Genomic DNA, 288,358 nt, shown 5'->3' with positions numbered 1-288,358 from the left:
AGAGTGGCTGTACCAGTTTGCATTCCCACTAACACTGCAAGAGGGCTCCCCTTTCTCCAATCGTCTCCAACATTTGTTTCCTCTCTTGTTAATTTTCGCTATTCTCACTAGTGTGAGGTGGTATCTCATTGTGGTTTTGATTTGTATTTCCCTGATGGCAAGTGATATGGAGCATTTTCTCATGTACTTGTTGGCCATGTCAAGGTAATGCTGGCCTCATAAAACAAGTTTGCAAGTATTCCCTCCCTTTCTATCCTTCAAAACAGCTTTAGTAGAATAGGTATTATTTCTTTTTTAAATAGAATTCCTCTGGGAAGCCATCTGGCCCTGGACTTTTGTGTTTTGGGAGGTTTTTGATGACTGCTTCAGTTTCCTTGCTGGTTATTGGCCTGTTCAGGTTTTCTATTTCTTCCTATTCCAGTTTTGGTTGTTTGCAGGTTTTCAGAAATGCATCCATTTCTTCTAGATTGCCTAATTTGTTGGCATATAGTTGCTCATAATATGTTTTTAAAATCGTTTGTATTTCCTTGGTATTGGATGTGATCTCTCCTCTTTCATTCATGATTTTATTAATTTGAGTCTTTTTAATAAGGCTGGCTGGTAGTTTATCTGTCTTATTAATTCTTTCAAAGTGCCAACTCCTGATTCTGTTCTACAGTTCTTCTGGTCTATATTTCATTGAGTTCTGCTCTGATCTTTATTCTCTCTTCTTCTTCTTGGTTTAGGCTTTATTTGCTGTTCTTTCTCCAATTCCTTTAGGTGCAAGGTTAGCCTGTGTATTTTAGATTTTTCTAATTTTTTTGAGGGAGGCTTGTATTGCAATGTGTTTCCCTCTTGGGACCACTTGTGCTGTATCCCAAAGATTTTGAACGGTTATATTTTCATTACTTTCCATGAATCTTTAATTCTTCTCTAATTTCCTGGTTGAGCCATTCATCTTTTAGTAGGATGCTCCTTAACCTCCATGTGTTTGAGTTTCTTCCAAATTTCTTCTTGTGGTTGAGTTCTAGTTTCAAAGCATTGTGGTCTGAAAACATGCAGGGGACAATCCCAATCTTTTGGTATTGGTTGAGACTTGATTTGTGACTCAGTATGTGGTCTATTCTGGAGAAAGTTCCATGTGCACTTGAGAAGAATGTGTATTCGGTTGCATTTGGATGGACTGTTTTATATATCTATCAAATCTGGTCCAGTGTATCATTCAAGGCCCTTGTTTCTTTGGTAATGTTCTGCTTAGAATATCTGTCATTTGCTGAGAGTGCCTTGTTGAAGTCTCCTACTAATAGTGTATTATTATCTAAGTATCTCTTTACTTTGGTTATTAATTGATATATTTGGCAGCTCCCACATTAGGGGCATAAATATTCATGATTGTTAGGTCCTCTTGTTGGATAGACCCTTTAAGTATGATATAGTGTCCCTCTTCATCTCTTACTACAGTCTTTGGTGTAAATTCTAATTTTTCTGATATGAGGATTGCTACCCCAGCTTTCTTTTGAGGACCATTTGAATGGTAAATGGTAAACCCCTTCATTTTCAGGCTGCAAGTGTCCTTAGGTCTAAAATGAGTCTCTTGTAGACAGCATATAGATGGGTCTTGCTTTTTTATCCAGTCTGATACCCTGCATCTTTTGATGGAATCATTTAGCGTGTTCATGTTCAGAGTAACTATTGAAAGAAATGAATTTAGTGTCATTGTATTACCTATACAGTTCCTGTTTTTGTGGATTGTTTCTTTGGGCTCCCTCTTTCTTTTACAGGGTCCCCCTTAATATTTCTTGCAGAGCTGCTTTGGTGGTCACATATTCTTTCAGTTTCTGCCTATTCTGGAAGCTCTTTATCTCCTTCTATTATGAATGACAGCCTTGCTGGATAAAGTATTCTTGGCTGCATGCTTTTCTCATTTAGTACCCTGTATATATCATGTCAGCCCTTTCTGGACTTCCAGGTCTCTGTGGAGAAGTCTGCTGTTGATCTATTTCTCTCCATATAAGTCAAGAATCTCTTGTCTCAAGTTTCTTTAAGAATTTTCTCTTTGTCTTTGAAATTTGCAAGTTTCACTATTAAATGTTGAGGTGTTGAATGATTTTTGATTTTTGGCGGGGTCCTCTCTCTCTCTCTTGGATCTGAATGCCTGTTTCCTTCCCCGGTTTAGAAAGTTCTCAGCTATGATTTGCTCAAATATACTTTGTGGTCCCCTCTCTCTCTTAGCCTCTTCTGGAATCCCAATTAGATGTATATTCTTCCTTTTCAAGCTATCATTTATTTCCCAAAGCCTTTACTCGTGGGCTCTTAATTGTTTTTCTCTTTTTTTCCTCAGCTTCCTTCCTTTCCATTAACTTGTCTTCTATGTCATTCACTCTCTCTTCTACTTCATTAACCCTAGTAGTTAGATAATCCAGTTTGGATTGCATCTCAGTTAAACTATTTTTAATTTCGGCCTGATTAGATCTCAATTATGCAGTAACAAAGTCTCTAGAGTCCTTTACACTTTTTTTCCAGAGCCACCAGTAACTTTATAATTGTACTTCTGAATTGACTTTCTGACATTGCATTGAAATCCAAATTCTGTAACTCTGTGACAGACAGTATTGTTTCCAGTTCTTTCTTTTGTGGTGAATTCTTCCTTCTAGTCATTTTGTCCAGTGCAAATTGGCTGTATGAACAAGCTGAGTCAAAAATATAAACCATAACCTTAGTAAAATACACCCTAGATGAGACCAGAAAATAAAAGAAAAAGAAGAACAGAACAAAATAAAACAAAAGGACTCTAAAGTGAAAAACAAATTCTAAAACAAAGTAGTAAAAATAAAAAACCAAAAATGAAGAAAAAAAAAAAAAGAAAGGAATAAAGGGTGGTGGTGGTGGTAGGGAAGTGGTTGTAGAGAGAATGTAGTCTCCCTGAGGGGACCTAGAGGATGATGCTCTTGGTTCTGAATGTATTTTCTTCTGTATGTTAGAAGGTGCTGACTCCCAAATTTACATAAACCAGTATTTACTTATATAAAGACCCAACATTGACCACAAAAACATGAACAAGATAAAATAGGGGGGGCAGAATGGAAAGGAAGACAGAATATAATCTCACAGAATGAACCAACACATTGTTCCACTTGGTTCTGGGTGTATTTTGGTCATGTGTTAGAAGGTACTAATTTCCACCATTGTAAAACAAAGTGAGATGGAGAAAACAAAAAACAAAAACCCATATCTCGGGTATCTATGAAAATTAAATTGAATGTGTTGAAGGGAATCCAGAAATGAAAAATAAATCTAAGACATGTACTTGTAGAAATATGAAAGTCAAAAAGGAAAAAAAAAACTTAATAATGAGAGTTGGTAAAATATTGAAGTTAAGGTGGGAAAAGAGAAAAAATATTGGAAATTTTTAGTCTGGTATAAAAACGAGTCGTAATGGAAAAAAAAAAAAAAGATGCCCTCTAGTTCTATATACTATTTTCCCTCAGTTCTGGAGCTTTCCAGTGCTGCTTGGTCAATAAACTTGTTCTTCCCTTGTTCTTCTAGCTGGTCTTCTGGGGGAGGGGCCTGGTATGCTGATTCTCAGGTGTCTGCCTGGGCAGAGATGCTCTGCCCCTTGCCTGGTGCTGGGCTCAGTATGAGCTTTTTATCCTGGGGGGGGGGGGTCTTTGTTCCCTTATCGCCCTGCGTCTCCCAGGCACAAAGTGAAACAAAGGGAAAAAAATGGTGGCAGCCAGATTTCTAGCTCTGGAGTGAAGCTCCCTGTGAGTAACTAACTGCAGTCTCCCAGTCCACTCTGGCCCAGATGCTCTTGGGGACAGGTGTGGGTGTACTGATCTGGACAGCTTGCCAGGTGCCCAGTGGTAGGAGAGTTTTTGCTTTCCTGTGCCCTCCCTGCTTCTGCCTGTCCCAGGGTGAAAGGAGGATAGCTGGCTTTGTCCGCTTTGGCGCCCTCAGATCCAGGGCCTTGAGCTGCTGGACTCGTGCCCCTGGGGACTGCTTCTCCCAAAGGGAATGGAGGACAGCCACCTCCATCTGTTGCTGGGCTGTAGGGTAAAGCGTATTCCGGAGCTGACCCACGTAACCAGCAGTCTTCTCCCAAATACTTCGGATGGCTGCAGCGCTCCAGCCCTTTACCAAGATCAGACTGTGATTTGCGGTGAGCTTTCCCCCGGGTGCCCCTCCTCTTATGTGACTCTGGGAATCTTTTTTTTTTTTTTTTTAAGATTTTTAAAAATTTATTTATTCAGAGAGAGAGAGAGAGAGAAAGAGAGAGGCAGAGGGAAAAGCAGGCTCCATGCAGGGAGCCTGACATGGGACTTGATCTCGGGCCTCCAGGATCACACCCCGGGCTGCAGGCAGCGCTAAACCACTGCGCCACAGGGGCTGCCCCAGTCGGGGAATCTTGATGCTTCACTGCCCCTCCTGCGATTTTGCCCGATTTCCCTGCTAAGCACTTTTCTGTCAGGGAAAACTCAGGCACGGATTTTTAAAGTTCCCGCTTGTCCAGGGGTGGGCTTTCCTGCTCCAGAGGCTTTCACCACTCCACTTTAGCCTTGGTAGTCACTGTTCCCCTCCCCTACTTTATTTCTTTTTTATTTTATTTTTTTTGCCGTCCTACATTGTTAGAAGCAAAAACTTTTCTCTGTAGCATTCCAGCTCTTCTGTCTTTCCATCTCAGGTCAAATTTGTAGGTGTTCAGGATGTTTTGAATGTTATCTAGGTAAGTTTGTGGACCAGATCAGTTGAGGACCCCAACTCTTCCTCCATCTTGCCAGTCCCCTGGTTGGGGATTTTAAAAAGCTATGTGTTTCAGTTTTTAGCCAGTATAATTATTCTTGCTAAGAAAGATGAGAGGATTAACATGTAGGAGTTTCTTCCTATTACTTTTGTTTCTTGATTTTTAAAAATTACACTATTTTTAATTTTCCAGGTTTATAACATTCACATTCAGTTATTTAAATATATTTCCCCATAGTTCTTTATTCTTGGTTCTACATTGAAATAGATCTAGTGCTCATCATCAGCCCTGTTCACATGTCTTCTGCATTCCTGAATTATTTATTTGAGGTCATCCCTCAGTTGTCTGGATTTCAATAGAAGTCATTGTTTCCAGAATGATTTATAAGTCTTGTATTGCTTGAGCATCATCCTGGACTGGGTATAGCATTCTCAAGATACACTTTCTTTCATTTAGAACCTTGTGGACATTATTCCATTGTCTGCTGAAATTGAATGATGCTGTGGAACTGTCTGAGGATAGCTAGAATTTTTTTTCTTCCTTGTAGGTAATTTATTCTTGTTCCTGGGTATGGGAGGAATTCTTTCTGATTCTGTATGATCCCAGCTTAACTGGGGTATATTCTGTATTAAGCATTCTTAATAAAATTTTCCCTTTAGAGCCAAAAAGTCATTATTCTTTTTATATCAGGACAATTTTTTGGTATTTTGTCTGTAAGCACATCTTCTTAAATCTTTGTTGGATTAGCAGTTTAAGAAATCAAATATCCATATGTTGGGTACTTTTTGTCTTCCATAGCTGCCAGCTTCTCTTGAACAGTTTTAAGATGTTTGTCATTTTAATTGTAATGCAAGACTTTTATTTCACTAATTCAGTTTACCACACAAAATCACTTCTTTGCTGTCCTGAATTATTTAGTGTTCCAAAATAGTGTTGTTTTGGTTCTCAATTTGTTTCCTTAATTCTTCAGTCTCCGTTCAGAAAATCTCATTCTATTGTTTTTATTTTCTTGTTTGAAGCTCTTGTTTTATTGAGATTTATGTTCTTATTTGTTGCTGGTATGAAGTAGCACATAAGGGATTTCTTCCTTTCTTTTGAGTCATGTTTCCTTCTTGCTTGAGTTTTTGTTTTATATTTGCATGTATTTTCCTCCCTCCCTCCCTTCTTCCTTCCTTCCTTCTTCTTCTTCTTCTTCTTTTTTTTTTTTTTTTTTTTTTTGACTTCTGTAAGTGTGCATAGTTTCTGTGACCTTTCTTTTCATCTTATGCTTGGGCAGCTCCGACCAGACATTCTATTTATAATTATATAGTGTGGTTGACTTCTTAACTCTCTTTCTACCCTATCTGAAACCAGATTGTTTCCTCTCCAAGCTATATTTCAAAGGCTAGGTAGTTTGTGTTCCATGCACTTATTTGTGGCCTGGGGGAATGGTGGAGGGAGGGAGAGAGATCCAGGGAAAAGTTGCTTTAGTCTACAAAGGCAAAAATACTTTCTGTTACAATTGGCTCAGCCCTATTCTCTCTTCTAAATTATACCAGTATCCTGGATCAAGGTTCACTCCACTAGTGTGTGTGTGGGATATATTTCTATCTCCCCAGGGGTTGGGCCAGTGTTTAGGTTTGGAGCTTTTTCTAGGTGTTCCCTTTCTCTGTTCCTGGACTCTCCCTATTTCTTCCCAGCAGCCCTTTCTCCTATTTCTATATCAGAAGAGAAAAGGGTATGAATTGGGAGATTAAGTAAAACTTCTCTGAACTTTATTTACTTAAAGGGACAACCTCTATGGGATAAGGGTGGTTTGAGAGCCATGTCATGTTGTAATTTTTGTTTTGCCCCAGAATTTTGTGTTCCTTTCTTTAGTTGACATTTCATTAGTTTATCCTGTTGGTCTTTGATTGCTGTTGATGACTGTTTGGTTTTGTACTGGTTTAGCTGTTTTGCTCATTTTATTAGGTGTTGGGAATGGGGAATTTTGAGATGGAATTTCAAACACTATCTTAAACCTCTAGACCTGGAATTTCTGAAGTTGTGTTCAGACCACCAATTGCCCACAGGCCACATTTTGATTTTTAAAAATCCTCCCAGGCCCTTGTCCATATTCATTCAACCGATCATTGACTCAACAACATTTATGTTTAAGACACTGTGGTGATTATATTGTTTCTTTTTTTTAAATTAATTAATTTATTTATGATAGACATAGAGATAGAGATAGAGATAGAGAGAGAGAGAGAGAGGCAGAGACACAGGAGGAGGGAAAAGCAGGCTCCATGCCAGGAGCCCAACGGGGGACTCGATCCCAGGACTCCAGGATCACGCCCTGGGCCAAAGGCAGGCGCCAAACTGCTGAGCCACCCAGGGATCCCGATTATATTGTTTCTTTACTATTGCTTCCAAATCACATACTGTATATCTCCACATCACATTATCCAAACAGCTTAACTGAGTTGAGAACATTTTCATACCAAAAAGGAGAAGGAGGCAAAGGAGAAAAAAGAAAAAAGGAAAATTTAAGCAACTTTTTTCAAGTTATTAGAAGGCATTTAATTTTTAAACACATTCTTTCAATTTTAAAAACTCTTCTGGCAATGTTCACTCTAGAACCAGCTCATGAACAGACATATGCACAAACAAACAAAGAAAAAACCCACCCCCAAAATCCTGGAGTTGTTTAAAACTTTGTCATCAGCCCTGCTATTTATTAGTCTTCCAACTTCCTGTTGAACCACTGTCTTAAATTTTTGCTATTTCCTGATACTTTTTTTTTTTTTTTTTTAAACCACAACACTCATTACTTACCTCAATTTACAAATGAAGGAACCAAGGCTTAGAAGGTGTGACTTTCCAAACCTGCTGGTAAGGGTAAGGGGGAAGCAGATAAGAAATGGAGTTTGACACAATCCCTATCCTTGTTTTCCAAATAATACTGGCTCTTGCTGTTTTGAAATATATGGGATGTTTTTACTTACAGGGAATAAAATTTAGAACTTGCTTAAGGTGAAAAACCATTACATATATAATTTTGCACATTTTTTTTTACCCAAGTCTACATCATTAGCATTTTTAATTCTCCTCAATGTTCCAGATGTCATTTTTAGTGGCTATGTTATAATTTACAAGCAATAGTCTACTGTTGGACATTTAGTTTTTAGTTGTTATTTGCCTGTAAAAGCTGAGAAAGTAATCAACATATTTGTGACATGTAGCTTTTGCTTTTGTTGAGTTATTTCTCTGGTATAAGTTTCCAGGAATGAAATTATTAGGAATGTTTCATAATGCTGCTTTCCAAAGAGGCCATCCTGATTTATAATGGCACCTGTAATGAATGAGGTTCTAGATTCTCTCCAACTTGGCCCGCATTACATATTGTTTATTTTGTGAAATTTTGCCAAATTGAGTAGGTTTAAAATGATATGTCAAGGTTGCTTTAGCCTGAATTAAGATTTAACAGCATGGATTTCCCCCCTATGCTTCTTTAAAAGACGATTTATACTGGCCCATACAAATTGCCTATTTCTATTCTTTACCTATCTATCTATTGGGTCTTGAAGTGTCTGTGTAAATCTGAATTACCTCAGGATTTGACATGTTTATTCTAAATATTTTCCCTTTTTTTTCCCCCCCACATTTACATTTTTAAAACTTGAGGCACAATTTGCATATAGCAAAAATCAATCCTTTTTGGGGGTTTTGATAAAGGCACAGGGTTGTGTCACTACAACATTCAAGAAGAATTCCATTACCCCCCAGATCCCCTTGCACCCCTTTGTAGTGAACCCCTTTCCTCTCTCCCAGACCCTGGTGACCACCGATCTGTTTCCTGTCCCACAATTTTGCCTTTTCCAGAACATCTTATAAATGGAAATATGCTCTGTGTAGTCTTTTGAGTCTGGCTGCTCTCCTGTAAATGGGCTGTGCTCCTCCTCCTTGTGGAGCCCTGCTCCATTCTGTGGCTGGAGCAACTCGTTCACCCCTCTGTCTGCTTTAACTCTTCTGTTTAGTTTTGTGCCTTCTCCCTTTCTAAAAATTTTGACTTTTCAATACTTATCTGTCAGCCAGTCCTTTCCTTTGCAATCACTTCTGTTGAGATTTTGATTCAGCAATTTCTTTTGCAAATAGGAGAATTCTAGGAAGCATAATCCATACATTTGTCCGTTGTCCTTTCATAGAATGGCCAACAGTTGTCAACGCCTCAACTCCCACCACTGTGGGCAAATCCATGTTGGGTAAAGTGGCCACAATCCTGAGGCTCCCTTGCTGGCAGCTTTCAATTTCAGTGGAATTTTAATCAGTTAGTGGCAGACATGAAAATGCCCAAAATTACACATGTTCTCCTGGAGGCAAGAATAGATGCCTGGCACAGCATGGATGCAGCGCACTGAGGTGTGTGAAGAAGTGGGGTGGCATCTCACCTGATTGGGATACCTTGACATGCTGGGAGTAAACATTTTTAATGTTTAATGTCTCCTTTAAATTCAAGGAGATGGTTTGTTTTTTATATCAGTTGAACACTCAATAGACATTCTCCTTGGCAACTTCTTTTTTTTAAGTTTTATTTATTTATTTGAGAGAGAGAGCAAGTACAAGTGGTGGGTGGGTGGGTGGGTACAGGGGCAGAGAGAAAGAGAGTAGCAGACTCCCTGATGAGCGAGGAGCCCCATGCAGGGCTCGATCCCAGGACCCTGAGATCATGACCTGAGCTAAAGGCAGATGCTTAACTGACTGAGCCACAGGTGCCCCTCTCCTTGGCAACTTCTTAAAGCAGCTGATAGATTGTCTCCAGTTCTTTACCTGGGTCATTTTAGGAATCCGAGCTTTCTTGGAGATCCATGGGCAAAGTAGAAAGTTTATGGGACCTGATTAGTGTGAGGATTCTTGTACCCTATGGAGAGGGGACCATGTGATAAAGAATCTGGGTTTTTTCCATATCTCTGGTCATGGCCAGAGTTGCATGAAACATCCTCCTGTTCCTCTTGGCAGGAGACCTTGCTGAATAGGAACAGCCGTTCTGACCCTGGGGATTAGTGCCTGTTGCCATAACTAGACTGTAACCTCCATGAGAGCAAGGGCCACATTCGTTTTTGTTGCTCTTGTATCCTCAGAAAATAGCACTTGCTAAATGTTTTATTAAATGGCTGAATGGATGAATGGAGAACTAATACGCTGAAAACTTTTTGGTCCATTTCCTGAAGCTACAAAGGCATGCATCACAGAAATTCATTCGGGAAGCTGACCATGTTCCCCTGCTGGTGCAGTCGGAAATGAATTAGGAAGGCAGACCTTGAGATGGAGCCAAAGGAGCCACTTAACAGGCTTTGGCTATAGCATCTGAGACTCTGAAGATTTGGATGAAAAGTGAACCCAAACCTGTGCTGTGGTGGCTCAAAAATGTCCAGATTCTCTATGAGGAACTAACTCTGCAGTCTAGAAAGGCTCATCCTGATAGGGGATCTCTGCCAGTTTTGGGGGTGGGTGGAGGGAAGATTCAGAGGAATGGACATATGACAGCTCCTTGGCACAAGAAGGTACCAAAAGTAGGCTATGATTTAAGTAAAATACATCTTCTGAACCTGTTTCCTGAGCCCTTATAGCCTCTGTCCACATCCTTAGTCTTCCTTTCTTCCTTGTAAGATACCTTGTAGCCACCACCAGGAGATGCATCTTCAGTCAGCTGTGGAATATAGGAGTTGTCCTCATGGATTGTTAATCTCAGCCTAATCTGAGTGACACTAATTTAACAGAATGATCTCAAGCCCCAATGGAATGCAAACTTGGTGACATGGGTTCTGTTGATAAGGATCACGGCATGTCCTTGGGTTGGCAGGTGCTGTGTGGAGGGAAACTTTATAAACCCAAACATCTTTGTGAATCCACTAATTTTTTATTTATTTGTGTGTTTGTTTTCAGTGGTCATACTCTGTAGACAAAACAAGTTGTGAAAAAAAAAAAACAAGTTGTTTGACTTTTTCTTTTTGTAACCATTTGCTTCAGAATTAGGTATGGAACAGAGTCCAAAACCCTGTATCCCAGTAGAGACACTGCTAATTTCCAACACGGAGAAGTTTGATAGAGACACATGCTATGCAGGGACTCTGAAAACCAGCCAGAAATGACAGAAATGCAAACTGCATTCACCTCCCCACTGTTCAGCTCCAGCTGGATGTCCCATGGAAACTTGGAGCTTCATATGTCAAAAACTGAACACATCCCATCCCCTGGTGTCCTCTTTTAGCGATAAATCCACAAATGTATCTACTTGTTAACGTGGATACTCGGTAGTCATTTTCAACTTCCATCTTTCCTTCACCTCCATATCGTCACCCACCAAGTCCTGATGATTCTACTTCCTAAATGTCTCCCTAGTCTTTGAACTCTTCCTCTTCTTCACCATCCTCTAGCATCTCCAGCCAGGGTTACTTGAGAAGAACCTCCTGACCAGTCTCCCTACCTTCATTATCGGCTCTCCTCAAATCCGAGCGTAGAAGGGGCCTATACAGATATTTTGCATTCTCCTAGGATAAAGGATAAAGATCCTTCATGATCTCACCTTTGTGAGGTAGTCTGGCTCTATGCCCTTCCTTGCAATCCAGACTCTGGCTGTACAAAATTCTCTCAGTTCCTGCAATTTGTAGGCCACTGTCCACATGTAGGCCACTCCCCTCCATCCTGACGCCTGGCACCTTATTCCTGCTGTCTGCTCATTCATTAAGCCTACTTAGACATCTCTCCCTGGTGCCCCAATGTGGCAGAGCGGGGGGGGGGGGGGCTTCCCATGGATCCTTCTAGTGCCCTTTATTTTCCCCACCATGGCAAGCATCAGGCTGTGTCATAGTTGCCTGTTCATCATTGAAGTTTCGTTACCTATGACAGAGCCTGGCACGTAGTAGGTGCTTAATAAGTATTTGTACAATGAATGAATGAACAAAAACAAGAGAGACATTGGCTTGGCACAGAACGAGCATAATAAAACCTAGTAGGTGGGGTGTGCAATCAGTTGGGCATCCACCTCTTGGTTTCGGCTCAGGTTATGATTTCAGGATCATGAGATCAAGCCCTGCATCAGGCTATGTGCTCAGTGCAGTCTGCTTGAGACTCTTTCTCTCCCTCTGCCCTTGCCCCCTGTCCTGCCCCACTATGCTCTCTTTCTCTTTCTAAAATAAATAAATCTTTTTTAAAAAAAGACCTAATAGGCTACCAGGATATATTAATGAGAAATTTTGGCTTTGTGGGTAATGATAGGATTATTTCTAATTTCTTTCTTCCCTCTCTTTCCATTCTTTTACTACTCCTTCTTTTGACTATACATTTTCTAAAATTTCTACAGTCAACATGTATTTCTTTTCTGGTAGTATAAGAAAAAAATGATTCACTCATTTTATTGCCTCCCAAAATGAATTTTGCATTCTAGATTTTGAATTTTGCATCAATAGAGGAGACACTGAACCCTGGGTGCTGCTCCTTGAAGGCCAGTAGCAACCCTTTACTCTGGATGCATTTTTCCCATTTAGCTACATTTCAGCATTTCAAGGATTTTCACCCAATTAAGATAAATGTACTTGGATGAAATGGCTTTTTTTTTAAAGTCTTTAAAATGCTAAAATAGGCAAAATAGCAAACGACATTAAAAAGGAAGTGAAAACATTGAAGGGATGAAATGCTACATATCATGGAAAAAGGAATTACTCTTGACACATGATTGTTATAAATATAAAATTAAGGTGGACACATCCTTGGACGAATGAGCAGAATGGGCTCAAGAATGGAAGCAGGGAAATGACTCCCTGGCGTATGCACGCACCATGCAGGGCCATCTAGGTGACTGTACCACGTTCTGTTTATTCTATATGGTCCTTCACTGTCGGGCCCCACCCATCCTACCTGCGAGTAGGTGGCCCTTGACTAAGGGAAACCATTCTTTCCAGGTCAGTCATCTAGGTGCCAGGGATTCCTTGGATAGGAAAAGGGGGCTGGAAGTTTTATCAGGTAGGGGAGAAGGAAGGGTCTTGTTCTTTGGATCTAAACTTCAGGGAATCAAAATGTCTGGGAAAGTGCTTCTTTTCTGCATCTGCCTCCCAGCTGGTTCCTTCTCCCTATATGCATTTGTTCCAGTTACCCAGCACTACACAGTGCATTCTCCACAACGGAGTGGTGTTAGACAAACAATATTTGCATTTGTGGATTCTGTGGGGGAAAATTCAAACAAGACACAGTGGGGACGGCTTGTCTATCCACCAGTGTTTGGGGCCTCAGCTGGGACAGCTGCACAAGGCTGGTGGCTGGAGTCATCTGAAGGCTTTTTGACTCATCTGTCTCGTGGTTGATGTCAGCTATTGCCTGGGGGCCTCAGGTTCTCTCTATATCACTTCTCTCCCTGTGAGCTTCCACCTGGGCTCTGGTCATCCTTATAGCAAGATGAGGGCTTCCACCAGAGCAAGTGTCTCAAGAGGGATGAGCTGGGCAGAAGCTGTATCCTTTGGACGACCTGTCTTTCAGAGTCTCACGGAACCTTCTCCACTGGGGAGAAGAATCCCAGCCCCTGTCCTGACTCAGGGGTGGGAACTGGGACCCTACCTCTCATGTGGCCAAGTCATGCTGGAAGAGCATGTGGCATAGAAGATCTTGTTGTGGTCATTTTGCGACTACCTTGCTCCAAGACCTTCAGGAGCATACATTAGAAGCTTAGGATAAAGGTTACTCTCCCTGTATATAGACTCTCTACAAGTCTTAGATTAAAGGTTAACCCTCCCATGAGGTCTTCTTCCCTGGGCACCCTGAATCAGCTCAGATACTCTGTATCACTGTGTTCTCTTCGTTTCCTTTATTGGCATAATTCCTTTGGGATTATGTGTTGATTTCTTGGTTAAGTACCAGATCTATGCCTATTTTATTTTTATCCCCATTGTCTAGCACAGTGCTTGGCACATGGTATTCACCCAATGGAGATGCGTTAAATGAATAGATGCTACATGGTGCCTACCTCAGAGAGGCTGGCTAGGAGCTGGAACCTAGGGTTGGCGTAGATCCCCAGGTGATCGTATTTCCAGTTAAGTCCCTATGTTTAGGTCCCCTTTGCTCTTCCCTGGTATTTGCAAACCTTCATAAACATACTTCATTCAGCCTTGACCCCGCTGAGCTAAGGTTCCTCATGAAGGCCAAGGAGAGCGTTAAATGGGAAGCAGCGCCCCCTAGTGGCCAGCATGCTGGTGGCGGTGCCGGATCCCCATGGGGAGGCAGGGGTCTGGGCTCAAGAGCTGAGATCCAGCTGCCCCTACCCACATGGAGATTCATTGAGATTCGTTTCCCCATTCTATCCTTGGGGAATCTGGGTTTTATTGATATTAGTGAAGGTCACTTTTGACTACTATTGGAAAGACCCCATCGCATAAGTGTGCTTACCAAGGCCTCTGTGTCATGTGTGAAACGTCACAATTATTTAAAACGTGACTTTTAGTAGCTGTCACTAGGCGAACTGACTTACGGCAGCTGTGACTTACCTTTGGCTTATAGCTTCCATTAATAAAAAACCACATGATTACGCCCTGACCTCACTGCTAATCCTCTTCTGTTTGCACACTCCGTCCTCTTTGCTGATCTTCAAACCCGTGCAGAATGCCCCATCTCGGGGCCTTTGTGTTTGCTGTTCTCTCTGCCTCAGGTACTCTTGCCACAGAGTACATGGCCCACACCTCATCTCCTCAAATCTTTGTTCAAAGAACATCTTCTCCACAAGGCCTTCTCTGACCATCCTATTAACAGTTGCAAACTTCCTGCTAAGGTGGGCCCCATCTCTTCTCCAAAAAACTTAGCTCCTTTTCAATAATGCTAATGGCCTGAGTGTTCCCACCAGACTTAAGCTCTAGGAGGGGCAGGAATTTTTGTTTCCTTTCTTCGCTGATGATCTCCCAGCTCCTAGCACAGAGCCTCGAACATAATTGTTCAATGAATGATTTAACATACTTGTTAAATGAATGATTAAACAACTCTTTTAATAACCATTCTTTATGCTGGGCATTTTACAAACCATTTTAATGATTCACTCCAGCAACCTATTAGATTTTTTTTTTTTTTTTTTTTTTGTCTCTGTTTCATTGAAGAAGAAGCAGGCTCAGGGAGGTCAAGTCATTTGCTTGGGGGAACACAGATACTACTTGGCTGAATTTGGAGTAGAATTGAAATGTGTCTAACTTCAAGGTCAATGCTCTGTTCTGTCCCTTATTGATGCAGACACCCAAAAGAGACCCAACCCTGCTCTGTGGCAGTGTGAGGAAGGGCAGGGTCCAACAAGAGCAGGCATATAGTTCTAGGGTCAGAAACTATGATCTGGGCAGGAAGTGTCAGGGATGTGGGTTGTTCTCCACACCATTCTACAGAGGCTGCACACCGGAGGAAACAGCTGTGAATCTCAGGATAGTCCTATCTGTAGCAGCCTGACCTGAAGGCACTGGAGAGACGTATTCCACCTTGATTACACATTGGTCAAACTTCCCAAAGAAACCATGGTTCTGAAAGAGTGGAATTTAGGGAGTTCTGTGTCTCACATTGATAATCATGACTATAAATGGTTCTAGACTATATGATGATAAATATGGGGAATCTTTTTAAATACAAGACTTTTTTCCTTAACACAAGACATTTTAAACTAAGTGCCTGCCATGTGACTGCCCTGTGTCAGGTCTCAGCAGGGATTCAAGGGAAGAGGCTGAAGGAGTCTGGTCTAGTACTGTGAAGTTCCCTCTCATAGCTTGGAGATAAGCTGGACTGAGAGATCTGAGTTCTGAATGGGGCTCTTCAGGGACCCTAAACCTGAGCAAGGGAGTTTGATGGTATAAATCCACAGTCCTCAAAGTGTGGTCCATGGACCAGCAGTGTCAACATTGTCTGGAACCCGTTAGAAATGCAGACTCTTCCCTCTTCCCTATCCAGTACTGATCTGGAGTCCAGCAGCCTGGTTTTAACAAGCCTTCCAGGTGGTTCTGAAGTTTGAGAACTACTGGTGCATACCTTAATCCAAAATAGAGCCTCAGTGACTCTCTGGTTGCTTCAGTAATATTTGTCCTCATGCCCCACCAGGTGTGCTGTGGGATCTAGAGTCAAAGGTGGGTTTGAATGCCACTTTGAATGCAAGGGTAGTTAATTTCTCTGGGCCTAAGTTTCTTTCTCATTAAAATGAGAATAAGGGAACACCTGCTTTATAGGGTGATTATATACATATATGAAAGGAGACAATGTGTATGAAGTTCCTGGCATATAGTGTGTATTTAGTACCTTTCTTTGGTATTTGCCTCCTGCCTCCCTCCTCCATTAGCTGGATGTTTTTGGTTATGAGCAATAAAAAGCAGTTCACAGTAGCTTAAGGAAAAAAGAAATGCTTGATGGGTTCAAGGAAGTCTTTGAATAATACTTGCTGCTTCTAGTTTCTCTCATCCCACTCATTTTGAACCCACTCTCATCAGGGTTTTGTACCTCTGCTCCTCCACTGAAAGTGCACTTCAGGTTTCCAGGGGTGACCTTGAGGCTAAATCCAATGGCCTTTTCTGAGACCTTATCTGATAGTACTGAACACAGTTGGTCATGTTCTCCTTGATGTGCTTTCTTCTCTGGCTTTGGGGACAACCTCCTCCCCCGATCTTCCTCCCATTGCTGGGTGGTCAGTCTTCTGTGCTGAGTAACCATAATTCTTTAGTTATCTAAAGGCTCACACACAGCCTGCAGAGCTTGGGCCTTGGGCCTCTTCTCCTTTCTACCCATACTCTCTTCCTAGGTGATCTCATCCAACTTCATAGTTCTGATGCTAACCATATGCTGCTGCTGCCTTGCCAATTTATATCCTTAGCTTGGACCTCTGCCCTGGATTCTACTCTGGAATATTCACCTGCCTTTGCAGTATCTCTACTTAGATGTCTGAGAGGTTTCTCAAACGCTGACATGTTCGAACAGAGCTTCCGATAGCCCCCATTCCCCGCCTCCCACCAAATCCTCCTCTGCCACAATTTTCCCATCTCTACTTTAATTGTCAGGCCAGTGTCATGTGCTCACTTCTGGAAATGGGTAGTGGGTTAGGAGTGGTGGAGGTTATCCTCTCCCAAGTCAATGGATTGAGAATCAGAAAAAGCATGTCCTTCCAAAGGAAAATTGAGGTTGCTGTTACCACAAGAGAGTGAATGGCTGCTGAGAAAACAAAACCACAACTGCACTCTTCCCTCTAATTTTAGAATTATTTGAGATATCTGACAGGTGGAAGTCTCAGGAAGCAGAGAATAGCTTGCAGCATGGCACAGAAGCTGTGGCACTTGGTTTGGGAGTCTGAAAACAGTGCCTTGTCTAGGAGTATGATGAAAAGAAAATCCACAGGCCACCTCAAACCAACATCTCCTGCCTCTTGCATGGGAAGTGGGCCATCAAAGCCTGATGCAGCTCCCAGCTTCACAGACTCATGACTCACACTCAGAAACTTCTAGGATGATAAAAGCTGGTGTATTAGTTATCTACTGCCATGTAACAAATCACCACAACTTAGTGGCATAAAACAACATGGCTGTGTTCTCTCAGTTTCTGTGGATCTGGAGTCTAGGCGCTGCGGGAGCCCAGATTTGGACCTAAGCAGTTTTGTTCTTAACAAAGGTCATGTCTGTTCATATTTTCTGAATTTTAAAGGAATCTATGACCCCCCCCCCCCGCCACACACACACAAAGCTAAGAATCACTGGACCAGTTTACTACTGGCATCCCATGTTTGTGGGACTCTTTCTAATGCAAATGATAAATGCCCAGTTCAGTTTAGCTTAAGCCCAAAAGATAATTCACTAGGTATTGTAACTGGGAAGGTTGGGTGTTTCAGGCATGGTTGGATCTAGAGGTTCAAGAGATATTTCAGAATATCACCTCTCTCTCTCTCTCTCTCTCTCTCTCTCTCTCTCTCTCTCTCTCATCAACTTGGCCTGTCTTTGAATATTGGCTTAATTATGCAGTTAGGCAACCCATTGAGAGCCCATGGCTTATCCTTCACCTGACAACCTCAGCAAGGGAGGGAGTTCCCTTTCCAGCGGCCAGATACTAATTCAGGAAAGATTCTTGTTTGGCCCTTGGATCTCAAGTCCATTCGTGGGCCAATCCCTGTTCCTAGAAGATAGGTTAGTGTATTAGATTCCCATTGCTGTTGTAACAAATTATCACAAACTTGGTGGCTTAAAACAACACAAACTTATTATCTTATGGTTCTGTATTTTAAAAGTCTGATGCAGGTCCCACTGGGCTAAAATCAAGGGGTTGGGAGGCTTGTATTCCTCCTGAAGGTACTAGTGGGGAATCTGTTTCCAGCTTCTTCCAGCTTCTAGAGGCTGCACACATTCCTTGGCTTGGGGCCCCCTTTCATCTTCAAAGCCAGCAAGGAAGCATCTTTCTGACACTGCTTCCATCCTCACATCTCTTTCTCCAATTGTCTCCCTCTGCCATTTTTAAGAACACATGTGATTACATTGAGCCTATGTAGCTAATACAAGTTACTGTCCTTTGCTGAAGGTTAGCTAATTAGCATCCCTAATACCATCTGCAATCTTTATTCCTCCTTGCCATGTGAGGTCACATCTTCACAGGTTCTGGGGATTAGGATGTGGCTCCTTTGGGAAGCCATTATTCTGCCCATCATGGGTAGGAAAGATAGTTTGTCAACCTGGTTCACATGGGACGTGGGGCAGGGTGCCATGACGGACAAACCCACAAGTCCTCCTCATGGGCTGGGGACAGGTTTCTCAAAGAAACAGTGAGTGGCATGAGAGAAGAGGACATGCCTACTTCATGTTCCTTCTGTGGGTATAGGCAAGCTCTAGCAAGCATCTGTTTGCTGAATAGGACTCTCATATGCCCCATTGAAGCTGCTTTATGTTAATAGACTTGTGATTCCAAAGTGGAAGTGCCCCATTATGATGGTTAATTTTACAAGTCATCTACTTCTCTGAAGAGCCCTGACTAATGCGCACCCATGGAAAGAGTCAGGAACCCTGCCTCTGTCCCTTGCTGAAACAATGTTGAAGGTTCAGTCAAATGTGGGAATTCTTGAATCCTCAGGCCTCACCTGGATGAGGTTGGAGAGACACCGTCCTAGAGGAAGGAGTCAGTATGAGAAACTTCTGACAGGCTTTCTCTTAGAGGGCAGCACATTCTCCAGTTGGAGGTAATTCTCACCTGTAACAAAAGTGATGGGTCAGAATCCATCACAGCAGCACCTTTTATCTATCACCTTCAAGAGGCAAACAAGATGGTGCAGATGTTGGCTGGGAGTCCAGTGTTCCCTGGTGCTTTGCATAAGAGACAGACACTCCTTCTACCCCCAGAGTTCTTCTGTGGTCTGCTCTGCTTTGGAGGGGGAGAGACATGCTTCCAGCTCCAAGCACATCTGTGTCCCCAGCCTCATTTGTCCTGGGTGGGCACCCACCCAAGAGTCTTAGGGTTCATGACACAGCATGACACAGATGTGGAGACAGAGGTGGCAGGGGACTCCAGGCCAGGACACTGTCAAAGCACAGGTAGACAGACATTGCCTGCAATGGACTGAATGTGTCCCCCAACATTCCTATGTTGGAATCCTCATTCCAATGTGGTGGCATTTGCAGGTGGGGCCTTTGGGAGGTAATTAGGTCATGAGGGTAGAGTCCTCATGAATGGTATTGGTACCTTTGGAAGAAGAGGCCAGAGAGCTAGGTAGTTTTCTTTCTATTGTGTGAGGATCCAAGAAGATGATCATCTGTGATCCAGGAAGCAGGTCCTCACCAGCCACAGAATCTGCTGGCACTTTGATCTTGGACTTCTCAGCCTCCAGACTGTGAGAAATAACTTGTTCATTGTTTAAGTCTGTGGTATTTGTTACAGTAGATTAAGACAATGTCCTTGATAGTCTTCCAAGGCCCAGAAGAAGGCAAGAGACTGATTTATTGCTAATTGGCCTAGGGCAACTTCAGCTCCCCATTTCTGAAGTTTGGAGTTGGTTAGAGTCCAAAACTTAGAGGTTTTATATATATATATATATATATATATATATACTATACACACACACACACACATATATATATAACTGTATTAGGATTTTTTCCCCCTTTATTTGTCTAAACCCTGGAGGAAGAATAACCATGGAAATTAGAAGGAAGCATGGAATATTTCTTTCTGAGAGGCTGAAAACAAGTACCAAAGTCCACTTGAGTTATTTATAGAGAGAAAAGTTTGGAGAGAGCTCTTAAAAAAGTAGTAGATGGAATATTACCTTCAAAATGAACATGTCTTCAAGCCTGAGAACATTCTCAAGCTTCTGGGTGGCTCACAAAGAGAAACTGTATCTGGTAAATTTTGGGAAGACAAAAATAGGCTAACAAGGTTGAAAGCAATGAAAGGCTAGTTAGAAAGGTATCTAACCAACTTGGCCATAGATCTTTGCATACCCTGAAATCCTGTCCTGAAGATTTCCATTCTGTTTATCTTACTTGAGTTTTTTGTTTTGATAAAAATTTAATTTATAATTGTCCTTTTAAAGGCTTCTTATTTCTTCATTTCTCCTCTCACCCTAACACCCCCTGTAAACTTGCTATTGTTGCCAAATGGGTCATTTGAGTTGGACACAGGAATTAATTCAGTTAAATGAATGTCCAGTTAACGTAGTGAAGCTTTGTCTTATCAGGCATATAGCACTCACTTCAAAGAAGGGTAGCGGGTATAATCTATAGGATTACAAACTATTTTGCTTGCTTTGTTTTGTTGATTTATTTTTCTTTATTTAATGGAATGGAACATTTAGTGTAAAAGTGTCCTGGACAGTGAAGCCATATCAGTAGATTGTTTATTTATTTATTTAAAATATTTAATTTTTATTTGAGGGAGAGAGAGAGAGAGACAAAGCAGGGTGAGGGCCAGAAGAAGCAGACTTCCTGTTGATCAAGGAGCCTGATGTGGGGCTCCATTCTGGGACTCTGGGATCATGACCTGAGCCAAAGATAGACACTTAACCAACTGAGCCACCAGGCACCCCTTGGTAAACTGTTTAAACCAGGATTTCCTAAGTGCCACATATCCATTACTGGGTAACTTGGTAATCCAGATGCCTGGATTTTACTCCTAGAGATTCTAATTTAGTGGCTCATGCATGAGGTCCAGAGATCTGTGTTTTAAAAACCTTCCTTCACTATTATTTATATTCCCCAAATGAATGAGAACATACAATGTTTGTCCTTCTCCGATTGACTTACTTCACTCAGCATAAATAATAGTGAAAGGGAATATAAGGGAAGGGAGAAGAAATGTGTGGGAAATATCAGAAAGGGAGACAGAACATAAAGACTCCTAACTCTGGGAAATGAACTAGGGGTGGTGGAAGGGGAGGAGGGCAGGGGGTGGGGGTGAATGGGTGACGGGCACTGAGGGGGTCACTTGACGGGATGAGCACTGGGTGTTATTCTGTATGTTGGTAAATTGAACACCAATAAAAAATAAATTTATTAAAAAAATAATAAAGCTAATCTAAGACAAAAAAAAATAAAAACTTTCCTTCAGGTGAATTGACCATCCACTATCATCCGGGCAGCTTGTCGGCCTGAGAGCAATGCATATAACACCAAGGGAAGAGAAGCCAGGAGGGATCCACAGAATCCTGGGGTTTAGCCCCATAGAACTACATCCATAAAATGTCAGGAATGTCCCAGATGGAAATTAGCAGCATGGGACAGGGAACAGTGGCAGGAAGAGGAGTTCCATCCGGTAGGTGGTGAGGACCCTGGATCGTCCAGGTGGAGATGACCAAGGGGCAGGTGCAGATGGGACTCTAAGCTGCCAGAGTCTTGAGCTCACAGATGATGACATATGATGAAGTGAGAGGCAGGATGGATCAGTCCATCAGGGAGGGGCCCAGATGTGCAAGGAACAGAAGATACGGGTGAGGTTTCATATCTCAGACTCCAGAGATAGAGCAGAAGTCACCAGGGGAAGCCAGAGACTAGGTCTGCCAAATACAATGTCCTGAGTGACCTTCAGAGGGGAACTTCAGGAGCTTTCAGGGAGGAGAAGAAACCCGGTTCAGAGACATAGTGTGCATATGCATGCAGATCACTTGTTTAGTTGTTTGTTGGTGGGGTAAGGAAGGAAGCAATACTATGGTATTTTTAGGTGGTTGAAAGGTCATTTTAAGTTTGGGGAAATGTGAGTAGTTTGTAGGCAGAGAAGGAGAGGAAGGTATTACTGACATGGAGGGAAAAAAGAAGGAAGTAGCCAAGAGCCAAGGAATACCAGTGGCCTCTGGATTTGGAAGAAGCAAGGAATGGATTCTCCCCAGGAGCCTCCAGAAGGAGCAAGACCTGGTGACTCTTTGATTCTAGCCCCATGAGACTCCTTGTGGACATCTGACCTCGAGAACTATAAAAGAACAGGTCAGTGTTGTTTTGAGCCAGGAATTTTGTGGTCTTTTGGTAGAGCAGCAACAAGGACTAATTCAGAAAGGGAGCCCCAGCGATGCATTCTATAGAAGTCAGCTTCCGGGGACACACAGGACAGAAGAGGGTGAGGAATGGAACAGAAGGGACAAATGGCATAAGAAAAGATGTCAACATCTAGAAATCATATTTCTCTGGAAAGCTACATTCCCTCTGCTGAAGGATATTGTGAAGAGCAGAGGATGACTGGGTGAGGAAGATATAAGGGAAAGGAGGGAAACTGAGTGGGAAAAAGTAGAAAGGAAGACAAACCATGAGAGACTCCTAACTCTGGGAAGCAAACAAAGGGTTACAGAAGGAAAGTGGGTGGGGGGATGGGGTAACTGGGTGATGGGCACTAAGGAGGGCACATGATAAGATGAGCACTAGGCGTTATACTATATGTTGGCAAATTGAATTTGAATAAAATATATAAAAAAATAAAGTGTAAGGGGAATACCAAGCACACATTGCTGAGTGAATGTACTTGATTTTGAGTGTAGTAAGATGGGGGGGGGGCAAAATTGAAGTGAGAGGTCAAGACAAGGCTGGTTGGGGAACCCCCAAACCTATGCCATCTGTAGGGAATTCCCAGCATCACTCCTCCACAGTAGTCTCTGTTTTCTCTTTGGGTTTCATCTTTTTCCCCATTCTAAGTCCAGGTGTTTGGGGGTCCTTCTCCCTTCTACAGTGATAGGCATGCAATCTAGGACCACTCAAACAGCATAGCTCTGACCTTCTGGCCAACTGAAGGGTTGAGGATAAGCATGTGACTCAAGTTGGGCAATCAGAGTGAAGTCCAGGACTTGCCCAGGAGTTACCTGGAAGGGCATTTCTCTCTTTTCTGCTGGGCTTGAACCCAGGAGGGCTTGAAAGCAAAGTGTGTCTGAGTGGTAGCCAATACAGCAGAAGTACAAGACAGAGAGACACTGGCAACATTGTTCAAGTCCCAGAATCCAGGCACACCTCAGTCTGCTATAACTCTGGTGTTTTTTGTGTCAATGAATTTTCCTTTTTGCCTAACTGTTTGTAGGCATCTCCAATTGAAATGCTGCCCTTCTGACACCAAGCCTATGCTTGGGACAAACCCCACCCTTCAGTTGGCCTTTTGATCCCATTGTGCATTGAACATTTGCTCCCCTGTGGCTTCAACACCTGTGTAATCTATCAAAGAGGACTGTAGACAGGTGACAGGTCATTGATGATAGGTTTTCTGAGTGGTGAGAACTGTCCCCAAAATAGGATACTTTGTGCTGTTCTTGAAATGGTTTCACTGTCAAGTCACAAAGGAGGTTTTTGTCCCCTACATATGTAGGTATGTAACATCACAACAAAGGCCCAAGAAGCAATTTCCCTTTTTTGGGATGAGTAAATATAGAACTAGCCGTTGCCAGAAACCAATGTGCTAGATAAATGTACTCTCATAAGAGAACAATTTTTCTTATAAATGTACCAACTGAACCAGCATTTTTTTAGTCCTTTACCCTTTGCAAAATATCATCTGCCTGAATCAACTCAGATCAAGACCACCCCAAGAGAAGGGTATTACAATCCCCATTTTATGGATCTGGAAATTGAAGCTTAAGAGGTTAAAACAGGTCACCCCAGTTCTCTAGTGAATGAGGGTCAAAGATAGAATTGGAATCCAGGTCTCCGGGATTCCACAATCCTATTTAATTAACACCACACTGAGCTGGCTGAGTGAGAAAGTTCATGGCAGTGTCAGGTGTATTTGAGCTTGGAGTCTATGTCATACTCTTTGCTGCCAGGACAACCTCTATGGCTTCCTCAGACCATTAAATAAAGGTCATAGAAAAATAAGAATGTGCTTAGAGTTCAGAGCTTACTAAATTGGTCTTCCTCTCTAATCTTTCACCAAGTCCTGTTGATTTTGCTTCTCAAACAGATCTACATATTTCTGGCCATCTGCAAGCCCCCAGCTTCATTTGCCTGGATGACAGCTGTTGTCACAGGCCTCTTTCTTTCCACTCTTGTCAACTCCAGCCCATTCTCCAAAGTGCACAGGAGTGAAAGAAACAGAAGTCAAGTTATATCCCTTCTCTACTTGACATCTTTGAGGATTCCATCTTTTCTTAGGATGAAAATCAAACATCTCATGAAGGCTTAGGCTTTTCTGCATGGCCTGGACCCCTCTGACCCCTCAGTTCCATAACTCACAGCTGCCCTCCCCATCTCTGGGGTCCAGCCACACTGGCGCTCTCCCAGCTCCCAGTGTCATGATCCCTTTGGTCCCGGAGCTTGTTCCTACTCCTGGGATACTCTAACCATGCCACTCCCTTATCTCCCACATACAACCCCTTCCACCTAGTTTATCCTGCCCACCCTTACCTCTCAGCCTTCTGTATTGTTTTCGGGGGTCCCCAGTTACTGGTCCCAATAGCAACCTTTTCATCTCTTTTCTTTGTAGCACTTACCCCAGTTTATAATGATATGTTTACTTACTCTCATCTCAGCTAGACTCTAAGCTCCATGAGGACAGGGAATATGTTTGTTGATTGCTTCTAATGGGCACTGGTTGCCTGCTTTTTCCACTTCCCATTACCTTCCTAAGAGCATCCATGCTTTCTCATAACAAATATGAGCTTTGAGGGGGGCTGACAGTGTAATCTCATTCTCGCTGTAATGACTGTTATCTGACAGAGTAATGAAGCCCTGAGATAGTCCACACGTGTCTTTACCTGGCCACAGTTGGTTTGTCTTTTCCATGGGCAACTTTGGGCCATTATAGGATGATTGAGGGAATATTTTCTTATCTGTCTATAGCCCTCTTGCTACTGAAGGGCATGAGGATGATAGAAAGCTGACATTCAGAAGAAAGGAGAGCTGTGAGCATTGCAGAGAAACCAAGGCAGAGGGGATTCTTACCCCTTAATGAGGTTACATTAAAGATAATGTCCCAATTCAAAGGTTTCTTCAGTTAGTTTGGGTCATTTCCAGGGTGGAAATGTTTCTCATAGGTTCTGGCACAAATAATTCTTGTTCATTCTCTGGTAGCCTTCTTATGCAACCCTTGTCTACCTTTATTGATAGAGTCCTGGTAGGAGATTCTCCACTCTTTTTTGCATCTACACCTTTGCAATGGCTTCATTATGGGTGGAGTGTATTCCCTCAATCTTTGACCATCTGGCTTGTGTTGTTCAATGGTATATGTGTGGAAGTGACCTTAAGAGGGCTTACACATTTCTACTTGTACTCTTGTTCCTCTGCCATTGCCATGAGAGGAATGTGTCCTGGCTAGCCAAGTAGTACAAGGCAGAGAACTATATGAAGCTGAGGTGCCACAGTGGATCCCAGCCTAGATCAGATAAAGTCCACCTGACTTCTAGACACATGAATAATAATTAGTGATTACTGTTTTAAGATAATAAATATTTGGGAGTGTGGAGATGCTTTGTTATGCAGAAGAGCTAACCAATACAATTTTCCATGAAAACACTGATCCACTAGGCATATAGCTATTTCTGCTGGTGCCCTGTGGTCTGTGGCCAACTGTGTATGTGACTTTCTTTTTCCCACCTCCCCCAAACTCTACCACATTATTTGTACAGACCTCCCAGTAGGATGGTTTATGCGTAACTTCCCAGTCTCTTCTGAATTCAACTCCTTCAACTTTTGCCCATCACCCCTTCTTCTGTGAGGCTCAAAACAACTCCTAAGGTTGGGTAGAGAGACTGTACTCATGTCATCCCCTCCATCAGCTTGCTTTCCCCAGTCTCTAAACTCTAAATCTCATCATCTGGTTTCATAAAAAATAAAATAAATTAAATAAATGAAAACATTCTTGCATTGACAGGCCTGCAAACTCAAGCAAACACTTGCCTTTAGACACCAGTAGCCTATTTAATTTGGCAAACTGCCAGTTTCTATGTGCCAGTGTTGGTCTCCAAGAAGCAGACATTAAGCTGGGATCAGACAAGTGGAAGATTTATTGGGGGATTACCTGTGAAAGGCATGATAAGGGAGAGGAAGCAGGAAAAGGCAGGACAAGACTTCAGATTAAATCCATGTCTGACACCTGCGAAAGGAGAGTAGGAAGGAAAGAGAACAGGGCAAGAAAAGCCTCAGATCACAGCACAGATATAAGAACATTTAGGTCAGGCTGACAATGAGGAGTCCTCAAGCTTAAGTCACTCCTTAGAGGAGTCCCATGCTCTGAGGGATGGGCTGACATCGTAGTGTGCTGTTCTCAATCATCGAGTGGAGTAGCCCAAGAGAAGCATAAGCCTCAGCATGAATGTGATGCAGCCAGACAGGTGGCAGCTGGGGCTGTCCGTCAAATGTGTTCCCATAGTGGGGGAGATCTGAGCCATCTATTTTCATGGCTACCATGCTCTGAATCTCAGATTGGCCTTCACTTGCTATGTCCTGGATAGAGAAATGTATTCAAATAAAGTGTTGAGAGAATAGGAGGTGAGGGACGGGGAAGAAATCAGATCTCTCCAAGGAGAGAATCTGGCCTTTTTAGAATGTATTCTTACGGAACAGACATGTGGACTAGTTGACTCAGAGACAGGCACCTAAGACAAGGCAGGCACTAACCAGATGGCTTTGGAACAGGTAGTAGGTCTTGTGGTTGTTCCATGAAAATGATATGGATTATCAAAAGGCACATGGTAGCAAGACAGGAGTATGAGAATCATTTCTGCACTTTCTCCTTCAAAGCAAAGGAGGAGGGAACACAAAATCTTCAGGACCTGCCTCTACAGACAGACTTGAGGCACAGGAGAGAAGGTTTAGGGGTCACGGTGGTCATTTACTTAACAAATACTGATTTCACACTTCTGTTCAGAACTGTACCCAGGGCTAGAGGAATGTTCCAGATAGCCTCCATTTGCCCCTTCTACCAGACCCACTCTCCAACCTCTTTCAGCATGCTCTGGCCCTGGAAGCCTGACTTGTATGGGTAGCATCAGGTTCCAGTGCCCTCTGGTTACTAGTTGGGCCAAAAGGGTGTCCTAGCAGGAGATCAGGAGGTGAAGGAAGGGTGGGATCAGTTACTTCTTCCTCTGGCTTCCTCCCTGTGGTCGCCTCACATCTCCATGACTGGCAATTACTGTTTCTCTCAAGGGGGCTGATTCGACACAACTCTCTCCTTTGTGGCTCCCCTAATGAGCCTCCCTTCCTCCATTCAAGACGAGGGCAGTAAATCTGGGTTCCTGCCCCTACACCTACTCCTTTGTTTAAATAAACCTTCTTCCACTTCTCCAGTTCAGATGTGCCACCAGTGTCTTGTGAGGCTGTGTGATGCAGGAACAGGACAGACTTGGTCTGTCTTGGACAACAGACATTAACTTGGTTGGCTCTGGCTGCCACAACAGAGTACCATAGACTGAGTGACTTAATACCAGAGATTTATTTCTCCCAGTTCTGAGGCTGGAAGTCCAAAATCAAGGTGCTGGCAGATTCAGTTCCCAGTGAGGACACTCTTCCTGCCACTTTCTCACTGTGGCAGAGGGCACACATGTAAGAGAGCTCTGGTCTCTCTTCCTCTTATGATAAGGACACTGATACCATCACAGGCATCCCACACTCATGACATCATCCAAACCTAATTATCTTCCAGAGACCCCCATCTCCAAACACTGCCACATTGGGGAATACGGCTTCAACATATGAATTTGGGGTGGGGGATACCATTTAGCCTATTGTAGGCATCAAACAAATTATTCCACAAACATTTTAAATTATAATACAATAAAATCTACAATGGAAAAATGCTTAGTGCTTCCTATCTGGGGTCAGGTGGGCATCAGAAAGGGCTCTTCCGAGGAAGTGATGTGTTTCATGTGCTCTGTATGGGACATGAAAAGAAAGTTTCAAGCAGAGCAATAGCATACATGAAAGCCTGAGGTGGGAAGGATCTGAGGGTGTTTCATGAATTGAGAGAAGGCTTGGCAGCAGAGGACAGCAGCCTAGTGATGGTAGTGAGGAGAATGGCTGAGAGGAGGCTCTAGAGGAGGGTGGGGATCATACGGGAACCATCCTCCAGAAGTAAGGAGTCTGCATGGGAAGAGAAGCTCAGCCTTGCAAATCCCTTTGTTCTGACCCCTCAAATGAGATATAATATTTCTATCTGGCTATCCCTTGTTTTACCTCCTTGAGTCCTGGAATTTGAGGGACTCTTGAACTTATTTTTCGATTCATGCTTAATCAGTTCATATGTCTGTTCCCCCCCCCCCCAAGGAAATAGGCTTCAAAAACCAAGGTTACCTGCTGATCTTGAAAAGGATATGGGGTCAGGGGCCTCATGGCTGAGCCAAGGGACAAGTCCCCAGGTTGAAACTGCTGAGGAAAGGCTGGGCTATTGCCTTCTGCTCTTCTCATCTTCTTCTGGGTTTGAGAGTGGATGGGAAGATTAACTCCTTGTGGTTTGGGTGGTGAGAGGGTCCAAATGGTTCCTCAGAAGCAGAAATAGCCTAATGTGTAGAGGGCTGGTTATGAAAGGTTCCCAGGTGCCAGGGCATGTAAGACATAGTGCGCTTGGCAGGACATTGTGGGATCTCATTTATTGGGTCCATTATCTGAATTATGAACTATTTGAAATTATGACCAGGAGACAGAAATAAAAGATAAGAGTTTGCAATCATCCTTGTCCTTGCTTGTCTGTGTTGTGGGCATTGTGGGGCCTCTCATACCACTTCTCATGTTTCAGATCATTTAATTAAATTTAATTAGTTCTCTTGGGCCCCAGAAAAAGGAGGGAGCCAGCATTTACTATGGGGCTAGGTACTGCATGAAGCATTTGATCCTGGAAACCACACACAGCCGTTCATTTAATCATTTGGTCTTCCCAGAAGCCTTCCATAGAAGGTATTATTACCCACATTCTGTGGGTGGGATGTGCTGGATCTTAGAAAGATTAGATAACTTAATTGTAGTCCGTTAGAGTTATATTCCCATCTGTCCATCCATGCAACTATGCATCTAGCCGTCTGTCCAATCTATACATCCATCTACTTACTCATCATCACTTTATCAGTAGTACTCACTGATCATGTTTTATATATTCTCTGCTGGGCAGTAGGGTATCATCAGGGAAGGAGGCACCTGGTCTCTTGCCCTTATGGAACTCATAATCTAGTGAGGTGGGTGCTCAGACCTCTCTGGGTCCCTTAAGTGGGATGTCTTGAAGATCTTCTTATTCATATCCCCATTTCCAAGGTCTCTTACACAGTTGAGGTCTGAACTTGAGTGTCTGGAAGAACTAAGGGCTTTTCAGTGACACATGAGCTACCCCCAGCCTTCAGAGGGAATGTGTTTTGGGTGAGCAGTGGTGTCAATTGCCAAAAACTAAGGGAATTCCCAGGATATGGGACTTTTAATGGTAAATCCAAAAAGTCCTGGCCAAACTTGGTTGGTCACCATAGTTGAGTGGTTCTCAATGGGGAGAGGGGGAGGGGGATGATTTTGCTCCCCTCTCAGGACATAAGGCAAAATTTGGAGACATGTTTGGTTGACACAACAGGGGTAGAGGAGCTGCTCCTGGAGTTTGTGGGAGTGGCCAGGAGTGCTGCTAAATGTCCTGCAGTGCACAAGGAAGCCCCCTTTACAAACAGTCTTTCAGTCTAAAATGTCAACGTGCTGCAGATGAGAAAATCTACCCTAGTTGATGGGGGTACAGTGGGATAAGAGGAGTGAGTACATAATCAGCAGATGGGTTGATCTGGGCTAAGATGGAAACTGAATGGCCTTGAGAGCTGCCAGGTGATTTAGGACCACCCACCCCCGACTTGATCTGTGGTTCTGCTGGGTGATTGTTTCTCAGAATTACTCAGTTGTAAGTTAATGACCTTGTTTCTAGGATCAGTCCAGTCCTGCTGAATCAGAATCTGCAGCAAAGGAGACTGAGAATCTCTGTTTTTGTTAACTTTGGGAAACACCGTGCTAAGTCACCAGTGGGGTCAGTCAAAGCTGAGGGTGCTGAGGGACTTGATGTTGGCTTCCTCAGTAGTGGCCCCACCACACCATGGGACCTGGTCAGGTCCTCATGTTCTCACCCACAAATTACTGGACCCATGGGAGGCTAATTGGCCATCTGCTCTATGAAGTCACTCTGAACGGGTGTTCACACAGCTGGAAGACTCTGGAGGTCAGATGGAGACCTCAACTTGAGGAAGTGGAGGTCCTGAGGTCCAGGAGGACTTGTCACAGAGAGAGAAGGAGTGGGGTCAAGGCTGAGACTTTGAGAACCTTCTCTCAGGAGATGATTGCTGAGGCCCTATATTTGGAGGAAGCAGGTGGGCTTTTGAGGCCTGACTGTAAACCCACAGTAGAATTCTCTCTACTAGCAGAGTAGGAAACTGTTATCTTTTTGTCTGACTTCATTTATATCCTGCCCTGTTCTACAAAGGATTTTAAATCAGCTTACAAAAAAACTTACATGGAATAGCATGGGAAAATGTACATAAGAATTAAAAAATTCACACCCGGAGGAATCATACAAAAGATGGAGAATAATCTTCAAATTTGACTTTGAGCTTCCTACTAACTAAAGGAAAAACGGAGACACTGTTCATTGAGTAGCTTTTAGGTCAGAGATTTTAAAGATTATGTCATTTCTACAGAAGAACCTGGAAACAGGAGGGACCTTCACCTAGAGACAGTGTGTAGAATGTTTTTTGTTTTGTTTTGTTTTGTTTTCAGCATCATTTCTGCTATGGCAGTGTAACCAGTTCTACAAGACGATTTCTTTTAACACTTGATGGAAGCCAAGAGTGTGTGTATGTGTGTATGTATCAATGATTTTAGGGGCTAAGGAATGTTTTTATGGTAGTAACAGTTACTTGGGATGGACAACTATTTTGGTATTGTTATAAGTGAGATATTTAAATTCTGGGCAGATGACTTAGTTAATTCTACTTCTAGAAATCTATCCTAGGAAAATAATTGTGGGCACAAATTTATATACCAAGGAATTTGCTGTAGCATTAATTCATTCCTTAAATATGTATTATTTCTATAGTGACAGCTTCTATTCTAGGTGTGGGTGTGCAGTGGTGATCTCAAATGTCAAAGAGCTTATAGTGTAGTCTAGTAGTCTAGTTCTTATTAATGACACTGTATTGACCTTGACATAGACAAACACAAGTGTGTGTATGTGAGTAGTAGTAGTAGTAGCAGTAGTAGAAGCCCTAGTATATGACAGTATTGAACCAAAGTTAATTAGTTTGAAAGGTCAGTTAATGTGGAGAACCAGTGCAGCTCACTCTGGGCAAGCCAAGATGAGTCATCTGATGGAGGTAGAAATGTGTGGGCACACCAGGAAGTGCTATATTAACCCTAAGGGTTTAATCATCAGAATGATATACAGAGAGGATAGAGGGCATTGGTTAATCTGGAGAGTGGTAGGTGATGGTGGGTTAAAATTTCTCCCTCATGTGAAGCAAATGCTATCATTGCCCTGTCCAAATCCCTTGGCCTGACTGTTCTAGTATGCACAGTAATATCCTATTGAAATATCCATGCCTCTCCACCTGAGGGCCTGCTCTGGCCCATGCACAGGGGAACAAGCTAGAAGCGCTGAAGAGTTACCCATGCCAGGAGCAGTGTTCAGCCAGTGGTGGGTGGGACTTGCAGGGTAACTCTCCTGGCTTCTTCACATCTCAGGTGGGAAAACTCTGATGTATATTCTGTGCAGACTCCCAGACTTTCCCAGTGGGACTGAGCCCTGCGTTGCCTATGGTGGCTGCCTGCCCAGTCACACACAGCTTCTTTCCCTGACTCATGCCCCCACTTTCCTATAGATGCTCTCCTCAAACTACTTGCACTCGGGTTCTTAACCCAAGGTCTGCTTCCAGAAGAACCCAGTTGTCTTTATGAATAGAATATCAAACACAATCTTATTTAAAAGGTAATGGTGTTTGGCCACCTTGAAACTCTGCCTCCCCCATTTCTGGCTCTTAAACTTGATTCTGGGGTCCTGCTGTGTAGCCAAATGCAGACATGTGAGAGTGGGTGGCCACATAATGCCAAGCACCTGCTCATGCAGAAGCAGCCACTGCATGGCCCTTTTTGGGCGGGCTCAGTTGCACACAGATTTGCCCAAAGAGACGTGGGAAGTGGGTGGTGGTGTAATGGAGAGACACAGGAACGGAGAGTAGAAGCAGTCAGGCAGGCTGGGCTTCCTCTGACCTTGCCTCATTGACAGAAAGACACTCATTTCTGTTGGCCTTGTGCTTGAGGCTTTTTGAAGCCCCAGTGAGTGTGGGTTAGTAGGTTGGGGTGTGTGAAGTTCCAGGCTCACTCTAGTTCCAGGCTCTAGAGTCAAACTTAGATGGGCTTGAAACCTGGAGTTGGCATTTGGTAGCTCTTTGACTTTGGATGACTTACTTAATCCCTTGGCTCATGTGATTTTCATTTCATAATATGCACAAAGAATTGTATGCTTTGTACCTGGCATGCCATAGAGTATAGATATAGCAATTATAATATTGGTGAATATGGGTGTCCACACATACAATATATATGATATAAACATGTATGTGTGTGTGTGTCTGTATATCTGCAAAACATAATTAGAGCCTAGGAAATGGCATATGCTTCAAAGTATATATCTGTAGAGAGATAAGATCCATCAATGCAGGATAAAGACCTATTTTCTTCAAAAATTGTTCTCAATGTTAGAATTCTCAAATCTACACAGAATTGGAAAAAAATAATGTAATGAACCCCCAAATATCCATCAGCTAGCTTCAGCAATTATCAACATGTCACCAATCTCTCTTTCTCATGTCCCCCGGTGTTGGTTTCCTGGAGCACTTTGAAGCACATTCCAGCAACGAGTCATGAAAGCTGGCATCTCCAGTTTGTGCTGTGGTGGATTTAGCCCCTTTCTTCTTCACCCAGGGCTGGGGACCCCGCGAGGAGCCCCAGGAATCAGCCGTCTTCCCGGGGCTGTGAGCTCTCAATTGTCCCTTCCCACAGCCCTGAGGACTGGTGTCCCCGCCCTCCACGTGTGAGCTTTTTCCTCCCAGGTGGTGGTTTGTAGCGCTGGTTTCCATGTCGTATCTCATTTATAGCAGGTACCTGCCGTCTGCTTCTCTAGACTTAACCGGTGTCATTCATGCTGAGCATCTGTCTTGATTCTGGGAAGGCGCTGCTGCATCCACATTTCACAATAAATATCTTTTTAAATGGCCTGGTGTTCAGACTCATTTCTCATTGCCAGGGAGGCTTTTTGACTGGATGACCTAAAGAATTGCTTCCCTGTGACTGACAGGGGAATCCAGCGTCACAGCCTCCTCTTCCTCCCCCTGCAGGAGGCTGGGTGAGAGCCGGGACTTGAAGTGGCACAGGCTGCTTCCAGCAGAGGCATTTACCCTAGTTACTGCCTGGCTCCCTTGCACCCAGCCAGGCAGGCAGGTCCATTTTGGGTGTGCTCCCATGGGACTCATTTTCACAGGAAATCAATGTGAAAGACCTCTGAGGGCAGGGTGAAGTAGGACTCCCTGCTCACTAGTCTTGGTCAGTGCCCTTGCCTGAGTCTGCAGGTGGCTCACAAAGGCACGGTTTCATAGTGACCTTGATCTCCACGGAATACAAAGACTCTACGAGGGAGGGAGTTGTGGTTACAATTCTCTCTGATGTGGACACCCCAAGCTTCAAAGCATGGTTATTTCAAGATCTTCCTAGGCCCTGGGCACTCTTACTTTGCGAAGCTCCTCCTCCTCCTCCTCCTTCTTTTTAAATTTTATTTATTTATTTGAGTGAGAGGGAGAGCAAACAAGCATGGGAAGAGAGAGAAGCAGGCTCCCCACTGAGCAGGAAGCCTGATGTGGGGCTCCATCCCAGGACCCTGGGATCATGACCTGAGCCGAAGGCAGACGCTTAACCTATTGAGCCACTCAGGCGCCCCATGAAGCACCTTCTTACATCATATCCATCATAATAAAATGATCCCATGCCCAGCAGAATGTAATCCACAGTAAATGCCAAGTTGCAAACAAACTAGAGGTATAGAACTGTGTTCTTTCCTAGAGTGTTCAGTGAGAGCATGGTCCTGTGAATGTGAGGTCTTGAAGATCAGTGTTCCAGAACCATGAAGGGCCTGAAGAAGTCATCTAAATTCTTCAGTTGTACTTTCCTGTGTTGTATGGAGGAATATATTGCCCAAGGTTGGAATTTTTTGGCATAAAAAATGAGCTTACAGTTCCAGGTGACTCACTGCAGTGGCAAAAGCAAGCTGACCTTTTGCTTTCTAGGCGACCTGAGAAGGCTTTGCCGTCTTTAAATGAGAATGGAATACAGTTTGGAGGGCTCTGAGTTAACTCTGCTGTAATGATTGATGATGCTTCAAAGCCCCTAACCAAATCTGTCTCAGAAGTTGGTCACTAAAAATAAAAGTGCCATGTAAGAGCAGGGCCTCAGGAGCATAGTTGGCTGGAGGCCACAAGAAGGTTCCTGAGTGGCTCTGCCTCTCAGGAGATTCATCATTATGTCGACCTGCTGCCCACACTTTGGTTCTCTGACTGCGTCCCTCAAATTCACATTGGCATTTTAACCTCCAGCACCTCAGAATGTGGGTGTATTTGGAGAGAAGGCCTTTAAAGAGGTAATTTAAGTTAAAAAGAGGGCCATTGGTCTGGTGCCTAACCCAAACTGAATGGTGTCCTTATAGCAAGAGGGGATCAGGACACAGACACATGCAGAGGAAAGATTAAGTGAAGACAGAGAGAGAGGACAGTTGTGTACAAACCATGGGCAGAAGCCTCAGAAGAACCAACGCTGCTGACCACCTTGAACTCAGACTTCCAGCTTTCAGAACTCTGAGCAAATGAATTTCTGTCCTCAGGCCCCCCACCGTGTGGTTCTTAGCAGTGGCCCCTCCAGCAAAAGCAAAGCAATACAGCTCTAGTTGTGTTAATAGATGTCTGTCTGAATCCCTTAAGGTCTGGGGATTCATCGTCCTCCACCTCCACCCAGGTCAATCTTTCCAACCCCCTCCCAAGGACTGGTGTCTGAACTCCACCTATGATTGTGGTTTGGTTGTCTATGTACACTTTTCAGAAGCTAGCTCTCAATACCTGTGACCATCATGGCTCCAGACCCCTTCCTGAGATCCTCTTGTGTGCCTTGGTTGCCCGTCATCCTTTTGGGAGAATTCCTTTCTCCCCTTCCTTGTGTTTCTAATAAGGCAGTCAGTCACGGCGATTTAGCTGCCTTTCTCCACTGAACCACTTGTCTGGTGCACCCCCCTGCACCATTATTCTTGACCAAGAAATATTTCAGGAGAATCAAACAGTTTTGGCAGCCAGCTGAGGAGAGTGGTAGGTGACACTGCTCTTCTGGCTTGGGCATCTGGATGGGTAGAGAGGCTGACAACGTGGAAGGAAGAGCAACTTTTGGGGAGAAATGATGAGCTTTGGCTTTCAACAGCTATGAAGTCAGCTGGAGAAGATATGTCTTAGGAGGGCTGGTTTAGGACTGAAGGGAACAGTCTGGACAGACTCAGGGGGACCAAGGAAGAGATAATAATTGATCCTGGTGTGAGAGAGAGAAGAATGCTATTTTTATTATTTTTAAAGATCTCTTTGAGAGGAGGAGAGAGAGAGAGAGAGAGAGAGCGCATGTGGGTGGGCCAGCATTCGGGGGACAAGGGAGAGGGAGAGAGAATCTCAAGCAGACTCCCTGCTGAGCACAGAACCCCCCACCAGCTTGATCTCAGGACCCTGAGATCACGACCTGAGCTGAAATCAAGAGTTGGATGCTTAACCGACGGAGGCACCCAGGCGCCCTGAGAACTGATATCATTAACCAGCCACTCCTGCATCCTAAGAATGACAGCAAATGCCAGGTTCAGTTGAGCCCAGTTTTCAAAGGTGGGCCTGGAGCTGGGTTGGGGGGTGGAAACTGGTCAGAGGTCATTATTTTGCAATAGAGAAGGAAGAGAATTTGAAGTTCCCAAGGGCTGTCAGGAGGTAAGGGGTGAGTGTGAAGTCTGGAAGGAGGGAGACAGCAAGAGGAAAGGAGGGCCAGAGATCTGCCACAGCCTGGAGGGTCCCACGTGGAGCAGGGTGATGGGTGAAGAGTCCCTGCTGAGGCAGACGCCGAGAAAGACTGAGCACAAGATGTACAAGGTTTAATTTTAAACTCTCTGCTTTGCTCCACCCCACCTCCACTTTTGCTTGTCTCCTAAGCACACCTACTTCTTAGCGCAGTTTGTTTGGTTTTGTTTTTGGAAGGAAATCGAGGAAGGGTCTGAGTGTTGATATTTTCAGCAAAGTGAAAGCATCCAAGGTGTGGTCTGATGTGTACCCTAAGGACCCCCAGCTGGCAGGTGGGTTTCGCAAGCCCGTTGTCTGCCTCAAGTCTAAACTCATGGACTGGTTGGTTCTGAAGCCTCCTTCATTGTGTCCCACTTCACGGGGAGGTGCTCCGCAACATGTGTCGATTGGCCTATTGTCTCCAAAAGGCTCCCCCATGAGAAGTCCCCGAATGACCCACCTTCCAGTTCTGTCCAGTGGCCTGGCCTCGACAGTGTTGTTCAAAGATAGTACAGAAATTGCCCATTGCCACTTTGAGATCACAGTAAGGGAATTGGCTGCACTAAAAGAGGCAAGGTTCACTCAGCAGCTTCAAAAACATTTTTTTTCCCCCAGCCAAGTTTCTGTTCTGCTAGCAGTTCTTGCTTGTGACCTAAAAGCAGCCAGGGCCCCAGGGAACGATGCTGTCTAAACTTCCTCCTATTTACTGGCCCCCCCTCCCCCTCCCATCACCACTGGGCACTTGTGCTTCCCAGCAGCCTTTGCAGGCCAGCCCTTCCTGCACCCCACAGCCCTGCTCGGACCCTCATCCTATCAGATGCAGGCCCGCAGCTGGATGGCAGCCAGTTGCAGCCATGAATGTTGGCACTGGGCTTAAATCCACACTGGCCTCCCTCCTTCCTGCAGCAGGTCCAGCCTGGTCTTCCTGTTCTAACTTCTCCCTCTGTTCTGGCCAAGGTGCATGTGCAGACATTCTTGGTCCAAATCATACTTGAACAGCTGGGATGTATGTTACTACATGCATTCTGAGTTTCGTGGATATGTATTCTGGAAATGTTGTCTGTAAATTAATTTCTCTTTCACACACTGGGTTTGTTTGATCTATTAACATATGTTCCGCTGTCACCCCCAACACACAACTTTACAAAATTCCAGAGTCCTCTTTTCCTTGTCTTTGAACTGAAGTGATTACTTGTCTGGTTGCCCAGATCCAGCTAGGAGCAGGGCCAAGAATCCCCTGTTATACACACCACTCCGTGTGCACACTCATCCAAAATCCTCTTAAAGACTCAGATGCATCCCCTTTATATCCATCATTTATTCATTTGTAAGAGTATTGAAACCCACGGTGTGTCACCGACTATGCTGGGTCATAAAGGCACAATGCTGAAAACAACAATGGTCCCAGCACCCTGGAGCTTGGTATCTAGTGGGAGATATAAATAAGTAAACAATCTGATCTACTGACATAATAGGAAAAGATGAGAACACCTAATCCAGACTTGGAAGTTCGGGGAAAGTTTCAGGAAGAAGTGCCATATGCATGGGGCCTACAAAATGTTGACATTAGGCAGGAGGGAGGGTGGGTGTGTATTGGGATTAACTACAGCCTTAAGCCGTGTCAGATGTCTGTCATATAGGTAAATGCCATAATAGCACCAGACATAAGGAAATAGGGAAAGACATTGGTTGGTGGTTTTTCCATTTCTTGGTTCAAAAGCTCTTTCTTGGCAGTCTCTAAAAATGGTATTGTGGTTTTTCACTTGTAGAATTTGTATTTGGTAGAGTCAAGACATTTGACTCTGAAGACTTGAGACTTGTTTGGTGTCCTAATAGACATCCCTATCACCCTGTAGTAAAGCTCCAGTTGGAACCTCTCAAGGTCAGCCTCATCCCTAAGCTCCAGTTTCTGGACACCTGGCCAAAGTGTCCAGAAACTTCCCAGAGGATGAGTGCCTTAAAAATATGTGTTGAAGGTAGGCAGATAGGGAGAGAGCACTTATTATTTTATATGTGTGAAACCAAATCAGCCAGTAACTTTGGAAAATTCGATTAAATTTGTAGTTATTTCAGGTGACTGAAAGTAGATGACATTTATTGAGCATTTGCTATATGTTCAGGGCTAAGTGCTTGATATGTATGACCTTATCTCACCCTAGAACCACCCTGGGGAATGGGAACCACTGACTCCAGTGTAGACATGAGGAGAATCCAGCCAGGCCCAGTGACTTGACTTCTGTCTCATGGTCAATCACCAGGCAGGGGTGAGCCTGGGCTCCTGCCCCTGCTGACTCTCAAGAGTACTACCCCCTCTTTGTTTTTTCCTGTACAGAACTGAGCTCCCTTACAGGTCCCTGGGTTGATTCTTCAGGTTATGGTGCGATCTGGGGAATCTGAGCATGAGAAGAGAAGGAGGGAAGTAAGTGTGTGTGAACTGGCACTTCACAGTCACCTTGACCAGAGGGCGAGGCCGTAGACCAACCCATTCTCACAGCTTCTACAATCAGGCCTTCTACCCCAGGGCCACCCTCAGGGCGTGGATGGGAGCAGAAATCCAGCACAGCTGCTCACATCCAACCCAAAGTGGGAGGTTTTTTTCAGTTCTGCGAAGGTGCCATAGCTAGCCCTGGCATGCTCCCTGACATACCAGCACTGCACAACTGCCTCTCCCTCTTGGATGCACCACTGTGTCTTGTCTGCCCTTGGGTGCCCTCAGCACCCCAGTGCCCATTTTTGTCTCCAGGCCTGCCGCATGTAGGCTTGAGACTTTGTAGGGCCACCATGGTTCTCCCTGCTCTACTGCAGACTCACACTCAACTGCTGGAAGCTAATATCAGGAGGTGGATTCTGGTTCTGAGTTTCAGGGAGGGAAATGCTCACAAGAGCCGAGCATTAGGGAAGAAGGAAGAAAAGAAAAAGAAGACGATGGAGGAAGAAATAGCATGGGCTGCCCATTTGGTCACTCAATGAAGCCTTAGGAGAAAGAGGCCACACATCTCAGGCTGAGTATGATCTCTGCCCATCAGTTCTTCCCAGCTGACTTAGGAGGTAAGTTGGACCTGTGGGATCAACAGACATTTACAAATAGACACAGAACACTGGGTTTTTTATTTCCCCCAAGTTACCTGAAAGAAATATTAGATGATAGATATGAAACCCACTGAATATATTGTTGGAAAGCTCACTTCTCTGACCATATTAAGAAATAAGATGACATTTGTTTCTTTTTAAAAGATTCGTATGTTCCCACAATATGGGGGATCCGGGTCTGGGTTTGTGCCTGTGTGTCTTTAGGTGTGCCTGCTGACATGTGTCTGTACCAGTGTGTGACTGTGTATGTTTGCATGTGCCCCCCACCCCTGGGCTCTCTGCTTGCAGCGTTAGTAAAGCACAATGTCACCGTTGCTTGGGAAACAGCATCCTTGTCCTGGCACACTTGGGGACAAGGGGACATGGCACGCTGTGACGTGACTCCGTGTGGTTTGTGATTCCCTCAAGGATGTGGAGCTTCTCAGGTGTTGGTTTCTTTTCTTTAGTCTGTGAATACACATGAGCCATGTGGGGGAGATCCCATTCATGAAAGGTATAAAACCTTTATTTGGAGGCAAATCTGGAACAGAAAGCCAACTGGCTGTGTAGACATACTCTTGGATCTTTGTTTTCTGCTCCCTGAAGAATGGCACTAATTCCTCATCTCAGCGAGGTCTCTTCAAGAGGAGGCAGGTGGGGTGTGGTGGTGCCCTTTTCTGGGGGAAACACTATTTAGGACATTTTACAGAGCACCTATAGGTGTTTTACATAATGGAATGTTAGCAGCTGCATTATATTTTGGGGATAGAAAGGGTTTTTGTGAGTCCTGCTGGACAGTGAGGAGCCATCCGGTTAGAGGGGTAGCCACTGGGGAAAGCTTTAAGTACAGATGTAGATTCATACAGAATATGTGCTGGTATGCTTTTAAAATAAGGTGATTATACTCATATCTTAATAAATAATGTTATTAAATAATTTAAGAAATCCAGGAGCTAGACAGTAAAGATCCAAGGGTGAACAATCCAGCCCATGTTCTGAAGGAGTTCACAGAGAGTGGTAAAAGTGTTTAATTCAAGAGATAATTCCCACAAAGAGTGATTCACGCTAAGGAGAGGTTTCAGGTGTGGTGGAGCAGGTACCTGTTGTGTATGAGGGAGGGTAAAGCCAGTGGCAGTGAGGGCTGGCAAGTTCTCCCTGCCTCTCCCCAAGCCCTATCGTTACTCACACGAGCTTGGGAACTTGTTGTTCCCAGCCAATGAATCCGTTGAGAGAATGGTAATGAGAGAAGGAATGTCAATGTCAATGTTACTTGGGAGTGGGGAGAACCCCACACCAGCAGGCTCTGCTGGATTGTAATCTGACAGATAAAAGCACTGACTACAAATTGGTATGGCTGTTAGTGAATATTAACGCAGCTTCACAAGTGATCACCGAATGGGAGTGAGAACATGGTACTAATGATCATGACAAGAACAGCTGTCGCTTATTTAGTCTGCAGGATGGCAGCCACTGTGGGAAGAACCCTGCATCCCTCATCTCATTTCATCCCCACTCATCCTTGTCCCCAGTGTTTAGTTGAGAAAACTGTACCTCCACAGAGATTAACAGGTGGCGAAGCCTCCGGCCTCTGGTGTCTCAAAGGCCTCAGTCATTTCCACTGTCCCTCCACACCCATGGCGGACAGACAGACAGACTTTCCACTTACAGTTGTAATGTGCCTCTTGCAGTGTGATCAAAATCAATTCCTCTCCTTTTTCCCTTTGCCCACTCCTACCCACAAGATGGGACAAGTTCTTGTCTTACCCCTGGTGGAAGCTGAAATGAGCCCTATAGCTTTTCCAGCACCCTCAGATAATATAAAATACTCTGCTTTATGTCACAATGGGTTCTCATTACAGTAATGGGTATGTTCCATCCAATGTAAGTGTCCAAACTCTAGGCCTCCCTAACAGTGAGGCTTCTGGCATGCTCTCCTCCAGCTGAGTGTGCTGCTGGCAGCAAGCTGGTTGTGGGAGAGGCCATGCCATCAGCTTCACCCCCATTTCTCTGCCTTTTGCCTCACCCAGCTTGGTAAGTAGTTTCTGATACCTCCAGGGTCCAAATGGTGGAGGGTAGATGGTGAAGGGGTCACGAAAGGTCTTACTTGTTAGGTTGTGTCTTGAACTTGCTGCCATATCATAAAGTTGCATGAAGAGAATATCATTTCAGCATCAAAAAAGAAAAAAGAGGCAGATTTGTTTAGTTTTGGAGGAATAGGATCACTGAGAAATGTAATAATCACTAAAACTTAACTGAGCTCATCATTTTATGTGCTCTGCAAACACATTCACAATCAGAAGCGGCTACAATTACTTTTCCCCATTTTACTGTTAAGGGAACTGAGGCTCCGAGAGATGATTAATCTGTTGAGGTCAGACAGGTCATTATGTGGTAAAACAGGGATTCTGGCCCAGAGAGTCTGACTTCAGAACCTGGTCTCTTAACCGCTCTGCTATCTGAAGTTGGACATCTATCAGTGAGGAAGGTACTATTCTTTACCAACTTGACAATTTGCCTTCTTTCTTATTACCAGACTGGATAGTATTTCCTTTTAATAGCTGGTACTGAAGCAAATCTAATGAAAATGTGTAACCTGAAAAAAAAAACACTTTCTGAAATTGTACTAATTTATGATCATAAAGGGAACTCTCATGTTTGAAAATAACCAACAACTCAATTGGATGGTGTGTAAAGAATTAGGAAACAAAACAAATCTCAAGGGAACTAATTTGTATAACTAGAAACTATCTCAAGAAAATTATTTCTTGCTTTCCGTGATACTTGGGACCATATTTCATACAATCAACATTTTCATACAGTCAACAATTTCATACATATTTGCACCCAGAAATAATCTGTTGTGGGAAATAAGACAACCTCCCCTCAACACGTGGCTTGGAGGGAGAAAAGAATATAAAGGTTTTCACATGTAAAACTGTTATATCAGCTGCTGCAATTGGTCCCTTTCCCGATGTTATAGTTTATTGGCACTCCCAAGAGCATTGAAACACTTTTTTACATATTACAATTTCTGGAAAGCATTTTTATTTCAAGAAATTGGGATATTTTGTCTGGAAGGAGAGGCTTTCATATGCCAGTCTTCACCCTTTTGTCCAAGCCACACCCTCTGTACAGTCCATCTTCACTGTCTCTACCTGTTGAACTCCTACTTATCATACAAAGCCCACATAGATTATCACCTCTTCATGGAAGCCTTCCTAATTGCACCACAAACAGATGTGCTGTCTGCCTCTATTGGGCCACAGAGAGTTTTGTAATTCACCTTTGCAACATTTTACTTTATATGAGAGTTGCCTATCTTTGTGTCATGGTCCTAAACGAGAGTTCTCACCTAGGTAGCATAGTCCAGCTCTGGAGCAGAGGGTGCCAAGCTAAGGCCCAAAGGCCAAATTCAGCCCGCCACCTATTTTTGTACAGCGCTTAGGATAAGAATGGTTTTTATATTCTTTAATGGTTAAGAAAAAATCAAAAGAATAACATTTCATGACATATGAAAATGATATACAATTCAGATTTCATTGTCCATAATTTAATTTTTATTGGAACACAACCATGCTCGTTTGCTTATGTGTTGTCTGTGGGTGTTTTTGCATTAATACAGCAGTGCTGAGTAGTTATGACACAGACTGGCCTACAGAGCCTAAAATATTTTCTATGTGACTGTTTACATTGGTTGACTTTTGCTCTGAAACAGGTATTCTCAAATTTCAGAGTGTATATGCATAACCTGGAGAGCTTGTTAAACCACAGACTGTTGGGTCCCACCCTTACAGTTTCTGATTCAGAAGGTCTGAGGTAGGTCCTGAGAATCTGCATCTCTAACAACTTCCCAGGTGACCCTTCTGCTGCTGGTTGGGACCTACACTTTGAGAACCACTGGTCTAGAGGTAAAGAAAGGTTTTTGAAATCACAGATACATATTTAACCAATTTGTTATTTATCAAGCAATTAACCTCTCTGGATCTAAGTTTTTTTCATATATAAAATGGGGCTCATGACAACCTGGTCAGGTTATATCAAGTCAGTCAAAGTTGGAATATGTAGTAGGGATTCAATAAATATCCATTTCTTTCTTTCCCTCCTCCCTTCTATTCTCTCTCTCCCCACCCTTCCCTCTGAGAAGGAACTGACTCTGAATCACCTTTCGTTGTGAGGCTGCTTAGGAATTTTATAGCACTGGGCAACTCTTGATGTGTCTTCCTCCAATATGGCGCTTGTCTTGTAACTCAAACAAATCAGACTGGGAAAACCATTCTTGCTTAATTTACTGAAGCATGTACAGTGTATAAGTTTCTTCACTAAGGAGCAAAATTAAGATCAAGGACTAAAAAAGAGATCATCTGTCTACTTCACGGAAGTTTTCCTGATAAAGGTAGAGGACAGGCCTTAAAAAATTAATGGTTGCCCTTTAGTTAATTGTAATCAGGTGGTTTTGTCTTCCTTCCTGGGAAGAATGATAAAGGGCAAATGCTTTAGAAACCAAACTAAGCTGAGATCTTTAAGGAAGCAGATAGGAGTGCACTCAAAGGTGATTTGAAAGGAAGGTTTTTTTTCTGGAACCTGGTTTTAAAACCATGGTTAAATTAAGCACACAAAAATACTAAGTTTTCCCTGGGAATGTTTTTCTTTAAAACTTAGCCGTTCTGCTTCCTAAACCTGTGATGAGAATCAAGTGAGATAATTAATATAATTGTATTTGAAAATTATAAAGTACTGTTTAAATGCAAAGGAAATCAGGTTTAGCACATTAAATCGCAATGTAATTAGGTGAGAAAGAGCCTAATGTATTGGATGAATAGCAGGGGCTGCAGTGAATTAGGGGGGTGCTGGAGGACCCCATTGCTTTCTGTCTTAGCCCTGGGGAACCCATGCACCTTAATTTACCTGTTAAGCTAATTATAGAGAAGGCCTTTTTACCTTCTTGCTCTCAAATTTCTTACTTTCTTTCTCTACACGTGGTAGAACCTGAAAGATGAATTAACCTCACGGTTTCCCTCTGCTAAGGCACAAAACCTCCATTGTGGGCTCCCCTTAGCGCCAGTTAGAAAGAGGTACATTTTCACTTTACCTTTACATTTCTGCTTTAGTACTCCCCCCACCCCCCATGAGCTCTTCGACTTCTTCAGCTGTGGCTATATTCACAAATCGTGTTTATCTTTGAAACCTCCTTTTACTGAGAAAACCACGTTTTTAGGCAGTGGTGTGCTGATAGTGCTTAACAACCAGACATATATGGAAGTTTATTATCAATATGACGAATTTAAAAGATGCATAGCACACAATTTACAAATGATGATAAACTACACAATACTCTTCAATTGTGGAGTCCACATAGCTGATTGGTTTTCACAGGATGCTTTTGTTTACTTGTGTCCAATTCTTGTATCCAGAGCCGACCTATGGTTGCTACTGACCAGTGAGTGTAGTTTTGACATAAATCCAAAATTGGTTGGTGGTTGGTTGATACTTTCCTTTATGTTTACTAGTAAGATGAAAATGACACAACCGAAGACAGATGTAGGGATATTTGTCCATGATATGAGTGACTCCTTTGCTGAATCAACTGATAGCATTGAATACTGGAAGAATTTTTCCTTAATTTTTAATGGAATTATGATTACAGACATGACATACAGTTAATTTGCATTGTTATTTGCATGTTCTCCATCACTTTCTTGTTTTTCATTGGAGCTCAGTGTGGGGTTTCAACTCACAACCCTGAGAGCAAGACCTGAGCTGAGATCAAGACTTGGAAGCTTAACTGACTGAGCCACCCAGACGCCCCTCTCCATTACTTTCTTAAGCCTAGATGATTAACAAAACAACGAATCATGTCCTCATTTGTAGCATTTACCTCTTTCTGTGGTTTAAATACTTAGGTTGCTATGTACTTGGGTGCTAAGTTGGGACTTACGCTATTGTTCGTCCATGTGGGGGAAGAGTCTCCAGATGGGGTATCCCTGGCTCCTCCTGGCTTGCCCTCACTTCCAGTGTCTATCCTCCAAGTTGGGAGTCTCAGCTAAATTTATAATGCTTGCTACCCATTCTTTGCTAATTTTACTTCTTTTTGCTTATTTGTTTCAACTTTAGGGATGGAATTTTGGAGATCTGCTTTGCATCCATCATTCTTTAAAATATGTATATTTTAAACATTGCAGAGGATTTTGAACATTGTATAGAGGAAGAAAATGAAAAGCAGTCATAATCCAGTTTCTCGAGATGTTGATGTAGTTCTATTGGTTGCTTTTTTTTGATGCACTCAGATATACAATCTCACATTTTCTTTCTTTAACCAAATCAGGACCATAGTATACATTCATGTTTAAAGCTTTCTTTAATCAAAATATGACATATATGCTGAAAAGGGCACAAATCAATAAATTATTGCTACACGAAAATACCTACATAACCACCACCCAGATGAGGTAGTGGGATGTTCCTAGTCTCTCTGAACCCTTTCCTCAAGCCTCCTACAAATTTGTATCCTCTCTCTTTTCCCCAAAGTTAAAGGCTATCCTATCATCTATCATAAATTAATTTGAGATTATTAGGCTTCTACTTAGAAGCGTATGGAATATATTCTTGTTTCTCTTTCTTAACATTATATTTGTGAGATTCATCTCTGTTGGTGTATGTAGAATTTATGCATTTGCACTAAAGATTTTTTTCCCATTATATGAATCTACCATAATCTCTTTGTCCACCCTACTTTTGATGGATGTTTGGGTTGTTTTCAGTTTGGGCCTATTTTTAATAATGCTGTTATGAACATTCTTTTGATATATCTGTTCAGACATCAACTTGCAAACATCAGTTGTAGGTTGCATACCTACAGGTTCAGGAGGTAATGCCAAGCTGCTTTTCTCAGTCCTCATGACCGTTTACACTCCCATTAGTGGTGTAGGATACTTCCTATTACCTTACATTCTCACCAACACTTGGCATTGTCCTTGTGTTTTATACTCTTTTAAACACAACATCACACTGTGAGCGTTTCCATGCATTATTAATGTTATGTGTTTCATTATTTTTAATGGCCACATGCAGTTTATTGTATAGAACAGGGATCAGCAAACTTTTTCTGTAAAGGGCCAGAGAGTAAATATTTTCAACTTTGTAGACCACATAGTCTTTTGCAACTACTTAGCTCTGCCATTGCAGCTCTAGACGACATGTTAACGAATGAGTGTGTGTGGCTGTCTCCTAATAAAACTATAAAAACGAGTGGTAGGCCAGTCTTGGTCCTCAGGCCATAGTTTGCCAACCTCTGGTATTTATTTAGTTTACTAATTATAATACTTTTAAAACTTGTTTTTTAATCAGAAAAAAAAACACAAAAACCTACAATGAACATCATCTATTTGTTTAATACCTACTATGAGTCAATAGCTGTGCTTAGTTTTGGGAACCTGGTTGTATATCACTTGCAGATAAATTCTTCATAGATCTTATGTTCTAGTTGGGATAGCCTGACAATTACTATCCCTGTCCACCCCCCAAAGTGAATCTTAACTGAAACTCAGTATTTAAAACAGATAAAAGCAGAACTATTTGACTCAAAAATATTTAACTCAGAGTCTTAACAACTTGACTACTTTCTGACCCCAGTGGTTATCCCTGTATTTAACTCTAGGTCTCTACTGATCACAGCTTGAAAAATATGACCAGACTATCAATTGTAGCATCTTGACAGACTTTTGTTATTGTCACTGCTTTGAATTTTTTTTTGTACATAAACCTTTGATCACATTATTTTTTCCAATAGATTTCTAGCAGAGAATTTATGAGGCCAACGGATGCAACTATTTTGAAGGCTGTTGCTCTATTTTGCCAAAATTTTTTCAGTTTGTGCTACCATGGGCAGTATTATATGAGTTGTATCTTACCTTTGCCAATATCAAGTATTGGGATTTAAAAAGCATTTGCAAATTTGGTAGGTGAAAAATATTACCTAGTTGTTTCAATTTACATTTCTTTGATTAGTTGAGTGCTGAGCATTTTTTCATATTTATTAGTCATTTGCATTTTTCCTTCTGAATTGATGAGAATAGGACATTTTGAGCATAATTGAAATAGAGTTTTGAAAAGAGGTTAACAAATCACTTTTTTTCCCCACAGATACAAATCTTTGAATTGGAAAGAGGTCATGGTCAAGAAAAGCAGATTTCTGTAGAATTCTCCATGGTGTCCAAGCCTGTATTTTATTCTGGTCACATTACTATTCATAATTTGATAAAGCATAATATTATTTTTTGAAGGTTTAAAACACTATTTGAAATTTTACAGGTGCAGATTGACGTGCGAGAGAAACAGCATGGTGTTAAATGGTGAAACATGAAACTAGACATAATAAAAGTAACTAGGTGTGTGTGATGACCTGAATGTTTGTATTGCCCTCCCCTCTTCCAGATTCATATGCTGAAGCCTAAACCCCCAGGGTGATGGTATTTGGAGGTGGGACATTTGGGAGGTAATTAGGTCAGGGGGAGTGGACATTCTCAGATAGTATAAGTGCCCTTTTATTTTTTTATTTTTATTTTTTTTAAATTTTTTTAAATTTATTTATGATAGTCACAGAGAGAGAGAGAGAGAGAGGCAGAGACACAGGCAGAGGGAGAAGCAGGCTCCATGCACCGGGAGCCCGACGTGGGATTCGATCCCGGGTCTCCAGGATCGCGCCCCGGGCCAAAGGCAGGCGCCAAACCACTGCGCCACCCAGGGATCCCTATAAGTGCCCTTTTAGAAGAGTTATAAGAGAGATTATCACTCTCTGCTCTCCACCATTAGAGGATTCAGGAGAAACTTGTGTGCAGGGAAGGAGGACTGCCCTTACCAGACAGTGGATGTGCTTGCACTTCCATCTTGGACTAACCAGCCTCCAAAACTGTGTGAAATAAATTTTTATTGTTTAAGCCATCCAGCCTATGGTATTCTGACTGAGATAGAAATCTGTATTAATCAGCATTCTCCAGAGAAACAGAACCAATTGGATTTTTATATGTATCTTTCTAGATATATAGAGATTTATCATAAGGTATTAGCTTATAATAAAAAAAGCTAAGAAAGAGCTTTATCATAAGATACCAGCTCACGTGTTATGGAGACAGCTGAGTCCCACAATCTGCCATCTGCAAGCTGGAGACCTGGGAAAGCTGGTCATGCAGTTTAAATGAGGATCAGAGAGCCAAGAGTGGATGTTCCAGTCCAGATCTGAAGGCCTGAGAACCAGGAACACTGAGGCAGGAAAAGGTTGATGTTTCAGCTCAAGCAGTCAGGCAGAGAGTGAATTCAACCTTCTTCCACATTTTTGTTCTAGTCAGGCCCTTAAGGGATCCGGGGTGCCCACACACAGTGGGGAAGGCCATCTGCTTTACTACAGTCTCTGCACAGGCTCACCCTCCATCCGAGGCACCCTGCCTGTTCCATTCCTGTTTCTAGCTCAGAGTTCTTGAATGTTCTCAGGGAAACCTCACCTGACCCCTGAGATTAGGTCAGAGTCCCAGTTCTGTGAACCCCCTGACCCTCAATTTCTCTGGCATCATCACAAAGGTAATTAAATAACCGGTTGTGTAATTCAGCCTTTGATGTCTCCATCACGGTTTCCATGTCAATGAGGGTAGAAACAATTGGAAGGCAGAATCAGAGCAGAGTTATTGGCCATATGCCACACCTCATGCCATACCTGTCTGGTAACATCACAGTCCAGATACTGAGGGGGAGAGAGAAAGAGAGAGGGAGAGGGACTCATGTACGTTTTAAGTTGCTTAAGTTGCATTTCTCTTCTCTGCTCTCATTGATTCTGACCCCGATGGAGAAGATGTTCTCAAGGGGGACAGGATATATTACCTGTTATTGCTACCTCTGCCCCCAGTTCTAGAAGATCTCATCCCTCCAACCTTCTTCTGAACTTTTGGCTCTGTCTTCAGCATCTGCCCTGAAATGTTGAAGAAGCTGGGCTTTAAACATCCTACTGCTTGATTACCTCCCACCCATTATTTCTAAAAGGTGTGCAGGAAACAACCTGAGGTTTATCATCATCAAGGGAAAGGTAAAAAGCCAAAGGGTTATCACCTGGTGGCTGTGTTTTCCAGGTGAAAGAAACACAATATGGGTGGTGGGATAGTGAAACGTTACCTAATCCTGGGGTTGTTGCTGTGACCAAACCCCTGATACCTAACTGAAGAATATTTTCCCAGTTCCCTTGAAGTGGTCAACACACACCACCAGGCCAGATCTAGGCTGTAGATCCCATGAGCGTGGAGACCCTGGGGGTCTCACTTGCTGCTCTGTCCTTGTGTCCTAGACAGCAGTCTAGCTCATAAATTTGTGCCCAGTAAGCATTTGTTAGATGTGTGGAACAGTTAAACTTTCTTCCATTTAGATTTTATTTTAGTGTATGCCATGATTTAGAGAACTAGTCTTATTTCCCCCACCAATGATCAGTCTGTAACTTCAATGGCAAATGTCAAATAATTTATCCTTTTCCTATTGACTTAGAACACTGCACTTACTGTATACTAAAATCACATAGGTACTTGGTACTCTTTCTGTACTTCTTATTCTCTTTGTGAATCTGTTGGTCTATCTGATCCCATTACCATCACCCTTTTAGAAATTGTCCTTGATTGTGTTTTTCCAATGGCCAATAATAAATTTACTCATTTCGCTAGAAGGATCTTACTTTCATAGATGGTACAAGAAGATAGTACTTGAATACCCTTAAGGCTCAGAGCCAAAATCACAGAATATCATAATACTGCATTCTGTTAACACACTGCAGTTAATGTATATAGCACAGTTAGTCATTTTATTTCCAATCGTAGTGTTCTATTTTAAAATTAAAAATACAGAATATATTAAATGTACGTTTTCCTGAAGGTGCCTGTTTACCAAGTTAAAGGAACTTTTAGCAGCTCACAACAATGTCCTCTTCTTTCTCTGGACAGTTGTGAGTGAGCTGAAAGAATCTTGAACTTCTGGTCTTTGGAAGAAGACTAGGAAGTAAAAGACATTGTAGAACACATTATGTGTTTCTGGAACTGCTCCTCCTTCTTCATTACTAATTTTCAAAATCTTCTTGGCTATTCTCACCCCTTTATTATTCCTGATAAACCTTACAATTATCATGCCAAATTCTGAAAGGGAAATCCTGCTGATATTTTGACTAGAAGAGAGTTACATTCAAGGATTAATTTGGGGAATTTTCAGGTCTTTGAAATATTGAATGTTTTCATCTGGGAGCATAATATGCTTCCCCCCCCCCCTTACTCCATTGCCTTTCTGCCTCTTAATAAACATTTTCAGCTTCCTATGAGTCCCATGTCCTCCCTGTTGCTACCTCCCTTCTTCTCTCCTTCTCATTGACTTCCTCCCCACTTCCCTCCCACTCTCCCTTCCTTCTCTCTTATTTCAATTGTGAATGGATTTCTTTTCCTCAGTATCTTCTTAAAACTGGTTACTTATTTAAAAAATAATTATCAAATACTTGTATAGTGTCAGTTTTATTCCAAGTAATCCAAGGCATTTAATTTTTTTATTATGGTGAAATAAATATAATGTAAAATTGACCATTTGAAGCATTTTAAGTGTATAATTTAGAGGAATTAGTACATTCATATTGTTGTCCAACTACCCCCACTATCCATCATCATAACTTTCTCATAAGGCCAAAATGAAATTCTGCATTAAGCCATTGTCTTTCGAGTAACCAGTGTGATCATACATTTTAGAAAACTCTATTAGTTTTAACTGTCTTGCAATTGATTTTTTTGTTTGTTTTCAAGATATATACTTGTGTTGTATGCCAAGACGGATAAGCCTGTCTCCTTTTTAGTAGGTGCCTCATTTACTTTTCTTGCATTATTGCAATGGTAGATGGAACTTCCCCCATAATCCTAAAGAGCAGAGGTGTTATGGGCATCTTTGTCTTGTTGTCTATTTTAAGGGGATTGCTTTTAGCATTTAAAAACAATGATAGGTATGCTGTTATTTGGTGGCTTACCATTTGCTATGGATATTCTTTACTGAATTATAGAAGTATATTTCAATCCTTATTTTGTTGGGAGATTTTTTTATTATACAGGGATTACAGGGATGTGTATCCTATTTTATAAAACACTTTTCTGCCTTTATTGAATTAGACAAAATTTTTATTATTTAGTCCTAGTAATATCAAACTATTTTTAAAAGATTTTGTTTATTCATGTCAAACTATTTTTGCATTCTTAAACTTCATTTTGTTGTAGCTATAAATCTCTTAATATGCTACTTTGTTAGGGTTGTTTAAATGTTTTTTGGATTTTTTTTTTTTTAAAACTGCATTTATTTATTCCGAGAGAGAGAGAGAGAGAGAGAGAGGGAGAAGCAGGCTCCAGGCAAGGAGCCTGATGCGGGACTCGATCCCAGGACCCAGGATCCGGCCCTGGGCCAAAGGCAGGCGCTCAACCACTGAGCCACCCAGGTGCCCCTGTTTTTTGGATTTTTATGGCTATACTTAGAAGTGAGACTTCTGAGAGAGGAATTTTATTTTTTTGTTCTTCAAGTTTCCTATCTGTATTTTTTTCTCTTTCATTTCTTTTTTTCTTATTAAATTTGTTAAATTTTATCTTCTGTTTAATTGGCCATTTCAAAGAACTAGTTCTCAGATATATGAGTTCTACTATATTTTCTAGTGTATTCATTTCTCCTATATTGTAATTATTAATTCCTTTTCTATAGGCTTAGGACTTCCTGTCTTGAATGTTTTTTATTATTTCTTGTTTAATAATAAAAGCACTTAAGGCTATGAATATTTATTTGAATACAGCTTTGACTGCATTCTGTGAAGTATGCCATTTATTGTGGTTGGAGCAATTTTCTAAATTGTCTCAATGTATAAATTTTACTTCCAACCTGACCCAAGAGCTACTTTGGAAAGAGTTTAAAATTTTTTTTTTTTTGTGATAGAATGGCAAAAACACTTGGCCTGTACAAATTATATTTTTGAACATTTTCTGAGACTTTCTTTGTAGACAAATAGAAAATGGATATTTTTCTAGGTATACCTAGTTTATTTAACACACAAAGTGTGTTAGTTTACTTTTTTGTCAGTTCTTCCTTGAAATTTTTATAGCAATTGCTTTATGTATTTTGATGCCAGTACATAAAGGGTCTTGAGCATTGTGTGTATATTGGTTCTGCCTTTACCAGGTGGTTGAATTTTGTGTGAGGGAAGTGTTTCTGAAGACTTTGCAAATCCACAACTGATTTTGATTGGAATAAATGTAGAATGTGTGGGAGAGGGTATTCTTGGTGTGCATAAATCTTCAAGTACTACAGTATATTTTTGCTTTAATGAGTCCTTGTTTTTCAGTTTTCTTCTGCTATGTTTTTCAAAAGATGTTTATCCTAATGACTTTTAAAAATCTTTCTTATAAAATTGTATCATATCTAACTTCTACTTAAGCTTTTGGAGTTACCATTAAGCAATAGCAATCGTATTGTTATTTAACAAATATTCTTATAAATATTCAAATAGTTTTAACACTCAGGTTTAACAATTACATACTTTTTTACTGTATACTATAGTAAAATAATAAGTACCCACCGAAATCATCTGCAGAAGTTCTAGCATTTAATAGCAACATGTGTCTCATGATACTGACTAAAGATAATCGGTATATTTGTTTTCTGCTTACATGGTGCCATCATGTGGCAACATAAATCATCATCATCACCATCATCATTGTCACAAGAAACACTTTGCAATACATACACAAGGTTGTGTTCTAAATATTTTTTTAAAAGATTTATTTATTTATTTGAGAGAGAGAGAGAGAGAGAGAGAACATGTGAGCAGGGGAGGGGCAGAGGAAGAGGGAGAGGAAGAGACTCTCAAGCAGACTCCCTGCTAAGCGTAGAGCCCAACATATGGCTCGACCCCATGACTCTGAGATCATGACCTGAGCAGAAATCAAGAGTCTGATGTTTAAGTGACTGTGCCACCCAGGTGCCCCTTCTAAGTACTTTAAATATATTAACTCATTTAATTCTCATAGCATCATATAAGATGGTGATTATTATTATTCACATTTCATAGATGAAGAAACCAAGACACAAATATATAAAGCCACTTGTCTAGGTTACATAGCTTGTAAATGGTGCAGCTTATAAATGACAGGATTGAAACACAGCCTGGCTCGGGAGTCCACACTCCTAAGTACCACGCTATTCTGTCTCTTCACAGTTTACAATTCACTTGGTTGGAAAGCTCTGTAATTTTGCTGTGTTTTTCATGAACTAAAAATGCTGGGCTTCGCATTATTTCAAATTTTGCACATAAAGTACAATTTTCTTAAGATGTTTATATCCTACTATTTTAACTTACCTAATTCAAAATCACACACAATGTTCAATGTACTGTCTTGCTAAATTGCATTATAGAACGCTTGCCTGAGTTATATCTATATTACAATCTTACTACCATTATTAAAAGAGATCTTTGTCAACAAGGGGAAATGTAAAATGACCTGTTGTTTTCATTTGCATCTTTTATTGAATTAAAAATAGCTTTCTTGACCTTACGTGTCTCTTCTGTCAATTTCCTGCCTATGTTAATTTTTCTTCTGGGGTTTGAATATTTTTCTCTTTGATTTCTGAGAATCCTTTTTTAAAGATACCAACTAATCTCTTGAATTTAAAGCACCTTGACAAAATGGTATGGTTGTGTTCAGTACGATTCTGAATTATGTTTGTTGTAATTTTTTTGTTTGCCTTTGTGTCCAAATTTTCTCTCTGAGACAGAAAGAAAATTTCTATTCAGTTGATAGAACATTTACACTTTCACGTTATCGAGTCAGTGGCTGGTTTTCTTTGTGATTTATTACATGGGCATTCCTCTTACCTCAAGAGGTTGATAAATGTTTAATAATTTTTTTAATGATACAATTTTGTTTCCTTTAACTCTTTATTCCAGTTGGGATTTCTGTTTGTGTGTGGCAAGAGAAATTCTTAAAGTGAATCTTTACACTCCCCTTGCAGTTGTTGGCTAAAGCAATTTATTAAAATCATAATCTCTGATTTTAGAGATTTTAGATACACCTTTAATTAAATTGATATACCCAGTAGATCCCATTTCTCAATTATTAGTCTGTCCTACAAATTCCCTTTGTCTATTTTCATATAATATCACACTCTTTACTTCACCCTGAGATAGACGTTAGGGCTAGTCCTTCAACATCCTCACTTGCAAATAATAGAGGTATCTTCTTCAGAAGGCTCTGGTGAGGGTTAATGGAGTTATAACAACCCCTGACCATAATAGAGCTGTGTACCTGCTCCAGTGAGAGGTAGGAGCTTTCACTCATCAGTACTCCCAGGCTTATGACAACGGATGCAGTGATTAACTTGTACAGACTGTTAACTCCTGGCACCACTTTCTAGGAGCACTTACTGACTCCTATCCTTTATTCTACTCTGTCAAAGTTTGACACATTAGAAACTACAGCATTCCGAAAAGCTTGCAGATCAGCATAAGTTGGTTACTTCCTTATCAAGCACATGCTGTTCATGAACAAATTTGGAACTTGCTCTTCTTTCCTTATCTTTCAAGGCTAGATAACTATTAACAGAACTTACCCAATAAATATTTGTAGTTTTCTTCATATGCCACACATAGTTTTCATGTAGATGCTTTATAGACATTGTAATTCTTTTGTTTTCACTATGAACTGGATTACTTTAAAAAGTGTTTTCTAATTCATTATTACTAGTGTTAAAGTTATCTTTTTGAATATGTTTTAGCAAGGCACATCCCTCTTTTTCTTTTCCTTTCATAACTTCTACTGAATTAACTATTTTTCTTCTTATCATTCCCCATTATTTGTCTGGTTTGGAAATTATACTTTCTTTTTCTCTTTTCTTAGCATCTTCCTTTAATTTATAATGACATATTTGACCTAGGTTTAAAGTTAATGAACGTCTTTGGCCTCGTCCCAAACATATGATGAAGACCTTAAAATGGTTTAACTCTGTTCTCCCCCTCCCCCATTTTTATTATTTAGTGACTCCATCTAAGTATTTTTTATTGTTTTCTTTTGAAATAACTATAGATTCACAGGAAGTTGCAAAGATAGTACAGAGGTCCCTGTATCTTCCCCTGCATTCTCTGTAAAAGTCATATCTTATATAACTATAGTACAGTATCAAAACCAGGAAGTTGACACTGGTACAATGTCTGTTTACAGTTCTGGGTCATTTTATCACATGTGTAGATTTGTGTGACCACCATCACAATCAAAATATAGAACCGACCCACCATCATAAATATCTCCCTTGTGATATTCCTTCTAGTCTTAACTCTCACCCCTCTTCTTCCAGTAGCCCCTAGCAACCACTAATCTACTCTCCATCTCAACAGCTATTATCATTTTGAGAATGTTGTATAAGTGGGATCTTACAGCACGTGTCCTTCTGAAATTGGCTCTTTTTACATAGCATAATGTCCTTAAGATCTATCCATGTTGTTGAATGTATCAATAGTTCATTCTTCTTTATTGCTAAGTAGTGTACCACTATTTTGTTTCTATTCCCCTTACATTTGTGGTTATTATACCAGTTTCTCTACTTACCATTATTTCTTGCATCCCTCTATTTCCTTCTGAGTTCAAATTCCTGCTTTGTAAAAGTACTACATCTTTAGTAAGTTTTTCAGTGGGGATTTGTTAGTGCTAAATTCTTTCCTTCTTTGTTTATTCAAAATTATTCTTTATTTCCCTAACTCTGAATGGTGGTTAGTTGGATAGGTTTTTCTACATAAAGTTATTTTTTCACAAAACTTTGAGGATATCATACCTGACTTCCGTTGTTGTCAAAAAGTCCTAATCTTTTTTTTTTTAAGATTTTATTTATTTAACAGAGAGAGAGTGAGCACAAGCAGGAGGAGTGGCAGAGGGAGAGGGAAAAGCAGACTACAGCTGAGCAGGGAGACTGAGGCGGGACTCTGTCCCAGGACCCCAGGATCATGACCTGAGCTGAAGGCAGATGCTTACCCGATTGAGCCACCCAGGCACCCAAAAAGTCACATCAATCTAATTATTCTTTATCTACAGGTAATTTTATTGACCCTCCTTTGCCGAATACCCATATCCCTGCTCCTTCCATAGCTTTTTTTTCATTATTTTTTATTTTTTTTACATATTTTTTTAATTGGAGTTCAATTACCTCCCATAGCTTTTTAAAGATTTTCTTATTGCCTTTTCACTCCCACAGTTTCATTACAATGCTTTTAATTTTGGATTTATTTTTATTTATCTTATTCCCAACTCAGAACAAATTTCTAAAATAAAGCTTTATGATTTTTTTCAAAGTACAGAAAATTCTTAGCCAACATTTAATATTATACTCTTTCCTATATTCTTTCTTTAAATTCAGAAATACACTTGATGGGATGAGCACTGGGTGTTATTCTGTATGTTGGTAAATTGAACACCAATAAAAAATTAATTTATTAAAAAAATAAAGTCAGAAATAAATTATGTGCAGTAAAATTCACCTTATTTAGACAGAATGTTTGGTGAATATTGACATCCATAGTCGTGTAATCACCCCTACGATCTATAGCAGAGTATTTCCATTGTCCCAAGAAGTTCTCTTGTCTCCTTTAGCTGATGTCCTATTTCCATCCCATTCCCTGACAACCATTCATTTAACTAATATCTACAGTTTCACCTTTTCCAGATCATCATATAAGTGAAGACACTTTGTGTCTGGCTTTTTTTTTTCTCAGCATAATGCACTTGAGGTTTATTGATATTATTGCATGTAGTGTTTGCTTCCTTCTTATTCCTGTGTAGTATATCATTAGAGGGCTGTATCACCATTTGTTTATGTATTCACCAGTTGATGGACATTTCAGTTGTTTCCTGGTTTGTGCAGTTATGAGTAAGGCTGCTATAAACATTTGTGAACAGGCCTTAAAAGGAACATATGTTTCATTTCTCTTGGGTAAATATCCGGGACTGAAATTGCTAGGTTTCATATGGTAATTGTGTGTGTAATATTATAAGAAACTGTTAGACTGTTTCCCAAAATGGCCATGGCATTTTCTATTCCCACCATCACCTATGTGTAGAGATATATTTGTTCTATATCCTCACCAGCACTTAATATTGACAGCTAAAAAAAAATGGTCCATTCTAATAATGTGGTATCTCACTGTAGTTTCAATTTGCATTTCCCTAATGACCAATTATATTGAGCATCTTCTGATATGTCTATTAGTCATCTGTATATCTTCTTTGGTGAAATGTTTGTTCAAATATTTTGCTCAATTTTTAAAAATAGACTTTTAAAATTATCGTATTTTGAGAGTTATTTAAATATTCTGAATGAGTCCTTTATCAGACATATGTTTTGCAAATATTTTCTCCCAGTTTGTGGCTCATCTTTTCTTTTCCTTAACTGTCTTTTAGAAGCAGATGTTTTTAATCTTGATGAAGTCTATCTTTTTATGTCCTTTCATCGTCTGTACTTTTTGTTTCCTGTGTAAGAAATCTTTCCCATGATCACAAAGATTTTCTCTTATGATTTCTTCCAGAAGTTTTATAGCTTAGATTTTATATTTAGGTCTATGACCTAATTTTTGTACTTGTGGTGAGGTAAGTAAGCATTAAAGTTCCTTTTCCTACTTCCAACAAATTTTGATATGTTACATTTTCATTTCCATTTAGCTCAAAACACATTATAATTTATAATTTTATAATTTCCCTGGTTTCTTCTTTTTATTTATTTACTTATTTATTTATTTATGAGAGACACAGAAAGAGGCAGAGGGAGAAGCAGGCTCCTTTGTGGGGAGCCTGATGTGGGACTTGATCCCAGAACTCCAGGATCATGCCCCAAGCTGAAGGCAGATGCTCAACCGCTGAGCCACCCAGGCATCCCTCTGATTTCTTCTTTGAGCCATGTATTGTTTCAGAATTGTTTTATTTTGTTCTCACATATTTGGAGGATTTTCCAGATATCTTTCTGTTACTGATTTCCTTCTCTATTTTTTCATTTAAAAATATATTTATCATGGTAATTTTCAAACAAAATTAGAAAATTGATTTCTAATTTAATTCTATTATGGTCAGAATGTATTTTGTTATGACACAGATATGTTGAATTTATTGAATCTTATTTCATTGCTTAGAATATGACCTATTTTGGTTAAGTGTTCCATGTGACTTAAAAAGAATATAAAATCTTGCTGTTTTGCTAGAGTGCTCTGAGAATGTCAGTTACGTTGAATTGATTTGGTGTTCAATCTTCTATGTATTTGCTAATTTTCTCTTTGTTCTATGAATTATTTAAATGGGCTTTGAAATAAATTCTAACTGTGGATTTGTCTGTTTCTCTGTAGCTTGATTAATTTTTGCTTCATGAGTTTTGAATATTAGTATTAGGCACATACTGTTTAGGATTGTCATGTGCTCTTCATGAATTGACACCTTTATCATTATGAAATGATTTTATTTGCCCTTAGTAATATCCTTTGTTCTAGAATATACGTTGTCTGATTTTAATGTATCTACTCTAGATTTCTTTTCATTAGTGGTAGCATCCTTTTGCTTTTACCTATTTATGTCTTAATATTTGAAGTGCTTTTCTGGTAGGCTGCAAATACATTAGTTTTGATAGTCTGTGCTTTTTAATTGGTGTACGTAGGCAATTTACATTTAATGTGATTATTAATATAATTAAATTTAAACCAATAATTTTGCTATTTCTTTTCTCTTTGTCTCATATGTTTTTTGTTCTCTTTTCTCTTCTGCTTTCTTTTGGATTGAGGGGTTTTGTTGGTGTGTGTGTGTGCTTCCATTTTGTCTCCCTTGTTAGCATATTATACATAACTCTTTGTTTTGTTATTTCAAATTTAGGGTTTATAATATAGATCTTCAACTTACCACAGTCTACTTTCAAGAATAGCATTTTACATATAAAAACTTTACAATAGTATATTTCCATTTCTCTTTTCTCTACCCTTGTGCTACTGTGAGATACATTTTGTTTTTACATATATTATAAACCCTATTCTACATTGTCATATTTTATACAGCCAATTATGCTTTTTGTAAAACCACTTTACTTAGGTATAATTTACCCATTAGAAACATACAACTGAATGGTTCTCAGTAAGTTTATAGAGTTATGCAATTATTACCATAATTCATTTCTGCCACTTCTCAAAGGTCCCTCATACTCATTTGCAGTTATCCCCATTACAACTTCAGCTCTAGGCAATAATTGCTTTCTGTCTCTATAAATTACATTTTCTGGCATTTCACAACAAGTCATCCCTGTGTCTATGTTTTTTACTTAATATAATGCTTTTGAGATCCATCCATGCTGTTGTGTGGATCATTAGGTTGTTAATTTTTATTACTGAGTAATATTTCACTGTATGGATGTACATAGTTCATTTTTCCGTTTGTCCACTGAAGAACATTAAATTGTTTCAGTTTTGGGCTATTACAAGTAAAGCTGCTATGAACATTCATGTCCAGATTCTTGTGTGAACATGTTTTTAGTTTTCTTTTTTTTTAAGATTTTATTTATTTATGAGAGAGAGAGAGAGAGGTGGGGAGGGGGCAGAGACACAGGGAGAGGGAGAAGCAGGCTCCGTGCGGGGAGCCTGATGTGGGACTCGATCTTGGGTCTCCAGAATCACACCCTGGGCTGAAGGCGGCGGTAAACTGCTAAGCCACCAGGGCTGACCTGTTTTTAGTTTTCTGGGATAAACACCCAGGAGTTTGATTTCTCAATTGTATGGAAAATATATGTTTAACTTTCTAAGAAACTGCCATACTTTTTTTTTTTTTCCAGAGCGGCTCTCCTATTTTGTGTTCTAGACAGCAATATATAAGAGGTCCAATTGCTCCACATTTCTGTTAGCACTTCGGATGGTCAGCATTAGTTTTAACCATACTAATAGGGGTACAGTGGTATCTCATTCTGGCTTTAGTTTATATTTGCCCAATGGCTAGTGAAGTTGAGCACATGCTTACTTGCTGTTTATTCAAATTTCTGCCCATTTTCTATTTTGATTTTTTGTTTTCTTATTGAGTTTAGAGAATTTTCTATATATTATATATAGATACATGTACTTTCTCGGATGTGTGATTTGCCAATATTTTCTCCCACCCAATCTATAGTTTATATTTTCATTCTATTCACAGGGTCTTTCATAGGACAAAGGATTTTTTTTTAAAAAGGATTTTATTTATTCGTGAGAAACACACAGAGAGACAGACACATAGGCAGAGGGAGAAGCAGGCTCCCTGCAGGGATCCTGATGTGAGATTCGATCCCAGGACCCTGGGATCATGATCTGAGCCAAAGGCATACACTCAACCACTGAGCCATCCAAGCGCCCCAGAACAAAAGTTTTTAATGTTCAACTTACCAAATTATTTTTAGTGGGTTGTGCTTTTGGTATCATGTCTAAGAACTCTGCATAAATCTGAGTCACAAAGATTTTTTCCAATATTTTCTTCTAAAAAATTTACAGTTTAACATTTGTTATATGAATGACCAAAAGATGGCTTCTGTTTATTGGCTCCCTAGGTGGTTTATTTCTTCACTGCAGGCTGAGACTTATTAGCTCCAAAGCCTACTGATGTCAAACCCATTGGTGTAAGTTTTTACACACCCTAATATTTTAAAAAATAGCTCTAAACAAGCATATGTAGAGCCTGTTGGTTGTGCATACCCTGTGAAACCTCACTCGGCATCTGCTGAACATTCGTAAGGTTATAAAACCTAAAGGAGCTCTCTGACCAAGAGACTCTGTTGTGTGGCTGAGGGACAGTGCATAGGCATGCAAGCCTCCTCTCTGATTCTCCCTTTCCCCAGGGGTCCCTTTGCCCTCCTTCCATCTGATTGATGGTCTCCTCACTGTACACCTCTGTTTCACACTGTGAGAGAGTTCCCCTTGTATGCAAACATATCCAACTAGCATCCTATAGAGTGTGTTACTGCCTCTCTTGGTCATGTCTTTTTCATTAATTAGCCCCCAGATTTCTTGAACTCTCTCTGTTTTATGTTTAGAGCTATGATCCCATGGAGTTAATTATTCTTGTATAAGTGTGATTTATTATTATTATCATTATTTTTGCTATGAGTTCCATTTGTTCCAATACTATTCACTTAAGAGTATCAGAGAGGGGGATCCCTGGGTGGCACAGCGGTTTGGCGCCTGCCTTTGGCTCAGGGCGCGATCCTGGAGACCCGGGATCGAATCCCACGTCGGGCTCCCGGTGCATGGAGCCTGGTTCTCCCTCTGCCTGTGTCTCTGCCTCTCTCTCTCTCTGTATGACTATCGTAAAAAAAAAAAAAAAAAAAAAAAAAAAGAGTATCAGAGAGGGAGACTAACCATAAGAGACTCTTTATCATAGGAAACAAACTGAGGGTTGCTGGAGGAGTAGGGAGTGGGAGGATGGGGTAACTGGGTGATGGACACTGAGGGCATGTGATGTAATGAGAACTGTGTGTTATATGCAACTGATGAATCACTGAGCTCTACCTCTGAAATCAATAACACATTATATGTTAATCAATTAAATTTAAATAAAAAGGGTATCCTTTTTGCATTTAATTACTTTTGCATCTTTGTTGAAAATCAGCATGCCATACCCATGCGGGTCTATGTGTGGACTCTATATTCTGTTCCATTATTTTATTCTTTTTGATAGTATTGTGAATGGTATTGTTTTCTTAATTTCATTTGTGGATTCTTCATGACTAGTACATAGGAATACAACTGATATTTGTATGCTGATCTTAGATCCTGTGACCTTGGTAAACTTGTTAGATCTTATGTTGTATTACACTGTTAAACTTTTTTTTTATTCCTTAGTATTTTCTACATACGTTATCATGTCATTTGTCAATAAAAACAGTTATATTTCTTTCTTTCCAATTTGAATGCCTTTCTTTTCTTTTATTCTTTTTTCTTCGGGGCTTTATTTTAATGTCCAGACTATACAGAATGATGTTGAATAGATTTATTGAAAGACATTCATACCTCGTTCCTGATCTTAGGGGAGAATCAGTCTTTCACCCTTCAGTATGATGTGAGCTGTATATTTTTTCATATATGCTCTTTATTGCATCCCTGGGTAAACCACAAGATAAGAACACACTTGGTGTAATATATAATTTATTTATATATTGGCAAATTCAATTTGATAATATGATGTTTAATATTTTTGTATTTATATTTGTGATAGATGTTGGTCCGTGGTTTCCTTTCATCTTTGCCTCTGTTATAAGGGTAATTCTGGCTTCAAGGAATGAGTTGGGGAATGCTTCCTTCTCTATACCTTGAGAAAATTTGTGAAGAATTGATAGTATTTCTTCTTTAAATATTTGATAATATTCTCCAGTGAGCCAACTTGGTCTTGTGTTTTCTTGGGTGAAGATTTTAATTATTAATTCAATTTCTTTACTAGTTATATGTCTATTCAGATTTTTTACTTTCTGGTTGAGTTTTTAGAATATATTTCTAGGAATCTGTTAATTTCATCCAGGTTATCTATTTTTTCGGCCCTAATTTGCTCATAATATTATAATTCTCTTATTTTTTGTAGGGTTAGTAATATGTTCCATTTTTCAGTCTTGATTTTGTTTGTTTCCTTTTTCTCTGTTCTTTTCTTGATTGGTTATTAGAGGTTGTCAATTTTGTTGATCTTTTCAAAGAACCAACTTTTGGTTTCATTGTTTTTCTGTTTCCTGTCATTTATCTGACTCTTCTCTTCCTAGTTTTCTTTTTTTTAAGATTTTATTTATTTATTCATGAGAGACAGAGAGAGTCAGAGATACAGAGAGGGAGAAGCAGTTTCCCTGAGGGGAGCCTGGGACTCGATTCCAGGACCCTGGGATCATGCCTGAGCTAAAGGCAAATGCTCAACCACTGAGCCACCCTGATGCTCCCTTCTTTTCCTAGTTTCTTAATGTAGATGTCAATTATTAATTTGAGAATTTTTTCTTTTCTATCTTAGGCATTTCATGCTGGCTCTAACTGCATATCATAAACTTAAATATACTGTGCCTTTGTTTTCATTCAAGTCCAAATATTTTATGAATACCCTTGTGACTATTTCTTTGAGCTATTAATTTTATGTAACTATATTATTTAAATTCCAAATAATTGGGTTTTCCCAGATTTCTTTCTATGGTTGATTTCTAATTTAGTTCCATTGTGGTTAGAGAATACATTTTGTATAATTTTAATCCATTTGAATTTATTGAACCTTGTTTTAAGCCTAACATATAGGCCATCTTGGAGAATGTTCCATGTCTGCTTGAAAGGAATGTGCAAAAAAAATAAAAAAAAAAAAAGAAAGGAATGTGCATTCCCTAGTAATTGGACTGATGTGTTCTAATTATGTTAAGTTGGTTGATAGTGTTGTTCAAGTCTTTTACATCATTATTGATATTCTGTATTGTTCTGTCAATTATTGAGAGTTATTGAAATCTCTAATTATTGCATTGTTTATTTCTCCCAGTTCCATCATTTTTTGATTCATATATCTTGAAGCTTTTTAATTAGTTGCATTTAAACTTACAATTGTTCTATCTTTATGGTATATATTGACGCTTTTATCATTTTGAGATATTCCTCTTTGTCTCTAGTAGTATTTCTTGTTCAAAGTTTATTTTGTCATGGATTAATATAGCCACTCTAGCTCCCTTGTTACTTAGCACTGTAAATCTTTTTCCATCCTTTTTACCTGTTTGTGTCTGGATTTAAGGTGTGTTTTCCATAGACAGCATGCAGTTGGCTTTTGCTTTTTGAAAACATCTCTGCCTTTTGATTGGGGCATTTAACTATTCATGTCAGTGTAATTTATTTGCATGGTTGGATTTACATATGTCATTTTCCTCCTTGGTTCCTGTGTTCCCTGCCCCTTTTTGTTCCTCAGTGCCCGATTTACTGCCTTCTAGTGTGTTACATAAACATTTCAAGTTTCTATTTTAATTCCACTATTGATTTTTTTTACAAAATTTTGTTTTCTTAGTGGTTACTATACAGATTATTATATGCATCTCAATTTATCACAATCTCCTTCAGATTAACACAATTTTAATTTTAATAAAAAATGGGAACTGCTGCAATTTGGCTATATTGCTATCCCTTGTTTATAGTACTGGTCATAAACATTATATATATGTATATATACACATACATTAACCAATATATGTTAAAATGCAACAATATAATCATTGCTTTATGCAATGTAAAATTTTTGAAACAAGAGAAGATACAATATATTTATATATAATTAACATATATAACACATTGTTCTTTTATGTTGATTTACATATTTATCATTTCCAGTGATTTTCATTTTATCTGTGTATTCAAATAACTGACATCATTTCCTTTTAGCCTGAAAAACTTCCTTTATTGTTACTTGTAATATAGGTATGCTAGCAAAAAATCTCTCAATCTTTATCTGGGAATGTCATTCTTTCATATTTATTTTTTGAAGGATAGTTTTGCTGAATAGAAAATTATTGGTTGACAGTTCTTCTGTCCACTACCTCCTGGCTTCCATTATTTCTGATGAGTTTGACTTCTTCTTTGCCAATTTGAATGCCTTTAATGTCTTTTTGTTGTCTGATTGCTGAGGCTAGGACTTCCAATTCTATGTTGAATAGCAGTGGTGAGAGTGGACATCCCTGTCTTGTTCCTGATATTAGGGGAAAGGCTCCCAGTGCTTCCCCATTGAGAATGATATTTGCTGTGGGCTTTCCGTAGATGGCTTTTAAGATGTCGAGGAAAGTTCCCTCTATCCCTACACTCTGAAGAGTTTTGATCAGAAATGGATGCTGTATTTTGTCAAATGCTTTCTCTGCATCTAATGAGAGGATCATATGGTTCTTGGTTTTTCTCTTGCTGATATGATGAATCACATTGATTGTTTTATGAGAGTTGAACCAGCCTTGTGTCCTGGGGATAAATCCTACTTGGTCATGGTGAATAATTTTCTTAATGTGCTGTTGGATCCTATTGGCTAGTATCTTGTTGAGATTTTTGGATCCATGTTCATCAGGGATATTGGTCTGTAATTCTCCTTTTTGGTGGGGTCTTTGTCTGGTTTTGGAATTAAGGTGATGCTGGCCTCATAGAACGAATTTGGAAGTACTCCATCTCTTTCTATCTTTCCAAACAGCTTTAGTAGAAAAGCTGTGATTTCTTCTTAAACGTTTGATAGAATTCCCCTGGGAAGCCATCTGGTCCTGGACTCTTGTGTCTTGGGAGGTTTTTGATGACTGCTTCAATTTCCTCCCTGGTTATTGGCCTGTTCAGGTTTTCTATTTCTTCCTGTTCCAGTTTTGGTAGTTTGTGGCTTTCCAGGAATGTGTCCATTTCTTCTAGATTGCCTAATTTATTGGTGTGTAGCTGTTCATAATACGTTTTTAAAATCGTTTGTATTTCCTTGGTGTTGGTAGTGATCTCTCCTTTCTCATTCATGATTTTATTAATTTGAGTCTTTTTTCTTTTTAATAAGACTGGCTAATGGTTTGTCTATCTTATTAATTCTTTCAAAGAACCAACTCCTGGTTCTGTTGATCTGTTCCACAGTTCTTCTGGTCTCGATTTCATGGAGTTCTGCTCGAATTTTAATTAACTCTCTTCTTCTGCTGGGCATAGGGTCCATCTGCTGTTTTTTCTCTAGCTCCTTTATGTGTAAGGTTAGCTTTTGTATTTGAGTTCTTTCCAGTTTTTGAATGGATTTATTTCCATTGTATTGCGATGTATTTCCCCTTAGGACTGCTTTTGCTGCATCCCAAAGATTTTGAACGGTTATATCTTCATTCTCATTAGTTTCCATGAATCTTTTTAATTCTTCCTTAATTTCCTGGTTGACCCTTTCATCTTTTAGCAGGATGATCCTTAACCTCCACGTGTTTGAGGTCCTTCCAAACTTCTTGTTGTGATTTAGTTCTAATTTCAAGGCATTATGGTCTGAGAATTTCTGATGAGAAGTTTATTGTTAATCTATGCTGTTATGAGGGCAGCTGCTTTTGCAATAGCATAAGGCTATGGCCAGGGTGATTCTATCTTCACTGCCAGCCTCCTGGAATTTTGCTTCAAGCCTCAGAATATGATCCTAAGCTGGTGGTGGCTGGAGCTTGGAGGAAATAATATAAAAGTGGCCTGTGCATGGTAAGCTGCAACCACATGACTGCAACCAGGACTAAAGTGTCTGTGGATCACCAGGCCAGTGACACATCTCTGGTTGGCTGGACACCTGGCCTTGTCCTGGTCTCCCTTGATATCATGTCATTTTTCTCTTATGACTTTCAAGATTGTCTCTTTCTCTTTGTTTTTTTTTGAATTTATTGAACTAAATTTGGATTTAGTTACAAGAATTGGACAATTGGACTGTGATGTTTCCAGATGTAGATCGTTTTTTGTTTTTTTGAATTTACTGAACTAAATTTGGATTTAGTTACAAGAATTGGACAATTGGACTGTGATGTTTCTAGATGTAGATCTTTTTGTTTTCAACATACTTACAGTTTGTTCAGCTTCTTAGGAGTGTGGATTAGTGTTTTTATAAAAATGTAAACGTTTAATCATTATTTCTTGGAAAAAATCTTCTGCCTCCCTCTGTCTTCCATTTTATGTATTTTGGTATGCTTGATGTTTTCCCATGTATTTCTCAGGCTCTATTTATTTTTCTTCAATATTTTTTCTCTATTTTTCAGATTGGATAATTTCTACTGATCTATCTTCAAGTTCACTTAATCTTTCTTCTATAATCTATAGGTTAGTACAAATATGTAATGACACATATCCATCATTATAGTATCACACAAAGTATTTTCTGTGCCCTAAAAATTCTCTGTGCTTTACCTACTCATTCCTCCCACCTTCCAACCCCTGACAACCATTGATCTTTTTATCTCTATAGTTTTGCATTTTCCTGAATGTTATACAGTTGGAATCATATAGTATATAGCCTTTTCAAATTGGTTTCTTTCCTTTAGTAATGGCATTAAGATTATGCCTTACCTTTTCATGGCTTCATAGTTCATTTTTAGAGCTAAATAATGCTCCACTTTCTGGATGTATCATTTACTTATCCATTTATCTACTGAAGGATAGGCTGATTACAGTATATGGCAATTATGAATAAATCTTTTATAAGCATCTATGTGCAAGTTTTTATGTGGATATGTTTTCCATATAAAATACCAAGGAACAAGATTGCTGAATCATATAGTAAGAATATGTTTAGTTTTGTAAGAAATTGCCAAACTATCTTCCAAAGTGGCTATTCTATCTTTCATTCCCATCAACAATGAATGAGAATTCCTCTTGCTCTACATCCTTGCCAGCATTGGACATTGTCAGTGCTTCAGATTTTGGCTGTTCTAATAGGTATGTAGTGGTATTTCAATGCTGTTTTAGTTTGCATTTTCCTGGAGACATATGAGCTTACGTGCTTATTTGCCATCTGTAAATGTTCTTTGGTGAGGTGTCTCTTAAGCATTTTGGCCTATTTTTAGATTGGATTGTTTATTTTCTGGCTAGAATTCAACCTAGCTATGGAGGAAAGAGAAGCTTCCCCGAGAAAGCCATAAGCCAAAGAAGAAACTTAAATAGTGAGTCACAGTAGGATAGGTCAAGAGATAAAAAACTAGAAGGAAAGAGAAATACATAGACAAAAGAAAATAACTCCAATACAAGGAGTTAAGAAACAGGTACCACATTTGAAAAAGACTGGAGAATAATCAAGTAAAGAGGAGAACAATGCTTAAAGTATACAGGATCTAGAGTTCTCTAAGATTATTTGAGATTTGAGATATTTTCCGATAACAAGAACCAAAATGAAAAGTTTTAAATAGCTGTAAGTAGTGGGTAGATAGGTAACATGAAAGATCTCTCTGGTTACAGAATAATGAATGGATTTAGGTGTGGGACACAAAGATTGATTGCTAGGAAGCCAGATTTGAAGCTATTATAGGAGTCTTGCTAAAAGATAATTGTGCCTTCAAGAAGGGTGGGAGTGGTGGAGGTGGAGAGAGATATACAGACAAGAAAAATGCTCAACATGTTGAATCAACAGGACTAGGTCTTTGAGTGGATGTAAGAGAGAGAGAAGAGTAACAATTAGCTTTGAGATTTCTAGCATGAGAAGCCGAATAGATTATGGTGCTATTTACTGCATTAGGGAAGAATGGCACAGGAACATGACTGAGAGTGAAAGGGAGAAAAATTGTAATTCAGGCTGGGCCATATCCAGGAGATAAAATATGTGGATCTGGAAAAGGAGATGTGGAGACATGATTTGGGAGTTGTTGGTATATCCATGGTAATGGAAGCTCAGGGAGGAGATGAAGTTGCACACAGAAGCTGTGTAGATGGCATCAAGAAGAAAGACTGAGCCTTGAAGACTACCCAACTTTAAAGATGGATGACAGGTGGAACCAGAAAGGAAGAAGAATAAAAATACTTCAAAATGGTGGGGAAGGAAACTAGGGAAGTTTGCCATCTTTCAAATCAAGGAAAAGGATGTTTTTCTAAAAGAATGTGTGGTGTCCAATGTTGCAGACAAGTCAAACAAGATGAACGCTGAGACGTGTCCTTTGGATTTAGTTACAAGAAAGCATCAATTTTTCTGGGTGAGAGCAGTTTCTTGGTGATAGAAGTGGAATAGATGGAAGTCACAATGAGTTGGTTGAGGACTATGTTGGAGAGAAAAGAAAGTCATGAGAATAGACTGCTCTTTCAGGAACCTTGACTATTACCCTGACTTCTGGGTTGTATAATCCAAAGGTCACTTTCCAGTTCTTTATTTTTCTTTGAAAACTTGATCATTATGTGTCTTGGTAAGGATGTTTGTCAGTTTTGCCTGAAATACCATTGGTTATCTCATTCTCAAAAGTTAAAAATGCTTAGTTTGTGTAAATTTTCTCTTACCATGCTTTTGAATATTGCTCCAATCTACTTGCTCTTTCTCTGCCCAGACAGCCACTCGTTAGTTGAATCTTTGTAATCTATCCAGTTTATCTGCCAACGTTTTCATTTTCATTCAATATTGTTCTAATAATTGGTTTTTTAAAAATGCCTTGTTTCTCAAATTTATCTTATGCATGATTTCATCAAGTTTTGACAGCAGTAAATCTTTTTTTTTCATTTTTTGTACAACTGATTTTTTAATCACAGACTTTTATATTGGTTGTTGGTTTAGGTCAGATGGTTCTTATTTCATAGAAAATGTATGCTTTGTATCTTACTGAAATAAGAGGTGGATGTTCTTTGAACTATTATTTCATGAAGTTTAGTTATAGCATCATTTATTCAGGAGTCCAAACATCAGAGTATATAATAGACTTATTATATGCTTGATAAATCCTTATATTTTTAAAAGAAAAACCATTGTCTGATTTAAAAAATCATTGATTATAATAACTAAGGAATGATTTCTTGATGATGGTCAGCTCTACTGAGCTGTGTCTGTGATAGTAAGAGTAGTATTGGATGGATGAAGAATACCTTTATCTGATGCTATTTTATACTGTGAAAAGCTCATAAATTTCATGGGACCAATGTCATTTGTTACTGAGCCAGAGATGGCTCCCATGTAGAGGCTTAAAGAGAAACCTGAAAAAAGAAAAGCAGGGGAAGGCAAAGCAGATGATGGATCTTTTCCTCAATGCTGTACCACCATTCCATTCTTCAGCTTATGTGCTGCTGTGCTTATGTGCTTCAGCTTATGTGCAGCTTATCAAATCCTGCTGATAAGGGACACTTACACATCCCTCTCTTCAAATCAACAAGGATTTCCTGGAAAATAAAAACTTCATTAAAAACAGGAATTTATCATTTTTATGTATGTGTCATTTTTTAAGGATATGAGTGCAAAGCAAATTCTTTCTGTGTATGAGAATTGATTATTAAAATGTATTTTCTGTGTTTCCATTGTTAGATATTTAGGTCTATGTTACCTTTTCCATCTCCGTGGTGCAGAACTTAATCCAGATATTTCTCATACATGCAAAATGGTGACTTGTGTTTAATTTGTTCTTTAGTTACTTGGCATGAAACATTTTTATTGGATAAAACTTCCAAGTTACATATCTCTTTTAAAACTAATTTATTTTTCTATGCCATAGGTCCCACATAATATTCTAAAATGCCTTTAAAAATCATTGTGCTTAAAAAAATCATTGTGCTTATTTGAAGCTAAGATATCTAAATCTGGAAATATCACTTTATTCTGTAACAGTTCAAACCATGGACATTCTGGCCAAATGATCTTTCTTTGTAAAACTGTTTTACAGAAAAACCTTCTTTGAACCTTTCTTGAACTTTACTCCTTTCTCTTGAGCTTCAGAACATTTTATGATCCGTCTTGACTTCTATCATCTCCAGGTGGACTGTGCTATTTTTGGTGTGGCAAGGGACAAGAAGAGCAATTGATTGCGCCACAATAGCTGGCATAACCAGTCAACATTCAGAAATTGTCAGACAAGTAATTTAATCATCTTATTACCTTTCTCCCCCCCATACAGCACAGCTTTTAAGCAAGAGAGGTGAGTCAAAGTAGCTGTTTTCATGCTTCCTGTGTTGCAACCACAAAGATGGAGGACAGCAGGATGATACCATACTAAGGTGCTCTCAAACACATAGGCTCAATATATCTGTTTTAATCATCCTGAAAGGAGTTTGTTATCAGTCAGCTGCAAACATGCCTCTCCAACCATATCAAACTTCTCCCCACCTCTGTCATTTACATTTACATTCTTCATCAGGTACACAGCTCAATGTTTCTTGTAAGCATGAGTTTTTTTTTTAACTGAGATTTGTGTTTAAATATGATACAGCAATTCACTTTCAGTTATTACAACAGTATATTCTAAGGAACCCCATACATTTATCAGCAGGTACAGAACCTCATACCATGAATACTCTCCAGATTTGATATTTAATCAGACAAAAATGCCTTCATATTTAATGTACTGCTTCTCAATCTTAATCCTATAACCGATCAGACTCTACATTGATTTCTGTTTTCCATCTATTCTTTGAATGTATATTAAGGTAACATATCAATATCTAGCACTGGAGAGCAATTAGTATCATTCCCAATCCTCTCAATCCATAGGGAATATGGGTGTTGTTGATACTCTCTCTCCTATACCTGAGGTTGACAGTGGGTTTTTTGTGTAGTGTGTCCTAGCTGTTACTGGTGCATAGCAAAAGTTTAATAAAGTTTCTCAAATATCCAAACAATCTAGGCAAGATTAAAGACCTTTGTAGAAAAGTAAAGTTGTGTTTTAGGAAGAGGAAGAACTGCGAGACCAATAGCTTTCAAACCCGATTGTGAGATTATTGAGGCCCTAGATCAAAGAAGGTGGAAGGAAGTATCAGATGAGAGAATTTCCCCCTCTTCGCTTGTTTAACTGCCAAATACAGACATGGCTATGGCTATTTTTGCTGCTGTCAAAGATGGTGGAATGACTGGATTCATTATTTTGCAGACATTACAGAATGCCTATTATGTGCAAGTTCCTGTGCATGGCAAGAGTGACCCCCACCTGCACACAGACCATGGGAATTTTACTGCCTGGTGGGTGAGTGGGGAATGGGGCAAGAAACAGACATGCCAACAAATGATTATGGCTGTCTCCTAGGTTTTCATAAAATGCCATGAGATATACAAATGTTCACAGTAGCATTATTCATGATACACAAAAAGTGGAAACAACCCAAATGTCCATCACCTGATGACTGGAACAAAATGGAGATTATTTGGCAATGAAAAACAGTTAAGTACTAATACATGCTACAATAGGGATGAACCTTGAATACATTATGCTAAGTAAAAGAAGTCAGATATAAAGGACCACATACTGTATGACTCCATTTATGTGAAATGTTCAGAATAGGCAAATTTATAGAGACAGAAACAAATTAGTGGTTGCCCCATGCTGGGGTGGGGAAGGATGGAGGAATGATGGCTAAGGATAGCAGGTTTCTTTTTGGAGTAAAAAAAATGTTCTTATATTGACTGTGCTGTTGGACGCACAACTCTCAGTATGCTAAAAGCCATTAGGTTATGCTCCTTAAGTGGGTGAATTATATGGTATATGAGTGATGTCTCAATAAAGCTGTTAGAAAATGGTATAGGAGCAGGGGCACCTGGGTGGCTCAGTTGGTTATGTGTCCAACTCTTGGTTTTGGCTCAGGTCATGATCTCAGGGTCTGAGATTGAGCTCTGAGTTGTGCTTCATGCTCAGCAGGGAGGGAGCCTGCTTCAGATTCTCTCTCTCTCCCTCTTTCTTCCCCTCTTGCCCTACCCCCATGCTCACTCTCTCATAAATAAATAAATAAATAAATAAATAAATAAATAAATAAAAAGAAAACAGGATAGGAGCAAAGAAAATGCATGGATTGCTGTCAATGTCCTGGGGATGGGAACCAGCATTTATAGGGTGCATAATCCTCACGACAGTCTGGGAGATGAGCACCATCATCTCCATTTTCAGAGATGGATATAACTTGTCCTTGGTTATAGAGCAGAGCCAGGACTTGGTACCCAGTCTGTAGGACTCCAGTCAGTACTGTTTCTTAGCTACTTCACAGAGAAGGCGATACTTTCCTCCATGAAGTACCAGCAGGGGCCCATGAGGCAGAGATGGCCAGAGAGGGGCATTTGAGTGGAGAGAAGCACATGGTCAGTGTCCTGGCAAGAGACAGATGACATGTGCCATATGGATCATTTGAAGAAAGATCAATATAGTGACTACTTAGGGGATGGGTGGAGTTTAAGGGAATCAAACTGGAGACAGTGACAACCTGAAGCATTACCATCCCAGGCCTGAAGGGACAAGGCAAGGAAGCCATTATGAGAACACAGTTGGGTAGGTGTGTACTCAGGGCTGCCTTCTGTAGAGGAGCACCACAACAACAGCAACCTGGCATGGAAGGAGCCCAGGAACTAACCTCCTTAACCCATTCTCCTTCCCTCTGATCTCCATTGGTCCTTATCACTGGCTGCACCTAAAAAGAAGCCAGATGGTAGAAGAACCCATTGATGTAATCCACACAGATCTTCCTTAGGGGCAGAGAAAGGCATGCAGGGTAAACCCAGAGGACAACACAAGTATGGAGGAGTAACATTATGGCATGTTCTGGGAATGGTAATTATTTCAAAATTATTTATTTTAATCATTAATTCCTTTAAATTTTTCCTTTTTTTCTGTTATTCATTCTATTTTTCATTATGTTTTCTCCTCCTTATGAATTTGGGTGCTCTATTGAAATTTTCTCTTTAATTCTGAAAATTTCTCTTTAATTCTGTTTCCTTTTCTTGAGTTCATAAGACATCTGTGTTATTATTTGCAAACAAGGTTCCTATTGTCTCAAGAAAGACACACTCTTTCCCCAACATGATATTTTTCTGCTCCCTGAACATCCTAATCTTGAGGGAGATGAAACCTCTAGAATGTTCCCTTTCCCTTTCTCCTCCTCATCACCTCCTTCCACTCCCTAAGATGAGATCTTTGGGACATTTCACTTCCTTTCTCCCTCTCCATTTCTAACTGCTACATTTTCCTGGGATACTCTAGGACTTTTTTTCTCTAGGACTTTAGTTCTGGGTTATTATGAGTATCCCCTTTGTCATATGTCACTTCCATTTCCAAAGGACTTAAGAAGCATTTACATTGACAGTGCCCAATAGTCCATTAATATCCACTTACCTTACCTATGTTGTGTTCACTGTTCATCACTGTTTTCTGTCTTTTCCATTTTCCTGTGTCTCAATGTCTCTAATCAAATTCTTTCCTTTTTAAAATTTTGTTTTATTTATTTGAGAGATAGAGATAGTGAGAGAGTGATGGACAGGGGTGGGAGGAGAGGGACAAGCAGACTCCTGCCTGGGCAGGGAGTTCAATGCGGGGCTCAATTCCAGGACCCCAGGATCATGCCTGAACTGAAGGCAGACACTTAATAGACTGAGCCACCCAGGCACCCCTCAAATTCTTTTCTTTTAAAGCCTTTGGTTGTTTTCCTCAGGTAGAAGTTGTGAGTGGTAAAATCTCCAAATTCTTACATGTCCACAAGTCTCCTTTCACCTTGGCTGGGGAATTTCATCTTGACTGGGTGGAGGATTTCAGCTTGGTCATTGGCAAATGTTATTGCATCGCCTTCTAGCTTCCAGTAATAAGTCAAATAGAAACTCTATGCTTTCCCATTTGCAGGTCATTTGTTCTATCTGGGAGCTTTTCAGGTTTTTGTTCTTTAATTTCATTCAGGAAGTTTACCAAGACATACCCGCATGAATGTTTTTCTTTAACAGTCAGGTCTAGAACTCTAGGAGCGCCTTCAGTGTTATTTTAGTTTCAGGTCTACAATGTAATGATTCAACCATTCTGTACATTGCTCATTCTATACATTACTCATTCTATACATTACTAAGTGTTCATCATGATGACTGTACTCTAAATCCCCTTCACCTATTTCATCCATCCCCCCACCCACTCCCCTCTGGTAACCACCAATTTGTTCTCAATATTTAAGAGTCTGGGATTTGTTTGTTTCTATCTTTTTAAAATTTTCTTTTTTTACTATTTTATTTTATTTTAATTCCAGTATAGTTAACATACAGTGTTATATTAGTTTCAGGTGTACAATATAGTGACTCAGCACTTCCATACATCACCTGGTGCTCATCACAAGTGCCCTCCTTAATCCCCGTCTCCTATTTTACCCATCCCCCCACCTCTCCTCTGGTAATCCTCAATTTGCACTCATGAGTTAAAAGTCTGTTTCTTGGTTTGCCTCTCTCACACATTTTTTTTCCTTTGCTCATTTGTTTTGTTGTTTCTTAAGTTCCACATAGAATGAAATCATATCATATTTATCTTTCTCTGACTGACTTATTTCACTTAACATAATACTCTAGCTCCATTCATATCATTGCATATGGCAAGATTTCATTCTTTTTGATGAATGGATAATATTCCATTATGTATATATTTATATATATATAAATCTCACATCTTCTTTATCCATTCCATTATATATATATTCCATTATATATAATAATATTATATATTCCATTATATATAATATATAATATATATATTTATCACACATATATTCCATTATATTATATATAATATCCCATTATATATAATATATTATATATTCCATTATATATAATATTATATATTCCATTATATAATATATATATATATATATATATACATATATATATATATATCACATCTTCTTTATCTATTCATCTACTGGTGGACACTTGGACCGCTTCTTTATCTTGGCTCTTGTAAATAATGCTGCAGTAAACATAGGGGCATGTATATCTTTTATTACACACTTTAAAATTATTGCCTTTTGTTCTTGGTATTCATATTATATAGTATGTCTTCTAGACCTAGCTCCAGGTCTTACCTTTTCTTTCATTTGTCCACCTCTTTGCTTGCTCTGTGCAGTGAGAGTTTTTTCCACGTGATTGCCAGTCACCAGTTCATATTGCTTCAATGACTAGCCTCTCTTCAATCCATCCACTGAGCTGTTCAATGGTAGGGCTGCCAGATAAAATACAGAACAACTAGTTAAATTTGATTTCAGAATTAATTTTTTAATATAGCATGGGAAGAATATGCTAAAATTATTTATTGTTTATGTGAAATTCTGATTTAATGGAGCGTCCTTAAGTTTTTCTTGTGTATGTCAAATCTGAAACCCTATTCAATGGAGAAATCATTTTTTTCCTGAGGTCTACACATTTTGTGTGCTGTATTTGAACCTCCTTACCTGCCCTTGTTATTTGCTTGTCCTGGTTGCTCTCTGTTGTTTCTAGAAGCATAATTTCACTGGACAAATGTTTTGTTTGCTTAGATTGGTCTTCCTGTCTCTAGTTGCTGAGTTTCCTTTAATGCATTATTTTAAAAACAGTCATAGATCTGCTTGTTACAGCTCTCCAAGCAGAGGCTGATCTCTGACTGGTGGAATATAAAGGGATTTCTCCTGCAGTGTAGGGATGCTGTGTATGTCAGAAGATGGGCAGTAGTCCCTTGCTGAAGGTGTGGGAAGGAGCATCTAAACGTCAAGGTGTTTGTACTCTTCTAGCTTCAAAGTTGCAGAGGATTAAGCCCACCTGTTCAATATCCCTATGGCCTTTCAGGGGCCATGGATACCAGATATAATCATATAGGACTGATGCTGTCTCTCACCTTAGTCACCTTAGGAGTCATTGTATCCCCATGGACCATACTCTTTCTGGGATCTGTCATTTGCAGTCCCTGCCTCAAGTTTCTTAGATGCTGGACTCATGGCTTTTGCTCTGCTCAGAATGAGGAAACTACAGAAATCCCATTCTCCCTACCCCCAGTCATACATGCAAGAAGTTTACCATCTCAAGAGAGGAACCCGATGGGAATGGAAAGGGGAGATGGGTGTTGGATGCATCAAAAGACCTAAAAGATACAAATTGCTGCAGAAAATAACTATCAGATTGGGTGTGGGTAAAAGACCAATAATTTTTTTAAATATTAAAATTTAAAAGGATTCCATTCTCAGAATGTGTCACATTGTCTTAAAATTTTCACTCCATTTTAAAGAAACCCAGAATGAAAATCAGAACGGAGGCATAGAGGTGTGGTTTGTTCAGGAAATATAATGGAGGACTCATCCTGTACTGTCCAGTACAGCCACATTTGTAGCTGTAGCTACCTGTGGCTACTGACTGCATGGGAGCAGGTATGGAGCATTTCCATCATCTCAGAAAATTCTGATTTTGCTCACTAGTGTATTCTTAGTACCTAATACATAACAGGATATCAATAAATATTAGCTGAATGGAAGACTAAATCAACAAAACATTTAGAGCCCAGTATCACAGGTGTGCATCAAATAGGTTTTATTTCTTCAAAGAACGAGAGATTGTCCCCCAGAGACAAGAGCATATTTCATTCACATTTATGCATTTGACCCCAAAAATGTCACCAGATTTTACAACTCATTTACAGTGCTCTTTGGGAAAAACTACAGACTCATAAATAACCAGCCAAGTAAGGCTAAAGAAGAAAACAGTTGACGAATCTGTTGCTTGTTTTAAAAACTTATCTCATGATGCATTTTCTTTTCCTTATCAAAGAGGATTGAGGGTCAATGTCTTATAAATCTTTAAGGTAAGTATCCCCCTTCAAAATGAGGACAAGCTCTTAGAACTCTCTGTTAGCCAATTTCTTCATGAAATTTTATGATATATTGGGACTAGTGTGTGCTAATTTAAGTGGGATACACAGGGAAGGAAGAGCACTGTGGAAAGAAAAAACAAACTTCAATTTTACTTAATCTCAAATAATAACCATTAATTACACAAGAAATATTAAGGATCTTCAAATATATAAGCAATTTTTTTACATTTCCATCGACAGCTTAAATGTATCTCCTAGCAATCAGAAAAAAGTATAAAGTTCATTTTCAAGGACTTAAAATAAAAAGGCAAATAGCAAAGCATATGCCAAGATAGGCAGCTGTGAGTAATGTCTTATCCCAGGACTCTTAATGCCTTTGTGAAATAAATATCAATAAGGAAACTTATTCTTATGTAAATAAACTGAAGGAAATATCTTGATTTATAGAACTGTTAGGATTTCAAAACAGGAAAGTCTTCAAAGCAGATACAATTTAAAAGAAAACGCAAAATATTTCTTCTCAAGGCAACGTTCGTTCTCTAGAAATAAGTGAGCAATCTTTTGTTGACCTTTCCCCTTGTTCTGAAAGCTTTAATGATGACTTGGGTGCAATTTTTTTTTTCATCTTGGTCTTGGGTAAATATGCCCTGAGTGTCAGTCCTTAAATAAAACTCTATATATTCTTTATTTTATTTTTTTAAGATTTTATTTATTTATTCATGAGAGAGAGACGGAGAGAGGCAGAGACACAGGTAGAGGGAGAAGCAGGATCCATGCAGGGAGCCTGATGTGGGACTCGATCCTAGGTCTCCAGGATCAGGCCCTGGGCCAAAGGCGGCACTAAACCGCTGAGCCACACGGGCTGCCCTCTATATATTCTTTATAAATTCTCCACCTTGAGAATGAAATGTGCATCTAAATTATAAGAAAAAATGGACATGATATCTTTGATTTTTCTAATTTGTGGAAATGAAGGAAAGTTTATAACACCAACTATAGGTTTCCTCTACAAAACCCTTGTAATTCCTCTATTATACACTGTCTCCTTTCCTGAATCTTAGGACTTCTGAAAGACTGAAAGCTATGTAAATGCAACCTATTAGTTGTTGGAAACAGAATAGCTCATTGTCTTCTTTTCCTTGTCTTCTCACTGTTAGGTTGAGAGTATTGGTAGATTTGGCCACCTTGAAGCAGATGTGAAGTGGAAACAATCATAGTGTAGCAGTTAACTTTGGGTGGGATCACATTCCCCTGTTGCCACTCTTCTTGATCTTCTTGGCTTTGACTGGTTTCCTTTGACACAGCTGATGGGCAATTTAACCCCTCTTCCTGATGGAGAAGAGCCCGTGAAAGAGTGTTGGAGATGCTTCCAATGGTCATCCTTTTGTGTCTTCAAGTAGAATTACTTGAGATCTTGGTGCAGAGGCAAAATTCCTGAGGAAACGAGTGATTGATTATATAGTAACCCTGGCAATGCAGGTTGCTTTATCTAGGAAGCCTCCTACTTCTTCCTGTCTCATAATATGGTTAACCATTCTCTTTCATGTGGCATTGCTGTACTCCATGATATTTCTGCACTAGCACCCACCACCCTTGGCTGCAGCTGTCTGTTTTCCTGAGCTTCCCTCCCCTGACACATACCTAGTTGATTGGAGTTCCCTGAGAAGAGTGATAAGAAATGTCATTATTATCACCATCATTATCTGTAATATGTATAGATCATTGACTATGTGCCAAGGCCTGTGATAAGTGTATTATTATCTAATTTAAATTTTATAATACTTTTGCAGAAAAGTAAATTGAGATCCAGGAAGGGTAAATGACTTGTGTACATCTGTAAGTGGCAGAGCCAGGACATATCTGAAATATATATCAGATATATCTGATGCTATGACCTGAGATCACCATGATGTTCTGCTTTGTCAAGACTTTTTCATGCTTGTATCTCCAGTTACTGATAGAGATTGTAGCACAAAGCAGTCCTTGCCCAACATTTATTGAATGGATGAATGAATGAGTGTGGCAAATTAGAAGGAGGAGCCCAGGCAATGGAATAAAGAGAAACAGGGCTTCTCTTGGCCAGGAATGGAAGGAGGCCAATGTTTTCCTTGCGCCCCCCCACCCCCGTCCACTGCCCAGCTTAAAGGATATCTCCTCTTATTCTATTGGACTGCCATAGTCTTTCTATTTTCCTTTCTAGCAAGCTTATTTTTATAGAAGATGGAATCAACTTATTGATGTGGTCAAGATTCAGGAGTAATGTCATTGTAATGGGATATCAAATTTTAAGGAGACCTGAGTATAAAAACCTAGCTTGTGAAGCCCCGTTAGACTCATCTATAGAGAAGGTCGTGGAGTTTTATGACCTGCAAAGCTACTCAATATAGATGGTAAACAGCCTAATTTCTCCTAATTCTGCCTCTCTTCAACTGTGTCCTCTTAGAAATACTGGCTTGCCAGTGAATGGGCTCGGTGCAAGCCCCCAAATATGAGTGAAAGTGAAAAATTCATCCAATCATGGGGACTTGCTAGCATACTAAAGTTGGCTAAATTAATATTCAAGTGGATGTTTTGGCTTTGGCCCACCAGACAAAATCAGTTTCTGTATTTGAACTGTTTAGGAATCTTCTTCTTGGAGTCCTGAGGAAGTACCTCATGGGCAGGCCAGTCTTCACCCAACTCCATCACAAGAGGCCAAAGATGAAGCCAACAGCCCATCTCTCCTGGTTCCTTTTAGAGATCTGAAGCTGTTGTGAGGTGGTGTTTCACAGCAGAACTAATAGGACCAAATGACAAGTGAAAATGATGTTCAGGGCAGCCTGGGTGGCTCAGTGGTTTAGCGCCGCCTTCAGCCCAGGGTGTGATCCTAGAGACCCGGGATCGAGTCCCACGTTGGGCCCCCTGCATGGAGCCTGCTTTTCCCTCTGCCTTGTGTCTCTGCCTCTCTCTCTCTCTCTCTCTGTGTCTCTCATGAATGAATAAATAAAATCTTTAAAAAAATTAAATCATTTTCAGTAGACCAGTAGTGGCCAAGTGAGTGCCATTTTGCCTCAGGGGATATTTGCAATGCTAAAAGACAGTTTTGGGTGTTATGACTAGGGAGAGGTACTACTGGCATCTAGTGGGAAGAGGCCAGGGGTGCCCCCTAAACCTCCTAAAGTGCATAGGACAGCCCCTCATAACAAATAATTATCTAGATCCATTGTCAGCAGTGCTGAGGTTGAGAAGCCCTGCAGTAAAGAAGTCTAAACTAGGAAGCAAAAATCTGCCAGCGATGAAAAGGAATGAGTATGAGGCTTAGAGTAAGAAACAAAGCCAGAAAGTCAGAACACAGGTAGGTTCTGAAGTATTGGAAGTGAGGATCAAAAATTAGGAGCAACATAAGAGATAGCAAGACAACTGCAATAAGCTATTTTGCAATGCCTAAGGTTCCTTGAACTTGTGTAGTGTAGGGAGTGGGCTTGCCTGATTTCTAGGCATGGGACTGAAACACATTCATCAGTGATAGCAGACGAACTATGCTCCAAGAATGTGGTTGACCACTGGGAGGCTGCTAACTAGCCTAGTGGTCTGGAAGGATTTGCACAAGGCATGAGCTACCACAGTCATTAAATAGTCATAGAACTGAGTCTAGGGCATCATCACCATATGTTGACATCGCACAGTTTCACGAATTCAAAGCATTTGAATGACCTCATTTAATTTCTGGGTGTTTTTTTCTTCTTCCTTAAAGCATCATTTCAATGGACTATAGAAGACAGTGAATTCATTGATGGTGTTTGTCTTGATATATCTTGATGGGATTATGATGCAGTATGGCAGAAAGAAAAAAATTTTATCAAAAAATTATACATATCAAGTTTCTGCCTTTGGGGGGAAGGACAGTATGAATATCAGAGGTGGATGGCTCTCTGATGGAGTCAAATACTTTGATGGGATTGTGTGGTTCAGAAAGATGAACCTCTGTCTTGCTCTTCTGCCAACTTCCATGCAAAGCCTAGACTTGTGAGAGTGAGTTGAAGGAACTTAAATCTTCCCACTAAGAAAGTAAGGATTTTAGTATTGGTGGGTTACCCAAGAAAAGGGGCTTATGAGGCCCAGCATGTGAGGAGCATGTCCCAGTAATATGATGGGAGGCAGCACCTTAGGTAAAATGGTGGCAGTGAGAAATTGCCTGTGGAGGAGGAATATTGGGGAACTACACAAAAATTGTGCAGTTTTAGCTTAGGTGCTATTGTGAAGAAGTGGTTTTGAAGAAACCACCTCTGTTATCCCTAAAAGCCCCAGTAAAAGTTAACCATACACTGTAGCCTTGGATAGTGTTGTTTGGAGGGAAGAGGAAGGAAGGAAGAGTGGTGTCAGAGGAAGCTAGACGACCAGGAGAAATGTAAACCTTACTCCATTACTTCTCCTCCCCATTCCCTCTCTCTCAGGTATGAGAAGAGTCCTAGGACTTTTGTTATAAGATGGTTGCTTTAGCCATGTTATTTGGGTAATAAAAGATGAGCCCTCAGCAAGCCAGGGTACTGGGAACATCTGTTTTACAAAGCTAAATCAGTGACAATTGTCAAGCAGTCATGACATAGTGAGTCCTGCCTTTCCGTTAGTCTCCTTTGGCAACTGTTTCCTACATAGATATCTAGAAACTTTCCCATAGCTTTCTCAAGGTCTTTTGGTGACATGTACAGCTTGAAGCTTTTCCCAGGAGCTGGAGTGTAATCCTTTCTTGCCTAGTCTGGCTATGTGAGGAAGGGAGATATGATAGAATATGGTTCTGAGATGGGGTGGCCCAGGGTTGCATGGGTTGGAGCCCAGGCTATCTGCTGGTTTTGCTTTCTTCAGAAGATGGATAAATCCCATGTTGATCTTCCAGAGCCTATCTCCTGGTGATCTCTTGGTTTTGCTGCATTGCAAGGATCATATCTTCCATGCTTCCTTGCAGTTCTGGGAGTGCCCAGCTGCCAAGGAACTGTTGAAGAGGCTGTTTGCCAAAGATGAAGAGTTGGAGATGCCAAGGCATTTGCTGCAGTCACTTTTCTTGCCCAATCTTTGTCATCTTCCATTAGTTAGGAGTGCTAATGAACTGTCACAGAGTGTCCAAATGACAATAATTCACCTTTCCTCAATCCTACCAAGGCTGTTTAAATGTAGCTGTAGAAATAATGATGTTTGTGCATTTTTGCTGTGCTCTAGGTCCCATAAACTTATCTTTCTCCTGGGTTTTTGCTCCCTTAATTAATTCTAACACTTTCATCTTCCCTCTCTCTCCCCCTCCTTCTTTCTCTCTTGACTTTCCACTGGACCTTGCCCCTAGATCCTCACTCAGTTGGTTCCTCCTTATTACTTCCATCTTCATTCAAGTGTTACCTCTTTGGAGATACCTTCCCTGACTTGTTAGTGTAGATTATTGCTCTCTCATCTCCCTGCCATTCTGTAGTTGTTTTAAGAATAATACTTATCACTACTGCATTAACTTGTTTAATCCCTTTTTGGTTATTGTCTTCTTACTTCTACCGGAAAAAAAAAAATCAGTGAAGACCAGGATCTCATCTAACATGTTCATTCTTGTATCCCCTGCTATCTCCCACTGTGCCCTGCATGTCATAGGTTCTCAATAAATATCCATTTTATAAATGAACAAATGAATGAATATGTGAAACTACTCCATATAATGAGTAACTTGTGGTCTTTTCTTAGATCATGCTTTTCAGTGTTCTTGTTGGTTTCCCACCATATTCAGAATTACTGTTTATCTTTAAAGCATTTGAAGGCCTATTTAATTAGGGGCTGGTCTACTTTTCTGTCTCCTGCCAGAGACACTGCCTTGTTCCAATTGCACTGTCATTCCTGTTATTTGAACAGGAAAATTCTTTTTTTTATGGATTTATTTATTCATATGAGAGAAAGAGAGCAAGCATAAGTAGGGGGCAGAGGAGGAAGGAGAAGCAGGCTCCTCGCTGAGTAGGGAGCCCAATGTGGGACTCCATCCCAGGACCCCAGAATCACAACCCGAGCCTAAGGCAGACTCTTAACCAACTCAGCCAGCCAGGAAGCCCTGAACAGGAAAATTCTTGATGGTCAAGAGCACAGGCTCTGGACTTGGCTGAATCTGGGGTTTGACCACAGCTCTGTTTGTTGCTAGCTTTGTGGTATTGAACAAATTCTCTACTCTGTTTAACCCTCATTTCCCTCAACTGTAAAATGGAAGTAATGATTGCACTTATCTCATAGGTGGTAACCATGTGGGCCCACATACTCAGAGAATTAAGGAAGTCTTTGTGAATGTGAACTCTTATGAACACAGCAGGTTGAGTCAGAACCGTAGGTTTCAGTTTGCAAGTTCTTTCAGGGAAATAAAGTCAGGTGTGGGTTTGGCTGAGTTCTCTAGTAGGACAAGTATGGAGCAAGGATGTGAAGTGTCAAAGATTGAATTGTGTGTTGTGTCCACAACAAGATGGAAGAGACTTGGAGAGAATGCATCTGGAGAGGCTAGAAAGCAGACAAGTGCAGTGGTATGAGGAGCTAGGAGCAGCCTGGGTAGCTGGAGTGTGACTGCAGAAGATGAGGTCAGATATATGGGATGGTGACAGAGTCTCAAGGTCCTGGAATGTCATCCAGGATGTCCAGTGGTGTCATCACAGGAGCTTGGGATATCATTTGTTCTTAATTATTTAGGGTCATGGATCCCTAATGGATTGAATAGTAACCCTCCACCCCACTAATGTTCATTCTAAACCTCTGCAACTTTGTATGGAAAGTTTTTTGTGGATATAATTAAGGTCAGGATCCAGATGAGGCCATGCTGGGTTAGAGTGGGCCCTAAATCCAGTGAGTGTCACTTTAAGAGACAGAAAATGACACAGAGACACAGGGGAAGAAGGTTTTTTGAAGACAGAGGTGTGAATGATGTGACCACCAGCAAAGGAGCACCAGGAGCCCCACTAGGTGCTGGAAGAGACAAGGGGGGATCCTCCCCTAGAGCCTGTGGAGAGAATGTGGTCCTGTGAACCTCTTGATATCAGACTTCTGGCCTCCAGAACTGTGTGGGAATGAATTTTATTGTTTTAAGCCACCAAGTTTTAAGTAATTTGTTATGGCTGCTTTAGGAAACTAATCCAATCTCTTAGAGAATTTGATGAAATCTATGGATCCTCTCTCCAGAAAAAGACATGCATGTATGCATACACACGTATAATTTTTGCTTTCAATTTAATGGATGTTCTGAAGCTCATCCATGGGGCCCAAGGGTAAGCACTCTTCCTCTAGATAATGGGGCATCATTAAGCCGATTGGGTCTGAATTTCAGAACGGTAATCATGGAAGCCACATAGAGATGAATAGGAACTCAGAGATTTTAAATACTGAGAATTAGTGCAATCACTTCCCTTTTCACACTTTGGCAAAATACTGCATTATTTTTCTTCTGGAAACATTTAAATACAAAAGAAAATTAATAAGGTTGCTTATCATGTGTCCCAAGGCGGGATTTTTAATAAAACAAAAAGGAACAATGATTTTAATTTCTGCAGCATGCTTGAAAATGATGGTACTGCTACAAAGAGGAAAAACACCCAAGAGTAAATACTGTCTTGTCTCGATTCTCTAGAATTAGATGGAGAGGGGAGGAAAAAATGGGGGTGGGAGTATTGAATTTTGTGAATTCTGGGGCCAGAGATGAGGCTGGTACTGAAATTTCAATACCTGGGGCAAGGCATGTGTCTAATGAATTTGGTGGCCATGAGTGAGCAGCTCTGGCGAGAGGCAGAAAAAGCCTTGCTAGCCCTGAGCCATGGAGTAGGGACAGTGCATTGAGTAGGGCTTTCACCTCTTGGGACCCCACTCTCCCTCCCAGCTCTGTGGCAGTGGCCACTCTGCCTTTACAAATCGGGGCAAAGGTAAAGAATTTGCTTCTTGAAAGATTTTTTTTGTATATTTGGGAAGTAGCTGTGCTGGGATGATGGAATATATTTTCTAAATGTGAGTGGGGCTGGTCTACTTTTCTGTCTCCTGCTACTCTGGTATATACTCTGGGGGTATATATATATTTTTTAATAAATTAATTTTTTATTGGTGTTCAATTTACCAACATACAGAATAACACCCAGTGCTCATCCCGTCAAGTGTCCCCCTCAGTGCCCGTCACCCATTCACCCCCACCCCCCGCCCTCCTCCCCTTCCACCACCCCTAGTTCGTTTCCCAGAGTTAGGAGTCTTTATGTTCTGTCTCCCTTTCTGATATTTCCCACACATTTCTTCTCCCTTCCCTTATATTCCCTTTCACTATTATTCATATTCCCCAAATGAATGAGAACATACACTGTTTGTCCTTCTCCGATTGACTTACTTCACTCAGCATAATACCCTCCAGTTCCATCCACGTTGAAGCAAATGGTGGGTATTTGTCGTTTCTAATGGCTGAGTAATATTCCATTGTATACATAAACCACATCTTCTTTATCCATTCATCTTTCGATGGACACCGAGGCTCCTTCCACAGTTTGGCTATTGTGGACATGGCTGCTAGAAACATCGGGGTACAGGTGTCCCGGCGTTTCATTGTATCTGTATCTTTGGGGTAAATCCCCAACAGTGCAATTTCTGGGTTGTAGGGCAGGTCTATTTTTAACTCTTTGAGGAACCTCCACACAGTTTTCCAGAGTGGCTGCACCAGTTCACATTCCCACCAACAGTGTAAGAGGGTTCCCTTTTCTCCACATCCTCTCCAACATTTGTGGTTTCCTGCCTTGTTAACTTTCCCCATTCTCACTGGTGTGAGGTGGGATCTCATTGTGGTTTGGATTTGTATTTCCTTGATGGCAAGTGATGCGGAGCATTTTCTCATGTGTGTGTTGGCCATGTCTATGTCTTCCTCTGTGAGATTTCTCTTCATGTCTTTTGTCTGGGGGTATATTTTTACTACCATTGCATGGTCATGGAAAGAAGAGCAATAGGTTCAAATTCAAATTTAGCCTTGTGTGCATTTGAATAAGTCACATGCATGAGCCTCAGTTTCCCTATTAGAGTAAAAAAAAATGTTATTAGTGTCTTTTACCCCATCCATACTTTTTTTTCTTTCCCTAACAGCATCCCAATTTATTCAAGTATAGTAGAATCTCAGCCTGGCAGCCTATGTTCTAGATCTGGATAAGGAGATGAAAGAGAAAGTTTGCCAAAGAAGGTCAATCTTCCAAATAAAAAGACAAAGTCTCACAGGAATATAGTCTTTGCCCTTTCATTCTGCTTTGAATGTTTGATGTGTTGTCTGGGGCTGCAGCAGCCATATTGTAACCACAAGGTTATAGGCAGTTTGTGAATGATGGCAGAGCAGTAAGAGAAAGAGCCCAGCTTCTGACAGTATCACTGAGAAATTGAACCAAAGGCAGTAATCACGAACTTCTAGACTTTTTGTTAAGTAAACTTTTGTTTTCTATTATAGACAAATGCAATCCTAACTGTGAATTCTAAATGTGAAAATATATGTATTCATTGCAGTACTTGGCAATAGTGAGAATCAATAAATGCCAAGGACTTTCCCTTTCCTTTTTTCTGATTTAGTTTACACTTTGCTTTTCCTGTGTTATTTCCCAAGGACCCTGTTTCTTTGTTTTGTGCATACCTTCATTACACATTTAATTTTATTCAATAGCATCTTATTTGGCCAACTGTCACCTACCAACCAAACCTACCTTTCTTCAACATAGCTGAAAATCCAGGGGAAAAAAGCCAATTAGTGGCAATTATGCAGAAAATAAGATGCAAAAAACTTCATACTCTACAAGTTCTAGCTAGAAGTAGCTGGAACCTAAGCAGTTCATACTCCTAACGTATGTACTTTTACCATAGATAGTTTTCATCCAAACTTGGCTAAATGGTTGGAAGTATGCTCAAATCATGGGAGTTATGACAACATAGGAAGAGACTTAAAAAACCTATAAAAAGCAAAAATATGAAGTGAGCGTTATAGTAGCTCTAAGTCATTTAGTGTAGCTACAGGCACCCTCTACACTTGAAAATTCCCAAGAGGATCAGTGTATCACAGCACGGTGTGAAAGTTGACATTCCTAATTATCCAGAGACACATAGAAATGGTTAATCTATGCTCCATATATTCTGCCTAAGGCAGGGAAATGTTTTAGCTTCTTTTGAAAGATTTCTATGTTTTTGTTTTAAGGCTTTCGGTTAAAATAGTATGCTTCTCATATCTGCAACATTTCACTTTAAATATTTGGATAAACATTTTATCTTGTTGCCTGGATATCTCTCATGTTTTGAGACTGTCATCCTAAATCCTTAGCCTATATCTCTGCTAATACCTGCTACAGAGCTAAACCATTATGGACCTATTTATTTGACTTACTTTTACTTGTGCAGGCTGCTGGGCATTATAACTTCATTTGCTTAATTTTTCTGCTTTTATTTTTCAAGAGTTTGTGTCACACTTAGAAGATTTCAAGATTTCTTTTAGAAGAACCCAACTGTTGTTCTGGTTGGGTGGGTGATCTCAGGATCTCAGGAGCCTTTGGAATGCTTTGTCTACAAGGAAAATATGCATATTTTCAGAGTCCTGCATTATACAATGTGAACTGGCTAGATAATGATCCTTGGGGCTAACGCTGCTTTAGCTCTGGCATAAAAGGAGATAAACGGTTCTTTAGTGTGGACTTCAGCCATCAGTGCCTTTCAGATAGGGGAACACAAACCCTCCTTCACCCCACTATTAGAGAATAAGATGGTAAGAGAACAGAACAGGTGAAGTGAACATTAATATAGGACAAAATTCTTGGTGAGATAGCTGGAGCCTCACTCAGCCTGGATAAAGAAGTAGATAGAGATCCCAGCGTGGCACATGTGGAGGCTCAAACTTGGAGATGATAAGATCAGACCAGACCAGAGCAGAACATGTTTCTCCATTTCTCTTGGCTGTCATGCATTCCTTCAGGCAGTCTGATCAGAGATCCTGTATATATACTTCCTTCTATAATGTTTCTAATGATGGAGGACAAATGATGCAGTCCTCATGACAGACCTTGGAATTATTCATTCTCAACACATGCTTTGTCAAAGCAATAAAACACTAACTTAAACAACCTCCAGTCTTGTTCATTATAGATATTTTGACTGAGCACCCCTCCTCTTTCTATTTCTCTACCACTTAACTTTTCTTGAGGTTGTTCATGGTAACAAATAGTTCCCGAATTTCAATGACTTGTAATAGTACATATTTATTTCTCACTCACTTTATTTTTTTATTTTTTTATTGATTTATGATAGTCACAGAGAGCGAGAGAGAGAGAGGGAGAGAGAGAGAGAGATAGAGAGAGAGAGAGAGAGAGAGAGAGAGGCAGAGACACAGGCAGAGGGAGAAGCAGGCTCCATGCACCAGGAGCCGGACATGGGACTCGATCCTGGGTCTCCAGGATCGCGCCCTGGGCCAAACCGCTGCACCACCCAGGGATCCCCTCACTCACTTTATATATTGGCTGCAGACAAGCTTTGGTGCTCTTCCAGGTGTGCCTTTTTTAATGGGACCCACCCTAAAGAAGCAGCCTATATCCGTTTCTTCTGCCCAAGGGACAAAGGGTGATGGTGGAAACAGTTAATGAATGGCATGATGAACTTGTACTAGGATGTGCCATGTCTCTTCTGTTCACGTTTAATTGGCCAAAAGAAGTCACATGGCTAAGTCTATGTCAATGAGGCATGGAAGTATAGTTTCATAGGAAGGGCAGTAGACAATTTAAGACCTAAGTACAATCATATGTATATTTGGAGTAGGGTTTAACTTTATATTTTTCCAAGTGCCTAGTCAATTGTTTCAATACAATTTATTGATAATCTTATTTTCCACACAGCTCTGTGACCTGCCACTTTTATCACACACCACTTTCTTGTAGATCCTTCTTTTAGTTCCTGGACATTGGGTTGGGTTCTATTGATTTATTTTTCTAGTCCTGCACCAAGACTAGTAGTAATTTTAAAATAATTTCAGAAAAGGCCCACTTATTTCCTTTCCTAAAAAAAGACTTAAATATTCTCTGTATTGATTAGTCTAGTTGTATTTTTGAAAACCTGTATTTATTTTCAAAAAGAAGCACTACTGAGATATTGGTTGGATTATAGTATATGTTTGGATTAGTTGAGAGAACTGATTGTTTGCCATATGAAGTCTTCTCATTCATGGACATAGTATTTTACTTTATATGTCCAACCCATTTTGATTATTTTAGAGTTTTGTGGATTTATTTATTTTTAAAAGTTTTTATTTATTTACTCATGAGACATGCATACACACACACACACACACACACAGAGAGAGAGAGAGAGAGAGAGAGAGAGAGAGAGAGAGAGAGAGAAGCAGAGACACAGGCAGAGGGAGAAGCAGGCTCCATGCAGGGAGCCGGACATGGGACTTGATCCCAGGTCTCCAGGATCACACCCTGGGCTGAAGGCGGTGCTAAACTGCTGAGCCACCTGGACTACCCAGAGTTTTGTGGATTTAAAAGCATGTCTTAAACTTAAAATTTATTTCATGAAATTTCATAGTTTTTGATACATTTGTGAAATAATTTTCTCCCATGATATTATATAAATAATTATAACTAGTGTGTAGGAAGGCTATTGTCTTGTTTCATAAATATTTTTAAAATAAAATTAGAACTCTGAACTCATTTTTAAAAATTATTGTTTTTAAATTTAATTCCAGTAGTTAATACAGTTATATATTAGTTTCAGGTGTACACTATAGTGATTCAACAATTCTATACATTATTCAGTGCTCATTGAGACAAGTGCACTCCCTAATCCCCCTCACCCATTTCACTCAGACTCCCTCCCACATCCCCTCTGGAAACCATCTGTTTGTTCTCCATAGTTAAGAGTCTGTTTCTTGATTTGTCTCTCTCTGTTTTTCCCTTTGCTTCTTTACTTATTTGTTTTTAGTTGATTGTTTTGGTTTTTGAAAACAAATAGTTATATATACTACTGTAATTTGCATTTTATTTTTTTCTGACTTATTGCAGTGACCAAAAATTACAAGATAATATTGGATAGCAATGGTTACTCCAGGCATTGTTTTCTTACTCCTGATTTTAGGAGAGGAAATGTTATTGATGTTTATGAACTATTATTCTCACCCTACTGCAGTAGCATTGTTTAACCAGGCATGAGTTGCATATTATTAAAGTGTTTTCTGGGACCCCTGGGTGGCGCAGTGGTTTGGCACCTGCCTTTGGCCCAGGGCGCGATCCTGGAGACCCAGGATCGAATCCCACGTCGGGCTCCCGGTGCATGGAGCCTGCTTCTCCCTCTGCCTGTGTCTCTGCCTCTCTCTCTCTCACTGTGTGCCTATCATAAATAAATAAAAATTAAAAAAATATTAGAGTGTTTTCTTTTTACCCTTCATGATCTTCATAGAGCTTTTCTGTTTGGTTCTATTACCATGGTGAATCAGATTGATGATTTCATAATATTAACTATCCTTGCACATCTAGATATAGTGCTCACTGGAGACCATATATTACTCTTTGAGTATATGATTTTATTTAACTTGCTATAATTTTTTTGAATGACTGTTGCTTTCATATTTGATAATTGTAATTTATCTGCCAATTTCCTTTTTTGGGGGGCTATTTTTGTCAGACTTTTTATAGTATCAGAATTACTGATTTTATGAAATTAATTAGAAGGTCTTCCTATTTTTATATATTTTGGGACAGTTTCAAGAGTATAGGAATTAAATTCCTCTCTTATAAGTACTCACCTGTCTAGTTCTAACACATGTTGGGGAAAAATTATTTTGACTTACATTGTCATTTGCGTTTCTGACTTTTCTACCTCTTCTTAAGTCAATTTTAACTATAATTTCCAGCACATTTTCAATTCCATCAAGATTCTAAAATTGACATAGCCTCTAAGGTATCTTGTACCATTTAAATATTCAGAAGTTATACATTTAAAACCATTTTGAAATTTCAGTTTACAAGATTCTTAGATGTGAACAAAGCCAGAGCAAAAGTGTCAGGTCTTGACTGCCACCAACAGATGGCGATAACAGTCACTATATATTGTTAATTTCGATTTAAGAACAAATGGACTTTGAGTCTTCCTAAACCTGATCACTTTACAACTGAAGACCTTTTCACCATGCGTAGCATTATATAATTGTGCTTTGTGCATTCCCTTCCCTCCCTCCTTCCCTCATTTCTTTCGTTCCTCCTCCCTCCTCCTTTTTCCCTCCCTCCCTTCTTTCTCTTGCCTAGTCTTGGAATGTTATGATCTTTTAAAAGAATCAAAGCTTAGATTTATTCTTTGATTTCCATTTATATCTTTAATTCCTTGTTTTTAAATTTCATATCTTTTCACAGTTTTATACAAAATTAAATGCTTAGTTTATCTTCAATGTCATTTAATAACGAAGGCATTTAACTGCATAAATTCCTCCACTGGTAACACCTTGACTGTATCCCAGTAGTTTTGATATCACCTGTTTTTGTTGTGATTAACTTCTAGATAACCTGCCATTGCAATTTTGATATCTTCTTACACCTAATTATGTACGACAGAATTTTACATTCCATGAAGGGGAGACATCAGTATCTAACTCCCTAGTTATGAAGTTGTATAGGGGAGGAAAACTGTCATAACATGAAATGTTCACAGATGAATTAATCACTTATGAAATTGGTTTCATCCTAAAGGTCTCTTCACTAGTAAGACTAGGGTCTTTACCTGTCTAACTGGTCAGATCTCTTTGTCCAGTCACCTCTAGCTGGTTTGATTGTAGGATGTTTTCCTGACAAAACAAAGCAATCTTTTATCTTTGATTAAAAACAGAGCCTGTAGAATTTTGTAAGCTTGAGGGTGATATTGGAGAACTATTGGAATCACTCAGATTTCTTCAACAACTAAGGATGGGGTGCAATGCAAGAGAATAAAGAGGAAGCTACGAGGTGATGACGTGACAGCTTCAGAGGAAAAATATCTAAATAGAAAAGCATGGGATGGATCTTTGGAAGACTGATAAAGCTTTGGTCTTTCTTTTAATAAAACCCACTTTTTTTATTGTTCAAACATGAAGGATGTTATATGAGATCCCAAGTTTTCTCAGAACAAATATGCCAAAATCAATATTTTTGTTCCTTAATTTCATTAAATGGGCAATAAAATAAACTTACCTTGACATTTTTTTGTTTCATTTTTCAAGATAAAGTTCCACTTGAGTTTTTATTCAATGCTTGTGAAATTTTGAACTTCCTTTTAAAGGGATTTACTTTTTTTTTTTTAAGATTTTTAAATTTATTCATGAGAGACAGAGAGAGAGAGAGAGGCACACATATAGGCAGAGAGAGAAGCAGGCTCCATGCAGGGAGCCCAATGTGGGACTCGATCCTGGGACTCGATCCTGGGACTTGATCCTGGGCCTCCAGGATCATGCCCTGGGCAGAATGCAGGTTCTTAACCGCTGAGCCACCCAGGCATCCCTAAAAGGATTTACTTTAAAAGGATTATTCTCAGGATCAATTATTCTCAGGTATTGTCTGTTATTAACATGTAATTGTATTGAATTTTGCATTTTTATGTGTTCTATATCAGTTTTCTATTGTCAGGAAAATGTGCTCTCTCATTATCCCATTTTAAAAATTAAACTTATTAATTTTATAATTTAGATTGTATCTTTATTTTTTGTCTGGTTTATCTTCTATTAACAATAATGGTGTGTTGACGTTTCACAAAATCACAGTATTTGTGCTAGTTTTCTTTGTATTTCTAACAGTTTTTTCTTTGTATATCTAAATGGAATATTGTAAGGAACAGAGCAACTCAAAAAAGTGATATGTGTTATTTTGAATTGTAGTAGTATTGAGCAATGTTTTATGTGAATTTTTTTTATCCCTGAAAAGCTGTGGGAATTGATAAGTACTTGCTGACTATTGCACTGTATCTTCTTCATTTGGAATGATGTCCATTTGTATGATAAAGTGTCTCCCCCACCTTTTTTTCATTTAATTTTCTTGCCTAGATTTATTTCCCCTATAGTATTCATTTTATATTTTTACCATGCCTTCTTGTATTCTCTTGTTTTTAAAACGTTATATCACATATATATGTTGTATCACATGTATATACATTTCATGAAAAATGTGGGTTTTGGCTTAACATGTTTTGGGGGCCTGATATAAGAGGTTAAGGCATGAATCAACATTCACTTTGGTCATTATAGTAAATATGATTACTGTAACCTTAACTCATGTGTTTTATCTTTTGCACTTCCCTATTATCTCCTTTATTTTCTATCTTATGTTGTGTGGATTATATTGACTTTACTGTTATATTTGTCTGTGTTTTAGAAGCTAATAGATTGTGTGAATTCCAGCTAATAGATTGTGGTTATCTTCAGTGTTTCAAATTTATTCTCTGGTTGTTTTTTTCTAATTGCAGGGTCAGGAGCAAAGGAATATCTTTGGGCTTCCCAACCCTCCAGCTCCCATTTGAGACAAAGTATTTAGCATAGTTTACTTCCCCTTTCTTCACAGGTTTTAGTACCAGATATTATTACATTGTGACTTTTACATTCACTTTCAGTTTTAAAACTATATTTAAAACAGCTATTTGGACTTAACTATGTTGAACAATTTCAGTGTTTATTGCTGGGTTCTTTATGGTTGCTCCGTTCCTGAGGCTTTTATTTTAATTACAGTAGTATATAGTATATAATAGTAATATTATATACTTAATATTAATACTTAATTGGTATATAATTATTTTTTTCAACAAAAGTATACTTTCTGGGTTCTTGTTTATATGAGAATATTATTGTGTTACCTTTACGTGTAAATGACTATTTTCTTTGTATAAAATGGTTAACATGTTAGATGTTTATAAAGTGGTAAGTCTTAAGCTCGCCACTGTTTTCTTCTATTATATCTCCAGTTTTCCTTCTGTTCTAGTTTTCCAGTTCTTCAGTTGTACTTTTTATTTATTTTTATTTTTTTATTTATTTTAAATTTTTATTTATTTGTTTATTTTTTCAGTTGTACTTTTTAAACATCATCTTTGTTCTCCATTTTCCCATGGTTATCATATTTTCTCTTTTCATTTTAGTCCTTTGTCCCTTTATTTTAGATTCTGAGAGGTATTCTTAAGTTTGCTATCAACCACATAGTGTACTTTATTGTCTGTAATGCTGATTCTCATTCTACTACATTTTGAGCTTCCTTAAATCACTCATCTTCCTTTGCCTATTCATCTTGATCATTTCTTATGACATGCTGATCATTATTTATAGAACCTATTATTTTTTTGTCCTTTTTTGAGAATCCTAACCAGGTTCTTAAATTTTTCTTCTGGATTTTGGAGTAGCTTATCTTCAGAGGCAGATTCTTCCCTAGATTCCTCTTAAAATGTTTGTTTAGGTATGCCTTTCCCTCAGGTAAATTCACTGCTTTCTCTCTTACTTGGTGATAAATAAGAGTGAAATCATTGCCTTATGGACATCTATTCAGAAAAATGTAATATTTCACTTTTCCCTTAAGAGAAAAATATTCCTCCACTTAGTATGTATTTTTAGCTATGTGGTAATTGAAATTAATACAATATTTTTCTACAGAAAAAAACTTGGCTTTCCTCCTATCTATCTTGCAGAGACAATTCCTAAAAATGCTTTTATTGTATTTTATTACAGAACCTTGCTTTAAAAAATAGCCTTGCTTTATTTCTTAGGATACTTTTACAGAAAAATTATAAAGATGGTACAGACAGTTTCCATATACTTATCACTCAATATCCCCTATTATTAACACTTCACATTAGTATGGCGCATTTATCACAATCACTGATCAACACTGATACATAATTATTAACTAAAAGGCCATAATTTATTTACATTACCTTAATTTGTACTTAATATCATTTCTACCATTCCAAGATACTATCCAGGGTACCACATTACATTTAGTCATCAAGTCTTAGACTCCTCTCTTGGCTGTGACATTTTTTCAGACTTTTGTTGTTTTTGATGAGTTTTTGAGGAGTAGTTGTGGGATATTTTGTAGAATGTCCCTTGGGTGGGATTTGTCTGATGCTATTCTCTTGATTAGACTGGCATCATGGGATTTTGAGAAATTCACAGGGCTAACATACCATTTTCATCACATCATATAAAGGGTGCATACTGTCAGGATGACTTACCATTCATTATCTTGGTCTTTATTACCTGGCTGAGGTTGTGTTTGTCAAGTTTCTCCACTGTAAAATTACTCTCCCCTCCTGCTTTCCACACTGTGCACTTCTGGAAGGAACTCACTATATGTAGCCTATAGCTAAGGAGTGGGAGTCATGCTTTACCTCCTTGAGCGGGGTGTATCTACATACATTATTTAGAATACCTCTGCAAAAGAAATTTGTCTCTTTTTACCCATTTATTTATTCAATAATTTGTTTATACCAGTACTGACTCATGAATATTTATTTTATACTTTGGATATAATCTGATACTACTTCATTTTTTTCATTGCTCAGTTCATTCCAGCTTCAGCCATTGGGAGCTTTTTTCTGTTGGCTTCCTTGACACTCTCATTATTATGAGCTTATTTATTAATTTTTAGCACTTCCTTATTTATTGATACTATAAGATTATTCCAGGCTAATTTTGTGTATTTCCGGTCTTAGTCCCAGAATCAGCCATTCCTCTAAAAAGTCCTATTCTTTTATTAAGGAATGGTATTAGAAACCAAGATCTGGGCATTTGGTGTGCTCGACACTACTGAGGTATCATTACTTCTAGACGCTCTCAGCTGACAGAGCAAGGAGATTTATGTGTATACTAACCTGTGCATAAACCCACATCTATAAATATCTCTCTGTGTAACTATTTGTATTTATATCAAGTTAAACATGAGTCCATACTGATGTCTCCAACTTTAGCTCATTACTATACAAATCATTCTAGCCTCTTCCCATTGTTGCTCTGTAAACTCCCACTCCAGAACCTTGCTTTACTTTTAAAATAACATTTTATTTTAAAAAGTCCTAATTCTATAAATATGCCTGTTTATGTGTGTACATAATACATACTCATTGTAGAACATTGAGAAAATTCAACAATGTCTATGGAAGAACGTCCAACTCCCCTATATTCAATCACTGTTAACATTTTACTCCTCTCACATACAAGTTTATGAACAAAACTGTAATCACATCAGATATACTATTTTGTGATCTGCCTTTTTCACTCAACTTTTCCACCATGTCATAGCTCTTCTTTTTTTTTTTTTCTTCATAACTCTTCTTAAGGTCATGATTTTAATTACCTGTAGAATATTAACCTTTGGACATTTATATTTTAATAGTTTTTGCTGTTTAAATAATGGTAATAAATACCCCTAAAGATGAGTCATGATGCACATACCTGATTCTTATTTAGAATATTTTATGGACATTAAATTACTGGGCCCTTAGGGTATGACCATTTTAAGGAGAATGATAAACAATGAAAAGTTTTCTTCCAGAAAAGACAGCAATTTAGCTGATATCATCGTTTATGAGCCATTTTCTCTATATCGTTAGCAATACTAGGTATTGGAATAATTTTTTAAAATCATCAATTAATTGGTGCATCTGGATGGCTCAGTTGGTTAAGCATCTGCCTTTGGCTCAGGTCGTGATCCCAGGGTCCTGGAATCAAGCCCCATATCGGGCTCCCTGTTCAGTGGGGAGCCTGCTTCTCCCTCTTCTGTTCCCCCTGCTTGTACTCTCTCTCTCTCTCTTTCAAATAAATCTTTTAAAAAAATCATCAGTTAATTAAAATGGCATCTAGCTGGGATTTTTTTTTTTTACCTTGAATTTCTTTTTACTACAAGCATGTTTGGATAGTTTTTTCCTAAGTTAGTTGCTCATTATATTTGTTGGTTTCTTTATTGCCTATTAATACCCTTGCTTATTTTTTGACTTATTTTTTTTCATTGTTTCAAAATAATATTATATTTCAATGCAAATATATATTCAATGTAGAAAACTTTAAAAACAAAGAAAAATACAAAAAATTACCCATGATCTCATCATTTGCTCTGATTTCATTGCTGTTATTTTCATCTTGATGTGTCTATTTACCACTAGAAATCAATATTTTACATTTTATATATGGCTAATTAGAAAAATGGTACATTGACTCCTTTTCTTGTAGCCTGATTATTGCTTTGTGTTCTATCATTAATATTTCCTCAACCAACACACAAAGTCCTTTCTACTTAAAAAGAAAGACCTCTTGGGAATGAGTGTCTATGCATCTATATGTCTTTTCTGCAGTCTTCCTTCATCAAAAAGTCTGCCTCCATTCCACAGGTTGATATGAACCCAAATCTGGACCATCTCTTATTTCCATGGCACTATTCTCCATGCCACAGGATTTCTACAGGATTAGTCCTCACCCTACTTCCTGGAATTGTGAGCCACTGTGTTCCCTTGTACTGCTGCTGCTGCTGCTGCTGCTCCTCTCTTAGCCTTGGGGCAAGGGATAGGAGGGATGGCTACTTTCTGCTTTATCACTACATTCCAATCATGTATACAGGCTTGTGTCTGAATTTTCAATAGCACAATTAAGATACTGCTGTAAAATTTCACAAAGCCTGAGTAAAGACCTTATAATGAAATAAAATAAATTGAACAAAGAGAAAGTTAAAATCAATTACTGGATTATTCCCTGAGACCAGATATCCAAGTTCCTTCATCTGAGTTCCCAGCTGGCACTACCAGAGCCACTTCCTAGAATGGGTAATTCTGGTAGTGGTTCACCTCATTTGCCTCCATTCTCAATGACTTCCTGTAAGGCATTTCTCTTTCATGGAGCCTAAAGTTCTCTCCTCACTGAAAGTACTCATTTGTCATCTCTAGACCAGTTCCTTACCATGATGATTGACAATTGCAGCAGCCACTTCTTTTAGAAATAGAAATAAACCTAGTGTTCTGCCCACAATGGTGGGCTTGTTTTGGACACCCTTTCTCCCAACATATGATAATGATTAGTACCTTTTTTGAAGTCAGGTTATTAAGTATAAAATTAAAATCTCCCTGGAGGCTAGCAGAAAATTAAAAAGATACAGGCATAAAGCTAATCATTGCAGTACAATTTATAATTGCAAGAAGCTTTCCATCAACAGGATGTACAACTATGATACTGACACATCATGGAGCATTATGCAACTATAAAAAGAAAAATTTCAAATAATGCTAAAGAATGATATTCAAGATATAATGCTTAGTTAGAAAAGCAAAGAAGAGAAAAATGTGCATAGTATACTAACATTTGTCTAGGAAATGATATAAGAATGTATGTGCATATTTGTTTATATTAAAAATTCAGTAATAAACCATGAAATAAAATGGTTATCTACAAGGGGAAGGAGGGAACAGAGTGGAGAAAAAAACGGTAGAAGCTAGACTTCCCTAAATATACTTTGTAGATTTAACTTTGGAACCATATAAATATCAGTGACTGGACATCCCTTGTGGCATATATCCTAAGGGCTAAAAGACCTACAAAAAAATTCTAGCTCTGTCCACTGAAAAGACCTAAAAACAATGATCAAGCTATAGCTACAAGTTGATGTTCACTTTATGGTATCTTAATGCCATTTCTCAGTAAGAAGAACCAGGAATCATTGGTGAAATGGTAGATTCCAGGTCTGGTGCAGGAAGTGGTTAAGATGCCCGAGCATCTTATCAAACCAGAAAGCAAGGATATGTTTGAAGTCTCAAGAACCAACTGGAAGTTGCTCCTCCTGACCAAACAGGAGCAATCAGATCAATAAGAAGAGGAACAATGGCAATGGGGTGAAACATATTAAATGCTTAAATTCATGCGTTTATAATGACACTTAAATACATCATGATCCTTTGGAGATGTTAGAGAATCATGATTTAAAAGACTAATAAATAAAAGGAAAGATTTAAACATTTATCCAGCCTGTCCTGAACAACTGCATCTTAGGACAACCAAAGATTCGATCAGGAAAGATTTTGTATATAAGGAAGAAATGATAGATAGTCACCATTTTGCAACACCAATGAAATGGATCTAGGCAAGGATTATCAGTGGCTGCTGAAATCATGAAAGGAAAGATAGATATTATGTGTTTTATGGTGGGAGTGCATAATACCAGCCAATAAGCAATCTTGCCCCCAAAACAAACCCAAACTAGATCTAGATACCCACATGTAGGAAATACTGGGGAGAGAAGCACATGCTAAGTGACACTGCTGACAGATAATCTAGTGTCCCTTAACAACAACAAAAAGACAAATAAAATAAAATAAAAAATAAAATAAAATAATAAAAAGAAGGAGATGCCTAAAGGTTAACAAAAATTTAAGAGTCATAGCAAACAAATACACATATGGATGTTTGGATCCTGATTTATACAAACCAGTTGTCAAAAAGTATTTATGAGACAGCTGGAGAAATTTGGGCATCAACTGAATATTTGATATCAAGGAATTAGTGTTAATTTAGATGTGCTGGCAGTATTGTGGTTACATTTATGAGAACAGTCTGTATCTTTTAGAGATATGTATTGACACATTTTCAGAAGAAATGTTTCAAATAATCTAGCATGTGGGGTGAGAAAATGGGGCGATAGAGATACAATAAGAATGACCTTGGATTTTTTTTTTATTTAAAGATTTGTTTATAAAGGGTTTCAGAAGGGGAGGAGGATGAGGGGGTGGGGTGACTGGGTGACCGGCACTAAGGAGGGCATTTGATGGGATGAGTACTGGGTGTTATATGTTGGCAAACTGAATTTAGATAGAAAAATAAAGATTTATTTATTTGAGAAAGAGAGAGAGCATGGGGGAAGGAGCAGGAGGAGGAGGAGGGAACGAATCTCAAGCAGAATCCCCATTGAGTGCAGAGCCTGATGGGAGGCTTAATCTCATGACCTTGAGATCATGACCCCATGATCATGACCTGAGCCAAAACCAAGTTAGTTGTTCAATTGACTGATCCACCCAGATGCCCTTTGGACTGTTGTTTTTGTACCTGGTTAAAGAGTACATGTGGGCTCACATCATTATTCTCTGTCTTTTGCATATGTTTGGAATTTTCATGTTATAAAAGGGTAAAAAAGAAGAGAAAAAGGAAGAGGATGGGGAGGAGAAATCTTCCTGTAGGGCTTCACCAGTACATTTAGTTGTGTTTCCTTAGGGTTCCTTCATAAGCTTGTGGTGAAGAAGGGTGCACTCAGGTCCTGGGCCTCTATTCTAGTCTTCTTTGGGGGAACTTTGTGAATAAGAACATGCACACTCATTTCTCAAAATATAAGAACAATGCAGCCTAAGTCTATTTAGTTAAAAAAAATGTCCATGTAATCTTCAAAGATGCAACTTTACCAATACAAAGATAGGCTTTTACATGATTCCATAGAACTACAATTCTCAAAGAGTGGTCCAGGCAATCCCGGGGCCCCTGAAACAATTTCAGGAATCCATATAGTCAAATTATTTTTATAATAATACTAAGACATATTTGCCTTTTTCACTCAATCTCTCAGGGTACTGGAGACTTTTCTAGAAGTTATATGATTCTAGATAACTTGATTGCTCTGGCAGCTAACAGAGTGTGAGCTTGTGTGTTATTTTTATGTGGTTGAATTCCTGTGTTTTAAAATTTTTCCAACTTAACAAGTCCAAATTCCTTCTTCTTATACAACACACACACATACACACACACCTTAAAACATTGATATTATTTGCTTCCCAGAATCCACTCACCTCCTGCCCTAAGATTTCAAAGTCATAGGACTAATTCTTTATTAAAGCTCAAGACCAAATACTTGGATTTTTTTCCTCCCCTGATAGTTTCTGCAAAAAGTAACTTTTCCCCAAACACATAGTCCACAGGGAGTCTGGGCTACTTTTTGGCCACAGAAGCTTTACCTGCCCTTTCCAGAGCATGTCCCCAGGTCATGGCCCTTTCTTCTTGCATCTATAAAATAGGGGACAATGGTTCTTACCTGGTTGAAATGATGAAATGATACAACGTGCCTATAATAACTGAGTTCTGCCTACACTGACTAGAAAAAAATGACTGCTCACTCCATTACCTGAAATCACTGGAGATCATGAATGGCTCAACACTTTACTTTTCCCTTCCTTAAGGTCTATCAAAGAATATCTTGGTTGGGGTTCTGGAAGGTCCTTTTTTTTCTCTCCTTCCTTCATTTCTCAGCCCCTTTCCCAACCCCAATATCTGTGGTCTTTTTCACCCCTCAGTCCTTATCCCAGATTCACCCCCTATTCTTAATGTCCTGTTACCATTATCCTGGGACAACAGCGGTCCTTACAGTGTGTAGAGGAAGCAAGAAAGAGGTGAAGGAAACAGGATGGTCATGTAGCCCAAGGTAGTTGCTCATGAGTGGTTAGCCTTCCTTACTGACCGCCCCATCAGAGAATCCTTACTCCATCAATTTTTGTTTCCATCCATTGACCAACACCTCTGTTTCTATCACCTCCAGCCCAACCTTCCTGTTACCATACCCATCATTCTGTCATCATGATCACTTCCATACATATACTTTTTAACTCCATTTCCCCTCTCTCCTTCCATTGAACACACATAGCTAATCCCATTAATTCCAACCTGGGTTAAACCCAACACACAGCTTGCCCCTGAACAACTGAATGTGACTGGATAAATCATCACCATGCTTACTGGTTTGATTAACTTATAAATACAAATATCCAATAGACTTTCAGTACCACCACTCTATTTTCCTAGTCACTCCACTCTTCTCTCTGACTTGACTTCACATATTTTAAAATCTGTCCTCAAACATCAAACACTAGAAAAGCCATACATTTATTCTCTAAATCTGGGTACCCTTGGGAGTGAAAGAGGGTGCTATTAATAGATTTGGGAGACAACAGGCTAAACCAGTGTTGTTCCAGGTAAATCACATTCTACCATCTGGTATTTTTCCTTTCTCCTCACTTTCATCTGGTAATTTCATGGCCTATCTCATGGAGAATACAGAAATAATAGAAGTGAGTTCCAAACCTGACAACAACTTCCATCTGTAATTGTGTGCTTGGCCTTCCTTCCTTGCTCTTCCAGTGGATGGTGAATTAGTTTCCTGTGGCTACCATGATAACATACTGTAAACTTGATGGCTAAAAACAACAAAGATGTATTCTTTCACAGTTCTGGAAGCTAGAAGCCTGAAATCAAGGTGTCGGGAGGCCACACTTCCTCCAAGAGCTCAATTCTTCCAACTTTTTGATGTTTGCTGGAAATCCTTGGCATTTCTTGGCTATAAACACATTCTCATTGTCACTTTGAGGCATTCTCCTGATATATCCCTGATTTTCTCTTATAAGGACACCAGTTATTGAATTAGGGACAAGCTTTATCCTGTGTGATATCATCTTAACTACATCTCCAAGAAAGGTCACATTTGAGGGCTCCAGGTGGACATGAATTTTAGGGGGACACTATTCAACCCAGCACAGATGGACTTCCAAGTCTAACCCCTCCACTTCAGCTGTCTGCATCCCCTCCCCATTGGCCTTTCAAAGACTGTTCCAGCAGTTCTCTCTTCTCTCTGCTGCCTGACCGTTTGCTCCTCTTTAGTGTATCATTCCTATCATGGCACAGACATGCTGTCATATTGTCTATATTAAAAACCCTTCCCACATGCAGGGCTCCCCTCCATCTACTGACCCACTTCTCTGCTCTTTATAGCAAAAGGCCTTGAATGAGTCACCTCTGCTTACCATCTGCACTTCCTCTCTGCCTAAATTGTCTTTAATTCACTTTGATCTAAGTTTCAATGTTACCACTCCACTACAACTAGTCCTGTCAGGGTCACCAGAGATTTCCATGCTGCCAGGTCCCATGGTCAGTCCTCTTCTCACCCAACCTCCCATCGACATTTAATGATCAGTGCTATCTCTCATTTGGACTGGGGACACAATGTTCTCTCGGTTCCCTCCTATTTTAATCCCCCCATTCTCAGACTCCTTAACTGGCTCATCTTCTTCTTCCTGGCCTCTAAATACCAAATGGCTCTAGGCCCTCTTCTCTTTCAGGTCCTTGCCCACTTCACCAGTGACCATCACTAGTCCCTTTACTTGCCCTTGGTATGCTGATCACTCCTGCCACATGTCCAGTCTGAGTTCTGGACTCACATATTCAATACCCTTTCATCTTTACTTGCACATCTAATACACATCTCAAAATTAGCACATCTGAGAACTGAGCCATCGATTTCTCCCTACCCAGCATTTATGCCACCTCCAGAATGCACCACTCCTCATTTCCCTCACCTCGGTAAATGGAACCTCCATTCTTCCAGACCCTCAGACCAAAAACTTGGGGTTCTACTTCTACACATATTTCCCTGTGTTCCCCCAGTCCAATCACTCCCCTTTATGTTGATGCCATCCTTCTTAGGCCACATCACTAGGGTCTTACACCTGGACTTCTGTAATGGCGTCCAGCATCCCTTTCATCCCCGTCCATTCCATTCTCCACCCAGGAGCCAATCCAATTATGTCATTGTCTTCTTCAAAGCTTCCCCACTGACCTCTCATATCACTTAAAGTGGAATCCAAATTCTTTGCCTACAAGTCCCAACACATACCTGGACCTAGGTTAGCTCTCTGACTTCCCTCTTCCTATGCTCCCTCAGCTTTACCTATATTGACTTAATTGCGGAACCTTGAACATACCAAGTTCTTCAGCCTCAGGGCTTTGCCTTTGCTGTTTTCTCCCTCTGACATTCTCTGCCCTCTGATTTGATTGGTGTTCTCACTTTGTTCAGGTTTTAGCTCAGATGTCATCACCTTAACCAGGGCTTGCCTAACCACGTGATCTAAACCAATTCCCCCCTCCTGGCGCTTGTATACACTCATCTCAGTTCCTCTCTATCTTCTTACCTAGCTTCAGTTTTCTTTATACTTCTTATCAATACCTGAAATGATACTATATATTCATTTTGTTTTTCTTGTCCCTCTCCTCCACCATACTGTAAACATTGTGAGGGCAAGGCATTATTTGTTATGTTCAGTAAGAATAATACCTAGCATGTTGTACTGAATAAGTATGATGTTACTTCAATTATTATTACTGAAGTAAAGTATTTTTAAATTAATGCTAAAATAAAGTTTAATTAGTAACAACAGTTTCTGTATGCCTTGAGAAAAATATTAATTTTGAAGGTTTTATTTAATAGCTTTCTATAGGAATCTTGAACATTCAAGGACATAAGTGATACATATTGAGTTTGAAGCTAGTATTGGTAGTTTTAATAGTAATTATAAAAATACCATTATTCAGCCCTTATTACAGTGACAGGTGCTTTGTATGGATTATCTCATCTAATTCTTAAAACAACTCTATGGGGTATTTATCACTTCGATTTACAGATGTGGTGTAGTAGTTTAAAAATATGTCCACAAATTCTTTGATAGCTCTCCCTTTAAAAAGTGGGAGCTAATTTGCCTCCTCTTGAGTGGGGGTTAGGCTTAGTGGTTTAGTTCTAAAGAATAAAATACAGTGGAAGTGGCAGTGCTTGGTTTCTAAGATTAGATGGTCAAAGCCATTGTGACTTCCTCCTTGTTCTTTCTCTTGGATCATCCAATCTAGGTCTTAGTTTTCTCATCTTTAACATGGGGGGCATGGACCTGACTTCCCCAGTCACACAGTCTGAATGTGCTATAAAATGCCTCTGCATCAAATAGCTTTAGCATGGACCAACACATCAGATTAATTAGGGACTTTGTGCTAGAAAGAGCTGAAGCTTTGACAGTTTTGCTCTATTTTGTTGGATTTGAGGGACTAGAATAGAATGGCATGAAGTCACTCAGGCAAGCCTATGAAGTGATCTTCATGGCTAGGAGCTGAAGCCCCCTGCCAATCAGCTATGTGTGCATGATCTTGGAGGTTGAACCTCCAGACTCAGTCAAACCTTCAAACAACTGCAGTCCTAGCCAAAATTTTAACTGCAACCCTGTAAGAGACTAGAAGTCAGAACCAGCCAGCTAAGCTGCTCCTGAATCTCTAACACACAGATATTATAAGAAATACCTTTTGTTTTAAGCCACCAAATTTTGGGGATAATTGTGTGGCAAGAAATAACAAATACATTTTTTTATTTTTTATTTTTTTATAAATTAATTTTTATTGGTGTTCAATTTACCAACATACAGAATAACACCCAGTGCTCATCCCGTCAAGTGTCCCCTCCGTGCCCGTCACCCATTCACCCCCACCCCACCGCCCTCCTCCCCTTCCACCACCCCTAGTTCGTTTCCCAGAGTTAGGAGTCTTTATGTTCTGTCTCCCTTTCTGATATCTCCCACACATTTCTTCTCCCTTCCCTTATATTCCCCTTCACTATTATTCATATTCCCCAAATGAATGAGAACATACACTGTCCTTCTCCGATTGACTTACAAATACATTTGAAAATGGAAGGACAGGGTAGTTAAGTCAAAAACCTCACAGCATATAGTTAGTAGTGATGATGCAAGAATTGGAACCTAGGCATTCTGAGTCTACATGTTCAACTACCATACTATACAGGAGGTCAAGATCATGTCTCAAGTAGTTGCGACATTCTAATCCACTGTTAGGGTAGTAAATACAATCTGTCTTTGCCTATTAAACTGGCGGGTTTTGCTCCATCGCAAGGTCATGTTCTAGGCAGCCACTGCTCTTGCTTCTAAGTCCTCATTCTACCCCAGGTTTGTTCCACCATATGGTGGGTATCTATCTTCCCAGTATGCCTTCTCCCATTCCTTTGGGTTTATGCTTATTCCCACTTCCACTCATGTAATTTTGGTAAAGCTGCCAATTACTGTACTCTTCTTGCCCTATAGGTGGGTGTGTGACTTAAGTTGGCCCATCATAGAGTACTATCAGTGACTGACTACAATAATCGAGCCAAAATAAGAGCATATGATCTACAATCAGCCAAGCAGAGTCTTTCCCTGGGAATCGAATCATATATCATATCATATCATATCATATCATATCATATCATATCATATCATGTCATTTGAGACCTTGAATCCAGCCAACCCTGAGAGCAATTCCATCCTTTTCTAATATATGTGAGTCAATACATTCTTTGTTTTAAATCAGCCTGAGTTGAGTTTTATCACTTGTCCTTAAGTTATGGCTAGTATGAAGAGTCTATCTATCCCAGTTTTTGGACTATGGTAGGTATCTCCCATTCTCCATAAGCAACAATGTTTCTATGTGACCCCAAGAGTCTGGAGCAGAACTGTCCATTGGTTGGGTGTACCTTCTCACAGAGGATGAAGAACCTTCCCTTCATCCTTCAGGAAGCATCTGGCTTTTCTGGAAGCTAGTGATGGTTGGAGGCAAGCTCAGAATAGAACAATGTTATGACGGATGGGTAGCTCACTCAGTTTAAAACCTTAGTCATCTCTGTATCCTTTCTTTCCTTAGTTGCTTACCTCTCCCCCAACTCTCAGTATACACACACATACACATGCACGCTCACACGTGCGTGCACATAGGCACTCACATATCCTGTTAGTCATCAAGTGCTGTTGATTTGGATCAAATGCTCTATGGAAGTAAGTGGAGTGACCATAGGAAAGTTGGTGGCTGGTGGGGTTCTTCATTGCAAATCCAGTTTTTCTTCTTCATTTCTATTGCCACCTCTGTGGACCACTGCAATTATTCTCCCTGACTCTAACCTCAACCCCTGAAGTCCATTTCTCCAATTTCTTCTAGAATTAGTTTTCTAAAGCACATTTCGATTGGTACATGCTTTTGATGGATTTAAGTCTTCTCCAGTTTTTCATTTCTGACTTGCTAAATTGCAAACCATTCAAGACTCTCCATGAACTGACCTACATTTGCTATCCAATGTCCTATGACCTCCATGGATCAATCTTCTAATCTTCTAGCACCCCTCTCATTGTAGTACCACCTAACACCTACTCTTACCCCTTTCCCAAATTAAAATACTGTCCCTTCTTTCCCATGAGTCTTCAAGATGCTTTCGATTATGCCTCCTTCATAAAATATTCCCTGAGCATGCTAATCCACAGTGAATATCCTCTTCTGTGAACTCTGTAACAGTTGTCTGGACTAGGTTTTTTTCAAAGCGTGCTCACATTCCTCAGGAGTATTTGGTCAGTACAAGTCAAGTTTTTGGTGTTTTTATAAAACTACTGATTATATATTCAAATTTGTCTGAGCAGATTATTTCCAAACCCAGGTTCTTTCTTGTCTTCTACTTCCAAATTACATCCTTATGCTATGATGGTGGATTTATTCTCAAGTACAAATTAAGGATCATTAAAATTTGTGATCTACAGATTGAGAACTGTTTATTATTAATATTATTTAAAACCATAACTATTGGTAAAATAGTATGAAAAGGGGAGATGATTGCCATAACAATTCCTACAGTTTTTTTTCCTATGGTTTTTAATTCAAATATACTTTGTTATTTCTACACACTCACCCTCCCCCCCATTGTTTTAATATGAGATTTTAACTAGAAATTGGTATAAAATCTGTTGTATTGGCATAGCCTGACAAACATTCATTGTGTACTCACTCTCTGCCAGGAATAGTGATAGATGCTTGTGATACAAAGATAAACAAGCCCCTGCAGGAAGAGGAAGAGTTGTCCAGATGGATTCCATGTGGAAGGACATTCTAGGCAGAGGGAACAGCATATGCAAACTCATGTGTCCTAGAATGAGCCAGATATGAGAACTCTGTGGTTCAGATTCTAAGCATTTTTTTTTAAATTAAAAAATTTGGTGACTTTTTAAAAGTTTGACAGCCTCTAGATTAAACCCGTTCTCTTTGTCATACACTCTCCTCCACCATCTTTCTCTCCACAAGGGCAGTTCAGGGTCCAGATTCAGACACAAGTAACCTTTATTGGGTTCCACTGCTATAGGCCACTTCATATATACATAGATCTCTATTAAATTCTTACATCATTTTAGGTGTTTATCACCACCTCCAATTTAGAGAGGAGTAAAGTGACTTGTCCAAAGTCTCACAAATAGGAAATGAAGGATGTGAGTAATGTCCACTTCTCATCTGGAGAAAGTGACCAATTGGGCATTTGGGGGTTGGGATGAGGAAGAGCTTCCTTCCAAGTTCAGAAGCCTGTCTTCCTAGGTTATGAATTAATCCTATCACTTACAGAGAGAAAGAAACCTTTAATGGGAAGGGTGACCATTTATCCAGGATCTTGGTAGGAAGCGTTTGTACTTGAGAGAACTTCTCCAGTTCTTTGAGCTATGGAGTTTGGCACATAGTAGGAACTCCTTTTTGCTGAATCCTGCTCACGTGCCTGTGGCTAGTCTCTCCTCTTGGATTCAGAGTCCCAGTCGTGCCTGTCTCGGGACTCTGTGTAGTGTTGGAAGATGTCTGAGTAGTGGATGAGTGAATCAGTGGGGGCACGGGGGGGGGGGGCGGGGGAGAAGGGGGGGCGGGGACACGGGGGCCGCTGTTGATGGGAGGCCACGCCTGGCCCTAAAGACTTTCCGGGGTTTATGGGGTGCCCCGTTGGGGCCTCCGTATGGGCCAGGTCATTCCTCCTCCCTGGGGCCTCCACGTCTATACCAACCAGACTGGAGGGAGAGGGAGGGGCTGCGCAGCCCCCCGAGGGGCCCGGTCTCCTAGCACACCATCGCCCACTCCCTCTCTGGGCTGCGCAGGGGTGGGGGGAGGGGGGTGGACGAGGTGAGGTCCCCCGGCCGGCCGAGCCCAGCCGGGGCCCCTTCCCTGCGACCTGACTCCGCAGCTCTCTACCTGCCTCCCCGGCCGCCCCTTCGCAGCCCGGGGCCGGGTGCGCCCGGAGGGCACCTGGCCCGCCACCCCCGCGGGGCCCCGCCGCCGCCTCCGGAGCCGGCCCGGGGCGGCGGGGCGGGCCCGGGCGCTCCGCGACTCCGGGACGGGTCCCCCGGGGCGCGGCCGGGCAGGCGCCCCCGCCCCCCCTCCCCGGGGGCCGGGCCGGGCTCCCGGGGGGCGGGGACTCGCCCAGTGGCAGCAGCGTCCGGGCCGGCGGCGGGCGCGGGGCGGCTTCCTGCAGGCGGCGCCGGGGCGAGCCGTTGCCCGCTGCAGCCACCGCCGCCGGGTCGCCGGGTCGCGGGGGCCGCGGCGCTCGGGCCGCGTCGGTGCCTCCCGGGCGCGCTGCGCGGCCGTCGCTGCTGCCCGCGCTCGTGCCGCCGCCGCCGCCGCCGCCGCCGCCGCCGCCGCCGCCGCTGCCGGTTACGCCAGCCCCGCCGCCGCCCGCTCTGATTCTGCGCATAGGCAGCCCCCAAGCCTGTCATTCTGCAAAAACACAGTTTACTCAACACACCACACACTCACACACACGCGCGCACACACGCGCACACTGGCCCCCTCGCGCACACGCACGGAGGGCGCGAGCGAGCAGACGCGCACACCCGGCGAGCCAAGTTCCGCAGCCTGGCATGGCTTCTGGGGACCTTTACGAGGTACGGGGACGCGGGGGCGCGGCCGGCCCGGCCCGCGGGCGGCGGGCGGCGGCGGCGGCGGCGGCGGCGGCGGCGGCGGCGGCGGCGGGCGGCGGGGACCGGGCCGGGGCCGCGGCCGGGCGCGAGCCGGAGTTGCCGAGCCCGCGGCGGCGGCGGCGGCGGCGGCGGCGGCCGGAGGGCGGCGGGGGCCGGGCGCGCCTCCCGCCCGCCGCCCGCCGCCCGCCGCCCGCCCTCCCGCGGCGCCCGCGCCCGCTCCCTCTTTCTCTTTCTCTCGCACACACACTCTCTTACTCCATCTACTTTGCGGCCTTGGAGGGGAAGGAGGAAGCCGGGCGGAGCCGGGGCGGGGGAGGTAGCGGTCCCGGGGAGGTGTTTCTCGCCCGACGAGCCGCCTCGAGTGCAGAAAGTACAGGTAAAAGTCGGCGCCGGACGTGCCGGGAATGCGGGGGGCCGCGCGGCGGCCGGCGGGGTGCGGGGCGGGGGTGCGCGGCCCGGGCTGGGCCGGGGGCGCGGGAGGGGAGGGGAGGGGAGGGGAGCGGAGGGGAGCGGAGGGGAGGGGGGCGGGCGTGGGAGCGCAGCCCAGCCCCGGCGCGGCGCGGGGAGACGGCGAGGGGGGCGACTGGCTGGGGGCTCGGGGGACACCCGCCTGACCGCCCTCCGGGGCCACCGGCCGCCGCCCCCCGCCCCCCACCTGCTGCCCCCTCCGGCGGCTCGGAAGCCCTCCGGGCCCGGCGTGGGGGCGGTCCTTGCGGGTGCCGTGCTCGCCGGGGGCGAGAGGGGGCGCTGCCGAGGGCCCCGTGTGCGAGGGAGGAGGACATGGAAGTCGGAGGTGGGTGGGAACGTGTTGCTGGAGGACCTGGAATGGGAGCCCTGCTTCCGACACGCGGCATCACCCTCCGTGGCCACCTGCCTCCAGGTCCACCCAGTTCCGCCCAGGTGGTGGCCAGCCTCGGAGACTTTGAAAGCGTCTTAAAAGTGGTCAAGGAAGTCCTTAGTCTGGCATCCGTGAGACAATGGAGGAGTGAATAGCCGTGGCCTCCAGGAGCTGGGTTCTAGCTGGCTCCGGGCACAACCGCTCCAGCTTCCGGGGTTCCTGGCAGGTGGGCACAAGGAGAAGCAAGCCCCGCGCCCCGGGGGGGGGGGCGCCTCCGGGACGGTGTTGGCCCTAGGATGGGAGTCAGAGTCAGGAAGCCAAGACCCCAGAAGGCCCCGCTGATCCTCCAGGAAGCCGGCATCACGCTCAGCCTGGACCTGCACTCCTCAAGTAAATAAGCCCGCGAACCCAGCCCTGCTTGCTAAGGCTCCTGACTACGTTGAGATGAGCACCCCAAAAGGGTGGAGTTAACCGAACGGGTAAGAAACTGCAGGGGTGATTCACCTACATAAGGTTTTTCCTGTGGGCCCTCTGGGCGGCTGACAATCTTTTCAGATGGTAGATTTGCAGGCTGTAGTGAGAGAAGAAGAATGGAGAACAGGCAAGTTACCTTGGCTTCCTGTGTCACCGGAGTCTCTCGGATGATGCTGGGCTTGAGGAGGCCTGATTATGGGCCTCTGCTAACCAGTGGGCCCAGGTGGGACACACCGGTGATCCTAGCACTCCTTGAAAGAATGCGGCAAGTTGACCTCTTCTCAACCCCACCGCCTTCCTCATCCTTATGCTAATAAGGAAGGTGAAGTTGGGCGGAAATCTGGTGAAGAACTTTGGCAGATCATGGCCAGTGTGCCACGCAAGCTCTTTGGTCTGTTTCAAGATGGCGGAGCAATGTCTGAAACCAAAAGTTGAAGCTCAGTAAAATGGGAAGTCTGATTGAGCTTTTCCAAGTATAACTAGCACTATTAGGACATTGGTCAAGAGTAGATACTGTTCAGCGGCAAAGCTCCTCTCCTGAGAAGTGTGGATTTTTCTGCCCATTGATTACTGAGTCAACCTAGAGCTGCTCACATTGCCTGGGTGCATTGTGAAGGCATTAAGAGGCCCTATCAGGAGCCGTCAGTATTTCTCCATTTAAAGTTCGGAACTTATGAACCTTCTGGGGATCATTTCTTGTTTAATGTGTACCTGAGACTACCCACCTTAACATTGGTAATCATAATCTCTTTAGGGGAATTTTCACACTGGCCTTGGAACTCTCTTAGTGCCTCAAGAGTTCTTACTGGAGTTTGATAACAGGACAATAATAATAATTAATTCTGTGATAGTAGGCAGTTGTAGGAGGTGTAAGCTACTTTGCCCGTTGCTGATTATTTGCATCATCATTAGTAAAAGGGCTAAATTGCATTATGTGACTATAACCAATGTTAACATTTTTATGGACTGTGTCTACATTATATAACATACTGAAGAATTTAATTTGTTGTACGAATTTAGCTTTAAAAACCACTAAGTGTTGAGAACTGTACATCAGCATATATATTTCTAACTGTAAAGTTGTTTGTATAAAATCATAGGGTATTGATTTAAGGACAGATCTTGGAATATCTAGTACATTGACCTTGAAGGAAAAAAAAAAGAAGAAAATCATCTTATTCTCAATTATGGTATTACATTAATTAAATATTATATGCAAGTATGTAGAAGATGGCTTCCTATCACCTCCAACCAATAAACTGTGCCTTGAGTGGGCTAAGAACGATTATATCTATAATTGATATACTTTACCTGTGTGTCTACTGACATTATCCTTGACCCGCTATAGTGAAGATATGATTTGGATTATAGAGATTCTTCATATTCTCTCCAGTGCTTCAGATAATTAAATTGTAAAGAGTAAACTTTCCTCAGCATTTTTTTTTTTAAGGAATAGGTACTGCTTTAAAAAATACCAGAAAATAAAAGCTTTATGCAATGGCACTCTTCAATCATAATGGAGAAATACAGAATCAAGCTCCCTTTCCAAAGTTTTGGATCTTGACAGGTGGTTCTGCTTTGTCTGCCCTATAGAAGAGTTGTTTTCGTCATCTTCTGGTGTATTAACAGTCATCACCTAGGGAAAGGTGATCTTAAATATTGGCTGATCCTCTTAGAGCCAGGTATCTGGATACAAAATGAAATTCTTATCCAGATGCTCTGGTCTACATTCTGTTAAACATAAGAGTCATAAAGTGGCTGTGAGTGGGTCTGGGCTATCTATGTATTTTGCTTTGCCTCCATGGTAGATAAGAAAAATGGATTTGAGTACCTTTAGATGGTACAGGTGATCTCTAGTTTGTCCTTGTCCCAGGGCTCCCTATTACCGTATACCCATTCTTACATTTACTTATATGGCTCCAGCAAGCATTAGAATTTGTAACCCCAAGAATATAGTGGATCATTCATTAAGATGTTTGGGTATCAGGAAGACATAATCAGAGAATAAGGAGCCCAGTTCTCTTATTTTGCCTCTCTCCTGTCCCTAGCTCCTTGCACATTCAGATACTTGTTGACAGAATCAGTGAACAGAAGACTAAATTAAGTGTATAAAAAGAACCTTGGCTGACCTTTATTATCCTTGTATTGAGTGTTACCTTCTGTTCTCTTTTCCTCCCCAGCTTGTGATCTCTCGGTGGTGGTAACACCATGTGTATGGGTGGCTGTCAGTTCCCTCTGGAAGGAAGTGTGGCCGAGTTCCTTTCCAGAGAGCCAGACTATTACTCGTTAGAAGGATTGAATGCAACTAAGCTTTAACCATGTGGCCTTCCATGTGGCTGTTGGGTGGTATTTTACACCCCCCTTTCTTGTGATAGCTGACAATTGTGGAGGAGGTCTCTCTCTACTTCCCTGGTGAAATTGTTCAAGGAGAATGCTCTATATCTGTAGACAAAGTCAGTAGTAGCCAAGATGGACTTGACAGTGATAGTTCTCTGTGTGTTTGTCAACAGGTCAACAGTTTATTTATACATCCCAGAGTTCTTCTTAAAAGGATGAAATGTGCCATATGTCTTCTTTGGGGGGGGGGCAGGGGATGGAAAATGCATGTGTCCATCCATATCTAATGTAAATGTGTGTGTAATTGTATGTTTGTGTGTGTGTGCATGAAAATATTGCCTTCATTTCATTCCCAGGAAGATAAATGACAATAATAATAGGATAATTTTAGTTTTGTTGAAAGCAATTTACTTTCGTTGAAAATCGACTCTGCTACAGTAATGAACACAGGCATTTCTGCCCTTGTATTCTGCAAAATCACATGCTAAGAATGTGGGAAACTGTGGGTTTATGGGAAGAGCGGGACTGAGGCAGACTGTTCAAAACTTACAGAATTTTGTAACCAGAAATAAGCATCTGGCTGGTCTTTGCCCTTAACTGGTCAGTCCTTGACGGCCTTCAGATTGGGCTCCTGCCTCCTCTCTGTAGATTGCAGGGGGCATTTGTTTCTAATAGGTACTGTTTTCATCGAAGTTCAGTCTGGCTCAGGGCATAGGCCTCTTCATTCATCTTTATTGGGAGAAATGTTTTCAGAGTGTCTTTGTCTGTAACTTGCAGCCTCACCAGGCAGGTTAACATAGTGGGAAGCATAGTGGTTCTTGAAGCCATGGTCTGCCACCACTCGTATTAAAGGAAGGCACTGGAGTGCATTTTCAGCTTTGTTCCAAGGTCTTCATGCGTCACTAAATCTTTCTTTGTGAGGGTGCTTTGCTGTGAGTGCTTCAGAATATTAACAATCTAGGAAAAATAATGTAAGAATCAACACAACCTACTTGTCACACTGATATCATTTCCCTATTTACCAGTCATACCTGAGATAATTCCTGTCAAATGCGTAGTAGCTGAATAGATGGTTAGTGATATAACTTCGTCTCTGTACCAGTGTTTGAAGAAACAGGTATCTTCAAAGAGGATATATTGGTTGAGTCGAATTGATTTCTTTGGAACATAGTAGGTAGGCACCCGGTGAATATTGAATGGAACTATGATTCTCCCATCTTTTGAAAGTTATTTTAAATTATCCCCTGTGGGTAGATATCAGCTTATTTTCAGGTAGACTTTTATGTCAAGTCATTCTTCGTTGCATAAGATCATGTCTTGAGGGACTTACACTGTCCTTGAAAGGAGTTTGTATAGCTCCTTGCAGCCTGACCAATTGCTAAGGAATGGTTCAGGCATGGTAATTACCAAAGATCTTAAGTATTAGACATACACGTTTAGGTTTCAAAGTTACAGGCCTTTCTGTGTCTCTTGGGTGGTGAAGAGAGGTTTAGGTGTGGCTGAATTCATAGCACCATCTTTGATTTGTTCATTGTATATTACTAGAACACCAGATATATGCCAGGCACTAGGGAATGATGAGATCATGTTTTCTGTAAATCCATGGTCTAGTGGAGATGTAGTTAAGAAAATAATGCAGTTTGCAGTACAATGTGTAAAAAGTGTTAATACGGGGGAAGATGGGGTTCTCTGGGAACACAAAGAGGTCAAGCTTTGGGGGAGTAGAAGGCTTCTTAGGAGAAGTGGTAGCCGCTGAGGAGAGTAAGGAAATGAGCTGTAGCCACCCTTTATCCCCTCAAATTGAAAGAAAGGCAGGAGTTGAGGAATTTTGGTTTGTTTTTTGTATTGATCTATTAGGTGGGTAGTGGAGCCAGTCATGGAGATAGGGAGGGCAGGAAGAAGCATTAATTGAAAGCAGTGGGTTGGTGGAGATGGCAGTGAGTTCAGCGTGTTTGTGGAATATCGAGGTATAGATACCCATAGCAGTAGTCATGCGAGTCTGAAGCTCAGAAGGAGCACCTGGCATGGGAGATTGGGAATCATTAGTGTATAGATCATAGTTAAAGCTAGAGGACAACATGTAAATGTGAGGAGGGTCCAGTGATGGAATACTGGAGAAAATGGACATTTAAAAGATGGAAAAAGAGAAAGAAGTGGTATCAGATTTACAAGGAATGGCAAGAGAGGTAGAAGGAAAAACAAGAGGCTTTGCTGTTATGGAAGGTAGTGGGAAACTGTATTTCAAGAAAGAAAGTATGGTCTACAATGTCCTTTGGATTTAATAGCCAGGCAGTCATTGGTAACCTTAGGGAGCATCTGTTCCACAGAGTGTGTTGGTGGGTAAAGGAGGGCCTCCACACAGTGTGATGATGAGAAAGGGACTGTGGAGGAATGTGGGTATAGAGATATCTTCTCTGGGCAACACTTTTAAGAATCTTGGGTGTGATTGTGTAGAGAGAGTGAATGTGATATCCAGGGGCGACGTGGGAGAATGGATCAGCCATCTCCATTTCCCTGGTTCTGCATGTGGCTCTGCTGCTTTGGATGACTTGGATAACAATTGTCATGTAGACAGTGGGTTATGGGACTTGGATTCATAGAAGATGGGATTTTTCCATAAACCCTATAAATTGTTCCCCTGCTGATAGTTGGGTCTGACAACTTCAGTAGTTTTAGCTGGAGAAAAAAAGTAGAACATATATAATGTAGTGATACAGAACCTTTCTAAAGATCTTGGTCAAGGAAAAGGTCTTGCTAACTTAAGGTCTTCAAGGAGAGATAGTTCTTCATTAAGGCGGCTTTGTCATATCAGCATTCTTCTGAGAGGAGACAGATGATGGACAGATCACTGTGGTGCTATAGGTAAATGGACACAATAATGTTTTTTTGTTTTTGTTTTTTTACGATAGTGTTTTTTATGTCAGCTTAGCTGGCTTTAGTCCCTAGTTAGTCTGTCAAACACTCATGTAGGTCTTGCTGTGAGGCTATTTTGTAGATGTGATTAAAGTCCCTAATCAGTTGAATTTAAGGGAGATTATTTTAAAGAATCTTGGTGGGCCTGATTCAACAGAGCTGAGGCTTACCTGAAGAAGAAAAAAATTCTAGCTGTGGATAGCAGAGTTGGGAAGAGTTCCAGCTTGCCCTCCCTCTTGGCCTGCCATGTGAACTTTGGACTTGCCTAGCCACCCCCCCACCCCCACCCCACCACCACCACATAAGCCAGTTCCTTGCAGTGTATCTCATAATGTATATATCTTAGTGGTTCTGCTTTCTTGACTGAATCCTGATTGATAAAGTTAGGTTTCCGGTCCACACTCTGCCACTTGCGGATGGTATGCTCCTCCTAGATGTGTCCTTTAGGTTTTTTGAACCTTGATAGCCTCTACTATATAGGGAGATCTCTTTTCTTTGAAATCTCTCCTTCTGATTGTGACTGTTACTTCTTTAAAGAAACCTTACTTATTAGGGAGTGTCATTATCTTGGTGGTTTGCATATGTGAAGAGCTTTGGGAACCCTGCCAGGCCTTGGTTTCTGGCACACTGGGGCTATTCCTGAGCATGGCACACAGTACCATACCAGGAATTCCCCTACCAAGGGGCCACAACCCTATTCTCAGTTTCTTGATCAGGGAATTTTCTTGTCTGATTTTCATTTCCTTGTCTTCTGGTCTAGTGTTTTAAAAATTGTGTTTCAATGGGCCTTGCCAATAAGCCATGGAGCTTCTACAAATTTTGGATTTGAATTTTATTTAAAAATAGTTCTTTGTTTAATCATCCACCTATCAAATATTTATTATATGTCAACTGTGTGCCTAGGACCATGCCAGGTACTGGAGCTGAAGCCACAAATGTCTTTTAAACCACTGTTAAGAATGTGATAGTTAAAGGCCTAACACCCACATATGGTTGGTTATATACCACACTTTTAACACATTCGAGTGTTCAGTACATTAAAAGGAACAGCCAGGTCAACTACTTTTTGTGAGTAGACCTCAGAATATAGCTTTTCCTGCCATCTCTGGACATATATTTGAGCTTCTGGTAAATGCACTGTTTTAGCAATGCTGTAAATCTGCAATGTTCTTAAGAAAATTTTGGGCCTGTTTATATCTCCTCACAATTATACAGGCAAATATGCTTTACAGCACAGGGCACCCTACTCAATTAAATACCACTCAAGGTTTAAATGGTGGTGGTTGGTGAATGTTCTAGACATGGTATAGTAATCATTGTGCGATAAAAACCGACCATCTAACACTTTGCCTCCTTATATTGTGTAAAAAGAGCGTTGGGGTTTATTGAGAGTTCTAGGTCATTCTGCCTTGACTTTTTAATTTGAGGGAAGGGATGTGAGTAGTTGTTATGTGTTAGAGGGTCAACCACAAAACAAACATTTCCTTTTGTTTCTTCTTTCAGACTTCAGGATCCGTTAGGAAGCAGAACACCCTGAGATTATAAGACAAGATCATAAAAACAAAGCAAACCAAACCTGATACCACTTACTACCGCTTTTCTTACCAAATCAAAGATTGTTCTATTTGCAAGTAAACCAAATGCAAAAATTAATCATGGAGGCTGTAAAGGAAGACAGCTAACAGCCTTGGACCTCACTGAAAAATTTTGTTATTAATCAAAACAGGCATTATTACTCTCATGAGTTAGCTCAGTGATACGGAAGTAGCAGAAGTTAAACGTACCAATGCCACCTACATTAAGAAATTATTGCGTATGTCTGATTTTATGTGTTACGTTTCCTGGAACCATTTTGATTGGGAAGAGGGTTCTATAGTGAGCTCCAGCATTTTTGGCAAGGCTCTAAACTCTACGAGGGCAGGACTATGCCTGTATTAGTCATAGTGGCATTCCCAACTCCTGGCACTTCACTGGGTACGTGGTAGCTTTTCAATAAATATGTGTTGAATGAATGATTGAAAATGTTTGAAACCCTTGCTCTTAGGCCACCTTGACTTTCTCTTGAGTGAGTTTCTGTGACTACTTCCTGTAGAGTTTTACTCTAAGATGATTCCTTCAGATCGCCCGTGACATTCAAGATTCCATTTTGCCTTCCACCAAATCTTGTATGGATTTATTAGGTAACGAAAGTCCCTTAAAGCAAATTGAAACATTCAAGGCATCATCCCTTCATGATGAGTGATGACTGGATTGAGAGTGGCCATTCTCTGAATCTGGCATGTGACAGAGCCCCTTCCACATCAGCACATGCAAACCTGTGGTTCACAGCTGGCCTCTGCCACTTGCTGCTCTGCTTCCTGGCTCTGCTCTTGCCTTGGCCTGGTTTGATATACACCATCCATTTTAGGTTGAGCTTCCTGGGAGTAGACTCAGAATTGGAGAATTCTATCTAGAGGGTTTACTAAAGAAGGTTCTCAGGCAATGTAAGGAAGTGAGGAAGGCAGGATTCTAATCCTTAGATGGAGAAGCTGACCTGCAGTGAGGTCACAACTCATGGAAGGCTCTAGATCTGGGATAGCTCTTCAGAAATGTCCTAAACTGGGCCCTCATATTCCTGCATCATCCAGTCACTCACTGCTGGTTGGCTGTCCCATGGTGGGTGGGGAGGGGCAGGGAGTGTATTTTTGGGCAGGGTAGTTCCCTGTGGCAGAGGGCAGTTCCCTTTGGGGACATGTCTGTGAACCTTCTGTGACAGAGATATACCTAGAACCTGAGGGGATAGCGACATAGACCCGGAAGAGAGGATCTGGGCCAGTGCATGTTATCCACCACGCCATCAATTCTTTCTTTCTTTCTTTCTTTTTTTTTTTTTTACACTATCACTCTTATCGTTCACTAATTGGTGAGTCCTACTCTGCGTCCTCCAGAATACACCTCTGTCACCTTGCTTGCATTTTAGGTTTTTGGTGCCTCACTGGAAGACATCATTTATCACTTGTCAGCTTCTTGGGGCAGCCTGGGTCTTGAGTGCTGATAGACTGGCCATGTGTTAGGATCGTGCTCGTGATTCTCTTGTTTTTCCATTTGGCATGCAGCACAGATTGCGTGCTTGGAAGTATTTCAGATGCCATCATTTCTGTTGGGTCTCCAATCTCTTATTCTTGAAACATTTTTCATGACTGATTCTCCCACTCCTGAGTTACCTCTGTGCCCTCATCTTCTGCTGCCTCTTTCTTAAACTTTGGAGATTCCTAACAGTTTTGACCCAAGGTTTTTTTTTTTTTTTGCTCTTTCATCATGTTGCAGGGTGTATGGATGATTTCCAAGTTTCTGACACTTGCCTGGGTTTTCCCTCTCAAGTCTAGAGCTTTCCATCTTACTCCACGTGGACTCTTTACACTCAAAATATCCAGAATTGAGCCTCAACTCTGGGTTCCTAGCCTCAGTAATACCTCTATCCAACAGTCCCTCAGCTAGAAAAATGCTCCCCGCCCCGTTCTGCCCAGACACTATGTAGGTTCCATTGGACCAGAATCCTGCGTATTTCCCAAATCCGACCTTTTCCATTCATATTCTCTCTCCCTACTTGAATGTAGGAGCCAACTCCCACAACTTGGGTCACTCCAGAACCTCTTAGCTGATACCTGTTTTAGTATAGGTAGTACAGTTTTTCTCCATACTGTACTCTTGAGGATCTTTCTAAAATACCAGTCTTGTCCTGTCTCTCCTGATGATATACCATTCGATAAGTGATGTATAAGCTCCTTGTGATGTGACCCCCGTCTTACCTCCTCTTGGTTCTCTGCTTACAGCTGTATTCTGTCTGAAGATGTACTCTCATTTTCTGGAATGTTCCATATGCTCTCCTTTATTTGTGCCTTTCTAAATGATTGGGATGCTCTCTGTTACCAACCCTGCCACCTTTGTGCTTGCTTAAATCCTACTCATCTTTTATGTCTCAATTTAGACGTTGCTCTTGGCGAACCTTCCCTCACTCATCAGGGGTTGTCCTTGGTCTCCTATTGAATCCTGTTCTTTCCTCATTATAGGACTCACTTCAATATGTTGTAATTTATCATCTTATTTTCTAAGTCTCTGACCAGGTTGGAAGTGTTGGGGGTGGGGCAGGGATTCTCTCTATCGTGTTTCAACTTTAGCACCCAACCCCCGGCAGGATGCAAAAAGCAATCTGTGTAATGAGGAATGAATATATTCAGATCTTTCATTTACATGAAAGTTGACATGGATCTTGACAGTCTGTTTTGTATGAAGTTTGAAGGACTGTCAGTCTTCCAGTTTTCCTAAGGGCATATAACTCAAGTCTGTTTTCTATGTCTTTTATTGATCAGTTGATCAGTGGACATTGGTTTCTTTCTTTTTTTTTTTTTTAAAGATTTTATTTGAGAGAGAGAGAGAACATGAGGGGAGGGGTAAAGGGAGAGAGGGAGGGAGAAGCAGACTCCCTGTTGAGCCTGATGAAGGGCTCAATCCTAGGATTCTGAGATCGTGACCTAAGCCAAAGGCAGATGCCCAATTGACTGAGCACCCCTGGACACTGGTTTCTTATAAGCAACACTCATGGAAGGCGTTGGGTGTTGCATTATCAGTAAAGCTAATGCAGTTGTGTAGTCAAGGGATTGCTGTGTCTTGGGGTTGGGTGGAGGTTTTAAAGTCATCTGCTTACTCTTTCACCAACATCTCTGAGAAGGGATCAAAAGCAAGGGCCTCTTTTACTCTGTTGAAGGAGACAAATGCTTGAAATGCTAAAACTGGCTATTTGCCTTCACTAAAATCTGAGTGTATCATACATGAGACAGACAGTATCTTGCCAGATTCTTCCGATGAGTTGCCTTGAAAATCTCTACATCATAATTGCTTTCTTATGCAATGATTAGTAAAGGAGGCCAGCAAGGCTTCACACAGCCTTGAAGTCTCATTTAATTCTCTTGTTCATGAAGAATGGGGTCAGGACCTGCCTCATCATCTGATACCAAAGGCCTTGACATTATGGGAAACGCTTGATGTCTAAACTTTTCCTGGAAACCCAAATTTATTTGTAAACTTTTACTGGTTAAAAGGTGAATGGGTAAGATTTGAACGTCTTAATGTTTACATGGCTGTATTTGTCTGTGTTGCTGCCTAAAACCACATTCACTTTGAAGAATATGGTACATAGGGAGACCTGTGAAACAGACTTTGGTAAGGGTCTCGTAGTTAATAGGAAGAGGAAGGGAACTACTCAGTGGCTGCCTTTGGGATGCAAACACATATGGACCCTCTTCACATGATAGAGCTAATTTTCTCTCTGAATTGAAATGTATTTTGGTACTACATAGAAAGTTACATAGATTGTTCTCTTAACCTTGGTTATCACACATGGAAGAGATGGGAAAGTTTTTGATACCATGAGGCATTATTACCCCCGACCCTCCCACTCCTGTGTGGCCATGTCTGTGGTATTATGGTGTTTCCAGAAAGCTGGTGCAAATAACATAAAAAAATTGGTATGTCCTTAGAAGAAAACTAATCTTGGATCCTGGCTGATGCATGAAAAGGTCATTGAAGTGTACCTTCCTATGATGTTCATATAAAATAATCTTAATAGTAAAAACAGTAATAATTGCATTCAAAGAGTGTTAACTATATGTTAGACTCTGTCTAAATTCTTCCCATTAGTACTTCTTATGGGATGGGTACTAGTTTTATTATCCCAATTAACAATTCAGAAACTGAGACTCACAGCTACCAGATGATAGAACGAACATTTAAATGGGGTCATCTGGGGGACTACTACTTATCTCTTGTTAAATTATAAAATGCCCACGTTTTCCCTTCCAAATTCTCTCCTTTTGTTAGTAGGTGGTACTGCCGCCCTAGCACTGTCAGGTAACCCATGCTTTGCACAGAATCCCAGACATGGGTAAGTGAGGGTTGCGTTGAGAACAATGAAAGGAATGAGAAAATATTTCCACTTGTAGGGGTTCCATGTTGGTGTGGGTAAATCATGCCATACTCAAATGTAGATCGATCAACTGACCTTGAAAAAAACCCACTTTGGGATTTTTTTTTTTTTATCAAGAATTCATGGGAAGTTCTTTAGTTAGAGGTTTGTAAAACAAGAAACTCTGTGTTTCTTTTCTGCGTGCAATTCTTATTTTTCAGGATTAAAAAAGTTGTCATTTCATACTTCAACAGCCTTCCGTAGGAGATTTTCAGGTCTTCAGATTATAATAAATTTGGATCTTGAAGTTTGAAATCAGCTATAGTAGTAGGTGCTCAGTCTTCTCAGCTATCTTAACTCAGTTCCTTCTCCAAATTTTATGTTTTCTTAATCCATTAAAAAAATAAGATAATAAAGCAAATACATACCATCAAAAAGTTTTAAAAAATAGAAAAAGCAGAAAAGAAAAAATAGTTCATAATTCTTTTTTTAGCAATCTACTGTTAACATAGATATATATATCCTTTTGATCTTTTTCTACTTACATAAGAAATATCCAAGTTCCTTATCATATATTCAACATATATGATAACCAATACAAAATTATGGCCATACTATACAAAGCATTATGAACACTTTTAAACAATATGAGCATTTCTTTTATTAAGTAGTATCCTATGGCATAAGTCAATATGCTATACAATGTTAGCGATCACCTTGTAGTCTATTAGATTCTATACATAGCTTGTTTTTAAATTTTCAGTATTTTAAGACAAAAATCTTTGGATATGTTGCCGATACTTCCTTATGATAAATTTCTAGATAGGGAAGTTCAGCGAGTAAGCCTTTTATAAGACTTCTGCTAATACTGCCAGTTGCTCTCCAGAAGGGACACACTTGCCATCCAGAAAAGATGTTTCTAGCAGTAACTGGCATGTTATTTTACTGCGCTCTTAGCATTACTGGTGTTAATTGTTTGAAAAAATGCAATTTGAGAGGTGTTTTTAATTTCTTATTGATGAAGATTTTTTTAAATTATTAATTTAATCATTGTCTATAATATACATTAACAAAAATAATTTTTTGCATTCTGGTTAGTTGTTGTTTTGCATGTTGTGATTTTTTTCTTATAAGAAGAGTAACTTAAACGTTCATACTAGGTTAAATATGTATGTATTTAAGATTCCTTCTTGTCTATACTTCTAACTTCCCTCCTTTCTTCTTCCTTTCCTTTCTTGAAGTAGGGAGAAGGTCTTTCTTGTGCTGAGGTGTATAACCATTGATCTGTAGTCTTTTCAGTTTCTTTTATGGCATAGTTTTTGTATACTTAATATAACTGTACATTATTTTTCTTTGTGGTGTGAAGTAGGGATACAGTCATTGCCATGGCTACACTGTTGTTTTGACACTATCAAACAATTTATTGTTCCCCTCTGATTTGAAATGCCAGGTTTATCTTTGATGAAATTATTATGGATAGTAAGTAAAATGAATTGATTTATGGGCATTCTCTTCATACAGTTTTAGTTATTGTGCTTTTAGAAAATATTTTATTGTTTGGTAATTTGAGTCCACTTTTATAATTCTTTTTTCAAAATATTTTTGAGGGATCCCTGGGTGGCGCAGCGGTTTGGCGCCTGCCTTTGGCCCAGGGCGCGGTCCTGGAGACCCGGGATCGAATCCCACATCGGGCTCCCAGTGCATGGAGCCTGCTTCTCCCTCTGCCTATGTCTCTGCCTCTCTCTCTCTCTCTCTCTCTATCATAAATAAATAAAAAATAAAATAAAAAAAAAAGAATGTTCAAAATATTTTTGATGACTTGAGTTGATAAAGTTCCCAAATAAAATCCAGATGAGATTCTTCTTTTAATTACACTAGATTTACAGATCATTTGGGAGAGAGTTGACATCTTTGTGAGTTTGAGTCTTCTCATTCAAGAACCTATTTCTCTTCATTTATTAAACCTCTTTTTTTTTAAAAAAATTATTTATTCATGAGAGACAGAGAGGAGAGAGAGAGAGAGAGAGAGAGGCAGAAAGACAGGCAGAGGGTGAAGCAAGCTCCATGCAGGGAGCCTGACATGGGACTCAGTCCTGGGTCTCCAGGATCATGCCCTGGGCTGAAGGCAGCACTAAACTGCTGAGCCACCCGGGCTGCCCTAAACCTCTTTTTTAAGCAAAACGTTCCAGTTTTCTTGATACAGATCCCAAGTTTATTATTAGGTAGTTTAAATTATAATTTTGTGAATAGGGTTTTATATATAATTTATTATTGTTGATATATGAGAAGAGTAATTTTTTAGGATATTTGTTTTTAACTATTCACCTCTGAATTGTCGATCTAATATATTCCAGTTCTTTCTGGAATTCTGGTCACATCATCTGCAAATTATCTTACCTGTTCTTTTTCTTTTTCAGATTTTATTCATTTGTCAGAGAGAGCAATCACTAGCGGTGGCAGGGAGGGGGGATGGGAGGAGAGAGAGAGAGAGAGAGAGAGAGAGAGAGAGAAGCGGACTCACTGCTGAGCAGAGAGCCTGGTGCTGGGCTCAATTCCAGGACCCCAAGATCATGACCTGAGCTAAATGAAGGCAGAGGCTTATCCTGCTGAGCCACCCAGGTGCTCCTCTTACCTGTTCTTGCTATTAGTCAGACACTTTATGTATTTTTTTACTTTGTTAGCCAGAATTATCTGGAAGCACTATATAATGGTGCGATAGTTAGGATTTGTGTCTTGTTTCTTGCTTCTGATTTAATAGAACTGCCCTTCGTTTCACCATTAATTAAGGCAGTGCCTGTCGATAGAAGGTAGATAGTATGTTTGCTGTTAATTAAAGTTTCTATACCTCGTTTACTGTTTTCTTTTTAACAAAGAATAAGTGCTATACTTTATTAGGTACTTTTTTCATGCTTGCTGAGGTGATGATATAATCTTTCTCCTTATAAACTTGCTGTAATTTAATAACTATAATTTACTAAGGCTAACTTTCCATCTTTTGAAAGAAACACACTCGATGCCAAAGCATTTTTAAATTTTAGTATTTTGTGAAGTTTGGCCAGCTACTATGTGTGTTTAGAATTTTAGTATTGCTGTTCAGCAGTGTGATTGGTCCTTGATTTCTTTTTGTGTGTGTACCAATTTAGTCAAATTTTAATATCAGAATAATGCTGATTTCATGCAAGTAATTGATTGGCCTTTTATTTTTTCCTCTGTTTTCAGGAATAGTTTATAAAACATGCCAATTAAGCTTTCTCTTGAGTGTTTTTTGAAAGAAACAAGTTGGTTATGATATTTTTTGTGTCTGGACTATTTTTTGGAGACACTTTTTGATAGCATTTTCCACTTTTGATTTTTTTCCTTGAGTAATTTTTGATAATTTATATTTAGTAGGAATACCATTCATTATTGTCGCCATTTTATTTGAAGAGGTGTAAATAGTTTTATATTTTCAAAATATCTCTTTCATATACTTGGTGATGCTCTTTTCTTCCTAAGGTTATAGATTCATGCTTTTCCACTTTTTTGTGTTTTTGAGGTTGCCAGCAGTTTGTCTCTTACATTGAATTTTTTTCCATAAAATCAACCCTTAATTAAGCTTTATTTCCCCATTTCACTATTTTCTGCTTTACATTAATTAGTTTCTGGTTTATCATTATTCATTCCTTCATCTGTTTACCTTTTCTACTTCTATTTATCAATATATAAACACATGTATTAAATACAATAATAAGATTTAATATACAAATATAAGATATGCAAAACAATGGAAATCACTTATTTAGTCTATTATGGATGGACATTTGGACTTAATTTGAATTTCTTATTTTATTTTCATGCTTTGCTATTAAAACAGTGTTGCTGTGAATATTTTTGGTAGTTGTCTTCTGGTACATCCACACCAGAGATTACCTATGGTAAATGCTTTGATGCAGAGTTCCTAAGTCCTGATATACTCAAATATTCAGTTTTACTAGGTTATACCAAATTATTTCCAAAATATTTAAGTTTTCCTTAGGCTTCATTTGTTCCTAATTTTCTAGATACTTGAGTTGAATATTTAACTTATTTTCACATTTGATATTTGAAAATAAGAAATGAAAACATTTATAGCTATGAATTTTTTCCAATAGTCCGGTATTAACTACAGAAGTCTTATTATGTCTTTTAATTGATATATTTTTTTTCTAAATACAGTATATTTTCAGTTGCTGTTTGCCCTTTTACCCAAGAGTTATTTAGGGGAGTTATAAGTTCCATATAATCAGATTAATATTATCTTTTTTATTCTTTTTTTGTTGTTTTTAACTTCAAGTTTTTATGCATTATAGTTGGAGGTTAAGATGTATATTTCACTTCTTTATGCAGTGTTACTGAATTTTTTTGACTTAATATGTGATCAATATTTTATTGATTGGAAAAATGTAGTTTTTGGAGAGCACAAAATTTGCTATCTATATTATACAAATAAGTATGTATTGATAATTAAGATATAGATGTAGTAAATAAAGCTGATTAATCATAGCAGGTAAATTGCTTAGATCCTCATTGAGTTTGTCATGAGATGCAGCTTGAACTCTCAAGGTCCCCTTGCAGATGTGTTGGGTAGGTTTCCATGTCAATACCTACGGGTAGCATTTATTGTGAATATTGGTATGTTTGAAAATACTTATGACATCATATTTTATATTTTCTGTTTATTATGCTTTTTTGTTTTCCTTTCCTGGGGATTATTTAGTGACATTTCTTTTTTCTTTTTTTTTAAGATTTATTTTTTATTTATTTTAGAGAGAGAGCACAAGCACAAGTGAGGGGAGGGGCAGAGGGAGAGGACCTCAAGCAAACTCCCATGCTGAGGGCAGAGCTGTTCCAGGGCTTGGTCTCAGGACCCTGAGGTCATGATTTGAGCCAAAATCAAGAGTTGGTTGCTTAACCCCACCTGGGTGCTCCATCTTTTTTTCTTTTAGTGTCCTGGTAGTAATATATATGCTTCTTACTTTTGTAGTGGTTGTCTTTAAATTCTTAACAAACATCTTTGAAACTACTTTTTCTAGTAGTGTCTAGGAATAAGCACTTATAGTCTACATCTTGAGTGTTGTAAGGGACTTAGCCACTCTTTGTTTTCTCTTTACTCGACCCCTTTCCTGTCTTTTGATTTAATTATTTTAATTTTATGTACAGATATTTGTTACTATTTTGCTATTATACTGTACCTACTTTTTTTAGCATTGCATCTTTCACGTTTCCTTAAGTATAATAGTAATTATCAACTATTTAGATTTAAATATAAATTTATTTATTTCCTCACTTATTACACATTATAGATTTCATAATTTTTTCCTTGGATTTGTGTTTCATGATGTTGGAGTATTTTCTCAGGTAGCTCTTTCAGATGGGAAGAATGCATGGAAAAGTCTTCTGAATCCTTGAACATGTCATAATTTTCTAATTCAGAAAAGTTTTCTATTTATTAGCTAAGTATTCCTGTTTTGATCACTTGATATAATTTCTAACAAATTTCTTAATGCTAACCCTCTGTATTTTAGAATAAGTTCTACTTAGTGGTGATGTTTTTTGTTTGTTTATTTGTCTACTATTCTGATAAATTCAGCCAGTTGTTGTGCTTCTTATCCTTCCAATTGAGGCCTCTGCCTGTATCTTATTAATTTTACCTTTATTTTTTGTTCTTTGTCCTTTGCACCTTCCTATTGACCCTGGTAGTATCTTGTTTCGTCTTTTTTAAAATTTTAATATTTAAAAGTCTTTTTTTTTATTTAAATTCAGTTTGCCAACATATAGTATAACACCCAGTGCTCATCCCATCAAGTGCCCTTCTCAGTGCCCGTCACCCAGTTACCTCCTCCTTCCACCCACCTCCCCTTCCACAACTTTTTGTTTGTTTCCCAGAGTTAGGAGTTTCTCATGGTTTGTCTCCATCTCTAATTTTTTTTTAAAATTTTTATTTATTTATGATAGTCACACACACACACACACACACACAGAGAGAGAGAGAGAGAGAGAGAGAGAGGCAGAGACATAGGCAGAGGGAGAAGCAGGCTGCATGCCCCAGGAGCCCGACGTGGGATTCGATCCCGGGTCTCCAGGATCGCGCCCTGGGCCAAAGGCAGACGCTAAACCGCTGCGCCACCCAGGGATCCCATCCATCTCTGATTTTTTCCCCACTCAGTTCCCTTTCTCTCCGTTATAGTCCCTTTCACTATTTCTTATATTCCACACATGAGTGAAACCATATGATTATCCTTCTCTGACTAACTTCACTCAGCATAATACCCTCCAGTTCCATCCATGTTGAAGCAAATGGTGGGTATTCCTCTCTTCTGATGGCTGAATAATATTCCATTGTATATATAAGCCACATCTTCTTTATCCATTCATCTGTTGAGGGACATTGTGGCTCCTTCCACAGTTTGCCTATTGTGGACATTGCTGCTATGAACATCAGGGTGCAGGTGTCCTGGTATTTCACTACCTCAGGATCTTTGGGGTAAATACCCAGTAGTGCAATTGCTGGGTCATAGGGTAGCTCTATTTTTAACTTTGTAAGTAACCTCCATCCACAATGTTTTCCAGAGTGGCTGTACCAGTTTGCATTCCCACTAACAGTGCAAGAGGGATCCCCTTTATCCACATCCTCTCCAACATTTGTTTCCTGTCTTGCTAATTTTCTCTACTCTCACTGGTGTGAGGTGGTATCTCATTGTGGTTTTGATTTGTATTTCCCTGATGGCAAGTGATATGGAGCATTTTCTCATGTACTTGTTGGCCATGTGTATGTTGTCTTTGGAGAAATTTCTGATTTCATGATTGGATTGTTTCTTGGGTGTTGAGTTTGATAAGTTCTTTTTTTTTTAAAGATTTTATTTATTTATTCATGAGAGACATAGAGAGAGAGAGGGGCAGAGACACAGGCAGAGGGAGAAGCAAGCTCCATGCAGGGAGCCCGACTTGGGACTCGATCCCAGGTCTCTGGGATCCAGCCCGGGCCGAAGGCAGCACTAAACTGCTGAGCCACTGGGGCTGCCTGAGTTTGAGAAGTTCTTTATAGATTTTGGATACTAGCCCTTTATCTGATATGTCATTTGCAAATATCTACTCCCATTCTGTAGGTTGTCTTTTACTTTGTTGATTGTTTCCTTCACTGTGTAGAAGCCTTTTATCTTTTTTTTTAAAAAAAGATTTTATTTATTCATGAGAGACACAGAGAGAGGCAGAGACATAGGCAGAAGAAGGAGAAACAGGCTTCATGCAGGGAGCCCGATGCAGGAGTCAATCCCCAGACTCCAGGATCACACCGAAGGCAGATGCTCAACCGCTGAGCCACCTGGGCATCCCAAGAAGCTTTTATCCTGTTGAAGCCCCAATATTTCATTTTTGCTTTTGTTTCCCTTGCCTTCATAGATATGTCTAGCAAGAAGTTGCTGTGGCCAAGTTTAAAAAGCTTTGTTGCCTGTGTTGTCCTCTAGGATTTTGATGGATTTTTGTCTCACATTCAGATCTTTCAACCATTTCGAGTTTATCTTTCTGAATGGTGTGAGAGAATGGTCCAGTTTCATTCTTCTGCATGTGGCTGTCCAATTTTCCCAGTACCACTTATTGAAGAGAATGTCCTTTTCCCAGTGGATATTCTTTCCTGCTTTGTCGAAGATGAGTTGACCATAGAGTTGAGGGTCCATTTCTGGGTTCTCTATTCTGTTCCATTGATCTGTCTATCTTTGTGCCAGTACCACACTGTCTTGATGATCACAGCTTTGTAATACAGCTTGAAGTCAGGAATTGTGATGCCTCTAGCATTGATTTTCTTTTTTAATCTTCCTCTGGGTATTTGGGATCTTTTCGGATTCCATACAAATCTTAAGATTATTTGTTTCAACTCTGAAGAAAGCCCATGGTTTTTTTTGACAGGGATTGCATTGAACGTGTAAATTGCCCTGGGTAGCATAGACATTTTCACTATATTTATTCCTCCAATCCATGAGCATGGAATGTTTTTCCATCTCTGTGTCTTCCTCAGTTTCTTTAAGAAGCGCTCTATAGTTTTTACGGTATAGATTCTTTAACGTCTTTGGTTAGGTGTATTCCTAGGTATCTCATGCTTTTGGGTGCAATTGTAAATGGGATGACTCCTTAATTTCTCTTTCTTCAGTCTCATTGTTAGTGTATAGAAATGCCACTGATTTCTGGGCATTGATTTTGTATCCTGCCACATTGCTGAATTGCTGTATGAGTTCTAGCCATCTTGGGGTGGAGTCCTTTGGGTTTTCTATGTACAGTATAATGCCATCTGCAAAGAGGGAAAGTTTGACTTCCTCTTTGCCAATTAGAATGCCTTTTATTTCTTTTTGTTGTCTGATTGCTGAGGTGAGGACTTCTAGTACTATGTTGAATAGCAGTGATGAGAGTGGACATTCTGTCGTGTTCCTGATCTTAGGGGAAAGGCTCTCAGTGTTTCCCCATTGAGAATGATATTTGCTGTGGGCTTTTCATAAATGGCTTTTAGGATTTTGAGGAATGTTCCCTCTATCCCTACACTTGGAAGAGTTTTAATCAGGAATGGATGATGTATTTTGTCAAATGTTTTCTCTGCATCTATTGAGAGGATCATATAGTGCTTGTTTTTTCTCTTATTGATGTGATGAATCATGTTGATTGTTTTACGAATGTTGAACCACCCTTGCATCCTGGGGAGTATCATGTTTCATCTTATGAACTTGTTCAAAATACTCTTCAATCTTTGCCTGGAATGTTCTCCTACTACACATGTTAATTTATATTAATTTTTTGACTCTTATTTCAGATATCTCTTTCTATAAGAGTTCTTTCTTAATATCTAAGATCAGATTGGGTTTCCTTGTTTATGTTCTAATATCTTCTCTTTATTTTTTTCATAGGACTTGATGTGGTTTGGAATATATTTGCATGACTGTTGATTCATGTCTATCTCCTCTAAAGTTCATGAGGGAAAGAACTTTGTCTCACTGTTGTATAATCTTGTCCTCTAGTCTAGTGAGTGATACATAGGAACATGCAGTAAGTATCTGTTGAATGAATTCTGCTTTGTCTTGGTCTCTTTTGATTTCTTTCTGTTTTAATTTTTTGTCTATTTTATCCATTTATTTAAATATTTATTTATTAACAGCCAAAATTGTAAACATGCACCCTAGTGTATTATAAAGTGAATACTGTCTCGTTATCATCAGCTCTTCATCTTATAGAATGCTGCCAACTTCTAGAAGTCCCATGTACAAAAAGTTCATTCTTAGTATTTTTTTATTTTTTAAAGCTGTATAGTGATTTTCCCTTCTTCATTCCTAAGATTGCTTAAATTTATCCCTTTTCTCCTTTTTTTCCTGATATTCTTGTCAGTGGTTTAAACTTTTAAAAACATTTTGGCTAACTCTTGCTTTGTGGATTTTTCTATTGTATGTTTTCTATTTCACTTATTTTTGCTTTTTTCTTTATTATTTTCTCCCTCCTACATTTTCTATTTTTTTCTTTTTTTTTTTGTTAAAAAATTCTTTTTTTGGTTAATTTTTTTTGTTAAATTCTTAACAAATTTTATCCTGCCTTTACCCCTAAGTATATCAATTAAAATTGAACATTTTTAAGGACTACTTTAGCCATATCCCACATGTTTTAATATGTAATATTTTCATTGGTGAGTTCAAAACATTTGGTAATTTCCCTTTTGGTTTAGAGGTATATTTCTTAATTTCCAAACATGATGATTTTCCAGTTATCTTTATTTTATTGAGCTTCGGATTAATTTTATTGTTAGAGAACATATTCTGATATTGACACTTAACTTTTTATTTTTTTCTTGTTAAGTTTTTTATTTTAATTTCAGTATAGGTAACATACAGTGTAAGTTTCAGGTATACAATATAGTGATTTAACACTCCCATACATCACTTGATTGGCGCTCATCACAACATGTACCCTCCTTAATCCCCATTACCTATTACATCCATCCCACTACCGACCACCTCTCTGGTAACCATCAAGTTTATTCTTTATAGTTAAGAGTATGTTTCTTGGTTTGCCTCTCTCTTTTTACTATGTTCATTTGTTTTATTTCTTAAATTCCACAATGAGTGAAATCATATTGTGTTTGTCTTTCTCTGATTTATTACCCTGAGCATAACACTTTTTAGTTTCATCCATATTGTTGCAAATGGCAAGATTTCATTCTTTTTCATGGGCGAGCAATGTTCTATTGTATGTATCTATATACATATATACATGCATATATATGTATGTATATAGATACATATGTATGTTTGTGTATATAGATATATACACCACCTCTTCTTTATCCATTCATCAGTTGATGGACACTCAAATTGTTTCCATAATTTGGCTATCGTAGATAATACTGCTATAAACATCAAGGTGCATGTATCTCTTTGAATTAGTCTTTTTGTATTCTTTGGGTAAATACCCAGTAGTGTGATTACTGGATTATAAGGTGGTTCTATTTTTTTAAAGATTTATTTATTTATTTATTCAGAGAGAGAGAGAGAGGCAGAGACACAGGGAGAGGAAGAAGCAGGCTCCAAGCAGGAAGCCTGACGTGGGACTCGATCCGGGGTCTCCAGGGTCACACCCCGGGCTGCAGGCGGCGCTAAACCGCTGCTCCACCCGGGCTGCCCAAGGTGGTTCTATTTTTAACTTTTTTAGGAACCTCTATACTGTTTTCCAAAGTGGCTGCATCAGTTTGCATTCCCACCAACAGTGCATAAGGGTTCCTCTTTCTCTACTTTGCCATCAACACTTGTTTGTTTCTTATGTTTTTGATTTTAGCCATTCTAACAGGTATAAGGTGATATCTCACTGTTATCTTGATTTGCATTTCCCAGATGATGGCTGGTGATGAGCATCTTTCATGTGCCTGTTGGCAATTTGTATGGCTTCTTTGGCGAAATATCTCTTCTTCTGCCCATTTTTAATTAGACTATTTGTGTTTTGGGGTTTGGCTACTAATCCTTTATCAGATATGTCATTTGCAAATATCTTCTCCCATTCAGTAGGTTGTCTTTTAGTTTTGTTGATTCTTTCCAATTAGAATGATATCGTCATATTTTAATGTTGACACTTGCCTCATTCACCTAGTATGCAGCTAGTCTTTCTGTTTCATGTGTGTTAAAGCAGTCGTATTCTGCAGTTTTGGGGTACAGCATTCTATGTATGTCCTTTGTGTCAGGATTAGTAAATGTATATTCAAATATTTAGCCAAATATTTAGTTGGATTTTTGTTCTGCTTATTCTATAAATTATTGAGAAGAGTGTATGATATTTTGATATTGATTTGTCAATTTTTACATTACGTATTGAGTTTATAATATTAGGTGCATATAGATTTATAATTTATATATATTCTTAGGAAGCTGGTCCTTTTACCATCATAAAAGACTCCCTCTTAACTCTAGCAAGGCTTTTTATTTTAAAGAATGCCTTGTCTGATATTGGCAGAAACATAGCATATTCTTTCAATAATGTTGGCATGGCATTTCTTTTTCCATCATTTTACTTTTAGCTTTCCTGTATTCAAATGTTTTAGATGTGTCTTTGTGTATGGCATGTAGTTAGGATTTAAAAAACCCAATCAGATAAAGTTTGATGGGAATATTTAAATCATTTATATTAAAAAATTTTTAAAAAATCATTTATATTTAATATAATTATGGATATATTTGGGTTTAAAAACTACCATTTACTGGGCTTGCTCTTTGTCCTGCTTATTCTACATTCCTTTTTATTTTCCTTCTTGTCTGTTTATTAAGAAAACTTTATTATCCCATTTTCCCATTATTATTTTTTCTTTTAAAAAAGTAGTTACGTTAGAGATTGCAACATACACATTTGACTTAAATTGTAATATTAATTGGCATTGTTACACTTTTGTTAGACAGTGCAGAGATCTTAGAAATCTTTATGTTCCAGGGCACCTAGGTGGCTCAGTGGTTGAGCATCTGCCTTTGGCTCAGGTTATGATCTTGGGGCCCTGGGAATCAAGTCCCGCATCAGGCTCCCTCTGCCTATGTCTCTGCCTCTCTCTCTTTGTGTGTCTCTTGTGAATAAATAAATAAAATCTTAAAAAAGAAGAAATCTCTTGTTTCAATATGTGCTCTTATGTCTTATATGCTATTGTGTTCCCAACCTGACTTGTTTAGGGAGGTCTGTCACCAATCCAAAAAGAGCTTGTGGGCCTTAAGAGAGATTAGTTTAGCTCTTTCGAAAACAAATGGAACGAAAGGGAGTCCTTCTACCACTATCTGGCAATTCAGAGTCATCTTTATCATAGCTGATGCCTGTCTTCCATCTCTAATTTAGAGAAAGTAAAATCATTCCAGGCCTAAGTTTAGTTCTACAAACATTTTTTTCCAAAACAATTCCAAGAACACAATCAAAGATAAACAGACACAGAGGAGAGAAGACGACAGTAGTGAGAACTGGCAGAAACACTGGGCAGTACAAGCAGAATTACAGGGACTCGAGATGTTGAAATGTCAGATAAAGACTCTAAAATAACTATGCTTAGTATGTTCAGGGAACTAAAAGACAAGACTGAAAAATTCAACAAAGAAATGGAAACTGAAAAACAGAAGCTTTCTAGGACTAAAAGATGCAGTACCCCAAATTAAGGCTTCAGTGGAAGAATTGTTTTTTAAGATTTTATTTGAGGAGGAGAGAGACAAACAGGGGAGAGAGGGAGAAGCAGGCTCCTGACTGAGCAAGGAGCCCAGTGCAGGGCTCTATCCCAGGACCCCAGGATCATGACCTGAGCCAAAAGTAGATGCTTAACCAACTAAGCCGTCCAGGTGCCCCTCAGTGGAAGAATTTTAAGACAAATTAGACACAGATGATTAAATAATTAGTGGATTGGAAGGTGATATTTGGAATATAACAAAAATGAAACAAAAAAATTATTAAGAGACCAAGTGAAGTCGCGGTATTAAGAGATACAGTGTATTAAGAGATACAGTGAAGACATTTAACATGAATTCAAATGGAATGCCATAAGGAAGAGGAAGAGGAGGGAGTGAGATCGAAAAGTGGGCATTCCCCTGAATTGATGAAAAATATCAACTCCATAAATTCAAGTATCCCAATAAGCTCTATGCCAGTGAGAAGACAGTGGAATGACCTCTTTAATCTGCTGAAGGAAATCACTGCAACCTGAGAATTCCCCACACAATAGAAAAAAAACTGCAAGAATCTGTGTGAAATAAAGATTTTTCAGACAAACAAAAAACAAGGATAATTTGTTATTATCAGCTTCTCCCTAAAGGAAATAATAAAGAGTGTTCCTCAGGAAATAACTTCAGATGAAATGTTGGAGACATCCAGATTCTTAGACTTCCTTCAAAATATTTTTTATGCATTCATTTATTTAGTTATTTGAAAATTGTATTTGTTTTTGTTTAGGTAAAACATGCTCTTGGTACAAAATTCAAAAGGAGCAAAATCACAAATAGGGAAAGTAGTTTTAAATCATTTTGCCTCATTATTTTGTCAAGAATGAAACAGTTAAAAAAATTTTAAAAGATTTTATTTAATTTATTTTATTTAGAGAGAGCATGAAGGAAGGGGAGGGGCAGAGGGAGAATGGGAGAGAGAATCTTAAGCAGGCTCCATGCTGGACTTGGAGCGCAATATAGGACTTGATCTCATGACCCTGAGATCATGACCTGAGCTGAAATCAAGAGTTGGGTGCTTAACTGACTGAGCCATCCAGGTGGCCCATGAAACAGAATTTTTAATGGTTATCTTGTATGTAAACTTTTAACCAATTTTTATTGGAAGAACCAAGGGCTTTATATTTGTTTTTACAGATTTTTAAATACTGTATCTTATTTAAGGAACAGTTAGCTTTTATTATTGATCATTGTTAAGAATTAGACATCATTAGGCATTTTTTTTCTTTGTGTCTATCATGAATTATTTGATGGCATCTCAGTCTCATTTTGTAGCTTGGTTTGATTCACTTTTTGGTCAGTAAATATATATATATATATTTTTTTTTCCCTCAGAAGTTAAATGTGTATGCACAGTATACTTTCTCTGTGCTTGTAGATCTGAAAATAGAAAATGTGTTTGCTTTGTCCTTCCATATGGACAATGTTTAGCTTGGCTAGTTGTGATGATTTTGTTGCACATTTGTTTCTTTGAAAACCATGATGTGGAGGAGAAGTCTGATGCTAAAATGATTAAAAAACTAATAATCTTTCTTTCTGGTTCTCAAAAGACTTGTTCTTTTGTTTTTTAAATTAATAAATTTCAGAAGTATATATCTAGTGTGCAGTTTTCATTACTATAGGTTATTACCTAGTCTGTTGATCTGTAGTGAAATCCTTCAGAATTATGTCATTGGGTATAACTTTCTTCCTTAAATCATACTACATCGATTAATATATTGTAGTTTTCTTTTATATACCCTCAGTATCTTTTTAAATCATTTTGCTCATCATTTTTTCCCCTCTTTAATTCTCAGAGAATTTTTTAGCTGGTCTTTTAGTTCATTCAATTTTTTTTTGCAGTGACCATTGCTAACTGGCTCCATTTGTTTTGTAAAATAGTTCAGTTATTTTCATTAAACCTGGTACTTTAAAATACAAACAATACAGAAACATCCACTTTATTTAATACTTCTTAGTTACTTTATTTTCCAACCCTTCTTTCCTTGTCATGGATATTGTATTTTCAGTATCATCGAGAATGCACAATGTATGAGTTTTCTTAAGAATTTTCCAAAGTCTTAAGAATTTTCTCATTACTGTCAGATTAGGAAATGTGCAACCTGATTCCTCAGTTGTCTTCCTAATATCATCTATGCAAATGTCTGAATTTTCTTTTCGGTGTCCTTATCTATGTTTATTTGTCCCGTGTTAGGAGTTTAGCTGAAATTCTACCAGTAAAAGTAGTGATTTCTGTTCAGAATTTTCAGGCTGCGATGAAGGGAACCCAGAAGTTTATACTTCCTGCAGAAGGACTGGTAGCCAGAGTGTTTATGTGACCAAAAGCTTCCAGTCTCTGCTGAAGGATTCCTTCATATGTTCATGATGACAGCCTCATATCAGCAGGCACAAGGTCTCTTCTCTAACTCAGAAGGCTTTTCTCATTAGCTGCTGGCCACAAGAGTGACTGTTCTTTTCCTTAGCATGCCAAGACTAAGTGTTAATAATGGCATCTACCTTTTAGAGTAAAAGAATTAGTTGAGAGGATGCTTGTTAAACTTTAGTACAATTACTTGCACCTAGTGAATGTTTAATAAATGCTGGCCTTCACCATCACCTCCCTCAGCTTATGCTTGGGCTAATGTTTTTCCAGTTCTACAACTTTTTGGCCCATCATCTCAGTCACATGATGACTTAATATGTTACAAATGATTAGAATGTGACCATATATGTGAATATACATGACCTTTATCACCCGAAACACTTCCATTTCTTCCATTTACTCATGAAATGTGGAGCCATTGGCTCTGGGCATGGCTGAAGCAGATGGCTTGGAGTTGTGGGAGATGAGTGGGTATTTGGTGTCTGCTTCCTATAGGCTTTCAAATGTCATGCTGAGAAGTTTGGACTTTATTCATAGGTGTTAGGGGGCCATTGAGGGTTTTGAAGCAGGGGGCTGGTGGCTAGAACTATGCTTTTGGTGGTACAGGCTTTGTAAGTAATAGAATCACATTAGTAACAGTGGCTAGTCTGTTTGAATATTTTTATGTCATTTGCTCATCTGACGTGCTGTCTGCATCATATCTTTTAATCCTCAAGCACATTTTTTTTATAGACATGAAAACTGAGGCAACAAGAGACCATAGAACTAAATTATAAAGCTATTAGATGAAGGAGGCAGGGTTTGAACCCAGGCTGTTCTGCCTCTCAAGCAGTGGTCCTGAAGTGTGGACACCAGTTAGTGCAGGTGAGAGATGCTTGAGGCATTGATACTGGGGTTAGTAACAAGAGCAGGGAGGAGACGGCCGACCAGTGATGCTTCACAGGGAACATGGTACCATTTGGTGACAACTTTAACTGTCCTTCCTTTCCTACATTTTAAGAAAGCTCGAGATGGTACCAGCGAGCATCTCTTTCTAACATCCTGTGACTGCCTAGATATGAGCCTTTACAGAGTCCATGAGGGTAGCATTGGCCACTTGCACTGCTCATGCCTCATTTACCATGTTTATTTTTTGAAAAGTCTTTGGGGATGTCTTGGGCAAGAAAGAAGTGATTAGAAACCAAATTATTTTCAATGAGATGTTCATATCTAATGACCACCTGATGATTTTTCATTTAGATGGTTTGTTTCTATAAATGCAGTTGAATAGTGGAATCTGAGCATGGTGGAAACCCCACACTGCAGATTTACCCCCATCGCATTAAGCACCTGTTAAAAGTAACAAATGAAGTTCTCCTTCCCTGAGAAATGCAGCATAGTATATTTTGTCTCTCCAAAGTAGAATATGCTCAGAGAGTTTTTTGAAAAGTGCTATGCAAAAAAGTACGTGGAGTATTTCTTGATATATTTTGGCAGTTGAGGAACAAAAGAAAAGATCCATTTATGTATTTGTTATATAGTTGAGTAAAAGTTCCTTCAAGTTTAATGCTAATTGTCTTCTATTTCTCTGCCTTTTGGGAAGGCATAAGAGATAGTGTGGTATGTGTGTGTGGGGGGGATATATAGGTTCTTGGGCCACATGGGTAGATTCAGAACACAGCCCTACCACTAAGTAGCAGTGTGACCATTAGAAAATTTTCTAAACCACTTTATGCCTTAGTTTACTCATCTGCAAAGTAGGAGATTTAATAATAGGCTTCTTAGGGTGGCTGTGAAGTGTTAATAAGTGAGCTCGTGTATGTAAAAAAAAAAAGTGCCTTGTGTATATTAAGCACTTAGTAAATGTTTTACTGTGATTTACACCTGCAGAGATTGTGTGGTTGTTACTTCTTCCTTTTTTCCGCACTGAGGTTTTAAACGTTGCTCTCTGTATTGTGGTGTTGTTTTTATACCTCTGTTTGGAGAGGCAGTTTTGCCTCCTGTTCTGGAGCTCAGAATCTGTAGTCAGATATGTGATATACATGGAGTCAGCTCCATAAGTTACTAGTTGTGTCATCTTGAACAATTTCTACACCTCTTCAAACACCAATTTTCCTGTATGTAAAAGAGGTTAAATAGTAGTACCTACCTTGCTGAGTTGTGTTAAGATTGGATTATTTTTTAAAGCTTTGCTACTTATTACTATCCTTTTTTTCTTTCTTGAAAGCTTATATTGGTTTTAACTTTCATTACCAATTGGAGAAGGCTGTTTTCATTAAACACTGGCCAACACTATTCCTATTAAAAAGCCATTGGTAAATTTATAGTTGAAAATAGATTTTCACTTTAAGTTTATTCTCTTTTGATAATAGAGACTATCCTTTCCCCTTCTGTGTTTTATTGGCCATTTGCAGGTCCTCCTCTGTGAATTAAATGTCTTTGTCTTTTGCCAGTAACAGTTGTATTAGGAGATTATACATAATGTACAATGTACTCCTTTAAAGTACATAGTTCAGTGGTTTTTAACATATTTACAGAGTTGTGCAACCATCACCCCTCCAAAAAACCCGTGCACCTGTTAGTTATCACTCTCTATACTAAACTTAAGCAGTGGTTATACCAACCACAATGGATTTGCCTATTCTGAATATTTCCTATAAATGGAATCATATGCTCTGTGGTCCTTGTGTCTGGCTTTTTCCCCTTAGCAGTGTTTTCAAGGTTTATCCATTTTGCAGAGTTATTAGTACTTCATTCCTTTTTGTTGCTGTACGTGGATACCACATTTGGTATATCCATTCACCCATTGATAAACATCTGGATGGTTTCCCCTTTCTGCCTGTCATCCACGTGCAAGTTTTTATGTGGAGGTAGATTTCCATTTCCCTTGAGTATTAGTGGGTCATATGGTATGGTCTATGTTTAACTTTTTGAGGGGACACTTTCCAGTTGCTTGTTTTGTTTCATGGGAGAAGTCACCAGAGTTAAGTGGGTTCCCAGGACATCCCTGAAATAACAAAGTGGGTTCTAAGACCACCTCAGTTCTTGGCAGGGCCTCTGTTTTTTTAAGAGTCCTCACCCTACCACCTGCTGTCCCCACGTCCATGTGTCTTTCTACCAGAAAGCAGCTGGCATCTGCCCAGCCTTTTTTTCTCTGAAGAAAAGGCTCCTTGTCACCTCACTTCTCAAAACCTCATTTAGACAGTCAAGATCTATGTATGATGTTGGTCTTACTATTTTATTTTACTTGGGAGGATCACAATAATCTCCTGGACATACAATTAACTCTGCCTTATTGCACATTTAAACGAAAATGTCCTGTCAGACCCTAAAAGTAGACGGTATGCTTTTTTTTTTAAATTTTAATTCTTGTATTTCTAAAGGAAAACCATGATAACAAGAGTTCGTGCACTCTTCTCTGTTGTCAGTCTGACACTACCTTTTTGCTCATCCTCTACAGTGAGATAAAAACCAGGGGAACTTTAAGAACTTATTTATGCAATATTAATTTAGCTTTTCTTGGCATATAATGAGTATGGAATTAATTCAGGCATATTCCATGAAGAGCGCAATTCATCCCATTCTGTGTTCCTGACCAGTGGACACAGCTCCATTTATTTGCCATGTGTCTTTCTCCACTGAGGGAGATGCCTCCCCTAGTGTGTATCAAAGGCCATATAAGCTGGTGTCTTACTATAACACACTGAGTTTGTAATCTCTCTCTTCCCTTCTGTAGATTTGTGTTTGTCCCAGCAACACACCCTTTTGCTCATTATATATATTTTAGGATTGATACTGCTTGTCTCTTAATTACTCACAGTAAAAGGTTTTATTTTATTTCCTGTTCTCTCCCTGGGATAGGGAGGGGAATTGAGCCAGTCTTAAAAAAATTAATTTGGGGAGATTTTGATACATTATCCTCTTTGGTCTTCCTCTCTGGAATAACACACCTAGCTCCATTGTTCCAAATCTCTTTTTATATCTCTCAGAACAGTTTTGCAGTTGTCTTTATATAGGTCAGGTGTATTTCTTAAGGCCATTCTTAGGTATCATATAGCTTTTGAGGCTGCCACGTAAAGAATGTTTAAAATCATGTTTTATAATAGCTGTTGCTGGAATGTAGGGCAGTAAGTGATTTTTACTCACTCATCTTATACCTACCCACTTTACTAAATGCTTATTTTTATCAAATGCCTATATTTCACATTATTCTTTTCTTTTTTATAAGATTTTATTTATTTATTTAGAGAGAAAGCATGTGAGTGGATGGAGGGGCAGAGGGAGAGGGAGAGAGAATCTCAAGCTGACTCCGTGGTGAGCCCAGAGCCTGACGCAGGGCTTGATATCATTACCTTAGGTTATGACCTGAGCCACCAAAATTAGATGTTCAACTGACTGAGCCACCCAGGCTCCCCCACATTATTCTTCAAAACATATTAAATCATACCATGTTAAAGTCTTTTTTTTGGTCTGGTCCTTTTCAGTATTTGTAACTCTCATTTTCTTTTATAGTCCTCATTTCTCCACTGCTTTTCTTGGATATCCTAGTCTCTTTTCAATACCCCTCTCTCTCACCTTATAGCCCCTTCCCTATTTTGTCTTTTCCCTCATTCTGAACACTCATTTTTAAAAGATTTTATTTATTTATTCATGAGAGTCACACACGCGCGCGCCCGCGCGCGCGCGCACACACACACACACACACACACACACACAGAGAGAGAGAGAGGCAGAGACATAGGCAGGCTCCATGTAGGGAGCCGGATAGGGGACTCGATCCTGGGAATCCAGAGGCAGACGTTCAACTGCTGAGCCAATCAGGCATCCCCCCGAGCACTCTTTGATGTACTGTATATTTCCACTAAGAAAACAGCTTATTGATGGTCTCCCAGGGAGCGTAAGCTCTTTGAGGGTTGGGCTCATCTTCACCGCTCTATCCCTTACGACATGCCACCTGGTAAATACCTGTTAAATGCATCACTCTGCATTATTTTGGAATCCCAGATTATGTATCATCTGAGCTCAGAGGTCTGAAACTTTTAAAGTAGTGTGTGTTCCCTTGACTCTTACCCTTCGTTTTACCCTTTCTGATCAGAAGGTCCTGTTCTCTGTTGGATGTGGTAGAAGCAGACAAGGCTTTGAGTAGCTACAGTTGGTTCTCAATGTTTCTGGGACCAGTGCTTGCTAGTCCCAGCCATGATGTTCCTGATGAAGGCGCCCTGAACGTGGAATCAGCCAGCACTGAACCATCCCCTTAGGGGAAAGACAGGGTTTTGTTCGTTCCAGCCTCTGGTCACATTTCTGTCAGCCCATCAGTATATATCCTCGTTTTAGGTGTGTTTCTATTCAAAGACCCCTGTTTAACACATACTGTTGATTCGTTAGGAACATGAACTCACGACCAGCAGTGCTATAACTCACACCTGAAGGAAGCTCATCTAATGCACATGTCTTCTCCATAGGGCCCATCTCAGCCTTCTCATGCTTATGGACACTGGATGGCACTTTGGCACTGTTTTGGGGGGCTATTTTAAATAGTACAATCAGTAAAAAGCACAAAAATGCAAAATGTGATACAAATAGATCCCACAAAGGACACCTTTGTTTCAGTCTGAGCTGAAACAAAAAGAGCGTCACCTTGTCCCACTTCAGCTGGGACCAGCTAGTAGGATGACTCCCGTTTCCCCCACTCTGTCCATATCCTGGAATGACCACTAAATTTCCCTGGGTCCTGCTGTTGGGGGTTGGACATAAATTTTAGTAAGTAGGTAAATTAACAAATGGGGAATCTGTGAATAATGAGGATCGAATATAGTTGCATCTGGTATGACTATAGCATTTTTTCCCAGTGGTGGAGCGGCCTTCCTCGCATGGCTTTTTTGTCTGAAATGACTTGATTCTGACAGCTCAGCAGCCATGAGATCTCCCAGGGTCTCACGTGTATGGTATTTGGCCAAAGTTCTGTTCTGCTCCTTCCCCTGCCCGCCCCCGCCCACCATTGGTTCATGTCCCTTTGGAGCCAAGCTCACTTCACATTCTCTTAGATACTTGCTTTTTCTCTCTTTCCTGGGATTGTCCCCATCTGCACGGTCAGAATTTGCTCTGGGGGAAACCTTTGGAGTTCATTTGAACCATCTTTTTCTTAGCATCTCTGAGAAATAGACATAGCCTTTGAATTGCAAAATGTTTTGAGTTGGCTTTTCTAAGTTAGGGTTCTCAAATGGGGGTGCATGTCTAAACCACCTGCGGGTGTTTATCAACTTCCTCAACTTCTGTTGTCCTGGCCTCGCCCCAGACCTCCTGAGTCAACAGTGGCAAAGGGCGTGGCCTCTCTGTAGACTTGTTGAAAAATCCCATGGGTGATTCTGGGGTGAAGCCTGAGAGGAGTTCTCTGTAGAGCTGTGATGAAGATGACCATAGTATGAAACCATCAAAGCCACGACCACCAGCATTGATGATCCGTGCAGTAGGTGTCAGGCTCTTTATTAAGCTCTTTGTGTGTTTCAGTCTCATAACCGTTTGTCATAGGTACCTGGAACCAAGTTTGCGGAGGACAATACAGATGTTCACAGTGGGTTATTAGCATCTTTTCCAAAGTTACTTATCTTCTAGGCAAAGGACTGGTACCCAGATGGCTCCTCCACCACCAGTGAGTCAACCTGAGCTTCCTCCAGCCAGAACCCCCTGGAGGGCTTGTTAATGCAGATTACTGGCCCTTCCCTGTGGGTGTCTGCTTCCCTAGGTCTGGAGTGAGGCCCGAGAATTTGCATTTCTAATAGTCTCCTTTCCTTTTGCTGGAGTGAGTTTGTAGCATTTCATTAACAGGCATCTCCATTCTCACGTTGACATGGTGCAGTCCACAGGGTCTGAAGTCAATATGGTGTGGTTCCTGTCACTTTCACTGGCCTAGTTAATTCACTTTATCACCTTTGTGCATTAAATCCACAGAAGCACTTGTCCTCCGTGATTCTTAACTTTTTGAGAGAGAACTTGTTATCAGGGTGAGTCCAACCCTAAGTTTCTTTTCTTTTTTTTTTTTTTTAAAGATTTTGTTTATTTATTTATTTATTCTTTTTTTATTTTTATGAATTTATTTTTTATTGGTGTTCAATTTGCCAACATATATTTATTTATTCATAGAGACACACACACAGAGAGAGAGAGAGGCAGGGAGAGAGAGAGAGAGAGAGAGAGAGGCAGGGAGAAGCAGGCTCCACGCAGGGAGCCCGAAACAGGACGTGATCCAGGGTCTCTAGGATCACACCCCGGGCTGCAGGCGGCGCTAAACCTCTGCACCACTGGGGCTGCCCCCAACCCTAAGTTTCTATAATTTTGTACAGCCTGGATAACTTGTCACTTCTGAATCTTCCTGCTCTCATTTCATACCTGCTAGTTCATTCTAGCTGAACTCCCCAGTGTTGTATTGTAGTTAGTGATCTACTCAGCTTTTGGGATTTTTGACCCACCGCCAATAATTGAAGTCTAGGTAAGATGATGCTTGCAAGGAATACAACTGTTTTGGCACTTTTTTTTTTTTTTTTTTTTTTAGCATATCAGAGGCAATGTACGTTCTCAGGTATATAGCAGGATGCTTTCTTAGGGGTGATTTCTGTCAACATTAAGTTCTTGCCTTGAGTGGGCAGTAGATGGATGCATTCCCACGTTGGGTAATATTGTGATCGTGTGAGGGCAACATGTTTTTAAAGGAGTCCTATAGCAAACCATCCTTGTCAAGTGCAGAATGACACCCAATTTAAAAATCTGGGTTTTTACCTTTTCTTTAAAGTGAAGTATGCCTTGCAGGTTGGAGCCCTGATCTCCGAACAGAGTCTTTGTGTTTCTGCAGTTAATTTACCCAAAGACAGTAATTCTAGGAATTCCAGTAACTCTAGTAATTTCAAAATAGTCTGAGTCAATTCTCATAGAATTTAGGACAGGACCTCAAAGAAAAAAAAATACACTTCAAGATTTTTCCACATATTTCAGGGAATCTTAGAATTCCCCTGATAGTTTCCTGGTTTTAGGGAAACTTTTGCAAGTGTGGTTACACTTGAAGTGGTTTGTGAAATCCCTGAATTGGTTACTATTATAAGTTTGTGTGTTTTTATTTCTCAGTGTGGTTCCTTCAATACAACTGCATCTTTGTAGCTACGTGTTTGGTTCCAGGTACCATGTGCTCCTGAGCATGATGTGTTTTGCTACCTTTACGCAGTGAATAATGTCCCCAGCCAAAAAGAATGGTTTGATTGCTGTGCTCGTTGACATCGGCACAAAAGTACTCCTTACAGCATGTTGCTTTAAAATGACATAGTATTCGATTGGCATATGGTTCACAGCCCTAATCAATAGTTAAGATCATTCAGTTACCCCAGGTTACATAATTTATAGGGTAAATTATGGTTCTTGAGTATTTACTTTATAACATGCCCTGTTTTAACTCTTTTATTAGTTATTATGGCCTTCTGCTTATTTTTTGTACTTTTTACAAAAATATTTTATTTATTTACTTGACACACACAGAGAGAGAACACAAGCAGGGAGAAGCAGGCTCCCCACTGACCAGGGAGCCCCATGCAGGACTTGATGTCAGGACCCTGGGATCATGATCGGAGCCGAAGGCAGACACTTAACTGGCTGAACCACCCAGGCGCCCTGTTTTGTACTTTTTTTTTTTTTTTATCAGGTTTATCTTAAGCAAATCATGGTCAATTTATCTATCCTTCCTGTTGAAGAAAGCTCTAATTTTGCTTTGTTTACCAGTATTGGGTACTTTTACCTATTCATACCAGGATGAATTACTAGTTGTGATGGGTGCCTTATCCAGGATTTTAATGGGAATGCCTGTATCTTATCACTTGAAGTTTGATGTTGGCTGGTGATTTAAGACAAAGAATGTTCTGGTTCTACTTTTCTATTTTTTAAAAATAGGGAATGACTTATCAGATGCCTTTTAAAAATTATTGAGATTATGTGATTTTTTTTCACTAATTAATGTGATGATTCTGTTATTAATTTAGAGTTGTATTTTATTGTTTTGGTGGATTTCAAAATTACTTTATTTAGAATTGTTTTTTATGTATTTCTAAATAACACCAGGCTGTAGTGTGTGTGTGTGTGTGTGTGTGTGCGTGCATGTGTGCTTTTTCTTTCAAGGTCACTAAAGGTCATAAAATGAGAGAGGAACTGTTCCTTTTTTTTTCTGCATCTTGAACATTTTATAAAGCTTCAGAGATCATTTTTTTCCAGCAACCATTTCATAGTCATCTATTGCTTTTGCTTATTTTGATGTTTTTAATTCTTATTAAATCAATTGTGCTCATTTGTATTTATTCAGAAAATTCTCCCATTGAGAATTTTCAAATTCATTAAGCTTTAAATAATTTACCCTTATTTTTGAGTCACTGCCATATTTTTTGCTAAACATCCTTTTTCACTTTCCATTGTGTCTGTGTTTTCTCATTTTCTCTAGTTAAGAGTGGGTAGAGATTTGTCTGTTGGTTGTAGTTTTTGTTTCTAGTTGTGGTTTTTAGAGAACTAGCTCTTGAATTCTGCTGATTTTTAATGACTTCATTCCTGCTTTTAACCTTATTAATACCTTGATTCTGTTTTTTTTTAAGGTTTTTCTTTTGTTCTCTATCTTCTTGCATTGGATTGCTGGCACATTATACTTTCATATTCAATAATAAAACCATGTAATAATTCCCTTATGATTAACAGCTTTGGCCATATCTCTCTTCTGGAGTATTCTATATGGTCTGGTCATTATGACTATTTTCTGATGAATTTGTGATTTCATTTCTTTCCCTGTTGACCCAATAATCATTTAGGAGATTCTTTCCTAAATGGCTGAGGGTTGTATTTATATGTTTGTAATTTTTTTATTTTACAACCTCATAATGAATATTTTGTGTTTCTTATATCTCAAATGATTCTTTTAGGATAGATTACCAGAAGCAGGATCAGCAGGTTAGAAACAAGAGTATTTTTAGGTTTTTGATAGGTACAGCCAGATTCTTTTTTGGCCCTCTCAACCATTGAGGATAGCTGTATTGCTTCTTGGTTGTAAGTATTAAGTCATTGTCCACAGCTGCCAGGTCTCTGTAGACAGTGAAGTGTTGAATGTGGCCTCTGCATCCCTACTGTTTTCTCCTTTTCCAAGCAAGGACTCTGGGGTGAGAGGTCAGAAAGCCCTTCCTATGCATCCTGATGTACACCAAGATGCCCAGGCTCCTTGATAGAGTAGGGGTAAAAATTCATAGTTTTCTCTATTTTGCAAATGTGAACAGCTTCACAGCATCCCTGCTGACACATGGAAGTATGGTGACACTTGCTGAGCAACCAGGAAGTGTACAGCATTTTACATGTTTTGCCATCTTAAAATACCTCTATGCATTAAATAGAATGTGGGTGAGGAAACTAAGACTCCAGAGAGGGGAAGGGGCAGCTGATGCCTGAAGTCAGCAGCCGGTGAGGGTTGGAGCCCTTCACTGGCCTCTGCTCCTTGCACTCACTGAGTGTGGGTCATGTAGGTGGGCCATTGGCAAGTTCAGGAATATAAGTTCTGAGGATACTTCTGGGAAGTCACATGGGCTCCTCACCCAACAAGCAGTGTCCGTCCTCCTTCCCATCTGAGACTGTGCTTTTCTCTCCGCACAAGGATCCCCTGGTAGCTCATTGCTTCCCTGGGCTTTAATACATGGGAGGAAAGAGAGCCAAACTCCATCATGCTCCCAAGTGAAAAACCTTAACATATATATTATTATATATTATTAGTTATATTAATTATAATGTATTATATATGATTTTTTTAATTTTTATTTATTTATGATAGTCACAGAGAGAGAGAGAGAGAGAGAGAGAGAGAGAGGCAGAGACAGAGGCAGAGGGAGAAGCAGGCTCCATGCACCGGGAGCCCGACGTGGGATTCGATCCCGGGTCTCCAGGATCGCGCCCTGGGCCAAAGGCAGGCGCCAAACCGCTGCGCCACCCAGGGATCCCTATATATGATTTATAATGTATTATTATTATATATTATAGTATATTGAGCTAATGCTCTGTGCTGGGTCTCCCCATGGATTCCCCTGTGGAATCCTCCTTGATGGAGGGCTGTTAACAGCTCCATTGTACAGATAAGGGAAGGAAGACTTAGAATGGCTAAGTGACTTGTCTAGAGTCACGCCACGGACAGGCTGTGGAGCCCTGTGGCCTGACACTGGACTGCCCTTCTCCACAGTATTACTCCTGGCCACATGAGGCCACACTTTATGGATCATGGTAGATTTGACAGCTCTCAGATTCTGACTAATGTAAATGAGGTCTTAGAAAACATTGACTCAATTTATACCACTTCTTACTTTGTTAATCTTCTCTCATTTTAAATATTTATGTTTTTGATACCACATGCTACTATTATTTTCTGCCATGAATACTCATTTATATTTACTCACCTATTTATTTTTTCTGTTGATTTCTACTGTTTCTTCCATTTCCAAATTTTAGTATGGGAGAATTTTTCTTCTTCCTAAGGAGTCCTTTTTTCCCCTTCTGTTAGTGACAGTTTACTCCTGAGGAACTTATTTGTACATCTCTTTCTAACTCCCCATTCAATAATATCACATTGGTAGCTTAAACTCAGCTGTGGAGGCAATAGTTACATTGCAGAAATTGGCAACTACAAATCAGTGCTTTTTTTTTTTTTAAGCCAGTTGTTAAATATTTACTAGCACATCACTGATTGGTAGCAAATTCCCTCAGTTGTTGTGCCTCTCAAATTGCATTTATTTATTTTAGAAGGATATTTCCTTAGAATAAAACATTCTAATTGGCATTTATTTTCTCTCAGCTCCTCTGTTGTTTTTATTGAGAACTCAGCTGTTGGTTTTATTGTTGCCCTTTTTTTTTAAAAAAGGATAGTATAACTTTTTTCCTCGTCTGACTGTTTTTGAGAATTTGTTTTTGGTTTTCTGAAGTTTGTTTTTTTAAGATTTTATTTTTTAAATTTATTCTTATTTTTGTCTACATATTATTATTTTAAAATATTTTATTTATTCATGAGAGATGCAGAGGGAGAGGCAGAGACATAGGCAGGGAGGCTCCCATGGGGAGCCTGCTATGAGACTTGATCCCAGGACCCCAGGATCACGACCTGAGCCAAAGGCAGATGCTCAACTGCTGAGCCACCCAGGTGCCCCTATTTATTATTATTATTATTTTTAAAGATCTTATTTATTTGAGAGAGAGAGAACGTGCGCATGAGTAGGGGGAGGGGCAGAGGGAGAGGGAGAAGCAGACTCCCAGCTGAGCAGGGAGCCTCACATGGGGCTTGATTCCAGGACTGTGGGATCATGACCTGAGTCAAAGGTAGACACTTAACTGACTGAGCCATCCAGGTACTCCTAACTTTATTTTTAAAGATTTTTCTTAAAATTTATTTAGAGAGAGCAGGTACAAGTGGGGGAGGGGGAGGGGGAATCCCAGGCAGACTTGTGCTAGGTGTATGTTTGATCCCACCACCCCGAGATCATGACCTGAGCTGAAATCAAGAGTCTGATGCTCAACCAACTGAGCCACCCAGGCATCCATAAGATTTTATTTTTTTAAGTAATCTCTGTAGCCAGCATGGAGCTAAAACCAATATCAAGAGTTGCATGCTCCACCTGCTGAACCAGCCAGGTGCCTCTGGTTTTCTGAAGTTTAACTATGGTGTTTCTAGGTATCTTTTTCTTTTTATACATTCTTCTTGGGATCTTTGTGACTTGATGTTCTCTTTATTTTTAGAAGATTCTTGGTAATTATCTTTTCATGTAATGCTTCTACACTATTCTGTCTCTTTCCTCTTCTTGGATTCCTGTCACACCTATTTAGACTTTGCCTCCATATTCCCCAGGTCTACTTTTTTTTTTTAAATTTCTTTCTGTTTTTGCTCTCCATTTCTACCTGGGTGTTATCTTCTAATCTGTCTTTCACTTTGCTGATTCTGTGTTTTTTATGCTATTAAACTCATGTATTAAATTCTTGATTTCAGCTATTCTGCTTTTCAATTTTAGATGAATTCTGCTTGGTTAGATTCTCCATATGGTTATCTTTGTCTCAGTTATTTTGAAGGCTGTGTTTTATAACTCCAGTATTTCTATTGCCCATGGGCCTAATGTTAAATTTGACTCTTGGTCCTGCTTCTTGGTATGCCTAGTAATTCTTGATTGAATGCTGGACATTTATTTATGTAATGGATGATGCTTTCTTCTTGCAAATAAGATCCAACCTATCTCCTTAGAGGATTTATCTTGTGTTCCATCAGGCAGAGAAGAGGTATATCATCTTAGTGTGGTCAGACACTGAGGCTTATTTGCAGACTTTGTAAGGCTTGGTTACTTCTGAGAGCCTTATGTGTTTATGTTTGCCTTAGTCAGTCCTGACTTCAAAAAAATCACTTCCCCAAAACCATGAATGTCCTGAAAGCTAAGCTCAGATAGTCTCTATCTGCTCAGCACTTTAGTCTTTCACCCTTTTGTGATAAGAATCATCAAATTCTTGGAAGCAAAATCATGTACAGAGTGCAAGTATACCTCTCTCTGCCTATCTTGTCTCCCGGCTTTTGGACCCTTGCTAGGTGCTAGCCCCATTATTAGTCTTCCCAGCCCTGAAAGATTGTATAAAGCTCTCCTTAGCTTCTATGTGCATCACTACTTTCTGTTTGTATTTCTGCCAACCATTTGAGCATCTAACCCACGCCATTTAAAAGCTGGTGAATAACCTGAGGGGAAGACCAGCATGCAGAATGTCAGGCACACCTCCATGAATTCTTTCTCTGAGATTTTGGTGCTTCAGATCCTGGCTACCTTGGCAGTTCTTGAATGTCTCAGAACAGGTAATGTATCTTAGCAGTTTTCCTCGTTGTTCTTGGCAGGAATATAGGTTTCCTAAAAGTTGCTCAGTCTTGACTAGAATAGAAGTCTAAAGTTTCTTGTTTTTGTTTTTCCTGCATTTTCTGTGTTGGTTTTGGAACTAGATTTATGCCAGCTATAAAATAGCCTGGGAGATTCTCATATTTTTCTGTAATCTAAAATCTATTGATTGGCTTTTACATTATTCTTTGAAAGTTTGGAGGAACTTATTAATGAAACCATTTGGGCATGGCACATCCTCCCTTCTCTGCTTGTTCACTGGCAGCTTTTCCTAATTTCTTTCCTGGTTAATTTTGTCAGGTCTGATAATTGATTTTTTGGGGATTGATTTAATACAATCATTAATTTCTTCTGTGTTTTCCAATTTATTGGTTGCAGAGGAAATATAATAGTTTAAGATCTCTCTCTGTTTATAGCCTTTTTCTCATATGTTTCAGGTTTTGTGTGCTTGCTCTTTCTCTCTTTCTCACTCTGGTTCGGTTTGCTCAAGGTTTTCTTTTTTTTATTATCAATCTTTTCATAAAGAACTAATTATTAGGTTTTTATGACCCAGTATGCCCTTTTTACTTTTTATTTTTCTTAATTATTTTGTGCTTAAAAATTAATCCCTTTCTCTTGCTTTGATTAGGATCATATTGTTGTTTTCAGCTTTTTGTAATGAAGACTTAACATATTTTTGTTTTCTTATTTTAAAAGTTTCATATGAGGTTATTTTTTTTTTTATGCTGAGCTCAGCTTTGACTGAATCCTATACATTTGGTATGTGTTGGAGCTGTTATCATTATTTTATATGTATCCCATAATTTATTTGGATTACCTACCTTAGCCAAGACTTAACTCTTGATTGGATCAGTTTTATAGTTTTTAGCTATTGATTCTGCTTTTTATGGTTTTGTAGACGAAAAATAGCTGGTCAGTTTCTGGGTTTTGATATTTATTGAGTATTTCTGGTGGATGAGTACTTGAGCTCAATTTTTTTTTGTAAATGTTCCAGGGACATTTTAAAAGTCTGTGTTTTGCATTTATTATTGTGAAAAACCTAAGACTACTATAGGCGAACTGCCAGCTGCTTTATATATTTTCAATAGTTTATTTACTTTCAAGCAATTATTTAATTGATTACTTACACTAAATATGACACTGCTAGGCACTCAATAGAGTTTTAATTTTTTAAATTGTAAAATAAAATGTGATTACTGGAAAAAATTTGGAAAATGAAGTGTAAGTAATAAACATGAGTGACCCATGATCTTAACATTTTGGTCATTTCTTGGACTCTATTTTGCTATATATATTTTATTTAGACACAAAATAGAAACACATTGTACATATAGTTTTGTATTCACCTTATATTTTAAGCCTTACTCTTATATCTTGACTACATTTTTATATTTTAAATGTTCTTTTTTTATAAATTTATTTTTTATTGGTGTTCAATTTGCCAACATATAGAATAACACCCAGTGCTCATCCCGTCAAATGCCTACCTCAGTGCCCATCACCCAGTCACTCCCATCCCCTGCCCACCTCCCCTTCCACCACCCCTAGTTCGTTTCCCAGAGTTAGGAGTCTTTCATGTTCTGTCTCCTGTTCTGATATTTCCCACTCATTTTTCTCCTTTCCCCTTTATTCCCTTTCACTATTTTTTATATTCCCCAAATGAATGAGGCCATATAATGTTTGTCCTTTATGGCTATATTCAAACATTATTGAAAGATACAATCAGTTTCATTTTTTTTAAGATTTATTTATTTATTCATGAGACACACAGAGAGAAAGGGATAGACACAGGCAGAGGGAGAAGCAGGCTCCTGGGATCATGCCTGAGCCGAATGCAGGTGCTTAACCACTGAGCCACCCAGGCATCCCAGTTTCATTTGATTTTAATATAGTGTTATATTAGATTCAGGTATACAGCATGATTCAACAATTCTATACATTACTCAGTGTTCATAATTATAAGTATATTCCTTTTTTTATACCATGATCAACAGAATTTTAATCTTTGGGGATATATATATATATATATATATATATATAATGATTACATATATATAAATATGGTGGTTTAGGCCCAAATATCTCTTACTGGAGAAGAATAGTTTTTTTGTTTTGATTTAAGTTTTTATTTTAATTCCAGTTAGTTAATATACAGTGTTATATTAGTTTCAGGCATGTAGTGATTCAACAATGAGGAGTGTACTCTTAATCCCTTTTATTTCCACCATTCTCCTTCCACTCCCCTCTGGCAACCACCAGCTTGTTCTCTGTGTTTAAGAGTCTGTTTTTTTGTTTGTTTATATTTATTTAATTTATTTAGTTAATTTTGAGAGAAGGAGAGAGAGAGAGCAAGAGAGAGAGAGAGTGTGAGAGGGCAGGGTGGGGAAGGGCAGGGGGAGAGGGAAAGAGAGAGAATCTTAAGCAGCTCCAAGCCCAGTGCCGAGCCCAATGGAGGGCTCGATCCCACAACCTTGAAATCACAACATGAGCTAAAATCAACCAACTAAGCCACCCAGGTGCCTCTGTTTATTTTTTGGATTCTACATACAAGTGAGAGCATATGGTATTTGTTTTTCTCTGTCTGACTTATTTCACTTAGCATTGTGACCTCTAGGTTGCATATTATTGCAAATGCCAAGATTTCATTCTTTTTTTATGGCTGAGTAATATCCCACTGTGTGTGTGTGTGTGTGTGTGTGTGTGTGTATACACCAAATCTTTATCCATTCATTTGCTGATGAATGGTATTATAAATAATGCTACAATGAACATAGGGGTGTATTTATCTTTTTGAATTATGGTTTTCATTTTCTTTAGGTAAATACCCATAGTGGAATTACTGGATCATACCATAATTCTATTTTTACATTTTTAAGGAATCTCCATACTGTTTTCCATAGTGGTTTTGCCAATTTGCATTTCCTACCAACAGTGGATAGAGGAATCCTTCTTCTCCACATCCTTGCCAACAAGGATATTGTTGTTATTTCCTGTCTTTTTTTTTCTCTTGTACCTACTCTCTTGTCTTTGTTTATTTTTTAAGTAGGCTCCATGCGCAATGTGAAGCCCAGCACAGGGCTTGAACTCACGACCCTGAGATCAAGACCTGAGCTGAGATTAAGAGTCAGATGTTTATCTGACTGAGCCACTCAGGCACCCATGACTTTTTGATTCTAGTCATTCTGACAGGTGTATGTGTATATCTCATTATGGTTTTGATTTGCATTTCTCTGATGGTTAGTGATGTTGAACATCTTTTTGTGTCTCTGTTGGCCATCTGTATGTCTTCTTTGGAATTAGCTTCTTTCCAATTAGCTTCCTTCTTTGACATTCCCATCTGATGGATTTGTGTAGGATGGGATGATTTGGAGCCTGTGGCCATACAGGATCCCTTAGAGCTCTCAGCACAGAGTTGGAAGTCAGGAGAGTGAGAGACAGGACACAGTTCAAGTTTAGGGCTCCCAAATTATGTTAGGGATGGGGAAGGGGGAGTCATTTTGGATGGTACTGTGGGGTTGGGTCTGATGATGGATAGGAGGTGCTGATGATAATTCACTGTTCTTTTGCTAATATTATTTATTCTTTACAAAGATCCTGAGTGGTGTGTTTTGTTTACTCAGTCTTCCATTTGTGCAAACCCAGGCTCTGAGGATTTTCCACCTGAGTTTTAAATGGCAAAGCAGGATACAAACCTGTGCTCTTTCCTTTATATACCCCACTGTCATCCCAGAATCACCTACTGGGGGAACTCGGCTCCATGATTAGTCTTATGTGCTCTGTTTTTGAAAGTCTCCTACTCTAGTGGGATGTAGAACAGGATTCAGGATTCAGGAATCCCACCCAAGAGTTCAGTAAAGGCTTCTTGGTGTCAGTGTCTGATCAGAATTTTCAGATACGAGTCAGGACCTGCTGGAGAGATAGAGGTGGGAAAGGTGCTCCGTTTAGAGGGAAGGGCAGAAGCCAGACAGATAGGCATGCATGCAGGACACAGAGAGGAGATGTGGCAGGAGGGTATGAGGCTGCAAGGCAAAGAAACTAGGGTGCATGTTCAGTGGTTCTAGAGGAGTCCATATGGACAGCTTTTTTGGTTTGGCCGTGCCTTTTATGAGTGCTCTGTACTTCTCTGGCCTTACAAGTTGGGCAGGGAAACAAAGCACATTCTTGATTCCAGAAGGTAGGAATCAGATAGGTAGGAATTCCAGATAGGTAGGGCAGGCTCCTATCTTGTTCCTACCAGCGACCATTGCCACGGCTACCACTACTGCCCCTTCTGACATTGATAAGAGTGGCTGCAGCATTGATTGAACACTTACTGGGCCCAGGCCATGTACCCAGGCCTTTGCTTTGTATACAGTATCCCTTTAAGTCCTTTCCTGAGCTTTGTGAGACCTGTTCCTTTAATAATGAGGAGGCTGAGGCTCAATGAGGTTAAGGATGTACCTATGATCTAACAGCTAAGAAGTTACCAAGCCAGGATTGGAATGTAGACACCTCTGACACCAGATGCTGTGCTCTTCGCCATGGCGTCCGGGCTGGTCATGCAGATGAGGAAACTGGTATGTGCTGGACCTTTACACATTCTTCTGGAAACATGTGGCCTTTCTGTCTACCTTTTGCTTTACTTTTTTAAAAATGTTTTTAAGTACAAAGAGATATTTCCATGCCATAGGAAAATCGATGGTATACATCTGGTGGTGAATGGCATCTGGCCCTGAGCTTTGGGGACACAGTGAGCAGAAGTAGGGATCGTGGCAAATCCAAGAGGGGTAATCGGTTTTTAAAATCCAGCCACCGGTTGGAATAGAGATGTAGGGCTGTCAGTTCTTCCCTTGTCTTAATCTTTTTTTTATTAAGAGAAGCTGGAAATATGGATTTTAAGTGAAGTCTACCAGTTTTTAAAAGCCAGCTCAGTTTTTAAATAACCCTGAGCCAACAATAATAGGGGTGGGAGGAGAGCACAGTCTCCTAGTGAGTGGTCTCTATGCTGTGCCGTCCTGCCCAAGACCCTCCTGCGAGCTCATGGGCTTCCTCACACCCTGGGAAGGGGCCTTGCTGGCCTACACGGTAGAGTTCTTTCCGTGGCCAGTGACTGAATGAAGATCCTACTTGGACTGTATGAGCCAGGGATTGTTCTCGGACTGGCTTGGGCACTTGACTTCCTGTGCCTTACATTCTTGGGGTTACTTTTCTTGTCTTCAACACCCAATTCAGAATGGGCAGAAGATTCCAGAACACTTGAGAGGATACAAGGAAAATTGCTCAGAATCTGCACTTTAAAAATCTGGCTGCCAGAAGAAAATAAGAGGTGACTACTGGGGTCAGTGCCAAATGGAACATTTCGAGCACATTTAAAGAAGCCCTTTTTTTTTCCCATGGCACAATTCACTTCTGAATTCACAGCGCTGGGGATTAGGGAGTCACATCTTCCCTGGCCAGCAGGGTGGGATAATTTTGTGTCAGTTTATTATACACTCAGCCCTGCTTCTGCTCAGCTTCCCACCATGTGCAGATCTTAATGGGGTTGGGAGGATAATCGCCCTTACTTTCACCCTGGCATGGGACCTGGTGGAGAGGCGCCTCGTTCCAGAGCCAAAGGGCAAAGGAAAGTCTTGAGAACAGGAGTAGTCCTGTTCCCTTCCCTTTCCATTCCACTCTTCAAATTCCGAGGAATTGGGTGTGGATCATGCTGAGTCGGCCCAGTGGCAGGCTTGCTGATGGACAGCAGGAAGTGGCGTCCTACCAGCTACAGGGCTATTTCCTCAGGGGGTGGCAATGTGCCACCTATTCTGGGTGAACCAGCAGTGTCACCGGTCCTCTGGGGCGTGAGAGGCAGCATGAAGGGAAGGTGAGCAGAGAAGCCTTTCCAAGTGAAGGAGGACACCTTGGTGTTTGGTTTGGAAGCCCTGGGCACAGGGAGTCAATTTCACATTCCCTGCAGGCATCAGGGAGTGATGTCTCAGGTGTGTCATTTTGCTGCCCAAAGCCAAATCACCTCCTGTTACAGGCTGATAACTTGTGCACCGTCCTTCTTTGTAGCCACAATCATACTAGTAATGTTTGTGAACATGATGGGTGCTTACAGAAACAGAGGTCATCGTCTGATGGGTGCTTACAGAAACAGAGGTCATCGTCTGAAGTGTTTTGCAGGTATTAGCTCACTTAATCTTCATATCAGCCCTGATAGGTGGGTGCACTTAGCTTTCATGGATGAGAAGCTTAAAGCACAGAGAGGTCAGGTAGCTTTCCTGAAGCCACACAGCTAATAAGTGTTTGGACTGGGATTATGCACTCCAGGTGATCTTGATTCCACTCTGCTGACTGCCTTCTGTGTTGGAGTTTTTGAGTATTTGTCAACAAGGTTTCTTTGGACCCCTGGTTTCAGGGTCAGTAATGTCAAAGGGAGAAGACATCTGGCTTTCCAGATGCTCAGTTCATGGAAAAGAGGTTTGGAATCAGAGAGTTAATTAAAAATCCCACACCCCTGGGGCTCCTGGGTGACTTAGTTGGTTAAGCGTCTGACTCTTGGTTTCAGCTCAGGTCATGATCTCAGGGTCATGAGATCAGGCCCAGCGTTGGGCTCCATGGTTAGTGCAGAGTCTGCCTGAAATTCTCTGCCTCTCCTCTGCTGCCCCTCTCCCCTTGCTCATACACACACACACTTTCTCTAAATAAAAATTTAAAAGTCTTAAACAATCCCACACCCCTGCATTCTACTGACAGGACCCTTAGACAGGTTGCTGGCATGGCTTACCTTGATTGCTTTGTTTAATGGGCAGGATGCTAACAGTACCTGACTGTTGGGAGTGCTTGTGCAGGTGAGGGAAATAAGTATAGAAGCACTTCATTGGCTGGAGAGAGCTGCTAGCAATGGTGCATGTGTGTCACTCACCCCCAGGTCATGGATTTCGCGTGTTTGTGACACCAGGAGGGCCTCCCGGGTGCCTGTTGGCAGAGCTTTCCTGAAAAGGGGAGGAAACAGGTGGCTCAGGGCTTCAGGTTCCTTTTACTGGGCTTGTATAAATCACAGTAGGAGGGTGGTGGCCCAGGATTGTCACCCTTCTGATCATGAGTCCATGTGCTGCCTCAGGGTTACTACTGCCTTGCTGCCTTGTCAGCCAGGAGGAGAGCCTGCCAGAGCTCACTAAACTAAAGTCCTTTTGCTGTGTAGACACATGCGGTAAAAATCTTCATCTGGGTAAAGCCCCCATGTGGCCCTTCACTGTGGGTCTCAGTGAGCTGGTGTGACAACTGTTGCTTAGGGAAGTAGCTTAACCTTCCATGGACTCAGCTTCTTCACCTATAAGTTGGGAACAATAACATTTTCTAGGAAGGTTATTGAAAGGATAAATAAAATGATGGATGGGAATCACCTAATATAGGGTGCTCCCACATGTCATTTTCATTTTCCTTTCTTTTTAAAAACTATTTTATTTATTTATTTATTTATTTATTTATTTATTTATTTATTTGAGAGAGAGAGAGAGAGAGAGAGAGAGAGAGAAATAGGTAGAGAGAGAAGTAGGCTCACTGCAGGAGCCCGATGCAGGACTCGATCCCGGGACTCCAGGATCATGCCCTGGGCTGAAGGCAGGTGCTCAACTGCTGAGCCACCCAGGCGTCCCTCATTTTCCTTTCTGGTCATCACCTTCTTGCCTTCTGAGGTCAGGACTACAGAGTTGGGCTTCTTGAAGAAAGGAGATTTTTGTGATGTTTGCTGTGAAGTGGGTGTTAAAGGATTTAGCCTGTGAAAGGGAAGATTCCAATCCCCAACAGCTTTCCAGAGCTCTCCTGTGGCTTCTAAAGTTGCTCTGGGATTGAGACTGTGGGGAAAATCAAGATCGGAAACCAAATGCTTGGGAACTGGGTAGCATCTGCTACATGTGCTAGCCCCTTCCCAAAATGAGTTCCTAGGGACACCTGCCTTTTCTGCATCTCTAGATCTAGAATCGCATTGATTTGATTTGGTTTGAATCTGTTGCTGCTTTAAGTATGTGGCTTTGATGAGTTGCTTTACCTCTTCTGTGCCTTGGTTTCTTTATTTTTCAAATGGAAATGATGCTTCCTAACTCCCAGGGGTTTGCAAGTATTAAATGAGTGAATAAATGTGTCAGTGGGTATGAAGTTTCCATACGACACTGCCAAAGAGTGTCTATCACTTAGTAGGTACCACTTTTGTGTTCAGGTACTTTATTTTTCTTTTGGTTTATTCTGGTCACCAGGATGTTGTCTTTAGTTGTTAGATGTCTTCATCCCTAATCGTATTTGAAGGATTTAAATTGTTTTAAAAAATAAATATAAAAATTAAAATATAAAAATTAAAATATTTATAATTATATTATTAAAATGATATAATGTTTATCACAGAAAACAATCTTACTTGGATTAAGATAACTATGAGCAGAGAGCTCCCAACGTCATATGGTTTTGGGGGTTAATGCCTGTCCCTCCTCACCTAGGAAGTAGGTGAGATCCGTTTCCTATACCAGAATATAGGGAGCATCTCTCCTGGCTTGTTCTGAATCCTCTTATCTTGTCTTCATTTTTACCCCATCCTTGGTGATCTTCTGTATTCCTTACACTCCAGTCCACACTGGCACGCTGTCTCCTTCTACCTAACTACTGTATCAATGCAGATAGTTATCAAGCTTGTTGTCTGTTCTTCTTTGAGACCTAGACTTTAAAGTTTTCACACTTTGTGACTTTTTTAAAAAAGATTTTATTTATTTATTCATGAGAGACAGAGAGGCAGAAACATAGGCAGAGGGAGAAGTAGGCTCCCTGTGAGGAGCCTGACGTGGGACTCGATCCCAGGACCCTGGGATCACACCCTAAGTCAAAGACAGATGCTCAACCACTGAGCCACCCAGGCACCCCATACTTTGTGACTTCTTTTGAACTCTATTTAATGAAACAAAGAGGTTTGAAGAACTTTGGGAAGAGAACACCTTCTGGTTTGAGGGCTACCCCATAATGTCTGTGCTCACCATTTCTTCCTGGGAGCAGAAGCCTTGGGTTTTGCTGTTTAATTTTTTCCCACCTGTTTTGCTAAAGGCTAAATGATATGTGAAGATTTGCTTGCCATGAAGTTAATGTTTAATGCACATGAATGGAAAGAAATAGGACAGATTCTGGAATGAGTGTTTTGTGAATTGAGCCATCAGTCCCCCCACCCATTCCCCCATCCACCCTCCAATCCATCCATCCATCCATCCATTATCTATTCACCCATCCACATATCCATCCATCTATCCATCCCTCTATCCGTCCCTCTGTCTGTCCATCCTTTATCCCATCCATCCTCCAACCCATCCATCTATCCACCCATTTATCCATCATCTATTTACCTATCTACGCATCCATCTACCCCATTCATCGATCCATCTGTCCATCTAGGCAGCCAGTGATTAATTCTATTATATATATATGCCAGGATATATTTAATCAATCCCTTATATTGGACTTCAGGTAGTGTTAAAACTTTGCTGTTAGTATTGAAGCTTCCCTGTTGGCATCTTAGCATTAAGAATCTGGGCCTAGGCAGTACGCACCCCCCCCCGCCCCCCGCACTGAGCTATGAATTCTGGCTCTACCACATGTTAGTGGTGGAGGCTTGGATGATTTTCTTGATTTCTCTGTACATTAGTTTCCTCATCTGTAAAAATGGAGATCATATCAAGATCTAGGTATTATTTTTTTTGAGGATTAAATTACACAATGAGTTGAAAGCATAGAATTGTGTCTAATAAGTAAGTGCACATGGTGCCCATAACATGTGATGATGATGTTGAAACTTTGCACATAGTTCTGGTTATTTCCTTAGGCTATTTTCTAAAAGTGGAACTACTGATCAAAAGATGTGACTATTTCAAAAGGTTTTTCATGGGCATTGCCAAATTGCCCTTCAGGAATGTTGTAAATTAGTCCAGCATTTACAACTCCCCAGCAGTATATTTACCTGAACATCTGCCAACAGTGGTCAATTATTTTAACTTTTGCCAATTTTGCAAAAAATGCCCATTCATTGTTTTATTTTTCAAAATTTTATTACTGGTGAGTTTAAATATCTTTTTATTTGTTTCACTGTCATTTCTTTTTTTTTAAAGATTTTATTTATTTATTGATGAGAAACATAGAGAGGCAGAGACATAGGCAGAGGGAGTCGCAGGCTCCCTGTGGGCACCTTGTTGTGGGACTAGATCCCAGGACCCCAGGATCATGACCTGAGCCAAAGGCAGATGCTCAACCACTGAGTCACCCAGACATTCCCCTGTTATTTCTTGTTTCTTTTTTTCCTTCTATACTCCTTTTTCCTGAACTTTTCCATTGATGTGTTCTTCTGTTTCTTATTGAATCATAAGATTCATTCCAATATTAAAAATCTTTTTCTACCATTTATGTTATGAGTCTTTCCCCCATAATGTTTTTTTTCAAATTTGGATTATGACAGTCTTTGATATATAGAATTTTAAAATATTTATGTAATAGAAGCTTTTAAAACTTTCCTTAAGCTTGGAAAGAACTCTAAGCCTAAATCACATATATGTGTTACTTTATTTTACAATGAATTCTTGAATTAAGCTGTATTCACCTTGATTTTTGATATGATGTAGGCACAGTTTTCCCTTTATATAACCAGTTATTCAAACCCACTTTCTTTACTGAACCAGTGTCTAACATGCCATTTTTATTATATACAAAATTATACACACACACACACACAAACATATAATGTATATGTAGATCTGTTTCTGGGCTCTTTCTACAGTTTCATCTTTGTGTTTATACCAGTTACTATTTTACTGTAGTTTTATGTTTGAATAAATGGTAGTACAAGTCCTGAATTTATTTTTCTCTTTGTTTAAAAAACTTCTTGGATATTCTTGCTTTTTATTTACTTAAAATAAATTTGTCAATTTGAAAAAATCCAGATGAGATTTTGAGAAATTGCTTTAAATTTTGAGAAAATTAACATGTTTATAGTAATAGAAGTGTTTCTATTTAATAAAGTTATTTTTTAATGTATCACAGTTATTTTGTGGATTTCATTTAACCCTGCACATATTTTTGATTAAATTTATTTGTAAGCATTTTATATTTTTGTTGCTTCTGTAAATAGGACTATTCTCCTATTGTACTTTTTAACCAGTTGCGTCTGAATGTTGATTAGATCTTTATTTTAAAACCAGACATCTTTCTGAATATTCTTAGTCATTTTAAATTCTTGTAATTACTTCTCTTGAGCTATTTATTTATTTATTTATTTATTTATTTAGATGTAGATGATTTACACAATTATTCTTTAGATTCCTTCCCATAGATTACCTCCATATTTTTGTTTCCTGCCTTATTGCATTGGCCAGAAGTTCTAAAACAATATTTAAAATAATGGTTTTGGACATTAGGTGCTTTTTTTTTAATGGTGGAATTTTATGCATTATAGAACTTGAAAGGATAGGTGTCATACTTGTTCCTCTGGATTAGGTTTTCAGGTATTTCCCAGATTTGTATGTCTATGCTTCTATCTGATTGTTTCTGTACTTCCTCCATCTGTCCCCCAACCTCTGTTGCTTTAGAAGTGAAACAAAGAATGAGAATATATCTGTAGGATCTTGGGCCTTTAAATGATGGGAGCTGCAGTAGGCAACAAGCAGCAGATTTCGGGCATCCTGGTTTTTGCTGCATCTTCCAGGATATGCTTCTTCTATATGTTTCATCAGTGTTAATGAGGGATACTAAAGGGGCAAATATCCTGTGGATATTAATTTCTGATATTTCTGAGAGACCTATAAGCAGCTCTCCTGTCTTCTGTAATTTCTCTTTATCCCCCTCTCCCACCTCCTGCACTAACCCCCTACACAGCCACATGGGGGAAAACCTAACAAAAATAAGAGGAACTGTGGGATCACCCCAAAGTCTAATATTCCTGCACATCAGTGTGATTCAGCTTCACTCTCGGACAACCTGGGCTCTTCCACTGGGATGGTCCAGCTCAACATTTCTGGAGATTTGGACTGTAAGGCCTTGCGTGGATGGGAGATCCCAGGTGTGAGGCTTCTGTCTGGGAGTTCCCTCAACTGGCAGGGAATGAGTCTGTCTGTCTGAAAGCAGAGCTCCCATGACTCAGCCTGATCCCACACCCCCAAGCTCTGAGTTGGCACATTGTGCTCCGTGGGCCGGTGCTGGATGGCAGAGTGGATGGCAGCCGGAGGAAGCCAGAGCTCTTCTGGAAGGCAGTGCCCAGGTCTGTCCTGGGACTGCTGGCACTGAGATGCTCCATCTGTCTGCAGTGGTGGTTTTAGCTCCAGGCCTTTTGTCTTGTGAGGCCTCCCCCACATTTCTCCCTCCTTCCCACAGCATTCCTTTCTTCAGCTCTTATATTATAAATATCTTATATCTAATATTTTAAGTAATTTTTTATTATGCTAAAATACACATAACATAAAATTTGGCATCTTAACCATTTGCAATGTGCAGTTCTACAGCATGAAGTACATTCACATGGTTGTATGACCATTACCACCATCCATCTCCAGAGTTCTTCTTGCAAAACTGAGTTGTGTTCTCATTAAACACTGATTGTCCTGACCCCCTGCCCCTGGCAACCACGTTCTACTTTCTTTCTTTCTGGATTTGACTGCTTTGAAGCACTTCTGATAAGTAGATTCCTACAGTATTTCGTTTTTTTGTGACGGGCCTACTTCACTCAGCATAATGTCCTCCAGGTTCATCCATGTTGCAACCTATGACAGAATTTCCTTCCTTTTTAGACCTGAATAATATTCCATTTTGTTTTTCCATCCTTCCCTTGAAGGGCACTTGAGTTCCTCCACCTCCTGCCTATTGTGAATGACCCCCCTCTTTTACACCTGATAATAATAATAGTAGGCAAAGCATCGAGTGCTTTTTACAAAGTTATCCCTCTGATTTTCCACAGTTTATTTCATTTCTTTCTTTCTTTCTTTCTTTCTTTCTTTCTTTCTTTCTTTCTTTCTTTCTTTTCTTTCTTTTTTTTTTTAGAGAAGGAGAGAGAAGAGAGCATGTGCGTGAGTGCAGAGTGGGGGAGGGGCAGAGGGAGAGAGAGAGAGAAAATCTCATGCAGGGCTCTGTACCATGACCCTGAGATCAGGACCTGAGCCAGAATTCAAGAGTTGGACAATTAACTGAGCCACCCAGGCGCCCCTGCCGTGATCATTTCCAATGAAGATCCTCATCTTCATTTTATAGATGAAGAAACTGAGGCTTGGAGAAGTTAATAATTTGCCCAGAGATAACTTTATTTTAGAAGCAGCATTATTGAGATAAAATTCACCCACTTTAAAGTGTAACAGATCAGTAGTTTTTAGTGTGTTCACAGATGTATGCAACCATGACCACGTCAATTTTGGAACGTCTTTATCACCTCAAAAAGTAACCCATACCCATTGGCAGTCCCCCCATACCCCACCACCACTCTTCCCCAGCCCCTGGCAACTGCAAGCCTACTTTCTGTCTCTATAGGCTTGCCTGTTCTGGACCTTTCCTATAGATGATATCATACACTGTGTGGCCTTTTGTGACTGGCTTCTACTACCTGGCACAGTGTTGTCAAGGTACAGTTGTAGCATGTATTAGTACTTGATTCCTTTTTAAGGGCCCAGGCTTCACCCACACTACTGTCCTGCCTTCCCTTTACTCATGTTTACTGGCTGTGTCTTCTTACCTCCTCAGGTCACAGGGCAGGGATTCAGCTTTGTACTTCTGTCGCCCACTGCTTTTGGGGCACACAGCAAGTGCCCAGTAAATTAAAAATTAGGAAATGAAAGATAAGTGCTTTGTTTGTTGAATGCTGCTTTGTTGGACCATTTTATAAACTAAACACAGCCAAGGGGTCATTCACATTAGTATGCTGTGCATGGTGGGTATGTGTCATGCTTTGCCATTAGAAATGAGAACAGACAGATGAGAAAATGTTCATTAAAAGCTCTGAAACAATGTGAATCATAAATGTATCGATGGTGGGGATGTGTGACTGTTTGTAATTAGATTTAGGATGCCTGTGAAAGGGTTTCTACATGTTGCCCTGGGCCTGTGGCCAGTGTGACAGCTGGGTGTTCCACAGTCTCAAGGTCACTGGCCTACACTGTGAAGGGCTTGTTACTGAGGGCAAGCTGGGCAGGTGACCCTTGGTCTAGAGGCTAGAGCTGACCAAGGTTGGGAGTGGTTGTTGAGCTGCTCGAGGCCCCCGAGCTAGTAAGTGCAGCCCTGGGGCCTGGGTGCTTCCAGAGTCCCTGCTCTTTTACTGTTCTTTATAACCTTTGTTGGAGACTGATGAGGGACAGAGGGACAGATATCTTATCCAAAAGTATGAGCTGATTGAAGCTCCCTGACTGACTTAGGTTTTTTTGAAGACACTGTGATAATGGAAGGTGTGGCCTGAAAGCAGTGCTGTGGCTTGCAGAGCACTCTCTAGGGAGTCCAGCTATTATTTCTGTGAGGTCCCATGAGGAAAAAAAAAATGTCTATGAGCAAAACTTCCAGGGTGCTATTCTAAACCAAACCCCTGGAGCTGTAGTTGGAATCTGGAGCAGTCTTCTGTGGGGGGAGGTGTCCATGCTGCCTCTGAGAATTCCCTTCCCATGCCCAGCTGGGCCACTAGAGCCTCATAACATCAGACATGGCGATGATGGGGATCAGTCCTCTTCAGTGAGGGCCGATATTGTACCAGCTGGAGAACAAGGTGCTTACAGGAATTATCTCATTTATTTCTGACAATGAGATGGTCATTACTTTTCCCATTTTACAGATGAAGAAACTGAGGCATAAAGTGGAGGGAAACTAGCTAAAATTTGTACAGATATGTTGGAATGCATTTCATTTGGTACTGTTTTCTGCAGCACCATTTTGTCTCAGATCTGTTTATGATCTATGTACAGGAATGATGTGATACAGGAAAGTACAACTAATGTAAATTTTCTTCATAGCTTACTGGCAAGTTCAGTAGCTTGGGCACCATTTGTCTTCTTGGCTGTTGGATTAGAATCCAACAAAAGCATGTCCCTTGCTTTTGAGTTCCAACATAGTCCATTTACTTCACTGGGGCTTGGCTTTCTCTGTCATTTCATGTTCTTTTGAAGAGTTCTTATCCTTGATGGTGGAGAAAAGGTAAGCAAGTGGTGTGGCTAGAAGAACCAATGAAGTACCAAGAAAAAGAATTGAGCTGGGTGATCAATGCAGTTGGTGATGACTTGAGGCAGGTGCATGCTTGTGGGATGGGTGAGGGAGACAGGATAAAACTCAGTGCTTAGCGATCTCTGGGAAGCCTTTGACTGGAGTGGCTTCAACAATATCACTATAGCCTGGGGTGTCCAATGATTATTGGGAATTGGAATGTACTGTCATGACCTCCTGTATCTTACATTGAAGAAGCGGTAGTGACAACTTACAAAATTGAGGGCCATTTCTTGTGGAAATGTGCATGTGCAGGGAATCATCCAATGCTTCCCTTTCCTGGAATACATCCTTAAGCCTAAGGGAGTATGTCTGTATCCCCAAGACTCAACACAATGTCTTTGACATAGTAGGTGAAAATGCAATAAGCTTTGTTGAACGAATGAGTCCAAACCCCTTGCTGCTTATTGCCGGATAGATTGACCTCCTATGAGAAGAGCTTCTTATCTCCTTTCTTAAAACCACTTCCTTTTGCTGAGTTTTTGTCCCATGCTTTTTACCCAGACGTCTTCTCTGCTCAGCTGCTCCAGGTCCACAGTGTGTCTGGTTTCCAGCTCTGCCTTCACTCTTGTGCACCCTGAGCACTCTCTTGTCCCCATGGCCCCTTGTCTCCATGGCCCCTTGCCCCCATGGCCCAGGTAAAATGCCCCTCAGAAACCCGGTAATACTGATACATAGGTGGTCATGAATCTGACATTCTACTCCACATATCTTGGCTACCATGGTTGTAACTTGAAAGCTTTAGGAGATTCAGTAAGACTTATACATTGGCCAAATGAAGTCTCAAAGTAACACTATTGAAATACCAAACTTTGGGTGGTGGCATTTTAATATAGTCTATGAGAAGATAACCACTGTGAAATGTCTACCTAGGTAACAAAATGAAGTATGGCAGCTTGGTATCATTAGATCCATTGAATACAACTGTTTTTATACATACTAGTTTATCTAGTTAACCTCTGTCTCTGGCAATAAGTAGTTAGCAAAACCAGTTTCTCATTTGGAATAATTCTGGGAAACCAAGTATGTCTTGCCCCCCAAGAAAGTAATTAATCCTGTTGGTGAGCTATTACAGAGTTGGAAGAGGGGGATAAGGCACTAAGATCTATATTTTAGAAAGTTCATCCTGGCTTCTAAGCAGAGACAAGATTGGAAGAAGGAGATGGAAGGCAGAAGAGCAGTTAGGAGCCAAAGACAATAATCATTGTCTATGTGACCTGCTGGGAGAGCATCTCAAACCTGTGACAATCTCAGTGCTGCATTACTTATCCTCAGAGCACCCAGTTCCTTTGTGGCAAGAATTGCTTTGCTTAAGTTTACCAAAATAGCACTGGGGAAGAAGCCTATCCAAGATACTCCACTTCCTCATGCTCAGATGGGCATTTCTCCACCTTGGCGTAGTGGCGATACCCCAGGGGGACAGGGGTTTAGAAACTTCCATATCCTACTGCATATCAAGAGAGGTCACGGATGCCTTCTAGGAAGTGTCCATAAACCTGTCCAGGGAGCCTTGGAAAGTGTCCAGAATTTTCAAAATTTCTGGAACATTGGAATAGGCTAGGCCATCATGTAGCTGAAGTGGCTTTGTGAAACTATTCCAGATGCTTGTAGAAGGTACAGAAACTGGTTTAATCCCTGGCCACTCACCCATCAAGCCTGCAGTATGGCCTCCTGAGGGTTTTAGGGTGTCTTAAAATAGGTATAGCCAAGATTCTGGAGTAATGTTAGGAGCTTTGTTATTTTTGTTTTGTTTTGTTTTTTTTCTGACAGCTGATTTTTCAAATCCATTTCCTCAGTTTTCTCCTGACTTCACTCTTCTTGGTAAAATATGTTGGTTCAGGCATACCAGGGTATGAGGGTTGGTGGAAGTAGTTGTGGGAAGAACATCACCTAAAGACATAAGATATGTCAGCTCCTTGCTACAACCTTTACTCTTTTCTCTGGGTGTCTTTGGATCTGTTTTGGTCAATGGCCTTTTCATGTCTTCTGATAGACTGAATAGATTATGTCAACTTATGGCAGGCAACAGAATGAAAAAGTGTGTGTGTATGTATTTTCGCCATTCCTTGGTGTTCCCAATTTGATTCTTGTTTAAGGAGGGTTCACAAATCCAAAGAACCTAAAGAGAGATTAGTTTACTTTTTTGAGAACAAATGGAACAAAAGGAAGTCCTTACACTACTGTCTGGCAATTCAAAGTCATCTTCATCACAGCTGATTGCCCGGATTCTTAGACTTCTTCTAAATACTTTGTATGTATGCATTTACTTAGTTATTTAAAAATCTGATTCATTTTTATGATCGATAAAGCAGACTCATGATACAAACTTCAAAAGGAGCAAAATGGTGAATAGGGAAAGAAAGCAGTTTTCCTCAAACATCTCACAGGAAAGAGTAGAATGAGTTATGAGCTTTGTGTAAGGAATTCTGTGCATATTTAAAATGTTTAGAGAAGAAACTTGATTGGGCAGATTGGTGTTTTGCTCTGTGTTGCAGCTGATACCAGGATCTTGATTAGAAAGACCTCCACACTTGAGTGTAGCTACTCATGTAGGGAGTATACCCTATTTCACGGAGTCTAAAATGCTGTCAATGGTAAAATATGCCATTAAGACAGAACACAGTAGGCAGCCAACTAAACCATGATATTCTCATAGTTTTAATATACATCCTGATTTTGGAGATATTGAAATGTGAAAAAAAATGGCTTCAGCATCAGTGATTATAGTGGTTTATCTCCTTGTTATCTAGTCCCATCCATATCCTGTCATCATTATGGAGGTCATCAACAAAAGTGATGATTGTAGTGACTTACATTATGTCCATTTATTCTGGAGAGAAAGTGGCTCTGAACACAGAACCTCACACTATCATAGGCAAAAACAAAAACAAAAACAAAACAAAAACAAATAAACAGTCACACCTGCTCTAGTCTGGACTGCTTTCCCCTAAGGTCTAGTGCACTCCCCTGGAGTCCCTTCACTCTCAGTGTGGGGAGTCCCTGCCTTTTCAACTGTGCTGCATCTCTAAAGTAGTCTTTTTCTTGGCTTACATACATCCTGATGGTGGAGCCCAATCTCAAGTAGTTTATAGAGAAAGGTTGATAGGAAGGTAATTTTTTTTTTGAGATTATACATTTCTAAAAATGACTTTCTTCGGCTCCTCCATTTGGTTGCTGATTTAGCTAAGTATAGAATTCTAAATTCCTAAATTCTTTACAATTTTGAAGGTACTGCTCTCCTGCTTCTAATGTTCAGTGTTGCTCTTTGAGAAAGCAACAGCCATTCTGATTCTGGGTTCTTTGGATGTAAGACTTTCTTTTACCTTTCTAACAGATTTTAGAATCTTAACTTTGAAATCCAGGCCTAAATTTTAGTAGGGATGTGTTTTTGGTTAGTCCATTTTTGGTCATTGTATGAGATACTTGGTGGGCCCTGTGAATCTGGAAGCTCATATTATTTGTCGTGGGATTGTCCAGAATTTTTTTTTTTTATCAGTTTCTTCCCTTTTAGTTTCTCTGTTTCACCTCATGGAACTCCTGTTATTCAGATGTTGGGTTTCCCGACTCTCTAAGTTTTTTGTGTTAACTTTCCTGTGTTCCTTCTGTTTGTGTTACTGTTTTATATTCTGTGTCTCCTCATCTTCATCTTCCAACTAGTATGTTTCTGTCCTCATGTTTTTAATTTTCAAGAACTTTATATTTTGAGTTTTTGAATATTACATTTTAATAGAATTCTGTTCTTATTTTGTATATGAGTTATTTTATCTTTCCATATTTCTTAGAGGGTATTTATCTAACAGGTTTACAGAGATACAGCTGAAATATAATCAATCACACATATTTAAAGTATAAAATTTAATGTTTTGACATATGCATACCTATTAAACCATCACCTCAATCTAATGAACATATCCATTACTTCCAGATGTTTCCACTTGCCTCTCTATAGTCTCTCCTACCCCTTGCACTGCTTCCCCCAATCCCAGTCAACTACTGATCTATTTTCTTCTATTTTGCATTTCCATAGTTTATATAAATAGAATCATATAGTGTGTGCTCCCTTTCATCTGGATTCTCTCACTCAATATAAGTATTTTGAGTGTTATCCATGTTCTTGTGTGTATCAATAGTTGATTTTTTTATTTCTTTTTTTTTTAAAGATTGTATTTATTTATCTGGGAGAGCGAGCATACAAGAGAGTACAAGTGAGGGGAGGGCCAGTGGGAGAGGGAGAAGCAGACCCCTTGCTGAGCAGGGAGCCCGATAGCGGCTGGATCCCAGGACCCTGGGATCATGACCTGGGCTGAAGGTAGATACTTAACTGAACCACCCAGGTGCCCCTCATTTTTTGTTTCTAAATGATATCCTATTGCATAGATACACTGCAATTTATTTATCTACTCATGTTATTATTGGGTATGGGGTTCAATTTCAGATTTTGACTATTATAAATAAAACTGTGAACATTCATGCACAGATCTTTATACGAACATATGCTTTTGGGACACCTGGGTGGCTCAGTGGGTGAGCGTCTGCCTTCAGCTCAGGGTGTGATCCTGGGGTCCTGGGATCAAGTTCTACATCGGGCTCCCCACAGGGAGCCTGCTTCTGTCTCTGCCTCTTTCTCTGTGTCTCTCGTGAATAAATAAAATCTTAAAAAAAAAAAACCTGTATACTTTTGCCATAAACAAAACACTCAACAGCTAATATCATCCTCAGTGGGGGAAAAACTGAGAGCTTTTCCTCTATGGTCGGGAACAATACAGGGATGTCCACTCTCACCATTGTTATGTAACATAGTACTGGAAGTCCTAGCTTCTGCAATCAGACAACAAAAAGAAGCAAAAGGCATCCAAATAGGCAAGGAAGAAGTCAAATTTTAACTATTTGCAGATAAGCTGATAACTTATATGTAGAAAATTGGAAAGACTCCACCACAAAATTGCTAGAACTGATACATGGATTAAGTAGAATTGCAGGATACAAAAATCAATATACAGAAATCTGTTGAATTTCTATACGTCAATAATGAAAGCAGAAAGTGAAGTCAAGGAATCGATCCAATATACAATTGCTCCAAAAACCATATGATACTTTAAGAATAAACCTAACTAAAGAGGTAAAAAGATCTGTACTCTGAAAATTATAGGACACTTATGAAAAAAATGGAAGATTACATTAAAAAATGGAAAAACATTCCACATTCATCGATTGGAAGAATAAATATTCTTAAAGTGTTTATACATCCAAAGCAATCTACACATTCAGTGCAATCCCTATCAAAATACCACCCACGTTTTTGACAGAGCTAGAATAAACAATCCTAAAATTTGTATGGAACCACAAAAGACCTTGAATAGCCAAAGCAAAGACCCTGAGTAGTCAAAGCAGTCTCAAAAAAGAAAAGCAGAGCTGGAAGCGTCACAATTCTTGACTTCAAGCTATATTACAAAGCTGTAGTCATCAAGACAGTATGGTACTTGCACAAAGACAGACTCTTAAATCAATGGAACAGAATGGAAAACCGAGAAATGGACCCACAACTAACCTTCAACAAAGCAGGAAAGAATATCCAATGGAAGAAAGTCTCTTTAACAAGTGTTGGGAAAACTGGACAGAAAAATGCAGAAGAATGAAACTGGATCACTTTCTTAAACCATACACCAAAATAAATTCAAACATGATGAAAGATCTAAATGTGAGACAAGAATACAAGCAACAACCTCTTGGACATTGGCCATAGCAGCTTCTTTATAGACATGTCTCCAGAGGCAAGGAAAACAAAGGCAAAATGAATTATTGGGACATGAACAAGATAAAAAGCCTCTGCACAGTGAAGGAAACAGTTAACAAAAAGACAACCTTTGGAATGGAAGAAGATATTTGCAAATGACATATAAGATAAAGGGCTAGTATCCAAAATCTATAAAGAACTTACCAACCTCAACACCCAAAGAACAAATAATCTAATTAAGAAATGGGCAGAAGACAAGAGTAGACATTTTTCCAAAGAAGACATACAGATGGCCAACAGATACATAAAAAGATGCTAAACATCATGAAAATACAAATCAAAACTACGAGATAGGGCAGCCAGGGTGGCTCAGCGGTTAAGCGCCTGCCTTCGTCCCAGGGCGTGATCCTGGAGACCCAGGATCGAGTCCCACGTCAGGCTCCCTGCATGAAGCCTGCTTCTTCCTCTGCCTGTGTCTCTGCTCTCTCTCTCTCTCTCTCTCTCTCTCTACTCTGTGTGTGTGTGTGTCTCTCATGAATAAATAAAAATCTTAAAAAAAAACCCAAAACAAAACGATGAGATATCACCTCACACCTGTCAGAATGCTAAAATTAACAACACAAAATAACAGATTGGTAAGGATGCAGGGAAAGGGGAACCCTCTTACACTGTTGATGGGAATGCAAGCTGCTGCAGCCACTGCGGAAAACACTATGGAGGTTCCTCAAAAAGTTAAAAATAGAACTACCCTATGACATAGCAGTTGTACTACTATTTTTCCAAAAGACATAAAAATACAAAATCAAAAGGATACATGCACTCAGATGTTTATAGCAGCATTATCAACAATAGCCAAATTATGGAAAGAGCCCTAATGTCCTTTGGATTATGAATAGACAAAGAAATTGTGACACATACACACACACTCAGGAATATTAGCCATCAGAAAGAATGAAATCTTGCCATTTGCAATGACATGGATGGAGCTAAGTGAAATAAGTCAGTCAGAGAAAGACAAGTACCACATGACTTCACTTATATGTGAAATTTAAGAAACAAAACAGATGATAATAGGGGAAGGGAAAAAATTAGGACAGCAAACCATAAGAAACTCTTAACAATAGTGAACAAACTTTGGACAGGAGGTTGGTGGAGGATGGGCTAAATGAGTAACAGATATTAAGGAGGGTACTTTTCATGAGCATTGGGTGTTATATGTAAGTGATGAGTCACTAAATTCTACACCTGAAACAAATATTACACCAAATGTTAACTAACTCGAACTTAATAAAAAATTGAAAATAAAGTCAAATAAATACATAGGGGTGGAATGTAGGAATCATTCAGTAGATGCGTTTTAAATTTTTAAGAAACTGCCAAACTATTTTCCAAAGTGGTTATATCATTTTACATTCCTACCAGTATAGGAAAGTTCTAGTTTCTCCACATTTGGTATGGCCATTATTATTAACCATTCTTGTAGATATACAGTGGGATCTTATTGTGATTTTAATTTTGCATTTCTTTAATGACTAATGATGTCGAGAATCTTTCCATGGCTTATTTGCCATCTTTATACATTCTTTGGTGAAGTGCTCTGCTCAAATCTTTTGCTCACTTAAGAAAAATATCTTTTTTTATTGTTGAGTTTTATAAGTTCTTTATTCTGAGTACAAATCTTTTATCAAATACATGTTTGAGGGACGCCTGGGTGGCTCAGCAGTTGAGCATCTGCCTTCAGCTCAGGGCATGATCCTGGAGTTCCAGGATCGAGTCCCACATCAGGTTCCCTGCATAGAGCCTGCTTCTCTCTCTGCCTGTGTCTCTGCCTTACTCTCTGTCTCTCATGAATAAATAAAATCTTTTTAAAAAACCAGATACATGTTTGAAATATTTTTTTCAGTCATAGTTTATCTTTTCATTCTCTTAGTGGTTTCTTTCAAAAAGCAAAACTTAACTTTCTTGAAGTACAATTTTCCAATAATTTTCTTTTATGGGTTGTGCTCTTACCATCACATCTAAGAAATCTTTGTTTAACTCAAGGTCACAAAGATTATCTCCTATGTTTTCTTTTTGAAGTTTTATATTTTTAGGTTTTACATTTAGATCTGTGATCCATTTTTTTTTGTGATCCATTTTGAATTAATTTCTGTGTGTGATGTGATTAAAGTTCTTTTTTGCATATGGATATTTAATTGTTCTAGCACCATTTGTTGAAAAGGCTATTTTTTCTGCTCAGTGGCTTCTGCTCCTTTGTCAACTATCAATTGCTTATATATGTGTTTAGGTTGACTTTAGGGCTCCTATTCTATCCCACTAATCTGTATCTTTACACCAGTATCACACTGTTTTAAATATTATATCTTTGTAATAAGTCTGAAAATTAGATAGTGTTAGTGCTTCAACTTTGTTCTTTTTCAAAGTTGTTTTGGTGCTTTAGGTTCTTTTCCATATGAATTTTAAAATCAGCTCTTCATTTTTACAAAAAGCCTACTGGAATTTTTATTGGAATTGTGTTGATTCTATAGACCATTTTGGAGAATTGACATCAGAGCATATTGAGTTTTTGACCTATAAACATGATATTCTTATTTACTTATTTAGGTCTTTTAAACTATTTCATGACAAGTCTGTAAGTTTTTTGCATCTTTTTATTGTCCTGTAATAAGCAGATTAATTACTTGCATTTTTTAAGTGTTAAACAAGTCTTGCGTTCAGGGGATAAAATTCTACTTGATTATATTATGTAATCTTTTTTATGTATTGTTGGATTCTTTTTGCTAAAATTATAGAAGTTTTGAATTTCTCTGCATGATAGATATTGGTTTGTAGTTAGTTTTCTTTTCTTGTAATATTTTTGTGTGGTTTTAATATCTGTGTGTGGATAATGTTGCCATGATAGAATGAGTTGGGGAGTATTCCCTTCTCTTTGATTAACTGGAAGAGTTTGTGTTGAATTGATATTATCATTATCATTATTATAATTAGCAGTAATAGTAGTAGCAGTAAATATTTGATAAGAATGGAGTTTTCTTGTGAAAAGATTTTAAGCTACAAATTTATTTTATTTAATACATATTCAGCTTTTCAGGTTATCTATTTCCTCTTGAATTCAAGAACCTTATCTTTGTGTCCCTCCAGAAATTTGTTCATGTCATATAAGGTGTCAGATTTATTGGAATAAAGTTCAAAATATATTTCCTGATGATTTTTTCAATATTTGTAAAATCTGTAGTGATTTTATATCCCCCTTTTCTGATATTATTAATCTGTATCTTCTGCCCTTCCAGATTAGTCTTGGTAGAGGTTTATCAATTTTATTGATTTTTCTGATCAAATTAGTTTTTGGTTTTATTGATTTTTCTCTCACTTTTCTGCTTTCCATTTTGTTATTTCTCTTCTGATATTATTTCATTTTTTTTTTACTTTGGGTTTAATTTGTTTCTCTTTTATTTCAAGTTTCTAAATGTAGAATATGAATTAACTGATTAGGGGCCATACTTCTTTACAAATATAGGTTCTTGTGGCATACCACAAAATTGAAATGTGTTAAAATACCTTCTAATTTCCTTTTGATTTCTACTTTGACCTATGAATTGTTTAGAAGTATTTTCCTTAATTTCAAAATAGTTAGAGATTTCCCAGAGATCCTCCTATGATTAATTTCTAATTTAATTCCACTCTGGTCAGAGAACATACTTTGTATGACTTCAGTTCTCTTAACTTTATTGACACTTGTTTTATAGCTCAGTCTGTGGGCTATATTGGTAGATATTCTGTAAGCATTTGAAAAGAATGTTTAAACTTCTATTATTGGGTATAGTGTTCTAGTCTATTTAGGAGTTACTAATAGTGTTGGATTGACAACTAGATCAAGTTGGTTGATAGTAGTGTTCAGATTTTTCTGGATTGTGCTTTTATATTTGTGCTGATTTTTTGTGTACTTGTTTTTTTTAATATATAAATTTATTTTTTATTGGTGTTCAATTTGCCAACATATAGAATAACACCCAGTGCTCATCCCATCAAGTGTCCCCCTCAGTGCCCGTCACCCATGAGAGACTCCTAACCCTGGGAAACAAACTGGGGGGGTGGTGGAAGGGGAGGTGGGAAGGGGGCGGGGGTGACTGTGTACTTGTTTTATTGGTTTTTTGGAAAGAGGTATATTTAAGCCTTTGACAATGATTGTGGATCTCCTTCCATTTTTATCCATTTTTGCTTTTTGTATTTTGAAGTTCTGTTATTAGGTGCAAAATGTTAAGTTTATGTCCTCTTGATGAATTGACTCTTTCAACATTAGGAAATAACTTTCCTTGCTCTGTAATCTACTTTGATGTTAAAATGGCCAGTCCAGGTTTATTTTGAATGTTAGCATGACATATCTTTTCCCATCCTTTTATATTTAACCAATTTGTGTCTCTATATTTAAAGTAGGTTTCATGTAGCCGGCATATTGGCATTTGATTTTTTAAATCCAGTTTGGCAATCCCTTTTAATTGGGGTTTTTAGGCCATTTAAATATAATATTGTTATTGATATGTCTAGGCTTAATTCTGTCATTCTAATATTTGTTTTCTATTTGTTCTATCTGTAAATTTTCCTTTCCCCAAGTTTTCAACCTTCCTGTGTAATAACTGGATAACAAAAAATTTTAAATCTCCTTTATTGTAGTATTAGCTGTATATTTTTGTTTTGTTATTTAAATGGTTGTTTTACAAAAATACTTTATCTTGAGATGTCTTTATTCTGCTTTCATTTTTGAAAGGTATCTGCTAGATATTGGATTCTTGGTTGACATCTTTTTTTTTTGATACTTTGAATTGTTGCTCTACTGCCCTCTGGTTTCTTTGTTTCTGATCAGAAGTCAGTTATTAATCTTCTTGTAGTTCCCTTATTTGTGATGAGTCACTTTTCTCTACTCGTTTAAAGATTTTCTTTTTATTTTTGGCTATGCGTATTTAATTATGATGTATCTGAGTGTAATATTGTGTTTATTCTACTTAGGGTTTGTTGAGCTTCTTGGGCTTGTTATTATTATTTCTCATCAAATTTGAGATGGATTCAGCCATTCTTTCTCTTAATATTTTCTCTTTTCCTTTCTCTTCTTTCCTTCTAGTATTTATATTATGTATATATTGGCATGCTTAATGGTGTTCCACATTTCTTTAAAGTTCAGTTCATTTTTCTCCATCTTTTTTCTTTCTGTTCTTCAGATTGAATAATATCTATTGATTTATCTTCAAGTTTGCTGATTCTTTCCTCTACTAACGCAAATCTGTTTATGAGCCTTGCTGATGATATATTCATTTTGGTTATTGTACTTTTCAACTCCAAGATTTTTGTTTGGTCCTCTCTTTAAAAGCCTAATTTCTCTTTATTGATATTTTATATTTGGTGTGTCATAGTCATCATTCTTTCCTTTAATTATTTAAACATTGTTTCCTTTAGTTCTTTGTATTTATAACAGCTGTTTTGAAGTCTTTATCTGGTATATCCAACATCTGGGCTCCCTCAAAGACAGTTTCTGTTGCCTGCGCCCCGCACCCTCCATAAGCATCACACCTTCATGGTTTTTTTTGCATATCTCATAAGTTTTAGTTGAAAACTGGGCATTTTAGGTAATATATTGAAACAAATCTAGATACTGATTCTCCTCTCCACTCCCTACCAGGGCTTGTTGTTTATGTTTGGTCATTGATTTATGTGTTTAATAGCTAGGCTGAACCAATGCTGTAAAGTCTATTTTCCCTGCATTGTGCAGCTTCTGAGGTCTCTGCTCAACTTTTTACTCTTATTTTTTATATTTTAGCCTGAGGACACCTGGTTGGCTCAGTGGTTGAGCATCTACCTTCAGCTCAGGTCGTGATCCTGGGGTCCTGGGATCAAGTCGCACATTGTGCTCCCCATAGGGAGCCTGCTTCTCCCTCTGTCTATGTCTCTGCCTCTCTCTCTATGTCTCTCATGAATAAATAAATAAAATCTTATATTTTAGCCTGGTTTCTTAAGGATTCCTCTTAGGTCAACATGAGATACTTACTGGCCAAAAGTGGTGCTTATCCCTTTCAGCCACTCTTTGTATGGATTTGTATGTCACTTAGAAACCACTTACACCATTTAGAGGATTTATGATTTTTTCTCTATGCTGGGGACTGGTATTTGGGATGTTCTCTCTGTGGTCACTCCTGAAAGGGTGCAGCTTGGGCATATACACAGTCTTCCAGACCACCAGGGATGAATGTGGCTTCAAACCAAGCTTCCTGAGGATATTGTAGTTTATTGTTAAGTTAGTGTTTGATCAGAGGTTATACTTAAACTCCTTGAGTCACTAAAGCTTCTGCCCCTTGCTAATAGGTCAATGTGGGAGAATGCTTTCAAGTTTGCTCCACAACCAGCTCTGATTGCTTCTGAATGGATATAGCCTAATGCATGTGCCCAAGTTTCTGGAGTTCTAGTGATGAGTATAATCCCAGAAGGTTCCTTCTTGATTGTCCCTTTCTCTGTTTCACTCTCTTATACTTATGACTTCCTGCTATCTTGTGTGTTACTAGTTTCATGGAACTACTGGTCATCTCTTAATTGCTTGTCATGAAAGTCTCTTTTGTTGTCAGCAATGATCTTAGGCATGATCTTCTCCATGCTGTGTTCAAAATAATGTCAGTTTCCCCGGGCCTGTCCTGTTGGCCTCTCTCCAGTTGGACAGAAACTCTGTACCACTGCACCAAGGCTGGGGGTGGAGACAAAAAAATCACACCTCCTGGAATGACATTTAAGCTTTATGCATGGACACTGGAGAAAGGATGATAGCTCCCCTGGTCTTATTTGTCACAACTGAGGATATGGTATTGGTAGATTTGTGGAGCACTATTAATTAAATTCTGCATTTCATTTGGACTTCATTGGATTTTCCTTAACAACAACAACAACAACTACTACTACTTCTACTATTTCTTCTACTACTACTACTACTTCTACTACTACTACTACTTCTTTCTTCTTTCTTCTTCTTCTTCTTCTTCTTCTTCTTCTTCTCCTTCTCCTTCTCCTTCTCCTTCTCTTTATTTCTCCTTCTCCTTATTTCTCCTTCTCCTTCTCCTTCTTCTTCTTCTTTCCAAATCAAAGGATTTGGGAGCTGGTCAAGGAAACAGATATTACAGTGAGGTGGCAGTAGCATACACAGGCTTTATTTATTTGGGTGATGCTTTGACAGTTTTGTATGTGGAGGGGTGATTATTCAGCACAGGGAAGGCAGAGAATTCACAGGGGAGAAGGAGCAGGCGAGGGCGCCCTGTGTCACGGTGGTGTTGCTTCCAACCCAACAGAAAATCTCTGAGTTAGGGAGCTCCAAAGGACAACAGGAGCCTGCAGTGTTTATAGTTATAATTTATCTTACCTATCACTAGCAAATTATGGGCATAGTTTGTAGAATATGCAAAACAAGCAGGCTATAAATGGCTAAAACCTGGTTATTTGGGCTATATTTAAAACAGTTCGGTGTGTAAAATTTTTAGTGTTGCCTGAGCAAGCTTCACAACCTGCTATGAAGAAGTAAACAACCTAGAGGTCAATCAACAGAGGCCATCTCTGGCTCATTTATAGAACATAGGATCTCATCCAGGATAACACATTACATTTAGTTGTCATGTCTTCTTGGCCTCCTTTGATCTATAAGTTTCTCAGACTCTCCTCGTTTCTGATGTCCTTGATATTTTTGGGGAATACCAGGCAGGTATTTTGCAGAATGTCCCTCAACTTGAGTTTGTCTGATGTTTTCCTCATGATGATAGTGTGTTACGAGTTTTTATCAGGAAGACCCCAGAGGTAAAGTGCCCTTCTCATCACATCATATCAAGGGTGATCATGCTGTCAACATGACTCACCAGTATTAGTGTTGACCTTGATTACTTGGCTGAGATTGTGTACTTGGCTGGTTTTTCTGCTGTGATGGTTCTCTTCTCATATGAAGATCAGCCCACACTCAAGGGTAGGGAACTAAGTACCCGCTTCTTGAGGGTGAATATCTACATAAAGTATTTGGAATTCTTTTCTTATGGAAGATTTGTCTCTTCTCCCTGATTTATCTAATTAATTAATCACTAATTTAGCTGACTAGACATAATGGATATTTTATGATTTGGGTTATAAGCCACCACTACATTATTTGCTTTGTTTGCTCAAATTGTTCTAGTTTTGGCTACCACATGCTCTTTCAGGTTGGCTTCTATGTCTTTTTGATATGCCTTCATCTTGCCCCTTATTTGTGCCACTATAAAATGCTCCAGGTTCATTTTGTATAATCCCTGCCTCAACCCTAAAGTCAGCCATTTCTCCAAGGAGTCCTTGTTCCTTTCATTAGAGAATGATATCAGAACCCAGATCCCGAACCCTAGGCACTATTAATCTGTTTTCTTTTTTTTTTCATTTTGCTTAAGCTAAACATAGTTTCACATTTTTTAGATGCCTGAGCTAGTCTTTTATTCAACAAATATGTATTGAGTGCCAAGCTCTGTACTTGGAGTTGTGTTTTTAGTTATTTAAAACTTGCTCTAAATAGAATTTTACTTTTTTACCTAGAGTAATTAGAAATTCATTCATAATTCAATGTTATTTTAGTAACGGATTATAATTAAATTAGAGACAAGATTGTACAATTATTGTTTGTTGTACTAAAATCAATCTCTTTATTTTACAAACTCCTTCATTGCCATTTTTTAAAAAAAAATATTGGGAGCAAACATATGGATGAATATTGATTAGAGTAACTAAATGCTCATCAAATCATTTCTCAATGTTCACGTGGAAAATGTCAAGTATACACAAAAATAAAGTATTATACTGAACTTCTAAGAATTTATTAGCCAGCCTCTGCAGTTTGAACTCATGGCCAATCTTAGTTCATCTGAACTTGACCTTTTTTTTTCTGGATTAGCGAATCATTTTCAAACTTGAAATAGATGTCATTGCTTTTTTTGTGTATGACTCAGACACATATAATGGAAGAAGCTTAAACATGGGCTAAGGAACATGTCACAGTTGGCCTTTTTAAGAGCCAATCAGTGACTAATTGTCATCCAAAAGACTGATGTCCCAGCACATTAGAAGCTTCTGGATGGAATAATATTAAGAATGTGTGGGGCAAGTGAGAACTTGAAAAAATGGGGTTTCACTTATCTGGACCAAGGAACTCGGATCCTCACTCCTCTCGGATAGCCGGGTATGTGCTTGTCACAAAAGCATCCCACTCACATGGGGCTGGCAAGCTTTCAGAAGAATATGCCAAGTATTTTACAATTCTGCCTAGGTTCAGGTTTCTCAGGTTGGTTAAACATACCCATTCCTAGAACTTCAAATGTAGTTTAGGGTACAGTGACTAAGTAGAGTTCCTAAACACAGAAATGAGAATTTGACATTTGTGTCATGCTAAGATTTGTAGAGAATAGGATGAGACTTACTTAGTCATTTGATGAGTGTTTCTTGGACATCAGTTGTGGGCTGGGGTTATGTTGGGGACACAGTGGTGAGTAGGACACACTTAGACCCTGTTACATGGGGCTTGCCATCCAGGACTGAGAGGGGACAGTCACCACAAATCATAGATCACCAGTAACAATTGTGCTGGGTGTTGTAAGGGATAGAAAAGAGTGCTAAAAATACAATGTCCCTGACATAAGGTGTCAGAGAAGATATTCTGAGGAAATGACATTAAAATAGGAACAAGAGGGTGAATAGGAGTTGGTGATGCTGTGTGTGTGTATAGGAATTGGGAATAGTCAAGCCCCCAATATCCCACCATATCAAGTTAATGTATTTACCTAACTCAATTAAGCCTGATTCAACCCTAGTATTGAAAGGGATAATACCCACCCACAGAGGCTCTACAGTGGCCAAGAGCTGAACATGTCCAAGGAACTGATAGAGGGCAGCACAGCTGGAGTGTGGTACCAAGGTGGGGCAGGCAGGTGGGCTCCAGGCCATGACTAATGCTATGGGCTGTGATAAGAAACATGGGTTTAATTCCTAAGGCAGTGAGAGACCACCCAAAAGAGTTTTAGGACAGGGATTTTTAGAGTTGGCCATGGTGTGCCAAATGCATTGGTCAAGGCTGGAATGGAAGCAGGAAGACCATGCGGGGGATGCCTGGGTGGCTCAGGGCATGATCCTGGAGTCCTGGGATGGAGTCCCACATCAGGCTCCCTGCATGGAGCCTGCTTCTCCCTCTGCCTATGTCTCTGCCTCTCTCTCTCTCTCTGTATCTCTCGTGAATAAATAAATAGCATCTTTTTTTTTTTTTTTTTTAAAGGAGGATAGGGATCCCTGGGTGGTGCAGCGGTTTGGTGCCTGCCTCTGGCCCAGGGCGCGATCCTGGAGACCTGGGATCGAATCCCACATCGGGCTCCCGGTGCATGGAGCCTGCTTCTCCCTCTGCCTATGTCTCTGCCTCTCTCTCTTTCTCTCTCTGTGACTATCATAAAAAAAAAAAAACCTTAAAAAAAAAAGGAGGATACTCCCTAACATTAAAAAAAGGAAGACCATGTGGGAGGCTGCAGCAAAGATCAAGGTGAGAGGTTTTGTGACTTGGTGATGCAGAGAAGTGGGTCTATTTAAGATCTAATTCATAGAGATTTTTGTTTTTGTTTTTGTTTTTGTTTTTTTTTTAGTGTAGTGGCTTTCACACTTTTTGACTATGACCTACCAAAAGAAATTTGCATCATGAGCTCAGTACAAAAGTGTGTATGTATGTCTATGTGTGTGAAACAAAAGCTTCATAAAACATCATCCTTTACTAGAGGCAATGCACACATACATTTCATGTCGTGTGTGTCATGTGTTTGAGGTGGACAGAAGGTCTTATGGGATCTTATGAGCCATACTAATGAATCAGGGTCTTCATCCTAAATAAAGGGGGTTGTCTTCAGAGTTTGAAGGCAGGTATGCTCTTTGAGGGAAGGAACCCTAGTAGCATGGATAAAAGAGCCCTGTGACAGGAACACCAGACGTAAGGAATTTCTCTTAGGTCCCCTCATCCTTTTCTTCTTTGTTTCTGACAAGGGTCTGCACACTTGTAACATAAAAGGCCAGAGAGTAAATATTTTTAACTTTACAGGCCATTCATTCTTTGTCTACTGCTTGGTTCTGCCCTTGTGATGGCAAAGTATTGGTATGACTGCATTATGAATAAAACTTTAATTACAAAAACAAGAAGTGGGTCAGATTTTCAGGCTGTAGTTTGCTGACCCCTGCCCTGAGGAACAGAGGGGAATAATAACATGTAGGTTCAACAAGAAAAGAAGAGGACGTGTGTAGATAAAATCAGGGTGCCCAGGAAAGAGAGCTGTTTGTCTCCCCTGGTCCCCCAAGGGGATCATAGCTTCTAGAATGTGGTGGTTCTTCCCAAGGGAGGTCCAGTGCAGCCAGGGGGCATTCTAGCATTTGAGGTTAGCATTTGGTGAGTCTGGGGTTCAGGAGCAGTTATATTTAAGTTCTTACTTAGAGACATCCCATCTCTCAGCCTCAGATTCAGCCACAGACGGGATACAAACTGTAAATTGAGTGTTTGGCTCAGTTCCTGAGGGCTCAGTTCCTGAGGACTGTGAGGCCAAAGCTGGGCTTGATACTGGGCCAAGGATTAATTAATACAACCTTTCTGGGCAAAACTCCCTACCATTGGGACCAGGCACCAGGAATGTAGTCTTTGTGTCGGGAGGAGCAGCTCCTCAGAGGAGGTGGCTTGAGATGGCTCTTGGGACTGCTTCTCTCCTCTCCAGGAATTCCCAGACCTGCACTGTGCACCTAAATGTACCCAAGTGGTAAGCCTGAGCAGGTGCTGGAAATGGGTACCATGACACAGGAGGCTGTAGAGGGTAGGTGTACAGTACTCCTACTGACCTTGACAGGTGAGACCTTTGCCCTGCAACAGGATGGGGTTATGGCACCTGGGCCCCTCCGTACCTTTGTCCTCTCCCTCTGCTGTGCCTGTAGAAACCCCCTTGACCTTCCAAGGGCCAAGTCCAGAGTGCTCTTCTTTGTGAAAACTGACTCTTCTGGCCAAGAATAAATTTTCCTCTGTGGACTTCCTCAGCTCTTAGTGTTCTGGAAAGCCCAGGGTGGCTGGGATGATGATGACTTGGATGCCAGGCTGCTTTCTGGAGTGGATTATAAACTCTTGGGGCTCATGTTCTGTGACCTTCCTATCCTTATATTCTGTCTCCTAGCCCTATGTGTAGAAGGAACACGATATATTAGCCAGTATATTGTTTTGAAAGGGCATAGGTTTTGGGGGTAGACCAGGGTCACTGATCAACCAGTAACTTCCTCTATAACCTTGAGTGAGTAGTTGGGACTTCTTTGAAGTTCAGTTTCCTTATATGCAAAACGGGCCCAATAAAACCAGTATTAGGTATGTTCTGAGGATGACAGATAAAATATATATGAAGCCTGCCTATACTTTCTATTGTTGGCCTGGTAAAGTTCTGCACCAAAAGGAGCTGGAGTGTTTGGGGGATCAGACTGAGTTCCTCTGGTAAACTCTGAGCATCCAGCCTTGCTTTTACTTTCATTGACTCTGAGACACCATCGATTATAAGATGCTCTGTTATTCCATGTACTTCTAAACATTAGAGTCACTTGGGGAGCTTTCACATCTCGAAGCCCAGACTATATCCCAAACCAGTTACATCAGTGATTTGGGGTTTGGGCATTGGTTTTCACTCATTTATCCATTTATTCATTCATGTCTTTTCTTATTTGTTTATATTTTATTGATAGTTTGAAAAACTCCCCAGGTGATGCCAGTGTGCAGCCAAGAACCTCTGCACTATAAAGAATGCTGCTGTCAATCAAATGAGGACTCAGTGCTTTCTCACCACTAGGCACTTTTGTTTTAATTTGTTTATAGAGCTCTTTTAGAAGTTCCCTCAGCTCCTGAAGGGTTCCCTAACCACCTGAGCATCAAAGAGGGTCTCTGTAGGGACATTGGCACAGCTGGCAGATAGCAGAACTGAGCAGTAGTCAGGATCTCTCCCTTGCCTTTCCTGGTGCCTGGACCCCAAGTGTGCAGTGAGCAGGGGGGAGGGGGAGGCTCCTGGACTCAGGTTCTATAGGTGGTGGGAGGGCAGACAGGCCACTTCCCCCAGTAGTCCCAATGGAAGGATTTCCCTGTGGGGCAGCATTTCTCTGCTCAGGCTCACTCGTGCCTTGGGAAAGAGCTCAGCCTTCAGAGTCAGTTATGGGTTTGAATCTAGACTCCAGGGCATGACTTTAGGCAGACCTCTTAATTTTTCTGAGCCTCAGTTTGCTCATTTGTCATGTGGGAGCAAGAGCAGCGGTTAACCCAGACGATTGCTGTGAGGAGTCTGAGTTCCTACATATGAGGATGGCCAGCAAACAGCAGTGATTGCTTTCTTAAGGGCTCTTGGCCTTGTGGGCATGTTCTCATCATGATTTATTGTACTCCTTACTTTGGCTGGGCACTGGGGACACTGAGGAGGATGCCTCTGAGTGCCTGGGAGCATGTGACATTTTTCTGGGGTCTCAGCGGAAACAGGTTTACTGTGTTTAGAGTGTCTTCAGTATGAGCACATCATCTTCTCTCTGTAGCCACTTCCTTATGATGATATGATGTGGGTTCTCTCTGGTTATTTTAGTCTATTCTTTTATTTAAGATAAGTTACCCCAGTGGTGACTATAAAGAAAGCCTTTAAGCAACCACACATGCTCAATTTCTGAAGTGGTTGGGTTCTCAGGGTTTAATTTTAAACCAGAAACAGTATTGCAAGTATTTTAAGCCCACCGATATGGTCACTCACTGATGTGTGTGTAGCTGCAGCCGACCCTCATTTGTATTTTGGTCCAGGAGGAAAATGCATCCTGGGTCCCTGGTTGAAATGCTAGAGACATGCGTTCTGGGCCGCAGCAGCTCTTTCAGAAGCCACGCTGAGGGCACGAGTAGATAGTTCCTGGCAAAGTGCCCTCGACATTGAAAGACTGTCAGCAGAGCACCGTGTTCCTTGCTCTTTAGAAGAGTGCACACTCATCGCTGGAGTATTTCCTGTTGGGATCAAATGAAAATGACAACAAGGTTTGTTGGAGGCATTTCTGTGTGTGGGTTGTTTTTGCACTGCCTGGTCATTGGGCACTGAGTGATGACTTTTCATCAACATGGCAGGAATTAGCATCAAATCTGCATAGGCAAACCTAGTCCCTGTTTTTTTCTTTTTTTTTGTTTTTTGTTTTTTGTTTTGTCTCCTTATATCATTGGTTTCCTGGCACTTAGGGTTCTGGTGACTGTCAGTGGTTTCAGGGATCCAGCATGGATTAGGTGTCCACAGGGAGGGAAGTGGTAAGGGGAAGTGGAGGTGTGCATCCCAAACCATACTATACACATGGTATAGTCCCAGGGCCCTGCGAGGCCTGAATTGCCTCTTCCTGCTCTCCTTCCTGACCCACGTGTTTCTGCTGAAATGTTGTTTTGGGCTGGGAGGAGGGACACTGTGGGGAAATGATCCAGCACAGGGAATACTGATGATGCTTTTGAAGCTCTTCTGAATGAATGGGACTTTAGATGCCGAAATGCCAGAGGAGGCCTGGGGTGGGAAAGACGGCAAGCAAGGCAGACCTCGGTTTCCCCTTGGTCTGATTCTGTTGTCATAATCTCTGCACAGACAGACACAAGCTGTGGGCAAGGTGCTTCCTGTCCTCCATGACTGCACAGTGTGAAGTTCGTTGGGGACGTCCTCCTTGTTTCCTGTCACTCTGTCTAGCCTCCTAGGAGAGACAGCTGCTTGTAGAGGTTCAGAATTTGGATCCAAGGTGACTTCGTTTTCCTCCAGGCAGCTTGGGGTACAGATACTTGTTTGGCTCAGTGTTGGGCTGCTGGCTGATCCCCATTTTGGAAAAGCAGGAACTGCCCACAGAGTGAAAAACAATGCAGTGATTCTCGAAATTTACTGCATGGCAGTGACTAGTGAGTGGTCTTATTATAATGAAGACTCATAGACCCTATTCTTAGATGATGCATAAAATTAAAATGATGATCCTGATGATCTTGGCTTGTGTTGAATACCTGTCATGTGCTGAGTATAATAATATCATACAGCAACCCATGAGCCAGTCCTATTCCTGGTCCCGTTTATAGATGGAGGAACTGAGGCTCTAAGAAGTTAGATGACTTGTTCAAGGCCACAAGGCTCCCGCTCCTAACCTCCTTCAGCAGGTCTGGGACAGGGCCTGGGAATCTGCATTTTTACAGTGACCCTCCCCCACCAGTGGATCCCCAGACTCTGGCTGGGGAGATATTGCCCTGAACTTGAAGCTCACAGCATTGCAAGGACTGTGCCTGTCTTATTTAAGGCTCTATCTCCAGGGCCAAGCCTGGGCTGAGTATGCAACAGGTGCTCAGTCACTACTTGCCAAAGAATTTAGAGTGTTCTTCTCTTCCAAGGAGTTCCTTGGGAATCTCAGGAGCTCTTGCCCAGTTCTCTAGGAACATTTAAGTTGTCAGGCTCAGAACTTTGGTTTTGCTGCCGAGAACAATTCCACCTGGCTCCCTCGTTCTGCTCCTGGATCCCTTCCTTGTCTTGCCTCCTTTGGACCCTCCCCATGTCTCCAGATCCCAGGCCCTGCCTTGCTCAGGTCAGTATCTTTCTTTGGGACTAGTATTCTGTCTCCACAAAGGCCTGGCTGCTGGGACCCTCTGACCTTGCCAGGTTTCCCCATGCCACCTGCTTGCTTACTGTTCTGGGTTCTCTATCCCACAACCCACCATCTACCATCTGCTGCTAAAACCTTGGGTGTCACGTTACACTGACCAGACTAGCCTTCCAGATCTCTCAGCTGCATCTTTTCCTCTTAGTGGCCAGTTCTGCTCCTGAGCCTGGCCAATTCTACTGCAATCTGCCTTGCCTCAGAGTATAAGTCAGCTCTGTTCACGATGGTCAGGTGATACACGTCTTAGGCACTGGGGTGGGTAAGCGTGGATTCAACTTCTGGTCCATAAGCAAGGACTTTAACTCTCAAAGCCTCCATTTCTGTATCTGTAACTCAGGTATGATGATCGTCACCTCTTCATCAGTGAAATGATATGAGGAGTAAATGGAATTGTGCATGTCAGGTGCTTAGTGTCATGGCAGCCATGAAATTACCACTGTTTTATCTATTATGTGACAGTTTCCTATCCATCTTTAAACAAGTTGTGAATTTTATTTGCAGATTATTTTGACAATTATTGTATATTAATGTTTTATCTTGAATTAGGTCCCTCAATTTTGCAGAGACAGAAGAAAACACTCATGTGTCTGTCACTCCCTTTGCATTGGTATAGTAGTAAGAGCTTGGGCTTGGGGGGACAGTCTTGGGTTTCATTATTGGCTCAGCCTTGTGACCAATTCACTTAATCCCATCTGAGCCTCAGGTCCTACATATGTAAAGAGGGGATAACACTTTTTCTGGATTTGTCAGGGTGATTTGGTGACAGTGCTTGGGAAAGCACCTAACCTGCACAGCAGAGGCACATTGCATGTGTAGGGAGGGCTGGGCACCTTTTGCACCTCTCTAGAGTACCTCATAGCATTGCTTAGCCTTTCCAGTGAGAAACTTAATAGAAAAAGACCTCCTCAGTGCTTTCCTCTTTTGCCTCCACAAACCACATGGGAGAACTAGTTTAAGATCCATGTCATGTTTTGCATGCCAAGGAATTCCTGGTATATGATTGAAATCCCCCTCCCCCTGACCCACCCCACATTCACTTGCTTGCCATGTTCTTTGCACTTTTGCAATTAATTAACAATTTATCTTAATTATCAATTTCCCATCTGTCTTCTACTTATCCTTGCTAACCTCCAGGTATAGGGGTTTCATCTGTCCACTTACCGGCTCCATGTCCCCAGCAGGTCTCATGAATACTTATTGCCTCCTGATAGTGGAGGAGACCTGAGAAGGGATCTGGGTCAATCTCTGATTTGCCATGGAGTTTTTCTCTTCATGTCCAAAGGGGACAAACATCCTCTTTAGATGCCATCCTTGTAGAATCTTGCAGAGAGGGCTGGGGGCTCTCGACCGCCTCAACTCAGGCTACCACTGTCTTCATTGACCTTTTGAAGCAGTGGCTGTGTTCAGTGTTTTGTCATTAGGGTATCTTAGTATAATGCCACCAGGAAATCCAGTCCCCCCTGGATTGTAAGATGGAGTCCACCAAAAATAGCGAGGTGGGAAAGAGAACTGATCATGTTCAGGATCATCAGAGAAGATGCACAAAGTAGTCCAGGACTCTGGGTAACTCATGAAGGTGAAGCTGTTGGGTGTAAGTTTGGGTAGTAAGAATGGCTAGCCTCCATACTCTGTGTTATGTGGACCATCACCATCCATCCCATCCATCCAATCATCCTTCTATCCATCCAGTTACCCATCCGTCTGTCTTTCTTGTACCTATTCATCTTCTCATCTGTGCATCCATCTATTTGTCCATCCACCTATCTGATCATCCATTCATTTACTCTTCTATCTCTGTCCATCCATCCATCCATCTGTCCATCTTTCATAGGATTTTGAGTATCTACTGTATATCAGGAGCCATGCTAAGTACTGGCATATTAGATGAGCAAAAACATACAGATTCCCCACTGTTGTGATCAGTGGGTGGGACATACCATAATAAGTCCCAGTAAAGGATGCATAATTATGAAGCAGTAAGTGCTTGAACAAAGAACATTTAGGAAGGAATCTTAAGGAGGCTTCTCTCCTTGGAAGGGGTATTTGAGCTAAGAATAAGGAGCTAATAGTTACTGAGTGCTTTTTATGTGCTAGGCCCAGAGGCAATTGTTTTTACCTAATTTACATATGTTAACTCTTTTATCCTCATAATGACCATGTGAGGTAGCAATGATGATCCCCTGGAGCAACTGACTCACAGAGATATTTATGCCCCCAGGGATAATTATAACTTGTAGTTACAAGTCAGTGGCTGGACTGGACTTTGAACCTGGGATATCTAACTGAGAATCTACTTCTCTTTGGATCTAAGGAGTGGGTAGGAGTTAATTAGGGAAAGAGGTATAAGAGATAAAAGCACTCTCCAGGGCATCAGGACCAGGCCCTGAGGGGGGGGGGTTGGGAGGGGCGTAGATGATCCTGGAAAGTAGCTGGAGAGTAAGGAGTGAGGAGGAGGTGAGAGGGTGAAGGAGAGGAGGTGTAGGTAGATGTAGATCCCAAACTGTGCAATGACTTGTAGAACATATGAAGGATTTTGCGCTTTTTCCTTTGATCACTGGGAAGCCACTGGAGTTTTCAGAATGGGGGGTGAGTGACATGATTAGATTTTATTATGAAAAGTAATCTCTCTGGAGGCTGTGTGGAGAATGTGGGGAAGGCGGCTGAGTTGGAATAGGGATTTCTGTTTGGAGGCTACTCTGAGAAGCTGTGGCCTGCCCTTGCATGATGCCAGTGGAGAACCAAAAATGTCTTGGAAGGAAATTTAGGAGATAAACTAGCAGGTCTTCGACATGACAGGTAAGGATAAAAAACCCCTGGTTATCAAGATAATTAGTTTCCTTGGATGGCTGACTTAGTTGCTGTGTTGGTGGTGCTTATGGTCTTCTAAAGCCATAGGTCACTGTTGGGATGTGAGGGGGTTATGACTTGGGACCCACAAGGATTCCTGAATCATCCACCAATGCCGAGATATAAAAATGTGGTGGGTGCTTTCAAGTCACTTCTCTTTCGGGGCCTGAGCCAGACACAGCATTTCTTCCTCTCTTGGCTACTCTGGTCCTTGCAGCCATAGTTAGCTTCATGGCTTGGACCAGGGGCCCCGTTATGTCTGTGTATTAAGTTTCCATTATGTTTTCTTGGGTTTCTGGGTTGCTCCTTTGGGTGAGTAAGATGTGTCCACTCATATGCAGGAGTTTGACCACCCCCTCAAGGGCCTGTGGATATTTCTAATTGGAAATTATGTCTGCTCCTGCATGCCTTTGGGGCTTTGAGTGTGCTCTGAGGCTCTGACTACCTCCCACATGGCGGGATGGATTGGGACACCATGTTGTTGCTGCTCTTTGGAATCTGCCTGTCCACTGAAGGAGCTTTATAAATGCTCCTCTTTCATTTGATTTCTAAAAGTGGAGCTTTTGATCAAATGTGACAGTAGCCTATTTTTGGACTAGCTTACCATTCACTGAGCAGTCTCAAGTGTGTCTTAAGAGTAAGTTGGATTGAGTATGAAGAACATAGAGGGTATTTTTTTCTCAGGATCCCCAGGTTAGCATCTGTTGAGGTTTGTTGGGATTTTAGGGACCAGAACTTCTGGGAAGCAGAGAGCTGGTGTCGAGGATATGGTAAATGATTTTATTGAAGTGACCAGAACTTGTGGCCAAGTCTAAGCTAGTGCACAAGACATAAAACAGATGTATAAATGGTGGCCTATGGACCAGGTGGGCAGCAGCCTCTTGATCTATCAATTTTATTGGTGTTAGGTAGTTAGACCCTAACAAATATCTAAGGCTATAGGAGGAGAGGGAAACTCCTACGCTTTAGGAGTTAACAGGATAGAGGCTCAATATCAAGGCTCAAGCTAAGTGGTCTGGGTTTGGGCAGGTCCAGTGTTGCAGTTAACACTGCTGCGAAACAAACCATCCCATCGATTAATTGTAAACCATTTTTATTTTAATGCTCCTGGATTCTGTTAGCTGGAGTACCTACATGTGGTCTCTCCATGTGGACTTGCTTGGGCTTCCTCATGTCATGGCTGCTTAAGAATGAGTGTCCCAAGACAGCATGGTGGAAAGGGATGGCACTTTATGATCTAGCCACAGAAGTCCCACAGGGTCACTTGCACAGAGTCTTTTGATAGAGGCAGGGTAGTGGAGCCCATGTCAAGGTCTTGGTCATCTCTAGATGACTCTTGACTGAAGCTAATCAAAGGTTGAGAGGGATATTTTGAGCTCTGGGCTAAGCCTCAATATCCAAATGGAATATCTTGAACAATAACCCGTGGCTGCTGTTCTTGGGCATCTAAGTGGCCATTTAATTTAATTTTAAAATGATTGCCAGTCTTCTGAATGGTTGTCTACAAATGGCAGATGAAAATCTAATTGAGTCACCTGAATTATTTCAGACTTTCTTCCACAGTACACTGTATGCACAGCCCTTCTCAGCTTGTCTCAAAAGTTTGTCCAGCTATTTATCCATCCATGTGTTCATCCATACGTCCACCCTACCTTGCACACATCCACCTAGCACTTAGTATGTGCTTACTTGTACCAGACATCCCATGGGACATTATGCACAGGAGGAGGAAGAAGAGAAGACGTAGCTCAGTAGATCATAGGCCATGTCCTTCAGACCATACCCACACTGCCTTAGAGATTCTTGTTCAAGTAGGTGAGGCTTCTGGGGGCCATGGAGAGGCTCTTGTGTGCAGCTAAATGCTTTATTATTAATGAAGCCACATCTGAACTTGGGTGTCATTGTCTTCCAATATGTGGGTGGCCTCCTCCTCTTGTCCCTCTGTTAGGTAATAGCAGAAAGTCTACCTTTGCTACCAAGGAGGTCAGGGCCCTTTTGTGCAGGACATTATTGAGCTGGCAACACCCAGTGACTATCAAATTGATGAGCCAGCTGTGCATCCTTCTTAAAATCAGGTGAAGGGGAATGGATGCGTCTGGTGACAATTGCATTATTTTTTAGTCACTGTCTTTTCATTGGAGCTGCACACTGTAGCTCAGCGTTGCTCTACCATGTGCATTAAGATTTTCCTTCCCAAGCACCCTACTCAGACCTATTGAGTCCTCTTTTCTGCCTCCTTCTGGCCACTTACTTTCTCCCACATGGAGGGAGGTGCCACTGCCCCTGTGCTGCTGCCCAGGGTGGGATCCTGTCTGCAAGTATTCAATTTCTTGCTGCTGTGGTGAGGCAGCAGGGGAGGCATGAGGGACTAGCTGATGTGTAGAGGAGCCAGCAACCAACATCTTTGAGATGCTGACGAATGAATCAGAGAGAAGGCCAAGGGCAAATGAAGGACACCAGGCAGCAGTAATTTGCACCAGCAATTTCATGCACAGACTCCAGGTGACCAAGTGGTTATTTCTGAGAGACTTTTTAGACATGACTTTAAAACAGACACAAACTTAATTGCATTCAGTTGAATCACAATGAGCAGCGGTTAGATTTTTCTCTTTTCTTTTCAAGTGAGAAGAACATTTTTTAACACTCTCCCTTTTGCCTCTCAGTCTCACCATCTCCCACACATATGGGTGAAGCTGGTTGGCCTAATCCACTGTTGGTTAGATAATGGATAATTCAGGATCCTTCTGGAGTCTCTGTCCCTCAGTGTCATATCAAGTGTGATCTCCCAGGGCATTGTGTTCCTTCCGGGGACATCAAGCATGGGGTAAAGTTTGGGAATAGAGACAGTCGGAGTGTCTCTTAAAAAATTAAGTTTCAGATTGAATGAGTATTTATTAAGCCCCTCTTAGGGCCAGGTGTGTTGCTTCTAAAAATATCTGTTCCACCGAACAACCATGTGAGTGATACTGTTACACCTGCATTTCTGAGGAGGAAAGGGAAGTTAAGAGAGGTAAAGTAATTAGCCTAGGGCACACAGCATGTTTCTTACATTAAATCCTGTACTGTTAGGATCCAAAGCTGGAGGGCTCTGTTCTACAGTGCATCCCAGGTGTTCAGAGGAAGGAAAGCTTTTTGGTATGGGAAGGCTGACTCATGAAATGTTAATAAAAACAGGACTTTCTGTTAAATATTCAAAGTAATTCCATCTTTGCCCCCTCCTGGGTGTGCACGGAGGCCTGGCTGTCCACACCCAGCCCCCACACGCACTGCCAATGTCAGGTTCCCTGGATGAAACATTGGGCTAATTAAGAGAGATTTGACCCCAATGGTTCTAGATACGAACTTCATATTTTTCCATTGGGTGATTCCTCCTTTGCCAAATATGAAAATGCCCCACTTCCTGTTGGCTGTTTTGTCCAGAAAGTTGTCTTCCTAGTAATAGCCCTGCTTGCATTAAACCCTCCCACTGTTTTTCTCCCATTAACACAGTCAACATGCATGCATTGTGCAATCTAACCAGGCATTCAACAAAACCTTTACTTTCTGTTGGTATGTTTTGCCTTGTGTGTTTGCATGTTGCAAAGGGACTATTGTTTGCATATTTACAGCAAGCAGCAGGCCTGCAAATTAGTGACATACTGAAGATAACCAGCTGTAGTTCAGGATTCAGATTTGTACTGTTATAAAAATATGTATTCACGAAACTAAAATTTCAAATCACTTCCTTCACATCTTGAAATAAATAGTGCGTTGGGTATGTGATATGTGGCGAAGAACTATTTCTGATTTTTAGCAAAACTGAAAATTAGCATATCCAAAACCCTTCTTGGTGACTTAGCTTTCTAAAAATTTAAAACACAACTCTGTGCGTGTGTGTATGTGCGTATGTGAGCAAAATCATCGTCTTCCCAGTCTTTGTTTTCATACTGTTAATCAGTTTACATGCTTCCCCCTTCCTTCGCTTAACAAACAATATATTATCATCATTTACTATTTGGTTACATTGCCTTTGTAATAAGAGTTTGGTGGCTTTATGTGCACATGCACACACACACCAGTGTCACAATGAACATCTTAATGCACACACCTCATTTCCTTTTTCCTGTAAAATTACTGAATTGTGTCTGTAATCTTCCTGAATTATATTTTACATGGTCAAAAGATATGGGATTCCTTGGTCAAAAGACATGGACGTAACTTGGTAAATATTGCCAGATGACTGCTGGAAGAGTTCTACCAATTTATAATCCTGTGTATTTCCTTTAAAAATTAAATCAAGCGTGGAAACACACTCTCCCATGTACAGTAAATTGTGCTGTCATGTGATTTAGGTGTTCCTAAAAATCACTGTGCTCTCCAGAACCATGCGGTTGAAAAGCCCACCGGGCTTATGGGGAAAGTGGGGGTTAGGACACATAACTCAAATCCTGTATCGGTGACACAGTAAAAAAAATAGAAGGGGGCATAGTTTTGCAGGTGTTGACTGTGGAAGTGGGTGTGAGAAGGCCAGCAGCTCATGAGCAACCACGCGGAGGGGTGAGGAGGGTTGTCCGACCTGTGGACACATGGAGAACTGGGTGTGTGTATGTGTGTTTGGAGTCTCCTTGGGGGCTCTACTCAGCTGGCTGTGGGTTTCCAGCATCGCTCCACTGTTTCTTGGGGATGAAAATCTGTACAAGCAAATGCAGAATTCACATCATGCTCAAATTGTCCCCTCATATGAATTGCGTTGGAGCAAATTTGTGTTTTCAAAACAAGTTATAGCAGAACTCGCTGTACCTTTTCTATTTGTTTTCCTCTTATTGGCGACTTACACTTCTATTCAATTTGCAAACAGGAGCTAGTTGCTAGAAGAGCATCTGTATCTTTGTATTTAAAACTAAGAATGTAGGTAGGTAATTGCCTCATTTTGCTTTATAATAAATAAAGATTGCATCATTTTACTTTATAAATAAAGATTCCATCATTACCCGATGCCTGCCTGCTCTGTCTTCATACTTTGGAACTGAGAACAATTTGGACTACAAAATGAGCTTCTAGTACTTTCCATTTATAAGTTTTTTTAAAAACCATTCCTTTTATTTTTTTATTCATATTTATTAATTTAAGACTTTATTTATTTATTTGATAGACTAAGAGAGCATAAGCAGGGAGAATGGCAGAGGGAGAGGGAGAAGCAGGCTTCCCACTGAGCAAGGAGCCCAGTGTGGGGCTGGATCCCAGGATTCCGAGATCATGACCTGGGTGAAAGGCAAGCGCCCAACCGACTAAGCCACCTAGGCACGCCTATTTATTCATTTGTAAAAGGTAGTCTGATTATCAGCTAATATTTATTGATTGCCTCTTAGGTACAGTGATGCCCTTTAGAGTCAAGGGACAGGTTGAGTTTTCTTCTGGATGGAAATCCTTTCTGAGCCTCATCCTCGAAATGAGATGTTGTTGTCACCCTCAGAGGAGTGGTGAGACTGTCCCCTGATAAGGATGTGACTTCCTCAGTTCTTCTCAGGTGAATGAGAGTTTCCTTTTACTTGTCCATCCCATTCTGGTTTTTTTCATTGACCTAACAGCCTCGTCAACCATACCACTGGACACAGAGGAGGGAAGGGCACTCACTGTCTTTGCCCCAGCATTGAGGAACTTGGTTCTCTGAGCCCTTCTGCCGGAAGAGGCACCATCTATCTTGCTTTCTGGGTAACTGTTAGGTGATGTAGTCTCCCTCAGTATACTGACACCTAACTGTAGAGAAAACCCTTATGGTCCAAGGGACATAAACAATTTCTAATTGAAAGGCAAGGAAACAATATACCTTATTTAATAACCCCCTTCAAGTACCAATAAGTTAACCCATACCAGGGTTCACATAAACTGCATTCCCCTAACTTTATGGGGCAGCTTCTGTGGAGTGCTGGACTTGGTCCTACTGTTATAGATCAGGATATTTTTTTTTTGTACAAACATGGATTCTTTTAAAAATTAGGAAAGGATTATGACTTCATTGTTGGGACTGGGTTTCAGAATGATGCCACTGCAATGTTGGGAGTTCAGGTAAGCCAACCTGAGGAGACTTTGGGTTCTGAGCTATTTGAGGCTGACTCCCTACTCAGGACTTTTAAAATCACAGAACTAGAGAGAGTAGCCATGCTGTCTAGACTTTGTACTGAAAAAATAATTTACCAAGTGCTTTTGTATACTACATTCTGTACCGAACATCTTGGGTTGGCGTGGGTGATTGGTGGGGACTGTGATTGATTAGCAATATCTGGTGTGGGTGAAGGGAAGGTAAGAAAGGAAAGGAGGGATTTAGCTGGTATCCAGAGAACCCTGCCTGATGTATCTGACTGATTGGTAGGACAAACATTTTGCTCACCTCGAGTATTTGAGTTTTTAGCAGTCACCTTCACTGTCTGTTCCCCCCTGACCACATGCACACATCTGCTGCTTTGTGCAGCTCAAAGGGTCGTCCATGTGAGCTTTGAGGTTGAGTACAAAGTGCTGTGCAGCTAGGAAAGGGGCATTGGGGCCCTTACACTTACCTGGATGCAAAGTTTGATTCCATCACGTTGGTTCCACAGGGTGAGGCTGTTATCCAAGAGTGCACAAGGCTAGGTGTGGTTCTGGAAACAGAGGTCTTAGAGGAAATAGGGAAATCCCCATCAGGGAGGTGTAGGACTCAGGGGAGCCTGTACCCAGGCATGGAGCAGACTCTGGCTCCCGGGTTCCAGTTCTGGAAGAAGGGCTGGTCACTTGTCTCTCTCCTTGAGCCAGAGGATAATTACAGGGTAATCAGAATGGGCCATAGAGGACCCAACAGGAAACCCTGTGGCCTGAGCCAGCACAGCCTGAGCAGATGGCCTGCTGTAGGGCAGCTTGGATGGATGGCCATTGACCTGATGGTGCTGGTGTGCACCAGTGAATGTTAAGGGTAATCCAGGGAATGGTGAGGCCTCCAGCAACTGCAGCCCAGTCCTGAATCTGGGAAGGTAACAAGCCTAAGGCTGCCCACGTTCTTTCATTTACCAAACATATACTGGCTACTGACAGTGTGACGAGCCTTAGGGTTGAAAGACAGCCTTTAACCAATAAGGAATTCACAATGTAGTTGGGGAGATAAGTTAATGTTTAAAGCATAATGCTACATACATACATTTTTCTATGAATAACAGGACCCTTGGTAAATGTAAAAGAAAAGAGTATAAAGGAGGTAATTAACTTCCTCCCTTTTGCCCAGGTATGCGTGTATATGTGTATTCTCTGTGTTGGAGATAATTCTATAAATAAGATTTTATATTCCTGTTAACATTTTCTTCTTTTTGTCAAGGGTTACATGTGTTAATATGCTACATGATTGAGCTAACTCTTTAATAAAATGGTCTAAGTTGTAGACTTAGGGCTGAAAATAAGTTTATAATTTCTCATGATTCGGTGGGTAGGCTGGATGGTGCCTGTGCTGGTGTCATCTGGGCCCACTCATGTAGCTGGAATGGAAGGTCCAAGGGGGCAACACCCACCCCTCTGCCATTGCAGGGCTGGCAGGTGCCTGGGTACCTCATGGCCTCTCATTCTTCAGGAGGCTAGGCCAGCTTTTTCACGTGGTGGTCTCAGAGCAGTGAGCCACAGAGGTGAAAGTAGAAGCCACAGTATGTGTTAAGGCTTATTTAGCATCTGGAGTTGAATGGAGTCGCTTCTACCACATTGTGTTGGTGAAAGCAAGTTACAAGGCTAGTCCAGATTCAAGGGCTGGGAAATGGGCTTCACCCCCAATAGGAAGAGAGGCAAAGTCGCATGGCAGAGGGGCACGGATGCAGAAGGATGGATTCATTGAGCGCTACTACTAGAGCTACGTAGAATTCCCTGTAATATGAGAAATCATTGTTTTTAGTTTCATGTTTCAAGACTTTCTCACATTGTTAAGACCAATTTGTAGAGAGAATTCTTAAAGTGTGCATGCTTTCTTTTAACTTGTTTGTAAGGAAGTTAAGTTTTAGTGCATTTCCGTGTAATGCTGCACTAAACATGCATGATGCTTGGCCAAGTTTTTGGAGTCCTTGAGGAGACCTTGCTAGGTCAAAGCATAGGGGACTGTTAAAGGCTCTTAATACATACCATGAAATTCCCTTCTGAAAGTTGTGCCACTTCACAGCGGTGTATCGAGTGCCCCTCTCACCTTTCCCTTTTCAGCATTATGCATTGTTGATTTTCAAAGAAATCATTTTTAATTGGATGGATTAAACACCAGAACCTCATTCTTGTTTTTGTTTATATTTCTTTGTTCTTTTATGAGATAAAACTTTTTTTTACATATTTCGTAGCCATTTTTGTATTCTGTGAATAGTTTTTTCCTGCCTGCTCATTTATGTACTTCTCTTAATGATATTCCTGAGATCCTTATACGTTGATTAATTAGGCTTTGTCTGACATTTGCCTTTTTTCCATTTTACTATGTGCCATTTGATTTTGTTTCTTTTTATATACAGTTTTTTTTTTTCTGAGTGACGTAGGTTATTTTTCAACTAAAAATCAGATGGCTATTTACCTATTTTCTCCCCCCTCTTCAGATTTCTTGGTTTTGTGTGTGGTGAGGTGTGTGTGTGTGTGTGTGTGTGTGTGTGTGTGTGTGTGTGTGCATTTCAACTTGCCGACTCTTGAAACCACCTGGAATTAATTTTTAAACAAACCCCACACTCTGATCCCTCTATTGTGAAGTGAAGATGTGTTTTCCACCCTGTCCATATTTAATTGTTCCAGTGCCACTTATCCAAGAATTCTTCCACTTGGCACTGATTTTTGATGCTACTTAAAAAAACAAACAAACAAACAAAAAAAAAACAAAGAAAAAACAGATTCTATTTACTAAGGGATATTTCTGGGTCTTTTCTGTTGCTCACCTGATTCTCTTCCCTCTGCCCCAATACTGTGCTGACAATGGTTGTGGCTTTATATTGTGTTTTATTATGTAATTGTGTCAGTGCCTCCTCATTATCCTTCTTTTTCAAAACTTCTCCACTATTTTTGTTTAATTCTCCCAGAGGTACTTGAGAATCATTTTGTGTAGTTCTGAAAATGGGACCCATTGGGATTTTGATTGTAACTGCATTATATTTATCGATCATTTTGTTGCAATCTGACACCTTTAATATATGGGGACTTTCTATCTAAACACGCTGTACATACTGCTCCATTCATTTGAGTCTTTTAAAATATCTCTGCCGGATTTTGTGGCTTTTCTTCTTCTAGTTTCTCAATATTTCTTGTTCAAGTTAAGCTTCACTATTTTAATCTTTTTGGTTGCCTTTTTGGAATATGTTCATGCCTCCCATTATGTCTTCTCACTGGTCATTTAAGTTGTATGGGAAATGCATTAATTAAAAAATATTTTTATTGGGCCGCCCCAATGGCCCAGTGGTTTGGCGCCGTCTTCAGCCCGGGATATGATCCTGGATCTCCCTCAGGATCGAGTCCCACGTCGGGTTCCCTGCATGGAGCCTGCTTCTCCCTCTGCCTGTGTCTCTGCCTCTCTCTCTCTCTCTCTCTCTCTGTCATGAATAAATAAATAAAATTTTTTACAAAAAATATTTTTATTGATTTGAATGTCACCCATGCTATATAAGAAGCTTGTAATTGAGAAAAGTTAAACAATACAGAAGAATATTGAATAAAAATGAAAGACCTCCTTAGTGCCTCTTCCCTCATCCCCTCTCCTTGCCTGAGAGCCAGCCATTGTTAATAATTAGGCAGTAGTTACAGACAATTAACAGTGGATTATTCTAGACCTTTACCATTTGCATATGCATATTTTAACATAAATGGGATCCTACTATTATGTCAAAGCATATGACTCTATTTTAATTTTTTTAGCCATTCTCCTCTGATAGATGGTTACCTATAGCTTATATCTCTTTCTTTTCCCAGAATTGGAGGCCCAGAATCCAAATTGCTGCTTCAAGGGTTTGTGCAGGTTTTTATTGCCAATGACTAAATACAACAAAGATTTTTTATTTTTTTAAAATTTTTTATTATTTTTATTTTTTTTATTGGAGTTCAATTTGCCAACATAGCATAACACCCAGTGCTCATCCTGCCAAGTGCCCCCCTCATTGCCCATCACCCGGTCACCCCAACCTCCCCTTCCACTACCCCTTGTTCATTTCCTAGAGTTAGGTGTCTCTCATGTTTTGTCACCCTCACTGATATTTTCACTCATTTTTTCTCCTTTCCCTTTATTCCCTTCCACTAATTTTTATATTCCCAAATGAATGAGACCATATAATGTTTGTCCTTTTCTGATTGACTTATTTCACTCAGCATAATACCCTCCAGGTCCATCCATGTCGAAGCAAATGATGAGTATTTGTTGTTTCTAATGGCTGAGTAATATTCCATTGTATACATAGACCACATCTTCTTTATCCATTCAGCCTCTGATGGACATCGAGGCTCCTTCCACGGTTTGGCTATTGTGGACATTGCTGCTATAAACATCGGGGTGCAGGTGTCCAACAAAGATTTATTTCTCACCCCTGCTGTACCGGCAGGGTACCAGCAGGGAAGGTCAGTGGGGCAGGGAAGATTGGTGGGACATTCAACTCTACCCAGTCCCTCAGGAGCCCAGTTCTATCTTGGAGCCTCAATTGTCCCGTAGCTGCCACCAAAAGCAGCTCGTAGCATACTTGGTTACTACTGTGGAAGAGAGAGAGCAGGAAGTGAAATGTTTCTTTCTTTTTTTTCTTTTTTTAAGATTTTATTTATTTATTCATGAGAGACACAGAGAGAGGCAGAGACACAGGGAGAGGGAGAAGCAGGCTCACTGCAGGGATCCCGGGACCCCAGGATCACACCCTGAGCCGAAGGCAGACAGTCAACCACTGAGCCACCCAGGCGTCCATGGGAGTGAAGTGTTTCTGTTCAGAGAGGACACACATTTCTTCTGCTCAGGATCCCTTGGCCTGAACTAGTGTGATGTGATTATATACCAGGTGTGTGGCAGGGGGCATTTCAAATTTTTAAGATGTCTGTTAAATGTGCATTTAAAATTTTTGTAGGTGTTGATTAAATTACCCTCCTTAAAGGGGATACCTGTTTATACTTTGACCAAGGGCACTGTGGCTGTCCTTTTCCCCACACCCTTGCCAAAGTATACGATCAACCTTATTTCTGCCTGTCTTCATTTTATGGTTTTCACTCTTCCTGATGAAGGATGAGATTGACCTTGCCTTTTAATGAGTTGTGACCATTTTTAAATCTTCGAATTTTTTGGTTTTTTTTTTTGCCATTTTTATTGGGTTTTATTTCTTTTTATTGATTTGAAAGGTTTTTTTTAACAGTCTAGACAACACTTTGTTATAAATGTCAATATTTGATCTGTCATTTGTCTTTTTTTTAATTGATGAGCTCATTGTTATTCAAAGTCTTTCATTTACATTAGGGCTGCCCTTGGTGTTGTAGTACTATGGGCATGGACAGTTGTATAATGACATGTGTCCATCATTATAATACAGAGCAGTTTCACTACCCTAAACATCCTCTATGTTCCACCTATTCATCTCTGTCTCCCCAGTCCCATGGGAACAATGGGTCATAGGACCTACATGTATATCTTTGGGTCTCTGTGGGTGTCCGTTCACTCTTTCATTCCCATTATAGGTAATTTGTATTTTCTTTTTTTTTTTAATTTATGCTAAGTCTGGCTAGGGGTTTAATTTTATAATGCTTTCAAAGGACCACTTTTGATTTCATTGATATTCTCTATAATTTTACTGTTTTTAATTTCATTTATTTCTATTCCTTTTTAATTTTCTTCTTTCAGCTAGCTTTGAGTTTAATTTGCTCTTCTTTGTTGTTTATTTAAGGTGGAAGCTTAGACCTCCCTTCATTTCTTCGATAAGCATAGAGTGCTATAAATTTCCCTCTGTACACTGTTTTACCTGCCTCCTGCAAGCTTTGATAGATGCATTCATTTCACTATCATTTGGTTTACAAATTTTTTTAAATTTTCCTGGAGACTTCTTTGACCCACGGGTTAATTTAGAAGTGTGTAGTTTAATTTCCAAATATTAAGGATGAGATTTCCAGATATATTTTTGTTAATTTGTAGTTTAATGTTGTTACAATCGGAGAACACAGTTTTGATGATGTCTTCTGAACTTTCCATGGTGTGTTTTATGACCCCGACTGTGATAAGTGTTCCATGTGCCCTTGCAAGGAACATACATGCTGCTTTTTCTGTGTAAGGTATTCTTGAAATGTCCATTAGGTAAATTGATTCGTAGTGTTTTTAAGGTATTTTGTATCCTTATTGATTTTATATTTTCTTCTTCTGTTCATTACTGAGAGTACTGTTGACGTCTCCACCATGGTTGTGTATTTTTTCTAATACTCCCTCCAGGTCATGCAGTTTTTACTTCATATATTTGTAATTTAGTTAAGTGCATAAACATTTTGGACTGTTATATATTCTTAGCGAACTGCCTCTTGTATTGTTATGTTCCTGTTTTTCTTTAGTAGTAGTCTTTGGTTTGAACTCTACTTTGTCAAGCTTTCTTTTCATTATTGGCTATGGCTTTATATTGAAAGTAGATTACTTAAAACAACATATAGTGGAGTCTTGCTTTTTCATCAAGTTTGACCTTATGAGTCCTTTAAATTTGATATTTATGCCATTTACATGAATGTAATTATTTATGTAATTGTATTACAATTTTGCATCTTGCCAGCTTTTTTTATTTGCCCTATCAGTTCTTTGTTTCATTTTTTTCTGCTTTTTCTGCACTCCTGTGAGTTAAATTTTTTTAAAGCTTAGCATGTCTCATGATGCTTTTTAATCTTCACAATTATTTATACCTCCAGTTTATTTTTTAAAGTAATTGCCCTAAAACTTTGTGATATATCTTTACACAGTTTACCTACATATAAACATACACTGTTTCATATGTAGTTTGATGATCTTGTGATATATTCCCATTTTTCTCCCATTTCTCTTCTGTCTTACTTTCATCTTATGTGTTACTTTTACATATGCCATGAACATACAGTACATTGTTGCTCTTTTCACTTAAGACACTCATTTAACTTTAGAGCAATTTAAGATAATGAGAAATTTTTATTTTTACCTTCATTTATTCCATTCTCAGTGTTCTTTATTTGCATAGATCCAAGTTTCTGTCTGGTGTCATATTTCTTCATCTTAAGTATTTCCTTCGACATTCTGTATAGAGTAGGTGTGCTGGTGATGAAGTCCATTAGTTTTTGTCTGAGAAATCTTTCTTTTTCGTTTGTGAAAGATATTTTTGCTGGATACCAAGTTGTTGGTTAACAATCTTTTTATCACTTTGTAGATACTGTTTCTCTGTTTTGTCATGCATGATTTTTTATAAGAAGTCTGATGCAATTCTTATTTTTGTTCCTTGCTATGAAATGTGTCCCTTTTCTTTGATGGCAAGATATTCTCTATTTTGTTTTCTGCAGTTTCAGTATCATGACTTGGTATATTGTATTATATCATGTTCTTTTAATGGAGGGAGCATTTATCCTTCTCTGTGTTTTCTGAACTCAGGATTAGTGGTTTAGTACTATCATTAATTTTAACATTTCTGGATATTCATATTTCAAATAGTTCCTCTGCCCATTCTTCCATTCTTCTCCCTTTGGGATTCCAGCGATATGTATGTCAGAGTACTTGGTTTCATTCAACAGATCTTAGATACCTTCTTCCCCCTCTACTTTTTAAATTTGAGTTTCAGTTTGGCTAATTTCTATTGATCTACCTTCAAATTTTCTGATTTTTTTCCCTTAGCTGTGTTGAGTATACCAATCCAGAAACTGGAAGACTAGTCCATAGGTTTTTCTTCTCTGTTGTTTTTTTGTTGTTGATTCAGGATTTTATTAGAATGAATTAAAAATTATGGACTGTGTGATTTCTGTTCCGTTTTTCTAGTGTATTGAGATTTTCCTTGCAATATAATATATACTTGTTTTTATAGATACTTAATGGATATTTGGAGAGAATGTGTAGTTTCATTCTAAAACAAAGTTGATAATGAATTATTCATGTTTATTTTATACTAAATTATTTGCTATACTTTGTAAGTTCTGGTCAAGTCAGTTTTTTTCTATCACATTTTATAGACATAGAAGCTAAGTAATCATATTGTCTACAAATAATGATAATTTTGACTCTTTTCTTTTCCTACTTAATATTTTCTTGTGCTGTTCTTTTACCCCAAATAGTTTAATTTTTTTTTAATTTTTTATTTGTTTATGATAGTCACAGAGAGAGAGAGAGAGAGAGAGAGAGAGAGAGGCAGAGACACAGGCAGAGGGAGAAGCAGGCTCCATGCACCGGGAGCCCGACGTGGGATTCGATCCCGGGTCTCCAGGATCACGCCCCGGGCCAAAGGCAGGGGCCAAACCACTGCGCCACTCAGGGATCCCCCAAATAGTTTAATAATGAAATCATTGTATATATCTTTGTTTTTATCTTGACTTCAGTGGGAGTGCCTATTATATTTTACTATTAACATTAATTCAAACTGTTAATTTAATATAGCTTTTCCTTGTCATATGTATTTTTGGTCTTTTGCAAGGGGATATGGTCTGGAATGAATTTAAAATTTGGGTAATTGACTGTTAATGTGTCTATTAAGAGCATGTCAGTTTACCTTCTTTTACCAATTATTGTGAAATTTACATTAGTACTTTCAAAATTTAATCGTCTGTAACTTCAAGATATTTTACTCTTTAAATACATTATTTCTTTCTGTTTTCTAGTTCCATTTAAGACATTTATATCAGATTGATCAGTGGAATTGTTACATAGATTTTATTGTCATGCCCTCTTCAAGATTTTTCACAGAGGCAATGCTAAATTTGTTTAGTGGATTTGGAAGCTTTCCATTTTTTTTCTCTATGCACTAAAATAATATCTATACTATTAGAACTACCTGTATCTTAAATATCTGAAAGATTCTTGGGTAGACTTTTTCTTAGGAAATTCTTTAGTAACTACTCATTTTTTCCTATAGTTATCATTCTGTTCAGATATTTAATTTTAGTAACTGTATCTGTATTTCTTTCCAATTTCAGCTTCTTCTGAGTCATTTTTGCTAATGTGTATATTTTATAATATGCATTTTATTCAGTATTCCAAACTTCTCATCATGTTAGAGTACATGGTATTGCACGCATTTAATTTACATCTGTTATATTCTCATTTCATTTCTCATTGATTTTATTTGTATTTGCTCTATTTCTTCTTCAATGGGATTAATCAGTCATTCATCTATTCTCTTGTTTCAAGGATCAGTTTTTGTAATATAATGTTTTGATTCCCTTGTCATTTACTGCAGATTATTTGGATACTTTCTTAGTGTACTATGGGTTTTACCATTAACATCATAAGTTTTGGTATTAGTTAGCTTCAATGTCATAGAAAAACTGCCTATATGCCGCTGCTTCCCTCTTTTTTTGTTATTGTCACTAACTATATCCTTATATAATGTACCCATTAATATACATATATGATTATTGCTTAATGTGTTTATCTTATATCATAAAGGAAACAAAAAGTTGCAAATGAAAAATACAATAATGCTGGCTTTTATATTTACTTATTGGTTATCTTTTCTAGAATTTGGTATATCTTCATATTGCTTCAATTTGATATCTGCTATCCTTTAATTTTATTCTAAAGTATTCTAATTATCATATCTTTAAGGACAAGTCTACTAGTGATATTATTACCTCAGTTTTTGTTTATCTGGGAATATCATAATTTTTCCTTCATTTTTGAAGGGTAGCTTTGCCAGATGTAAAATTCTTGATTGACATTTTTTCTTTCAGCACTTTAATATGTGATTCTTCTGCCTTCTGGCCTCCGTCACTCCTGATGAGAAATTGACTTAATCTTATTGAGGATCTTTTGTACATGAGGTGTCATTACTGTCTTGCTGCTTTTAAGACTCTCTTTGAATTTGTTGTTGGGTGATTCTAATGTGTCTCTTGTAGATCTCTTTGAGATTATCCTATGTGGAATTTGGTGAGCTTCTTGAATGTATAGACTTACATATTTCATAAAATTTGGAAATTTTTGGCTCTTATTTCTTCACATATTGTTTCTGTCCCATTCTTTTCCTCCTCTCTTTCTTGAACACCCATTGTGTGTATGCTATTACCTTTGATGGAGTCTTATAGATCTGTGTTTATTTATTTATTTTTTCATTTTTTTTCTTTCTGCTCAGACTGGATAATTTCAATTTAGCTGTCTTCAAGTTCGCTGTTTTTTTCCTTCTGCCTTTATAAATCTACTGAAACTCTATGGTAAAATTTTCATTTAAGTTATTGTACTTTTCACTTCTCAAATTTCTGTATGGTTCTTTTTTATGATTTTTAAAATCTCTGTTGATGTTTTCTATTTGTTGAGACATTGTTACCTTGGCTTCACCTCTTTGTCCATGGTTTCATCTGCCTCCTTGAGCATATTTAAGACAGTTGATTGAAGTTTGCCAAGTCCAATGTCTGTCCTTCCTCGGGTAGTTTCTGTTAATTTCTTCTGTTGATGGGCCATATTTCCTGTTTATTTTATTTTTTTATATTTTTTAAAGATTTTATTTGAGACAGCAGAGGACACACAAGAAAGCACACAAGCAGGGGAGGACGGGCAGAGGGAGAGGGAGAATCAGACTCCCTGCTGCAGAAGGAGCTGAACATTGGGCTAAATCCCAGGACCCTGGGATCAATGACCTGAGCCAAAGCCAGCCACTTAACTGACTGAGCCACCCAGGCACACCCCTTTACTGTTTATTTTAATGTTTCATAGCTTTTTTGTTGAAAACTGGGCAGTTAGAATGTATGTGGTAACTTTGGAAATCAGACTCCTCCCCCTTCTCAAGGTTGTTTTTGTTTCTTGTTTTGGGCTCTTGCTGTTTGTTTAGAGACTTCTCTGAGCTCTTTTTGTAAAGTCTGCATTCTTTGTCATGTGTGGTCGCTGAAGTCTCTGTTCCTTTAGCATGTGTTAAGCTAGATGTGACAGATTTCCTTGTATTCGAAGAGAAATAAATATAGAAATAAAGAACAGAAAGAGAGAAAGAGAAAGAAAGAATGAAGGAGAGAAAGACTGATTCTCCTACATTAATTCTGTTGGGACATTCCTTCAGTGCTTAGCCAGGCCATTTACAACTGCCTTAGTTGTCACTTGTCCTTGATCTAAGCTTGCTGATCCATCAGAAGTGGAAAGTGTAGGACTGTCTCAGGTCTTTTCCAAACATGCATTCTGCCCAGGGCAAGTGCTTAGCTTTCTAAATTTCCAGTATACATGGGCATTTTTTTAATGCTTTAATTTTCTGAAGAAACTCTCTAGCTTTTCCTCCCACGCTTTCTATGCATCTATTGTTTTTCTCAACAGCACTCTTTTGCCCTACTTGGCAGCAGATTGTTCATTTGCCTCACATTGTTTTGAAAGAATGACTCTCCATAGCCATTTTTTCCAACCTGAGTAAGTTTCAGGAATAGCAAAACAAAAGGAAATGCTTGTGCCCATCTTTCAGGTAGCCCACAGACCAGTTAGAACAAACACAGTTCTTTGAGGATAAGGTCTTCTCTGCTTTCTCCAGAATCAAGGACCATGGTCCTACACTGGGAATGTGGGGTTGCCTTATTCAACGCTACTGATGAGCTAGGGAGTGGGAGGGTCAAGGGCAAGCAAAAGTAATGCAAAACTTTCCTACTATGTTTGTGTTTTTTCTTAATTTAGTGTTTGTGTGGTTGCTATAAACTTTATTTTCCAGAAGACTAAAAGAGTTGGTTCTGAATAAAAAAATTTTTTTCAATGTTTCTGTTAGGGGCGGGGGACAGGCTTTTGGAGCTGCCTACTCTGCCATTTTGCTTTCTATTTAGTTTTTGAATGTCAGTAGGTTCAACTTTTGTATGTTTTGTAGTTTATTAATTTCTACTTTGATATTTATTCATTCATCTTACTTCCCAAGGGTGATTTTTCTTTTACTGATTAGTCAGGGTCGATTTAGAACTCTTTCCTTCCAACTTCCCTTCTTCTCTCCCTCTCTTCCTCTCTCCCTCCCTCCCTCTCTCCTTCCCTTCCTCTCTCCCTCTCTCCATCTCTCCCTTCTTCCTTTCCTTCCTTCCTTCTGCATTCTACTACTTTGATAATATGTGTGTACTTAGTTTTTACTTTTCAAAAAATCATTATTATAAATTTTCTTAGCTCTTTATCTGATTGTCCTGAGGATTATTTTTTTCATTTGTAATAGTGGTTGAGATTTATTTTTAAATTGTTCTTTCATCTAGTATTATAGCATTGCATTTAGAGAACGCAGTCCATACAGTATTTTCTTTTTAGCATTTATTAGTTTTTCTCTGATATTTTAGTAATTTTTATAAGTGTACCAAAAGTAGTTTTCTTTAAATTTTGTAGATTTTTTTCTTTACAAATTATGAAATTGAAAGTTTCTGTTTATACAAATACCTGTGATATTTACTAGAATGACCATCATTTTTATATTGTTCATATATCTTATATGTCTGTTTTTCATTTGCTTGATCTCTCCATGTCTAAAAGTATTGAGTTTAAATCTTCAGCCCAACTTGCTTCTATCATTTTCTGTTGAATATTTTAATAATTTTGATCTATTATTTGCTGCAGAAAAATTCATGCCTATTATAAATTAGTGACTATTTTCAATGAAGAAAATCATCCTTTTCTATTTAATGCAATTTGCTCCTCAATTTTATTTTGATACTCTTACAAAATGTGGTACTGCCTGATACATCTTTGCTGATTCTTTTTTTGTTTTTTTCATCTATTCTTTTTAGAAGAGAGAGAGCATGCATGCATGGGGGTGGGTGGGTAGGGCAGTGAGAGAGGAAGAGAGAGAAGCCCAAGCTGACCTCTAGCTTCACAGAGCCTTTTGTAGAGCTCAATCCCATGAACCCAATATCATGAGCTGAGCTTAAATCAAGAGTTCGTTGCCCACCTGACTGAGTCACCCAGGTGGCCCTGTCTTTGCTTATTCTTTTAATTTCTGTCACTAAGAAAATAAATATGTGAATACTTAAAATTGTTAGGTTTTATCATTGTTATTAATATTCAGATACTTTATTTTTTTAGTATACAATTGTATGTACTAAACGTTTCACTTGTACTTAAAAAAAAAAAAAAACATTTGGAGGGATGCCTGGGTGGCTCAGTTGATTAATCATCTGCTTTTGGCTCAGGTTATGATCTCAGGGTCCTGGGGTTAAGCTCCGTGGCAGGGAGTCTGCTTCTCCCTCTCCTTCTGCCACTCTCCCAGGCTTGTGGGTGCTCTCTCTCTCTTTAAAATAAATAAAATCTAAAAGAGACCATTTGGAATAATTATAGATTTTTAGAAGAATTATAAAGATTGTTTAGAAGAATTATGAAGAGTTCCTATATACCTCTTAACCAGTTTTCACAGTTATTTACATTTTACAACATGATCATTTATCAAAACTAAGAAATTAACATTGTGCTACATTATGAACTAAACTGTGGACTTCATCAGGGTTTCACCAGTATTTCAGGAATATCCTTTCCAGGATAGATACCACATTGCATTTGGTCATTACTTTCTCAATACCCCTTTAATCCTAGACAGTATCCCCATATTTTCTTTGCATTACGTGACCTTGACACTTTTCAAAAATACTGGTCAGGAGTTCTGTAGATTGTTTCTCAGTCTGAGTTTGTCTGATGTTTTCTCAAGAAGTAATGGGTTTGAGGAGTTACACCACAGAGGGAAGTACCCTTCTAAATTAATTATGTCAGAGTATATGTGGCATCGACATGATTTATCATGGGTGATATAGCCTTGATCACTGGTGTTTGCCAGGGCTCTCCATTGTGTAGTTACTGTCTCCCTGCACATACTCTATTCATTAGAAAGAAGTTATTGAGTACGGTCACTCAAAAGGAGAGGAACTAAACTAAGTTCCACCCCCTAAAGGAGGGGTATCAATTGATGGGCATCTGTTAAAACTACCATGGTAGTTGATATGTTTGTTGGTGGGATACTTTGGTGCTATACAAATATCTGATTAATCTTTAAAGTTTTACCCACTAATTTTAGCATTTATCTCTGGATGTTGACTATAGCAATTATTTCTGTGGCATTCCAGTAGTGAGTTTTCTGTTTGCCTTAATCTTTTGCATTTATTATTTGGAATTCTTCTGTAGGGAATATTGGTCTTTTCTCCACCATTTGTTTATTTATTCCAGAGTCAGCAAACTTTTTCTGTAATAAGCCAGATAGCAAACATTTTAGACTTTATGGGCCATGCAGTCTCTGTTACACAGTTCCCCCTACTTTTGTGGTTTGGAACACCCATAGATAATACATAAATGAATGGGCATGGGTATGTTTTGATAAATCTTTCTTTTTAAAACAGGCATTGGGCCAGATTTGGCCTGCAAGCAACTTCTGATAAGTAATTCATTTATTTATATCAGATGAACTCATGGATATTTATTTTACTTTTTGGGTTATAAATGTAGTACTATCATTATTTATTTTCTTATTCAAATTATTCTAGTTTTGGCGACTGGGAACTCTTTCAGTTGGTTCCTTTTGGCATTCTCCCACCATTTGGGGCTTATTTAATTTTTAAATACTTTCTTATTTTCTGGCACTGCAGTATCCTCAGGGTCATTTTTTTAAATGGATAGTTATATATATTTTGTTCTTTAACACATGAGATGCCTTCCACCTTCCTTTTCATCTGAAGGCCCACTTAATTGGTTTTGGAATTCTTAAGTTTACAATAATTATTTTTTTCAATTTTTTATTCTGGCATTTTATTTTTTATATTTTTATTTTTTTAAAGATTTTATTTATTTATTCATGAGAGACAGAGAGAGAGAGAGAGAGAGAGAGAGAGAGAGAGAGAGAGAGAGAGGCAGAGACACAGGCAGAGAGAGAAGCAGGCTCCATGCAGGGAGCCCAATGCGGAACTCAATCCCGGGTCTCCAGGATCAGGCCCTGGGCTGAAGGTGGCGCTAAACCGCTGAGCCACCTGGGCTGCCCCTATTCTGGTATTTTAATGTTCTCTGAAGTCTGCCTTATTTTTTTCCTACCATTTTGGATAGAGGAGTGTTGGGGTGTGAAAGTGGAAAGTTTAATTTTTTGAAATTAGTGAGTTTTGTGGGGTCCCTGGGTGGTTCATTTGGTTAACCATCTGACTTCTGCTCCAGGCATGATTCCAGGGTTCTGGGATAAAGCTCCACATTGGGCTCCTTGCTCAGCGGAGTCTGCTTCTCCTTCTGCCCCTCCTTTCTATTTGTGCTCCCCCCCCATAAATAAATAAATAAATAAATAAATAAATAAATAAATAAATAAATAAATTTTTTAAAAGAAATATTGTAAGAAGTAAAGAAATAAAGTTAATTTATTTTCAACCTCTGCCTCCTCTATCACTGAGATCTTTCTTTGACCCACAGACTCAAGATACAGAGATTTCTTCTGGTACACCTTGTTTGTGTTCTTGTCCCATTTTGTTTTTTTCTCCCTATCAGACTTACCTTGGTTGGATCTCTGTTGACCCTTCTGGAGGTCTGTTTCTCATGTTCCTTAAGGTTTTCTTTAAAACTCCTGTGTCCTTGGGAAGCTTTTCAAGTATGTTTTCTCCCTCACAGATTTGATTTTCTGTGTGTTGATTTTGTCCTGTCTTGGTTCCAGTGGGAATTTTATTTCTTTGCTTGTGTTTTTCCTTTGGTTTCCTTACATCCTTTCTTATGTAAATGAGTCTTTCATTTCAGTCTCCTGCTCAACCTATTGGTTTCGTTTCATCATTTACATTTCCTTCTATCTCTTCTAAAAACAGAGGTTGTATTTTCTGTCATCTTTGCAAACAAGACACAAATACTATGTAAAAACGTGTAGTAGTGCTTTTCTTAGTTATGATTTTACAGAGAACTTTTAGGGATAATCATATTCTGAATCGTTAGAAGTTTTTATGAATGTGTCTGCGATGATGTTATTGTTGCCAGGTTTTGTCCAGGTGTTCTTGATCAAAGAGATCATGTACTGTGGTTCAGTGTTTTCCAGGAGAGTGGTGTGGGAATTACTCTTGGTCCCTCATCACTTGGATGCTACTGAGTTCCCCAATCAGACTTTCACCTGGAGGATGGCTTAAATTACATGGCTCTGAGCCAAATTTCTTGGTTCAGCAGCTATTTCTCTAGTGTAGTTTTGCTGGACTTAGTGGGAGATATTGCCTTCTCTGAGTAAATTATCTCAAAGGATCAGTCTTCCCAACCTGAAACAGACCTATCTGGTTGCTTCCAGGACTTGTCCTATCTTTATTCTTGCTGAGGTCCTCATACCCCACATTGTAATGACGGGATTCCCTGTGCCTTTCTACTCCCAAGGAAGTTGTCCCAGGATGTGGAAAGGATGCAGAGAGAGAGGTCCTTGCAGGTGTGGGACTTGAAGTCCAGAATCTGGAGATGTCTAGGGATGGCTGGTTTGGTGTGTATATAGCCACACAGCAGGCATGGACCTCTTCCTTTATTCTTTCTTGCTCTTGCTCTTGGCATTCAGAGGGCAATCATGTACTATAACACAAAGTTCGTCAATTCAGTCCCACCCGGTGTGGGAGGCATTCCTTTAAGAGTCTGGAAAACCTTTGGTAACCCTGGGTTTCTGAGCTACTGTAATTTCATGTACTGTTTTTGTTTGGTGAAAAGCATAGATAGAAATATGAGTGATGATTAGTCTGTTTCCATTTGAACCAATGGAGAATTGGAGCAGAAGGGGAGGGAGGCCCCCATGGCTACTTAGGAGAGTCCAGCCCAGAAGGCTACTCCTAAGCCACGTAAAGGTGTTTTAGGTCTTCTGTGACCTTGACAGAGCTGAGGGCAAGTGCCTGAAGCTGTGGATATGCTGTCAGCCTCAACCAGGTTGGGCTCACTAGACAAGAGTGCGTGGTATGGGGTCTGGAGTCAAGATGCTTTGGGCCAAGTCTTAGCTCTCCACTGATTGTTGGAGGAGGGGCCTTGGCCAAGGGCTTTAACCTCTGGGTGCCTCAGCTTTATTCTCTGTTTAAAAAAGAATAAAATGACCTGCCTTGCTGGGTTATTTTGAAGATTAAATGAGTTCGTATATATACTGTATAGTTCATCTGTAGGGATCACATACAGCAGTGGCTGGCACTTTGTCAATGCTGGATGCGTGTGGGTTGGTAGTGATGTTACTTGACTGGCCTGGTAGTGGAAGGCTGAAGAGGATAGTGGGGAGTGATCTCTCTCCCCCATTTGGTGCTAGCTTAACTTGACCTTTCTCAGAGGAGGCTTTCCCACCTTCGGATCTGGAGTGGCCCAGTTCCCTCTGTCACCATTTCCTGCCTTACATCCTCTTCACTATCATTTATCACCACATGCTACTTCATGCTGGCTCATTTAAGGGCTGTGTCCCCTACCAGCCTTATGGCTTCTCACTGGTGAGGTGTGGCTGGGAAGCTGAGGACTCTTGCTGAGGTGTCTGATGAGCCAGGCATCCAATCTTGGCTAGCCATCTACTGACTCTGTGATCCAGAGAATGTTACCTACCTTCTCTGAGCCTCAGCTTTCTCACCTGTTCAATGGTGAGAGTCATGCCCACCGCCAGCTTAGGTATGAAGGTGAAGTCTAAAACCTCCTGAGTGCTCAGCACAGTTCCTGGAACAGCATGTACCAATAAGGGTGATTATCATCATTACTATTCCTAATGAGGCAGCCGTCCGCTTGTCATCGTGGCAGTGGTAATAATTGCACTGGAAGCTCCTTGCCCTTGCCTGCAGTAGAAGAGTGTCTCATACTGACTGGGATCACAGGGAGTAAATGTTAATTAATGATTTGGTTGAACTCTGAGAAACAGTTCAAGGTCTCAGATTGCTTATCTTTAAAGAAAGGAACTGGTGGGTGGTTATGAACACATGAGTTTTTAATATTGAATGATTGTGTTTGTCAGTAATTACAAGGGGAGAGAATCGAGGACTGTCTCCATTGAAGGGACTGAACTTTGACAGTGCAGGAGGTCTTGTGCAGGCAAGGTGGGAGTGGTGCACAGGAGCAGTGCTGCAGGAACCTGGAGGCCCAGGTCTGTGTTTTCAGCAGGTGTGGAGTGTTAGGGCATGGCAGACTAAATAATGTAGGGCTTTTATCATCACCAGCACAAATTAGAATTCTGGTTCTGTTTAGAGTCTCCTGAGGAGGAAAAGTGGGATGTAAAACCTATAAGGGATGTAAAGAAGAAAATTAGGTCCTAGGAGATTGCAGATTCCAAGTATGATGGGGAATTCTGAGCCAGGTGTCCTCTGAGCTCCTTGTGAGCATTTTGGTCTTTCAGAAAACGCAGTTCATTTTGTGAACCTGAAAGAAATAGGCTTTGTGAACACATTTTACGGATGGGGAGACTGAGGCCCAGAGAAATTGGGCAGCTTGCTCAAGGTCATGTGAATAGAAACTGTCAGAGCCAACAATTTCCCACACACACATCAGGCTATTAGGGATGATCCTGTTAATACCATTTGTTGTTGGGAGCGCCTGGGTAGCTCAGTTGGTTTGGCATCCAACACTTGGTTTCAGCTCAGGTCATGATCTCAGGGTGGTGGGATTCAGCCCTGAGTTGGGCTCTGTGCTCAGTGTGGAGTCTGCTTGAGAGTCTTTCTCTCCTTCTCCCTCTGCCTCTCCCCCCATTCATGCTTTTGCACTCTAAATAAATTAATTAAATAATTTTAAAAATACTATTTGTTGTTGGTATTGGGTTAATTTAAGTAGACATGGCTGTCAAGCCACCCGGTGGCTTTGTGGATGGGACCAGAGATGGTGGCAGTAGCCTTTCTGTTTCCACTTGTGATTCTGACTCAATCCTCCAGTAAGTAGAAGACACCAAACCCCCCCACCCATAGTATGGCTCTCAGTAGCTGTGTAGATGTTGCACCCTTGCTGACTCTCCAGGCTTCTTGAATAAGGCTGTCTCCCATACTTGGAAGGACTTATGTAAGTAGGTTGACTCTCCCTTCTTCCCAGGGAGGAGTTGATTATCCTTAGGGGGTTATATTCCTCAGGGTGGAGAAACATTCTGTCTTTAGTTCCTACCAAGGTTTGTATTCACAGGAGGATATGCAAGTGACCTTTACTATGGAATGCAAAACTACTTATTTGTATATTCTACACAACTACCCTGTGAGGTAGGTGCTGTTAGTTGCCCCATGATGATGATCTGAGGCCCACAGAGATTTAACTTGCTCAAGAACACACAATAAAAGGCTTACCAGGAGATATAAACAAGATAGTCTTTTTCCATAGACTTATACTAAGTTCATTTTCTTGGTGAGTGAGTGCCATTCATTCATCCATCCATCCATCTACCTATCCATTTCTGAACTTACCTCTTTACCCTCCCTTTACCTATGAATCCAATCATCTGTCCATTTATCCATCCTTCCATTCACCCACCTATCCCAGTCTCCTCCCATGTGTCTCTCCATCATCAACCATCCATTTCTCCATCTATCCATCCATCCATCCATCCATCCATCCCCAAGTGCAGCCATTTATTCATCCACCTGTTCACTTATTCATTGTGTTGGCTGTTTGTCTAACATGGTTTTCTGTTTCATCCTGGGGAAGAAGTTTCTCCTGGGGAAAAAGTTTCTCCATATGCTTTCTGAAGCTGGAGACCTCCATGCCAACACAAATCCCTTAGCTCCTAAAATATATCTGGGCTTCCTCCTGATACTCCTAGGTTGGTGTTCTTGAGAATGCTATCTCAGGCAGTGCCAGGGTGCTTGTTCACTTTCCTTCCTCTGTAAACCTGCAGAGGGTTTTCCCCTTCAAAGATCTCCAAATGTGCAAAGTTGCAGGCTCTTCCAGAAACACTCTTCACTTTCTGAAGCATTATCACAAATGAATACTCAACTAGCCCCATTCCTTGATCCAAAGATTGGGAAGTTGGATTAGTTTGGCATGGTTTTACTTTTTAAAACTGTTATAGAGTTTGTGTGATACATTTAAAAATTATGTAATAAATCTAAAACAGATGTTCAGAGAGCATTTTGTAAGGAAAGAAATTTTAATAGAAATAGGCCAATTTAATTGTAGATAAATCAATTAAGGAAACCATTTAAATTGTCTCTGAAGAAGCAGTATGGCCTAGACATTTGCATATTTATTAAGTGCAAAGCAGTGAAAATCATTTAATTATTTTGCATAGCTTCTGTTATACATCAACCATTGGGACACAATCTCACTTTTCAACTTTTTTTTTTTTTTTTTACTTTTTATTGTGGAAAATTTTGAACATAAAAATTCAAACATGTAAACATAAACAGTCATATAACAGGCTCCCATTCACTTGCTACCCATCTTGAAAAATGATCAGCTATACCTGTATTCACTACTCCCTTCTTACCTTGTTTTTCTCTTTGTGAATTTCAAGGGCATATTCCTCACTCATTAATTTCATTGGGTCAGAATTCCATTATGTTGACATTGAAATGTAATGAACTTTTGAATGAGATTGTTTTACTTTTCCGTTGACATTTAGCTTTTTTTAGGAGGTAAAGCATTGGGTGTTTTTTTAATTTAAAGAATTTCACACGTAGGGCAAAGTTGAAAAGATAATAAATGAACCCTTACATATTCTTTCTTTTGATTGACTAGTTATTAGCATCAGGACTGGCTTTTTTCTAACTGCATTCCTCCATGAGAATACTTGCAGACAAGAGATTTTCATACCTTTGAAGGCACATAGATAGTAGCACATGGCTTTAGAACCAGACAGAGAGAGCTTCAGGTCTCACCTATTAGCTTTGCATTGTAGACTGGGGGAGCTTACAGTGGGTGGGGGCAGGGAGGGATATAGGGCTTTGTCTATTCTAGTCATTTTGGTCAGTATGGAAGATTTTTGTAATTGAGAAAGTTGTCTGGCCTAGTGATTAAGAAAGCGAGTTTGGGATAAAAGTGTTCAAATCCCAGCCCTGCCCTTACCAGCGTGGAACTTGGTTGAGTGACCTAATCTCCCGGAAGCCTCATTTCCTCAGTGTAGACTGGGGATAGAAAGAATACTTACTGCACTGGGTTGTTGTCATATGGGGAAAATGAAATGGGACCATCCGTGCCAGGCATTTAGTACCTGACCAATAAGTTTGACTAAGCATTTGTATTATTATAAATAAGGATACATTAGCCTAGTGCCTACCATGTAAATGCTCAGTATATGTTACTTGGCATAAGTAAGGGTGAAAAAGCCATACCAAATTGGTCTTTAAATATCTGATTTTTCTTGGGTGCAATGGAAAGAATAAAGATCTTTAGCAAAAGCTCGTATTGTGATTCCAAGCAAAAGTAAAGCCTTGGATGGACAGGCAGATGCCACCAGCCAGGCATGGCATCACAGTTGTCAAGGGAAACAGCCGAGTGCCTTTGGTTCCATTCAATGGTGTCCTAAAATAAACCAGGCTTCTTGAGCACTCCTGGAAGTGTCAGCTTCCCCTGTTGAATGGCTCACCCCATGGCCTGGTGTGTGCTTCTATCCTGAGGGCTTTGTGCTGTTGTTGCCTGGGACTGATTCCTTTCCTCTCTCCCTATTTCCCCCCTCTTTTCTGACTCTTTCATCTTGTGTCCCAGGTCGAAAGGATTGTAGACAAGAGGAAGAACAAGAAAGGGAAATGGGAGTATCTTATCCGATGGAAAGGCTACGGAAGCACGGAGGACACGTGGGAGCCAGAACACCATCTGTTGCACTGTGAAGAGTTTATCGACGAATTCAACGGGTTGCACGTGTCCAAGGACAAAAGAATCAAGTCAGGGAAGCAGACCAGCGCCTCCAAGCTCCTACGTGACGGCCGAGGCCCATCAGTTGAGAAACTCTCTCACAGACCTTCAGAGTCTGGAAAGAGCAAAGGGACTTCCCATAAACGGAAGCGAATCAACCCTTCCCTGTCCAAGCCAAAAAAAGGATATTCAGGCAAGCCCCCTGCAGGAGGTGACAGGGCCACCAAGACGGTTTCTTACAGGACTACCCCCAGTGGTTTGCAGATCATGCCGCTGAAAAAGGCTCAGAATGGTATGGAGAATGGGGACGCCGGCTCTGAGAAGGATGAGAGGCACTTTGGAAACGGGTCCCACCAGCCTGGCTTGGATTTGAATGATGTAGGAGAGCAAGACCTGGCCGAATGTGGTGTTAACCATGGAGCGCTGGCGGAGAATGGGCTCGGTATGTGGCTTGTCTTTCTCCTCTGTGTTTGTTTCTTGCCATGGTGGCTGGGAGCTCTTCCTGAAGCCTAGGGAACTACATATGACATTCCCCCCCAACCCTCACCCAACAACCCTGACTCCTAGCTAGGGTAGTCATTCTCCTTCCACCTCTCTCACCCAGGGCCATGTGGCCTTGGTCATAGGCCCACACTGGGTACAGACACTTATGCATGTGGGGAGGCCAAACCACTGATGCTCCAGCCAAGACCTGTGATGGGCTGAATATTCCTGACTACTTGAACACACCCGGGGCCATGATTACCACTCTTGAGCCTTGGTTCTGAGGGCTGATCAAAGTCCTCACCCGCCAGGACCTGAGATTCATGTCCCCTGAGAGCCAGTGCCTCTCTAGGGTACCATGCACTTCTCAGAGAAGAGCATGCTTTTCATCTCATTGAGCCCCTCATGGTGTAGTCCAGAAAAGTGGGATCTGCTCCTCTTCTCAGACCCAGTTTGGACATGAAGTTCTCTAAACCCAATCTTAGCTGGAGCCTCTTGAGGCTCATCTGTTGCTGGCCTGGATGACCTGGCCCCATGTCTGTAGAGGTCCTGAATGCTGCCCTGACCACATCTTATGCTAATTCTCCCGGTTTGCACTTCTTGTTCCATCCTGGAAGTAACACAGTAAAGGTTATAGAATTCCTCCCCTTTACCAAGACCCCATAGGCAAAGTTAAGGAAAGAGGAGGCAATGACCCAAGTAATTAAAGCTCCCAAACCTGACATTTCCTTAATAGTGAAATTACTCCTTGACAAAGGCTTTGTGGCCCGGATCTTCCAGGTTAGCCATCTGTGCCCATTTTGTGCATACAGGTACATTTACCTGTGTGTCTTGGTGGTGGCATTTTTCCCTTTAGCTGCCAGAACCCTAAGCTTTGGGATGAGTGTGGACAGCTCATGCTCAGCTGCGAAGGGATATCTGATGCCCTGGTTGGAAGCACAGTGTGTGTGGGAGTAGGGGTGTGGGATGCAGGTGGGACAGACAGCTCCCAGGATGGGGGTGACAGAGGCAAATTCACAGGAGAGCGTTGCTGATTTCAGAGTGCTCAGGGCATGCCCCGCTGCAGAGAATGGGGGCGTCTGGGGAATCTTGCCGGGGAATCTAAGCGATCTGCTTTGAGGTTCTTCTTTCTCCAGAGAGAGGAATTTCACCCAAACAGGATTTATTTAGCAGTGTCTGCCCCAGATTGACTCACGTTTCCGTCTGGGGATCCCTGATGCTGACATGACTCTGCCTGCTAACATATGTAAAAGCTGTTTGTTTTAAAAATTCATCTCTCGTGGAGGAGTGGGCTTGTGTAAATGAGGCCTGGCATAAACATCCATGGTTGATGTTCCTGTGACAGCTGCCCGCGGGAGAGGGATTCCCTGTCTTGGGGAGGATGGCTGGTGAGGGGAACTTCTTAGGCTCTTTGGGTGTATATGCTAGGAACCTGGGTGTGATTTCCTGCACCCTGGCTGGTAGCAGTTGTCTGCCCTGCTCAAAATGTGGCTGCCCAAGGGCAGGAGGAGCAGCATGAGGGGGGACGGTTTGCTGACTTCAGCCACCAGCCTGTAGGGTGAAGCAAAGAAGCCAGACTTTCCAAAGTAGGGCAGAGCTCCTAGCCATTGCTCTCCATCTTTGGGCCTTGTTGATGCCCCCTGGTCCATGACCTGCCCATGGGGCATAGTACCTCGTGACCAGCGGGGAAAGGTGAGGATGAACCTGCTGGGATCAGAACTTAACTCCTAGGCTTAATTCCAGAATATGCTTCTCTGGACCTTTCTTGTCTCTGGTCTCTTCTTGGCCTCATTTTTTTCCAATGTTGAATGTTCTCTACTTGGGCACATACCTAGATAGATAGGAGGGAGCTATCTGCCTCTACTTTGTTCTGTTTTGGGCCTTCTTAAAGGATTCTTCTGCTTAATGACATTCCAAAGTGCTGGTGTCTTTGAGATTCCCCTGTAGGGCGCAGGCCACCCCTCTCAAACTTTATGTGTCTTAACATTACCTGGCACCTTGTTAAAAATGACAGTCCCATAGAGTCTGACTTACTAAGTCTGGGGTGGAGCCCAGAAGATGAGTTTTTAACAAGCACCCCAGGTGACTCTAATGCATTTTGAAGCTCTGTGCTGTGTGGCAAAATGGGGGTGGCAATTAAGGCTCACATCAGATGTCAATTTAAGTCAAATCAATGCCTTTTTTCTTTTTCTTTTTCTTTTTTTTTTTTTTTTTAAGTACTGCCTAAGGTTAGTCACCATGCTAGGTGCTTGGAGCAATAAAAAGATAGGTAAGGATTCTCCCTCTGAAACTTATAATCTACACTCCAGTAAAGTGAGAATGGATGTCTCCAGGTCAGTATTGAGAGGTTCCTGAGGCCAGCTCATTGGAAGAGGTAACATGTATGTTAAATATATGGTAAAACTTTGCCACGCCCACTTTTACATCCTCTGTGGTCACTGGGCTGATAAATTGTCCAAACACTGTCAGCCTTTAACCTTCTAGAATTATTATTATTTTTAAAGATTTTATTTATTTATTCATTCATGAGAGACACAGAGAGATAGAGAGAGAGAGGCAGAGACACGGGCAGAGGGAGAAGCAGGCTCCATGCAGGGAGCCCGACGTGGGACTCGATCCCGGGTCTCCAGGATCAGGCCCTGGGCTGAAGGTGGTGCTAAGCCACTGAGCGACCAGGCTGCCCAGCCTTTAACATTCTAGTTAGAATTAGTTTACTATCTAGGTGTTAGGGTGACCAGGGAAAGGAAAAGACTGGGAATCCTTGCCAAAGACAGAAAGTGGTTTGGGGCTCTTAGATAGGACTCCAGAGGGTTTTGTCCTCCAGAACTTGCCAGCAAGGGGCCAGAGGTGTAGTCATGTAAAACATGGCTTCACATACGTTCTCAACTGGAGAAAAATCTCAATGAAGCCAGTGTCCATGCCCCCGTGGAAACCTAAATGTCATGTTCCTCCTCACTTCCTAACTCCACCTTTCCCCCACCTCCACCAGGGGATCTGGGTCCTTGGGGCACCAGGTGAGCCAGTGGGGCTTGCAGCACCGAGGAGGGATTGTCTTTGCCTGGCAGAAGGGGCTGGGGAGATCCTGGCTTTGCTTTCCCAGCATTTGTTTTGGGGGTGGGCTGTTGCTTTTTATATGATTTTAACTTCTCGTTGGTGAATTGAGGTTCTGCATACAGAAAAGCAACTTATGTAACACGTTACTCATTTACTGCTGACTTCCCTGATCTATGCCGTGGGAACAAATGCTAAATTGGGGCTCGGGCGGGTGGTGTTTTGGTTTCAGCCTGAATTTTCCCCGGCAATGTTTGTGAAATGTGTGCAGCGACTAAGTACTGCTCTCGATTCTGACTGCTCTGGTAATGACAAATGGCTCTGTGGTCTGGAACCATCTGCCTCGGTATCCCTTGGGGAGCTTGTTAAAAATGGGCTCCACCCCAATCGAATGAATCCGGATCTCAGGGGCAGGGTGTGGGTTATGCATTTTAAATGCTGAATTTTAACTATACAGTCGTTGCAGAGGAAGTATTTAGTTTCTCAGCAGTGGCTCATGGATCCATTTGCCAATAGGAGCCAAAGTTACACCTTAGATGTTAAGCCTGTAAGTGGGGATGTGATTTGTCCTCCAAAGGTTTAAAACTTTGACATCACTTCTTATTGATGCACTTTCCACCAGGCATCTCTCTCTCTCTCTCTCTCTCTCTCTCTCTCTCTCTCTAAAATAGGTAAGTTTCATCTGGATGGAAAAACTATTGAGTTAGCTGGCTTCTCTCGTGGCCTGGTTCAGGAGAACTGGTTAGCAGTCTCCTGTCTGAATGGGCCAAAGCATCAGTACTTTACAGATTCAGTCGAGCCTCTAAGCCTCTAACCTGTGGAAGCATCCCTCCCTGCGAGCCTGCTTTCCGCTCTGAGCCAAAGTACAGCCCTCAGGTGCCCAGCATTTTCCGAATGTCCTGAAGCCAGTGAGGTTCCAGTGTCAATGCTGAGCCTATATCCCCATGTTTGCTTTTCTTTGAATTTTGAGAACCCTTTCCCTTGCATCCCAACGGTTGTTGCCTGTTGCGCAGCACTGCAGCTCACATGCTGCTTAATTCAGTGTTTTCAGAATGGTTCCTATCATTGAATGAGTCACCCCATGCAAACAGGCAACATTTGCCATTTCTCTCCATTGATCTTTTAAAATGATCTCAGCTTTCACTTCTGTAATGTTTGTTTATCTCTTCCCACTCTTCTCCCAGCGTGATTATCGTTTTGCCCTTCATTGATCGTAGGGGAGTAAGCATGCTCTAAAAGCACCTCGGGACTCAGCAGGAGTGTGGGTAGTGCCCTGTGGCTCTTAAGAACTTAGGGCGGTCACACATGGAGCCAGTATCAGAATCCCCTGAAGGGTGTGTCCCAACACAAGGCTGTTATGCCAACCCCAGAGTGTCTGATACAGTAGATATGCAGTGGAGCTCAGGAATCTGCATTTCTAGAACATTCCCAGATGCTGCCACTGGTCCAGGGACCCCACTCGCAGATCTGCTGCTCTAGACTAATGAGCACCAAGAGGGTTGAGATGAAAAGGACACACAGTGGTTGTGAATATCAGTTGGTGGTACTGGACAGAGTAGGAGTGATCTTGCTTTGGACCTTCAGTTGGCATTCATGAGAATCTTAAGTTGAAAGCTTGTGAAATTAGAAGTTAAGTTCAAAGTTTTAGAGAACTCCCCTATGTTGAGGCCTTGGGCTTTATGAAGTACTTTGTGTGATCCTCACATGGTCCTGAGAGCTAGCTATGGCCGTTCTACCCATTTTACAGAGGAGGAGACTAAGGCTACATGTGCCCAAGTCAGAACTAGAAGAGAAATCCAGGCAATTCAACTCTAGCTGGCCTCTTCACCACTGCCCCTCTACCTGGCAGGCAGTATAAGGAAGTTCCTAAAACCGTGATCTCTGACAAACACATGCCCTGATTTACGGGGGCAGGGGCCACTTCATGGACTTGGTTTGTTGCTTAATACTGGAAGGATAGAATCCTTCTAAGCCTGAGATACTGTGACTAACTCTGTGCCATTCAGTTTGAAACCCTGGATAAAATGGTCAATTCCCTAAAAAAAATAAATAAATAAAAATACAACTTACTGAAATGAATTCAAGGATGGCCAGAAAACCTGAATAGATCCATAATTATTAAATAAATTATTAACTCTGTCATTACTAAAGTGCTCATCAAAAAAGCAGGAAGAAGGCACATGAGGCCCAAGTGGTTTTACAGGTGAGCCTACCAAATACTCTAGAACAGATAATCCCTCTCTTATCCAAATGATTGCAGAGAACAGAAAAAAGGGAGACACTTCAACTCCTTTGATGAGGTCAGTATAACCTGGATTTCCAAACCAGGCAAGGAAGGGAAGAGCGAGGAAAATCATAGATCATTCTAGTTAATGATATAGTGATAAAAGTCCTGGATACTTCCTCAAAATTGTGACCTCCAGAAACTACTCACTCTGTGCCCCGAACATGACTCCGGTTCATGACCTTTAGAATCACCACTGCTTCTTGAGGTGCCGAGCCTGCCTCCGGAAGAGGCCAAGGGGAAGCTGGCCCAGAGCGTCATGGTCACGGGGTGAATCACATCGGCGGCCTCTTGTTAATGCAGGTGTCTGTTTTCCCCGGCACAGCTGCCCTCCTGACACACTTCAGACACCCACTCCCAGGCCCACAGACTCTGACCAACCTTTTTTTGTTTTTCAAAAGTGGATCATCATCCAAACCAGTAACAACAACAGCAGCCTAGGGAGTTTGTCAGGTTTGTCTTTCAAAGCGTGGCAAGTCAGTGACTGGTGCTAATGAATGAACATAAGATGCTCTTATGGGGTAACGTGAAGAACTTCCAACTTGGCCACTGCCTCTGAGCGAATGTGCCAGACTGTGATGGAAAATCTGACTGTCACTTGACCAATGGCGAGTCCAAGGGGGAAATAAGCATTATAGTTAGATCCCTGCTCCTGGATTTGATTTTTGGCATCCACAGAAGCTGATGTCAAGATTCGGAAATCGCCTAATCGCTTTCCTTGTCAGCTCAGATATTCTTTTCCTCTCAACTACCTCAAAACAAGTCTTAGGAACTGTTTCCAAGATGACATTCATCAGTGGTGAACCCAAGCAAGTGGGTGAGCAGTGGAAGTGCCCCCTCTGCCCCCCAGCTTGTCCCTCCACCCTCCGAAGGGTATAGGCAGTGGGGTGGGGTGCATTGTCTGCAGGAGGTCTCAAAACAGTAATGAAAACTAGCTTGCCAACTTTGGTGAAAAGTCACTCCTCCCCATCAGGGTGGACCCCCGGGGCATGGCTTACCCCCACACCCCAATACTCAGACAAAAGGCCAGTCTTCTCTGATGACTATGATAGTGGTGGCACTGAGCTCCTTCTTTGTGTCTGGCACGCTGGATATCATTCAATCCCCTCAGCGTTTCTCTGAGTTAGCAGCTTCACAACATAGCAACACAACAAAGTTTGCCATAATTAGCCTTACCTCTAGATGAGGAAACTGAGTCTCAGTCAAGGAGGTCATGACACAGAGAGCCAAGGGGAGGACTTGGGGCATGGTGCCATGCCCGGTGATGCTAAAGCTCTCAGAGGTATGTGAACAGTTTTAAGAAGGACAAAAGGCACCACAGTGATTAAAGTTCAAACCAGCACATATTTCCATGTCCTGGGGCACGATTCTGGCCAGCACCCCTAGGGGGCCTGCCTTTGAGCCATCCTTAGTGGTTCCAAAGATGCTGACTTGGCCTTCCAGGGAAGCCGAATGACTAGTACTGAGTGATTTCCCTCTGGGCCTCAGATTAAAAGGAACACACACCACACACACAACAAGAATCCAAGGCTTCATGAGAACAGTGATATCCAAGTGAAGACTGGAAATGGTGAGAACATCTTGTTTTAACTTAAAAATCCATTTGTGTCAGGCATGTGGGTCTGCTTCCCCGTTTAGCCACTCAGAGTTCTCTAGTGTCCAGACAAACTGTCTCTCTCTCTCTAATGAACACTTATGCTGCCTCCAAAGACACCCTCTTGCCAACCCTGGCTATTCCCAGTGTTTGCCCTGCTTTTCTAAGCTCTGTCATTGTGATTTTAGTTCACAAATAAGGGTGAGCATCTTCTTGTGTTCCTGCCAGGGGGTATTTCTTTCCCCGGGAGTGGCCCAAACATAGTCTCACTACCAACACTCAGTGTGGCGGGTGGACACAGGCATTTGTCTGCGTCGCCTCTGGCAAATGGCTCAGCCTCATTGGGCCAAATTCTTCATTCATAAACTACAGATATAGTCATCTCATGGGATTGGGGTACAGAATAAGTGAATTCCTTCATAGAAAGTCCTAAGAATATTACCTGCCATAGAGTAGACGTCTGATAAATATTAGCTACTCTAATTTCAAATCTCTCCCAGTGTTCTAACCAGATTTTTGTATTTTCCTACTTGTATTTTAGAGCACTTTCCTTTAATGTGCATATTAATCCTTTCTTATGTATGTTAACTCAGCCAGTACTCATGGAGTGACTGCCCTATAGCAGGAACTGTTTAGACAAGTCATTGCAGTGCCTTGCACCACGGAGATAGAAGCAGATAATATTGAGGCAGCTCCAGGCAGGGATGCCTATGCCAGCTTGGTCAGGGAGTTAGAGAGGGCTTCTTGGAGGAGGTGATGCACAAGTTGAATATGATAGAATGAGCCAGAATGAGCCAGGAGAAAGGCAGGGATGGTGGGGATGCCAACGGCAGGCACAGGGCCATAGAGCCAAGGCTCCATGTGTATGTGTTTGGAGCCCTATCACACAGAATGTGGCAGTCCAGCGATTATAGACCACCCCACAGGGGAGGCTGAAGCTCCAGGGAATCCTCTATGTCGTCAGAGTTGGCCAGAGAACCAGACAGGTGGAGCCTGCAGTAGGAGAGTGTTTGAGATTCTGGAAGAGGCTGAGGAAGCCCTTCACATGGCCCACATGCTGCAGGCCCGAGAAACCTGCCCAGTCCGGCCGGCCCTGGGCCCTGTCCACACCTGTCTCTTCGTGTTCTGCATGTGTGTTCCCCTCCCGCCAGCCCTTGTGTGGGTGGTCAGCCTCTCCTCCTCCTCCGTGGCTCTCCCAAACAGTGATACCCCATGTGAGTCAGCTTGCAGTTTGTTTGCACATGGAGAGCAGTATTTCTATACCAACAGCATGTACCTCGGGGTAACGGTCATGACCTGATTGTGTGGGTGATCTCCCTCCACGTCCCTCACTCCTTGAGGTCCTGAGCTCTGTGAGGGCAGGGGTGGTCTCTATTCTGCTCACAGCTGTGTCTCACATGGCTGGGCACATAGTAGGTGCTTAGGAAATACCTGCCAAATGAGGGAGTGGATGAATGAACGGATGAAAGAGAGAAAGCGAGAATCCCTCACTGCAGTAAGAGGAGGGTCCTGTGCCAGGTCCCCCCCTCATTCACTTATGTCAGCGTCTCCCCCCACCCTGGGCTGTCCCGTGTTCTCACACTGCACTCCCTGCTTCTGGAGACATGACATGGAGAGCTAATGTTTTGTCAGGTTCTTCGCAGCAGCAATGGAAGGATCCCCTTTCCCTTGTCTGTCTGACAGTTGTTTTCACCATCTGCCGTGAGGGCCCTCCTTGCTGCGCTTCTTCTCCCCGTTAATATTCACACTGTCTCACAGGCTCTTCATCAAGTGCCTGGGCTCCCCACTCCACTGCCCCAGCACCGCCCCCAGCACCGCCCCCCATCAGGGCTACTGCAGATCCATTTCTCAGGGCACATTTCATTTGGGCTGCATTTCTCTGTTTTCTGCAGAGAACATGCAGTGGACTTCTTAATAGAAATCCCCATTGCAGAAAGGATTAGATCTCTCAATTAAACCTGCTTCAAACTCTGGAGGCAGCATGACAAGGAAGAAACTGGAAAGGGGGAGGATGGGCTTGGAGTCAGAGGGTCTGTGAGTCAAGTACTAACTCCACCTCTCATGGAGCCAGTGACCCTAGGCAAGTCTTCCCAGCTTGGGAGCCTTGATTTTTCTCACCTCTGTGCTCTGGAAATAATGGTACCTACCACAGGGGCTTAGATGGTGGGGGCCTGGCTCAGTGAGTGCTCAGTAAAAGATGACTTTTCTTCCCACTATTAGACCTGGTGCTGATAGGGCCTCTAGCTTTACTCAAAGGCATGTTTTTAACCCTACTGTGGATGCCCTGCTATTTTTTCCTGGACGATAGGATATTTATTTTCATTCTCTTTGTGTAAACCAGGAAGGAGAGTTTGGGAGGCTCCACTTCTGGGTAGGAGGGTGACCAACCCGGCCACTCCCATTCTTGATGGAAATCGGGGTTTTGAGCCTTCTCCCCGCCATCTTGGTGACAGTGATACTGGGTTGGAGGCTTCTTAAAAAAAACTGTGTTTTTTTCTTCTTGCTATAGAGATCTTTTGGGTTTTTTTTTTTCACCTTCCTCTTTCTCGATTTCCTCCCATTTCTCCATACTGGTGGAGAGTGAATCTGTGCTGTGTTCCTGGAGTTTAAGCAAGATGTCCCCTCACTGGCCTCGCTTCCCACCTGCAACTCCTCAAATTCCCTTGGTGGGAAAGGGAAACAACTGAGCACCTGTGTGTGCCAGACAGGGTGTAGGATGCTGGGTTTCCAGCAGGGTGTGAGAGATGGTGTGGTCCCAGCTCAGCGTCTTGTGGGAAAGCCCAAGGAAGTAGCCAGACATTGCAATGCACCGTGGTATGGGAGCGCCCTGCATGAGGGAGGGGCCCATCAGAATGAGGAGGTTAGAGACAGGACTTCTAGGTGGAAGCAGCATCTAATCTGAGACGTGAAGGATGAGTGGAGTGTGGTCAGGCAAAGACGAGAAGGAGTAATGTTCTGCACAGTAGACACTGTATCTTAATTACGATTTGTAGAAAATATATAATATCCACTTCGAGCATCATCAGTAAACTACACTGGCCTCTTCCTCAAACATTTAGTTATTGCTATAAGCCAGACACTGTGTATACCTAGAAGTGGGTCACTGTGTGTCTTGTCCTGGGAATATAATGATGAATAACACAAGATGCTCACGGTTTAGGGAAGAAGACAAATAAATGGGGAAAAGACAAATCAGCAATTTCCATACCATAACAAAACAGACAGCATTTATTTATGGAGCCCATGTTATGAGCTGTGTCCTGTTCTAAGCACCATATATGGAGTAACTCAGTTAATCCAAGAGGTAGGACCTATTACTCTCTCCATTTTACAGAGAAGGAAATTAGGGCATATTGAGGTGAGAGAACTTGCCTATGGTCTATCAGTTGGTAGGCGGCTGTCTCAGGATTCAGATCCAGTAGGTCTGGCTCCATACACATATTCTTGATTGCTGCAGTTTTGCCTCCTGAGGGATAGGGTTATCTGGGAGCTCAGAGGAGAGCTACATCATGTTTGAAAATGCTTTCTTTCTTTCCTTTTTTTTTTTTGGTTTAGCTTCTTGAGATCATTATTTTTTTCTACAATTCAGTTAAAGAGTTAAACTTTGTGCCCACCACATGCTGAGAACTGGCCTTGTCTTCCAGAGAACTGGAAGCTAGTGAAGCCAGTGAAGAGATCAGAAGGTCCCAAATGACCAGCTGCAAAGCTGAGCTTGCTGAGAACTCAGGGCCCATTCAGACAGCCATGGGGGCACTGTGGTGGGCTGTTGTCTGTGCCCAGGAGCCTAGGGAGGAAGGGGCAGCTGCCTGGAAGAGAAGTCTTTCAGGTGGCTCTGAGGATCTGGTGTGAAGGTTGAGAGAAATAGCATTTGGGGCCCAGGAGACAGCTGAAGCAATGGCCCAGAGGTAGGAAATTTCGGGGGACTTCAGAGAACTTCAGGGTGTCCTGGGAGGAGGATGTTTTAGGGGCAGGAGAGTTCAGGTTGAAAGACAGATCAGGCCCACCGGCAGAGTTTGGGAGCAGAGCCACAGCAAGAAAAGATGAGAAAATGGATTTAAGCCAACTCACTTTGCACTTTGAGGTTACTAGGGAGCCTCTCTGTGGTCTAGGATTCTGGCCTAATAGTGCTTTGAGGGTCGGTGTGGCCCTGGGAAGAATCTAGATGTGATTTGATCTGTTGGAAAAAGTTCATTTTAATGAAGTTATTTTACATGTTGGATTCATGCTTTGCTATCCTGGTTAAAACATTTAATCGTCTGACAATAAGCATAAGGTGTATGATCCATCCCTCCCAGCAATTCTAAGTAATGCTGGAACCCCAACTTTCCTTAAATCCAAGGCATGTCAGGAGGCATAATTATAACATGCTGGATGTTGGTTAACATGGCTAAGTATGACTTTAAAACATTTGTCAATTTGGACTTTGCTCTTGAATTCAGGGATTTTATACTTGGAGTCAGTTACGGGCTGGTTCAGCCATGAAATAACCATACACGTATTGAGTTGAGATGCAAGTTGGGTACTTTGAACTGTCATGACACCAGTGGGTACAGTGACTAGGTGGATCTTTTCAACTTCAGCCACCACCCGCCCACGAAGATCCTGACCTGGTCCAGCCATGCTTTGGTTGAAAGATTCTGCTGTCCCCAGCTGCTGAGTCTGATTCCCCGCCGATGTGCTGGGCATGTAAAGCTTGCACCCCCCCCACCCCCATCCCCTGCCTTCCTCCCTTGCCGTGCTCTCAGAACCATCCACAATGCTTTAGGGATCTTTGGTGAGTCAACCACAGACCAGGAAATGGCTCTCATGCGCAAGAACTATCACTTTCTCTTCTAAGAACTGCAGCTGGAAAACCCTAACCCTGCAGTCAACAAAGTGATGGTTTTGCTCAACCGTGGAACTGATGAATCTTCTCTTTTATTTATTTTAAGCCTTCCTACCACCCACCCCTCTGCCACAGTTTGTAGCTGAAGGTGCTCCGGTGTGACCTGCCCTTACAGTGGTCCCAGGCCTGACTTCTCTCTGTGAATTCTATCTGCTTCTCAAGGTGCTGATAGCTCCTGGAACAGTAGGGAGAATGGGCAGGATGGGTGATGCCTGGGCTTGCATCTTTCTGTTGGCTGAGTAGCGGTGCCCTAACCTGCTCTCTGGCCTCTTGTTCTCACTTCCTCTTCTTTGGTTAGGAGTTGGAAACTTCTGTAGGTCATCTATTATATGTCTAGCACTGTTGCTTTATTCACTCATTGGTTGGGTCCAGCAGTGCCTGAGCCATTTCTGTATGCTGGGCTGCACTGTTCTAGAGATTTGAGAATGACCAACATTGCCCTTGTCTTTATGAATCTATCTGAGGGTGAGGAGGGAGTCAGACAGTTGAGAAAATGTACGTCAGGATTTACAAGATATGCAAGATAATTATCCTGTAGCAGGATTGCCTGCACTGTCCAAGATGGTGGCTACCAGTCATGCATGTGTGGTGAGATTTCAGTTTATTAAAATGAAACAAAAATGTTAAAATTTCAATAGCCACATGCAACTATTGGCTACTGTGTTGGGCAGTGCAGGTCTAGAACATTTCCATCATGGCAGGATGTTCTGTTGAAAAGCAGGATCCCTGTCTGTTTCTGCCCATCAGTGTGTCTCAGGTGCCAGGCATGTCATGGGCACTCACTAATTATGTGCTGAATGGATGGTAGAAGGTAGAGTAAAGGGTGTGAAAGAAGAACGATGTACACACAGCCACAAGAAGAGGGATGAGCTGCTCTGGAAGACTTCCCAAGCAGGTAACCACAGAGCTGCATCGAGAGGGATGAGACATTTAGCACATGGGCATTCCAGGGCAGAGACGGGCTCTGGTCTCTCAACCTCTTCCTTCTGTGTTGTGACGGCTCAGACCATAAATGGTGTCACTACATTCTGTGCAAGGGAAGGAAAATTCACAGCATTCTCACTGCATTGTCTCCCTGGGTGTCTCTGAGAGGTGAGATCTCGCTCGGCTGCCATGAGGCAGAAGGCCAGGTGTGATATGAGTCATCTAGGTGTGAAATAAACCTGATTCCAGTAAACAAATGTTTCCTTGCACGGGACTAATACAAAGATGTGGGAGGGCCGCCAACACAAGGAGAAATGAATATGGAATGCACCCCAGCGTCAGGAGTGTTCATTACGAGGTTGGCTTGTGGTACAGTGGGGTTGCTCCACTTGTTTCTCACTCATTCATTTCCCTGATGAGCACTTTGTAGAGCAGTCACTGTTTACCAGGCACTGTGCTCTGTCCTACTGATGCAGGGGTGAGTAACTCTCAGGCTTGTCCCCAGAGAGTTCAGTGGGCACATCCAGCAGGTGTACAGATGATAACATAGCAGAATGAGCTTGGCATCACATGATACCCATCCAAGTTTAGTGTTCGAATTTTCCTCTCTGCACTGTTTAGCGAAGACTGGACTCTCAGGAAGAAAAGCAGAGCCAACACCAGTGGGAGAGCCCAAGACTAGTGTTAGATTTGAGCCTTGGTGCTTGAATTAAGTGTCAAGTTTGAAATCAAGATGCTGGAGGTTAAACCCCATCCTGGCACTTTCTGATGGCATGATGACCTTGGCTTTCTGTTTACTCTTTTGTAAAATGGGGATAAAATTGTATCTTTTGTTAGAATTGGATAAGCTACGTGAATCACATAGTAAGTACCCAACTAAATATAGATATTGCATATGGTGAGCCATTGAGAGAAAGGACTTTGAGGATGAGGCTGTACTGACCCCAAAATCTGCATTTTGGATTGTTTTGGGCAATTGTAGATCTCTCCTAGCCCCACTGCCTGTGATAATCAAAGAGTTGCCAGAGTTCCTGAGAAGGACCATGTGCGTGTGGAAGTAGTTTAGATAGTGTGTCCCTTAGTTAGGGATAGCGTCCTCTGGTGATCTGCCTGAACTTTCCTGTCCTTCCTCTCTGTGCCCTTCTGTGCTTAAGGTTCGACATGGTCTTGATGGGGAAAATGGGCACAGACCCTAATCCCTGCCTGGACTGGACATGTTTCTTGGGAGCTGATACTGTGTGGTAGAAGTCTCCTGTGGTCTGCCCCTGGTGTGTGCAGACCTCTGTGGCTCCCTCTAGCCCTTTACCCCTGCCCTCCCCTATCCCAGGGCAGCTTCCTTTATTTACCTATTTCTCTTTGCATATCTGACAAACTGCAGTGTATTTCCCAAGACACCTTTCCTTCCTGCACATTGATGGCTGTGTACCATTTCTTGATACTTTTGGAATCTCTCCTTCATTGCTTGGTTGATTGGCCCATTTTCTTCCTCCCTATAGCTGAGCTGAGATGACTTTTTCTGTCTTTAAGGATCTCTCTTTAGGGGGACACCTGGGTGGCTCAGTGGTTGAGCATTTGCCTTTGGCTCAGGTCAGGATCCAGGATCCAGGGATCAAGTCCCCTTCAGACTCCCTGTGGGGAGCTTGCTTCTCCCTCTGCCTATGTCTTTGTCTCTCTCTGTGTGTCTCTCGTAGATAAATAAATTAAATCTTGAAAAAAAGAAAAAAGGAGCTCTCCTTAGGGAATCCTTCACACACCCAGATTTTTTCATCTTTTGTTCAATCTGATCATCTCTGTCTTTTAATATATTAATCTAATATTCCTTCAGAGTAATGTGATTATTAATATCACATTAATTTAATTATTTATAGTTATCAATATTAATTATAATTAATAATTATAATATAATTATTAATATTAATTATATTAATATAATTATTAATATAATATTAATATCACATTAATTTAATTATTAATATCACATTGGATTTTTTCTGTTATTTCCATTCTGTTTCCTGATTCTTCTCCTCATTCCCTGACGTTTTCAAGCTTTTTTTTTTTTTTAATGAACTGTATATTTTATAGGTTCCCTCACCCTGGGCTGATTTGGAAGCCAGCCACATATTGTATTTGTATTCTTAAATTTTAGCATATATACTAAACTCTAGATTTTTTCAAACACATATGATGTCCTCCTATTGAATATAGCAAGGAGGACACTACTTGGCTTTAAATTCTCATTGGACAGCTTGGTTTTGTTTTGTACACCCAGTGTTGTTGAACAGCAAAGATTATGTTTATTATTTGTATAGCCAGTGATTACATTTATGAAAAAAAAATTTCATTTGCTGTAAATTTTTAAGACCAGCTTTGTTTCCTGGTCCTAAGTCTTCCTCTGAGTTAAATGTTTTATATGGTGAAGTTTCTCTTTGTAATTCCTTCAGACTCTGGGAGATAAATGCTATTGATGTTGGGGTGTCTGAAAATGCCCATTTACTCAGGCCTTTAAATGCTGTTTTAGCTAGGTATAAAAGTTTTGGTTGACACCTATTTTCTCAGCATTCTGATGGCAGAAGTTCCTTTTTCTTCCCAGGCCAGTGGTATCACTCTTGCTTTCAATCTGTCAACCTTTTGTGATATGTAGGGTTCTTTTTTTTTCTTCAGGCTACATTTTAAGATCTTTTCTTTATCCTTGACAGGCTACAGTTTCATTATTATTTGCCTTTTCATCTTGCTTAGTAACCAGTGTTTTTTTCAAACTGAGAACTTCCTTTTTTTTTTTTTTGAGTTCTAGACAATACTAAGCGATTACTTCTTCAAGTATTCTTTTTGTAGAGTTATTTCATGGATGAGATTTTTAGCTTGATTCTTATTTGCAGGATATTTGTTTTTAAAAGTATATTTGACTTTTTGTTGTAAAGTTATTAAAACTTACAGAAAACATCATAAAGTTCTTTTTACATTCATCAGGTGGGTTGTTTTTGTTTTAAGATTTTATTTATTATTCATTCATGAGAAGCACAGAGAGAGAGGTAGAGACATAGGCAGAGGGAGAAGCAGGCTCCATGCAGGGAGATTAATGCGAGACTCGATCCCAGGACCCTGGGATCACACCCTGAGCTGAAGACAGATGCTCAACCACTTGAGCTACTCAGACATCCCTCATCAGGTGTTTTAAACATTTTTCCTTCCATGTTTGCCCTCTCTTTCTCCACATCTATATGTACATGTATGTGTATATGTTTAGGTATAAACTCACATACATTCACACTCATATATTATGTGTAATTATACAAATTATATATAGATTATTATTTTTTTTCTGAGCCACTTGAGTATGGATTGCATATATCATGCCTCTTTACCCCTTAATATACAACATGAGTGCTTAAGCAACACAGTACACTCTCTTAAGCCAACACAGTACAGTTATAAACTTCAGATACTTAACGTGGATACAATAACTTAATCTGTGGTCCATATTCCAATTTTTTCCTTTTACAGTCCAAATTTCTTCATTCCAATCCCACTGATTTCTTCCTTCCCTACCCCATTCCATCTTTGTTTGACCCTTCTTCCATTCAGAGAATGCTGTCTCTCCACATCACACATTTATTTATTTACTCAATACTATACTGCCTATAAAATAATTCTGGAGTTGTCCCAACCTAACCATTATGAAAACAAACCCACTAGGGAGAGTTCAAGGTTTGTTCGAGGGTCTGTAAGTCATAATATTGCATTCAAAAGTTACTCATATTGGTTCTCTGTGCTCCCCCAGCATGCTTTTGTTACTCATTTGAAATAGGGTTAGATTCCTGACTTTTTGTTTGCATTTAGTTTATTTTTCTTCATCGGTTTTATTTTCTTGACATGCTTTAATATACTTCCAGGACTTAAAACAGAAAGATGCACTCAGGGAGGTGTCAACCCTTACTCACCCCTTCTCCTGTATTTTCCCTGCCAGACACTTGTGTCCCCTTGTATTTGCATAACCAGTTTCATTACCTTCTGGTTTATTCCTACTGTGTTTTCTTTTTACAAAAAATAGTCAGATTTATACTTTTCTCCTTTTTTCTTACACTAAAAGTAAAGTACTTTTGCACCTTGTCTCTCTCTATCCGAAGATATATTTTGGAAATCACTCCCTATTAGTTCACAGAGACAGTGCTCATTCTTTTTAACAGCTGCATAGTATTCCATTGTGTGGATGCACCCAACTTTATTTCCCCAACCCATACTTGGATATTTAGATAGTTTCCAATATTTTGCAATTGCAAAGAGCCCTGCAGGGAGTCATCTTAGGCACATATATTTTTGTACTGTTAGAGGTTTATGTTGATGTCATATTTTTAGAATTGGATTGTGAGCTTGAGAGTAAGTGCATGAACAGTTTTGTCATGTGTTGCCAAGGTCCCTTCCATTGTTGTTATGCCATTTTGCCTCTCACCCACAATTAAGAGAATGCCTGACTCCCCACATCCTCTCTGGTAGAGCACAGTATCAGGATTTTGAACTTTTGCCAAGTGGGTGGGTGAGAAATGGTATCTCAGTATAGTTTTGATTCTTACTCCATTATTTTGGGTTTTAATTTACATTATCAAAGAAAGTTGAGGTCTTATGTTTAAGAGCCATTTTCATGTAAGATTTGTGGATGCTGGCCCATATCTTCTGTCCACTCTTTGTTAAAGGAGGAGTTTGGGGCCTTCTGTCTCCAAGAAGTCTTTAAAACTTCTTGCAATTTACAGATCTTAGTCTTTTATCCGTGACATGTGAATATTTTCCTTCCATTTGCCATTTGCCATTTTTCTTTTCATTTGTTCTTTACCTTTTGTTTGAGAATTTCTGTTTATTTTCAATGAATGCGTTTTTTTTTTCTTTGCATCTGTCACTTTGAGCATTTGAAACATTCCTGTTTTACAGTCCTTTTCAGATTGTTCCATGATACTCATTTATCTTCTTTGGAGTAATTTATGTCACAAATGTTGATTTTGTTGGCTAGGTTTCTAAGCGTTAGAGGTCTTCAGGTTTTAGAATTTAGGTGTACTGACTCATTTTAAGAGGGAAATTCTTGTTTTGATTTTCTTAGCCTTCTTTCTCCTCGCTTCCTCCCTGATAGTTTGTGTCTGCCTCCACCTGGCCTGGAGCTCCCAGTACAGCTTGGCCTGGGGCAGCTCGTAGCCTTGTTTTTGTTCTGCCTTCGTGGAGGAGGCCTCATGCTCTCCCCTGGAGTCAAGCGCTGGACCCAGGTCTCCTATCCCATCTTGTGTAGGACACTGGCCGCCCTTAGATATACTTCCTGCCTGGCACTCCCAGTCCCCCCTAGTGCTTTGTGTCGACATTCTACCTCACACACAGAGATGATTATCTTGTTTGTGAGCTCAGTATTTATCTGCCACTTCCGCGTGTTTGGAGCACAGGGGCTGTGTCAGAGCGTAATTTTATGGAAACTTCTTAACGTCAAATGCTCCTTTGTACTTATTCTGAAGGAAGGAATGTGGGAAGGTTTGAAGGGAAAAGAAGGAAGGAAACTGTCCTGCATCCCAGGAATGCGGCAGCCATCACTTCCTTTACTTGGCAACAATCCTGTGAAGCAGGAATGTTTTTTTCCCAATCCACACTTGGTGATAGAGGCACGGAGTGGGTGAGTGAGCCACCCAGCCTTGCAGCTCATGAGACGGAGTGTGGGGTCTGCACGCTGACCCCTTGTTGGGTTTCACCCTGGTTTATGGACTCATAGGGCAGGTAGTCAGCTCTACCGAGAACGCCATATCCCAGGTCTTGGGAGGAGGAGGGCATGGCTATGAAGACTCACCAGTTAATTTCTCTTTTTTGGAATGACTTGGGGTCTGACACCTAACATTTGTGAAGTGCCTAGGATGAGCTGGGCACTTGCTAATCCCATATTGGCTCTTTAACTGAACTCAAAACAACTCTGAAAAGCAGGTCCTGTTGTCCCCATCTTCTAATCAAGTAGACTGATGCTCAAGAGCCCATGGGGCTTCCTCGCTTCTCCCAGTTAGCAAACGTAGGGCTGGAATTTCCATGCTGCCTGGCTGCAAAGCCCTAGACTTCCATGCTTCTAGCATGTACTGTGTCCCATGGTGTTTTCCTGGTCAGCCTGCCACAGACTCAGGAAGCATGATGCCACAGAAGGGGAGAGGCCTTGTGGGCAGCCCCATGTGACAGCAGCATCTGAGGGGCTCTGGGATGAGGCTCTCCTCTGCACCTCCTAAAATGCAGGGCCCGTGTTAGCCACTTAGTTTCAGATGTGAATTCAGGCCCCCAAGAAGGTTCTGCTCTTTTATTTGACCCAGAGATGATACATCCTCCAAGTCACCATTAGAGATGTGAGCCCAGTGTCCTGATGGAGAACAAACAGCTCTGTTTTCCTCAGATAGTTATATGATTTATTTGGTCAGGTGGTCCTTTGGGGGTTGCTTTATCCTGTGCCTTTGCAGAAAGATCACAGGCTTTGGATTTACAAAGATCACCACCCTCATTATTCTCTGTCATGTCACTCTCTATTTTCTCATCTGTCACGATTTTAGGTAATAGTTTATTTGTTGACTTTTCATCTCCCCGACACGAAGCAAACTCTGTGAAAGCAGGGACCTTATTTCTCTGATTTTTATTGGATCTCATCATCTAGCATCTGGCTGGCCCATACATAGAAGGTGATAAATAATTAGATTTTTTTTTAATCATTAGATTTCAAATGAATAAATAAAATGAGGGAGAGCTGACTCCATTCCTGGCTGTACCATTTAAAATCTTTGTGGCTTCCAGCAAGTTAATCACTTTTCTTTACCTGCAAAGTAGACAAAAACAGGCAGTTTCATAGGGCTGTTGAGAGATCTGTAGACAACATATAGAACTGCTCACAAAAGATAAGCCTCACGTCCTCCTCTCTCATATAATTGTTAATTAGCGCCTTGACTTGATTGGGGTGGGAGCAGGAGGATTTTGGTATGAAGGCGCTGGTGCGCACAGGCCTGCAGAACCACGCTGAGGTTCTGACTTCTCACAGGCAGGAGTCGGTGTCCTCTGAGGGCGGCTTCTATGATGCGCTTACCTCTGCCAGCCGGGCCATGGCATGGATCTGCCTGGACTGCTACAGAAACCCTGGCCAGCTCCAATTAGGAAGCTCTTCTGAGGAGCTGAAGGTTTTGAGGTTAACCCTGAAGAAACAGCTCCCTCTACACCAGCCTTTTAATTAAATGCTCGCGTTTACTTTCCGGAGTTCATTGAATCATTTTACCCGCATCATAGGGCTTGACAAAGCCCAGTTGCTTGGAGTAATGGGAAAGTACAAGATGAGGAGGCTTCAAGGAAGCTGTCTGATGACACAGGCACTGCAACTTCCGTGCCACTTTGTAGCTGGGTGCTCACCCAGCATGCCGGGACCTCCCAGGGGTCCTGGGGGGGGGTCATTTCCTGCTCCCTGCCTTTGGCTTGGTTCTTGAGATTCTGAGACCCATGATGCTTAATAAGGATCTGAATCCACCCCCAGGGTGACCCAAGGCTCCAGGGGCCAAGGAATAATTCCTGTGAACGCCTTGGTACACAAGTATTATGCTGGGCTGTGTTGTGTGTGACAGTGGTCCTGCCCTTAAGATGCCTACTGTATTGTTGGAGAGACAGGGTTCATGCAGAAAATACTGCCGGAATACTTGTGTACTGAGCCAGGCAATAATGATCATGGAAGTAAGTGCCACCATTCATTCATTGCTTTACTGTGTCCTAGGTCCTTTAAATATGTTCCCTTTCTTCATACTCATAACTGCTCTCAGAGGATCAGCCAACAGGGCCTGTTCACTCTGTCCATGTAATAATTTTCCTAAGCAGGGTGCAGGTTGGACTTCGAGGGGCCAGCTTCGATTGGGTTCCAGCATCCCTGCCAAAAACTAAATGAGAGGCTCCAACACATCCCTCTCTGTTTCCTTGTACCTCCTCCTACATCCCCACAGCTCCATCCTGCATGGGCCAGTCACCCACCACACCCAGCAGGTGGAGGATGCTCAACAAGATCTTCAGACCCCCACCAGCGTTCATTCAAGCAGAGGGCTCACCTGGGCATCAGGGGGGGTACTTGGTGATGGATGGTCCCCTCCCTCGTTTGTCTGGACCCTGGTTTGCAGAGCCTGGTTGCTGAAGTAGGGATAGCAGTTTGCGGTATGGCCCAGCAGGTGGACTTTTAATGGTTCTCCAGGTGATCCTGCTGCACACCCAAGTGAAAGAAGCATGGGTCCAGGCTCTCAAAGCTGCCTAAATGTCAGAATTACCTGAGAACTGTTTTGTGGGGTTTTAGAAAATTATTATCATTTTTTAAAGATTTTATTTATTTATCATGAGAGACACACACAGAGAGGCAGAGACAGAGGCAGAGGGAGAAGCAGGCTCCCAGCAGGGAACCTGATGTGGGAATTGATCCCAGGACCCCGAGATCACGCCCTGTGCTGAAGGCAGTTGTTCAACCACTGAGCCACCCAGGCGTCCCAGAAAATTATTATTATTAACTCAACTTTAAAATAAAATAAAATAAACCTCACTTTTTAAAATAGTTTTAGACTTAACAGATATATTGGGAAGACAATATAGAGAGTTTCTCTATATGCCACACTCAGCTCCCTCCTCTTCCTAACATCTTATATTAGTATGGTGCATTTGCTATGGTTGATGAACCAGTAATGATATGTTGTCATTAACAAAGTCCTTACTTTATTGAAGTTTCCTTAGATTTTGCCTTAATATCTGTTCTGGGATCCTACCCAGGATCTCACATTGCAATGCGTGGTCGTGTCTCCTTAGGCTCCTCTGGGCTGTGACAGATCATCCTGGTTTTTGATGACCTTGATAGTTTTGAAGTGCACTGATGAAGTATTTTGTAGAGTGCTCCTTGATTTGGATTTGTTCAGTCTTTTTCTCATGCCTAGACTGGGGTTGTAGGTTTTTGGGAGGAAGACCACACATGGTGTTGGGGGCACACACCATCACTGTGAGTCATCGCTGTTGATGCTGGTCTCCGTCACCTGGCTGAAGGGGCTTTGACTTCTCCGTCTACCCCAGCCAGGTTTCTCCACTGTCCAGTTACACCGCCTGTCCCCCGACCCTCTACATGCTGTGCCATGGGGAAGGAAGTCACCGGGCACAGCCCTCACGTAACAAGTGGGGACACTTAGGCTTCACCTCTCTGTGGGCAGAGAATCTTACATAAACTGTTTGGAATCCTGCATGGGAGATTTGTCTCTTCTCCCCCTTCATTTATTAATTTGATCATTTACTGACATCAGTATGGACTCACAGGTATTGATTTTTGCTTTCAGTTATAATGCAATTCTCAGTTCCTCAAATTTTTCAACCTTTGGCCATTGAGAGTGCTTTCAGTTGGCTCCTCTGTCCTTTTGACATGTCTCTTCACTGAGGAGGTTATTTTTTTTATTTATAATTTTTTTACTACTTCCTTCCTTTCCACCACTACAAGCTTATCCTGTGTGTTTCCTGCCCCAAGCCTGGAATCCGCCATTTCTTCAGGGAATCCTGGTTCCTTTAACTGAGAATGGTATCAGACACCAACATCTGGGCCCTCGGTGTGCTTGCTCCTATTGGGGTGTCAATGGTTCTGGGCCCTCTCAGCTAACAGAGTGAGGAAATACATGTGTGTATACTGTCCTGCGTCCACATATGTAACTGTAATTATGTCTGGATGTAACTGTCTGTATCTGTATTCAGCTTAACATGAGTTCATACTGATGCCTTCCACACTGAATCTACTGCTACCCAGATCATTCTAGCCTCCCACCCATGCTCACCTGTAAACTCCCACTCCAGTGGCAAGAAGCATTGCTCCTGTCATCCTCCTGTCTGTTCACTTCAGCTGTGGCACCCATGGTTGATACCATGGGTAATGGTGTCAGAATTCTGAACTCTCACCCACCTCCATGGGAATCGGCTTTGCCAACTGGAGCACGCTGTTTCTCTCTATGAGCTATTTCGTCTTTAGTTTTACAGATTCTAGTCATTCCTAGAGTTTCTGAGGTTGTGAGGTCCTCCCACCCCCTTCCGTGAGGTCATTGCATGCATTTGTCATACAGTTTGACTCTTTGATCACATTCTGTGTGCCATCTTTGGATCCCCCCAGTCTTCTAAGTTTATTTAATTTTAAATTGCATACTTTAAGCTTCATTGTCTGTGCTGCAGAGTTCTTTGGGTTTTGACCAATGCTTCATGTCCCACATTCACCATCGTGGTATCCCATAGAGTAGTTTCACTGCCTTCAGAAATCCCCTGTGTTTCACCTACTCCACCTCCTCTAATTCCACCTGATACCTGGCAACCACTGATCTTTTGATTGATTCTAAGCTTTTGTCTTTTCTAGAATGTCATGTAATTGGAATTGTGTAGTGCGTAGTCTTTCACACTGGCCTCTTTCGCTTAGCAATATGCATCTAAGATTCATTTGCATACTTTTGTGGCTTGATAACTAATTTCTTTTTATTGCTGAATAATATTCCATTGTACGAATGTACCAGTTTGTTTATTCAGTTGCCTCTTAAAAGACATTTCGGTTCCTTCCAGTTTTTGGTGATTATGAATACAGCTGCAGTGTTTTGGGTTGTTTCATCTTGTGGCCATCAGTTTTCAAAGTAGTGGTTTCCTTGCTGCTAAAGTCGTATGAACAGAGGCGGAGGTTCATGGGTAGATGTGTGGGTGGGGGATCAAGGATCATCTGGGGCCCTGCACAGAGAACTCTCTCTGTCCTAGTTCAGGTTTGGAGATGAAGCAGTTTATCCCTGGGCCCTTCACCCAAGAACAGAAGGTGTGTGAGGGTCCCAGCCATATCCAATCTGAACGTCCTGTGATCACCCTCTTTTTTTTTTTTTTTTTTTTTGTGATCACCCTCTTGTGGGATTGTTCCTATGTCAGTTTCTCACTTTGGTTATCTGATTTTGGAAGGCTCTGCTCTGACCAACGGGGGATTAAACCTGCACAGCCCTGTGAAGAGGAAGCTGGAAGCAGAGAAGGACTATGTCTTTGACAAGAGGCTCAGGTACAGCGTCCGCCAGAATGAAAGCAACTGTAGATTTCGGGACATTGTCGTGCGGAAGGAAGAGGGGTTCACACACATCCTGCTGTCCAGCCAGACCTCGGACAACAACGCGCTGACCCCCGAGGTGAGAGGCAGGGACCGGAGGGGAGGGTCAGGCTGGAGAGGGTTTCTCATGCAGAGTGGGGCACCAGCTTCCTCTTTGTTCCATCGGGGAGCCGATGACAAAAGCCAGCAACGCACATGCGGACTTGACTGTAGGACACAGTGTGCTAATCACTTTACATACATTATCTATTTGATCTTTGTGACCAGGTAATAATACTATCCCATTTTACAGATGAAGACCTTGGTAAATGGAGAGATTCAGAAAACCGATCAGCGTCCCAGAATTAGTCAGAGGGCAGCCCTGGAATCCAAACACCATATCTTGGGCTTGTCTAAGCATCTCAAATTTCTTTGCTTTGGATGAAATCATACTCACTCAGCTCAGTTACTTTTTTTTTTCAATTGAGATATAATTCACATACCATAAATTTCACCCTTTTAACATGTACATTTTTTTAGTATATTCACAAGGGCACAGAACCATCACCATGATCTAGTTCTAGCACATTTCCATCACCCCCAAAGGAAACCCCATGCCCTCCCCATCTTCCCTTGCTAAGTCCCTGGCAACCACGGATCTACTTTCTTTCTCTACAGATTTGCCTATTCCAGACATTTCATATAAATGGAAGCATATAGTATGTGGTCTTCTGTGACTGGCTTCTTCCACTGAACATGATGTTTTCAAGGTTTATCCCTGGGTAGCACACGTCATTGCTCCCTTCGTTTCCTTTGTGTGGATGTCCCATATTCTGTCCATCAGTTGTTCAGTGATGGGCATTTATATTGGCTCCATTTTTGACTACTGTGTTAGGACTAATATTTGTGTACAAGTTTCCATGTGAATGTGCTTTCAGTGCTCTCAGATATATTCCTCCTTGCAGAACTGCTGGGTTGTATGGTAACTGAAATTATTTCACTTTCTGAGGAACTGCCAGACTGTGTTTCACATGCTGTTTTCCATTTCCACTGGCTGTGTACAGGGGCTTTAGTCTTTCTGCATCCTTGTCGACACTTGTTATTGTCTGTTCTTCTTATTGTAGCTGGTGGAGCAGGTGTGAGGTGGTATTTCACCGTCATTTTGATGTGCATTTTTCTGATGACTAACGATGTTGGGCATCTTTTCGTGAGCTTATTGGCTATCTGTCTGTCTTCTTTGGAGAACTGTCTATTCACATCTTTTGCCTAATCTTAAAATTGTTTTAATTGTTGAGTTTTAAGACTTCTATATCAGATATATGATTTGAAAATATGCTCTCAAATGAGTGGGAAATGTCAGTGAGGGTGACAGAGCATGAGAGACTCCTAACTCTGGGAAAGGAACAAGAGGTAGTGAAAGGGGAGGTGGGGGGAGATGGGGTGACTGGGTGACAGGCACTGAGGAGGGCACTTGACGGGATGAGCACTGGGTGTTACGCTACATGTTGGCAAATCGAACTCCCATGAAAAAATACACACACACAGAAAAGAAAGAAAATATGCTCTCATTCTGTGGCTTGCTACTTTCTTGATAGTGTCCTTGGATGTATGACATTTAAAATTTTGATGAAGTCTGTTTAACCTGTTTTTTCTACCTTACCTTTTTAATGCTAATCATGCTTATATTTTAGGTGAACATAATGGGGAGACAGTGAATACTCACTGCTGTTACATAGCACCATTTAAGATCTGGGGTATTGAGGGGGAACAGTGAAGAACCGATTAATATTTTTTAAGAGATTCTCGATGGTGCAAATGTGGGAAAAGACTCATCCAGGAAGCCCTCTCCAACTAGACCACCCTGCCACAGAAGGGGTAAATGGCAAAAGCCATGACAGCACCAGCTACCAGCAGCTCTTTGTGCTTTGTATTTGTTGTTTTTCCCATTTCTTCTCCCAGGACCCTTCTGATGTAGAATTCTTATGGTCCACCTCTTATGAACAAGATAACACAGATTTAGAGAATTTAGACCTAGAGTCTTGTAAGCTTCAGGGTGCAGGACCCTTGCCACTTGTGCCTGCCATATTGTTTTTCACAGTCAGCCCAGCACCTGGCCCATTGAAGACAGCAAAGTCCACACTTCCCCTTCCCTGTCCTGTGATATCTTGCACTCTGATTTCATAGTAGTAATGAAGACACAGAGGCTTAACCACAGGAGTGGGTTAACCACAGTGACACAATTAAGGAGTGGCCGTCCACCCTGACTGGGCTTGGTAGGGTGGTCTGACATTGCCCAGTGTATCCAGTATGCTCGGGGAGGCCCAGCAAGTGGAGTGGGGCAGGAGGTACTGTGTCCTCGGACTTGTAATCACATGTCTTATCATTGTGTCTTACACAAACTGTAGTTCCCTCAAGGGACTGTGGGTGTGGCAGTCAGGAATGATCGCCATAAGGGAAGAGATGTAGCTAAAGCCTTTGCAGTTTGTGATCATCTTCTGCCCCCGCCCCCGTAAGTGTGCTATTTTGGGGTCTCTCTCTTGCACCTTCAGAAACCACCTCAGGATTCTCTGTGGTAGAGCACTCTGTGGTTTACCATAAAGGTTGCCCTTCACATGTTTATACACCTGGAAACCTTGTTAGTTTAAGCTCGTCATGAAACATCCTCATGAGGTAATGATTCTTAGATTTTTCCTACTTCACTACTTTTTAAAAGCATGTTTTTAAAAGGCACAGCATTTTCCTTCAATAAATCGAATGAATATGGAGTTCATCTTGTCTATTTGGAGCAGCTTTATGTGTTAACCATTGCCTATTCACCACGGAAGATGTGTGGCCTCCAGCTGATGTCATCAGGTGCACAGGTTCTCAGCTCCTGAGATGTAGACTTGGTTAATTAGGGGTTCCATTCCTAATTGGTGCCTGTTGGTAACAGAACGGGAGGAAAATGGAAAAAAAACACTGATCTGGTGTTTTTAGCTATCTCAACAACCAAAGCAGATTGACTATCTAGATAAGCTGGCCAACTGGGTAAAGTAGCCCTGAAAGAAAGACTCCAGAGAAGTGAAAAGATGGTGGTACCAGAGGAATATAGATTTTGTAGTCTAGTAGACTACATTCCACTCTCCAGGCCTCTACTAGCTTGCCTTGGGAAGTCACCTTACCTCTTTGAGCTTCTTCATTTATAGAAGTTATAGGATACCTTGCTTGTGGGATTAGAGATAATGTCTGCAAAGAGGCTCACAAAATGCCTGGTACATAGAAAGCGTTCTGTAAATGTTCCCGTCATTGTTAAGATGAAGCAGAGGTGATTTAATGGCCTCCAGCAGACCCAGCCTTACTTATTCATGGAGCACCTGGGACGAGGCCACCCTGCATAGCATAATTGGATTTCCTTTTCTAGTTGTATATGGGACATTGGTTGCATTGGCCTCATGGGCAGAAATTCTTACATTTCTAGGTGTGTTAACTAGATTCTGAGGCTAGCGGGTGTGTTGTAATATTGCTCCTGTCTGGAATATAGCAAAGAACCAGGAAAATAATGAAAATGCCCCTTTAGGAAAGAACCAGCAAAATAGATTGCCCAAAGTGTTGGTGATTAAAAGCCTATCTACTCCCCCATTAGGAAAAGACCCCAAGCCCTCTCAACTCCCAGTTTATTGCAGTGCTCCCAGCCTAACCAGACTATACCACCACTGTCCACGGGAGCACACCAGACATGGGAGAGTCATACCTCATACCCTCTTGATCACACCCACCATACACACCCAAACCCCAAGGCCTATTAACTTTAATCCTTGAGTAGCCCACTAATAGGCTTTCTTCTCTCTGTTTCCATCATGACCATTATATACTCTCTGGACTGTTGTAATAACCTACTAACAAGCATGCTCTTTCACGTTTCCTATCCTATAATCCATTCTCCTCAAGGTGGGCAGAGTAATTTGCCAGGAATGCAAATCTGATCAAGTCACCCCTTCTACACACATGCATACACACACACACACACACACATGTGCACATACTTCAGATACAACAATGATTCCCATTTGCTTTAAGAATCAAAACTGTTCATGAGGCAAATGGGGCTGTTGTGTTCTGAGCTGCCAACTGCTGTAAGCCTCCCTGCTTCATACTACACATCCTCCTTCTCTCCTTTTTTTTTTTAAAGATTTATTTATTTATTTATGATAGACATAGAGAGAGAGAGAGAGAGAGAGAGAGAGAGAGAGAGAGAGGCAGGCAGAGACACAGGAGGAGAGAGAGAAGCAGGCTCCATGCCAGGAGCCTGACGTGGGACTCGATCCCAGGACTCCAGGATCGCACCCTGGGCCAAAGGCAGGCGCTAAACTGCTGAGCCACCCAAAGATCCCCTCCCCCTTCTCTCCTGCACTCCAACCAGCCTAGCTTTCTTACATGCTCACACCTGCCCCAGGGCCTTTACATATACATGTACTTCTGACTGAAACATCCTTCCCTTCCTCCTTGTCTAGTGGCCTTGCACTCCATTCAGGTCTCAGCTCAATCACTACATCCATGGGATCCCTCCTCACAGCCCATCCCCCAGCTGCCTCCCAGGTTACATCTGCCTCTCCTCTCAGGAGCTTTCCCAGCATTATGCACCCCTCCCTTCTGGAACTTGTTATGGTTGTTAATGTACATGTATTTTTGTGATAATTTGTTAAATGTCTGGTTCCCTCCATTACACTGTAAACTTCTTGAGGAGGTAAATACTGTGCAACTCCTTCAATTCAATAAACATATTAAATATTTTTAAAATATTTTTATGTGTGAGATTCTGGACTAGGTGTTACAAGGGCTATACAGATGAGTAGAAGACTATTTTAGCTTTTAAGGAATTGTATTAGTTATCTATTATTGTATAACAAATTGCGCTAAGCTTAGCATCTTAAAACAGTGAACGTTATCTCACAGTTTCTGTGGGTCAAGAATCCTGGCATGGCTCAGTTAGATGCTTCTGGCTCAGGGTCTCTCAAAGCCTGTAGTCAAGGCATGGTTGTCTGCAGCTGTAGTCTCTACTGAAGGCTCAGTGGAAGAGGATCCACTTCCATGCTCACCCAGGCAGCTGCTGGCAGGTCCTCACTGGCCAGAGATATCAGTCCCCTGCCATGTGGCTGCTCTGTATGTGCTCTTCTGGAAATGGTAGCTTGCTTCCCCAAACTGGGAGCTCTGAGGGGGAGACAGAGCAAAGGAGGACAGCCATGTCCTTTTGTATGCCAGTCCTCTCTTGAATGGGACATCCTGCCGCTCTTGCTGTACCTTGAGGTAAGATGTGAGTCATGAGGTCTGTCTGCACTCACAAGCATGTGACTACCATGGAAGGGATCATTGAAGGCCATCTTAGAGGCTGCCTATCAGGGATTTAAATCAAGCAGGAGGTAAGGTGAGGCAAAGATGCTCACATTTGACAAGGGGGCTTGTCACAGGTGTCATAGCAGGGACATTTGGGGTGTTGGGAGAAGGAAAAGTTTGCGTTTAGTCAGGGATAATTGGGCACGCGTTCATGAAGGTGCTTACCAGTGAGATGGGCCCTGGGTGGCTGATTTCAGCAAGGAAAGAGGAAGCAGAGAAAGGGACTCTGGTCTACTCCCCCTTTCAACCCACTCCTAGTGAATTTGGTTATCTGGCTCCAACCCATGGAGATCAGAAGGTAGAAGGGGGAGTGTGCAGAAGGTGGCAGGGGGAGTGTGTTTTCTCTAGCAGATGCTGACATCTGGAGCAAGTGGCAGTAGCAAGTGTCTAACAAGAAAGTATTGAGGGCTTCATAATATGTAGCAGTCCTGGAGCATTTGTTACAGAGGCATTCCCCAGGAGCCTCTGAGGGCACTGGTCTCTTACAGACTAGTAAGTGACCAGCAAGAGGTAGTTACATGGGTGCCGCCGAAGACCCACGGAAGCAAAGAAGCAATCATTTTAGAATGTTTTACTTTAAACAAACCAGTTCTATTTTACAATTTGGGGTCCTTCAAGGAGGTAGAAGCATCAGTCCAAATTGGATTATCGATACGAGAAAGGCAAAGGAGAGCTGTACTAACTAGATATAACAGTCTTTAACTTTAAAAAAATAGTTTGTACTTTTCTCACATGAATGAAACACAAATTTACTTTCCATTTAATTTATAAAGGGGGTGGCTGTTTTGTTTGATTTTGTCTTTACTAATTGACAAGTAATTGTGACCTCAGAGAGGGAGGCCACTCTGAGTCCTGTGTGGAATGGCAGTGCACGTCTTTACAGTGGGGTTTTCTTTTATTTGCCTCTCAGAGAAATAGAGTTCATGGATCATTCAGAGTGTGTCTATTTCTGGAGGCAGATGGATTAAAGGACCCACAAGATAGTGGCCTCTTCGCGTTTTTGATGTTCAAAATGAATCTGTGGCTTATACCCTGTTAGAATGGAAAGTGCCTCTCCCATCCTTACAGAGCACAAGCTGGGAGATTCTCCATTCAAACTGACATCCAGCCCTATTTTTTTTCCATTAAAATTCACCCATTTATTTAAGTCATCCAACAAGTATGGAGTGGTAGAAAGAGAAGGGATTTGGGGGTGAGATTTGTACCATGGTTCTGGCCCTTGCTACTGACCTCAGGTGGCTTCACACCAGTTCTCTGAATCTCCCTTGCATTACCTGCAAGATGGGAAAACCATTCCTTCCTATGTGGGATTTTCATTTGGAGTAAAATATGTGGAAATTACCTCTTGCAATCTCTGGCACCTCCAAGCACTTAATAAATGTTTTTTTTTAAAGTATAGTTTTTAAAACATGGCTCCCATAATATTTTCCCATTGTACCCTATGATTGTGCCTATTGAAAAATTATTAACAATCCCTTAAAAGCCTGTTCACTTATTGTCTCCCCAGTTGGACTCTCAGCTCCACCCAGGCAAGTGCATGCCTTGTTTTCTCTTACCATGCCTTTTCTGCACCTATTCACTTATTTTTCCTCCTTCTCTCACTTATGTTGGATTGAGTGATTGAGCTTTCTTTATTTTAGCCCCCTCCCCATTCATTGTAATCCATGTACTTTTAAGAAATTATCCTTAAGTTCTGTACACATAATGAAGCCTCCACGTCATCCTCACCTCTCCAACACGCCCAGACCTAGAACCTTGGCATGTGGTCATCATTCTTTCTTCATCTGACATGCTGTTACTGCCTGGACTCCAGTTCTACCCTTGTGCAAACCCTCAGCCTCCTTGGTCAAAATCAGTATGATGATTTTATAGTCATTCTTATATTGAGCACATTCACCATGTTTCTTTGTTGGCTGTTACTCCTTGCATGTCCGGTTTTTTTCTTTCCGAGTATAGTTTTTCTTTCTGAGTGTATCCTTTTTAAATTCTCTCAGTGAGGGTCTAAGAATGGTAAACATTCTTTTGCTGAAAATGCCTACTTTTTTTACCCTTGCTTTTGAATGATAGTTTAGCTGGATATGGAATCTGTGTCTGATGGTTGTCTTCTTGGCATCTTGACAATTTTGTGAGTTCTGATACCATAACCCACTTCTCACGTGGTAACTCTGAGCCATGCAAAAGTCTTAGTTGAATTAAGGATGAGCAAGAGTATGATTAAATCTGGCCTTCTAGATAAGGCTAACATACCTCCCTTGGGAATGTGCACAGGAATTTCCCCCACACTTTGAGAAGGGCTAAACACGCAAATGCTGGAAAAAGATTTGTAGAGATTTACCAGGGATCACCCGGCTCCAAGCCAGGCTTCCAAGTCTGTAGCCAGTGACCCCACTGCCACCTTCACAGCACTCTGCCTGCTTTGGGGAAGCTGTAGGGGAGCTCTGGTTTTGATGTTTCTTTGCTTAGTCTAGATGTGGCTTGTATGCAGGAGTCTTCCTGCATAGGAAGAGAAGATGCACTCGCCTCTTTCCTCAGGGGTAAGGCCTCTGGTGGGCTTGACATCTGAAAGCCCCCTGGCTTTTAGGCAGACACTTAACATCGCCGCAAATCCATCTCTGCCCACAGATTATGAAGGAGGTCCGGCGAGCGCTGTGCAACGCGGCCACGGACGACAGCAAACTGCTGCTTCTCAGTGCAGTGGGCAGCGTATTCTGCAGTGGCCTAGATTACTCCTACCTAATTGGCCGGTTGTCCAGTGACCGGAGAAAGGAGAGTACCCGGATTGCAGAAGCCATCAGGTGAGCTCTGCTCATGTTTGGACACTTTGGGACCTGCCTCCTCTTGGCAATTGTAGCACATAAAAATATAGGCTGCTCAGTTAGATTTTTAATTTCAAACAACAAAAAAATTTTTTAGCATAGGTATATCTTGTGCAATGTTTGGGACATACTGATACTAAAAAATTATTTGTTTTTTATCTGAAATTGGGATTTAATTGAGCATCCTGTATTTTTCTGCCAAAATTAAGGTGCCTTTGCTCTCTAGGTTAGATCCCTTCTTTTGATTAAAAAGAGATTTTATTTCTTTATATTAAGCATAGCATCTGGTAATGCCCATGTGTTATCCATGCTACTCCCACTCTCTGTCTGATGGTGAAATCTTTGATTTTCTGTCCTGTGTCCTAAAGCTGACATGGCTCAGCACTGGAGAGAGGATGGAGGACACCCTGGGCAGCTCTGCATTTGCAGACCCCATGGGGGGTAGGGGAGTGCTTCTGCCTCTCTTATTGCCTTTGGGACAGAAGTTGGGATCCTGGGGCTGACATCTGATCCCAACAATCAGTATCTCTTTTGGGACCCTAAAGGATAGATATTTCCCTATTATTTATGGATTTATCAGAAGCAATTGAGTGTTATTTTCAACAAGAGCCATCACTCAGCCTCCACCCTGGGAAGGGCTCATGCTTGCTGCTGCACCTTGTCCCATGCTCAAACAGGAGTCACAGTGTGGTAATGCCACCTGGTCTCTCGGAAAGGAACACTTATCTGTGTGTCTTGGTGCCTCAGGCCTCACAACGAGGGATTTTCTGGGGCTTCCAGGCTCACTGCACCTGGCAGCATTACATGGAGGCTGATTCTCATGTGGTTGTGGGAGCCTTCCAGGAGATACGGAGTTTCCAAGAGATGACATGGGGATGCTGCCACAGGTAGAGTTCTATATCCCCTCTTCAGGGTGAAGCATCCAATGAAGTATGCTCCAAAACACTCTTGTGCTTCCTGTTGCAGAATTCTTGCTCAAAGAGACAAAATGTCTGAACGCTGTTATTAAAAAAGGCATCATGGTTGCATGCCCCTCCCAAGCTTCCTGGCTATAGACAGCCCTGGCCACATCCACAGCTGTTTATTCCCTGCTTGGACTCAGCTGTGCCTTTTAACAGCTGCCTAATCACTTGGCAAGGGGAGTAACAGGGTCCCCAATAAGCTTCGTTCATTTGTGGGACCATCAGATAGGGTACCCATCTCTCTGGCCTGAGGAAAGCCTTGGCCATAGCCATCATGTGGCTTATGGATTTCAGTGGAGGCATTAGCTGGATTTCCAGAAGTCCCAAATTTGAGGAGATTCTGAATCCATTAGCTGACTTCTTGAGAAACACAGGCAGTAGGATTTAAGACATTTGCTATCTCATCTTAGGCAGAGTAGAGAGGGAAGTGGCAAAGGGAATTCTTCCCAGTGTTCAGAGGGAGTGGAGGTTCCTAATTTGTGAGCCTGTAGAGACACTGGGAGAGGGAATGGGGGATGTGTCCTAGACCAGTAGTTCTCAGACCCAATAGCATAGTGAATCCACAGGGAGCTTCTCTAAAACCCAGCTGCTTGACAACTCCAGAAGATTCCAAATCAGTGAGCATGGGGAGGGGCCAGCACATCTTTGGTTTTAAAGTTCCCTTGGTAGTTCCACTGTGTTAGAAGGAACAAGAGTGGGTGGGTGAGGAGCTTAAAGGGGATAGATGGGAGTGCATACAGTATGGCCCCATAGAGAAGAGTGCCCATGAGGTCAGAAAATGTGCCTTGCCCATCATCATCAAGCACCTAGGGGAGGTTCCAGCTCCACAAACTTTGGAGTGCTTCCCCTGGCAGCCATGCTTCGGAGTTTGGGATACAAGGTGGCAGAGAAGCATTTCCCAGAGAATATTGTGCAGCTTTCCAGAGAAGCATCGTGAGTGAATGGCACTGTCCATAAATTACTTTGGGCCATGCTGCAAATTCTGTCCTTGCTCCTGCAGATTTTCCAGGCATATTAACATATTTTTAGTCTGAGAAGTCTCTTGTGAAGGAACTTTGTTCAAAGTCTAGGATGGCTGAAACATATTTTGGCCACAGAGACTTAAAACCTACTGACAGCCCTTGCAGTTCTCTGGGGACATGTATGCTCTTGGCTGGGCTGACCTCCAGGATCTGGGCATGTTGCAGCCACAGCACCTCCAGCACCACTCCCACCCCATCCTCATTGTTTCCTAGAAAAATTACACACACACATGACCCAGGACGCCGTGTTCACTCTGCAGATGTTTGTTGAATGAACTAACAGATGTGAGAAGAGCTCAGATGATTCATTCAGCACAGGCTTCTGTCCAGGACCCAAACAAAGCTGTCAGCCCCATCCTGAAAGAGAGACTGCCCTCACCTGAACTCCTCACAGATGATGTGATAGTCTGCTGATGGGTTGCTAGGATGAAGATTAATCAAATAACCCGCGTGAGAAACTTGGACTGACCCAGCACATAGTTCATACTTAGAACAGGTGTAAGGAGTTATTTCCATTGCTAATACTGTTATGTCCAGCCATGAGTGCTAGCTAAGTGTGGTCTCACTGGAGAGTGTGTTTCAAGAGCACCCCTCCTTGGGCCCCAGGATGGCTATCGCTGTGTGTAGCTGGTGCTCACAGGTCTCATACTGGCTGGCTTGGCTCTGAACTTTGGCAGTGGGAGAGCTGCACCCTGTGGCTCTGGTTAGATGGAATAGGTAGCCCCACAAGGAATGCCAATTGCTTCAGGTGGAATCCAGACATCCCTGTATGTAGAATATTGCTTCAGCATCTCCTTTTGGCCTAGAGGGTGGATTACTGACCACTGAGAGTGGAGCAAGAGCAGCATCTGCCCTACCCAGCAGGTGCACTGACTATAATAATATAAGCAGTATTGACCAAGGGGTCCTGCATGCCAGGCATGGTCTCCTTTAAATCCCAGAGGCCCTATGGGAACAAACCATTGGCTTTCCCATTTGACAGGGAGGAAAATGAGATTCCAGAGAGTAAGTTGTCTAAGATCTCACTACTGGTTAGGGGCAGAGTGGAGATTTGACCCCAAAATTCTTGCCCCTTATGCCACATCAGAGCAGCCTAATGCTCAGACAGGCAGAGGCCACTGGACTCAGGCTGAGTGGAGGAAGCTTTGTAGCCAGAGTCAGCAGCACTGATGGACTTTGATGCTAAGGAAGATGGCAAGTCATCTTGCCCGCACAGTCCCGCCACCCGAGTCAGGATCAGATATCTGAGCGGCAGCATCTTTAATGCAATATCCTGTTTGCTGTCAGGCTTCTGTGTCCACTGGGCCTTTGTGATAGAGATCTGCTTGAGTGAGAGGAAGAGGATGGGGAGAGTGGTCTGTGCATTGCATTTTCATATCCAGGACATGAGCCCATGAGGCAGCCTGGAGCAAAACAGGATGGCGTGAGGGTGCAGGAGTGGAGCTGGGCACACTAGCTCCCCTTACCCTTCCTCAGGATGTGAGATCCCTCTGCACAGAGCTCAGGTTGGAGACCACAGAGGGAAGGTTCTGGGCTCTGGAACAGTATATTCCCTTAAGGTTGTGAGGGCCAAGATGAATTCCTGAGGGGCTGCCGTGTGGAGATTGGGGTAGAGTGAGAAAGTTAGAGAAGCCCTCATGAAGTCCACAGCGGGTAGTCATCTTGATAGGGAAGGACCCTCTTTACTGAGTGTGTTCTGCAGCTGCTGGAGAATGGTGGATCCTCATGAGGCTGGGGAGGGAATCCTGCACTGAGTGGAAGATTTGGCTTGAGGACTCCTGAAGTCCTTTACAACTTCTGAGATTCAAGGTCGTGGAATTGTATGAAGGGTTTAGATGTGGAATGTTGGCCCCAGATCACTCAGACCCTGTGGCTCCAAGGACCCTGCCAAGAAGCCCCACATACCGTGTGGACTCCAAATTGCATTTGGTAAAAAGCATATATTAAGGCCAGTGACTGAGGCCATGAAGTTAGGAAGTCAGGCCAGGAAATGGGACTGGCAGTGGCTGAGAGAGCTCTACCTTATACTCACAAATCCCCACACAAGAGTCAGGGGATGGAATGCCTCAAGCTTAGGGCAAGGGTGCATACTCAGGTGACAACATATAGGTTGTGAGATGCCCTCCACTCAGGCTTCTTACAGTGGAATCCAATCCCACCATTTCACCCTGATGCCCACATGTTATGGTGAGGATTGCAGGGGGATGTTAGCAGCTGAGAAGGGAGAAACCAGATGGACGTTTGTATCAGTGAAGTACTAGCTGCTGTAACGTACAAATACATGTATTTGGGCTCAGTTATGATAAAAATTTACTTATATTTGGGAACTTAAAGTGGATGTTACTGACCAGCCTGTGGCTGTCCTCTAAGTGTGACTCAAGGGCCCACACTCCTTCCATCTTGTGGCTCAGCACATGCCCTCCAAGATGGCCATGCCCATCAAGGTGAAAGGGTTTGTGGGCAACATGATGGGAGATTTCCTTGTCCTGGCCTGGAATTGTGCATAGGTTTCCACTCATTCCATTGGCTGGCCTTGGATTACTTGGCCACAGCCATCTGTGAGGGAGATGGGGAAATGTGCTCCAGCAGCAGATTCAGAAAGAGGAGGGGTGGGAAAGCAGGTCTGGCAAGCAGTGAGTGCATCCCTGCTGCACATCACAGTCTCCACTCTCTTTCTGAGAGCCTCCTTTATCTATCTGGCAGTTATTTACTGCGGGTGAACTCTAGTACAGATGGGCACCAAGCCATACACGAGGCAGACCTGAGGGTTTCTGTAAGGAGCTGAAGAGGGAGGAAATTCCAAAAATAAGTAAGCCAACAAATAAGTAGGATAATTGCAAATTGTGATGCCGGTGTTTTCCAAGAACCCTCAGAAGGCCTGTGTAGCTCATGCACTGTGCACAGGCATGAGGGAGACGAGATGCACCTGGAGGGGTGAGCGGAAGCAGACTGAAGCCATGGGCAGGAGTATGGATTTTATTCTTCTGAGTTCTTGGTAGCTTCCACCTGAGAACAATGAAGGATTCAGGTTTTACTAGACATCTTGGATCTCTCCTCCATGTCCAGATGACTATGAACATTTTATAAATCTTATAGAGCAGCTATGGGAAAGGCTAAAAGCATTCTAGGTCAAAGAAAGTAGGGTTGGTTCTGCTTAATGGGTCCAGATGTACGCTGGCACTTGCTCTGTGAGGAAGGGGAGGGGGGAAAATGTCTCCTAATCCCAGAGCCATGATCCCAGATGCCTCATACCTATGGGAAAGGTCAGTGTCCTCCCCCAGTTTTGGTTAAAGCCACCCCAACATATGGATCCTTGTCAGCATTCTAGAACCACCCTCGATGAGTCTGCCATCTCTGGGTGATTCAGAATCAGACAATCCTAGGAGTGAAAGAAATGTTACATATCATCCATCCTCACCTGTGCCCGCCCCCTGAAGCTTGAATTCCCTCTACAGCGTCACCCAAAGTGGTCATCCAGCCCAAATTGGAATACCTCCAATGACAACGGGTTCATACCTCCCAGTGCTGGCCATTCCACCTTCTGCCAGTGCTATTGAACATTCTTTGTCTCATTCAAATATGCCTCCTAGTGACAGCCTCCTGTTGGCTCTCCTTCTGGTTCTGAACCTTGATGTTCAGGCTGTCTTCTTTAGGATAGTTACACTTTGTCAGTATCCAGGGAGTGGTAAGCTGGGTGCAGTAGTGGGACAGTGGGCGTGACCTGGGACCATCTAGACAAAGTGGGGCATGTGGTCAGCCCACAAATTTCTTTCTGAAAATGTGCCACCAACCACCAAATGTGCCATGCCTGTGACTGCAGCTTAGTGGCTTGGTGTTCGGGAGAGTGAGACCCTTGCCTGGCACCCACTTCCCTCTGATGACCTGAGGGTGCTTTACCCCACCAGGGAAGCTTATTTCAGCCTTGGCAGGTTAAAGGATGTCAAATAGGTCTCAGCAGCCTGGCGACCTGTTAAAGAAGGTCTTCTCTTTTCTCCCAGGGACTTTGTGAAGGCCTTTATCCAGTTTAAGAAGCCTATCGTGGTTGCGATCAATGGGCCTGCCCTGGGCCTGGGTGCCTCCATCTTGCCCCTCTGCGACATCGTGTGGGCCAGCGAGAAGGCCTGGTTTCAGACCCCCTATGCCACCATCCGCCTCACGCCCGCTGGCTGCTCCTCATACACCTTCCCCCAGATCCTGGGCGTCGCACTGGTAAGCTCCCTTGTTCCTCGGGCAGGATCTCTCTCTGTGATAAGTGGCTTTGGGTCCCAACAAGACCCCTTCTCTGTCCTGGATTTAGGCTATGGCCCTTCATGTGAATAAGAAATCCAGAGGTGCACCTGCCCTGTGTAATGTGCTGAGTGCCTCTGCTTCCCCAGAGTTGCTGGGACGAGGTCAGGCTGATCTCAGAGCCTTTGAGTACTGGTGCCAGATGCCAGCAGCAGGTGTAGTCGAGGGCTGAGGGGACAATGAAGATGTTCACTTATCAAACATATACTTTTTTCACCTAAGTTAACTTAATTCAGTTAGTTCATTTACCTAGGCACTTAACTAGTTAAAGCACATAGAATTTTAAGCTAAGTTCAGTTTGCTTATCTAAGCATTTTGCCTACCCTAGCTCATTTATTCATTATAAATTCATTATCATTATTGTGATAATTATTCATTATCACAACAACCTGAGAAGACCATGTATTAGAATGGACTATGCTGTTAACAGTCGCACAATCCTGGGGTACAAACAACAAGCATTTCTTTCTGGTTCTTGCCACAGTCCAATGCAGATGTAGTAGCCATCCACACTGACCGGGGGCCCAGGCGTCTTCCATCTGGTAGACCCACTTTTGCTTCAGACCAGTGGATGCAAAGAGAGAGAGCGTGGAGGTTTTTATGGGCCAGGTCTGCAAAGAGGCATCTCACCTCTGCTCACATTTCACAGACCCGGATTCCAAGGTGTGGCCACACCCACCTACAGGGATGCTGGGAAGTGTAGTCTTGCTGTGTGTCCTAAAAACAGGAAGGGATTTTGGTGTTCACAGGCAGTTCCCACCTGGAGTACCCACATGTTATGGTTTCCATTGCACAGATGGCAAGCCAGATTGGGGAAGTTAAGGAACTTTCCATGTTGTATGTCAGTAAGTAAGTGGTCAGAGTGGTGTTAGAGTGAATGGCTGCAGTCAGATTCTGTGCCAGCTACCAGAAGTAAGTGTGGTCAGGGGCCAGTTATAATAACACTTGGAAAGCACGCAGCGAGGCCAGCGCTTGAGAGCCGTTGACTCAGTGCATCCTCCTATAGCCCCCTAAGGTAGAACAGTTGTCATCCCCACGTGATAGATTGGAGACTGAAGCTTGGAGAGGGTGAGTTGTCCAGAGTCACACAGTGGGAATGGCAGTCATGGGATCTGAACACAGACTATCTGGTCTCAGAGTCTGTGCTCTTAACTGGTTTGCCATAAGTAGGACCCACATCCAAAGAGTAAATCTGATACTGGGGGGATGTCTGCAAGACAGTATTGTCTGAACTCAGCTTGCATCTCCTGTAACAGCTTGTCTCTCTAAGAAGGGCAATAAGCAGATCCGGTGCCTCCTCTAGACCAGTTCTAGAAAGTCCCCGCACCCACATGTGTAGGTCCTCTGTCTAATATTGAAGAAAAATTCTGCCATATTCCATTGCAAGGGACACCAGTGACCTCCTTTTTGTTGAACCCAGTGGTCTGTGGTCAGCTCTGATGTTGTTTGCTCACTGCTGTGACAGATGCTCCTGGAAACTCTTGCCTCCATCCTCTCCATTCGTGACTTCTCCTTGGCCCTCCAGGAATTTATCTGCTAGTCTCTCACAAAGCCTTTGATGGGTCTTCTGGTTTGAGTTGGAGCTCTTAGGCAAAGCTCAGAGCATTTTAATGACCCAGCCCTTGTTCCTTTTCCTGTTTGGTCTCTGGCCTTGACATTCACATCTCACAACTCCACAAGGTAACTCCCAGGTGACTCCACAGGCCTGTGGGCTCAGCACACTTATCACCTGCTTTCCTCACCCAGCAGACTGAGTCCAGTGCCTCTTCCATCCTTAGGATTTCTGAGATCCAATCTCTCCCCACCCCTGGCTGAGGGCCTGGGGTGAAACTCTCAGGAGGCCAGCTGCAGCTGTGACTTAGTGGATCCTCCCTAAAGCGTTGCTGGTACTGAGATTCTGCACAAGGTTGCCCAATCATTTTGATGCTCCCTGCTCTCTTTGACATTTCCATTTTGAAAAATGTGTCCACTGTGTTGCATTACACACCAAAACTACGTGGGCACTCGCTATAAGGACTGAGTGGGTTGTCCCAGGAAGATTCTCTAAGCTTGCACTGATCATCCCCTGTGTGCCGGCCACGTTACTGGTCACTTTCCACATGATGGTCTCATTTACTCTTCTGAGCACTGCAAAGGTAGGCCCTGTTGCCTTACATTTTATAGAGTCTATAGAGAGTCGAAGTGTAATTATGACACTGTTTTGTTGTCACACAAACGACACTGTTGCAGCCCACAAACTTAAGTGAGCTTCCAGTAGACACCTGGCATTGCCTTATCTGCTTAGAAGTACAAAGATGAATAACATGGAGGCTGCACCCTTGGTAATCCCACCTGTGGGTGCTAATGCGTGACTGGTGTGGTGTTTCCCTGCTCTTTTGTTACCTCATTGGATCCTCACAGGTGGTAATTGGTACCCACTTTAGAAATGAATAAACAGAGAGGCAAAGAGATTTGCATAGGGTCATGGGGCAAAGCAGAAGGCTGAGCAGGGGTGTCTGATCCTGCAGCCTGCGCTTTCCACTGCTCTGGTCCTGTAAACTGTAGCCTTCTTACCTGGGGAGTGGGGTGGGAACCCCGCAAGTGGCCATTACTGCTGGACTGTGATAAGGTTCACGGGTGCTTAGAGAAAGAAAGCTCCTGGGCAGGGGCACCTCCCAAGTGAGTCTCGAAGGATTGCAAGCCCTGTTCTGCCCCTTCCGTGTGGGCTTGTCACTCTTTGATGGTAGCACAAAACAGGAAGGGCAAGTATGAGATTAGCAGGGACCCCTAGCAGCTCCACGCCCACTGGCACCACCTAGTCTGTGCAGCAGGGCCATCAGGTGGGATCAGTGAGGCCTTTCGGATTCAGAAACTCGGTCCTGGAGCTGCTAGAGGCTGCTCACAGTCCAGTGGCAGAAAAATGAGGCAGGCAGGGAGCCCAGGAAGCAAACACTTTCCCTTTTGATCTCGACCACTGCGCTCTGCCCAGACTTGGTGCCACTCCTGTTCCTCCCTATCCTTTGTGGTTGCAGAAATGTGAACATTGTACAGTCTTATCTCTTTCTTTCTCTCTTTATTTCAACCATTTCTGAAACTCCAAGAATGTTGCTGACGGGGATGTGTTCTTGCCGACTGTGTCCTCTTTGGCTCCTTCCGTTGTGTTCCTTCCTTTCATTTCTCCTTCTGGAGACAGAGGTGTTTCTGAATAAGTATAATGACATAGATTTGTCTTCAAACCTCCAACCAAATGCATGCTGTAGGCTCATTACCAACCTGATAAATTTCTCTACTCTGGCGTGAAAGATTGTCCTTTGGGTCATCATGACCCATCAGTGACAACCAGAACAAAGGGGAAAACGCATGCATAGATCCAGCAGCCTAGAGAGCCTGGCATTTCATCATCGATCCAAGAGAGGCTCAGCATATAGGGGCAGGCAGATGGATGGCAGGTCAGGGCAGGGATTGCTGCGTGAAGGAGGTGGGGATTTATCCTGAAGGAGGTAGGTACCCCATCACATGGTGGTAACCATCATACCCTAATTATCAGCAGGAGAGTCACTTGGTAAGTTTTAGTGGTGACTGCACCGTGCTATCTGTGCCTAGGACCTTATCCATCAGGCTCATCCCAGAAGGAGCATGACAGCTCTGAACTACAAAGCAAAAGGAAATTCTTGGGGGAGTAGGGTTTGGAGGAAACCACAGAAGACAGGGAGGGGAGGGTCCGGTAGGGAGGGTGCTTTTTGCCCTTCACAACTGGGCAGAGGTATGTGCAGCCCCGGGCCACCAGGAGAGATGCGCCTCTCTGCATTAGTATTAGGGTATTATTTAGTACCTTTCTGGCTGCCAGTGCTGGAGACAGTTTAACTGGCTTAAAGCGGTAAGAAAAGAATGCACTGATTGCCCTAACTTGCATACCTGGGAGCAGAGCCTTCTTTGGGGATGCTGGGATCCAGGAATCTTAGCTTAGTCAGGACTCTCATTCTTCATCCCTCCTTTCTTTGTGGACCCCCCTCTCCAAAGAGTAGGGACACAGCAGTGGCTGCCATGGGCTCCATGACTTTAGCATGCAACCAGGGAGGGAGAAAGATCTTCCCCATCACTTCTAGCTTAGAAACCTCACGGAGAGCTTTATTACTTAGGGCACATATCTGTGTCTCCCTGGACCAGTCGTCACGGCTGTGCTTTCAGCACTGAACATGTAGCCTAAGGTGCATGCCCACTCCTGTGGATCCACTGCCACATGTGAAGAGGGGTGGGGGCAGATGGATCCACAGTAGGGACACAGCTTCTTTGGGAATTGAAGGAAAGCTATGGACGCTCTGCTCAGAGAGATGCACACAGAACAGGTGTTTGCATGTAGTTCCCAAAGCTTATCTGACCGCCAGTCGATAACTGTGCCTTAGAGAGCCAGACCCATGGTTCACGTCAAGTCCAGGCCTCGCTAAACGATGTGAAAGGCACTCTGGGCTCTCAGCCTTCCCCTGCCTTTGCTTTTTTCAGGCCAACGAGATGCTCTTCTGTGGGCGGAAGCTCACTGCCCAGGAGGCGTGCAGCAGGGGACTTGTGTCCCAGGTCTTCTGGCCAACCACGTTCAGCCAGGAGGTCATGTTGCGGGTCAAGGAGATGGCCTCCTGCAGCGCGGTGGTGAGTTCCTGTGTCTTTGTGTGCTCGTCCTGCGACAGACCCATTTTACAGATGAGGGTAATGAGGCTGAAAGGGACTAGTTGACTTGCCAAAGGTCATGGAGGGTGTGTGTGTACAACCATAAATGCCTCCTCTCCGTGTGCAGAGCTTAGACCCTGAGACGGACAGTTGGCATTCTTAGATATTCCCCGTTATGTCCCGTCTGGAAACCTCACAGAAGAGACTAATACTCTGGGGGTAGAGCACATTGCCTTAAAAGAAAGTTCCAGACACACACAGAAGCACAAAACATCTGTAGTTTTCAAAGAATATGAGAAACAAAGGCACATAAGGACAAAGGGTGTTAAACCGTTCTAGAGATGAGAGAAACCAGTACACACCATCCTTGTATTTCATTTCTTCTACCCACTGAGTGCGTGGCACACTTAAACATCGCCGTTGGACTCTGAAGACACATTGAAAAATAGATAAATAAATAACACCTCTGCAGAGCCGCCGGATTTTAATTAAGTGTCGATTTTATCTCAGAAAAATCACTCTGAGTGAGGTATGGAAATATCCTGTTGAGAAGTGGAGCAGAGGCCACTCCTGGAGCCACAGGGCCAGTCTAGGAAATGAGGAAGGTGGTTTGGGAGAATAGGGCCCTGGGTGCTGCGGCTCTGTCTGCTTTGGGGTCAAGGAGGTGCTGTGCCGGACTCAACGGGGTCAGACCCTTGAGTGTCCCTTCCTTCTCCCTTCTGCGCTGAACCCCCACCCCCCGACCCCACCCCCAGCCGCCGTGCCTCTCCTCCCTGCCCCCTCCACCCGCACCCCCTGGCCGCCGTGCCTCTCCCCACTGACCCCCCACCCCGGGCCGCCATGCCTCTCCCCCTTGCCACCCCCACCCCTGGCTGCCATGCCTCTTTCGATTTGCCTCATCAGCCTTGATTGCACACCTACTGTGTGTAAGCTCACCTCTCCAGAAGCCTGACAGTGCCAGTGATGGTGACAGAGTGGTGATGGTCCTGCATCATTGGTGAACTCCTGTTATGAGCCATGCACTCTGCTAATCCCTTTATGTGATTCTCTTTTAATCTTCCTGATAACTGTTGTGACCCACTCATCCCGCTTTGCTTGGGACTCTCCTGGTTTTAGCACTGAAAATCCCACATCTCAGGAATCCCTTTGGTCTTGAGCAAACAGGGATGTTTGATGACTCTAGGATCAGCAGCACTGACAAGCATGTAGACATTCTAGGCAGAGGAAGCAGTGTGAGTGAGGGCACAGGAGTCCGAAAACCCCTGCGGAGTTTAGACAGAGACTCATGGTGGTGGAAGCAGGTTCACAGGCTACTCGAGAGACATGAAAGTTGAGAAGGAAGGTAGGAGAGAGGCCTCAAAGCTCCATGGAAGAGTCTGGTCTTCGGGCAACGGAGGTACTCAGGTGGATGAGCTGTTGAAGAAATACTACAAGGAAATCTCTCCTGTCAGCATTTGTGAATTCAAGAGCTTTGGGGTGAGGCTTGAGAAAGGACTCTGCTCTGCAACCTGGGAGATGGGGTTCTTCAGGGGAATTCCTGTGAGGCAGGAGGTGGCCCTGGTCCACCAGCTGTTCTCACTCCCCTTAGCCTCCAGCCCAGGCCAAGTAGGAAGATCCCATCGTCATTCCAGCCTGCTTCAGCTAGGGAGCCTTGGTCCTGCTTTTTCTCTTAAAGCACTTGGGGAAAATGTGAAGTGAAACCTTGACATCAGCAGAGTGGAGGGAGGCACGAGGAAGGGTGCTCAGGTGCCTCACTGCCCCACAGTGCCTGTGCCAGAGCAAGGCAGCCGCGTGGCCTGTCCCCAGTTGGCCAGGCGTCTGCAGGCCACATGTGCCAGGCAACCCGGGCACCTTTACTCCACTGAGCTCACGTCCTTCATCCTAATGTGGAGATACAAATACTACCTATTTATGGAGTTATCATGAGAATGAAATGAAAGAAATCGGGGAAAGTACTTCTCATATATATTTCTAATAGCATTGCTGTTATTACTGCGATTAGTACGATTGCTATTGCTCATTACTGTGATGATTTTACTGCCATTGGTGCCGTGTTACTGCCAGAGTACTACAGTATCATGACCGCCGCCACCATCCTCACTAGGCCATTACTAACATTCCACTGTTACTGCTATGATAATACTGTAGCATTGTTACTATTGTCATCACTGTTACTGCACATCACTACCATTATTGCAATTATCATTACTCATTACTACAACAATCGCTCGTATTCTTGCTGCTGCTCTTACTACTAAGCCTAAGCTAGAGGTACTGCTGGCAGGGTGAGTCCTGTGGATATTTGGACAGCCGTCCGTTCCTTATCTTACTCCGTAATGCCAACTATCCTTCAGTTAGGCATCATTGTCACTGTTGTGCAGCTAATCACAGTGAAGCATGGGAGGTGAAAGCAGTTGCCCAAACTTTTTCGTGACACCCGTACAAAGGGCGCAACACCTTGGCACGCCTGGAACCCATTCTTGGCGCTGCTAGGGACACAGGCCTGGGAAGTTCTGGACGAAGGAGGCAGTCTTCTCTGGCTTTGGACATTGGAAGGTTAACTGATGCCTCATAGGCCGAGTATATTCCTCTGGAGCAGATACCCTGGTGCCAGCTAATGAAGCTTATGCGTTTCCCTTCAGGTGTTGGAGGAGTCGAAATGCCTTGTTCGGAGCTTCCTAAAGTCTGTGCTTGAAGATGTGAACGAGAAAGAATGCCTCATGCTCAAGCAGCTCTGGAGCTCCTCCAAGGGCCTGGATTCCCTGTTCAGCTACCTGCAGGACAAAATTTACGAAGTCTGAAGAGCCCCGGCCCACCCGCTCCAGAGTTTGAGGGCACCTGACTTCCAGCTTTGCCCTGTGCTTCACACATCAGAGCACGGTGTGCGCCGGCTAAGGAGTTTTGTCAAGGTGTCTCTCTTGTGTCCATTTCCTCCTGTCCTTTGGTTGCTCTGCATTGGTTTGATTTTGTATAACAGATGGGAAACGCAGCATACTCGGTCTCCCCCCTGCCCCCCACCCCTGCCCCTCCACTGGCCAGAGAGCTATTGAGGGCTATATCTTCCCAGGCCTCTGCCAGGTACCATCATCTTCTCCCCACTTGCTGAAATGCACCATCCCGGTCCAGGAAGGGGAAGACTAATTCTCCCCATCCTTCTGACTCAGGCTGTGTCTACACAGTGCCTCTGTTTTGAAGACTTGGCTGTATGGCTCTCTTTGGTTAGTTGTGGATCTGGTGACAGGGGACGGTCAATCTTAGGCAATTTCCAGACCGATGAGCAAAATGGTTGTGTAGAGCCAGCCTCAGTCTTCTCTCTGATGCAAATCTGTGTGACTTTTAGGGCTTGGTCTTAAAACCCAATTGAGTGATTTGCAAACCCAGATAATTGTACGTTTAGGAATGTTTTGTTAAATATATATTTTTAAAACGATGTAAGTGGAAATTCTGATAATTTATGTGTATTATATGTAAAGCTAGTTTTACAAAAACATGAACTACTAGGAAATTTTTTCTTTAATCAAACTTATTTAATTTATTTATTTTTGTTTATATATTATGATATCTGTCGTTGTCGCAGATATTATTTTCATACTGCCCTGGACCAAATCCCATACAAGGTTCATGCCGTTGGGTGCATTCTAGCAATGAACCACGCAGAAATAAAAGTCAGAGAGATGTAAATGGAAGGATCCCCATGGATAAAAGGAATAGCTCTGCACCAGATCCTCTTCGGTAAAACAGTTTTCAGCTCTAATAATTGAATACCTGTTCTTAGGAGAAATTATGGGAGTGTTTTCTCTTCACTCTGCTGCCTTGAAGGAGATAAAAGGGCTTCTAGCCTGAATGATACTGAGACATACCCAGCCCCTGATTTGTGACGTCAGGAAGAGCTAATAGGCCCTGCCTAGCCATTGCATATTGTCTACAGTGAGCCTTTTTTCTCTGGGGCAAATGACTGAACTTGGATTTCAGGGTCCCATTTCTTCCGTGTGGACAGCATTAACTGGTTTTGGCCTTCCAGGGGAAGTGGGGGAAGAGCTCCCGCTCTGTTGAGCTGTCGGTAGGTCTGAATCATTTTGTGTCTAGAAGCCCAAATGATCTATCTTTTTTCTAGTTGTTTACTTACATCAGGGAGAAATAACCAGGGATGAGGTCTCCTGTCCCAGGATGGGGACCCCAACATCTGAATTTCGACCATCATCCCAAAGTCCATGGATCAGCCAGCTGCAGAGAAGGGGCAGGGGTTGGTTTGGGTTTGGGTTGGTGAGAGAGGTAGATCTCAAGTTTGGAGCAGAGAAATGACATGTTCTACACAAGGCTTGACCACTCTGTGGGTCAGTCAGATTCTCAGAGTGGGGGAGTTTCCATGTCCATCACGCCCCCTGAGTATTCTCAGAGTCCCCCTTGCTTCCCTCATCTTTTCTTTTTGTCTGTGGTCAGCAGCCTGCCTTGGCCCTTGCTGGAGATAGTGAGTGGAGCAGTGAGCTCTGTGCATGGTGCAGGGAGGAGAGGCAGGCTGAGAACATGAAGGCCTGTTGCTATAGTTTTCTGTCTCCCTTGTGTCTTAAGGACAGGTTGAGTGTCTACACTGTGGCCAGAGATATCTTCCTGTGAAGATCATCTGGACACCATCCCTAAGATGGCCTTGGCTCCCTCCTTAAGAGTTTTCCCATGATCTTAGGAGGGATCTCACCTTCTCCCTTCTTCTTGAGTCTATGTCATCTTGGCCCTGGAGCTGGCAGGGGACAGCCACCTTGGTTGAATCCAGCCAGAGAAAGATGGAATTCAAGTCCAGGGTCCTCTGCTCAGTCCATGTGGGATCCTGCGGGAACTGAAGCTCTAGGTCGTTGGGGATTACTGTAGGGAAACACTTGGCTTTTGCCCAGATGCCTGCAGTCCCATTTCCACTTGAGTTTTGTCTCTTCCTTTGAGAAAGCAGATATAGGCTTTCCCGGAGCCCTGGACAGACCGTATTCTTGTGTGTGGTAGCAGATAATCTCTTCACCACTAAGTCCTCTAAAGGTAGAGCCCCGTGCCTTCTGTGTACTTTCTGGGGCAGACAGGTTTCCCATCTACTTATCTATAGAAGCCACTGGGGAGGGCAAAGGATGTTTGGAAGTTCAATGTCTATCTCTCTGTTCTCTGCTGAAAGGACCTAAAATGTTTTAGCTTTGGATCACAGGTCCAAACTTCTAAATGTTGGAAGGATCTCTGATGATAGAGTAAGAACGTGAAACCATTACTAGGGTGGAATTCCTGCTGTTAATTTGTAGGTTCTGGGTATAACAGGAAGTGTTTTAAAAGGTGGTCGTGTTTTGGTTGTTTCTATCCAGTCCACTCAAGGAGGATGTTCCACAAATGGGACAAAGGTCAGTTAAATCTGCTTGCTGCAGGGTAGACTGCACTGCTGAGTTCTCCACTTTCTGGATAGTTGTTTTGGCAATATGGTGATGAAGTCCAGGGAACTTCTAGCAAAGTGACCTGAGATAGAACATGCCAGACCTATGGATGTATCAGGGTTTATCCTCCAAGCTTTCTTAAGACAGGGGGCTCAGGTTTTCACTTTTATCTTTGGTCATAACACCTTCTCTCTACCCGTCGGATCCTTTCTCCCCTCTCTTTACCCTGCTTTCCCTCAAGCCCACCCTATGTCTGTCCCTTCCCAGAGCCTAAGCAGATCTTTGAGCAACTGTCCAATCCTGACAGTCCACACCCAGACTTAACCTTGGGATTGGAAGAACCACTGTGGGTGGGAAGTGAGGGTACTACTTCAGTCAAGGAAACTTGTAGGTTACCCACCCTTTGCCATGCTGTGACCCATGCTTTAGAATTCCCCTTCCTCCTCCACTCCAGCCCCAGACGATTAGCACACAGCATCTTTTAAGTGGAGCCACTGGAGTTAGCAGTCCTGTTCCAAGAGGGCTTTGTGCAGACTTTGCCAAGGTGGTCAGAGCTCCTCACCATTCGGAAACCACACATTAATGCTGATGTACCCATGTGTCCCTTCCTGCTTTTAAATAATAATTTCTGTAGGCAGAAACCATCAAGCTTACCCTCTAAGAATGGAATTGGGTAACTGAGAAAGAAGGTGGTAGAGAATTGATTTAAAATGTTAGACTTGTTCAGTATAGATTAAACTAGGAAATGTTCTCTCTGAAGCATAACAATATGTTTCTTCCGTATGAAGTTTAGTATTGAGGATGAAAAATAATGATCAAAATGGACTGATCAATACAACTGTAGCTCCAAATATCCACAAAAAAAAAGCCTTGACTGAATGCTGAATTGCATTTCCCATTAATTGTTGGTTTAAAAGATTTTGTAAACTTTTTTTAATTTGAAATTGAGTCACATTCATGCAATTTTCCAATCTAGTTTCTGTGGAAATTTTTTTAAGAGAAACAGAAACATCTTCAAATCTTCCTAAGTGAATATTTAAAATGCAGAATTGCTTCTCTTCTGTGTTTCTGTATTCAGACACTTAGATCTGTTGTACATATTAGTTTAGACACTCTCACTAATATACACAGTATTTAAGACTCTAAATGAGATTTCTTAAGTATTTTATTTTATTCTCTGTAAATGGTTTTGTATAATCTTTAAAAATCTACACTTTGCCTTTGTAGATATTTAAGGGAAACCATTTGGGGGTTGTCTTGCATGTATATTTTTGTTGTAGATAAGTGTTGCTCAGTTATTTCTGCAAATTTTGGTTGAAATGCTTACAGACTTTAATACAGTATATATTTTCAGAATATAAACTTTTATATTTCTGTGGTAAGTTAGGATATGCGTTTTAGGCAATCTTTTCCATTAACATCACTTGTTCTTTCAAAAAATAGCATACTGGTTTGGTGCCAATGGTTTTATTTTATTTTTTCATTAGAATCTACTGCTCTTATATTGTTGGAGAGCAGGTTAATTTTCTTTTTCTCAGAGTAATTGAGTTTGAAGTATAATTTGAAAATGTATTGAATTTGTGGATAAGCCTTACCATTAGGATCAGTAAATTTTCCAACCTTTGCAACTACATTTGTAGTTTAGGACCTCCCCATAAAGTCTCACTGTGTGGCAGTTGATGGAGTCTGTGAACAGAGCCTTAAGCTTGTTGCAAAAAAAAAAAAAAAAAAAAAAGAAAAAAGAAAAAAAAAGAAAAAAGAAAAAAAGGGTAATACGGGTTGTTGTTTCTTCCAAGCAATGTAAGCCATATTGATAGACTCAATGCAGTCTGTAAATCATGGCTAATCTGAAGAGTTTGGTTGAGCTGATGGCGGCAGGGGCCAGAGAGGCAGCTTGGTGATTGTCTTTGGCCATACGAATGGACCAAGGACAGTTTTTCCGGAGCCACCTTTGTACTATTCACATGGTTTAGACATGGTCACAGGGAGGGCTGCTGGTCCATCATTTGTTCTGTATAAATGGCATTTCCTGCTCCTGACCTTAGTGGTTGACCCCAGGTCCCTTTTGGATGACTTGGAACCATCCAGCCTGGCTGAGGTCAGCACTCCTTGAGAGGTGTTAACAAAGTTTACATGTGAGTCTTACTGTGTAGACAATCTGAAGTCAATTTCAGTTACGTAATCAGCATTCCCATGTGTCCTGAGTGTCTTATCAATGAACTGTATGTGTTAAGCCATACTTAAACCTGAGTTTAGCAGGGCAAAGGCAAACTAGATGAAGAACATCACATTAGCTGAGTCCGTTCACCCAGGGCTGTTTTAGTGGAGTATAAGTCATGGAGCTCATTGGTGGTGCATCCACTGTGTCTGGGATTTAATAAGACTACCTAGAATTTGGACTTAAATTTAAAAAAATTGTGATTCTTTTCAGTTGGCCACACTTCCCTAGCTGCCAACTGATTCTCCTTACTAAGGCTTTAAAGATGCCTGGAGATGAGGGCTATCATCTGGCCAACGTCAAGTTATCGAGTGCATCTCTAGTAAGTGTTCTACCAACAGGGTGGAGACTTGCCTCCAATGTTTGCAGTTTGTGAGGCAGTCCAAAGAACTGACATCTGACCCGAAGCCTCAGCTCAGGTGTCTGTCTGGATTGACCATGCCTCACTGGCCCAGCACCTGACCTGATGCTGGAGCTGGCTCATTTAGGGGACTTCAGGAAGTCTGGGGGTGTAGAGTGATCCATCTGGTACTAAATTTGTCCCTGTGCCATTAGTCCCAGCTGGAAGTCATTTGCTGATGTCCACGTTGACAGGATTGTGAAAATATTGCCTTTCATAAAACCAAGGACCAAAGAATTCCATTATTCCAAGAAAGCATGTGTTTCATTGACTGGGCACATCCAGACAGAGGTGTGCATGCTTTATGGCACAGAAAAGCTGCTCGCTTCCACCAACCTGGCTGGCTGTGCAGAGGGATTTGTTTTCACCTTGAGAAGGCTCTGAAGATGAGTTTCTCAGATTGAAACTCGCTATCTCAGGTGGGTGTTTCTGCTGTGCAGTCCCAGCCTTTATCCATATCATAAAAGATGGAGGTCTGGCATTCTTCCAGGTGATCTGACCAGTGTAGACTGTTCCATCTGAGTAGGGACCCCAGTGTGAGGTTTTTTTTTTTTTTTTTTAAAAAAAAATGTGTCTACACTGAGCAGCATCCTGCATTTGCTAAATTTCCACCTGCTTTTGTTTTTCATTGACCCATTCCAATTCCTGTTTGGCATGAGAAGAATTTCCCGCAATTCTCACACCAAGGGATGCTCCATTTTTCATTCGTGATGAAGTCACCAATCCATTAACTGGTTGAGAATTGATTGATGCTGAGGAAGTGGTATTCTAGTGGTAAGGCTTATTACCAAACTTCTGATAATGAAGCAGGCTACCAAAAACTTATCCAGCCCACCCTAGGAGTGTTTGGATTTGATCGTGGGTGTTGCACACACACACCAAAATCCAAGGAGACCTTTGCAAATTAGGCTACTTGTTTTATTTTGCCAGGTTATCATGGGAGAGTCTTTAACTAGTTCTGAATATTTGTAAGTATGAGTACTTCATAGAATTATAAAGCAGGTACAGCTGACCCTTTCTCACCGCGTTGTAAATATTTCCCGAGACTGGGTGCAGTACTGAGGGATAATAATCTTCTGACTTATCAAATGCTGACTGTCTAGAGCAAATTGTACACTCTCTTTGTGAATGGTCCTGTAACGTGTATGAACACATTTCTGGGTGCCTTAGAAGTTGTATTTTTCATGTGTGCTAATATGCAGTATTTATACATTGTGAGAAGCTGCTTTGAATAAAAAGGTTGAAACTTCGTCTGCATTTGCTTGTGTCCGCGAAACTCACAAACCTGTGGTTTCTGAACAGAGAAGTTTCTGGGCCCCCAGGGGGTTGAAACACTGATGCTTGTAGCGGTATCAGGGTTCCTGGCTTGAGGCTTCAGTGGTTCAGGCTGGTAGCCACTGGGCAGCAACAGTTTGACATCAGAGGACCGTAGAATGGGGGGGGGGGCAACCCACAGATGATTTTTCAGGGGAGTGGATATGAGCATTCATCCCTTCCCTGGTATGTGTGGAAGGTTACTTGCACAAGGTTGCCTCCTCACCAAACATGAACCCCCCTCAGACCTTGATCTTGCACAACCCCAGCTGACTAACCCCAATGTTTTTCACTGCAAAATTGTGTAAAATCCTTCCACACACACACAGTCTTGTTGTTTCAGTCATCTCAACCTGGCTCTTAGGAGGGGTATGCTGGGGGGAGGGGTGGCAGCTGGCCTCCAAAGCCTGGCTCTGGTGACATCATGGGGTAGAAAGAGGTTTTTTTTTGGGGGGGGGGTTCATGGCAACGGCCCTGTGAAAGGAATTTGCACAAGGTCAACGTCTAACTGTCCGTCCATCCAGCAGCAGTATTGAGACTCCTGTGTCAGGTCCTGCACAGAGACTAGATGGCAGAGATTCCTCAGACAGTCTCTGTCACAAAGGGGCTTGGGATCTAGGAATGTGGGAAAGGTGGGTGATCCTGCCGTGATTCTCAAACTGTCCACAGCACAGTACCGGACAGAATGCCATTCAGCCCGATTGTCAAGACCTTCAGGGTTAAGGACCTGGTGCATCGGTGATTGTTCATTTTCCCCCGGGTCACCTCTCCGTCCTGGATCCGGTGGAGCCCAGGACCTTCCCTCTGCTGGCCTTCCCACCCTTTTTCTTTTTCTTTGTTTCTGGTGTCAGCATCCTCACCCTTGTTCTGTGTGCCTCTTTGCCCTTTCTGAAAGGTCCGGACTCCAGCCTAAGTGGTCAAGGTCACACCTGGAAACCTTTACGTCTGCCTCTGGCCCTTCAGTAACCTGGACGAGGCCTGTTGGATGTTCCAAGCATGACATCTATGAGACAAACCTTGTTCCTTTGGCTGTCTCTCACAGGCTAACTTTGATGTGACATTCTGCTCAAGAGCTGCTTCACCAACAGTGAGAGGAAATAAAGAACAGAGACCGGGCTGGGACTCACATCTGGTCAGACATCAATAGGGGCAATTTAATGATTCACCAGTGTGGCGAATAAGCAGGAATAGTAATCCCAAAAGGATCTTTATTTTCTCACTGTCCCTTTAAGTTTGGTTGATGGGTAGTTCTAATCCTAGACGAAAACACAAGTAGGCTGGAGGAACTTTCTGGTAAGTAATAGTTTCTTAAAGTCACTCACACAGTCTCAATTCAGTAATTATGAGGATGGGGAGATGGGCAAAATAGGGGAAAGAGATTAAGAGGTAAAAACTTACAAATATAAAATAAATTGGGGCACCCAGGTGGCTCAGTTGATTAAGCCTCCAACTCTTGATTTTTGGCTCAGGTCATGATCTCAGGGTCATGAGATCAAGCCCCACATCAGGCTCGAAGCTGGGTGTGGAGCCTGCTTAGGATTCTCTATCTCCATCTCCCTTGGCCCCTCCCTTGGCCCCTCCCCGACTCTCATGTGCTCTCTCTCAAAAAAACAATTTAAAAAATAAACCATGGGGCTCAAAAGTATAGCACAGGGAATGTAGTCAAATGGCATTGTGATAACTGCAGTGACAGATAGTGACTAGGCTTATGGTGAGCATTGCGTAATGTACATAACTGGAATCATTATGTTATACACCTGAAACTAATATAATATACATAAACTATACTTGAATTTAAAAAATGGTCATGTTCCAGTTAAGAATCAATGTTTTTGACTTCCTTCAAGGTGAAGGCTCCACTTATTCTTGCTGAGCCTCACTGCCTTTTCTGGTTGTATTGGGGGAAAACAGGAAAGATCATACAAGGATCAAATGGTGCTGATGGGGGGGTTCTCATTCTCTGGGCCTCACAGATATTTATAGCTGACTGTCTCTCACAGGGGACTCCTATAGGTTTCTTGACAGCCTCCTTCAGTTGATGGTGGCCAGTTTCTTAAAAATGCCAAATCATACCATTGGTCCCTCTTCAGCCCCTAGGAGTCTGGTTCCATTGTCAATTCCTCCAGATGGAATCTCTTGACCCCCTTAGAGCAATACAGTCCCCAAGCCAGCTCTTTGCCCTTCCTTGACCACAAGTGGCTCTTCTACCCAAGCAGGTATGGGGGGGTACACAAGAATTCCTGAACATCGGTGACTGCCTCACTGGTGGAGTAGCTGGTCAACATAGGTCTCTTGTCTACAGAATTTTTCAGGCCTGAGTCAGATGCCAATCCACTGTGTCCCCTAAGTTTTAGGGGGTGCATGTAAATCTCTGACTGAAGCCCCATTGATTTCAGATAAAAGGGGAGTCCTCATTTAATTTCCCAGCATATGCTTGTCACAGTGGATAGAATTTCAAAGAAACTCTTACAAACCCTTCTTAGTAAATGTTAGATGCATTATACCTGTAAACTCTTCAGGCTCTTGTAAATGGTGATTTCAACATGTTGGTGAGCCTTTGTATGGGAAGCATATGCGGTAGGACCTTACGAGTTGTGATAGGGACTCCAACTTTCCCTGTAAGTGAGATAGGAGCTGCCAGAGATCTGGAAAGAAGTGACCTGGACTGACTTTTGCATTAACAGATTTGCTCTATGACAACAGGCAAAAGTGAGGTGAGGGCAAGGAGGCCAGTTGGAGACTTGCAATTGTCCATCTGCCCTTAAGGAAGGCTTGAATCAGGGGCGGAGCAGTTGAGGTGGTGAAGGAGTGAAGGAGTGATGTCCTGAGCTGCTTTTTAAGGCAGACCAAGATTTGTTGGTGGTTGGTTGTGGAGTCAGAGAAAGAGATCAGAGTCAAGGGCAAGCATGAGATCGGGGGGCATGAACAGCTCAGAGCTGGTATGCCCCTGACTGAGGCAGGTAGAGCTCTGGGCTTTGGGAGAACAGGTCTGAGTGGGGATCCCAGGAGCTCTGCTGAGACCTGGTGTCGTGTGCACAGGTGTTTGACCTTGCTCAGCTTTTGAGGATTACAGTTGTGCCTGTCTCATAGGGTTTTTTTTAAAGGATTAAATGACATTTATACACACATTCACACATATATATTTGACTGTATTCTATATGAGATTTATTTAAATATATAAATGACATTAATAAATAAAATTAGGTTGTATATATAATATTTTAAACAGTCATTGGCACATATCCTTTTTAATGATTACATGAGATTTGCATAATGAGATTTATATATAAAAATCATATAAATGTAGTATTTAAAACACTTGCTAATATATAGTCACTAATTAATGATTAAATGAGATTCTTATATATAGGCAAGATTTTATATATATGATTTATATAAATGAAATATATATAATTTTTAGGACAGTTTTTGGCAGATGATTTAATGATTTACAAATGATTTAATGTGACATATATATGTGTGATATTTTATATATGTAAAAGCCATACAAATATATGAAAAATATAAATGAAATTATGTACATACATAAATGAGATTTCATCTAAATATAAAACATTCTGAAAAGTTGTTGGTACATAGTCACTCTGTGTGATGAAATGAGCTTTACATATATGTATGAGATTATTTATGTGTTAGATTGTTTGAAATATGAGCTCAGCTGAATAGATACCCACATACATACTCCCCCCCACCCCGCACGCACACACATATTTCCGGGACCACTACTGGCACAGCATTGCTGCTGAGTCAGTAGTAGCCATATTAGTACTTTTTTGTCAACTGCCATGCCAAGAGGCTGGGGGGCACCAGTCAGGGAACTCAGTGCAGATGTGTTCTGGTACGAGCATATGCAGGCCTGGGCCCAGGAGAAAGTTGACAGGATGGGTCAAGTCCCTCTGGTGTCTCAGATGAGAACTTGTCTCTGCTGGTAGCCATGGAGAAACTCCCTGGCTGTGACACCTGACATGTCCTCCTCCTTACTGGTCCCCATGTCCTTGTCTGTGTGTGTGGCTCACGCTGCCTCTCTCAGCGTGAGGATTAAATGCTAGCTCGTGTGAGACCTGTGCGCCTTCCCGCAGGGCTTCCATTGAGTGACCCTATCGGAAACTCTTGGATTCTGAGATTTCCAGGGAGGTCTGTACTTCTCATCCTGCAGGTTCCTTCCTGGAAATGCAGATGGGGTGGCACTGGACCAGAGATGGACTGCGAGCCTTTCTAAGCAGGGGTGAGAATGAGAGCCCTTGGGACACTGAGCCAAGTGGAGAAGTCAGCATCCAGGAGGGGACAGGCCTGATTGCAGGGCACCAAGCCGGAGTGGTTGGCCTAGAGCCAACGCCCAGTGACAGAATGGGCAACAGGGATACCAGTCACTGTGGGAGGTTCAGGAGGGAGGCAGGGTGGGGAACTCTGTGCACTTTCATGGGACAACTGCCATCTTGCCCAAGGATGGGGAGGAGACCATCCCGGACACCAGGTGGGTGAGAAGCACCAGTGTGTGCATGAATCAACAATTCCTCTAGGACTGTCAATTTGTAAGAAACGTGGGGAGATTTTGCTGAGAAGCAATTGCAGAGATCAAAGGGAATAATGTTAGAGAGTCTTCAGCTGTGGAGAGAGCATGATTTGAAGTCGGACAACCTTGAGATTGAGATGTTTCATTTGGTTTCAGTGAATGACTAGTCTTGATTTTCTAATCTGTACAGTGGACACAGTAATTCCTATCACAGGTATCCTGAGGTTTATGTGAGCTAAAGGCAGAAGGTGCCTGGAAAAGGGGAGCAGGTGTGTCCCCTAAATGTTGATTCCCTGACCTCCACCTTTTCCCCTTTCTCATAAAAGCAATGGAACCTGGTTAAGAATAGGGGAGGGGGGTATAGGGCCAACTGGGAGGCAGAGATGTTCCTTAGGACTCATCAGAGACTGACATCCAAGCTGTGTAATTTGAGAAGTGCCAGGAGACCCCACTCACTTGGGAAATCCCCCAGCCAGATGGTGACTTGGGGGTTGTAACTTAATAACCTCCTGGATTAAGGGCCTTAGAAATGATGTGTGGCTGTAGGATTGTCAGGGTCCACAGGTTCAGCCCCCCTGTGCGGAGGATCACACACACACGCGCTACTTGAGCACTTGGGGACATGCCAGCTGGGTGAGGGTGGGGAAGGCTGGTCCTTGAGATTTTCTACCTATTGTTGAACACAGAGCCCTAGGCTTTGCCAAGACAGATGGCAAATGAGCTGTCTCGAGGTGGCAGGGGACCTGATGGGTCCTAGCCTCATGGCACACTCGGTGTCTCAAGATGCCACCTGTTTAGACACACTTGTTCACACTCATTTCCAAATAGAGGCATGTGAGCTGCTCTCATAGCCACTTGGATAATAACAAGCAGTTACTGATAAAGAGGAAAAAATTCAGACATTGTGGGTCATTTCCTGGAGGACTAGATCTGTGCTTGATGATTATTTTTTTCTTTAAGAAATCCTGCGGTTGTGTCTTTAAGATGATGTATACCCTTGGCCACATTTCCTGTTTGATGGCAGAGTCTCTCTCCCCATCCTCCTCCTCCCAGAGCCATACGTTGTGCATTGTTCATCGTAGAACAGCCTCAGGGCAGCAGGAAGAGCATGCCATTTGGAATCAAAGAGAACTAGATTCAAATTCTACCTCTGTCATCATGTGACACCAGGTGATGACACAGCTCCTCTTGGCTTCAGATACTTCTAGATTTTTGTTTTGTTTTGTTTTGTTAAAGATTCAGAAATAGCATGCAGACCTGCTGTTGACTAATGTGCGCTTAGGTTAGGTTAGTTCCTTATTTATAAAGTACTTTCATGTCCAATCTCTTTGAATGCCTTTATATAATAGAAGAGAAAACTGGGGCTCAGCGAGGCAAAGTGACTTGCCCAGGGACACACAGTGGTAAGCAAGTGAATAGCAATTCTAACTTACTTATATGTTTGTCTTTTTATTCTGAAATAATTCCAGACTTACAAAAAGGCTACAAAAATGATACCTTCCAATATCTCACCCACTCTTCACCTAGATCCCCCAAAGGATAACATCTTATATAAGCATGACAAAACGATAAAAATCAGGATATTAATATTAATAACAATATTATGAACCAATGATTTAGATTTTACCTATTGTCCCATGAGTGTCCTTTTTTCTGGTCCAGAATCCACATATTTCCCTTGGTCTCCTTTTAATCTGGAACCATTCCTCCTTTCTGAGATTTTCCTTGACCTTGACAATTTGAAGAGAGCATAATAGGCTTGTTATATTTTGTAGAGTGCCCCTAGATTTGGGTTTGTCTCATCTTTCCCTGTTAATTAAATTCAAGTTATGCATTTTTTGGCAAGAGAAATCACAGAAGCGATGTCATATCTTTCCCAGTGCATCATATCCAGAGGCACATCATGTCCACTTGTTCCCTCACTGGTCACATTACCTTGATCATTTGGGTTTAGATTTCAAGGCTTCTGTCCTTTCTCTTGTACCACACTATACACATTCTGATGTCTGTGTACTGTACTCAAACTGTCTGAATTGATACTGTTGTTAAAGCATTGGGAAATAATATTAAATGATGCTACGACTCAAAATGTTGCTTTTACACTGTGAGTTCACTTGAGGGCAAACACCAATTTTGAATTTCTTGTGCCTTTGTGCCTCACACAGAGAAGAAGCCTAGAGGATATTCACTGAATGAATAAATGAATAAAATAACAGACATAAATGAATGAGATTCTCAGTTCGATTTCCTCCTTGAGGGCAGGAAAATATACCTTATTTTTATTCCTTTATTTTCTGCAAACAGTAGGTGCTCAATTAAATTTGATTAAATAAAACTAACTCCTCCTGGTGGATTTCTTACTTATAGGAGGAAGAAAAAATGGCTGTTTTATCTTAAAAAAATTTTTTTGCAGTTCTTTCTCTTTTTGAAATAAAGGCATTTCTGCTTTGATCCTGGGTATGTAAAATAAATAATATTCTCATTTTCGGTTGTTCTTGGTATTTTGGGCAGATGGAGACCTAGACTGTTTAGTTTAAGAAGGCTGCTTAATGATTTGTGGGGGTGGTAGGCTGAGTTTTGAGATGACCTCAAAGTTCCCACTCCCTGATGATCATGCCCTGCCCTTCAATGTGGGTGGGCCTGCCACAATCAGGTGAACCTTTATGGGACTAGAGGTCAGAGATGAAAAGTGAGAGATTCAGACCTGAAGCACATTTTTTCCCGTTAGCCTAGAAGGATCAAATGGAGGGAGTCCCATGTCAATAAGTGGCAGAAGGTCTCTAGGAGCTGAGAACAGCCACTAGTCAATGACTCTTGGCAGGAAAACAGGGATGTTGGTCTTACCAGCACAAGACATTGAGTTTTGCCAACAGCCTGAGTGAGAATGGAAGAGGACTCAAGCCCCATTGGACACCTTGATTTCAGCCTTGTGAGACCTTGAGCCAAGAGCACAGCTATGCTGGGCCCAAACTCCTGACCCATGGAAATAGTAACATGATAAATTTGTGTCACAGAGTTTGTGATAATTTGTTACACAGCAATACCTGTGCCTTTTCAAGAGCATTATGAAGTTGGAATCCTATAGTCTGTAGCCTTTTCAAATAGCCTTGTTTCACTCAACATGCATTTGTTTCCTTTATGTTTTCTTTTGACTTGGTAACTAATATCTTTTTATTGCTGAATAATATTCCCTAGTCTGGATGTACCACAGTTTGTTTATCTGTTCACCTACTGAAGGACATCTGGGTTGCCTCCAAATTTTAGCAATTATGAATAAAGCTACTATAAACATTCATGCACAGGTTTTTGTGTAGATATAAGTTTTCATCTCACTTGAGTAAAGGTAGGAGTTCAGTTGCTGAATAGTATAGTAGGACTATGTTTGCTGTCATAAAAACTGTCAAATGGTCTCCCAAGGTGGTGGTATCATTTTGTATTCCCACAGCTATGAATGAGAGTTTCTGTTGCTCCACATGCTTGCCAGCATTTGATGGTGTCACTTTGGGGGATTTTAGCCACAGAAGGCAGTTTTAGATTTGTTTTCCTGCAGGGGAAGCCCTCTGTCCTCCTTTCCATATTCCTACTTCTGCCTATAATATAGGAAATCCCTCCAGTGGCTCCCAGGTGCTGTGGAAACAGTGGCCGCTGTCTTCTACCTTGTTCAAATGTCTCCATGGGCGAGGAGGGTGCTCTCCAGATCAGCAAGAGCCCAACATCCACTGGGCCTTGTTATCCAAGGAAAGACTGGATCCCAGAGACAAAATATGCATGTTCCAGAGTTGGGTGTGCCCCCTTGGGCAGAGCACTGCCATTCTTTTAGGGGAAAAGGAGTAGGTTTACGTGGGGTGGCAGGTAGGAGGGTTTCTTGTGGTGGCTTCTAGTCATGTTTTATCAGGAACCTCAACCTGGGGAGTCATATACCATTAATCAATCCTGACACCCATTTTTTACCTTTTGTGTTTCTCAGTAGGGAAACTGAGAGATGTTAGGCTTCCCCAAATCCTCAGTAATATCCACACCACCACCAGCAGCAGCAACAATAATTATTCCTCATACAGCTATTATTCATAGTATGCAAACAACCCCTACCATTGTTGACTATCTGTAGTGTGTCAGGTGCCATAGTCAGCATACTGTCTATGCTATATTATTATTCCTCACAATGAACCCAAGAGTTGTGTGTTATTATCCCAAGCAACTTGAGGCTCTCAGAGGTCACACAGCCGGGAGATGCAGAATCATATATTGAAGTTTGCTCTAGTTGAGTCAAAGCCCACACTAGTTCCAGAGGTCACAGCATGGTGGGGGGTGGGGGGTTGGGGAAGGAGGTGAGAGAGGGCAGTTTTTTGTCTCTCTCTCCTGTCTACCATGCATCCTTTCCCTTGGGCCTCACCTGGAATGCTTTTCCCTATCCGCTTCTAGATTAGATTGTTGTCAAGTGGGGAGGAGGAGGAGATCATGATTACCTTCCATGCACTGGATGCACTGAAAACACTGGTTTTCATTTATCTCCCAACCTAATTGGTTGAGTAATATGCTCCTCTGTATACAGACAAGGAATTGAGGCTCAAAGTGTTCAAGTAACTTTTCCAAGTCTACAACTAAGTCCCAGCTAGTAAATATCTTGTGGAGTTTAGAGCATGGGATGGTCTCATTTTAACTCTGTGGAACTTTACTCGTAATGGTGGTCCTCATACTTTGTTGGTTTCAGGCCCCTTTTATGTTCTCACTAGGGATTGAGGTGCAACCCTTAAGGAGTTACTAGATTTAAATATTTTTTAAAGATTTTATTTATTTATTCATGAGACAGAGAGAGAGAGAGAAAGAGAGAGAGAGAGAGAGAGAGAGAGAGAGAGAGAGAGAGAGGCAGAGGGAGAAGCAGGCTCCATGCAGGGAGTCCGATGTGGGACTCGATCCCGGGTCTCCAGGATCAAGCCCTGGACTGAAAGTGGCGCTAAACCGCTGAGCCACCGGGGCTGCCCAGGGAGTTACTAGATTTGGATAATGATCAGCATTCCTGGTAACTTCATCAAAAGGGAGACAACTAGACATTATTTCCTTCCTCATGACAGAATGTACCACCACCTGACTGTAAACTGAATTTTCAATGTTCAAGAAATACAGGAGAAAGAAATGTGGTGAGCAAAACTCCGTCAGTGCCAGTAGTCAACTCTAGAATGTGGAAAACTATACAACAAAGGGTTGTAGTGTTTGTTTCCTTTACAAAATGAATTTCAAAGAAAAATATATCAGTGAGAGGAGGAAATCATCTACTAATCACTATATATGGACTACTTCAGATCCTTACTTGAACAAAAAGCAGTGTGCATGTGTGTACATGTGCGTGTGTGTGTGTGTGTGTGTGTGTGTGATATGTCTGTCATGGAATTATCGGTAATATTTTGGTGGGATGATGACACTATGGTTATACTTTTTAAAAATATCCTTATATTTTAGAAACATATAATTAATCATTTAATTAAATTTCTATATGCTTTACTTCTCATACCATTTCCCCCATTTGTTTAGATGAAGTGAGAAAAACCAAAAGAAGTGATTTGCAAAGTTCATACCTGGTGCATGGCAGATTTGGGTCTGAAGGCAGGAGGGTGGAAGGAGATTGCTCTGCCGAGGTATAGCTTGGCACCATACCTTTACAGTCTCTGGTCAGTCTTTGGCAGCTGCAACAAGACCTGGGCATCGAACCATGAAACAAATGTGCAAGTAATGGAATTTTAAGCTGTGGCTTTAGTGGGATTCAGTTTAGGGGTTTTACTATGGAATTCCCTATATACAAGTTTGAAAAATACCCAGAAACAGCTTGATGCCAGGAAAGGAAATGCCAAAAGCAGCCTGATTAAGACTGAAACGCCAGATGTCACCAAATTTCAAGACACGTGCAATTTCGTGGTGAGTAACAAGCAGTAGCCAGGGCTGCTGATTCACAGACTGGGAGCCAAGTGGCCTGAGTTGTTTTCTGCAATAACATTGCATCAGCCAGTTGCCATCTCGGTACTGCTGTGTTGACTGGTCTCAGAGGTCGGGCTCTTTTCACAGGTTTTGATGATTGGCCCACACCAGGGGACATTTCTTCATTCCAAACATGTGCAGAACCCAAGCACATCTTGCTTTGGAACCTCACCTTCCTTCCACCATGGGGGTTGGAATATGCAACCAAAGAGGTGAAAGCATACGTCTGACCTCTTATGAACCCTTTACCTTCCTGATGGATGCATGAGTGCACGAAGGAAGTGCAGTCTAAATCATCAAGCACTTATCAAACAATCATCGTGAGCATAGAAGCATTCCTAATGCTATCCAGTTGCCTCAACAATGCACAGTTTCTGACAATAGCAGAGAGAAACTGTGGATGAGTCATTGCGAAAACAACCAGGTACTCAGAAGGTTACCGAAAGATCTGAACTTCTGTGTTCAGATAGAGCTAGTAGCTCTGTCTTCTAAGTGGAAGTCCCAGTCTGGCAGGACAAACTGTTGTGTTTGACACAACTGTTTTATTTGGTAGTCAAATGTCTGGGCAAGTCTAGAAGATGAAGGGGTGGCCTCATGGGGTTATTTGCTTGAGGCTTCTGAGAAAGAGCCATTTTGAGGGAAAACTGAATCTAGACCCAAGATACTTGGTCTGAGAACAGAGGTCAGTGTGTAAGGAATACATGTACCTGCTGAACTCCCAAAGGTAAGGCAGCTACAATAAAACCTGAGCACAGAATTAGAGTTGCTACGCGTCACAACTTGGTGAGGCATTGAGAGTCCACGGCTGCAGTATTTTGTAACCAGGGAAACAGGATGTAGATGAATGGGGACAGGTACTTTCCCAGTTGGGGTGGCTGTTGAAGGCATAGAATGACATCGCACTAGAGGGCATACTGCAGGGCAGTGGGATTGGGGGCCCAGCAGGGACCCTCCCATAGAGACATGAAGCTAGAGCTGGCCAGAAAGGGTATAAGGCAGACTCCATGGAGTATCCCAGCAGGACAAGTTCTTGAATTCATCACAGTGCCCGCTGCGGGCCCAGCCAGGGCGTTTGAGTAGCAAATCATAGGGCTGATGAGAGAACTGCATGAGAGAATGATACCTCTGCTACTAGTATTGCTGTTTTGTATTTTTTATTGTTGTGTCAAAGGAATCTTGGTTCTGATATATATTTATGCTGTTAATAATTGAATTAAATTATATAATTTATGTAAAGCTCTCAACCCATGTCTATACACAGTAAGAACTCAATAGCTGTTAGCTATTATGATGATGATGATTATTAATGGAGATAGTGGTACTACAATGGCAGGAGGCATTTAAAAATAGACTAGATGCTACTCAGTGGTAGACAGGGTCCAGGATAGGGAAATACCTTTTGGTTACAATCACCATTACCCCTGTTTTTATGCCCAGACTAAAAATAGAGCCTGAAACACACATATTTGAATAAATGTGTCCTTGAACTCAGTCAAAGGGACTTTCAGGTGCTACTTTCCCATCTTGGCTCAGCTGCATGGATTGAGTCACCCCATGTTAAGTACTCTCTCCTTCCCATGGACTTAATCCTTGCAGAATTCTTCAGAGGGGTGGTTTTTCCCTGTGAAATGTAGAGAATCTGATGCTCAGGGACTGGGAGATCCCCAGGGAGTTCCACTGTGTCCTTGGTAGAGATGGTGACATGAAGGCTAGCCCAGGTGAACTTGCTTGCCCAAGGATCTGCTCACACAAGGGAGGCAGTGATGGAGATGAGGAGGCCTCAGAGGCTTGGAAGATTTTAGGCTGCCTACAGTCACCAATGAGTGCCATCATCTGATCTCTGGTCTCTGCCTTCAGATCCCTTCCTGCTCCAGGGCTGTCTCAGGTGTGAGAAAGGCCCCAGAGGTCCTGGTGCTCAGCGTGATGGGAACTAAACTGGAGACAACGTGGGTTGGGATCTGGGCTCCCATCTGTGTCCCTGGCTCTCAGAAGAACATCCTGGTCCAACCAAAGGGAGAGATGCTGGGTGAGCCGGAGAACTGGTTTGGCTGAATGTTCTAAATTTAGAAGGGGACTTGGATGTGCCCTCTGCGGCTTTTGACTGGAGCCCAAGCTCAGAGCGTGTTGGTGTTTTTCCTCTTTGGTTTCCCGTGGGGCGGGGAAGCTGCTCCCCTCTCAGGTTCCCAAGGGCTCAGACAGCACTAGGTTTATAAATACCCTCTCCCTTCCCTGGCAGTTCTGACCCCAGATGATTGTCAGTAATTTCAGGGTTTTTCATGGAGCCTCTGCACTTGGATTCCCTGGGGTGATAATCAAGGGTGGTGGGTCACCCCCAAACTTAGAGAGGCTCTGCGGCAGAGGCATGGTATGACCAGACAGGGCATAGCTTCCAGGAGCTTCTTTCCTCCTCACCATGGCCAAGCCAGGCAGTCAGAAGTCATATGGGGAAGTAACACTTTCGTTGGTCCCACTCAGATGAAGGAGTTTGGAGGTTAGTGCTGTTTGTCATTAAAGAGGCAGGGGGCATGAAGAAAAGTTCCCAGGGGGAGCCTCCATGCAGTGTTATATGCCAACCTTGTGTTAAATGATTTAATGCTAATTGATAATGTGAGCTGATATTGAGTATTACATGTGTGCCAGTTCCATGCCACACTTGTTACATGGACTGTCTTTCTTACCCATGTGATTCCATATAATCTGTACAAGATCCAGGGACTGAAATTGCCCTGTTTCACAGGAGAAGCACCTGAAGATATGAGAAATGACTTGTCCAAGTTGTGCAGCTGGTACATGCTAAGCACCAAAATTATTCCTCTTTCCTCATGCCATGTTGAGACCTGCTATTATCTCTAATTTTTAGCGTACTGGGCAATTAAGCAACTTAAAAATTTCATGTAAACTGGGGCTCAAATCACAGCACTGCCACTTGCTCTAAGAATCTGGGCAAATCCTCTAAACTTAGATCTGGGTCTCAGTTTTCTTATCTGTCAAATGGGGATGAGAGCAGAAGACTGCGATTGTGTAAGATACTATGGAAAATGGTGGGCCCCAAATAAATGGTAGTGAATAATAATAGTTAACATTTATTCTGTCCTTCATATATTGTCAGGTGATGCTATGCATATTAAGTATTTTATTTAATGCTCTCAGCCACTTTAGGGAGACATGCTTTTATTGACCTTATTTATCAAAAGAGAGCCGAAGGTAGAAGGAGAGAAATCACTTGCCCATGGTCTCATAAATGGTAGAATGTTGGTTTGAATCCAGAGAATGACTCCAAGTCCATATTCTCCCCTTATCTATATTGCTTTTGGCATCATCACCATCATTATCACCTTTGTCATCATCACCATCATTGCCATCATCAGCACCATCACAGTCATAATCATGATCACCATGATCACCACCATCATCATCACCATTACAATCACCATAATCACCACCATCATAACCATCAACATCAACATCACCACCATCACCATCATCACTGTCATAACCATTATCATCACTACCACCAAGATCATGATCATCATCACCATCATTACCATAATCACCACCACCATCATACCATTGTCATCACCATCACCATCATCACCACCATTATCACCACCATCATCACCTTTGTCATCCTCACCGTCATCAACACCACCATCACCTTTGTCATGTCATCATCATCACTATCATTCTATCACAGTTATTATTGTTCTATAATTCCTCCTGTTAGCCTTGGGCTCCTTGAGGATAGGGCCAGTTCAGACCTGGAACACAGTAGGGTCTCAGCCTGTGTATGCGAATTGACTGAATGACCTGTGACTGACTGGAAACAATGGGGCAATCCTCTATGAACTCAGTTCATCCAAGAGGCTTTCTTACCTCTGCACCCATGGAAGTCGAGGGGTATGGATATTAAACCTGAAACTTCTATAGAAAGGAACTCTGAAAAGCACATGGTTAGCAAAAAGCCCAGAGTCTGAGTCCTACATTTTCTCTGCACAGTCCAGTATGGAAGCCACTGTCACTGTGACTATTTAAATGTGAAAATTCAATTATGTAAAATCAAACAAAATGGATAACTCAGTTCCATAGTTGTCCTAGCCAAATTTCAAATGTACCATCACCTGTGGCTACCATATTGGATGGTGTAGATATGGAACATTAGTATCACTGCAGAAAGTTTTATTGGTGCTGTTCTAGAAGGTCCTGATTTTCAGTCCTCTCTGAGTACACTAATCTTTCGAGGCCAGGAGGCTGATCTGGGTCTTGGGAAATATGCTCATTGTGGTCAACATACCAGTGGGACAGAGAGAAGCGCCAGTGAGAAGCTTCTAGGGGGCCCATCAGTCTAATTGGCATCTCTTACAAGCACACTGGGCTTAAAGTAAAGTGATTAAAGTCACCAACATTAGAGTCAGGGCTCACATTTCCATTTCCCAACTGTGCAACTATCGGCAAATTAATAAACCTCCCCAGCCCTCAGTTTCCCCAGTTGTGAAATGGGTATGCTATGCTTCTGACAACTTCACAGGGACTTCTGGGAAAATTGGAGGAGCTGTGCCAAAGCACTTGCACAGAGCAAGTTGTGAAGAAGTGTTAGTTCTCTTGCCCTCCACTGGAGAGAAGGCTGGGGTGGGTGGAGGTCAGAGCCGGTTGGCCCTGCAAGCTGCATAGAAGCTCCCCCACCTTCACTTCAGCCTGCCTCTCTAGACCTGGTTAATACTATTTATATTTTTAGAACTATTTTTATAGGTTTGGGTATCTGGTGAGTCAGAATCAATCATACCTTCACCAGTAAACAGAATACAACACTTTCCCCCAAAGGAAGGAGTACAGAGGAGAGTTAGGGATAAGAGTCCTGGGAGTCATAGCAACGGGCTCCCTCTACCCCCTAATCTTCTTCCTTCCTACCCTCCACCCTCAGCTTACTCTGCTCACCCCTCACCACTCCCCCTTCTCTAATGAAAATCGGCACCTCTGTGGCTCTGAATTCCAAAGCTAATAGTGGCAGCCGTAATCATAGCTACTGTTTTGTTGAGGTCCTAGCTGAACTAGGCACTGTTTAAAGATGTTTCCATACAATATTGTAAAAACCCTCTGATGAGCCACATCATCAGCCCGTTTTACAGACGAGGAAACTGAGGCCAAGAAAGATTAACTAACACGGCCAAGGTTGCATAGTAGGTGAAATGGCAGAGCAGGTGTATAGGAAGCCAAAGGTCCTGCTTTGCTCCCCGTGTCACACTTTCTGTGGGGCCCAGAGGATGCTTATGTGAGAGTGACTGGCGCAGGGTGGCGGTTGTTTGGCGGTGATGATGGTCCAGCTTGGAGGCGAAAGCTCAGGCTTTGTGGTACCAATTCAACTTTGGAGTCTGGGTCTGTGCTGACCAGCAAGGAAATCTTGATCAAATTGCTTGAAGTTTGTAAAAGCCACTTTAAGTTTCAGTTTTCCTATCTGCAACATGAGGACGGTAATTAAACCTCATAATGATGTTTTTAGAGTTCGATGATTGAGGTGTGTGTTTGACAGAGCGTTTGGCGCCCGGGGAGTGGCCGGGGCATATCAGAACCTCTGCCCCAGCCCAGAGTCCGCCGCGGGCAGTAGTGTGCGGCGGGGCTGGCCTGTGCATCGCGGGGTGGTTAGCATCGTTGGCCTCTCCTAAATCCAGGTTGGAACTACCAAAGAGGTCTCCAGACTTTGCGAACTTTTCTGGGGGGTAAAATGTGCCCCCCTCCAGGTGAGAGCCCCTGCCAAGTCGTACTCATCCCGACTCGCTGCAGATGGCACAGGTGCCCTTCGAGCCCAGAGCCGCCTGTGCCCGCTGCCCGCCCTGCGGACTGAGGCGGGGAGCCCATCGCCGCTCACCTCCCCGGGAGCGCGGGCGGGGCGCGATGAGCCTGGGGTGGCCTGCGCCGGCGCCTTTTGAGGATTTGAGGATTGGCACCCGGCTCACTGTTTCAGCTGGCAATTATCAGAACAGAAGGGCTCTAATTGCCTGAGGATCAGGTTTCCTCTGGGGGTCATTTCTTTCAAGGCTCCTGTTGCTGTTTATTTATGCCCCTCCCAATAAAAAGCATGTGCTCAGCTGCATGGGGTATTAATGATAGGAGGGTCGCTCCAGACGGCGCCGCCCGGGGGAGGTGTCTGCAAATCCACCCTGAGAGGTTCCTCATTTGCTGGGTCTGCCTGGCAGGGCCCTGGTGGGGCTGCTCTGTGTGTGTGTGTGTGTGTGTGTGTGTGTGTGTGTGCGTGTGCACATGCGTTGTCCCCACATGCTGAGAGTGGACATTTGTTGCCTCTCTGACTTAACACTTGTGAAAACACTAGTATCTCCCCCAAGGAAGTTTCTGCCATCACATCTGGCCACCAGACTGGGTCTCTGCCAGCCTAGACTTTGTGCACCCCATCACAA

General features: G+C 41.4%; 1 protein-coding gene across 2 annotated transcripts; it reads left to right on the top strand.

The window, feature by feature from the left end:
- The first annotated feature begins 109,756 nt into the window (after positions 1-109,756).
- On the top strand, positions 109,757-271,382 carry CDYL2 (chromodomain Y like 2). 2 transcript variants are annotated; one of them, XM_055306451.1, is made up of 7 exons: positions 109,757-109,961; positions 218,580-219,168; positions 242,901-243,118; positions 251,011-251,183; positions 257,187-257,397; positions 261,955-262,098; positions 264,759-271,382. In XM_055306451.1, the coding sequence occupies exons 1-7, from the start codon at positions 109,938-109,940 to the stop codon at positions 264,915-264,917; spliced, it is 1,518 nt and encodes a 505-aa protein (XP_055162426.1). In that variant the 5' UTR covers positions 109,757-109,937; the 3' UTR covers positions 264,918-271,382. The 2 variants fall into 2 exon arrangements, with proteins under 2 accessions (XP_055162426.1, XP_055162425.1); XM_055306450.1 differs by lacking the exon at positions 109,757-109,961 and adding an exon at positions 187,913-188,026.
- The last annotated feature ends 16,976 nt before the right edge of the window (positions 271,383-288,358 follow it).

The sequence above is a fragment of the Nyctereutes procyonoides genome, unplaced genomic scaffold, assembly GCF_905146905.1.
Source record: "Nyctereutes procyonoides isolate TBG_1078 unplaced genomic scaffold, NYPRO_anot_genome, whole genome shotgun sequence".
Lineage (NCBI taxonomy): Eukaryota > Metazoa > Chordata > Mammalia > Carnivora > Canidae > Nyctereutes > Nyctereutes procyonoides.
Note: the sequence above shows the minus strand (reverse complement) of the source record. Positions and strands in the feature narration are given on the sequence as shown.

Excerpts from the sequence above, each read along its gene's own strand:
- CDYL2 (XM_055306450.1), top strand. The coding sequence starts at position 187,994 with ATGTCTCCAGATCCCAGGCCCTGCCTTGCTCAG. Across the intron at positions 243,119-251,010 it reads ACAACGCGCTGACCCCCGAG|ATTATGAAGGAGGTCCGGCG; the intron begins GTGAGAGGCAGG and ends CTCTGCCCACAG. Across the intron at positions 262,099-264,758 it reads TGGCCTCCTGCAGCGCGGTG|GTGTTGGAGGAGTCGAAATG; the intron begins GTGAGTTCCTGT and ends GTTTCCCTTCAG.